This window comes from Nesoenas mayeri (assembly GCF_963082525.1).
Source record: "Nesoenas mayeri genome assembly, chromosome: 4".
Classification (NCBI taxonomy): domain Eukaryota; kingdom Metazoa; phylum Chordata; class Aves; order Columbiformes; family Columbidae; genus Nesoenas; species Nesoenas mayeri.
In genome coordinates this window covers 18,878,192-19,166,549 of record NC_137540.1, presented here as the reverse complement: position 1 = coordinate 19,166,549, position 288,358 = coordinate 18,878,192, and the positions used below count along the sequence as shown (strand labels likewise).

Below are 288,358 nucleotides of genomic sequence, written 5' to 3'. Positions count from 1 at the left end.
AGTCAAGAGACAATGTTTAATTCTTTTTGTACAAGACCCTTTCCAGAGTGGGCATTTGAATGGAATTATGAAAATAACAAGAAGCAGCAAATTCAGTATGACTGTTTTAAGAAAAGTTTGGACATAGAATTATAGAATCATTTCAATTGGAAAAGACTCTCAAGATCATAGAGTTCAACCATAACCTAACCTAATTCTAGCACTAAACCATGTCCCTTAGAACCTCCTTTAAACACCTTTTAAACACCTCTGGGGATGGTGACTCCACCACTTCCCTGGGGATTATTTTATCTTTTTATACATTTTTAACTGTATCTTTTATTTTTGTACCTTTCTAGATGTTCCCAAACTAGACAAATAATCACAAAAAAAAGAGAAGCTGCATTGATATCACTAGAGAATGCTTTTTAAAGTTGAAATCTGGCATCAGAACTGGGAGCTTATCACGAGTTTCCCATGTCCTAGTTTGTACTAGATCAATTATAAAACACATCCTCAGAAAAAGTACTGTTTATGAGGAGAGATTAGAAGAATTTTATGGCCTCACCTTAGCAAAACCACATACTTCTGGATATTTGGACTAGACAAGAAGCAAGGATGGATGAGAGTTATATGCAGTGGTATGCTAGGAGCAAAGGGATCAAATTTAAAGGGGTAAAATTAAATCCAGATCAGACTGTTTTGCCTACAGAACAACCTGTTGGATCACCAGAAACCCTAAGAATCAGCCTTGATAAAATGTTAGGAAATGTGCTTTTGGGGAGAGCTGGACTGGGTTGCATAACTGGGTGTATTAAATGCATTCATGTGGAACAAAGAATAAAGAAAAGCTTACTTCAAATACTTGAACTCATGCAACATGGTGGGGGGGAAAGGTTTCGTAATGCTGACTTTCCCTTTACCATAGTTACCTTCATAGTAAAATTTACTTCTGAATGTAAGCTACAGTGCAGTAATTTGTGAGATTCTTGCTTACAACTGTACCAACAGCCTCGGGGGGAAAAAAAGGTTTTCTTAATTTTTTAACTCTAAAATATTTTTTATGTCTGGGAAAATGTATTTTTAAATAACATTTTGCCAGAAATGCTACCTAGAAAAGTGTTGATGCCTTTTAGAAATGAGAGAGTGTGCCAGCACAGTTTCCATAAATGTAGTCCTGTTTACAAGTATGACTTCACCTAACTGGCAGCCCCTCAGGCTCCGCCCTGCAGTATTTTCTCAAAGAAACTGTGAACCTCTTTGGTTTCGTTATTGTTTATATTTATGTTGTGTACCTGATCTTTACCAGCAGATGGGGATTTCCCTGTGTTTGATGCTGTATAGATACAGAACACAAAGATCACTGCTTCAAAGAGGTTGCAATTAAGACAAACTAAAAGGAGAAGGAAACATGAGGAAACAGTGGGATAAGGTTGGCAATATGCCAGGCAGTGTTTTCAGCACATTGACGGTCTGACTATTGTCAAAGCTTTTCTTTAAGGCATCAAGGGAAAAAGGGCTCAGAAGGGAACTGAGAATTAAAATGGGTGAGTTGAGTTTGTAGAGAACCAGCTGCTATTTGAAAACTATGAGGTGAAAAGAATGAGCTGAGATAAATCATCTTTGCAGGAGTATTTTGAATGAAATAAGATAGACAAGATTGCATCTGTCAAGGCCAAGGAGAAGGATGTTGTGGTAAACAGGATGAGAATCAGTTTCAGCTGCGTGGATGCATAAGAAAATCATGCCTTAGATAAGTTGTACAGAAACAATGTACAAGATACACAGGTAGTTGACTTGTGCCAAACAAATCAACTTCTAATGGAAAGCACAGGTCATCTGTGTCAAACAGGTGCTTATTAAAACAGTTATCAAACTGTTAATTGGAGAGGAAGTAGGAGGAAGGGTGAAAAGACAGATGAAAGAGGTAAACAGTGAAATGGAACAAGGTTTTTCAAAGCACTGCTTTCCTACGGCAGCATACTGCAGCCAGAGTCTGCATAAATCTGATTATAAGGTCAAAGCTGGTTGTCTTGTTTACTGTTTCAGTGCTGCTCAAATCAACAGCCTTGGTAGTATAACTTTGCACAAGTATTGCATGTCCACACTTACAGGTGATGATTCTCATAAGCTAAACTGAAACATAAGGGCCTACAGGACTGAATAAATACACCATTGTATTTATTCAGAGCAGCTGATGGGGCTTAAATTATTAATGAAGCCCTGTTCACTGATTTATGGGTTTTCATCAGCCCTATGTTACACTGACAGTAAAACCACTTACTAGTCAGGTTTGACTTAATTCTCTTTCCTTACTTGATAAGAATGTTTGGGTCTTTAAGTGTTATTTACAGAAAGATGCTATTGGCTGGAGTGACAAGTTTGTAGTTTTCTCCCACTTCATGTACAAGTAAACTGGTTTGTTTGTTAGAGTTAAGACTACAGACAGAATCTGGCAAACAAAGGACTACAGGATTTGCTTCTCTGTGGCAATTCTAAGGGCGACAGTTGGACCTTTTCTTCTTCTGATGTTCAGTCCCTAGAATAAAGCTTTATTGGAAATTAATTTCTGTGGTTAAAGAGATACATAACCCTGTCTTGGTATTATACTTCACAGGTGAAAAATATTAAATCCTACCTGAGTAATTACCATGTTCTGTTATTTGGGATCTTTCTCATATGTCCCCCAAATAACATTTTCTATTGAATAAAATGTTAGTTCATGTGAAGGCTAGCTTGTAGCTCAGAGAACTTTTTTGGAATATTTCCCCATGAAATCTGGTTGAGAGTTAACATGGGGGAAGGGTGCTGCCTGCTCCAAACATGCTGATGTTCAGATAACTACTCCTTTTATTTGCTTGGGTGCTGAAAATAAGTCCTTAATTCACGTAAGTTTCAGTTTTATGGAGTGAGGTTTTAGAAATACAAAAACAATGCTGAGATCTAGGAATCTTTTGGGTAGAATGACCTAGCTACTTTAAAATAAACAAAAAAAAGGTGATAGTCTTCTTGTATGGGGAAACAAGACTTAGCAAGACACATGGTTCTGAATAAATGTGTGGCTCCTTCTGTTCTTGAAGAGCACCAAGTGATGTAAGCAGAGGAAGGCATACCCACAGAGCTACATGGTGAGACACAAGTTAAACTGATGTCAGTTGTGGCCTGCTGTGAGTTATTTGTCTGGGTCAGTCACTTCAGCACAGTCTTTTAGCTGCAATGTTTTCCTAGCAGTGCGATACTCGCTGTTGGTTCTAACTTCTGTGGCACACTGGCATATTACAATCCTTTTTCCAGGAAACAGTTTGACAACTAGACCTGTCACTGAGACTAGTAGTCCTGTATCCTTTTATAGGAAAATTCCAGTTTTCCCAGGACATGTTCAGTTTTTCTGGCTCCTATGATTTCTAGCATCTGTTGCTAAAACAATTTAGCTTAGGGAACTAAAGAGGTCTTGAAAACTGACTCTAATAAATGCCCATAGCTGCTTCATGAAACCTAAAGACATTTTCTGACTCTTGTGCTGCCTTTCTGAGGAGTCCTGTACATACATGCTGCTCTCAAAATTTAGACAGAGAATTTTCAAAGGAGAGATGGAAGTCATTCAGGCTCACTAAAATCATGGTGTTTGATTCTCTTGTTCCCACAGCTGTAGGGATAAAGAGCCTTTTACACCATGTTAATTTTCAGTTGTCCGTGGCAGTCACACATGCCATAACCCATGTAATTTCATGTGAGGAAAGACACTACCCTGGAAGCCCTACTAAGTCACTGTCTGCAGAACACTTCTGGGCTTTCAAAATTCATATGTGCTGCAGTAACATGGTGTCCTGCATAAAGGTTTCTAACTTTTTCTCTCTAGGATGCTAAAAAGTCATCTAACCTGACCTGTAAGTTTACAGGTTATGTGATACCTCTTCTCTGTTAACATTATCTGGTTAAGATTTCACAATCCAATAAGGCAGATAAGTTCTTCTGCCATCATTAGAGAAATAAAGATTTCTTCCCTGTCAGTTGTGTTACAGTGGAAGAATGTGCTCTGCTGAATTATCTTCAAGAATTTCAGGATCCTATACTTTGCCTAGGTAGTTTATGGAAGAAAAAAATTAAACATTCATCAGGTGAAATAATGTTTGTTTGGTTAATATTATCCATTGCTCCTTGAGTGGCAAGTTAATTTTGCCCATAGTTTCAACACTACTTGAGAGACTTGAATAACATTTAACTCCTTTGTTATCTTGGGATCATTTTATACCTGGGCCTCATATTTCAATAGGAATAGCAATTACAAATGTACTTGAATTATGTCTTCCTCCTTGAAGTTACTGCAATGGGCATCTAGCTCAGGAACAAAGATTTGCCTTTTGTTATTCATTACCAGAAAGCTGTTCCTTTTACCTAAAGCAAATCAAAACTTTCCCACATGTATATTGTAAATATGTGTTGGTTTATTACCAGTTAAAATACTTACTGTGTATTGTTTGGGCACAATTATTTACCTGCAGAAATATAGTACAAAAATGTGAGTGTTCTTACTGACTATATAGTATTGTCCCTGTGTTAAAACATAGGTTGGACCAACATTAAGCACTTTTGAAAATCCAGTTTGAACTTAGTTATTCTTTCTTGTGCCTATAGTATTTGTTTCTTTTGCCAGGAAGCGTCAAATCAGGTTCAGGGGTCTCCCTTCCACTGCATGGTCTGTCCTCTAAAAATACAGTTTGATTACAGAATAACTCCTTTTCTATCTCTGAGATGACAGCCCAGCTCAAAGTCTGTTTCCAGAGATGGACATTCTTGCACTGAATGAAATCCTTCTTGGTTTTTTGTGTTCCTGCATTCAGGGGTACATTGTCACAACCATTACCTTCTGTAAAAATAGGCATGCCAGATGAATGGGTTTTATTTGTCTTGCACCGTTTGGCATAACAGTAATAAGACTAATTATGTAAAAATATAATTATTTGCTTTAAGAAGTGTTTTGGGTGAAGAGGAAGACTTAAGACATCCTGTGCTTCTCTTCAAAGTCTCTGTATTTTCAGCCTGCCTTTGAATTAGTTCTGTTAATTTCAGAAGAAACTGGTGAAGTGCCGCAGTCTCTTATCTTTTGTGGCAAAGAAGTTTTGGGAGAGGAGCAGGACCTCTTCTCTCAGGTGGTGAACGTTAACTTCTTAACAATAGTTCTGGTTCGCATAGCAATATGTGGAGTTATGTTTTTCTTTTTCAGTTTTCCTGTTTTGTGTAGGCAACAGAATAAAAGAAGCCTGAAGACTGTGCTGTTGAGTGGAGATGAATGAAAGATCTGGATCCTGGGCAAGTGGCAAACTTCATGAGGAATCAGTTCTTCTGCCCTGTCCTTTCAATTGTATCCCACTTGACTTAGGGGCAGTGCTTGCATCAGAAAATAAAGCGTGCACCCTGAAGCCTCAGGCAAATAGAGTGAGAAGTGTTACTTCATGCAAAGATGTTTTGTATTTTAACACCAATACCTCTGCTGACATAAACTGTAGCGTTAGCCTACTGCTGATTTTGTTACAGGTCTTTGTGTTGCTATATTAGAGTTGTGGTGGCAAATGATTGTGTGTCCTTTTAATCTGTGCTATTGTCAAAGTAGGAAAAGAGGAATGCTTCCTAGAGATTGAGAGATTTGGAAATCAGGGGCCATAAATTCAAACTGTGTCCCTCATAAAAATGTCTAGTATAAGTTTGGGCAAGGTAATAATTAATGGGTCTTGTGCTCTTTTCCCTCTCTGTCGTTCAGGAGTATCTTTTCTCCCATCATCTACCTGGTTCATCTGTTTAGACTGTTAGTCCTTCTCTGGAGAGTTGCTTGTTATTGTATTTGTATGATTTGTACAATACCAATTCTAGTTGGTCTTAATCAATCCTGTTAGTCTTCTCTGTTATCATTTAATGTTTGGTTGGTTTTCCTGTTTCAGAACTTATCAAATGCTCATTTGCATTTCTGTAAAAAAAAAAAATCTTCCAAATTTCAAGACAATATGTAAGTTTTATTATCATATGCTAATGAACATTGAGTACACTTTTCTTCAGCATCTCAATTCCTTGACAATAGATAGCAAAATTTGTTTTAAAAGATAGGTGTCTATAATAATTTTGAGGACCAAAGCACAATAGACTTTACTTGAAAAGGATCTGTCCATTATTGTTTGACTGTCAGGAGTTTCTTCGGATCTTCGGATTTTCAAGAAATGTAGAAAAAGCCAGCTACTTCCCCATATTTTCTACTTGCTTATCTCTAGATTATGACATTTTGGTACTTCAAATTGAACTGTATGGTTATTCTTTTTGGGAATATATTTTAATTTAATATTTCAAAGTACAGAATATAAACACATCTAGGTACTTTTCTGAAGATGTGGGCCAGCTGCCTACATCATGAATCTGGCATTGCCAATGACTTTCCTAATTATCCTCTGCAATCCTTCTTGAGTAAGACACAATGCTCATCAGCATGTTTTCATCATCCAAGAATTTGTGTTATTCCTCATTCTGTTGCATAATCTTTTTTTCTTTCTCACTATGATCTCTTTTAGAATGGATGTTTCTATGCTTTACAAGATCCTAATCTTGTAATCATGCAACCCAAACAGCTGTGTTGTTCAAGATATGGTGATTCTAATTTTATTTCAGCCTTCCTCTGGAGACTGCTTTGGAAGATAAGTAATAGTATCTTGATGTCTTTTCTCTTCCCATATTCTAAGCAGAAGAATTTAGGTGTTTTACCTCAAGGTGGATTTTCCCAAAACTGGGAAGTTCACAGATCAACATAAGTGTGTACCAATTTAACAGAATATTTAAAATAATTATATTGTACTTGATCTTGATATGGCTTGGTATTACAAAGAACAAAAGAAGGATGTGTCTCTTGTCAACTGTTGGCTTTAATAGGTTATGATGCTTTTTGATATTTTTTGAACTACACAATTAGGTCATCATCACTGGAGAGCAAACAGAAAGTTCTTAAGTATAATTGCTTACCCTCAAACGAAAAAGCAACCAACCACCAACACCAAACCTACATTCTGTAGAGGCAGATGAGTAAGGAGAGCAGTGAAGAAGTTTCTGTCAAAGTGTCTATTTTATTTGAGTGACTGCTGAGGAGAAGAGCTATTTAAACTACAGGATTTTGTTGGTGCAGAAAAAATGGGTGAAGAATGTACAAGTTTCTGTTAGTTTGAGCAGAGAATTTTGGTTTGACAGCATTTTTGTGCTCACTTGATTGAAGAGAAACCTGCTGTAGAGGGTACAAGACAGAGGAAAAGCATGTCTCTGAGTGAAGAACATGTACTTTGTAGAAAATTTGTCTTTGGTCCTATGGCTCTTTTCCTGCCTCTTCTTCTGGAGACAAATGTGTCTGACTCTTTCTCTAGATTTGTTTGTTTACCCATTATTAATGCTTCAGTAGTCCATAGCCTTGGTTTAACTGTTGATCTGTGCACCTTTGGCCACTGGAGAGCATGATGGCTCAAATCAAAGAACTGAGTTCATTCTGATCACTGTATGCTAGGACACTGAAATGCTTATTTTCTCTGAACAATATTCCTCTTATTTCCTTAGAAAAAAATGACTGGTAGGGTACATAACCTACCCTGTTTGACTAAACAAACAATTTTCTTTTCAAACAAAATATGCCTATGAGAATAGCTTAAACATGGATAGAAAATGCATTACTTTTATTTCATTTTTTTAATTCTTAACGTCTACTTAAATATATTCTGATCAGACTGAAATTATTTATGCTTATTTATGTAACAAAAGAAAACTTGCACATTTGCAAAAAAGTGTGGTAACTTGGTAACTTTACGATTTGCTTTTGTTATTTTATTTGCCTGCCTGTGAATTTCACATGAACAGCATGCATCTATAATGCTTATTTGCAGATGTCACTTTAAATATTATTTTCCAAGAGTTTATTTTTCTTGGAAAACAGATGTCTGTAATTATCTTCTTTGACCTTCGAGACTTAACAAAGTCAAATAGGTAATCATCCAATCAGACAGGCTATCATTATCAGAAGAAAAGTAATTATAATCTGAATATGTTTGAACGTGATTATTACAAGCCTTAAACAGTTACACTTCTGATTGGGGCAGAACTAAAGACATTATCACTTCATAATTCACGTGATATAACTTCACTTATCCTTGTAATTTTGGAATATGGAGAGCTACATTTTCCGAACAGTGTAGTTCTTTAAACTTGAAAAAATTATGTAATATCCTCTCTAAAGCCAGAAGAAGGATTCTCAAAATCTTTATACTGAAATTAAGGAAAACTGTATTTAAGAACATGAGAACCCAAACACAGTATTAGAGAAACCTTTGAAAGGGCTGCAGAGTGCAGCATGTATTTGTATATGAAAATGCACTTGGAATGAAAAGTTTTGCTACTCTGGATCCAATTTAACAAAGCACTGAGAGTCTCCTTTGCTGTAAGCATTTATATGATAAGTTCTGTGTATTCTGGGATCAGGCCCACAGCCAGTATATCTCCTTCAGTGCATATCTTCTCAGGGGACTGGGTGTGCAAGTGTGCTTTGCTGAGCACAGCTTGAAAGGCCTAATATAATACTTGAGCTGTCCTTGGCTGAGGTCACTGATGGGATGGCCACACCACCCCAGGGGGGCTGGCATGTTCTCCATGGACTGGAACCAGGTGAAGTAGGAGCTGCTGCTGCAGGAGATGGAATTACACTGCTGTCACCCCTGTAAGTACAGCTGTAGGGAAAGATGGTAACAGAGTTTAATCTGATGCATGGCAGTTCTGAAAATCACAGAGATAGAGAAATTTGTTCTTTAAAGTGGGAAATTGCAGCAATGTGAAAAAATGCAGTGAAGCAGGAAAAAAAATGTTGATAATTGGAGGATGGAGGAAAGAAGGGGAGAAGGAGAATTCTTAAATATATGGGGCTGCCCATGGCAGATGTTTTGATTGCTTGGGTGAGGAGGCTTTTACCTTATCTGACAGGTAAAAGCCCAAAACTCAGAAGTTATACTGACCTCATAGTGAGAGAAATATTTATTTTAAGAGAAAAATCCTGAAGGGATCGTACCTGTGGAAGTTTATGTGGGTCTGAACAGCAATGTGATCATGTTCAGTTGCCAAATATTCCTGCTCTGCAAGAAATAACTGTGATGGCTGAATTCACAAAGTGTGAACTACCAGAGCTAGTGCCAGCTGATAGAAAAATACTCATCAGGGGATAGTCAAGGTTCTGTTTAGTGTATTTCAGCACTACACTATATGGTAAAATGCGGTGGAATAGAATGGTGTGAGACCTTCTGCTTAGAAATGGGGATGTTTTACCTCAACATAACAAAGACACAAGTTCTATTATACTGCTCCTGCACAAAATGGGTATGTGGAGTACAGGCTGGCTAATTAAACAGTTTCAAAGAAACCAAAAGCTTTTAGCTGGAGAAAGCAATAGCTGGAGAAATATCTCAGAATAATCTAACTGCACTGTTGGCCCTTTCTTGGGTTTTGCACCTATGTGGTAAAAATTATCAGCATTAGATTCTCTGGGGACTATTGAAAATCAAGTAATTTTAAAGGACAAGGAAACAGATTCTTTCACAGCAGGATGTGGCCTGCGCAAATATGGATATTTTTGTGGCTGATAGAATGCTTGGACCATGCTTCAGAGCTTCACAGAGACCCAGAGAGAGTCTTTTCACACGTAAAAGGTGTTTTGGTGCTTACGCACCTCTGAAGAAGAATCAATACTCTCACAGATGATTTAGGATAACCTGAAGGCTACAAATCTGTAATTAAAGCAAAAGAAATGGCAGTTATTCTGTAAACAGAGAAACTACCTTAGGCATAAACAACAAGACAAGAATTTTCTTGGAGGAAGGGGGGTCAGGAAGAGGGAAATTCTTCAGATCTAACTCCCCCCAAACACACAGGTCTGCAGGTTTTTAAAGGGCTCCTTTCCAGAAGGTTTATCTGTAAGCTTACCCATATTTCAAAACCACTGCATAGGCTGGATGAAAAAGGGAAACCATTCCAGGAGTCAACAGCATGATATAACATTTTTCAGAACTAAAAAGGTAGTTTGTGACTCTTTCAGCTCACCTATGTTTCAGAGTCCTTTTGATGTTGGACCCCACTTTCAGAACTTACCAGCTGACACAGGACATAAATGATGTTGCTAGCTGACTGCAGGAGAGATCTAAACTCTCCATGGAGAAATTACTTGCACTACCTGAAATTTATAGCAGTGATTAAACCTACAGAACTTTTCCTCCAGTAGCTATATGAAAGAAAGTTTGTAGGCAGGAGATGAAGTGTATCACTGTGAAGGGGACTTTGGATTCGGAAGTTCTCAGGACATGCTCTTGCGTGACTGGAAAAATTAGTATTGCGATGTTGCTGCTGTGCTTAAGTCTAGGCATAAGCAAAATCATGCTGCTGGTGTCTGTAGATGGTGTTGTGAGTGGTTTGTTATCTTTCCATGCAGGAGAGCAGGGAAGTGGCCGTTCCGTGAAACATGTGACTACTGATAAAAGCATGGTTGACATTTTTCCTCCTTGCTTGTCAGAAGTGGAAATATCCTAGTCCCTTGCAAGGAGGAACAATGAGACAAGAATTAGTCTCTAGTGCAGTTAAAAACTTCCATGATACTAGAATAATGAATTATTTGCAATTTTAGTTTCTAGTAATGAATTAGAACAAAATGTTCTTGTTCCAACCCAGCCACTCCACATTAGGCATGAACTAGAAACATCATCACTTGATTTGCGAAAAGAAAATGCAGAGGGAAAAAAGAAAAAAAAAAAAAAGCCTGAGAGTGACTTGGACAAGACGGAAATCAATCTGTGTTTTTGTTGTGAGAACGTTCTGATAAAAATTAGGTAAATCATTCCTTAAGCCAATTATTGAATTTTTTTTCTTGCTGGGGTAAGTCACTCTCAGAACTGATGTTTTGTGACCCAGCTGAGGAGCATGTCTGATATCCCAGCCAGTCAAAGATGAAATTACTGGGCATGCAAAACCATGTTTTGCTTGGGCCTCATGGAATTAGTTCCTTTTAACAGTAAGAGAATTGAAATACTAGAGGCTGTTACCTGTGGTAGAATGATCTTCATGGTGAAGAACTGTGAAAAAGCCGACACAAGAGATGAGATATTTCCCTTTGATTCTTAATGTAGAGTCTAAGGCATTGAACTAGAGATGCGAGTGACTATTGCAGAAGTAGAAAGTGAGAAAACCAGTAAAGAGTAGGTTATCTGAGAGGCGAGAGAGAGAGCTTGATAGAGCACAGGATTGATTAAAAGGCAGGCTAGGATTTCTGAATGATTGCTCTTTGTTACTGGTACATTCAGACAATCATAAGTTCATATATATGTATTTGTATCAGAGAAATTGGTCTTTCTAAAGAAATATTCAACTTGTATAATCATGTTGCTCTTGCAGTGGCCTTATGAAGCACTATATTACAGTTTGTTCCAGGATAAGGGGGCAACGATGTGTTTCATCAAACAGGTTCCTCTGGTTCATTTTTCTGAATTTGCAGTAGTTTTGAATTTGTTTTACTAATGCTATCACTTAACAAGTGCAACCTGGTATAAGCGTGGAGAGTGACACTTTTTCAGGATTTATCCCAGCATTGCTAAAAGATTCAATCAATAAAGTTTGGCTGTTCCTTCTAGCTTCTCTCCTGTCTATATATATATTAGTATACTTTAAAGACAGTCTGTAAAATTCCTGGATGAAAAGGAGGTCTTCCCAGACATTTCACTCTTCACAAGTACTGAAACTCATGTTAACGATTTATTACATAATGAAGCATTTCCTATGCACTGTCCTTTCTCCAGCCTTATAACTCCTTGATCAAGATAGAAAGTCAAAACCAGATGGAACATCTGCCTTCAAAATCATATTCATAAACTCTTCTTACCTCATCTTTATGGAGTTTCTTGAGATAACAAAACAAAACCCCAACTTTGACAGGCTGGAATGTGATCTCTGTTATCCGCTAGCGCAAAGCACAGGCTGGCATGGGGCACTCCATCATTACTGAGGCTACTCATGCTAAGGTACGGGCTTCTCAAGCCTGAAGTACAAGACCAGACATGGCTTGCTCATGATCATGTGTTTCTGTAAGGCTCCCAGCACAGCTACTCCAATATAAAAATGCTCTGAAATGCATACGAGGTAGGTGTCAGATTCTTAGAGCCAAATCTTTCATTTTACAAGTATGTTCCTATCAGTCTATGCTACTAGATAATGTATGCAATAGCCTTGATGTATTAAAAAGGAAGTATAGTTCTGATTTCTGGTTTTGCACAAACATTATAGAATCATGCATCTTAAAAATTTCTTTGTCTTCTCTAAAACCAGTAATTTGTCTTGGGGTGGGCAGTGAGGGTTACAGCAGTTGTGTTTCCATTGGATGCCTTTAGCCTTCTCAGAAGTGAGAGAGCTGATTTTGCAACTGTTTTTATCTGCTTTCTATCCAAAGTTATTGACATTTCTGTCATTTGCAGAAATTAATAAAAATTTGCTAATTCTGATGGATTTTTTCTGTTATCATGAGAGATTCTTTTTCACCTTTCCTTCTAATGAATACTTTACTCAGTTTTAGACAACCCCAGTAGCTTTCCTAAGGAATCTGAACTCAATTAAGCAGTTTACCTAATCCTGCTTTGAAAGTTCCTCTGTTCTGCATCGCAGATAATCTTGAAACTTGGCAGAAAGCTATGCACAACTTATTTTACGTTATTATGCTGTATTCTTCAGAAAGTACAAGAGGAAGCTTAGTGTTCACATAAAAGTGAATGGATGCATTTTCGAAGCATGAAAGACAGAACTATTAAGCCTCTATCTTTGGCTTGAGGAAGTCCCTGAGCTACAAACAGTTTACTAACATGGCAAGTATCATACATAGTGATATTCTTCCTATGCATACTCTACTGTTTGCTATTGGAAGTGCAGCATGCTGGGCTGGATGGACTGTTTGTTAGCTTCTTTGTAGATGTTTTATTATATCAAAAACAAACAAATCCAAACACAACTTCCCCCACCACCACAAAAAACACGAAACCAGTGAAACCCAAAACTCTATCAAAATTTGAACAGAGCTGTTCATAGCATGCTATAAATACTGTCACTTACACTGCTATTGAAGTTATAGCAAGTAAATAAAAAGACAGTGTTAATTTTCTTAAATTATGGTACCTTGGTCTATTGGAACAAAGGCTTCTATTAGTTCATTAGATATGCTGTAGCTTCCATCCGTTCTCTTTAATTTCATTGGATCTGAATGTTTGTAGCATCATAAGCACAGACAGCATTTCTAAAACAGGAACTGAATTGAATCAGGATTAATATGTGTGTATCTTGCCTCAAATCCCACAGTCTCACTTAAAATGTGGGCCCTTTTTTAAAGTGTGCTTGCATTGTTACATCCTCATGCTTCCACATGTCTTCATTTTTCACTAATTAGACAGAATATCTTCACTCGTGACCGAGTTTGGGACAACAGGGTTTGAAACTCTGTTACATATTCTAATATCAATAGCCTTATCTTATGCGTGATATTTACTGCCAGCTCTTCAACTTAATAAGGATTAAGAACCTGTTTCAAGAAGGCTCTTGTTGCCTTAATATGTGCAGCTGACAAATAAAACAATCAGTTGCCTTTGAATAATTTTCAGCTTTGAGAATTAGGAATATTTAGTAAATAGTTAACATCAATAAATCCATCATTTCATTGTTCAAAGTAAAAATATTTTTGTAATAAAATATAAATATGCAAGGACACTGCCTAATTAAATTATTGTTTAAAGATATTTAAAATCACTACACTGAGCATACTGTTTCTATTGACGCTCATTTATGAGAATAATTGTATGTATTAATATGTCTGTCCATATCCTATCCACATACAACTATTTTGGGATAACACTCTTTTGACTGAAAAGTCAAATATTCAAAATTAAGGAGTGTCATAATTAACATTTTATATTTAGCCTATTTCTCCTTTTTGTATTTTTCATTGTGGTATACAATTTTATTATCATTGTACTCTGTTTGGGAGTTGTTGTTTTGTGGGGATTTTTCCTATTTGTCTGTCTCAGTGTCTACCATGGACAGTGTTAAATGGAAGTAAATCTGTGTATCAAAATACAAGTCTGTAGCCTGGAAGGTATAGGTAATACTGACAATGGTGTAAGTGTTTCAGTTTTGATCTAGTGTGACCTAAATATATTCCCAGCCTCCTTGGAGGGTTTGTACAATCCAGCACTGAACTCTCTGCCATGTTATTATGGCTATTTAACCTATTCAGTGGGGTTATGGAAATGCTTATTTGTGATACAGCCATATGCTCATTTTGCTGTAAAGACTTACTGGGATTGGTTGGTTTGTTTTCATGGTTTGTTTGGTTTTTGACTATTTATTTGTTCAGTGTGTGGTCTGAGGTCTTCCTTACAGGTGTCTGTCCATATCACGGCTGAGTGTTTTATAAGCTTAGGAGTTTATATTATAGAACTTTAGAGAGGTTGCTTATCAGGCACAGTTGCTGTGCAAGGTTCCCATGTGTGAATTAAAGGAGGCCTGTTTTACACTGTTTTATGGAGGACAAAGCCAGGCATTAAGATATTAGAAGAATCCATTAATCACAAGCATCTGATCTAATGCAGATAAGATCTGGGTTTTTTAGAGTACTTAATATACAGCACTTCAGTAAGTTGAAGGCACAAGTGCCACTGGCTACACCAAAACTGTGGTTACACAGTGTGCCTACAAAATTGATCCCGGGCAATTGGAACTAGAACTACAAGGAAAAACTGGGGCAGGAATAAATGTAGCATACATTTTACCAGGGTATTCTTCAGATGTCTTAACTGTGACATATTCCTTTCTCTTCCTGAAAGTCTTTGCTTCACTTACTGTTTTCTATTTCCAGCAACAAATGAAGCAGAAATGAAATGGAAAATAGCTTTTTTTTTTTTTTGTGCTGTACAACTCTGCCATCAGAACTGCTCTATTTAAACAAGGGCAAAAAAGGCTGCATGGTAACTGTAGTCTTCATATTATCTTTGCTAATATTTGAACACATCGTTTGGCAAAACATCCTGTTGTCTTTGGGAGATGCTATTCTGTTTTTGTCATGTAGTGTTGTACTGGCATCTATACATATCATCTGTAATCTCTTGCAAAAACTTGGGTGCAAAGTAATCCAACACATGTATAGAACTCTAGTTGTAAAAATAATACAAATATTACAAAATGTCATTTAAAAGCATACTTGTCTTCACTTTTAATAAATGGGAAGTAATCAGTTCACAAGCAATGCTGTAAAGAAGAGCAATGGAATGTAGCGGCAGTTCCAATGTGATGTCTTTGTAATAATATTTTTTTTTTAAGAGATTGAGTTGATTGCAATGGGTTTTGACTTAAGCTAGATAGGAATTAGGGATTTTGCACTTCTACAAATAATACTAAATGCGATAGGTCTCTTGAGAGCTGGAGAACTTACAAAGTGTTAGTGACTTAATCATCTCAGCAGCTGGTATGCTAAAAGGAAATTATTTTTCAAGTTACTTTTCCAGCTCGTGTTCTTAAATATTTAAATGTAGATGCATACATGAGGAACAAGGTATGTGCAAATAATCCCAGTCTCTGTAGTGATATATGTATATGTGTGCTCAGGAAAAATGTATGTCAGCACTGCGCTTGAAAATGCTGTAATACACGATTAAGCTCCAGCTGAGGGCTAAGGAGGACTTTCCAGCATTTTTGATAGGCCATTGCCGTGTGCCATAGCCATATTTCCATCTCCAGTACTGTCCCTCTTGCTTTCCCCATGCACAGTTTCTGTCCCAGATGCTGCCACTGCACTGTCATAGCCACCATCCTGTTACCTCAGGGAAACTGAGCTCTGGAGCCTGTTGGTTGTAGAAAGGAATGGCTGCTGAGCCGGCAGGAGAGAAAGACGGTGGCATGGCAAGAAAGGACAGGGTTTATTTTGGATATTGTTGCAGAAATCTGCAGAAAGGAATGTTTATAATAAGATCATTAGAAAGAAGTGTCTTAAGTTTTGTTTTGTTTTGTTTTTTTAAATTAAAATAATTTGGGAACACTGTTTTTGGTGAATCTAGACTGCATTTATCTTTACAGATTATATAGTATGCCATGTTTACCTCAATTGCTTTTCTTTAAATATAAACCTTATTAACAACAAAGAATATTTTAAAGTTCTCATGAAAATAAGCCATTGTTGCATTTTGGAAGGGAAGTAATAATAAGGTACTTCAGCTCAGCTTCACTTGGACATTCTAAACATTCACTGCTAGTATTGGCTGTTTGTTCGCTAATTGTTTTGAGGAGGTAGCTTTTTTTTCAGGAGACCCTTCAAGATGCGTGAGCAGAAAGGAACATTGCTTCTGAATTAAAAATTTCTTCTGGGGAAATTTACATTATAAAAGAACCTTGTAGTAGTATGAAATGTAAAGGTTAGGGCTGCTTTTTGTTGTTGTGTTGGTTTTTTTTAAATGTAGAGGCATTTCTCAGCTTCAGTGTTCTATTAAACTACATGAACTCTATGTATTTTCCTCTTTGGGAGGATCTGTACTTCTGTTGCTAGTTTAGATCACAGTGTACCTAGCCTATAAACTCTTTGAGAAGAATGAAAAACAAAGCACAGTATTTAAAGCAATGCAAATAAGAAAAAGAAACTGATGGTCTGGAAATATCTTATATTGGTATAGCACCTCCTTTCCCAGCATCAACAGTCACAATAATGCATTACAGACTCATGGTAACCTCATAAATTGTGTGTTGGTACCTCTGTTTTATTGATGAGGAGCTGGAATACAAAAATACTTGCAGTTTTCCAATTCATGCAATAAGCCAGTTAAAAGAAAAAAAAAAAAAAGGAAATAGTATCTCTCTATTTTGAATCCTAATTGTGCTTCAAGGAAAAAAAAAAAAAAGAAAGTAAAAAATGCAAGGGATCTCTGGCAGTTGTAAAGTTAATCCCCATTAAGAATTTCACTCTGTTTATGTCAGTCTTGTTCTCTAGTGACAGATAAACCACAATCTCTCCAGGCAACATTTCAACATCTCTCTGTGCTTATCATTTAAAAAGTTTGCTGCAATTTAAATCTATTACTTCTTGTTTATCATGGGCATGAAGAACAAATTACTCCTTTCCTTTGAAAACTGTGACCATACTCCTCCTCAGTTTTCTTGTCTGGAGAATAAACAGTTACAGTTCTTTTGATCTTTCATTGTAGGTCATGTTTTCTAACCCTCTGATTATTCTCATTGCTCTCTGCTGTGCTCTTCAGTTATCGACATCATTGTTGAGATACAGTGCCAAAAACAAGGGGCGGCACTTATGGGTGATGCCTTAATTGTACTAAATGAGGCAGGAGGGTTTCTTCAGTCGACTCACAGAGCAATTTCCTATGACACATCAAATATGATGTTTGCACTTTTCCCCACAGAATGACACTGCTGATTCACCTTGATTGTCCATGGTGGAGATCTGGTTTTCTGCAGAAAGGCTACCCTACCACTTGGGCCCGAGCCTGGTCTCTGTTCACCCACCTCACACTTCTTACATGTGTGAGTATGGGCTCTCCCCATCTTATTTCACTGTGCCTCTTCATCAGCGGAGAGCACTCCAAAGACCTTTGGTTTGCTGTGTTAGAATTGCGCTGTCTTGTCCTTTTCTAGACTGGATATATAGAAATAACAGGGACGTAAAACTGAAAGGCCATCCAAGCCATTACTACTACTGACAACACCATAAAATAATTACTTTTATAAATTCTTCAAATGTAAAGTTATCCTTCTTGCCTACGCTGTTTATTGGAACATCATTCCAGGGCCTCAGTTCTCAAGTGGTTCAAATATTTGCTTTAAAGTCCAGTTTAACTGTATTCATTTGTTCTCATAGCAGAACTTTGTGGTGTTGATACCTGTGCAAAGAGCAGCCTTAATTCTCTCTCTCTTTTGCAAGGCCCTGTAAGTCAAAACATTTCAATCTCCCTTCATGTGATGAGTGCAGTGATTGTCAGGGTTATCTCTGGCAGCATTACACGCTTGACTTCTATTTTCCTGGACTGGTGTAATTGCAAGAGGGAGAAAAGGACTGTTTGCAGCATCTAGTGGGTGCTAAACATGTATTGCATTTTACCTGAATTTCTTTTTATCTTCATGTTTTTCATTTATCCTCTTCAAAACATTCTTATGAAGTCTTATAGTAAAGCTAATCCTCTTCCCATATATGGTGTATGAGACCTTATCGCTGTCTATAGGGAGGTTGTAGCATGGAGGGTGTTGGTCTCTTCTCCCAAGTAGTAAGTGATAGGACAAGAGGAAATAGCCTCAGGTTGTGCCAGGGGAGGTTTAGGCTGGGTATTAAGAAAAAATTCTTCCTGGAAAGGGTTGTCAGGTCCCCGGAACAGGCTGCCCAGGCAAGTAGTTGAGTCACCATCCCCGGATGTGTTTAAAAGATGTATAGGTGGGATTCTTAGGGACCTGTTTTAGTGCCAGAGTTAGGTTATGGTTGGACTCGATCCTAAGGGTGGGTCTCTTCCAACCGAAATGATTCTATGCCACACCGGTTTCAGTGAGAGAAGTTTCACAGCGCTCGCTCCTAGACCAGCCCTCCCTCTACCAATCTGTCCGAATCGCTTCCCCTTCGGCTGCAAGGGCTGCCCTCCTGCGGCTGCTCCCCGTGCGCCGCACCAGCTGCGGGCGGGGCGGGGCGGGGCCGTGCCGTGCCGTGCCTCCTCGGCGGGCGCACACAGAGCCCCGGCCGCGCAGTGCCGCCGGCCGGCCCCTAGGTGGTGGGCCTGCAGCAGGGACCGGCGGCTGCTGGCGGAGCCCAGGGCGGACAGAGGGCAGCAAGGGAAGGAGGCGGCGGCCGCCTGGCCCCGGGCCAGCCTCCGCAGGCAGCTCTGCCGGCAGGCTCGGGCGCTGCCGGGGACGGGTCCGGCCGGGCAGGCGGAGCCCGCCTCTCTCCTCCTGCTGCGGGCGGGCAGCTGCAGCTTTGCGCAGGGAGGCGGCGAGTAGCGCTAAGCGGAGGGAAAGGGGCGACCCTAGGCTGTTTGGGGTCCGTGCTGCCGTTGGAGAGCCGCTGGCGTCTGAGGAGAATGGAGGGGGAAAGTCTCTGTTTGCTGCGGCTGGGGGCACAGGGTTTGCCAGGGCGGGGCAGCTATTGGAAGTGAAGAACATTTTGCAGCTCTTATACAAGCCACTATTTAAGTACTGTGACCCTCTTACAGGAAACTTTAGGAGATGATTGTCCAGATCTGGTACTTTACCTCCCAGGCCTTATCCTGCCCTGCAAAGAAAATACAGTCTGTGACAAAGAACTTTCCTGACGTTACAGGTGCGATGCTTCCTGTTTTGGAGATCATGTCTTTAATGCACTAGCAACATACCTCAAAAGCTTGCTATAGAAAGATAAGAGAGTTTTAACTTCGAGTTTATAGCAGACAGGCAATAGCTGTACCTGTGAGCACACTGGAGTTCGCTGATCCACGTATAAGATTGCAGGTTTCCAAAGCTGGGATGTGAAATATAAACGCCTTTACAGGCACCTTAAAAAATCCCGTATGGCTGTAGGCCGGTGGCACTGTGTGTTAAATTAGACCATAAACCGGCTTCTTCTCGGCAAGAGCTGGCGCAGCCGCCGATGCTGAAGTGCCAGCGGACGCAAGGAGCGCGTCCCGATCCTGTGTAATCCACTCCTCAGTTTAGATGTGGCTCTTGGCGTGCGTGTGTTCCCTCAAGTTTTATTTCTTCTTGTGTCTGGGGGGTTGGAAGCGCTTTGAGGTACCGCGGCCGTTTGGCAGCGGCGCGCGGGATGTCTAAAGGATGCTTTGGTTCGGGGGCAACAACGTAGGCAGTTTCCGGAGCGGCGGCTGTGCGAGGGCAGCGGCGCGGAGCGCAGCTTCGGGCGGCTCGGTGCGGGCTGTCCCGCTGAAGCGTTGCGGCGGTACCGAGCAGCTCTGACTGTCGGGCTCGTCCCGTGGAAGCGGGCCGTCTGCGCCCAGCGCTCTGTGCCGCTCTGCGCTCCCTCCCGAGGCGGCGGCTGCAGCTGCGCTTCGCCGCCCGGCCTCGGCTCTGCGGCTCCTCCCACGGAGGCTCCGCGGCCGGCGGCAGCAGGGAGCGCGGAGCTCGCTGGAGCGCCGGTGGGGACCGGGGCGAGTCACCGTGCCGCGGTGGAGGCGGCGTGTTTAGCACGAACGGGCCTGCTGGTGATCTGAGGGTGAAAAGGCTGGGAGGGTCTGCATTCTTTTCCACGATGTATTGAATGGGTATGCTGGGTGTAAACCCATCCGGCAGGATTTCGACTGGAGTTAGTGCAAGTGCTGAAAATATCAAAAGAACCTGACCTAGGAGACAGAAGACACTGATGAGTTAGACTTCTGTTGTGCATGGTATTGCTCCAGGTTCTCCATTAATTTCCTAACAGCCTTGTTAGTCAGACCCTGAGTTTTGGGAAGTGGGCTGCTAGAGGGGTTATGGCTATGTCTGCATTAGCAAGTAGTGTGATGCAGTGGGAGTGAATCTGTTCAGGGAACCTAACTGGTGCTGAGGGCCATACTATATGCTTTTCAGGGTTCTTTGCTTTGTACTAGTTCTGGTCTGGATCAGTGAACCGAATGTCCAGTAGTAGCTGGAACACTAAATCTTCCAGTTTAGCTTCATTTGAAAATAACGCAGCTTCAAACTGCTCCATGGCATGAAGCAGCCAGGGTAAAACAATCAGGAGAAATCTCTTCAAAAGAACACTCCATGTACAAACTGAAGTGATAATGCTGATACATTCTGTGCATGTTCTTTGTTAATACATCTTCATCCAGTCCTACAACCTGTACTCACTTAAAGTACCATTTATGTAATTCACCTATCCTTGAAGTTTAGAGGGACTGCTGGCCCAATCCTTGCTACTCACCCATGGTCAACTGTGGTAGAACGAGAGCTTTTGAAGAGCAGCATGTGTCTTTGTGGATTTTGGAAGGGCAGGTAACCATAGCTCCTTGCAAACCTGAGATCAAGACCAGGCAATGGTTATTTTAAGTGAAAGAATAACATTTTCAGAGGACTCCATGTAAAATATACCACCTTTTTTTTGTTTGTTTTTCTTTTTTTTTTTTTCTTTGTTCCCTCAGCATCACCTTGGGGGGCTAAGGGGGGAGGCACAAAGTAAAAAAGGTGTAAGCCTGCCTTTGAAAGTTCATTCTATCATTCTACCTCATGCTGAGCAGCATTGTAACAGTACCTGTAGAATCTACCTCAATTAAACAGTATCTGCACAACTTCTGTTCAAAAATTTGGAAATTTTAATGTAAGTATCCAGTTTGAGTACATCTGATCCCTGCTATAAGTACAAACACAATGACTGTTCACAAGTTTACATGTTTTCTTATCATAGTGTAGGCATATTCAAATAAAAGGAACTTGAAACATGGGATCTGTTTTCATTTCTGAAGAGCATGTGCATTCTGTGCTGGGGTGAAAAGGTTATTCTACAGCATTTGCATTCAATAGGAGATGCTTACAGTTGATACTGGATTTTTGTATGTGAAACTAGAACTGGGCAATGGAATTATCGCTGCATAACAGAAAGCAGAGATGGAAAAGCCCAGCTAGATCATCTAGCCTTTCTCTGTCCTAGTGCAGGATTATTGTGTACCGGATACTTCAGTGCTTTTTCCAGTGTAGTTTTAAAAGTCTCCAGGGATATGTCTTGTGTCTCTTCCTTCAGGCAAATATTCCATAACCTTCTGTACTTCACCATTAGAAATCTTTTCCTGAGATTTGACCTAATTTTCTCCTTTCTTAAGTACATTCCATTTGCTGAAGATTTATTACCTCAAACCATTCTAAGTACTTCCAGTCACTCTTTGATATTGACATCTCTAACACGCTGTGTTCTTTCTTAATGCTTTGTCCCTTAATCAGAACAGCTATCCATGCTTAGCCTGTGTCTTCACTGTCTTAGACTACCTCTATTTAGACCTGTAGGCTAATAAGGATTTTTACTATATTCGTTGTACTTCCATCTTCTGTTCATTTTCTTGAGAGTGACTTTTATGAGAGTGACTTTTTCATGATTAACATGCCTGAAATTGCAATTTTTCTCTGAAGGAAAATTGTAAAAATGCTGTCATCGGGCACTATGGTTATTATCTTTTGAAGATGTACAGATAGAAATAAAATATTATCTCTAATTACCAGGCCTGCAAATTTAGCTAGAAACTGTCTTCCACACCACACAAATACATCCTGTTTTCAGGGCAAGTTAATAACTGCTCATGATGCAAAATGAGTGTTTAAAAAAAAAAAATACAACCACAAACTTTCCTTCCCTGCTGTGCCAAAACTGCAGTAGTAGTTTTACTTTTTTGACAGCTAAAGCTAACACAGGAAAATAGTTAACCAAGACTAAATTTTAGGTGAATATCTGGTGGACAGTTCTATAGAATTTGAAAGTAAGAATGAAAATCATGCTTTCAATCAAATTTCCTTGTCCTGATCACCACTAGGACATATTCTCCAGAAATGACTTGGGGAGGAAAGGGAATGTGGGGATATTGGAAATAAGGGCTGTTTTGAAAGTTGCAAACTTTTAAGATTCCAACAGCTTTTATAGGCTTTTTACTATCAAGCTTTTGGGAGAAAGGGTAAGAGGCCCTAAACCTGCAGCTGCATTTCTACTTCATGAAGGCCAGATTTAGTGATCAAATTGCATTTGTTGAAATACGATACTCTTTATTTTTCTGAAGTCTGACAACATTGTTGACAATTTTTCCAAGACTATCTGGAAAGACTTGCTGGTACATGTATAAATCTTGCTAGAATCATATCTATTATTCCTTCACTAAAAATGAGAAACTCCTTGGTTTGTGTTACACTTTAGAAACAAAACAACCAACTAAAAAACAACAACAAAACTCACAAATTAAAGGATTTTGTTGCTTTCACTAAGTGCTCAAAAGATAGTTTACAGACTGATAGGTTGCTAACTGGTCAGTTTTGCAGTTTGTCTTTAGTCACGGTTGGACTCTTGTTTCACAGGCACACATAAAAACAGGAGTAGTTTTTAGCTGAAACTGAGTTGGTATATTTGTAAACATAAAATAACTTCGTTGCTATCAGATAATCCCCATGATTACCAAGTGGGTAGGGGGACATAGAGAATATACAAGTAAAACAGATAAAAACAGAAGCCTGACTGAAACAGCTAGATAATCAATTTGCAACTCTCCTTATATCGATAGCAAAATGGGAATGGGGCATATTTTTATGTGTCAAGACTGAAGTGAAGACCATTTGTGTTTCAGGCTTGTGTTTGTAGGCCTTTTCCTATACCATGGCTTCTCCTGCATAAATTATCTGAACATCTGATGGAGGCCCTTGTCAGTAGTATCCAGTGACAGAATGAGAGGCAATGGGCTCAAATTGAAATCCAAGAAACTCCATTTAAACATTTTTTAAAAAGGCTCTTTCACTGTGTGGGTGACCAAGCACTGGTACAGGTTGCCCGGAGAAGTTCTCAAGTCTCCATCCTTGGAGATATTAAAAACCCAAATGAACATATCTCTGAGCAGTCAACTCGGAGTAGGAAGCTTGGAGTGGGTAATCTCCAGAGTTCTCTCCTGACCTCAACTATTCTGTGATTCTGTGATAATATTGGAAAAGTACCAATCTGGCACTAACAGAGTGGTAATTACATGACAACGCCCTCTGAGTTTGCACGCCTAAACATTTTTGTTCATATATTAAGCTTGTTCATACTTAGGAGCCTAAAAATTTTCCTTTAGCAAATCCTATAGGTAAGTCACTGAGAGCTGCAAATTGCCCAAAATCAGAATGTTTGAGCTTGCTCTTGCTCAAGAAAACATTCAGAATGAGAAGTCAAGATTAGAATTTTGAGGTGTGTGAGCCCATCCTTGAAGGTGGAAAAATGGAAATTCAGATTAATCTTAAGGAAGACTAATAAGGAATTAAGTTTCAGAAGGTTATGAGAAATTGAAAAGGCAGATAAAAGAGCAGGCACTCCAGCTGTGTGTCTTTATGCCTACATGAGATGTTCAAAACCCGCCTGGACACGTTCCTGTGTAGCCTCATCTAGGTGTTCCTGCTCTGGCAGGGGGATTGAACTAGATGATCTTTCGAGGTCCCTTCCAATCTCTAGCATTCTATGATTCTATGGCATCTCCTGCTACTTCACCACTTCACTTGTGCCATCATTGATGCCAGGTCACAATGAATGCAAAATGCTACCAAAGTGGCCTAGTTCATCTGTGCACTTTTCCCTGTGCTACCTGTGCGACTTTTGTAAATTACAACCATCTTTACAGCAGTCAGAATCAGGTTCTTGTGTCGGGCAGAGCATATTCTCCTCCAGTTCTCATCCAGGCATGTTTCTATGTGTGCATCTTGTGTACCTCAAGCTCTTGTTTGTTTGTGGTTTTGTTTTGTTGTTGTTTTTGTTTATTTGCATTTTGGTTTTTGTTTCATTTGTGTTTGTTTGTTTGTTTCCCATTGCTGTGGAAAGGGCACAGCCCTTCCTACCCTTATGCTCTACTGTGGTATGCTTTTCTAATGCCTCAGTTCTTCTTTCCTGTCCCAGTCTCCTTAGCCTGAAGTGAAATGTAGGCAGTCCGCTAAGGCTCTGAGATACCACTCCAAGTGTTCTGGTTGCCCCTTTGAAATCATGTGAAGTAGAATATGAATAATAGAGAGAGGGTTTCAAGGGAGTAGAGTTGATTTACCAATAACTGAGCTCTTTGAGAACATTTTTGTCTTGCACGTTCTCTAATAAACAAAGATGGTTCGATATTTACCACTCTCTTCTCCGTTCATCTGCTCATTGCTCGTTCATCCCTCTTTTTACCACCATTTACCACTACTTGCTTCCCTCTTTTGCCAGTGTTAATGGGATCAGCTGGAATGGGATCAGTGAAATGAATCAGGATAAACAGAGTGGGCAAGGCAAACAGCAGAGGGTAATTTCTTAAGCCTATTTTAGTGCCAAAGCCAATATAATGTAAAATCTGTGGCCTGAGAAGCAAGGAGGATGCAATGCCCTCTGATGGTGCAGTAGGAGGCAGAGAAAGGCCAATGTGTGTGCTGTACAGGCAATGCTAGTGCGAAAGAAAATGACAGCATGAAAGCTGGAGTACCTGAGGCATGTTTACACCTGTGTGGAAAGTGCAAACTGTGAACCTGACAGGATTCCCATACAGCTACATATTATGCACACAAAAACACAATGACTTTGGAATGACAATTTCATTTGCTGTTCTGACTGTCCTTCTCCACCCAGGAAGGAAGGAAGGGATATAAATACCAAACCCTGTTATTGCATTTTTATACTCACGGAGTGTGAAATCCATTCTGATTCTGTGCTGTGCTCCAAAATCACTTGGGCACTTCTGATACTTTCATTTACTGTTATTGGCCATTGCACATGGATGCAGCCAATACTGATGCTCTGCTCAAGATCCCTGATTGTATATGCCATGGGTTTATGGGGCACTTTGTATTCTCCTTTTGCAGAAATTATTGTTTCTGAAGCCTCATGAGAGCTTCCTCCTGTACCCTTGTGGAGCTCAGCATCCCATAAGAATGAACCCAGGGTGATTTCATTTGGCATATGATTCTTTGACATGAGCTATATCTACTTGTCTATACAGGTTGAGGCTACAGTTCTGTATATAATACACTTTTCCCCTCTGAATGCTATAATTCTGTAATCCTAATATGATGTAAGGGTAAGAATGCAAATTTTGTTGTCCCCAACTCCATCACAGATTTTTCTGTTGTTTTGAGCAAAATATTCAATGCATCTAGTATTGCTTTCCCTAGGTATAAATTAAGGTTCTAGCTTGATTTCAGTGTAGAGAGACAGCATTCGTTAGCACGTGTTTTGTGATTTTAGTGCTATGTAAGTGCAAACATTGTTTGGTAATTTGCATCACCTGTATATACCTGGTATCCCTGAGTATCAGACACCTCAGGATACCATTTAAGTTTACCATGAACTCTGATGACTTGTAGCAAGGATTCTGCCTTTTAAAAGATCAAATCCTGCACTGTAGTTGAAGCTCACAGGAGCCAGCAAGGGCCGTACAAAAAGAGGCTTCATCTCCGGTTGCTGTCAGGATCAGTTCCACGGCTTCATACTGCAGCTTGCTGCAGCACATGCAGTGCCTGCTGGCAGTCAGGGAGAGGGAGCACGGTGCGCGTCCTGCTGCTCAGTGCAGCACGGTGGTGGGTCACACAGCGCAGAGGCAGCGGACATGGTTAGAGGCTTCTTCCCTTCAAACAAATGGATTTAGAGGAAGGAGAGAATAGGGAGGGAGATGATCATACCCTGCCTTTCTTGTGTCTCTCTTGTTACAGGAAAGCAGGGGATCGTTGCGCTCTCTTAACTTTGACTACAAGGGTGTGGGAGCCTCCTTCGGGGTGTCCACATCGCAGAGCCTGGGGGTCACTGTCTGGGCAGGAAGGTGCTGCTCGCGCTGCTCCCGGCAGCCCGTCACAGCTGGTTGTAATTACAAACTGCAGCTTCAGAGGAAGTTGCTGGCTGTGGGGAGCGTGCAATGCTTGGCTGCAGACCCGCGGCTTTTAAGGATTCAGTGGAGATGGAGAAAGTATAAACGGTGGCAGAGTGAAGGGGAGGGTGAAAGCCTAATTATCCCCCACTTGAACTAGCTGCCTTGTTGAATCATTACATATTTCTCAAAGTCCCTAGATAGATGTATATCCAAAATGAAGTCAGATGGGGGAAAGGCCGTATTCACATGCCAGGAACTCCTGCCACAAAGGACTAAAACTTTAGTAACAAAAACCTCTCTAAAACTGTCTGGAAAACCATTTATTATTTATTTTGCTAGTATCTACGAAGAGAAAAAATTACACTGATTTACGTATCTTGGAAAGAAAAATTACATCGAGCTGACATATTGCAATGACTATTTTTGGACTTACCATTTAAAATTATAGAGTTATAAATAGAGCAGTGCAAAATGCAGCTATTTTGATTTTCACTGGGGTTCACACAAACGTTTTCATTGGTTTCAATCATTGGATTCAGCCCTCCATTCAGTTCTGATCCTGCTTTGAATGCAGAGAATTCTTTCTTTTTTTTTTTTTAAGAGTCAAATCAATTTTAAGAGTTTTTACTGACTCTTGACCTTAAGCTATGTATTGTTCTAATATCACCTAATAGTTGTCTCAAGCTTGCCAAAAGTATTGTACAAATTTCTGTGAAGGTGGCTGTAGTCCTGGTTTTGCAATGAAACACTAAATGAGGCAAGTTTTGTCTGGCACTGGACATTATAACAAAAGCTCTGGTTATAAATCTCAGGAAAATAACATTTGTAATGGAAGTGGCCAGTGAATCCTAAATAGCAACAGAAGATGTTGCTATGAAATGTGTGTACCTAGAGGGGAAAAAAATGATCTCACTCTTGATAGAAAAGCAGCAGCTTACTTAGAGCTATTCTCAGATGTCAGAGTCAGTCATCAACTCCATGGCCTGTGGTTGCATCCTTCTAAAATTTGCCCTTCCCCCAGCAACTGTGATGTATGTCTTTAGTAGATGAAGCAGCCAAGGAACATTGTAGAGAAAATATGTAAAGGTGAGCCAGTTTGTCTGTTGTGCTGGGTTATATTGGGGTGTACAGCAGAACGGTGTGTGGGTGGGTTTTTTCTTTTACTCTGTTTCTCAAATGCAGACACTTCTTGAGGCCATCCAGATGAATTATCTTATGTCATGGTGTCTGATTAATTCAGGTGTTGCCTAATCACATCAGCAGTTCTTTCAATTTCTGTGCTTCATGCCTCATCCTTTAGAGTGTCTGTATGAGCATACTACATGTAGCTAGGCACCTACAGCTGACTTGAGTCTCAGGGACAACTCAAGGTTATTATGACTGCTTTACTACCAGTAGATTACATTAAAACTAGGATGCTTTGGACAAGCTTCTTGGATACGTTTTGCTGTTTAAAATGTGAGGTTTCTTCATTCAACAGCATCTAACACCATGAAAGAGTACCAGAATTCATGGTATGAATTTGAGTATACCTCATTGGCAATCATAGCTTTTGAGCAGCTTTTATTTTTTAATTCCCTAATTTACTTATAAATTCTCACTGATATTTTTCCAAAGCAGAATTAGGAGGATACAGAAAATAGCTTTCAATTTCTTTAAAATTTCTTGCCAGTTTTTAAAGAGCTCGAAAATTTAATATAAGTAATTATTACTATTGAATGAAGACTATTTTTCTGAAGTCTGAAATTCTAGTAGCTTGACTAAAACCAATGACTGTCATATAGTCATAACCACCCTGAGGCGGTAATCCTTCAACCACAAAGCTAAGGTGCTACTTGTGTGAAATACCTGTATCTATACAGGCTTCCTAGAGAGGTGGTTGATGCCACTGACAGTGTTTAAGAGATGTTTGGACAATGCTTTAATGACATGCTTCAACTTCTTCTCAGCCCTGAAGTGGTTCAGCAGTTGGACTAGAAAGTACTTTTAGATCACTTCCAGCTGAAATATTCTATTCTATGAAACAAACTCAATTGCTCCAGTTTCATCCCACAACCCTTAATGATTGCCTTAAACTGTTATTTTCAATGGCCAGATAAGAGCCCGCTGCTGGAAAAAGTTATGACCCTAAAGGCATTGTGAACATCTCTATAAGGATTTGCACAATGAACAGTGACCCACCTTCTAAAGCACCTGTATTACATGAGCAATTCATGCAGTACTTGAGATGCATAGAGCATGATGCTTTTCAAAGCTAGTGAAAGTGTCTTCAGACCTTAAGGCAAAGTACTAAACATTTCTGGATGTGCTTTCAGGCATCTTTTTGTATTCCAGCATCAAGGAAATATACAAAGCTATGCATCGATGGTCTTTCTAGTTAAAAGTTGTTGCATGCCTCATAGTGTTTAATATATTTAGCCTTAAAAGTCTCTTGTTGAGATGAGTGTAGAGTTATGAATTGAGCATTTAGGGATCTGTGATGGGGTGGTGGATTTAATAAAAGTGGTTCCTAACTCTTATGTTGTTGTTTCTCTTTCTCTCAGTCATACAATATATGTGTAAGAAAGGGTATTATATACTGTTGATGGATCAAGGTGTACTTTAATTCACTCAGTTTAAAAATACATGTTATATATATATATATTAAAAAATATGTAAGAATAACTTCATTGCTTTCAGTAGAATTACTCTAGAGAATCTTAACTCCAAAGCCTGTTGTGTCTCCAGATGTTTCTTAAGGTGGTCCCAGATCCTGTCTCTTATGTATCCAGACCAAGAACTTGCTGCTCCTCCCTCCTGAACCATGCATTAGATTTCTGTGAAAATCAGGCTGTAGAGGGAGAAGGCTGATATTAATATGAGGTCAGGATTTGATCATGACCTAGAAACACAGGAGAACTTAGACATCTCCCAGTTTATATATAGTCAGGTTACCTGTGTAGATAGGAAGGAAAGAAATCTCTGTTTGCTTAGGTGAATAAATAGCTTAATTGTTGCAAATAAGAACTGCATGTTCACATCAGAGCAACAAGGCTTATTTGATGGGAGATGCATAAGTGTGACTTCATGTACTTAGCTCAGGCATGTAATACTATTGGCTGTTTGACCCAGATACATCACCTGTGGTAGGTTTTTTGCCTTGAAAAAAAATATTCTATTTAATAACATTTCCCAAACAGTAAAAATGGAAAGGTATATATTTATTAGCTAATATGTTGCAAGAAACTAACTTAAAACTGACTTTATTTTTGAGTTTTGGAAACTCAGAAAAATATCTGACACTACGAAACCTTTTTGGCACCCAAGAACTTAAAAAGTAGATGGATGTTTTCTGCAACTTATAAAAATAATATACGTCTCTGTGTGTGTATATATATATATATATATGTGTATATATATATGTATTGGCTGAAACTTTTCTACTAGAATACATTCTTAAGGCCAGCTTTTACAACTGTAAAAATAGGGGGTTACTGTAAACGTAAGTAGTGACAGATTTTCAAATATAAGAATAATATGAATGCTGACAGAGGTTTATAGTGTTTATAGTGTCTGGAGATAAGTTTTTGTTTGTTTGCATTAGGCATAAATGTAATAATTTGGAGATACAGGAGAACGCCTGCTCTTAATGGTGCAAGTAAGTAATACGGAAGAAATGGTCTGAATTTATTTTATGTAATACTTCTTTTTAATAACAATGTCTATTAAAGACATCTGCTGTAAGTCTGTAAAGCTGATTTAATAGGAAGAAAAAATAACAAAGTTCTTTAGCAATTCTGTCTTCAGTTTAATATTATGAACTGTTAAAAGGGGGTTTATGTGTGCAACATTATTAACTGAAATTCTGCTCAAATTGAAATCAGGCCCACAAACCTTGCTTCTCTTCAGTACCTGCTAGGTTTTTAGAACACGTGTTTAAAACTACACTAGAGAATTAACATATTTTTACTTTCTTTAGGATTTTAAAGGTCAATCAGGCCAAACAGCGAAATATTTCTAAACACCTGTACACTCACCTGCTGTCTGTGACCTCTCTAGCAAGTTAAAGGGCAACAAAAAATCATCAACTTCCTATACCAAGTCATTACTATAACTAGAGAAAGAAAATCCATGTCCAAAGTGACAGGAGTACAATTTGTTATAAAACAGCCAGTATTTTATACTGGCTTTGTCAGGGCTGAAAGATACATGTTTAGTTATAAGAGAGATTGGAGGCAGAGGGAGGTGGGAACAGAATCCCAAAGACCATGTTCTGGAAGAAAACCTACTTGAAGGAATTAATACTGAGTTTAAATTAATCACATTGATGCCTGACTATGGTTGACATGGTTGTAATTTTTTTCAAAACTGAAATGATAAAGATTAAAATAAAGTAATAAAAACCATTGTATTTTTATCACTTCAATTTGGAGAGGCCTCATGTTTTCCATGCCTATAGCCTTGATGATTCTTTTGGCAGCTCTGCTACTGATAAAAGGAATAACTCACCACTGTCAGAGAATTTGGCTGTTTCATCACTGACATGAGAGGCCAGCATAACTCCATGATGATTGCTGTCTAAATGACTTATGTAGTTTCTTCATATACTTTTTGATTGAAGAGTGATAACTCAGGCAATGAGTTATTTGGCATCAGCCTCTGAGACAATCTGCTTTCCTTTTATAAATCCTACGGCACCTTTCAGCCACCCATTTTTAAATAAGACTATAGTGGATTAGGTTCTAATGCACCTCGTTGTTTTAGCCAAAGGATAGTTAAATTAGATTTTGCAGTCATTCTTTTAGTTTGTTTATTTTTTTGTTGTTAAACAGTAATTCTAGAAGTAGTATTGAGAAAATGAGAGGTGTACTAAAAGACAGTGTTTGTTACAACACAGGAGCATGACAGCACATTTCATTCCTGATGGTGGTGGCACTATCTCTTCCCAAAAACAGACTGTGTTGTCCAAGAACCCAGAGAGGAAAAAAATACACTAATATCAGCCTAACTCTGTAGCCTTAGGGGCAGAAGACAAATCTGAGAGGAGGGAAAAGAATAATTAAAAAATTTCTACAACTGAAAACTTTCTACAACAAATCACAGCTTAGAATATCTTCATTACAGGTTTAAATATAGATGACCATTGTGCAAGGTAGAAAGTTGTTGTACATTGAAGTTAGGTTGAATTAAGCTGTGAATCTGACAGGATTTCATGCAAGGTTTTAGATGGAAAGAGAAGCAGTTTCCTTGCTGAGTAACAAAGATGGTTACATTTAACAGATTTATTTGTAAAATTCCCCCCATAACATGGTGACTGTGGAGTGCTAAATATAATCTGAAGAGCTGCAGAGATGATGGGCCTTTTAGACATCCTCTTTGTTAATGTCTGCTGTGCACCTGCCATTACTGCTTTTATTAAGCTAAACAAATTAAATCTTATAGAAAGTGTTTCACCTATCTTTTTCTTCATCTTGGCTCTTTGGTTTAGACAGAGCAGTGAGTGAAAGATATAGGTGAGGTCTATAGTAATGTGGAGGGCTCCAGTCATAATCCGTATCTTTTTTGTGACAGATGTTGTGTAAATAAATATAAAGATGTCATTCTTTCTTGAAAGTTTATGTGATGTAAGAATCATCTGAATCAAAGATGTGTCTTTGTTAGGGTCACAAGAGAAAATACACCATCTTTTTTCAGTTCTGTTTAAACTTCTAAATTGTATGGTTACTTTCAAAGAATTTTAACTATCAAAAGTTCAATATATGCTGAAGAAGAAAAAAAAGAAATCATAAATAAGGTGAAAAAGTCACAGAGCAATTGTATGTACAGCCTGAGTCAGAAGACTATCCACTGTCCTCACAAGTTTTTATTTGTATTTCCTTATTGTTCGAGAAGTGCTCTCCTACATGGAAAAAAGGAGACTCACCGTCTTCCTCACTGTCTAGAAACAGACTGTTAACATTTTGATTCTAAGCAGCACCCAAGATTTCATGGTGATGGGTGAAGCAGGGTTGCTAGCCTTCCCAAAGTGCAGGCATGTTTGAGACACAAAGCTGCCTGCTACGCTTGAGTGGGCAGTGCTGGGAACACCTCCTGTGGATAAGAAGACACCATGCATTTTGAGAAATAGAGGTCAGGAGTAGTCCATTGGTGTGCAGTCACAGTCACAGTACTGTTTCGGTGACTGCTCCATGTGCTTACTGTAGATCCTGCCTTCTATTCCATTTTTTATTCTGTCTATGTGAGAGTTGCACAAAGGTCCAAGCTTTCAAATCTGAATTTGCTCTCTGATTCTGACATTCAGATTTATTGATGTTTGATTTTTCAACCTGACAAAAACTCACTTTCATTTTCTAATTCATATTCACTCTTTCTCCACAGCAAAATCTGCCAGTCATGGCAAATTACATGAATGATTCTGTGGAGGCTAAACCAAGATTGCTGAACTCATTTTCATGCATGGCTAAACACAGAATTGAACCCCGTGCTACAGAAGTGAAAGGTTAGTGATTTCAGATAATTTTGAAACGATTGTATAGGAGTTGATACAGCTACTGTCAGTCTAGCCTAATCCTGTTCTTTGACTCTGCCCTTGCAGAGGCACTGCTTTCTGTCAGTGATTAAGGGGAGACACTGCTTTCAGTGATGCTGATTCAGCAGAGCGAAGAATCAGTAAATTAGCGATGACTGTAAGGGAATTTTAAATATTGGTAGAGTACCAAACTTCTATTGTTACTGCATCTTGGAAATTAAATTCCAGTTAAGTTACTGTACAAGGCAACATGGGAGAGATGACAGTCCTCTTTCTGAGTCACGAGACAGAAAAATGGGGAAAATGTGTATCCATTTTTTGGCTCCTTGGTGTCACTGCTATAAAAATATATTGAAGAACCATGTACAAATGAATAAGTGTACAGAGCCTGTATACGTTCTAATGGACTGTTCATTTAGTAACGAAGTGATGTGGACAGACGAATAATAATTTAATCTGCCCATTCAGTACCTTTGCTATTTATGGAATGATACCCTATACTCTTCAGGTCTCCTTTTTTTTTTTCTTTTTCTTTCTTCTATCGGCACAAAGTGAGATGCTTTCACAAATACAATATTCAACTTGATTAATTTTCATGGATCTTGAGATACCCTTATGCACATAAAGGACCTCATCCATACAGCAACTGAATGGTGTGACACTGACATGGAAATTGAAAAAGGGTCATACTATTAAACACCAAAGAAACCCCACCAAAGAACACCCCCCTCCACATTTTTTTTTCCCCCAGCTGGCAATCTGCATATCTATGCTTGGGAGAAAACTGGTCTGATGGGGTTAAAAGGAGTAACTCCTGCCTATTCCAGCTTGAGATAACATGTGACTTACTGTGAAGAAATGGTGGAGATCCTAGATCAAAATAGACCGATATGCAAAATTATTGTGCTAACAGGTTATCTCCCTTTGAGAGAGACATGCAAAACTAGGACACTTTTTTACTGAGTTTCTGGATGAGTAGCATAGATTGATAGAAGAAATGGGAGTCAGAAAGGTGAGGTGTAATAGAAATGACTATACATCTCATAGGACAAGAATTAGGCAAAAAAGTCTATACACGTAGGTTTCGATGCTACAACATGGAAAAGTTAAAATGCTGTTCTTATTTATTTCCTATTTTATGGGGTGTTTACAGACTGTGCACTTAGGCAAAGATGATGCTTTGGTATTCTTGGTCTGTAGTACTAGATTTTTCTAGGGTATATACCTCATGAATCATGGGAACATCCATGAGCTCAAAGCCCCAACAACATGGATATTGTGTCTGTGTCACCTTGTGCAATCAGAATGCCACCTTGAGCTATGAAATGCAAACCAGTCATAAGAAACTAACAAGTTACCTTACAACAGGGGTGCCAAACTCATTTTCACCAGAGGCCACATCAGCCTTCACAGTTGCCTTCAAAGGGCCAAATGTCATTTTGGGACTGTATAAATGTAACTGCTCTTATGAGTTTGACACCCCTGCCTTAGAATATCTATTGCATTAAAATTGTGTTATGCTTTATAATACAAGTGTTTGCTGTATGCAAACAAAAGAGGCACTGAAAATAAGGATGTAAACACCTCCTGGGCATGTCTACCACATAAGATCAACTATAATTGAAAGAGCATTATTTATAAGCAATGCCCCCAGTTGTTTGCAAGGTTAGTGGTTCCTAGAAAATAAAGGAGATACCATAATAGGTAACAGAGTGAAGTGAAGAATCACCGGTACTGTCTTTTGTCACCTCACTGTTCTGTGGCTCATAATTGCTCTGCAAAGATGGATAATGATACTTGGGAAGGTTTGAGAGCTACAGGCAATAAATACTAATTATTATCAGTGTATGTTTCAGGCAACCTCAGAAATGAGATGAGATCCAAATGAACCCTCACTCATGTCTGGTTCTACCTGGGAAGAACCAGAAATCCTTTCACAGTTCCCTCCTAGTTTGCCAGCCGTATCTGCCCTATATTGCAATTTGCACAATTTTATATAATGAATGCATATATATACACAGATGCATATGTATGTTTTTCCATATTTGCATATATATCTTGCTGAACACTAGGACTTCTCTTTAAGAATGATCATAACTCTCCTGGGTTCAATACCTTTGGGGAGGAATAGAGGTCAAGCAAGAAACTCACACACAGCCCCAAATAAACAAATAAAACCCAAACAAAAAAGAAAGTATCATAAACATCAGTATATATACTACTATAATTATTATTAAACAGCCCAAAGATGAGTCTGAGACCTAACTAGCTAAGAGAATCAAAAATAGTTCAGTATCTTTCTTCCAACTCGTCAGGAGGGAAAAAACATTGTGAGCAACCTGAATATGACAAGGCTACAAAATGAACTCTCAGGGAGGACAAAGTCAGAGGAGAGAAGCTGAAACATTTGTTCACTGTGGAAGAAATCAGGGAAATTGTCCTTCTAGATCCACTTTGGGCATTCAGGGAACTCAACAGAGAATGTCTCTGAAATTGAAGTGTCTGGAAGAGGTAATGATGCAAAAGGTAGGTGAACACAAATGAATCTCCAGGATCTGAAGGATCCACCCCAAAAATCTAAGAGAACTCAGAGATGACATATCTACTAATAGCATCATGTAACCTGTCTCTCCAATATTGTTTAGTACATGAAAACCAGGTGGTGTCAAATGTGATGTCAGTCATTAAGAAAGGTTCCAAGGGTATCCAGCAAACTAAAATTTGACATCTGAGTGAGTAGATATTGCAATAAAAAAGAGAATTAGTATTTACCTGAATAAATATTATGTAATCAGTGAGAGTTAACAAAGCTCTTGGAGTTCTTTGAAAGGGTCAGTGATATGTAGATGAGGATTATCTGACTGGTACAGTCAACTTGGATTTCCCAAAGACTTTTGACAGAACTTTTGATCAAAGTGTTTTGGGAAAATGAAGCAACACAAGAACATCACTGGCATAAGAAGGAAGGTGCTGGAATGGATGAGAATGTGATTTGAGAGATGTGAACAGAGGGTAGACCATCACTGGATTGAAGTATAGGGTCAGTTCTTGCACAGGAGGGAGATCACTAGTGAAATTCTCTATGGTGCTTATCTTTGGACTGTACTGTTCAATATAGTCTTAAATGATGAGAAGGGAAGCAATTGGTGAGGAGATGAAGCTTTGCTGATGATAGGAGGTTATGAAAGGTAGTAAGGAGAAGGGAGACTGCTGAGGTTGCAGGAAGTTCTTAGAAGATTGACAGTATCATAAAACAATGGGTACAATTCAGTATAGATAATTGTAAAGTGATACATTTGGGGAAGAATAGTCTAATCTTCACATTTTGGATAATTTACAAACTGGCCCAAAGGTCTGCAAGACCAAAACCTTTGGGTTATGGTAGTCAGTTCCATGAAAATATCAGCTTAGTAATAGCTGAAATGAAAAAAAAAAATTAAAAAAAAAAAAAGGGAGGAATTATTAAGAAGCAAATAGAGAAGAAAACAGAAAGGACCATTATGCTGCTGTTCAAGCCATATGCTACTGTAAAAATCCAAGGTTTACACACCTGAATATTGCATGTGGTTCTGGTCCATTTATCTTGGACAAGACATACTAGAACTGAAAATTATTGCAAGATTACAAGAATGATCTGAGGTATACTATCACTTCCATTACAACATGCAAGGAATGCCATCCTTTGGATGGCCAAGAATCTTCATTTAGAAAAAAAAAATGACATGGGGGAATGTAAGAAGAGGTCTGAAGAACTGACATGTCTGGAGAAAAGTGGAGTGGGACTGGCTTTTCACTTCTGATACAAGCATAAGGGATATCGAAAGAACTTAGTAAGAGCTTCATTCAGAAGGATCCTCAACCAGAGGAACTGGTTCTTCAGATAAGCTATGTGGACCTGTGGTACTCCTCCTCAAATGACTTTCTGGATCAAGGACTTTATATAGATACATGGAAAGACTGAACAAAACCTTGGAGGAGATGCTGTAGAGACTACTAACTAGATCAATCACATAACCTAACTTGAAAATGTTTGAAGGCTGGGATGCAGGATGTGCTTGCTCTGCTCTTATTGTTCCTGAGTGTCCATTCCCATGGTTACTGTGGGAGATAGAGCTCTGTGCTAGATGGACCTGGGGTCTGAACCAACACTTACATACACATGTTACCTTCTCATTATACACCAACATCAAAATTAAATAAATTAAATCATTAACAACTTAAATACATTTATAACTTTCAAGCTCCCTAAATAATTGCAATGTTATAAAAGGTTAAGACCAGAAGGAACCTTCAGAAGTCGCCTAATCTCTTGCCCTGTTCCATGGCAAAATCAATTATATTTGTGTCCTTACTAATTTGTCTAACCTGTTGCTAAAGCTTTCAATGGTGGAGACTTAACAGCCTCCATAGGTGATCTATTTAAAGTGTCACTATTCGTACTATGAGAGGATTTTTTTTTTCCCTGTCTAACTGGAATCTAGTCATCTGTTGTTTGCTGTAAACCACTGGTGAACTGCAAGCCTGAACTAAGATGGGATGTGTCCTAGGCTTCTGATGAATGCTTTCTAGTAACTTCAGTGACTCTGGAAATAGCTTGAATGCAGGCTTGGTTTTTAATGTAGCTAAGTAGTTACTGCGTTTTGTGTTTTGGTTAATATGACCAAGCATGAGCAGGGATCTTTTCTGTATTCCATTAGGGATTTTCATGTTATTTTAATGTCTTACTTCTTTAGCATTTTCTGGCTTCAGATAAAGTTTTCCTGATCAGTAGCTCCTAAATCCAGCATGTTTTGACTTTGCTTCAGCTAAGGCTATTTGAAAGGTGTGTCTACAGAAAAAGTGGGAGAAAAAAAGATGGAAAACAGCATGTACTATTTTATTTTTTTTTCAACAAGGTCTAATTTCTGGGTTTGCCTGTAATTTACTGAAGTATATGTGTTTGAGATGAAATGTTTGAGCTGTCTTAAGTGATGCTACTCAGTTCACGTAACCTCTACTTCTTACAGATGATCACTGATTGCATTCCTCATTTTCCAGGTAGCTGACTTGAGAAGAGGGTTCTGCCTGGCAGAAATGGTAAGCACCTACAGGTTCAACTGAATTTGATGTGGGCTGCTTTTATAAAACACAGTGTACTCTGAAGTTATTTAAGTATGTTTAAAAGTCAGCTCAATGAGGCATTTTAGTGAAACCTTTTAAGCTTAGTTTCTTTGTTTCAGTTTCTAGTCTCTAACGAGTAAGAGCACTGTCCTTTCACTTGCAGTGAATTGTGAAAATCAGTTTATTGGTACATGTGAGGCACTCAGGAGCAATAGCATGGCCATTCTGAGGAAATGAGTGTCTGTGAATAGAGTTTGAATTAGTAAATAGACACGAAGTGATATGTGGAACCAAAAGGAAAAAAAAAAACAAATCATAAAATAGCTGTTCACTGGTGAGAACTGACAATTCTGTGTACAGAATGAAGCAGACATCCTGTGGAAAAATAGTGTGTAAGGGTGCATTTGAAGACTTCCTCATACTGTGGATTGTGCAAGGAAGCCAAATAAAGATTGCGCAAGCACTTTGATTTTGGTGGTTTTAAACTCATTGACTGCAAGACTGCAACCTCAGTAATGTACTTTTAAAATAAGTTTGTAAATACATGTATATTTGTACATCATATCCTATAGAGGTTTCAGAGAAACAGTGGTGTTTTCAGTCAGCACACTGGCACAGGGAGGAAGATACAGTATTTCTCTGTCTTGAAGACTGAACTTATATGTATCTTACAAAAAGTTACGACTGTGGAAAATTTTCTCTTTCCCTGTAATTTAAGAACTTATTAAAACATTCTTGTTTGAATATTAAATTTGATGGGTTATGACAAGGATCTCAGAACAATCATCAGTCTCCTATATGAAGAAGGATGAATGATAGTTTTTAATAAGTTCAGTCTCTCTTTTGGCTCAGAAAATTTGAAGTGGTCATGTTCACTCTGAAATTCCTGTAAATGGCTGACATCTAAACAACAATTACCTTGGAGAGAAAAAAAAAATCCCCCAGGTGCTTCCTCATCACAAAAGTTGGCATTTTATTGATGAGGGATTTTTCGCTTGGCCTGTTAATTCAGGCTAAATGGAAATGGGGCAGTCTTTACTGAGAAGCAGTGGGCTGCTCAGTATAAGAATTGCTTAAGAAATTCAAGTTCCTTCCTGTATACTTCAAGTGTAAGCTGCAAGGAACTTCCAAAAGCATATTTCTGGGATTTTTCCTAATGTCCTTTCTTCTCTTCCTACCCTCTTCACTCACCTGCCTCCTTCATTCCAACCTTGTTATTCTCTTGAGATCAGCGTGACAGATCAAGGGTTTAGATGGGACCTGTGCCCGAGCAATGATTTTCCTTTCCCTCCTTCAAGCTCCCTGCTAGCTCTCTCTATGGGTATCTCCTACAGCCATTTGCTCCAGAACCAGATTTTCAAAACAACGGAAAGACATACCGTAGCGTATTGGAACTAATAATCTGAATTCTGCTTCCTGAACTAGCATGTATTTCATTACATTAATCTGGCAAGGTAATGTGTGTGTAACAATGCCAATTGATGGCATGCACTTTTTTTTAATGTTCTTGTTGTGACCTATCTGTAATTGGAAGAGGGGAGAATGAGTACACATTTTGCATTCCTTCCCCATATTTTTCCAGCCCTGATTCAGCAGAATACTCTGTGCTAGATGGACCTGGGGTCTGAACTCTCTATATGTGTGTCTCAATCCATGTGCCTGTCCTGCTACAATACCTTGCTGAATTGGAGCTTTCAGTGTTGTTCACAACTGGAAGGATTTTGTAAAAATTCTCAGTTGGATTCCCCAACTTGAAATGTATAGGCTGGAAAGTGCATAGTTTTGAGAGTGCTTTTGGTTTTGTATTTTTTTTTACACACAGTGATCATTCCACTTCCTGCAATGTCTTAAAGCTCTGACTTTTGCAGTTTTAACTAGCTTTCTGATTTTCTTTGTTGCTTCCCTTTCCTCCCTTCATTGTTTTGTTCTTCTGTTCATTTCCAGCCTCTGACTTTTTCCTTAACTATTTAGAGCAACTTGGTTTGTTCCAGACTTGGTTCATCCCTTGAAGAATTTCTACAACTCTGGATATTGTGACAGCCGTAGCTTGTGGCCAACCCCAGCTGTCATGAGCATTTTTGCCACGCTATAGTTGGATTTCACAAATACATTCATGGAGGTTATGGAGTTTTCTTGGTTTCAATCAACCCTCAACTAAATGGCTGTGCTTTATCTACTCTCCAAATGACATTATTATTATTATTGTTATTATTATTATTATTACTATTTTTTGTTTGTTTGTTTGTTTTTTTACTACAGACGTATTAGGCAACATGCACTTAAATAGCGTGTTATAGTAACTGAAGTACATCTGATTTGCTCAGTCACACAGCACTGTATGGAAGAGAACCTTCAGCAGAAATCTCCTGAAAGCCTTTTTGTTGTGTAAGAAAGCTGCTTCTTTCAGACCCAAAAAGTGTCTGTTAGCTAGTTTTCAAAGTTATATTCAGTGAATACACTGCATGGTTGACTCCAGGTTTGCCTTCCAGCAGATGCCTGTGTCACCATGTCATCAATCGATTTAGACATAAACCATTTAATTATAGTAGGAGGTTTCAGAAAGGTTTCTACCCAGGCAGCCACTCTGAAGGTTAATTTGTTTGTTGCCCAAGATGGTTTGAAACTTGCTGCCGCAACAATTCCAGTTTCCAACCTGACTGACAGTACCAGGAACTAAAGTCTTGTTTCTAATAGAATGGGATTCATGTTTATCCTCATGGTGATATTTTTAATGTTGTCCATCTACTGGATAACCCCTCGTGCAGCCGACAAAAGGGAAGTGGTTTCACTGTGTTGCTCTGCAAAGGCATATTTTCTATATTATTTATGGAGCTCCTCCCACTAATATGACTAGCTAGATTATCTGTAAGGCTGTACTTGTTCTGAAACCACTATTGATTAAATGCTGAGATGAATATTTTTTTTTTAGAAGCTGTCATTGGAACATGCTTAGGCTGCACTTGCTGTCAGCTTAACAGTCATGTTTCTGTGTCTTCCTCTAAATTCCTCTCCCAGCTGGGCTCTTTCATATCTTAGCATTAAAATAGATTCTTCCTAATCAGACAGATCTCTGTCATGATAATCATCTTGAGAACGTATGCTGTATTTTCATACTGCATATCTGTTCACAGATCAGGCCTGTACTTTATAATTTTTCAAAATCATAACTCACTGAATAGATCCTTTACTAAGCAATCATCTCCTGTAACTGGTAATTAGTGTCCTGTCAGCTGATATCGGTAGGCATTGGTGTTTAACTGCTGACATCAGCAAGTTCACTTTGTATCACTTAGAATTCTGATACATTTGATTATTTTGGAATTCCAGTTGTTAAGATAGTTTTCCAAAGCTGATGTGCAGGGTAGGGGGGGAAGTTATAGAGCAAATACACACATTTGTGCATGCAAAGTAAATTACTACTTAAGAAGGTGACTGTGCATAAGTCCATGGTCAATGGTGCACACATGGTCCATGGTGCACACATCTATCATGAGTGAGTCCGTGCTTGTGTTTGATGACAGAACAGAGTTGTTTGGTCAAGGTTATGAAGAACATCTGTTTTAATTACAATAATCAGTAGTAGAACAATGCTGAAATCTATTTCTTGCATTGCCCAGGCTACAATCTGAGGGGTTTTTTCCTGTTTTTATTTATCCAGACTCTCTAGCTTAACAGAAGAGTTGTCACAGAAACTGAATTTAAATACTTCCCTGAACAGCTCACTTTGGCCACTGTTTTTCAGAAGCTGGTAATCGTTTGTGTAAGTATCCTTAAAATAAAAGTGATGCAAAAATGAACTGTGAAATCTTATCTCTATTATGCTATTTCACAATTGCCATTCAATAGTTGTCTTTAAAAGAAAACTCTCTTGTCAGTTGAAAATTTTGAGTTAGCTCTTAGGTGCTAGGTGACAGCTGTAAAATAACAGCATGAGTGACTTTTTTTTAAATGAAATGCTGATTCTATTGATTGTTTTAGATGTAGGGGATGGTGTTTTATTTTATAAAATATTATTCTATAGAATAATGCAAGTATCACTCTTGCTGTTAAAATGAGTGGGGAAATAGATTAGACAGACACATTTGCTCAGCTTTAACCTCAGCCATTTTTAGAATGTATTCAGATGTTTGGTTTGTTGTTTGTTTGTTTGTTTTTTCCCCACAAAATAGGTGATGGATCTGTTTGCAAAACTTCTAACACTAAGCGCTGACTAGTATGAAACTTTGTTACTCAAATCATCACCCCTGGGCTGTGCAGCCTGGCAGATCACAGCTGAGAAAGAGAAAAAAATCCAAAATTTTTAATCGGCTGGAATTCTATAACAATGCAGCATGCACTTAAAAAACAGAAGACAACTTCTGTAAAATGCACCAAAAAGCAGTCTATAAAAACCCCACTGCTTTAACGTGTAATTCTGACTCTGTGGGTATATGAAACATTTGTGTCTTTTTGCGGACTGCAGTGCTCCTCGGCTCTGCACATCCTTGTGAGCAAGGCTGTCGGTCGGCAAAGCTGGCGGACTGCAGGGGGCACTGCAGAGGAACCCAAAAAATACTTTTCCGAAGTTAAACCTAATTCGCAGCTGTCTGCGTTTCTGGCCTACTGACACTTTCCATTTAAATTGAAAACAAACAAACACTCAAAACAAAAAAACAAACAAGAAATCCCTCTCCTCCTTCCCCCTCTCCCCCCTCACTTCTTGCATTCAATCTTTTCACATATATTCATATATGACCAGATAATACTGTTGTCTTGTAGAGGCAGATGGAGAGGAATAGTTACTGTAAGAACTTAGAACATCCCCTGGCTCCAGCTTAACAGGGCTACTGTAAGTTATGCAGGATTTGCAGTTTCCCCTAGCTCTTAGGCTGCTTTTGAGCCCCACTGTAATTGTGCCCTGTTTTTTTCATTAGAAGTAATAACTGGTGATCATGAAAAACTGTAAGAAGGTTCACTTTAGTTCTCAAACTACAAAATACAGAAGAAACGTTTTAAAGGGGGAGGGGAGACATGCTTGTTAGCCCCAATGTAAGGAAAGTACTAATTATTGAAATTTGTTTGTCTGCTGTGATTTTCCATCTCAACTTAGTCAGGAATTGTTGCAATAGGAATAAAATTATAACCAAATTTAATACTGCTGAGCATCTAAAGAAGACAAAGACAGCTTTTTACCACTGTCAGCTTAGAAATAGTATCCTATGCTAATCTGCAATGGCAGAAATGATGATGGTTTAAATCAGATCTCATGACTAATGTATGAGTTCCCAATTTTCTTTATTTCCAGCTGCATGTTAGAGAATAAGGGCATCTCTCTGAGAAAATTGTTTTATATAGGTATATTTTTTAAAAAGGAAGTGAATAGTTGATATTACTAGTTAGAAAATAACAATCAATTAAAAGTGTGTGAGCAATAGCTTTGTCTGCAAAATGGTGTAAAGCGAGGTTCCTGGGATGTTATTCTTGATCCATTAATCACCCGTGCTCTATCTGGAGGCAGCCACCGTTCGCTTGGAAAAACGTTCCTGCCCAACGTGTCATGTTTCTGCTGTTGTTTAATATAGAAAGTTCAGCCCCGTGTCTGGGAGGCACAGGGCTCCCCGCTCTGTTTGCATTCATTATGCAACAGTTTACACAGAATGGAAACGGCGGCACACGCCGCTCCGGCGCGGGGTGCAGCCTGCCGCCGGGTGCGGGACCCCTCCGCGCTGCGCGCAGCGCTGCCCCAGACTGCTCGCCTGCGGGCTCCGGGCTCTCCGCGGCCGGCGGCACCGGACCCAGAGCTTCCCGAGAGCCGGGGCTCAGGACAGGCGCTGCCCCTCGCCCCCCAGGTGCCCGCCGCGCCACGCCGCAGCACCCAGCTCCGGCCCAGCGCACCGCGGCCGTCCCGTCGCCCGGCCGGGTAAGGCGGCCGCCTGCCCCCGCGCAGAGGGCGGCGCAGCACGGGGAGCCCCAGCGCGCAGCGGAGGGCCGCGAAGGCCAGCGCGGGGCGTCCCGGGGGCGGCAGGTGGCTGTCCCCGCTCCGCGCAGCCGTGCCCGCCGCCGCCCCGCGCCTGCGGACACCCCGCGCCGCTGGCGGCTGTCAGCGCAGCGGCGGTCGCCGCGGGGGAAGCGCCATGTCCGCTCCTGCTGGGCGACGTCCGTGCCGGGTTTTGCACCTTGTCCCCGGGTCTGCCTCACGGCCTGGAGGAGCTGCTGCTGCTGCTGCGGTGTTTACTGAGCGCTCCTGTCCTGATATCACTCCGCTGGCATGGAGGAGGAGGAGGTGGAGGTGGAGGAGGAGAGCATTTGATCATTGTGATGGTGGCAGGAGGAGCAGCAGCAAGCAAAGCAGAGCAAAGCGTTAGGCTGTATCAGCTCGGCGTTTTGCAAAGACTTCAGAGCTCTACTTTTTTTCCAGCTCGGCCCGGATTGTTCATGTGTTTACTTCCCCCAGCCCGAGGATTTGCTATTTAGGTTCCTGTCGAAATGCAACTGAGCAGCCAAAGTACTTTGCGAACGCGGTGCGGCATAAACACCAAAACTTTTTTCTAGAAGGAAAATACAATAAGAAAGCGGCTTTGCCTGTCTTTTGATGCCGGGGAGTGCGAGTGAGTGTGCCGTGTGTGCCCAGCGTGTGCTTGTGCTTGGATGTGTGTGTGTGAACGTGTGTGTATGTATATGTGTGTGCTTGTGGAGGAGCGCGTGTGTTTCTCTTTATACATGGGGAGAGAAGACTTTTGGCAAAATCTCCGGAAATCTCATGGAACCTATTTTGAAATGATGGATTATAAAAAAGAAAAAGGAGGAAAGGAACTGGTCTGAATATCTCCTGGAGTTTGCTACCCGAATTGCTGCTGCTTAGTTTGTTGTGCTTTTTTGTGTGTGTGTTTGTTGGTTGTGTTGCTGGTGATAACCTTTTAGCACTTTCTTTATTTCCCTCCCTCTCTCCCCCCCCCCCATTCTTTTTAATGTTTTGGAGCTCCTCGAGAGGGATTGGCTGTGGGGAAAGAGAAACATTTGCTTGGGATCGCTGTTTCCCTGATCCATGGTGGTGCCCCCTCCCCCCCCACCCCCCCCGGTTCTCTAAAAAGTATCTCATCAGGACCCCGGAGGAGACTGTGTGTGCGTGAAGGGTAGGATAAAAAGTTCTTCCAAAATAGTGTGCACGGGGAAGAGGATGGGGGATTTTGCAGCCCCCGCTGCCGCCGCGAATGGCAGCAGTATCTGCATCAACAATAACCTGAACAGCAGCCTCAGCGGGGCTGGCGGTGCCGGTATCGGGGTTAACAGCACTCCCCACGGTCCTCCTGCCGCTGCTCCCGGTAACAATAATGCTAACAGCGGCGGCGGCATTCCCAAGCACAGCACGGTGGTGGAGCGGCTGAGGCAGCGCATCGAGGGCTGCCGGCGGCACCATGTCAACTGCGAGAGCAGGTACCAGCAAGCCCAGGCGGAGCAGCTGGAGCTGGAGCGCAGGGACACGGTGAGCCTCTACCAGCGGACCCTGGAGCAGAGGGCCAAGAAAACGGGCACCGGCACCGGCGGCAGCAAGCAGCAGCATCAGAGCAAACAGCAGCAAGATGCCGAGCCTGCCGCGGCGGAGCAGAGGAACCACACTCTGATCATGGTAAGGGGATGCGGGCCGGGGGAGTCGCTGTCCGCTCCGAGTCTCTCGCCGGGATGAGCTGGGGGTCGCCACCGTTGTTTTCCGCCGGGGACGGGGCTCGGCTCAACTTTAGAGGTGGCAGGGCCGCGAGTAAGGTTGGCGAGCGGGGGGCTGCCGGGTGGCTTCTGCAACTTCTCCAGGGTAGGGGCGGGGGCAGAGGACAAACTTTTTTCCCGGTCTCTTTCAGAAGGGAAGAGCCGCCCGGGGGGGGGGGGAGGAAGAGGGAAGGAGCGGTGCCGGGCGGGCTGCCGAAAGCCAGAGAAGGGTTTTGTGTGCGTGCGTGTTTTGCGACGGCTTTCCGCGCGGGGGGCGTGCGGCTAGGCGGCCGTGCGCCTTTGCTGGCTGCCTTTTTAAATCCCGCCGCGGAGGAAGGTGGAAGTTGGCTCCGCAAGCTGGGGTGACGGCAGGAGGAAAAGTTGGGCAGGTTTCTCGCCTCGGCTGCCCCGGCGTGCAGGAGCCAGGCTGCCCACGCGAGCAGCATCTCGAGCTGAATCGCTTCCTAAAGTTTCCTTGGGTTTTAAGGAGCTTAGCGGGGAGCGGAGGGGGGAAAAGGGGCGGGGGCTGAGCCGGTAGGAACGCAGCGGCAAGTAGGAAGCGGAGTTTCCCACTCCCAGGCTGCACCGATGATGAATAATAAAAGGCGGTGGGGGGGAGCCGGGCCCCGCTCTCCGTCTGAGCCTTATTTATAGCAGGTCGCGGCCGCCACTCGTTCTGGTGGGTGCCGCCGCCGGCTCGGGCTGTTTGCCTGGGCCGGCGGGAGCAAGCGGGCGACTTCGCCTCGGGGGGAACGCGTGTGTGTCCTGACGTGTCCCCCCGCCCCGGCACGGGGCGGGGGTGCCTGGCGCTCGGGGGCGGGCACGGGGCAGCTGGGTCTTCGCCGTCTGTCGGGCGCACAATAGGCGGCGGAGACCGGCGGGGAGGAGGGAGGGAGGGGAGGTGCGATGGCAGCGTGTGGTTTACAAGCCTTGCACGTCCCTCCCTCTCTCCCTCCCCTGCTGCGCGAGGAGGCGCGGCGGTGCGGGAGGGTCCAGCAGGGCGGCAGCTGCCGCCGGCCCCGCGTGGGGGGGTCTCCGTGACAAAGCGGCGGGGAGGAGGCCGTCCCGGCAGTGGCTCTTCCCCTCGCCCCCCGCATCTGAAAGCGAGGAGCAATTTGTTTATTTTGGGCCGCGCCGAGCCTGCCCTGGTCGTGCTGCCGGCTCCTCCTCTGCGCGATGCCGCGCAGCCCCGCGGGCAGCACCCTTTCCCTCTGCCCCTCGCTGTCCTACCGGGCGCTTTGTCTGCCCCGTAGCCCCGCTCCGTCACGGAGGGCGAGGCGGTGGCGATCGCTTCGCCACCAGCAAACAAAAGCTCAGCGATGAGTGCAGCCTCCACCTCCCGCCCCGCCGATAAGGAGCAGAGCGCGGCTGCCGCCTCCCTGCGTCCTCCCGTCCGGAGAGCAGTCCCCACCGCCCGGGAGACGGGAGAGTGGGACTCCCTCCTTGGCGGCGGGGAGGCGCGCAGGACCCGCGGCAGCGGGCAGAGGAGGGAGCGGGGCCGGCGCGCAGGAACCGCTCAGGGAGGGAGCGCCAGCAGGAGCCACACAAAGCGGCGGGGGGGAAGGGGGGGCCGTGCTTCGCAAACAGGAAGCAGAAAAACCTCACTGACATCTTGTTGCTTTCCTGATGTTACCAGGAAGGCACAACCATATTTCTCTTCCTTCTCTCACCGTTCCGCGGGACTGAGGCTTTTAAATACACACTTGATATGGTGCTCCCACACCACAATACTTTGCCTTGACTTAGGTCTGCTCCTAGTGCAGTAACTGAGTCTGTAATCACACTCCATGAGCAGGGGCTATCTTTTGTCAGCCAAACTGTCCTCAAACACCATGTCATTTTCACGAGATACAGGAAAGGGACTGGTTGCTCAGGCTCTGGGGAAGCACCGTGGTGCACTCTGCACATATCCAGCTCCAGAACAGCTCCTGTGCTTCTAGGCCTTTGCTAGTCGTGGGTTGTCCTTTCACCTTCTTCCCAAAGCCCATGCTAAAGCCTTAACCGTCAGAATTTTTAGTTACGTAGCTGGCTTGTTGGCCTTCATTTGAAGATCTAGGATGGATACACAAAGCCATGCTATAATGTGAAAGTTATGGAAACAAAGTAACAAAAGGAGGAACTGCAGTTAAAGCTTTGTAAGGGTGCACTGTTATTAGCTTGTTTCAGGTTGGGACACTCCAAGAGCTAAGAGTAGCCTAATGAAGGGATAGTTTGCTATGAAATTAGTCGTAACTGAATTTTTGTGCTATGGTTTTCATGCTGTTTAAATGTACTTGATGTGCACTATGCTTTTCATCTTAAATTCTATTACTTTACAAAAAACCTAACCATTTCCGTCAACCAAGTGGTTTAAGTACACAAATGTTGCAAAAAATTAGAAACATTATTTGCTTTGTTTCACTTGTAGAGTGTTAATTATGATTTTTGTCTAATGTCTGGAAACATTAATGGGTACATGAAAGTTATACTGAAAACCTGAGAAATTGCTCATTTTAAAGCAATTGAAAAGTATTTTCATTTTTAAAGTATGAAAAGTAAGTTCTTAATTTCTGCTAGTCATATCAGTTTGGTAAGTTCCACAGTTTACTGACATCATGCTTTGTATTTACCAAAACAGTTCAACTCTATTCAGCATTTACTTTCGACACAAGAAAACAGTTAATTACATTTTGGGATTTTTCTCCTTTTCTTTATTCTCTGGTAAACTCCAGCTGTGAGTTTTACAGTGGAACAATCGTCTGAATCTGTTACTGCTTTACTCTTCACACAAAATCATTATTAAATTCTTCCCTCAGATTACTAAACCGCGCAATTTGGAAGTGAAGCAGTCAGGATTAAATGTCAACAAATACAAGGAGGCTAGCAAGAAATACTGTTTCTGATTATTATTATTTTTTTTTAATCAAGTCAAATGAAAGGAAAATGCTATGAGTGTGTGGTGTATTCCTCTCCAAACTGAGAAAGGCTGGGAAGGGAAGGGAGATGTGTGCTGGGTCAGGGCAGCAGCCACCCAGCAAACCCTCCCAGAAGGTGGTGCTGACACATGTGCTGAGATGGCCTTCAACACACTGGGTAAAAAAACAGCTTTAGAAGACGATTATAATTTAAATACATGCATTCTGATTTTCTTCATTTGACGGAGTACAAACTCTCCCGTCTGTACAGTGCTCCTTGTTGCCTCCCCCACAGTTTACACCCTCACTCCCTGAGTTCATGAAAGGGATTATGCAGTTTCCACTGTTTAGGGCTCTATGTCAACTAACAAGTAGATATCAATGGGAGCCTTTTTTCAAAAAGGACTGTAGGAGCATAGGCTTGGCTGTATTTCATGAGTTGCTGATCTACATTGAATCTGTGTCTTGTTGTAGACCACGTTTTCACTTGCTGAATTTTGGAATACTTGGATTTATAACTCTTTCAGCCTCTTCTACTTGAGAACAGTGGGTTTCAGAACACATTTGCCACTCCACAGGCATTGATTGGAACATGCACAACATTTAAAATAAAATTGGTTTTGAATGTCTGGGAGGACCTTTTTTTTTTTCCCCTTTTTTCCACTGCTTTTTTTGTTCTTCCCACTTCAACCTGGTAAAGCCAAAGTTGTTTTCCTTGCCTTTGAGTTGGATTCTTAGAATGCTGTACCAGCTTGGTTTTCAAAGGAAGTATTGGGAAAATTTGCAGCCCATCCAAAACTCTGCTGCTCATCTTTGGATTACTTCCAGGAAATATCAACACATTATTTCAGTTCTTTGGTTCTTTGTGAGCTAATCTGCCACCTTGTTTCCTCCTTTAAGTGCAAGAGTCTTCTGGCTCTGCATCCATGTTATTGTGTGTGGTTCAGAGATATTGTGTGTGTATACACATACATTATATATAAAGAACAAATAATGCTTATTTATGATATAATAAATATCCAAACATATAATTGATATTGCAAGTTATATTACCTCTGTTTCTTATCCCTGACACCGCTCTTCTCATTGTGTATCTTTTGTCATTTTTTTGTCCAATGAAACACTACATCTGTAATTACCATATCAACCTTCTAATTCATGTTTGTTTGCATCTTAGCTCTACAGAGAAAAGTAAAAGGGCTGGAGCTACTTTTCTCAATTTTCAAGACTTTTCTTATTCAGCATCATTGTGGGCTTGATAGTTACTGTCACACTGACCATTTCTAACCCTAAAACCAGTCCTTGGGAAATTGAGTTTTGAACACCATACAAATAAAATGTTATTTAGATCACAGAAATTAGTGACGGAAGTCAAATGACCTATTGGATCATCTTTTCTGTTCCCTTGCTGAAGCATACTATGCCAATTCAGAATTAGTTTAAAGTTAGAGAAAACATGGCTGGCAAATACAGCATTTTCCAATACTGCTTTTTATCCATTCTGGGCTGCTGCGGTGCCTCATGGAAGTTAATGGTCACATTGCCCTTCTACTTGAGGGGAGGGAGATGGGCAGGCCAATCCTTTCAGCTTGCTTTGTACAGGGACAGAATGACATGTTCAAAACTGGAGAAATCCAGTTATATGTTTTACTTTTGACACATATTTTACCACAGAAAACTAGTTGTGTGTGTTCCGCGCCCCCCCCCCCCCCCCCAATTTCTCCTTTTTGTTGAAAAAGGTATCCTGAGTGAAAAGTCAACTTCTTAATCTGTCTTAATGATTCATGGGTAATTTCATTAATGAAACAGGGTGCTGAAGAATGCTGTCAGTCTTGTGGGTAGTCTTTTAAAGCTTACACCTGCTGTATTTAATGTGTACCTGTGTGTATGTCCATAAACCTGACACACTTCTTATGTTCTTTCTCATGTAATACTGCCATTTAACTTACTTCACAGGTGCTCAGGAGTTCATCAGTTACACTATAGGAAACATCTATTTGTCTAGCATTGCAGAGGTGAAAAAGAAGGATGTTTTTTTCAGATGTTTCTTTTTATTTTGCACAAGAGGTCAAGTACTGCAGCCCTTACTTGTGCCTGATGACTAAGCAGGATTAAGCACCTCTTCAGTTAATAAGCTATGTCTGATCTTGCTCACACTGGGGTAAAGTCAGTAGTAAATGCAAAACTGGGATGATACCAGAATTTAATCCCAGGCCAACAATGCTCCTTCTCTTTCATATGCATCATAGAAGGAGTCATCCTGTAACCCTTTTCATTTTGCCCTCCCTGTAAGGGTGGATCTCTGTGTCTTTCTTATTGCACAACCTCTCCCATTTTTCTTGTGCTTTTCATACCAACTTATGCTTGATGCTCCTGTGTGATTACTGTCCTTTAGGACAAGGAGTTTTTATGTTGACCTCCTTTTGCACGTAGTCAGCACAATAGGTTTCAGCTTTGCAAACTGAAAGGAACCGAGAGAAGCTTCAAGGACAAGCCTCTAATGACCTTTACATGCTCTTATAGAGTGTCCCTTGAAAAAATAGTGGGTTAAGTTATTATGACCTATAGCTGGAGAATGGCAAATTGTATTTTGACATACGGTGAACAGCCAGTCACAGCAAAAACTAAGCTGCAGCTTGACCAAATGCCACAATTTAAAAGTCCTGCAGTGAAGTTCTGGGTGTTGTCAAGTTCAAAAAGAACAACTTTTCCTGAAACATGTCCAAGACTCATTCTGCTAACGCAAAGCCAGAAATATTAACATGTAACCATGTTAGGACAATTGGTTGCATTTAGGTTAACCTAAATTTACAGTAAATTGACATAAAACTTAAGGCTTCACAAGTGGCTTAAGCTGGTGTAAACCTAAGCTGCCACCACTGGGGAAGTCTCATCTTTCATGCTCTTCTCAGTGGCCATACTTTCTTGCTGCCTCCCTTTGCTAATGCTGCCCCTTGTTCATATACCTTCACTGTCAGATGGTTCACTGAGCAGGTGGAGAGGACAGGCACATTTATTCCTTTTCTTCTGGGTGAGTTTTCAGCTGCATCAGATCCATTGTTTGTTTGTCTCTCTTATGGGCAGCAAAATCTTTCAATACCTTAATCCTCTTGTGAAACTTCACCCTTATCTCAGGTTAAACACCTGGAAAATATCAGTGAAAAGATGACCACCTGGTAACATACATTTTACTTGAGCTAAGTAACACCTGGTGTCAGTGCCATGTTCCTGAATACAGACACTGAACCAGGAAAGATTGTAAGTGGCAAAGGAGTCAGGGTTCATTTTTACTTAAATGCTTGCGTGTATATGATATTTGGTTGCATATTACTCCAATATGTATAATTCATGTGAGGGATGTGCTTGGATTAGCAGAGGTTTAAGGACAGGTCTGACAGCCAGGAACTGCTGACTGGAATCCTTCAAGTGTATTGTTTCGTGAATTGAAATGTGAGGTGCAATCTCAGACTGAAGTTATGAGCCTGTAATGAGTTTTCCAGTCTGGGATCTCACAGGCTGTTCAGATAAGCAATGTACTCACATGTTCAGTGGGAATCTGGGAGTCTTAGTGATTTGAAGCATTTATTTTCCTAGTTTGTTTAAGATGGTGAGTCACAAAATCATATAACTTTGATTACTCTTTTGCTTCCCCCTCACACACTTGAGTTTCACAATGTTTGTAGCTCAGAAGTAATCATAGTCTGCTTCTGTTTGTTTTTTGAATACTTGAAACTCAGTTTTATAGTGGTTAAGAGAAAATATAATTTAAAACTTGTAGTAGTTAAAAAGACAGCAGCTGCTGAAATTTTGTGCTTACAAGAAGGGGTTGAGCTGCCTTCTTTCAAGACTTCTCTCTTTTGTCTTCATTTTGTTTTCCACCACATACAGTTACAATTGGCAAGAAGATAAGAATACGTTAATGTTTAGTTGACCTAAGAGAGCCATGTGTCCACCCATAGGCATTTTCTCTGTTTTTCTGTAACTGCCAAGGCTGATGCTGCAGTGCTGTTGGTGGGGTAGATGGTCAACTGCTCTTTACTTGCTGTCACTGCACAACCCGGCATACATGAAGTAGAAACGAGGTTTGTATTTATGACATTCAGAATAACTAAGTTAATAAACAGACTACCATTTCAAGGATTTTCTTTCCTGTATTTGTTCTTTATCAAGGCCACTTTCTGTAAGGTTTTCATATAGGGCTCTGTAGTATTCTATAATGTTCTCATCTCTGAACAATTGAAGGGTGGTAGAGTTGCTTTTTAACTGATTGGAGGTGGGGCTGTTGGGTTGTGCCTCTTCCCCTCCCCTGTTCTTCACACTTCAGTCTCCTCCCTACATTGCTTGAGCTACGTGACACACAGGAGCATTTCTGGTTTAATAAAACACTTCCACTTCATTCTCCTCTAATCTCTGGATTTGGAGAAAGAGCTGTTAAGCACCACAGTGAAAGTGTAGCTTTTCTGCTGTAGTTCTTTTTATACTGTTTCTGAAAATCTTGGGCCTGTTCAGAAGGTCCCTGGATATTGTGTACCTAGGTAATGAGCAGAGAATTGGTCCTTTATCTTACTGTGGCCCTGGGTGTTATCACAAGAAGCCAATGTGCTTATGTATGTGTGCTTCTATAAACCATAACATACGCACTGGTTTTTAAACTGCACTGAAAGGATCTATGATGCAAGGATTTATGGTCAATGATCAGTTTTGATGGTGAAAGGGGGTGTACTAGTCTGATAAGTTTAAGAACCGCTGATATGCACCCATTTTCTAGATTTTCAGCCTCTCTATCCTTTAGCTCATATCTATTCCACTGTGATGTTTTGGCACTTATTTGTTGTGTTTAATCTAAAGGAGGAAGGGAGGTGGTTATGGCAGATGAGATGCTGAAAGAGTTCTGGGAAGTACTGAAATTTTTTAATAGTTCAAACTATTTCCTTACATTAAGGAGGACAGACCAACATTTAGCCAAAAGAGAAACTGTAGCATTTCCTACTGCTTCTGTTTATGCAGAATATTGTGGTTAAAGACTGTCTAGTATTTGAGAAAGTTATTCTCACTACCTCAGCTGGCAGTGGTTGTCTTTACACTGCTAAAAAGATTGTTACAGTTCAGCTGTGATTTCTGCTGCTGTTCATTTTTGTCTCCAAAGCTGGTGGCTGTTCTGGTTTCTCTGGAGTACATTCCAGTGCTTAACTGAGGCAGAATACGGAAAGCTGCTACTGATGTTTAATAACCAAATTTTAACGATGTTTTTGGCAAGTAGTATCTCTGTTCATTATACATCTTTTTAGTTGTAATTGAAGCAGGTAATGTAGCTTTGAAAACATTAGTGGAGTCATACAGTAGACTGTAGACTTCTGTCACTGAAAGGAGGCTACATTGTTTGAGCTCTAAATTGGCTGAAGCATTCTGGCATGTAATCCATGACTGGATATGAAGTAATGGTTCTAAATAATCTGTAGGTCCTTCTATTACAGCACATTTCTGGGCTGAGCTTGCAGTTTTTGCATTCTAGTAAAAGTAGATACCATGGTGAGGTTGCAGTGTTATCTTTTTTGTTTGTTTGTTTTCTTTTTTTTCCCCAGTTTGATGACAAATTATTTGTGCTAATTAGTTTATAGGCTGAAAGATTATTTAAAGGCTGGATTGGTGCAGTTTTGAAAGTTCACCTGAGAGAATTTGGCTTTGCATTTTTTCACCCCAGGGCAGTTGACTAGGGTGAAAAGTTGACAAGCAGTTGGCTTGTTTTCTCTAACACATTGTACTATGTATTCCACATCACACAAAACAACAAAAAAATCTGTTTTTCTCCTCAATTTCATTTACAACAAAACAAAAAGCTTTATATTCACTCTAGAGTTTATTGCCCTTCTCAGTAGCATTTTTGTTGTGGGAAATGCCAGCAGTGGGTGGGGACAGTGGAGATTTGTGAATGTAGAGTAGCAAAGTCAAAACTGATTTTGACTAGCGGCATTAAAAGCTTTACCTCTCCCTCACCCATTACTGTGCTAAAGTGTATGGCAGTGTCTGACAGCCAGAGAGCAGTTCTGGAAAGTTGGCATACACCATCTTTCTTTATAGTTACTGTGGATATTTGAATACAAGAAACATGTGTTGTTTGTGGTGTGGTGTTTTGGTTTGGTTTTTTTTTTATGTCAATACCAAGTATCTTGAGGAAGTGATTCCTCAGGAATTACAAACTTGTCTCTTCTTCTCTTTTTAGTGTAAAATTTCATGCTACATAAAGCCAGTGGTGAGAATGTGTTAACTATCTTTTAAGTAGTTTTCTGAAAGATATCTCCTCTTCTCTCCCTTTTGCAGTCTTATACCTACACTCGTGCTGGCCTGGTGAGCCAGTCTGCGGTACTCAGCTAGGTGGAAAATTACCTGCTTAGGAGAAAAACGGTGTTTGTTTTTTAGTGAGAGGTGAAACGGCACAGTGTGGTATTGGGGCAGAGGAAACAGGGGACAGGGGAAGCAGAAGGTCATATGTCAGCAAAGCTCTGTCTGCCTCGCGTGACTGTGCCTTCATCCTCTGCCAGTTCCCTGGTCAGCCCCCAGCTGAAAGCCTGGTACTTGTGGTACATTGCTGTAGTTAATTTGGGAGCAGGTTATGGAGCACTAGACAGAACATTATTGGAAGCGTCGTTGGAAATATCCATATGGTTACTTGTAAGGATGAGGTGGTGATCCAAAGTGTAAAGAAGACTGAGGAGAATATCTTATCACCTCAATCTAGTCCAAAGAAGACTTCATGCTGGCCATGGTGTAGACCTGTAGCAGGTAGGTGACCTCTCTCCTTCATGTGAGAGGGGAAGAAAAAGTACTTGTAGTCATATTTCTTTTGTTTCCTAATTTACTTCTGAAAACTTATAAACTTTGTTTTTGCCTCTCTGATAAAACAAGGAAAAGTAGGATTTTGCTTTACCTTTATAGTACAGTAATTGCATTTTTTTCCCAGGCTACTCAGATGTGTTTATATTTGTTTTAATTCCATGTAGAATAATAAACTAGGTAAAATAACTATGAAAGGCCCACATAAAAAGTGTCACCATTCTTGGAATGTGGTACTTTGACTTACATATGAAACGTAGGGCAATACTCAAGTGAGCTGCTGTGTCCAAGCTGAAGACACTTGCACATGGTTTTATCTTCCTTCTATCCGAATCCACCTCTGGGCAATATGACGATAATTTTTATTCAAGTAGTCCAGGAAAAAAAATCATAGATGGAGCAACTTATGCCAGATTTGCTTTGTAATAAGAGAATTAGTAAAGATCATGTAAATCATAATTCTCTGAATGGATTTTTCATGAATTTGTAGTTTGAATGCTGATTACTGTAGGTGATTTAATTAATTGTTTGGCAAGTTAATGATAAGGGATTCAGTGGAGAGTTGTTTGTTTGTTTGGGGTTTTTAGTTTGGTTTTCCCCCTTTCTCAGGTATTTTATTTCAGAGTTACCTCATTGTTTAGAATCCAACCTGCTAGCACAACAGGTAAACAACAGTATTAGCAATATTGGTGTTTCTAACACAGCATGTTCCATATGTCAAGTTTCACTAGTGCTTACTTGAGAACACCTTCTTTCTGGTTTCAAAATTATTTATTTCCCAAGTCTGTGACTTATCTGTTGTGGATAGTGAACACATGGTGAACATATGTTGTAAAGTCACATAAAGAGTTTATCAGAACAGATTTGGACTTGCTAGCATGCCTGTAAAGCTAATGGCAGGAGCAAATTGTGACGGTCATTTCAGATAACAGTAGAATATGTAAAAATTTTGACCAAAGTAATGCATTTCGTTTTTTTTTCCATTTTTAGAATGTGCCTTTTTTTTTAATAGGTAAGTGAAGTTTTTTTGAGCTCACGTATAGCTTAGATCTTTGTAAACACAGGAAGATAACTGAGGCAAATAAGTGAAAAGCAATTATGGTTGTATACACAGGGCTTTGTAGAGGAATGTAGCATAAACAAACTCATAGATTATATAATATTATTTCAATGATGCATTTTTAAAATAAATATACAGTTCTTATGTGGTTTAAGATTCCATATTTAAGCTGGAAATCTTTAAGCTGAGGGTCTTTCCACTTGTGAAGAAAGAAAACTAAATGCCTACAGTTGTATAAAACTTCTGTTGGTGTAATATCAAACAATTTTTTTTACTGGATAAGATCCATATACTATTAATTTTATAATGCACATAGGCAGAATTTTTGCAAGAATTCACTCTGGGTAGGATTTTTTTCCTTCCTTTTGCCTTTGGTTTAATTGGTTGGGGGTTTTGTGGGGTGTGGATTTTGTTGTTGTTGGTTTTTTGTTTGATTGGTTTTGCCTGTTTCTGCTTTAAAAGGTAGAATTCTAAGTATAGTTGTCTCTACAGTTGTCCTAGTGGAGATGGATTAGTATTCTGCGTACAGATGAGAAAGTCAAATGTATATATTATTGCAGTTTATCGCAGGGTTTTTGTGACTATCTGGATACTGCCCTTCAGAAGTTGTGTGTTGCAGCAGTTGCCCTTGCATGTAGATCCTGATAAGGCTGCCTTCCGTAAAGGCCATGTAGTACTTCTTAAAAAAAAAAAATCCCATTTTCAGTTGCTTGTATTTTCAAAGCCATTTTTTCTTAGTTGCAAACTTGGAGAGAAATTTGCCTGAAGTAGTTTACTTTTTTAATCTGAAAATTGGGTTGGGGGAAAACAGACTGTTTTCCCTGCTCTTTTAGGAAGTTATTGAAAACATTTCAATGAGAAGCTCTAGCACCTCTGACTTACACATTCTCATCTGCCATTCGTGGTCCCTCTAGCAGCAGTGGGAATAGAGAGAAGAGGGAGATTAGCTACTTCATTACCTGTGGGGGGAAAAATATGTACTTTCCATGTGCTTAGTATTCACTTGCTAAAATGTGCTGAAGATTTTGTCCGCATCAACAGTCTGTCTCCTTGTAGCCTTGGTAGACCAACTGGGAGGTGCCCATGTGGGCCTGAGGCATGTCAGAGTATATTCCCGCCTACACTAGCAGGAACTTGGTGGTTCTTTCCCCCCATTTTTCCTCCCAGCTTTCACAGACTGCTGTCCTGTTCATCTTAGAGGTGGTAGGTAAGAAAGTTTGCCTGCTCTGTGCTATCAAATCCTTCCAGTTTGGAAGGAGAAACAAAGAGGCACTGCATCAGAAATGCAGACAGCTGAGGAAGTGGATGGGAAGACAGGAACGAGATGTGGTCAGGAGATGGACAGAACCCAGACTGGGGTAGATGGAGTGGACCAAAGCAGACATTGGCTGTAATAGGAGGACAGGCATAGATAAGAGGCCATTAGACTTGTTCAACCAGTCTGCAGAGTAGAAGTTCACTTCCACCCATGTGCTTGTGCTTCACCAAACTCTGGCCACAGCTCATCAATGAGAACACAGGTGCTTGTAATTAACTCAGCTTTTGCTAGCTTGAGTAGCCAGAACTTGATGCTGGGGCTTTTAACAGAGCCATACTTGTGATTGGCTGCAAACATCGAGCAAATGAGTTGTTTTGGGGTTAGGTTTTCCTGCTTTTCCAGATCTTAAGCCCATTAAAGCATTGCAGTGTGTTATGATCTCTGATTTTCTGCACTGATGTTAAATTAGGTGGTAATATTTTGTTGTTGTTGTTGGCTTTGTTCAGATTTGAGCAATTCTAAATGCTTTGCAGTGGCATGGATCATGAATTTATAGGACAATCACTTGGAATGTAAGCCTGCAGCCAGCAGGCTTGCTTTTCTTAGCTACCTGTTGCATATTCCTTGGAAGTCACCAACAGCCTGCAGCAGTTCACGTGAAAAACATTGCTCAAGTGACCTCTTACACATTAGTAACAGACAGATGTGTGTATTTTAAGTCCTTTATGTGCAAATCCTATTTACACATTTCTGAAGTTGGTTAAGTAAGGGGTGTGGGTTTTTCTCCTGATGGATTAGCTTTGTTTTGCTAAAACAAACTACATTTCAATACTCCTTTTTTTTCCCCGCTTTGTGTATACATTCACTGCTAATATAAACTAATTTACAAACTTGATTTCTGTGCCAGGTAGGAGGCAATGTGTATTTCTCAGACCAGTAGAACAAGTGGAAAGCATTTCAGGTATTTTAGGTACAGTGATTTAGTGGCTGACTATATTCCTGTTTTTTGATGGATGTAGAGAGAAATGCTGAGGAGTGCACCCCAGGCCTAGTATTACTAAACAGTTACGAGAGACTTTCGTTCCCTTGGGTGGTAGTAACTCATATTTTTGGAAGGGAGTGAGATTCTGTCCCCGAGGTCAAACTACACCACCAAACAGCCAGGATTTTCAGGAAGATTTACAGACCTGATAATGCAATAAGCTATAGTTCTAATCATGTCCTCTTGCTGGCTGAGCAGACCTGTCTGTACCATAGTGTGTGAAGTGAGTAGTTAGCACTTCACATCATTGGTCTGGTTGATTTAGTTGCATACTGTTAAACAGGTGAGCTTGAAAATTAATGCCATGTTACATCAGACTTACTTGAACCTGCACAACTTGGGTCATTACCGTTTCGGGCAAAGGAACTGAGTTTTTCTGTAAGAAGGTTTTAAAAATGCATGAGAGTGCTTTGTAAAGGATTTGTATAATGCGCAGGCGTGCTTTTTGCAGACTTGGAGAGAACGTTTGCATAGTTGACAGAACTAAGTTTTATCTGCAGTATTTCATGCTTCAGTCATAATACTGAGATTATAACGTTCCTCAGTAAACATTCATAATACAGAAGTTTCAGCAAGGGAACTTATATTAAGGGAACTTATGTCCACTTTCATCTGAAGGGGTAGCAGAAGGATGTATGTAGCTGATGACTGACTTTCAGCACAGCGTTTTACCTGTCTAAGTATCTGTACTCAGTTTAGGTAATTTGACTTGCATTCATCACAAGAACTTTGAGGTAAAGTCAAAGAACAATGTGGACACTTAGTGTTGCAAGAGCGCAGGAAAATGCATCAAGGTTCACACCTAGGATGCAGAATGCTCCAGACCATAGGAGAGGCGCTTTTCTTTCTCCTCAAAAGCTAAAACTGAATTGAAGGTCTCATGTATTTTGATAATATTAAGTAATAGTGTGTATGTTTTCCTCTCTTGTTATTGATGTCTGTGTTTTTATGTATTGCTTCTGTTCCTTTTTTTGGTCTGTAAATATCAATATAAATCAATCTCTCATTGTTTGTTATGTTGTGAAGGGATTGTTTGTATAATGAGGTGTTAAAGGGGTCATTTAACTTCCTTTAGCTCATCTTTGAGACACAATATGTAAGAACAGAAACCAAGTAAAAGATATCCCTGGAAACAGAATGGGAAGATTTGTGCTAATTTTTAGAAAAATTTGGGGAGATATCTTGGAAAGTTACTACTGGCAGGCAGAATCCAATAGTTGCACAAAGAACTATGCTAATTCTTTTAATGAACTGAGTTTTGGCAAACTGCATTAAAAAAAAAGAATCACTGCTTATATTTGAGCTATTTATAGAGATAATTTTATATTTTTTTTTTTTCCTGTTAGATGTCAATACTTCCTGCCTCTTTTCTCCAGTATTTCCTATGTATAGTTTATATTTCTAAATTCTAGAATTTAGGAATATAGAGCTGTCATTTTTCACAGGTAGTCTGCACACTTGTGGGATCATGCAGTGCTCTGTGAATGGCAGTTAAGGAAAGCAATTTGTGTATGGGAAGTTTCTGGAAGTTATCTGCATCTCTGCTGGGAAACCCACACTCCCTCCCTGAAAGCGAAGGATCCACAACTTGTAAGCTATTAAAAACGAATACAGGCATTAAAAGCCACATGTCAAATGCAAGATATTATTGCAAGTTTAGGAGAGATTAGATTCAAATGATTCTTGAGGTGTGTGGGCTGGGCTCTGCCGGAAAGAGGATGAAGGATTTATGTGTGCAAACCAGACCACTTCTTTTACTTCTGGTGACAGGGGCCTGTGTCTGTCCTTCAAAGGGAAGAGACCCAAATCTTCAGAATACTCAGTGTTTGTGTGTGAATGGTATTTGTCTGCATGCTATAGCTGATGTAAAAGCACATAAATACTGTATTGCTAACTCTTCACAGGAAATCTGTGCATACATTTCATGTATGTCTGCCTATGTAGATGCAGTCACTATGTGATTGGTTTCATTCAACATAGATGATGCCCAATGATGATGCAGTTTTTATTAAGAAAGCATACTTTCACAAGTGCTTTGTAATAATAAATGGGTCACATTGCTCTAAGGTTATCATTCTCTGCAGCAGAGGATGTTGCATTCATTTTTTATGTATCAGGGAAGAGATGTACAGCTAGGCTTTACAGTTCAGTAGCCTCACACCAAAATTGCTCGTAAGACAGTATAATTCATATAGAGAGAACCTTGCAGTGGCTAATGGATTTATTTATGGTAAATGTGTGTTTTGACAACTGGGACCATACTTTTAATTTCCGTTTGTAAGGTGGAAGTTTGAAGAATTGTATGGCTCTGACACTTGAAGAAAATTATGTGATTGGAAAAAGTCTTCATTTCCTCCAAAATCATTTTTCTGCAAAGGCTTTCATCCTGGCACTGCTAAGTTAGTTAATTCCTCCAAAGGAAGTGTGTGTGTGGGGGAAACCACAACACAACTCTCTCTGTTTCTGGAACAGGGTTTTACTGACTGCTTCAGTTCAGTATCCCCTATTACTGGCATATGGATTTATCTCAATAATGGTCCAATCACATATGGGAGATGAAGTTTCAGAACTAGGCTATATTTAAAATTTGTTTAGTGTTGGCTTTATTCTTTGTGGCTGAAATTTCTGTGAGGTAGAACACTGATTTTGTGAATACTGGATTGTAATCTAGTCATCTCATTGAGCAGAATGTGTGGGAATGGAGAAGCAGCAATCTCTTTCCAGCAGTGATATGTGAAGCTATTTTCATTTGCTGTGATGTCAGGAGAAATATATTCTGACCTGCACAGACTGCAGGTTTTCTTCAGGATGAGCAAAAAAATATACATCTTGAATTTCTGTGGCAAATCGGCACTGACTTGGAAGGCCCGATTCTGCACAGACTGTCATGAAGTGGAGACCCCGATGGGCAAAACCAGCAGGCTTTTTTGTTTGACTGTCTCTTCTGAAGGTGACACCAGCTCTGTATTTCTTGAGCAATACCACCTGTCTGTGTTAGTCTAGCAAATGAGGAAGCACTGGGAAAAGCAAGTTAATCTGCCCCTTCATGCTACCAGCAGCATAAGCTAAAAAGGAGTGAGAAGGCGCTGCTGTTGGCTGCTTGTTCCCTGTTTTCCTGTTGGATCCACCCGAGCACTCCAGTTTGCTGGTCAAACTGGAAAATTATAACACAGAGAGGCAGAATACCAGTGGTCCTCTATTAGCATATGCTGAGCTCTAGATTGATCCACTCACTTGTGTGATTTCAGGGTTTTGATTTTTTTCTGGAGGGCAAATAAGAGTGACAAAAATGCTGTTTTCTTCCATATGTGATATTAAAAACACTTACTAGTAGAATACATTTGTATCAGCAAGTACCTTAGGTAGTTTAAAGAATTAAACAAAACCAATTATACATGCTGAAATTAAGTACATTCTTAAAATACAAGTTAAGAGAAGTAAATAAGTTACTCTGCTCTGGAATTGAATCTCTCACAAAGTGCAAGATGTTATAGTTGGGTAATATTTTTATGGTGGGCATGGATTCCAAATATATATATACATACACGTGCATGTATATATATATATATATATATATATATTACTGGGAGAACTACTGTGTGCAGAGGGAAGCCTTGGTAATCAGCCCTGAGGCCACACACCATCCTGGACATAAAACCAGGCAGTAGTCCTGACTGTGGTGGGCTGTGAGGAGGGCTCAGGAGGTGGGAGGAGACATGTGCTCTCTTGGTTATTCATTGCTTGATGTGCTGGTCACCTGCCCACAGGAAAGAGATGATGGGGTTTATGCAAAGGGAAGTAATTTTACTTTGAAGGAAGGTTTTATATTACCTCTTTTTGTTCTTTAGCTTGGATATTTATTTAATCTTTACCCACTGCTGGAAATGGAGTCAGACGAGAGAAAGAGTACAAACTTCTCTGAAAGCTGAAGGAAACGAAGGGTAGCAGAGAGGTCATTCCGGCTCCCTTCCCACTGGTGGGACTCCTGTGAAGCTGCCCAAGTGTGCACAGTTGTGCCAGCACGCATTCTGATGGCCGCCAGGCAGATCTATTTCACTTTATCCCTTGGTGCCTGGTCGCTGCCACTCATGCAGTGGTGCGAGGGGAGCCCAGGGCGCTGTGTGGGGCAGAGCTGCTGCTGGCTCCCACATCAGGCGTGACCCAGCCTCCAACTTCACCTGCACTCTAACAGCATGATGATTTTATTTCAAATTGCCTCACTTTGTGTGTTTCTATAGAATTAGATGGTTGGTAATGCATAACTTTTTAAACTTGGGGTTGGCATTTGAAATTTCTCCTTTTTAAAATATTATTTAATAAAATAATACATGCTTTTGGTGGTCTTCCAACTAAGATCTGCTCCAGGTGTTAAAGTGTAATTTATTAAATCAAAGGAATGGCCAAAGTTCTAGTGTTTCCTTCTGGGGCTAAAATTCAACCGTTCAGTGAACTGCTTCATAGAGGAGCAAATGCTTTTAAAAAGATATTGTACAAAATGTGTGTTCCTTTCATATTCCACCTGGCATATTCTGATTTTATTTTTTCATTTAATAATTTTCTGTGGTGGTTTCTTTCAATGCACTTTGCACAGTCTCACTTGCTTTGTACAGTGGGAGAGAAATTTGAAAACAGCTTTAAAATAAACACAATATTTCTGCATTTGTTTCTCCTGTTTTGGCATGGCCTGATATGTGACAAAGGCTTAGAGATTCACAGTGTACTTTAGCCTTTGATCACTTTTATATGCATCTATTGCTGACCACCCTGTACTATGCCCTGTTCGCTCAGCTTCTGCCCCAGAAAGTAGATGCACAGAGGCAGTGAGTGAAGAATTCGCTAAGAAGAGAAAAACACAAGGTGGATTATACTAGTAATAGTAGCAATTACTCTGTGTCTTTTTTTCTGAAGAAATGCTTGCCATACTTAGTAAAATAGATTAAACCAGATAAAGGACAAATCTGCCACCTTTTTTTTCTGCAGACATGAGTGATCCTGTTCCTTGCAAGCTGAAGAAGGATACAGAGAGACTAAAATTAAGCCGTATCTGTTGAGCACTGAGAATTGTCTGGAGGGTTTCTTTCACATTTCCAGTAGCATAGTCCCTGTCACAGCAAAGAAACCCTGATAGCAGCATCACTACCCCTCACCTGCACTTTCTTTCTGGATTTTCATATAACCCACCTACTTAGAAAGAATTAGAATATCAAGACAGTAAACTTATGAAACAAAATCTTGAGATTTAGAATATCTGCTCCTAATGCTCCTTTTCCACAGGTCAGTAAAGCATTCTTCCTTCCCTGGTATTTGAGGTTACGCTGTTGTCCCCCTGTTTACTTGCAGCCTGCGTTCCAAAAGGATAATTCAAAACTGACCAGAATAAACTGATGGATGAGAGGTTTTGTTTCACATGTCAACTGCAGTTACTCTTTCATAAGTTGTTTGTCATAGGGGTTCATTTTCATTCAGGCTCTTGTTTGGCATGTGTGGTGTGTGGGGTTTGTTTTGTTTAATTTCCCTCCTGCCCTCCCCAAAAGAGGTTGTATGAAAATCACTAACCTGAAAAACGCCTTGTTCTTGATAATTCAGATTTGTGAGCTCAATTAATAATTTGTAGTTAATTTTTAAACACAATTTAGATGTGAAAATAGCATATCTTCTGCCTAAACTTACTGTCGCCTGCAAAAATCATCCAACCATAAAAAAGCAATTGTGCACCATATTTACACTGAAGTTTTAAAGGAAATCAAACTACCAAAGGTCAACATTTAGGAAAAAATCTGAAACAAGGGGACTCTCAAATTCTAACCAAGATAATAGGAGCTTTCTGTGCTGATACTGACATGGTGTCTTCATCAGTTTACTCAGTTCAATTAGTGCATTCAAAGCTGAAAGCTTGTTACTGAGAGCAGATTTCTGCTTCCCATAGGGCAAAATACAATGTTTCTACTAATTTTTAAGTATTTTTAAATACAGAGAAACCCCAGTTTGTTAAACTTGTATTCTTACATAACAGGTACAGTGAAGGTCTGTTTAAAAAATATTTTTTAAAAATAGTATTTTGCTGTGCTTTAGTAGAATTTGGCTTTGCATATAAATGTGGCTTTGTAGGAATCACAAACTGTTTAAAAGAGAAAGAAATTGTCTTGCAAGAAATACAGCCTTTGTATAATGGTATAGTCCTTCCTTGTATCAAGAAAACTATCAGATTTAATGTAAAGGACATATGAAGTTGCCAAGTTACATGTTTTAATACTTACCAACCAGTAAGAATTGACCCATCTCTAGAAAAACAATTATAAAAATAAAAATGCCCCTGAACTGATTTATTCATATCAGGGTTTCCTGCCTGATAATTTCAGTCCTGATTAAAATCAGCAATTTAAATTACTTTGATTCATATCAGCCATTCTGCCTTCAAACTAAGTGGGAACAGAATGAGTTTTAGACCTCTACCATTTAGCACTACACTTATTCCATCCTCCTATTTTAAATCCTTTACACAATCTATCTGATATCTGCACTTCCTTTGCTGTGCTCATCAGTTAAAACATGTTCCTTTTTTTTTTCACACATGAATCTTATATCAGAATATGGAAGGGGTTGAGTAGTTTAAGAGTATAATTTAGATTATAATGCAGCACAAATGTGTAATTTTCACAGATGTCCATGATCAGTAAATATTTTGTATCATAATGAAACTTGTTTATATACAGTGGTGGTGGGGTTTTTGTGTTTGGTGTGTGTGTTTGTTTTAACCCTTTACAGTTCTGTTCTTTTCATTTTACTGGGCTAAAATTCAGTGAGACCTTGATGAGATTTTTTTCAACTAAGAACATCAAGCTCTATCCCTCCTTGTTCCTTTTCCTTTAGCTTGAAATCATAGGGGAAAATGGCGCTTTTTCCACTGCAGCCTCTGGATCAGATGGGCTTTGTCCATGCTCAGATGCCAGGTGGTGAAGGTGTGCTCTTTAGAGCAAACAGACTTAATGAATGCACTGTTCTGCTAACTAGGGTAAATTGATTAGTTTTATTTACGTAAGTTAACTGTGTTTTATGAGATATGATAATGGGAAGTTTTCTTACTTGCCAACTACAATTTCAGAATAAGTTGTCATTTGAAGTGTTAAAAACAATGAAGAAAGACGAAATGATTAAGTAAAACATAGAAGTTGTTTTTGTAGAAATAGAATTGTAAACTGGTGGTGGTCTTCTAGTAGATGTTAGAAATGCAAAGTTGCTTTGGAGGATTCTGAAAAACACTTTATTTTTTATTTTTTATTCCCCCCCTCCATTGAATAACTGGTGAGCAGACATTGTGACAAACAAAATATTTGTGTTTGAATTCAAGAATGATGTTTAGAGTTTGTTAGCAGATGGGCTTGAGGGTTGTGAAATGCTGATATAATCTCTGGAGTCTTAGTTTCAGAGCCTGGACTGTTAAATGGCCAGTTTTCATGTTCTTCAAGGGGAAAAAAAAATAACATGTAATCAAGAAAGTATGAAGTACTAGTAGAGTTGAGTTCAACTTTCCAAGTTGTGTTATCCAGCTGCTGTTCAGTATCTGGTAGCCTGTTTTGTTGGAATGCATCTTTCTTTGTACTCTCTTCATCATCATTATTTAGTTGGACAAATTATGATAAAATCAGTACAGATTGAGATGTTTCCACCACCAGTGGATTTTAAGTCTATGTTGATTGTGCTGGAGACTTGATTCTGATAGCTGTGGATCCTTAGAAGGATACAGGTGGGAAATATGAGAATGCTTGATAGCAAAATTCTTTGAGGAAGTGGGTATAGGTGGGGATTAAAAGAAAAAAATGTTTGACAGATGTTTTACTTTTCTGATTATATAGATCTTGCTGCATTAGAAATAAAAGGGGAACGTACAAGGTTTTAACCCTTCCAGGTAATTCCTAGAACAAAGAGTCTGTGACTATGTTTGGGAAGTACCTTGCACACCTGGAATGCAATGTTGACCAGAGTGAATAAGAAGCGTAGTTTCTTGTGGTTTTAGTTAATACGTTTGCTTCATTGCAATGCGTGGAGATGCACAGAGACAAGAAACAAAATTTGAGGTTGTGTTTATTAGAAGTGACTGAAATGAACAGTTAGTTTAAAGATTATGTAGTAATATAGAGCATAACATGCAGTTTTGCCAAAAATACCAATGTAACTCTATGTTTACCTAATGAAAATATAATTGATACTGTCGCCGATTCAGCACTCCACAGAGATCTTCTAGCAAATGTATTAAATGCTACTTTCTGTAGAAAAAGACAACATTTGTACCTTGGGAATAATTGAAGTGTAGTTTGCTAACTGAAACCTGGTGGACCATATTGGAAAGTGCTTAGCTGGAAATTGTTTGAAAACCATGATAATTTTTAATTTGTAGATATGTATGTAAGAGAGAACACTTTTCTCTTTTGTTCTTTGGAGTTAGATATTGAATGCAAAGCAATAAAATATATTAGCATACATTTTTTTCCCCCCAGATTCTGTGATTAGGAAAACATTAGCAAGTTTCAGCTGTGACAAAGCTTTCCTTTCTGATCATGGAAGAGATCAAATTCTGATAGACTAAATATAGAATTTCTAAAATTGGACTGGGGGAAAAATGGCAAAACGATGTCATGCAACAGATCAATGTAGAAACATTGATGTGGCTTGGTCTCCTTTTCCCAGTTACATTTGTGTTATTATAGAATGTAGACAGATACATTTGGGGCACTTCTTTGCAGACTTGCATGGCACAGAACTTCTGTATATAATGAAGTCTTGAAAAATGAGTCATCATCGGTTACTTTGTAGGAATAAAAGTGGATACCTAATGGAGAAGCAAAAGAGTAGAAATGGTCTGCCATGCATCACAGTTGTTAATAAACCCTGGAGAGTTCATTTCTGTATTTAATGATACCTGGAATGCTCGGCCCAAATCCAACTGGTGTTCACAAATGGTTCAAAGATCTTTCCTTTCTAGGAAACTCAGCCCAGATTCCACCCTCTTGCCCCTCAGTTACTGCAACTTGCGAAACAATATTGGAAAGAAGCCCTCGTTCCCCCCCATCCCTTGGTGAGAAATTATTGCAATATTTGCTAGAAAACACTTTTCCTGCAGTTTGAGACTTCCTTTAAACATACTGAACGTTTTCTCTAGATACTGGTAGGCAGGTTAACGCCCAGCTCATCTGGTCTGAGGACGTGATCCAGCAAGGGTCTGGAACAGACTGTACAGATATCTACAGTGCATTCTAGACAGAGATTAGATTCAGTACTCCCACACTTGTAGGCGGATTTAGGGTTTAATATAATAAATGTTAATGAGAAATATGAAAATTCACTAAGAGGGCAATCTATTATGAGAAAGGAAGAAGGTGGTAATGGCTCCGATGTTAATAGTGCCTAACTGTTCATTAAGCCAGGGTGGAAAGAGAAATTAAACAGATTTATTTATGAAAATTTATGGTCGTAGCTTTACAAATTGTGGCTCACTAAGTAAGAATAAAAATACAGCATATATTTCTAGATGAGTTTGGGGTATTACTTAGTGGTAGAGAGGGTTTTGTTGGTTTCTCCATAGTTGCAGCATGTTGCGCAAGTCTTTGCCTTCTGTAAAACCTGGGCTTTTTCAGGGGAGGTGTCTGTGGCAGCCTGTAATTTAATACCTCTCATTACTCATTAGCTAAGGCATCCAGGTTCATGTTGTAGGTGTTTCCCTTTAGTCAGGCTTCACTTTAGAAGACACGGTTGATTATGATTTGTGGTTTTCTTTACAACTAATATTAGTTTACTTGTTGACATACAGGAATGGTCACTGCTGAGAATTTTTGATCATGCCATAGTTTCTGGTTTTATCTGGCAAACAGTTTCTGGTTTCATTTGGCAAATCTTTTCATTGTTGTACCTTATAAAAGTAAATGTTTTCATTAATCCTCTGCTGCATATATTCCTTAGGATTAGTCTGATGTCTGCTGTAGGGAGATAGGGAAATAATGCTAGGGAAGGAATGCTGTGGCTTGCCTTTCAGGAAGGTGAGGTCTGTTAGGGGATTTCTTGTGTCTATTTCTGAGAAAAGATGAAACACTGGTTTAAAGTTACATGGGCTGGATGCTCATCAGACTCTGTACAGGTACTAGATCTCCAAAGCAGTGGTTTAATGAATACACTTTTTTCCTCTTACTATTAGCAAAACCATCCTTCTTACACATTTAAGAAAGTAGCAATGAAAGGGGATTTCACTCCTGTAAGTCTGTATCTACTAGCCAACTGCAAATAAAGGTGTATCAGAACAGTTCTCATTGAAGTAGCCAAGTTTCTTGGTTTTAGCAAGTCAGTGCTGTGAAAAGCGCATACTTGTTGTGAAATAAACTAGGAATGTATTAGTGGGATTAGTCCCAGCTGCTGTAAATCTTCTCTTCTACATATTGCATCTAACTGGCAAGCCCACACTGCCCTTGGACTTCAGGTGAGATTTTTGAAATGCACAGGAATCTGCAGGATAAGATTTTAAGCGTGTGCGGCTTTTTGTGGTGTGTTTTGGTGTGTGGTGGGTTTTTTGGTTTTGTTTTGTTTTTTAGCAATCGATCTTAGACAACACAAGTTAGCATGTCTTTGAGTTGATGTAAAGCCTAGCAGTTCTTATGAGCACAGGATCTTTCATCTGTATGAAAACAAATTTTGAATAAATTAAGCCTGAGAGGATAAATAAATACCAGAACAAAAATGCAGTTAGATACTTATTAACACATGCAGTGACAATGAAGGTGGAGATGTCTAACTGACATGTCCAGTTGAACATGAATGTCCAGTTGAACATGATTTGCTGTTTGTGAACATGGTGGCTCATAGTATAGAAGCAGTCACTGTATTCAAGTACGAGATGTGCAGATTCATCCATATCTGGTATGTTTGTCTGAAAACACCTCGTTTGGCAAAGGAGGTGTCGAGCATTGCATCTCTCCTCTTCAGCATGCTGCCATCTCCAGCACTGGCCTGCAGCCTCAGCTGCTTTGAGCTGCCTGCTGAAGGCACCTGCACGTAATGGAGAAGGTGCATGATAGATGCAGAAGCAGAAGATACATAGGTACTTGGATCTCTTTGATCACTGTTTTTGGTGTTTCTCTGATGCTTTCCCTCATTTTTTAGTGTGATTCACGTTTCTGTTGGGTGGTGGTGTTGGTTTTTTTTTTTCTTCTACCTGCTGTGCTTATCACATTTTGGCTTCCAGTAGTCTCTATCCATATATAAATAGCTATAAATATAAATAGATCTAAATCCAGATCAATGAAATCTTATCTCAAGTTTTCTGACCCATGTTACTTTCAGTGGTAGGATTTTTCTCTTCTGAAGGCTAAAGACTCATTGAGTCATAGTGGTTTCCATGTCTCTGATGGCTCTTAGCCACAAGAGTATGAGGAATTACAGGCCGAATGCCCCAGAACAGCATGAGAGGAGCAGAACAGCAGAGTTCTGTTATCAGGCATTTGTGTCTCTGCCCTCATGTTTTTTGCACTGGGTTTCTGCTGTCAGGCTACCAGACTTGCTTCTCCATCTGGTCCTTTCCAGCTGGCTCGCTGCCAATAAGCCACAGTGTCAAATCTTCAGAGATCCTGTGCATGTGCAAGATCCCAGCAAAAGCAGTGTGTCCTGCTGTCCTCCCTGCCCCTGTGCCACACTTGATACAGAGTTAGGTCCTTCCAGAGGCTGTAAATGTGAGGGAGGTTAGGGAGCAGAAGACACGTCACCATGCAGTGCAGTCACACATCACCGTGCAGTGCGCAGTGTTTGGACAGTGGGTATGTGGAAGACGGGGAAGCTGGCAAAGGAGCTTCACAGCTGCTGTTCCTCACAGTAGCTGATAGCTGGATTAGTGTGAAGGTAGACTTGTGACCTTTTCCTGGCCTGTTTCCAGTGTGATTTCCACCCTCCTCTCCTCCCCTCCAGACTAACTCTATACAGTGCTGGCAAAGATCCTGTGTGTGGTACGTAGCTAGCTATCCCTCTGTGGCTCCTTCCTAGTGTGTCCCCAAGCTCAGGCCTCTAGGCATGGAGATGTACTGCCTGGTGCATCAGCAGTGGGTTCTACCTCGCAGTATGCAGAATTTGCTAGACAAGATGTTTTCTGACCACATCAGGCTTCAGTGAAGCATGCTATTGTTGCCCTTGGCTCACAGGGGTCATTCCTAAAGTCACCCCAAGCAGAGAGAACACTCAGGTAGTTATGAATGAAACAGTCTATCCTTTAAAGCTATTAAACAATCATTGATTCTGATTTTTCCTGTTTTCTGACTTTGTGGAGGCTTAACACCATGACCAGAGCTTGCTTTTCATTGCAAATTTGTAATAATTGGAAAAATTCTTGCATGATAAAAACTGGAGTTTGAGGAAAAGAAAATCCTCATATTCAGCTAGACTGTTAGTCTGGTTTACTGGATTATGCCTTTAGCTTTTGCAGTGGCTACGGATACCTATTCATTTACTGACCATTTCATCAACAATGGCAGGTGGATTCTGTCAGACTAATTCAACTTCGTCTTCCTTCTGAACAGTGTGCATGTCATGTATTCTGCATGGGGATATTTATCTCAGATTAGCATTGACAGATAGAGCCGGCATGCTTCCACGAGAGTGAGAATTGGTTTTCAGACGCTGCCTATTGGTCATGCACCTCCTGTAAGAATGAATAGTGGTTTAGTAAGAATAAAAACAGGAAAAGGTGCCTCATTTCTAATACCTTTTCAGAGGTCAAATGTTGCACACACAGGAACTCCAAAAGATGTGGATCATGCAAGAGTGGAAATACGTTATTTGAATTGATTTTCCCCATACAAGGGAGAGAAAAAGGAATTAAGGGTGTGAGTGTGAGGGGCCAAGACAAAATCTTTGAAGAAGTTCTGAAGTAAAGCATGTTTGACACTCTCAAATAACTTCTTTGTTTTATTTAAGCTAGTGCAGTGGTTTTGATAGTACTGACATGCAAGTATAGTAGAAGAGGAAATGCTCACACCACAACAGTAAGACACAAAGGAAATAAAGGCAAGGAATCTGCCTGAGAGACTGTACCTCTGCATTCGTAAAGTAAAAAACAGCTTGAGGATGTTGTCTGCCTCTATCATGGAAGAATATCCAAGCTTCCATTTCAGGTGGCTGGACCCGATTCATCCTTCAGTGGGAGAGGCCCAAACCAAGCCATGGTGCGGCGGAGGAGTCGTTCGCAGTGCTGTAGGTGGCACCCTTCCCTTTGCGATGGGCTGAACCCCTGCCAGCGGGCAGGGCAGGGCAGGGGGCCGCTGCCATCACCGCCCCAGGCTGGCTGCTCCGCCGGGGTGTCCCCACGGCCCTGCCCAGGAGACCTGTCTGCACCAGCCTAGCAATCTGTCCTTCGGTCTTAAAAACGCCAGGTGACAGCAGGAGCTTTGACTACGTGTCATCCGTAGGGGTTCCCTGGCTCATCCTGTGTGGGATGTGCCAGGCTGTGCATGCTGCCCCTCTGGCAGCATCCCTAGAGCTGCACTGGGCAGCCTTGGCCAGCTCTGGTGCTCAGCCACAGGGATGGCTGCGGGGCTGTGGTGCATGAGGTCCTATCTGCAGCAACTAAGTTTGTATCATGCTTTGGAGGAGAGGCGCAGCTCTGCAGAAGCTTAAAGATACTATTAAATTCATTAGTTACGACGCTTTGCTTGGCTAATATGTTTAAAAGATGCTCATTAAATCACAGCATCGCTTCTCTTCAAAGTAATTTTTCCATGAATGCTGGAGACAGCACAAGTATTCAGATGCATGCTTGAACTACACTAGGGCTGCGGGTCCTCAGACCTATTTGTGTTCTTGTAAGTACAGACCAAAAAAGACTGGCTTTTTATTTACCTTGTGGTTTGGGAGTTGAGAGTTAGGACTCTGGGCCCCGAGTGTACAGTCGAGTTACTGTCTGTCAGCTGATCCATGGTAACAGTGTATGGCAAATGCAAGTAATGTGCTGTGAATGAAGCATTCAGTTCCCGGTGCTGACACTGTGGCCTAAAGCATCCAACTAAAAATATGTCTCTAAAATGGGCAGTCATCTGACATTTTTATTTACTAGTTTGGTTTGGACACGGGTAGATGAAACATTCAAATAAATTACTGGATCTTTTTGTCTATTTGTTTCTGATTTATAGGATTTTACTAATTCAAGAGGTATTACATGCCTAATGAATTGAGGCTTTGACATCCTGAGCAATTTGTGTTAAGGTGCTTGGAGGAGAAGGAAGGGTTGGGACAGGGAGTATGAAGCAGAAAGCAAGCCTCCTGTCGTTCATGATGGTTATGACCTGATCCTCTAGGAATAAATTCTGTGCCAGAAAATATTTTATTCATATCTATTGCCTCAGTCTGGGGCACCTGCTCTCCAACATTTGCCATAGTTCAAAATAGGTGCTGCTGGTCTTTGCCACTGTTGTATTCTGGTCTTTAGCGTGACAATCCCCTAGGCTCCCTGTCAGGCAGGGAAGCAGTGTCCCCATTTTATGGGTGCAAACTGAATCTAATTTTCCTCTAGCCTACCACGCTGGTGCAAAGTGCTCTATCAGTCCATCCTAATTATGGATGTGGACAAAGACAAAGGAATAACATCTTGGCATTTTCTGCTGAAAATGTAAAGAATGCAGTGGTCCTTTAGGGATGGTGATCAGAAAGGATACAATTCTGAAAATATTCCTTGCACTTTAAAAATGAAAAATGAAAGGATAGCCTTGAACTTTGTTAAAGAAAACGAAATGGAGAGGAGGAGCTGCTACTCAGCTGTCTCAGGCACGGGGTTCCCTCTCTCTTTGCAATGACATTACAGTCTGAAGAGCCATGCTGCTCAGTGAAGCTGTTGCTGCCGCACAGTGCACTATGGTGCTTGTTCATTTTGATAGGAAGGAGTTTTCCAGGAAGGGGAGGAGAAAAGAGGGCAGCTGATACCCTCTCTTCACCTTCAGTGCAAAGCCAAAAGGATCTTAAGTGATGCTCTATGAAAAGAAATGTTCATTTATCCCTCTTAGTGGTTGGTACATTCCTCTGTTTCTGATTAGTCCTTTAACACTGCAAAGAGAGTGTTTGCTCACACTGATACATTTTTTATATCAGTCACAGCCCTGCTTTTCTCTCCTCTCACTCCCTCCCAAACCCACTTAAGGTTTCTTTTTTTTATTTTTTATTTTATTTTATTTTAATTTTTTTTTTCTCTTTGCAAAGCAGCCATGTGAGAGGAATAAAATAATTTTGAAGAGCATTATATGGTGAGAATTTTGACAATGAGTGGAAGATTGTAATTACTCTCTTCCATTAGACTCAGTGGCTTTGGACAGATAAGCTGTATTGAAACGTGTGACCAGGGCATGGGATCATGGATTGTCTTTCACTGTTGTCATGGCGACAGTGATGCAGGTGGCCTATAACTGCCTGGCTGTCAGATCTTATACATCAAACTGGTGCTAAGTGAAAATATGTTAGAGGCATGGGGGAAAAATTGCCAGCAGTGTTTATAGGATCAGGTGGAAGACAGCTAGGCAGCTTTAAAAGCAGCTCTTTGTGAAAGCTGTCGATGGCTCAGGGACGGTTCTTTAAGTGTTTATGCCTTAATATGAGCAAAAACAGTTTTAAAGGGGAAAATATATACAAATATATGTCTTTATTATGTCTTTGCCACTTTCTCAAAACCAAGATGATGGTGTTAGGCTGAGATGGAAAAGAAATGGAAAGAAAGGCAAATACTTCTAGCTGACAGCTGGAGTAGACCCAAGAACCTCAGTACTAGCCGAGGAAAATATGATGTATTCACTACTATATCTCAGGATGGAATTGCTAATAGAAGTAGAAAGTTGACCAGTTGTAGAGATGCTAAAGGAATATCAAAACTTAAACTGTGAAACAGCACCTTAAAGTCAAGATGTCTGATAGCAAATGTCCATTAGACTTGCTACAAAGTAATTTATTTTTCAGAGCAGTGATCTTTCTAATGGGTTTGTAGTCTATATTCCATGAAGTTCCAAATAGATTCTGACTCTTGTCCACTTCCCTTTCCAGCTGACAGCACCTTTCAAAGTGCTGAGATTTACAGTAGTTTCTGACACTGACATTAGTTGCTCTGTAATTTTGCTAAGTGTTGCTTCTGTTGACCTACCTTCATTCTCTAATGGAGACAAAGCCTTTGCAAAGAGAATAATGAAAATGATGGTAAAAAAAATAAAGCTTTATTATAGTAAAATATTAAGTATTTGTTTCCTGCATACTTTGTCCATGGGAATTTAGTTGGATGGCTTTGGGGTTGTCTTGGTAGTTTGATCTGAAGTACTACTTTGTCTAATTACGGGAGACCCTGTGAAAGACTTACCTGCCTCTTTCCATTCTTTGTTGAAATACGCTATTTATTAGTTCACATGTACCATTGGTGGTCTGTCCAAAGCATAAATTCATGTTCTCCATGCTCTTTTGGCTAAACTGTACATAGAAAAATCAACATTGCTTCAGAGTGCACAGAGAATAGTTTGGTTTCCAACTTTCTATCCCACATTTCATTTGCTGTGTTAGACCAATAAGCAACTGGTAGCACCATGAGCGGGACAGTGACCTCATCTCACAGGGGTAGCCAACATTTGAGAAGCCCCATTCGCATCTACTCATCCTGCCCCCACAAAGTACAGCTCACTGTATCAAATGCAAAGTGAGGCATGGGAAGCATTTATGAGGGGAAAAAAAATCACACCTCTTTGCTTCTCTGAGTATTGAAGACTAAAACTGCTAGAAAAAGTGGAGTTGAAAGTAAGGCAGGCATTTGAAGGAATGCTTCTAATATTGCACTTGGCCAGGCATTGTGTTTTTGGTGGTTTTGTTTGTTTGTTTGTTTTTAAATGTATCATCACCTTTGGAATGGCATCACTTTTTACAAGATCATAAACAGAAAAGCACTACAAATGTAATGTAATCAAGAAGAAGAGTTTTTAGTGAAAGCCAAGTGGTCAACAGTGAGGCTACAGTTACTTGGAATTGTTAATTGCATAGAATTGTGAATTGAAAAACATTCGCCAAGCACTGTAAATGTTTTATCAGTTGATCAGTCTAATGAGGCTACGATTTTCAAATGGGAAGGGGGTGGAGGAGGAAGCAAATAAAGGAAGATAAGTTTTAACTTCCTGGCTTAGGGCTTTCTGATCCATTATTTGGCTTCTCCATGCTCCAGAACCCAGCACTACATGTTTTGGTTTGATGTATCACTGTGTGTTTATATGATACAAATGTTTTTATTGATAGGAGGAGGAGCTTTATTTTTCACCAAATGTGTCCTTATGAAAGGTTTAACTAGAATCAAATACCAACTTGCAAATCTATCAAGGATACTATTGATGTAGTGAGTTATTTAATACTTACACTGTATTAGCAAAAATAAAAACAAGATCTGGCAAAGATGCATTGTATAAAGGAAAGTTCTGACGTGGGTGAGAGTGGAGGATCTTCTGGGTTTTTTACTCTTTTTGATAACTGACTTTTTGTCATACATGTTACTTGATCAAGGTTTCTTGTTCACCTCTGTTCTAAATGTTTTAGACAGAAGTGAAGGATAGGGTGGGAAAAGGAGGTTCTGCAGTTTAACACAGGGCTCCGAGCAAAGCAATCTCTTCTTCCCTATCTCCAATGGCCGGTATGCTTGTCAGAATTCTGGTCTGTTTGCCAACTTTTTCACTCTGTTGATGGAAGGCGTTAGGTAGGTTAAACATTATGCACAAATACAAGATCAGAACAGAGAATTTTGATATAGTGTTGAAGGAGTAGTGTCCGATGGTTTGAGCACATGAAAGAGAACTGAGCACTAAGGTTTCTCTTTCAAGCTTTGCATTGGTGAGCAGTGCAACACGGAGAATGAAATCAGCCCTTCCAGCTTTGGTTTCCCGTACTTTAAAGAAGAGACAAAACAAGACCTGTGAAGCTGAATTCATGTTACTAAAACTGTGAGATCCTTGCCTCAGAAGTGTTGTGAAAGGGCATCCTTGCCACTGCTTAAGGACTGAAAGCATATGTAAAGTAGTGATGTTATTTACCAAGTGCTGAATGTTAGGTAATGGTACTTGAGCAACTCAATAGGCATCCCAGTAATCCATGAGATTGCCTTCAGCCTGTGTTTACTGACAGAAAAAAAATATTAACTGAGATTTTGGCTTCATCTGTGACTCTCTTCAAAAGTGCTGTGGTGTCTTCAGCTTTCATTCAGACTGAAAATGCATTAGATTATCTTGCATAAAGACTTGCATCTTTATATAGCTTTGAGATCATCAAGAGCAAAAAAAAAAGGCCCAGATGTATATATAAGGGTTTTCTAGCTTAAGAAGAAAAGAGTGTATTTTAAGATGATGCCTTAATTCATGTGCTTGAGGTGCTTCATTGTTTTTTTAATCATAGGTTGTTGGTACCAAATTAGCATTTGTAATAGTTTTAGCATTAGTATTCAGGAAAAGTCTGAGTAGGAAGGGGTTGGTTTGGGTTTGTTGTTTTTTTTTTCCAGCTTTCAGTTGTTGTTCTTTTGCTCTTGAAGCTGGAACATAGAGATGGTTTGATGTGTATGTTTACAGTAGCTGTACAGAACTTTAAAGAGCAAGATTAAGTGCAGAAGCGTAGCTGCTATATAACCATTTCCTGACTAACAAGATGGTCTGGCTGGTGAACTAGACTCTTGTTTCTGGTGTTGTGAATTTGATAATGCAGTTTGGATGTTAATTTTGAAGTAACCACAGAGGCTGTAGGCTGGGCAGAGTTATTACCTCATTATCCATTGCTCAGGGTTAGCCGTAAGGTTTTGACCATCTGTGCGCACGCAGAGAGGAGGAGGGAAATGGACAATACAGATTACATATTTCAAAATGATATGGATCCTGATCAAGTTTAAAGCTCATTGCAGCAAGATAGATCTCTCTGGCTCTGTCTCATCTTTTAAGCTGAGAACAGTGACTGCAGATATTGTTTGGTATAAACCCACGTCTTTTGAAAGGTATTTTGTTAGGCTGCCAATGTAGTGGTCTCTGTTTCAAAAGTAAGCAGTGTTTGCACATCACAGTTTTTCTGAAAAATTTTACTTCTGGCTCTTGAAAACAGTCTAATCATATTCTAGGTCAAAAAGAACGAAATAAAAATACTATCATTCCATCCCCAGGTTTTTGGATACAATGCTAGACCTACATAATTAATAAGAAACCACCTTGACATTAATCTGAGCACAAACAAGCTGTACTAGTATTGTGGTTGTTGCAGTTATAATAGTACATGTTGTTTTACATTATTAGTAGAAAAGCAGAAGCCATATGGTGGCGTATCGTAAGTTTTGTGCTACGCTGTTTGCTGTCTTAACCCACAGGAAATATTTTAGGTAATATCTAGTTCACGGTTAGTCCTTTAAATTATAAGTATTTGTCTGGTGAGTTGAAAGATGCTGCATCTCAGAGATGTTTCTCATTTCGACTGCTGTGCGGCATGTTCCAGCAACTACTGCCCGATAGGTCCTGAGAGGGAGGCAGAAAAGCAAAATACCGGTGGCTGCCTCTGACAATTCAGCGCTGCCGAGTGGGGTGGGGGAGTTTCCTGTTGTAACAACAAAGCCAACAATCATCAGGATGCTTGTCTGCCATGGAGGAGTGTCTCTGTTTGGGTGTGAGCTGTGTTTCCTGCCTCCCTGTGAATCAAGAATCATTTATTTTGGATCTCTGAGGGTTTCTTTTCCCCTTTCTGTTTAAAGCCTCCCTCCCCTTTCCTCCTTCCCCCTCCTTCCTGCCACCCCCACCTCCAGCATATTTCTCAGTGGGCAGGCTTTATGTAATGAAATCCTATGTCTAAGAACAATGGCATTTGCAAAAGTCTTTTGCACAGTTTCAGTGCAGCTGATGAAGATGTCTCTTGCTGTACTAACACACAAATGCAGCAATATGCCTCTCTTAATTGGGTGGATAGAAGCAAGTTTTGCTTCTGCTGTGCAAATGGAGAGGCTGAAGTGGCACATCAGTCGTCTCTGCATATCCTTAGTTTGTGAGCTGCTTGGAATAGAGATACAGCCTTTTGTCTCCCTGGAAATGCCCCTTGCATGTTATAAAGTGCTGGAAATAAGTGCAGATCAAGGTATGTTTGAATATGAACCTACACAAAGGCCATTCTGGGCACTCCTGGGGGGTGGGGAGGGGCGAAATTAGAGATTTAATTCCTCAATATCCATTTTCAGCCTCTGAGATCATTTAGTGCATTGCTGAATTGGAGCATACGGAGTTTCCTGCATTAAACAGTGCTGTGTGTAGTGTGCCTGCCACATCCATTTGCAACTGCTTAGTGTGAGCCTTAATACGAAGACATGTGCCACTTAAAGCAAGTGACTGTGTGTAGTGCCAAGAGCCTTAAATCCACTCATGGTTAGTGTCCTTTCCTGCGCACTTAACCCAGCCTGGTTTAGCTTGTTTACAAAGAGATAAGGCAATACGTGCATTGCTACGGCTGTAGTGGCATAAGAAATGAGCCACTGGGTCTGTCTCCATTCACCATATCCATATGCTCTTAAACAAAACTGTAAGGAAAGACGGGATTTTATGAATGGTGAGCCCTCAATTTCACAGGCACCAGATGAGCAGAACCTTCTCCTTTAAAAATTACTTCTGGACCAGGTGAATCCTTTCCTAAGGTTTGCATTTTTTTTCTTTTTAATAAAACAACAAACAAACAAAACACATTGCATCTTCAGGAGCCCAATAAAGTCACACCCTCTTGTTTCAGCCTTTGTCTCCTTTGTTCTGCCACTGATGCCAACATTGACATGCTGTCAGTTTGAGTGCGGCTGTGCCACAAAACAAAGGGGATCAGAGCACGTGCTTTTTACATGTCCACGATCCTACTGGTCAACACATGCACTGGATCAGCCAGAAGAAAGCCAAAATTATTCAGATGTTAACAATAAGCTGTAGTTGTGGTATAGGCTAGTGTGATTTATGCTGGCTTTAATACAGCTAGCATTGATAAAAATGACAATGAAGATACAGTTGTTACGTAGTCCATTCCCAGAGCTGACATATATTCTGTGTGTCTCAGAGTTTCTGTTCTCTTCAAAAGCACATACCAAAGCTTGGCCTTCAGGAGGCCATCACTGTCGTGCTAGTTTGATGGGTCCTCTACATGCCATTGGATTATAATCTGCTACAGAGAACAACTCTTCCTTTTAGTCTGTTTGGAAATACCCTTGCACAGTAGAGGAAATAATAAATGTGCTAAAGAAGAAAATACACCTGTCCTCGGGGACCAGGGTAAAGAACTTGGGCAGCAGAGCTTTTTCCATTCCTTCTAGCAGTAATGGAAGAAAGGTAAAAAGGCCACTGCCCAAGCGGTAGAGGAGCTGATGATGATAGCGATGAATTCTGAAGCTTTTGTGCAATTCTTTTTGACAAAGGCCAGCACAAGCAATGGGGCTAGTATGTGCTCCCACAGGTTAGTGTTGTAAGTGGTCAAATCTACTAAACCTTTCTGCAGTCTCCCTGTTACTGCTGCTCTTAACTTTCCTGTATTACCAGAATATCAAGAGTTTAGCCAAAGCCCAAGACTCTCTCTTATGTTAGGTGCTGTACAAAAAGACAGTTGTGTCCCAGGTATAAATGGAGACGACAGATGGACAGCAGGCAGAAAGTGGCAGTGACAGGATGTTGAACAACATGATCGCAATGCTGTTGATACATTCTCTGTCTCAGTGTTGGAGGAATTTGAGAAGTTATGAGATTTTATGGAGACACTCTGACAGGCCTGAAGGAGAGAACATGGAAGAACTTGAAGAGTTTGCTTGACAGTAGAATAAGTGGAAAGGAGTCAGTATCTGCCATGGGCTGCTCAGAGGTGAAAGTCTAAATGTGATTTGGGAGGAAGAGATAAGCTATGAAGAGTCTTGGATGTGAAGGAAGTAGCTTCTTGGAGAAGGGAGTGGTTGAGGAGAGTGAACATGATCTATGATGTAGCAAAAAGCAAACCAAACCCCAACACAATCAAACCCCTTTGCAATGTGCAGTGCATTTCAGATGAGTATAGTGAGGCTGGACTGCTTGTCAAGGCATGAGAAAAGAAATGGTGTGCTTCGTTACCTCTCCCTGCTCCAAAAGTGGAGGACACTCTTCAAGGCAAATATTTTTGTTAAGTGCCTAAGTATACTTCTGGGAACTTATGGAAGCCTAACTTCAGGCATCCAGATTTGAAAATTATTGAATGAAGTATTTTTTAATAGAATATTGCTGCTGGAATTGTTCTTCTGTAATAGAAGTAAGTTGGTGTACCATATACGGTTGATTTGGAAATTCCTACGTACTTCTGTTTGCTAGGAAAAAATAAATTTCCTGAGTTTGCTTGAGACAGGGAACCAAACGAAAAGCAGGAGGATTGTCTCTGCTGAACTGTACATTTCAGGGAAACAAAACAAAGAGAAGCTTTCAAAAGATGTACTTGCTGTACTTGCTACTTCACAGGTTCAGTAGCTAAGCATTGTACGTGCAGGTGAAAAATTACATTGAGCCTTTCCCAGGATTTGACTTCACATCCTTAATTTTCTTTTAATAGAGTTTACAGTGCACAGTGTAGTGCTGATTTGCTTGTGGGATTTGGAGTTATTAAGGTACCTCTTCACTTATAAGTACGCATTAACTATTGGGATTGAATAAATGTTTCGTCTACTATGTGTAATAAGTATTGCTTGAACTGAACACATTGGCAGTGAGGGAGTTGAAGCACGTAGCAGATACTTTAGTGCCTCTTTTGCCTCCACACCCTCTGTATGCTCCATAACCACCATCATCTTCCACCTCCATCTAATCCTATTTCTGCAGAACTGGAATAACATGTGAAAGAAAGGCTTAATTGTGGAGACTGATATTCAGACTCTGTCTTCACTGCCGTGGAGGTCATGATACCTGCATTGGGAGCTGCTAACTCTTCCAAGGGTAGCCTAGCCCTTGTCAGTGCTATGTTGTAAAGTAGTGTTCATCAGTTGAAGTGTTTAGAGTAGTAGCAGTAAATAGCTGGATCTTCATTGTGTGTTCAGTAAGTGTTTTTAACAAACGTGCTTTAGCTTGTGATTTTGGCCCAGATAGTTTGGCTAAAGATAACGCTTAGCTCAAGCTCAATCGTATATAATCAAGCTATATTAGTTGTATCCTAAGGCACTCTACAATGAAGATAAGCTATAAGGGTTTCAGCAGTAGTTGGAGGAAGGGGGAAATGAATTGTAGATATAGAAGAGCAGAAAATGGTGAGAGGGAAGGGGTTGAACTTGAAGCAAAAGGAGAAGCTGATGACCCACAAAATAAGAGACTGATGGTGGGAGGCGGGGTTGAATCCTGGAAAATAGGCCAAGTCTGAAATTGAAATACAACCCAGTAAGTGCCAAGCACCCAAACTTCAATTAAATTCCACGATTGGTGAGTGCTGTCTGCCCCTAGAAATCTGGCTGATTGCTTACTGTTAGGATGTAAATTATAGGCAGGTTACTTCTTCCTGCTGTAGCAATTAATGATTGCTGTTAACTAAATTGACTGACCAGTGGGAGGGAAACTGAAACGTATATGTTCTCAACTGTTTCAGATATGTGCATGCACAAGAAGGAACTCTGCCTCTGATGCAACACTAAATCACAGTCCTAAAAAAGCAGTGTTTTGTCCTGTGTGGGTTAAAATGTGTAGCTATTTGTTGCCATTCTGCCTGTGCTTTTCTAATTATGGACTTCTAGAACACTACATCCAATATTAAACTGAGAGCTGGATTTTTCATGCTACCTGACTTTTATTTGTTTGGGAATGTGGAGCGGGCAGAAAGGCTGTATTGTACATCCTACTTCAAAGTGGTCCAGGATTTCAGTGGAATTTGTGTTGCTTTTCATAGTTTAACATTCAGTTAATTACTGCCACTCAGCCAAGGCCATAGTCTATCTCAGCTGGGAGCAGCCAGTACAGCCCTCATAACCTAACCAGTCAAGCTATTGCTTTGTCTGTGTTCATGCTGTCTGATAATTTAGTATGTGAATACACATATTGTGTACGTGAAGATGGTGGTGATGGATACTAAAACAATGAATTAGGCTGATTTAGAGAAGATCTAGCATTCTTCTAGAAAACCACACATGGAGAATGTTTCATACCTGCTGGTACATGGAGGGTAGATACTGTGTGTTCTTAAGGGAGTAGTCATCTTGGGGTAGGATGGGAGCACATATGTCCCTCTGTTTGGTAAGGACACCAAAACGTGGAGCAGCGACAGGTTTTAGTTAAAAAGGTAACAGAGGCTACCGCAAATGTGCACTAATTCAGCTGCTCTGCTGATGAGAAGCTGAGGTCTCCCTGGCCAAGATCTTTTGGCTGAGAGATGGCTGGACCAGTTGCTAAAGGCTGGGTTAACAGGATAAGCCTGGAGTGGGACATTTGGGCAGAGTCATCTGGACCCAGCCTTAGTCTTAAGCTACTGTCCAGACTGTCTTGCTCTGTCACTTTGAGAAGCAGTGGCAGTCAGTGAATTCATCCCAGATGATTCCATCTGACTTTTCCACAGCTGTCATTCAACCTGTCTTAAGAAATTCCCTCTGTGGAACTTCTCCACCTAACAGATTTGATGCCTGGATGAGACCGCTGTTCTACTTTTGAAAGTGCAGAGAAAATGTGTACTTTGCAAATACAGATTTTTACTTTTGCAGAACCATATTGGTAAATCAGGAAACAAAAGGCCACATTACATTTTGTACTGGAGTGAACCATACTTTAGTAATGTAGAATTGTGGGAGAACACAAGGTCAGCCAGGCCCATATGAACTGAAACCGAAGGACAGCCCTATCCGTGCAGTGGTGGTGTTCAGAGGTGGAATGCCTGAGTCAGGAGTTGTGTGGACTACAGTGGTGGGAGTTTTTGTTCCAGAGACCCTGCTTCAAACCCTTATTTGCTGTTGGGCTTAGCATTTTTGTTCCTGGTGATAAATGGAAGGTTTCCACATCACCATTGTGTTGTGACTCAGTGCAGGGGGAGGGAGAGAACTTATTCCCCATAAAAGTTTCTTTTGGCTTGGAGACAAAAGAGAAAAGAGCAGTTTGTTGGCTCACTTTAGCAGATAGGGAGCCAGTAACTGATCAGCTTATTAATACGGAGGGTTTCAAATAATATAGTCAGCCAAAAGAAGCGTTTAAAAACACATGAAAAGAAACAAAAGACAGGGTGAATTACTTTTGTGTTGGCCTTCAATTAACCATAGTTCAGATTCCCACTATTTACTTTTTAGCTGCTGTTTTAGCTTACTTATTTAAATATCCTTTCCTTTTTCTCCAAGGAGAGAGGTCTTGATGGCAGGGGAAGATAAGCTCTGCATGTGCAAGCTTTACGTGCACGTGTTTTTCTTAATTGAGAGTAGCAATTTAGGTGTCACAGCAAATCTCAGTCTTCCATTGCTTTTCTGGTGGCTACATGAGAGACATACAGTGTATTTTTGGTTTGGTTTGATTTTTATTTCTGATTTTTTTTTTGTTAGCATAGAGCAAAATATTTCTCAGATATGCTATGGATAGTTTATAGCCTTATGATTGCAGCTCATCAGTGACAAACAACCTTTCCTTAACACAGGAAGGTAGGAGGTAGCATTTGTTCTGCACTTGCTGGCTATTTGTATCCCACTCCATTTGTGCAGTGGGTGGACAGTCCAAGTTGCCCACAGAATTTTTTTTTAATTCTTTCACTCATGGGAAAACCCATGGAAATGCATCTTGTCAGCAAATAAAACCAATGGTTCTGTACACCTGATTCTTTTTGGCTGCAGAAATCAGAAGAAGTCCTGTTGCAGTTACAGAGGCTGTGTTGAGTTAGATCTAGCCAGAGTGGTTCTTTCCTCTCCTCGGGGGTATCTGCTGCACCTCTTGTGGTGATGAGATGTCACAGAGCAGGCTGGCAAAAGGAGGCAGCACTGACTTCTCTGTCAGCTAGGAAGACTGATCCTCAAGCTCCAAATACTAGTAAGTACACAAATTGTTTAAAGAGCTGAAACCCCTCTAAAACTGGGTGGTAAATTTGTGATACTTTGCAAATAGGCAGCCTTAAACCTTTAGGGAAGGGAATCCATTAAGTATTGATGAACTTACATGATGTTGTCTTAAGCTGCACTGTCTGGGAACCAAAACAACAGGTATGAATAGCTCCAAGTGTTGTGTTTTCATCTCTCCTCCACTAAGTACTGCAATCAGCAGTTGCCCTCTGGATTTCCAGCTTCACCAATCTCATTCTAGATGCTCCTGAATCTGCTGCCAGCTCTGTGCCTCTGTGCAGTCAAGTAATAGCACACCACCAATGTGTATCATGACTGTTCCCTAGCCAAGAAGTTGAGAACTCTTGTTCTGTCCTCGTTCCTCCTTGGCCAATGGAGTACCTTCAGCCTGCTCTCCAATGCTTTCCATTCCCTGGTAGGGATTCCTGGTAGGGATTCCTTTGTCTCCCATGACTCTGTCTGCTCCTTGTTCTTCCTCTCTCTGTGACTACTTTTCTGAATTTGTGCTTCAGAGAAATCTCTTCATTCCACTCAAGCTTTTTGTGCATGTATCCCTTTTGTACCTTATATCAGGTCAATCACATGTGCAGGAAAAAAATATGAGCCACTGTCCATAGCACATGGCTTCCATGTCTACTCCTTTGCGATACACTGCCTCCTTTTTGTTTGAGATAAAATGCTGGCCTTTAACTCTAGAATCTTTCATGGAAATGGCTTGGCCACAGCATGTAGTTCCACCTGTAAGACAACTGAGCTGATACATTTTCATCTTGCTGAAGATACTAGATCTTGTTTCTGGACATCTCAACAAGCTCTTGTCGAGGTTCTCATAATGTCACATCTAAATTATTGTGACGTGCTTTTCTCTGCCTTTGCCCGTTCCCATGCAGAATGCAGCAGCAGGGATATCTTTCATCCTCTTTTCATCCTGTTTCTTTGAAGATGGTCCAAGTTGTTTGAATACCCTCACTGGGTGCTCCCTTAAAGGTTGTCTCCTATACCTACTGGACCCATCTTGTAGGCTCCATTTCTCACTTGTTACATTTTCAAGAAAGGACCTTTTGTTGCCATCCTCTGAGGCAGATCTCTCTCACAGCAGCGAAGCCAACCTGTTGCTCTGCTTTTTGGAGAGTACTTTCTGACCCTTACCCATATACCTCCTGTGCCATTCCTATGTGGAGGGTGTGTGACACAGGCTGCTTCTGTTCTACCTCTATAAGCACCTACCATTGCTGGCCTTTAATGTGCAGCCATTGCTTGTGGGTGCTACGGGGGTACAAGTACTGAAGAATAAGGGCAGTGAAGTACACAAGTCCAGCCTGTCATGTAGCTTTACAGTGCAAATGAATTTTGAGTAGCAAATTCAAAAGCTGTAATGAGAAGATGCATCAGAACCGAGACTTGTGCAGTTTGTACCCAACACGCATCTTTTGTGCACAAACTCCTTCTGAAAACTTCCTCCCTGGGCTCCTGCGGGCTCTTGGTTTTCATTTGGGTGCCTTGCCAGTCTGCGGTCACGCCGGCAGCCGGAGTGGGCACAGGTGTGACAGCAGCCACTCTGCCAGCTCGCTGGACCCGCCTGCGAGTAAACGAGCTGCCAGCGGGTCCACGTACCCGCAGCACCTCGTCCCGAATCGCATGGCGGGGCGTCAGCCTGCCCCAAGACACGGCTGGCTTTGCTGTGCTTCCTGCGGCTGGTGCCTCTGCCCTGGTCTCGATGGCAAACATTGAAATGCAAATGACAGCAGTAATTGGCGAGAGATAAACCAGGCTGCGAGGGAGCCGGGCGGCGGGGAGTTAAGTGCCTAAGTGACAATTACTGCTCTGCATCCTCCAGCATCCTGAGCAGCAGCCCCCTTTGGTCTCTGCTTTAAAGGAGCTGTAACACGTTAATTGGAGTGCTTCTCTGTGAACATGTCTCACTTAGTTTCTTGTCTGATTCTGCTTTAGTGGGGAGGTGGGGGAAGGCTTCTCTTTGTTGAGGTGGCTGTTTATTGTTAAATCCTATTGAAAGGTGTGTCATTTGTCATGTCTTCTACGAAGATTGACTAGGTGCCTTTTTTTTTGTTGTTTTAAAGGCAGGAGCTGTTAGGAGAGAAATAATACAAGGTAGATACAATACTAGCTGCAAGTTAGAAGTAGGTTTTAGTATTTCTGATGATAACGATTCCATCTTTATGCTTACAAATTAAAAATACACATTTCACACTGACCAGTTTAGGGGATAATCTATTGCTTTTATGTCTGAACAGAAAATCTGGCAGCAATAACTGAAATGGATAGAAGATATATATATATATATATATGTTTATTTTACTGGAGTAGTTTATTTTTTTAGTGTAGATATATAGTTTATCCTTATTTTGGAAATTATTTTTTCTGGCTTGAGATTCAATAGATTTATATAGCGCTAGCACTAGTCATAGTATTCAAGACTGACTGGTTTTCCTCAGTGTGTTTCCATCCTGACTTGCAGTATAAACAAGTGAAAACTGTTTGTTCACTAATGTTCATAAGCGACAAACAAAACTTGCTTCTGTATTAGATTTTAAAGACTGAATAAAAGAGAGACTGGGAGCAAGAGGCTCTAATGCTGTTGCAGGACAGACTGGACTGGCATGTCTGAGAGTGTGTAATACTGGCACATAACAAACTCTGTAGAAAACACAGGTTGGTTTTACCTGTGGAAAAGTAACGCATCAGATAAAATATTCCAGGAGCTCCCTTGCAGGAGTGTTTCAATGTGAAGGACTATAAAGTAGAGAAACAGCAGAGATAAAAATTCCAGGACAGACAATAAAGCTGCAGCAGTAAGTAGTGTGCTGTCAGTCCCAGGATCAAAGCAGTGATAGCAAGTGCAGCATCTCAAAAAGAGTTTAAAGAGCTGGCAAAATCAGTCAAAGGGCAATAATGGCTCCATCTGCCTACTAATGTAAACAGGTTGTAAATGATACAGGACATAGATTATAGGAGTGGGTAAGGAGTCTGTCAAGACCCCAAACAATAACATTTTGGATTGGGGTTATTCTTTGTTTTCTGAAGTATTCAAGAGAGGTTGTCTTGAGTTTTAACAGGAGATTTAATTCTAGAAGTATGGTTGGCCCATTTCTATGGTCCGTTTGTCTTCCAGTAGCTATCCTCAGAAAGGCATATGGTTGCACTGTGCTGGGAAATGCTGTTTCATCTATCAATTTTTAGGCTGGGCAGGTGGGAGACACTAATATGACTAATTGTAGGGGAGAGGGAGAAGTGGTAATTTTACTGAAAATATGGCACTCTTACAAAGCATAACAGTCAGGTACCTACATCTTAAATGTCTCCAGTCTATGTCCAGCTGTTAGAGAATCATAGAATGTCCTGAGTTGGAAGGGACCCACAAGGATCATCAAGTCCAACTCCTGCCCCTGCATATGACAACCCCACAGTTCACACCATGGGTCTGAGGGTGTTGTACGCTGTCGTCTTTAACACTGTCAGGCTTGGGGCCATGACACCTCCCTGGGGAGCCTGTTCCAGTGTTGTGGTGTTAACCTCATGATCACAGTATCACAGTATGTTAGGGATTGGAAGGGACCTCAAAAGATCATCCAGTCCAATCCCCCTGCTGGAGCAGGAACGCCTAGGTGAGGTCGCACAGGAACATGTCCAGGCGAGTTTTGAATGTCTCCAGAGAAGGAGACTCCACAACCCCCCTGGGCAGCCTGTTCCAGTGTCTGTCACCCTTACTGAGAAGAAGTTTTTTCTCAAATGTAAGTGGAACCTCTTGTGTTCCAGCTTGATCTCATTACCCCTTGTCCTATCATTGTTTGCGACCGAGAAGAGCCTGGCTCCATCCTCGTGGCACTTACCCTTTATATATTTATAAACATTAATAAGGTCACCCCTCAGTCTCCGCTTCTCCAAACTAAAGAGACCCAGCTCTCTCAGCCTTTCCTCATAAGGGAGGCGCTCCACTCCCTTAATCATCTTCGTTGCCCTATGCTGGACCCTCTCCAGCATTTCCCTGTCCTTCTTGAACTGAGGTGCCCAGAACTGGACACAATATTCCAGGTGTGGTCTCACCAGGGCAAGATGATGAAGAATAAAAAAAAGGATAGCTTACACGAGATGACTGTTTTTAAGAAGGTATGAGATGGAGCAGAATAAAACTGCTCTTGCATGCTCCTGATCTTGGGCTGATCTGCAGCGTGAAGCAACTTCAGTGTTATTTACGCAGCATGGTGGTCTGACACACAAGCAGAGATCACCTACATTACCATAACTGGGCAGGATATCACCCTGGGCTGTTTGCCGCACTTCTATACGAGTGGCAGAACGGTTTGCAGTAGCTTCTGAATTGGTGGTTTACAGCTTTATGTTTTAGGTATACTGAACCTGGTGTCTACCCACCTAAATATGGGGTTATTATTGCAAGTCAGAATTGGCTACAAGATACTTGCTACAAGGATGGCTGCATAACTTGATCAGCTGTCCCAAGTAAGCCACCAGGTGCTCATGGGTGAGTGCATAACGTGGGATCCTTTGCGTTGGCCACAGTGCTACTAGAAGGTTGACAATCCTGTATGGTAGGGCTCCGCTGAAATGCATTTCTTGGGATGCTTGTTTTATATCGCAGCTTCAAAGCTCCTCCAAGGAGGACCATGAAATGAGCTGTAGAGCTGGCTTTTACTGTTGCCATGTCATGGGAGCTTTCATGAAGAAGAGCCTCCCTTCTCTTTTCTCCTGGTACGTAAGTACAGAGCAAGAGCTGAAATTCCACTTTGTATATTTTGGATGCAATGGTTACTCAAGAATTGGAAAAATGTTATATGTAGTAGCTATCCCGTGACACTTTTCCTAGAAAAAAAAGGGTGTTAATAATAATGTCCAACCCGATTCCAGGTGCAATGATTACATTTCGTTTATCTAAACTGCTCATGCCAATGTGAATTTGCAACTCCCATCCTATTGTGCACCGTGTTTCCATGTGCTGATAAATAGCTGCTGTATATCCTCCTTCTGTTTGTGGATGAGTCACTTCAGTGAATGAAACTGGGCAGCGTTTCCGAAGCTGGTATCTTTCTAGATACAAGATGCTATGAAGTTATTAATGTTAATGTGATGCCTAGTATCAAGAAGGGCTTTTTCGGTAAAAAGAAATGAAAGAATATCAGTTTGCAATTACTAGCATAGAAGAATAAGGAAAGTAATTGAAAAGAGCCTGAAACAAGATGTTAAGATGGAGTAATCTATTGACTTAATACAAGGACGACCAGCTTCTCTCTTAGTCTTTGGCTGCACTGAGCAGCTATGTTTTAGCCCATTTTGAGGATCTGGCCCAGGGAAGAAACAAACAAACAAACACCCACTCCTCCATCCCCAAACAAAAACAAAGACAAAACCAAACCAACCAACCAAAAAAAGAAACCAACAAACACACAAAAAGCCCAAACCAACACACCACCTAAAAAATCCCAACCAAAACAAGAACAACACCCCCCCCCCCCAAACAAACAAACAAAAAAAAAACCAAAACGTACTCCCCCCCAAAAAAGAAAAACCCTCACCAACTAATTGCTTACTCTGTGGAACTGATGACTGCAGGGTATCCCTGTATCTATCAGCTTGGTACTACTGAATGTGATTAGATGTTTATATGAATAAAAGCATTTCACAGAAAGACAGTTTTAGTGAAATAGGAAAAAACGAGCAGAAGGAGAGAAAATTTTTAACATACTCTTAGTGAGAAGGTACACATATTTATGCAGGCTAGATAAATAGCTTGGTGAGGGGGAAATAGACTCGGCACAGGTCATACAAGTTAGACTGAAGAATATGCTTTTGTAGAAAAGCTAGAGACCAAGATGAATGAAAGGAAGTTAAAAGGACATATATATTAAAGAGAGAGAGAGAAAAGATAAAAAGAAAAAAAAGTAATTTTTACCAGAATTATATTAGGAAAACCACTAGAGAGCTGATGAGCCTGAATAGCTCAGGAAGCTCAAGAGACAATTAAGAAGAGAAAATTAGAAGGTAAAATACTTTTTACACTGGTCTTCTCTACAAAGGATGCCTCTTAAGCTTAGCATTACTTTTGGTAAAGAGTTGGCAGGAATAGAGATACTTCTGTTCTTAAGGAGACCTCATTGAATCACATGATTTAGCAGAAAATGATACAAATATGAGATGTGGACTCTGTAACTTTGCCCGATAATGCCCTGGTCTATGCTTAATTTTCCTTGTCTTCAAAATGGAGATAAAGATATTGGCTTTGTTTTTAAAGCAGTTTGAGATTGACCGATGTGTGTATATGAATTTAGAGAATACTAATATTTTTAACATTTTAACTACATTAATCTATTAATTCAGTAGTTTATTTCTTTATTATTAGCTGAATTACCTCTCAGGAAGAAAACAGACAAACAAAAACCACACCACACAGATGAAAATAAGTGTGGTTTAATTTATCATTACAGCTACAAAAAGAAGAGTCTGGAAGATTGCCAGTGCTCTTATTGAGGTGGGAAAGATTATAAGGGTGATCCAGGGAATTACAAACTCATGGCCCTCATTTAAGTACCTAAGAAAATTGTTGAGAAAGTCATTACAGATGTCATTATAAAGTACCTGAGGCGCAAACCAGCATAGCTTTCTGTAACTGTACACTTTGTCTAATATATTAGAATTCTTTGAAAAAGTTAAAATAGTGAATAATGAGAGAAATGTTAGCTATACTGTAACTTTTTTCCACTCCTAATGGTTTTTATTAAAGTTCTTCAGAGGAGGCTATTAGGCAAAGCTGGTAATCATGGATGAGTCTTGAAAGTCATACTACTGGTTTAAAAAATATTTTAGCTAGGAAGCGAAGAAAATGTGAATTCTTACCAGGGGAAGAGGCAGGTTTGTTATCCCAGGAGAATGTTACCAGCAGAGGACTTTGGAGGTTGTATTGCTGTACTGAATGATAACAGTACAGCTGATCTGGAAGAGGGGCTAAGCAGCCTAATTACCAGCCCTTAAAAGAGATACAACGTTGGTTTTGTCAGTCCAGCCTGTGTAGAAGAACTGGGAAACCTTCCACGAGGAGGTTCCAAAGTGCTTGGTCCTGCTGAACCCTCAGTGTGAGGAAACATCCACTGAAGTGTAAGGACTTTGGTGGTGATGCCCAAACATAAAAAGCAAAACCAGGCATATAATAAATGATTGACAACACATTCAAGTATTTGTGGTGTAGTCACGTGAAAGCCTTTTCAAGAGGCTCAATGGTGAAATAGTCACTTTTGCATGAAAACTCAGCAGTGGTTCTGTCTAGCTCTGATCCATGCTTGGAAAACAGCTGTGTTCTGGGAACAGCTTTGGCTATCTAATGCAGGTCTGTTGGCCTTTCTGGGTGGGATGAGACTAATTAAAACCAGTGTCTTCCGGTGTGCTTTTGTGCCAAGTTGCATTTAGACCAGCCTTCTCATTTTGGTGGAGGCCAGTAGCCAATCCTAAGGGAGCAGAGGGTGATCCTCCTTATACCCTGCCTTGTATCCTTCCAGTTTCTGATAATCAGTGATCAAGGGATTTCCTCAACCAAAGACCTTCTTGTTTAGAAACAATTGATGGATTTACACTCTGTTAAATTGCTTTAATCTCCGCTGGAGCCCATTCCCAGTTTTGGTCTGCACCCACAATTGCCCAGGTTTCCACGGTGGTGTGAAGGTGCACAGCAAGTAGCCTTTTCTGTTGGTTTCAAGCCTTCTCTGAAAGGCTTGAGGATGGGTGGCTGAAAAATCTGGCAAGAACTGTTGTTTGTTTTGTTTTCTTTTCTTTGTGTGAGTTTCTCTTCCCACCATTTCCAGCTTTTCCTGGTCTCTGCCTTTTCACTTTTTTAGTCAATTATTAGGCCATCTCAGGAGTGCCTTTTTTTTTTTCTTTTAAACTCCATAACCACTGGAAATAGAGGTACCTTTTTTTTTCTTCTTCTTCTCTTTCCCCCCTCTCTGCTTTCTACCCTTTTAACAAGTTAAAATGGTTTGTTAATAGATACCACAAGAATAAATGCAACACAGAGGAAGCTTTATGAGCTACAGCTGGGACAAATGAGGGACCAGGAGATGGCAAGAGATTGTGGGAGCTTCTCTTTTCAATAGTGGTGAGGTGGTAACAGGTTTCATGCCCTACATGTGACTTCAAATCTCTTAAATATTCATCCACGTTTCTCGGTGGTTGTACATTCTTGCACTCAAGAGAGTTGTTCCAAAAACTAGAAGATTTTTACAGTTTAGGTGCAGTTCATAAGAAAAAATGAGAGATGCTGAAAACTTGCAGAAAGATTACATCTGTCTGGAAGTTAGGGAGCATTCTTTTCCCTGACTGTGGGGTTCCTCTGGATACCTGCTTGTCCATGGATATACTTTTGGGAAGAAATTGAGACTTGCAGGCTAAGGAACGACTGAACTCGTGGCTCCAGATGTGAAAAGCTAATGCATTCAGAAACTGTTTTAGTGAACACTCCTGAATATAAAGGAGACACATTGGGGGAAACACAGCAGGAATTCTTTATATTCTGCAGCTTCCCAGGCTGTTTCTTATGCTTCTGCAGCAAACCTCATTGGACAGCTACTCTCAGGCTATTTTTTTTCTCCTGTGGGAGCAGTCACTTCAGTTTATCCCTTTGTTGCCATGGCTTCTGCTTTAACTTTACTGCCCCTCTAGATTTCTTAGAGTGGGCCTTCAAAGCAAAACTCCCCGTTTTTGCTGAAAGGCACCTGGCAATAAACTAGGTGAAAGCTAGTGTGGGAAATGTAAATCTGATAGAAAGAGCAATAGCTTAAACCACTTCAGCCCCATTCCAGAGGGCCTTTGATGATACGCCCTGTTTATTGAGCTGGGAAGGGCACACGCTGCCCGTCTCTGGGACTATGGAATATAGTTTCTGCATTTTTGGTTTCTGTCTAGGTGAAACGGCAGAAATAGGCTCTGTTTACTAGAGCAGCGATGAAATCTGATCTACCAGAATTTAGTGTGTACTTCTACCAAGCAGAAGTGTTATTGACTCAATCCTTTTCCTGCCCTCTGCCCTGCATTTTCCAATCCCAGAGGATGAGCACTGGAGTGGAGCTGGTTTGTCCCTGCCATGGCTGCCTGTGGAATGGCACCAGAAGAGGTTTGTGTACATATGTGGCTTTATCCACTTCAGCCCAAATAACCAAATGTGGCCTCAGACTGAGGAGCCACCTGTTGGGTTGTATTGTAGGAGAGGGTGATGTTTAGCCCAGTACAGTTCTCTGCTCTGCTGTCCCCGTTACTGCCTCACCTCCTGCAGCCTCAGTTTTCGTCTTTATTGCCAGAGAGATCACTTTTTCACGTGAGAGTTTGTACATGTGTATATTTTGTCATCGTGGTTGGGAAAAATATTACATAGTACCAAAAAGAAACTTAAATGACTTGGATAAAAGTTTTCAGAAGTAGTTTTTTTCACCATCATTCCTTAAAAACTTAATACCTATCTTGGGTATTTCAAATTTGTTCGTTATCTGTGTGTATATTATAACAACAACAAAAAAAGTTAAAAGTGGTGGTAGGGCACCTTTTGGTTTTCAATTGAACAGTTCTTTTGGAGTCCATAAATATTTTTAATGAATGTTTTTTGGGTTTTGCTTTTGTTTGCTTGTTTTGAGTTTGGTGTGTTTTTCAGTAGGATATCTGCACAACTGCAAAGAAAATTCAGTTCTAATACTTAAAGCCTTTTTAAATTTTTGCAGTTCTGGTAACATAGTAAACCCCAGCTACATACGTGGTCATTACAGAAAAAGTGAAGCCAGAGCATGTAGAATAAATAAGACAAAAAGAGAAGGTGAAAACACTGACAAACATGGTACTTAAGGGCACATAGTCAACATGGAGTATTGTGAACTATATTTTGAAAAACAAAGAGTAGTAATAAGTAGTAAAAGTTGGTGTGTTTTTTTTTTTGAGACAGCACTTGCCCAAACTTGTCTGTCAGTGTTCTGCAACCACTGTGTTATAACTGCTTGTTTATGGTAGTGAGTCTGAAGTTAATAGTAGAAGTTGACTGTAGTATCACAATGAAGCTGACAATTCACAAACAACTGAAAAGGCATTCTGAAAAAAGATTTTTTCATCTCTAATGTATTTCCAGTATAGTGCTTATAAATGTTAATTGTAAGAATAGCAAGCATGAAACAAACAAACAAACTAAAGGGTAACGTGGGTCTTAAAAAGGAAAGAAAAACTTCTAATTAAGTGCAACTCATGTTCAAGTTTTGCTTGATTAAAGCTAGAAAGATGAGATACGTTGTTCTTCAAGTTACTTAGCTCTGGTCTATCTCATTCTTCAGTTTCATAATTTATATTCAGATTTACCTGAGAAATAAATGAAGCATAATTTGAAGTGCTAGGCTAAATTCATCCTGATATAATCAGTCCAAGTGGAATTACACCAAGGAAGAATTTGGCCCAGGATTTCTAAACTTACTGAGAGAGAAATCACAATCTAACCTGGAAGGGAAGCATGGAAAAATCTTTATCTGAAATAGCACACCACGTGCATGGAACTGACAGTGTAGAGTTCACATAAGTTCTTGTGTCTTCCATAAGAGACTCAGTATTTCTGACCTTTTCTCTACTGGCTTTTATGGGTTTCGGCATGTCATTTAGATTCTTGGTGCATCAGGTTGTATCATCAATGGGATCTGTAGAATGAATATAAATTTATCTTCCTGGAGGGTGTGTTAAACATCTGGACCAACTTGAAAGTTATTAGTACCAGTTTAAGTCCATATCTGCAGGGGCCAGTTGTACAGAGGTGTTCCAGGGTTACTCTAGTGTGACTGAGAGGAAAAAACATGTTGCGGGGGTCTTTCTCAGAACTGCTGGACTTGATTCACCTTGCACATTCTCTGTTTTACAACATACTTCTGTGGAAGTTAGTCAAGTAATGGCAGTATAAAATGAGTGTTATATAAGGAGCTCCATGCCATAAAACACTGCTTATCGGCAGTATGTATGTTCACTTGGGCCTGGCCAACAAGTGCTGAGGTTAAACATCCCAGAACACAGCTGTGGATGTCAGCTGCTGTCCTGGCACAGTCATCCCAGCCTGACCAAACTCAGCAACAACTGCATCCTCTTAGCAGGTCAACTGTACTCGCCAATGTAGGCAGTTCTTCAGTCGAAAAAACCCTTCCACACACACACACACACAAACCTCCAACAAAGTAAATCTGGCCTTCTACAATAAAATGTTAGAGGAGTAAATCTCCTTTTTCTTTACCACTTCAAAAGAAAAAAAGAAATCTGCTTCAGTTACTGTATGTCACAGAAATTAACTCTGTTAATAAGAATTTAGCCATGCAAGGAACTGATGGTTTCGGGGACCTCTCAGAACTGTGACACTGTCATCCAGTTTAGCTAAGCTAAACCAAACTGGATCAAGATATTCTTGTTCCACAGGGGGAATACTCACAGTTGCAGTTCTTCAGGATCAACAGTTGCGCTTTAGTTTTGCATCCTACCTTAATCTGAATTAATGTTCAAGTTCAGGCAAGTCCTTTCGTTGGAGGAAACAGACTCTGTTAAAAAGCAACTATTTGCTGTATGTGATTAAACTTAGTTAATTTCAACATAAATACACCCACACGCTGATCTTCCTGTTAAACAAAGTTCATAAGACTTATCATTAGAAAGTGGAAACGTTGCTATCCCAGCCCTGCTTATTGAGGGACACAGCTTCAAGTCTCAGCCTGATCCCAGCCCTGCCCAGTCTTCATGACCGCAGCCAAGCCTTGGCAACAAAGGCAGCTCCGGTGCACAGATTCGAGGTGCCGCAGCTACAGAAACAGAAACCCGTCATTCTGCTCTCTGGAGCTGTCCCTGCTTTCTGCTGCGGACTCCACCAGAATTTGCCCCGTGCCTTGCAGTGGCTGAGGGTGCGAGGGGCAGCCCCACAGCAGCTGTGCTTGCCTCTGTAGCCGAAACTCTCCCTCCCTCCCTCTCCCCCTCCGAAATGGCGTCAGAGCAAGCTGCAACACTGCTCTCAACTTGTTCTATCCAGTTTACCCAGCCAGCCTGTTCCTAGAGATACATTCCTGTGGCTGCCTGAAGCTTCACAGGAGGAAAAACCTTATTGAGCTCCCCCTCCACCCCTCCCAAGATGTTTATAGGCAAAGGTCAGATCATCTTTGCTTCTGCTGCCTGTTCCTCAATCTCACACTATCTCTTATGACATGGCTTAGGAAGAAAAAGCACCTTTTATATAAGTGTGTGAACCTGGTGTGTGCTTATAGGGAAAGCTGTGGAATAAGAAAGGGCAGAATTAATCTTCCTAATTTTTAAAAATGTTTTCTTTCCTCTCTCCCCTCCCCCAGTGAAGCTTTTTTACATAACAAAAACAAATGGTCACAGGAGTGAAAGAAGTGAGCTGAAGATTTTACAACTCTGTCTATAACTTTAAGAATAAAGAATTTCTTTGAAGTTTCACACTGCGAGGAACTTTGTTAACAGAAGTTGCGGATGAAAGTGGAAGTATTTATAGCACCCGATCAGGATATGGAGATGATGGTTCCATTAACTAGCAGCACAAATGGCCCAGGGTACCAGTAACCAACAAGGTGTTGACCATCTTCCCCATCAGGTCACCTGGAGGAGAGCTGGTGGGAGCAGTAAGGCTGTGACCGGATTAGCGAGCATGCAGGGGGGGTGTGAGGGAAAATGGTCTTGACCTCAGCACCTCGTTGTTTTTAGGCATTCAGGCCCTGATGATAAAGCACCCTCCTTCCTTCATGTTAAGGTTATTCTTTTGGTCTGTGCTGCTGTACAACTGCTTACACTGTGCTCGTGGTGGGTTGGGAAAATTTATGCCTACAGAAAAACTGAGATAGTGACTCAGCAGGCCTTACTTAGTGCAGATTATTGGGAAGATTATGCACTGTGTTCACAGCTCTGTGTGAAAAAACTCTGAGAGGGGTATCTGTATCCCAGCAGTATAGTCTGCTGGGTGTTTGGAGTCAGCCCCAGACAGGTAGCAGTAAATACTTGCTCAGGGACATTGCAAATGAAGGTCAGTAAGGGTTGATGAACGAATGTTGTTAAAGTGGTGACAGCCATATTCTCTAGTAAGAAAGCTGCTGTGAATTGTAATTGTGGAAATTATATACAAATGCACAATGCTGGGGCATAATTCTGCTCTGAATCCTGCAAAATTCAGGTTGTACTCCTGGGTGTGTTCCTGCCGGTGGGCAGTTTTCTCTGTAACAAGTACCTCACTGAGGGACCAAATCCTGTCCCGTCTTGACCTGTCAGAATCACAGGAATGAGGAAAGGTGGAGGGAAGGATCTGGGAGTCACTGCACTGAGCGGGAGGAAGGTTGGAAGTACGTGGATCAGAGGCAATGTAACTCAGCGGGCAGTTCACTTTCCCAGGCATGGAAGGGCTAGGCTCCAGGACAGCATAACTGGGGCTGGAACAGGCTCTGCTCTGTGACACAGGGAGAAGGGGCTGTGTGAGCACCCCTGTACCTCCTCACCCAGCTGTCCTGGGGAGCGCTTTGGTCCCTGGTGCCAGGCACTAGAGGGAGACGTCAAGACATGATCTTGCTTGAGGCTGCTCCAGTAGTGTGCACGTTCCCAGGTACCAGATCCCTTTCCAAATCATCTGTGGAAGTTCCAGGAACACAAGAGGGGTTATGTGGTAATTAACTGTAAACATTTGCCCATTCAAACATAAGCTTTGGCAGCATCTGGCTCAGAAACCTTTGTCATAACAAAGTGTCTTTAATATTTTGGCTGAAAGAGTGTAAATCTGGGGGTGTAAGAAGCCTTCTCTTTCTGGGTGATCACCATCTTGTTGTCTGGGTGTGGATGCCCCCTCTACAAATATACAGGACACCCTATTTTGACAAAAATACTCCAATAAGGTGTGTTGTCCACTGGCTTCTATGTCAGTGAGATTTCAGTCGAGGTTTTGTTTAACAGCTCTTCCAAAATGACTGCACCCCTGAGTAACAACAAGCAGGGTACCGAAAAGCAAAACCATGCCCTGCTCTGTAGAAACAAAGACTGCCTAGCAACCAGGCTCCTCTGCAGCAAGGGCAGATGTGTGTGTGATCATGTGGCCCCTGCTCTTTCAAGGAATGAAACCAAGATGTCAAAGGAAGTTACCCATTCAGTATCAATCACATACCTGGGGCCTCACCTTTACGGAGGCCTCATAGTCAGCAGAGCAGCATGACGTGCTGCTCGGTTGTACATTTGCCCTTTTTGCAGCGTGCGTGCCGTCCTTCTCAGGGCAGCCACAGTGTAAAACCAGGTCAGGTAGTTCTGTCCTGAGGCTGTGGCATACCAGTCCTGGAAACAACTGCAACCACAATGACTGAAAGTTTCTCCAGGAAATAGCTTGGATCCTTAACAAGCAGGTGTTTTATGAGCTGATAAAAATGATCTCAAAGGCCCAGAATCAGCCTCACAAGTGGAAAGAATAGAAATGATCAGTGGCTGTTTTTCCTGCTGTTGCGAGTCAGAAATCAAACTGAGGGTTTAGTGCAAAGAGGGTTAAAACACTAGTAATTCAGTGCCTACCAGCTGGGAAGAATAATAAAGCCTGCATTTCTGTGTTGGTATGGGGTGAATGCTGCAGAAACGGGAATTTTATTACATAATTATGCCTCCTACATAAAGCTTTGGGGGGAGGGGAAGCTAGCAGGGCTGTGTGTCATTAAAATGACACAAAACATGCCAGCACAATCAGAGTCCTGTGTGTGCTTAAGACTGTACAACATGCACATATTCTTCATGGCCTTGCCGCATTCATGAATTTCTGTTCAGTCAATTCACAGCTGGGAGGGAGGCTGCTTAATCAAAACGTGTACTGTGCTTTCTGCCATGGAAATGGAAGATGGGAGGGTTGGAGTGTTTTGTGTTTGTTATTGTTTTACCAAAGATTTAATTAAATGATTGAAAGGAAAGGGAGGGAAAACACAATTCCTAACTCAAAAAGCGCTGACTTGAATACACTCCTTTTTAAGGGCAGCAAGGCTTGGGAGTGCTGCAGGGTCCGTGCAGCCCCTCTGTATCATTTGTGGTTGCTTTCTGGTGACCCCTCTACCTTCTGTAGGAGTGCTGCTCGCAGGCATGGGTGGAAGGTGCACTCAGCTGTTGTCAGGAGGAGGTAGTCCACCCACAGTAGGAGGCCAGGAACAACACTTGGGGACTCAGGCAAAAAAAAGGTTATGGTAATTTTACTATTGGCATAAAGAGGACTCTTTATCTCAAAGCACTGGGCAAGCAACAAATCATATTAATGTCTTTGGGATGGATTGAGCAGCACTTTTCCCATTGTACAAGTGAAGACTCTGACGTTGAATGATTGTAATTCTGTTCCAGAAATGGCAGCTCTGTGGATTTTCTCTGAGCATATGCTTAGTGGTCTGTCTGATTAGATTTTTAAGTGTTTTCTCTTGTATGCTCCTTCTTTAACATCCAAAACACAAAGTTGAGAGAAAGCAATAAGATGCTTTTTTTGTGTGTGCTGTCAGCAAGCCAGGGATGCAGCCATGAAGAGCATTCTTCTGTCTGATTTTTCAGTTCGATGTAAGCCAAAACTAAATCATTCTTTCTATCCTGAAGAGCTTACAGTTAAAGGGTTTCATTCAGAAAAGTATTTAAACCATCTGTATTAATGACAGCATTTAAGAAGGCATTTAAGTACTTGTTTGGATTGTATCCTAATAAGGATGCTCTGTTGAATGGGGCTGAAATAGAAAAATTGAAGGCAAGGTATGGAGTGTATTAGTGAAACACCTGGTGACACCTGACAAGTATTTTGTTGCTTCCATTTCACTCCATCTTTGCTTTGCTTTAGTAGATCTCATTTTTAGTGTTTAGTGGATTGGACGGGGTTGAAGAGAGGCACATAAACATGGCATAGGGAAGAGAGAGGAAGCGAAAGGATGACATAGGTGACTTACCCAGGGCCATTCTACAGGGGAATGGGAGAAGTATGAATGAAAATCAGTGTTTCCTGGCTTCTTTTATATATACAAAGTAAAGATCACATTAGTTCTCATATAGATGGAAGACATGAAAAGCTAAGTCTCTTTTAATACTAGTTTCCTCTGGGTGTTCACTTGGGTGTTGGTACCCTGTGGGATAATCATGTGTAACTTTTGGCAGCACTGGAAAGAGAAAGCCAGCTTGGAAATACTGAGTTAAATTCTGCCCCTTATCGGTCCAAACAAAGTTAATGGGCTTGCGTTACTCCAATGAGGAATGCAAAAGTTTAGAGGTTGCTTAGTTACTGGGCCTGCAGAGATTTCAGACAGTAGGACAAAACTCATATACCTCAGATATCTTTTTATCGCTGTAGTCACGACAACATGCTATGTCCTACTGCTAGTCTGTCACTGTAGTTGAAACATTTGAGCTGGTCATCTGTGTGTTGGACTAGACCCACGGCATGCTTCATTGTGGCCTCCCACTTCATCCAGAGGACATGGGAAAACCTCTGCCTGTAATTGCCATGTTGAAAGCCATCCCTGTTTAAGGCTCCTCTTCTCCTCTGTGTGTGCAAGGCCCCACAGATGAGCGCATCACTACAATGCACAAGGCTTCCAAACTGGAGCACAGGTGCTACCAAGGTGAAACTGTCGATACAGTTCCCTCTGTTTCAGGAGATCTTTTCCCAGAACATCCAGCCAGTCGTAACTATTCATTTCAATGTCATAACCAAGATTTTACTGCTATTAGCATTGCTACATTGGTGAAGCAGCAATGCTGGGTCTCTTTTGTCTGCACAAAATTGCCTGATGGTTCTAGCACTGCAAAGTCCTTGGTAGTGGCTGTAACGTAAGAGGAAGAGAAAAGCAAACTTCGCAGTGGATCTGTGCTGAGCTGACAATAGCAGAGGTTGGAATCGATCGAAAATCATTGAGAGAGAACAGAAAGGCTGACTTAGTTTTAACCCCATTCTTCAAGTGCTCTCTCTGCCTGACTCAACATGCAAAATCCCAACAGCCCAACTAAGGTCAGGGAATGGGAGTGAATACAACTATTTTATCTGCCTTATCCACAGAAAACATTTCATGCTTGACCGATTTGGGTGAGCCATGAACAAGTTATTCGATTATAAACTGAACATATTAGAAGTAGTGATGTTTTACAAATCCCCCCGTAATTCTGCAGTTAACTTAAACAAGAGGTCAGCAAAATTTCTTAACAGCTGAACAGTTTGCACAGCCTGCTCAAGTATAAGCTGCCTTTACAAAGTCTCTGCCTACAGAGAACAGGCACAGGAGGCCTGTTTCATGTTCATAACATTCAGTGAGCCTTGCTAATGTAGTGTTAAATATTGCAATTAGCTTGCAGTGTTTTAAAGCTGTAGTTAAAACTAGTATGGCTGGTATGATGTAAATGCCTGGATAAAGCCAAGGCAACATGCGCATAGGTGACGTTCTGGTGCTACTGAAGAAAGTGGTCAGCCTTGTGGTGACTGCAGTGAAATGTAATTTCACCTGTGATGTTTAGCAAGTTGAGAGCAAAGCCTGGACCTTCCATTGTCACTCATTTCCCAAAACTTTCATTGTGAGGAGATAGATGCAGCTTTATTTTTCTTGTGGTTTCTGTGAGCTGGGAGCAACAACAGAGGGCTGAGGCTACGTGATAAATAGTATAGCTACGTGATAAATAGCTAGCTTCTAAATAGTCTGTGCGGTTACATGTAAAAATACCATGCAAATACATGCAAAATAGCTGTTACAGATACATGATTTACATATTAAGCCACAAACTATGATGGGTTATTATCTATTAGAAACTATATAACTGCATATAATGAACAGACTGAATTACTCTTTGCTAAAACTTATAAGTCAGAACACACAAATTTTCCCTGAAGACTCTTACAGATGAAAGGCTAGAGAAAAAAAAAATTGGGATGAAGGTGGAGCTGGATAAGGTACAAACCTCAATGTGCTTGCCATCAAGCTTTACACAGTTCCAGTCAAGTGTACCTTTATTGCAGACAGACCATGTCCTGTGCTCTTTCTGGTACTGTTGTGCTAGTACACATGACACAATGCTTCTGGGTACAGCCCAGCAGCACATAACCTGTTCTCAAGCACATACTTCCCTTTCAGTGAGTAATAAATGCTGAGTCTCTAGTCTTTTGAGTGACTTTACCAATAGTGAACTTGCGCCCTTCCCCTGAATTATGAAATGAGAGCAAATTTTTTTTTTGCCACAGATATTAAACCGTGTTCTGTGTTTTGCAAGGCACCCTCAGCTTCCAGATGTCATCCCAGTATTTCCAACAGTCATAGTAGAGCTCAGGGATCTTCACTCAGTGTGGGGCAAGGTAACTTTGAACTCAGCTTCTCTTCACGTCCAGCACTGCCTGCTTTCTGTTGCTCTTTGGCATGTATGAGAACACAAAGTGTGAGGGAGTCCATTGCATTCCTTCTTCTACAGTTTTCTGACAGCCAAACTCCTGAAGTGTAATTGAGGGTACAGGGCAGATAAGAAATCCTGACGATAGGGTTATGTTAGGTGATTCAAAGAATTCCACAGGGCAGAGAAAGGGGATTCAAGTTCATGGTTTTCAGAGACCAGAGATGCCAGTGAAGTTGAAAAGTGGATTCTGTTTTGCATTATCACCACCTACTTTTTCCAAAGATGTTCTACTTTTCTCAGCAGCCTCCTTATTGCTGTAGCTATAAATAAGTATATATCTTTATGCGTGTGAGATATTCAGGTTTAAGCTTATATTTAAGCTGCAAGTTTCTCTGTAACAGGACTGTATCAAAGATGACAAAATCCTCACTGTTCTGCTCATGTTTTTTTCTCAGTGTAATGTGTATGTTCATGTGTATCATGGGTGTGTGTGCATACAGACATAGATTAACATATGTAGATAAGCATAGGATTAAAAAAAACCATCCAGATTCTCTACTTAATTTATGTAGTTGGGCATTAGTGTAACTAACTTTCATGATGTATAGGGAATAATTCCAGTATAAGACTGAAAGGGAAATTCATGGCTTCACAAGCTGCCCATCCCCAGCCAAACAGATAAATGACGATGTGCAAGATCCTAGAAAATACCGGGTACAGTGTGTTAGTTTATACCTCAGTGGGAAAGTTGTAAGTTAATGAGCCTTTACTTCATAGTTGCTACAATCTAGGCATTCACAAACAATTACTCACTGTGGCTCATCTGAGTCCTGGTAATTTGTTATGCTCCTAAACTTGACTACTTCAGTGAGCTCACAGACACGAGTGAAATCCAGCCTACCTTATTCTATGTATTTATTTTTTATTTTAACTGATTTGCCATCTGTCTGTTAATCAAATGTATATGTTTTTTAGGTTAGTAAGAAGAATTTACAATTGGGTCAGTCACTTTCAAATAAAATGATTATTTTTCTTAGATACTCCCTGCAGCCAGGGAATGAGTCTGTTATTTCTCCTTTCTCTAAAGTTATAGGTAGCAAATGCTTTTTCTACTGGGCATAGATAGTAACTGGTTTCATTACTGTTTACATAAAGGAGTCCCATTTTGTGGGGAGTATTGGTGTTTCTGGAGTCCGAATGGTGAAGAGAGAGGTCTTAGTCCCTGTGTATTTGCACAACACTGAATTTCCAAGGGTGTTTCTTTTTGTTAGTGCTGTTTGCTTGTTCTTTTCAAATGAACAAGAATGGAAGTATTAGCGAATAAAATCCCGCGCCAGCAGCCACTCGATAGTGTGAGGCAGAGGAGCAGTAAGGAGGTTTCCTCACAAGCATGCCAGGGGGATCAGCTGAAGGATGATGGGCTTTCAGTATTCTGCCTGAGTGTCAAGGCTGCAAATAGGATTACAAACCAGTGACAACTGTGATGGCTGGTATTATGTGGACACCTGTTCACCCAATGCTGGACGCAGGCTAGCGTCCACATAGGATGTTGAACAGTCACCAGATGGTAATGGCTTTTCAGTTACTATGCATTTTTTCTGGATTTGATCCAGCAGTTTAGAAGAGATGCTCTTTGCTAGCAAAATAGTGCAAGAAGAGACATTTAGCTCTCAAAGGGGTTGAAATAAAGAGGTTTGTTAATGAACCACAAAACTCCCTGTGTAGAATGAGTTTAGATGATTGTCACTGAAGTTTAACCAAGCGCCAGGGTATAAAGTAGCCACTTAATAACAAATGGTTCCCCCATCCAGTCTTTAATGAGAGGTGCTGTAGAATACAGAAACTTATGTTAGTAAAGGTAGGACCAAAATGTTGCTAGTGTCTGAATAATTTATGATGGGTCCGTTTGTGGTTGAATGTCTCAGCTTGGATATGAAGGGATATGCTGTGGGGGGATACCCTGTGCATTGTGGAGTATGTGCCATCCGTTCTTTTGGTTAAACTGAGAAAGAGCGTAAGCCATTGTGCTACTACTATGTTTGTTGATGTCTTTTACAAGTCGTTTCTTCCAAGTCTAATGGGAATTATTTTTCTTGCTGGAAGCCTGTGTTTATTTCACTGGACAAAATTTGGACCCTGATGGGGGACCCACAAAGACAGTATGAGTAGAGAAAAAAGAATCTGTTGACTTTCTTCTGCCAGTAAAGTCTGTTTGTATGGCCTCTCGTTGGACACTGAGCTGCTTAGTCGTCAGGAAGTCCCAGGGTCAAAACCTGCAAACTAACTGGGGAGGGTGGAGAGGAGGAGTTGTCACTCAGGTGGCCTTGATTTCACAGAACTCCTCCAAAGTCACTGGACTGTGCCCTTTGCCGGTATAAACTGTTCTCCCTTCATCAGCATCATACAGAGATGTAAATCAGTGTAGCTCCCTCTGGCCCTAAAAGTGTGTCAGATCATTGTGAAATCCAGAAATGCTTTTCAAATGGTGAAGAGGTAGTGATTTATAATAGCCAAAACATGTTCCCACTGATGTCTGTGCTGCCCATAAATCTCTGCTTCTTAGATACAATAGTAATACTTCTGTTATGTCTCTCTGTTCTTTAAATTGTTCCATTTGGCACTCAGTTCACAATAATTCTCTGGAACACATTACTGTTTCTTGTGACACCATAAATCCTCTTTTAATTTTGGCCATTTATTGCCCTCTCAGTTCTATTTCAGGTTTTCTTTCAGATTTCTCATGGTTTTATCATAGATTTGCTACTGTGATGTGTCTGTTTCTTGGTGGCATGTGATTAGCACATTAACGTGAACATCCGTTGTGATTCACTTCCAAACTGTCCTAAGGATTGTTATACAGGTAAACTTTTTATATTTCTTCTTTCAAACATTATAAAAGCTTTCTTCTATTGATTTTACAGGCATTTTTCCTTAATTACTGCATTATTTTCATTTGGACGTCCTTGCATGTAGATGACATATTAAACTCTTACATCACATCATCTGCTTGATGCAGAAGGTTCTCAGGACCAGTCAAGCTTGATAAGAAAATGTTGGACTGTCAGAGTGTCACACACAAGATCCAGACTGTGGTTGTACTTATCTTTTATCTCAGTGTTTTATCCCTGTTTTAGAGAAAGGGTTAACACCTGTACTTGTGTGGCTGAAGAAAATTGCTGGCCTGGTTGCTAATTATCTTCTCTGGAGGGTCAGTCTTTCCAAGAATTGGGTTATTAAAATGAGAACTGACTGTCTCTCCTCTTTCTCTCTCTCTCTCTCTCATTTTTTTTTCCCTAGGGAAAAAAATAACAGAATGCACAGGGCATGAAAAATCTGGTATATTGTTTGAAGTAGAGGAATGGTTTTGGAATTATAGGTAAAAAGAAATATTGTGTGGCTTTCGCTTTGGGGTTTATTAAGATAAGTTTTTAGCTGTATAACTAAAATGGGTATATGAGAGTGTTACCTGAATGGTTGTTCTCTTGCTTCATTGTATTTCTGCTTTAAAGTGAAGTTCTCCCCTCTTCATAGCTGGGATAGTTTTCAGCAAGGTCTTTGAGCCCATCACTAGTTCCTGTGTCCCTGGTCCATGTGGATTTCTTGTTTGTTGCTCTGTTATCTCCATTTGATAATAAATGATGGAGAGGAAGTAGTGGGTGGCAGGGTGATTAAAGCTCAGTTCATTTTTTTTTTTTTTTGTAGCATAGAATATGGCTGTTTCTGCATATTTTGCCATCTATCAGTTGTTTTTAGGCTTTGCAGTTTCAATTGCTGCTCAGTAATGCTAGACTTGGATTAGTGAAATGTGTAATTGTAAATGCTCTTGGGGTGCCCTTGTAAATTCTTGCCTTTCCAAACTTAAAAGGTTCACTGTTGAGTTGTTGGAATTGTCACTAGAATCACATTTTGGGCTTGTAGCAAGATACCATGTTTCTCTTCTTATAAGATTTTTTAAATTTACATATATATATATATATATATTTAGCAGATGTTTGCCATCGGCAGATGCTGTTTTACTGTATTTGGAGTTGATTTCAGGGGAAAAGCTGGTTTCTTACTGGGGAATAGGACCCTGGTAGTGAGATCCAACCTCAGGTGGGCAAAACTGTCTCTCAGGTGATAGAGGATGTCACACTTGTCTAGTGCCCTGATTTATTGTTTTGGTTCCCCTGCAGTACTAAGGCTGTTTCACATCCTGACTTCTATTATCTGAGGAATATTATCAGCAACAGATAATTTCCCTCAGTCACGGAGACAGATTTTAATTCATGCTTTCTTGAGTTTGAGACTGGGTTATTTCATTCTGTCTGCTTCTACTCTTTAACTCTTGTAAGCAAAACCTAAAAGCTGCAGGAAGGCTGATGCCAAAAACCAGCTTTTCAGAACAGGGGAAGGCTTTAGTGTTCTCTGTTCAATGGCGTGTCAGTTGTAAACTCTTCATGCTGATTTATAAAGCTTTGCATGGCCTTCGACTGTCTGATGAAACTGTCTTGATAACCACCTACTGTCGCTGCCTTCCTGACTGTCTATGGGACTGGATTTCACTCTGCCAGTCACAGAGCATTTTGCTGTTATTCTTCTGCCTTGTGAAATTCTCGTTCCATGATAAGAACCATCATTCCACTGCAGCTTTGAAAAAGAAATGAAAGTCAGGTTTTTGGTGGAACCACTTGACACCAGCAGTGAGATTCTCAGCTGGCGTTCTGTTACCACTGATGCGAGTGACATAAAGCAGCAGTTTTGCAAAATGGCTCACAATTGCTTGTAAATGTATTTTTATGATAATTTTGCAAGATTTTTTAAAGTGGTAATTAATGGTGTAATCAGAATTAGTTTAAGGCCAGGAGTTGACTAGTGAAGCTTTTCATTGTCATGCTGCTGTTTATGCATTGTCAGATACAGCAGAGTTATGTCAGCTGCCTCAGTTCTTATCTCCTGGAGAAAAGGGAGTACCCTCTAGATTTGCTGCCCTAGATGTGCTGTAAATGTGCTGTGGGAATTGTCACACAGTAAAATGCTTTGGACTTCACAGGATCTGGTGATCCACCCTGTGAAAGGAGGATGGGACACCACTGAAGTATCTAGTTTTTCTGATTAAAGGAGGCAGAGGAAAGGCCCCCCATGAAGTAACAAAGTCTGTTACAAAAGCAAAAACCCAGAAGCAGTGGTTTAGTGCCATGTTTGCTGAGAACCCAGTGATGGTGTATAGGCTGTGCCAGTCAGCAAGCTCAAATCGTGATGTTTTGCTCACCAGCGGTCTGTCTGTCAGCAAAATGCCATCATTCTGCGTATTGTCTTAATTTCTGTTATCAAAACCAGCATGGACATTTTAAAAGCATGCTGTTGCTGAAAGAGAATCTACATAAAATATAAGTAAACCTCAGTTTTAGAAGCAGTGGGGAATTCCTTTGGCTGCTAGGAATTCTGGATTATTTACACTAAGAAAACCTTTATATAAACCTTTCAGTTTAGTTTACAAAAACAGTTATGTTAAAATGAGTAGCACGGAAAGGTGGGAGCTTAGAACTGACAGTTGTGTTCATCACAGACAGAAAGATTGTATTGGCAACATGGTATGGGCATGAACAGGACTAGAGACTGGGTGAAGAGTGATACCCCCACCCTCTAAAAAACCCAAAACACAACCAAAACTGAATCACATACAGAAAGAGTGAGGACGTGAACACTGGTTGTTGCTTTATTGTGGTATCCTGTTGGCCTGAGCTGTTCCTCCATGGCTGTTCTGGAAGGACAGAAGACAACTGGGTTTTGAGAGAGAAATCCAGGACGTTTCTGAAATGCTTTTGTCCCGTAGGTATTTTTCTTGTTCTCAGCACACATTTCTGCTTCTTCTTCAGTGTGTTCAAAAGAGCAAGTTTGTTTATGAAAATCTTGTCTGTAAAGAAAATACCGTCTCTCTAATGTGCTCAGCCTTTAGCAACAAAACAGAAACTAGACAAAAGAAAGGAGCTTTAATTTTTTTTTTCTTCTAAAGAAGTATATATTGTTTTTGTTAAGGCAAATCCCCTACTTTCCCTTACCAAATGAGAATCTTTAGCTCCAAAGAGAAGAGTATTGATTTGTCTCCTACAGTGAAATCGCTGAAGCGTATAGGAAATGTGATGTTTCTGTTGGTCTTAAAAAAAAATCACTTAATGACTCCCTTCCCCCTCGCTTATTCCAGTAACTTAAAGTATAAATTAAAAGGCGGGCTGTTAGCAGACGTAGCTCTTCCTCAGGTCATGCCAAATCAGAGCTGGGCAGGCAACTCCATCCTCAAAGCGTGAGTTTTGCGTTTGTGTAATGTGGAAGTCGTAGGACAACCCTAAGTCTGTGCAGGCACCATGGGGTACTGCTCAGTATCTCAGCACCTTCCTTTGAAGGTACCATTAGGAACCTTCAAAGCCATCTAATGCCCAAGTTTACATTTTCAGTCAGTTCTTCAGGTGCTAGTAGAAGACGACTGAAAATTCAAATGCCTCAAGTTACGTCCCTGCCAAAACGTGTCAAAAAGCACCTTCTAAAAAGTCCATCTAACTCCCAGATAGACTTTTTGCAGTCCTTAAATCCCTGCTCTTTTACCTGGAGCTTGGTGGCTTCGCCTTTGATGCCACACATCTGTGTATTCCCAGAGCAGTTCTGCAGAGGGCAAGCCAGAAAAACCTCTGGGGAAATCACCAGTTACCACTGTGGTTAAGTGAGGTAGTGGCAGGCTGCAGTCCTAGTCGTAGGTGTTGTTGCAGAACTGAGCCCCCAGGAGAGTCTGAGGAAACAGGATATGCCACTTGGTGTCCCTTGAATGTAGGTCACCACATGTCATGGATGCAGGCCAACAGAACACAAATTTTAGATGCACAGAACATCTTTTGGTTATGCCACATCTTTTGGTTATGCCACACAGAACATCTTTTGGTTATCTTTTGGATATGCCACTTGGTGTCCCTTGAATGCAGGTCACCACATTCATGTCATGGCAGACGAACAGAACACAAATTTTAGATGCACAGAACATCTTTTGGTTAACATCCAAACTACTTGCAATGGGTTGTGTATTTTTCCGTATTTCATCTGTGTCCAGGGTTAGCATCAATGTGACTTACTTCTACATTATGCCTTTCATATTGCTGTTGAAGGTGATTAGTATTTATTTTCTTCAAATTATGAAATCTGAACAATTAAGTAATTTTCAGTAAGGGAGCATTCACATTCCCACTGGCTTTGGTAAGAGTTTGACTGAGGTACAGGAAAGGTGGCCACACCAGGGACCTACTTCTGTTATGCTTTCAGTCTTAAAGAGCTGTGAAAAGAAGGATTGATCTAATGTAAGTAACTGTGTAAATTTAGGAACAACAGGAAGCGAAGTGAGAGGATCACTGATGTTTGCATCTTCAGGACAAATGTTCATACCTCTTCCTATAGTGCACTTAATATAGACATATATTAGCAATGATTCAAAAACTAATAAAGGTTAAAACCCGTCATTAAAACAAGAGTAAGATGCAGTGAAAAAGCAAAAGAATGGCAGGAATGAAGAAAACCCTAATATAAAGCAGAAGTAGTAAGTAAAAATATATCTGAATTGAAAGAAGTAGTGAAGAGATTCTTAAAGAAAAACAAAACAAAAACCCAAGCAGCTGGTGAATCCGATTGGAAATGCTTTAAAGCCTGAGGAGGTAACTGGGTGAGAGCCCAGGTGACCCTGCAATTTGGCCAGGTCCCTGCCCACCCCGGTAGTGCCAGTGCAGGCAGCGCCAAGCCTGGCAGAGCCCCGCTGCCTGGCGCCAGCCCTTAGCTTGGCTTTTCTGCCAGACTGACAGGAACGAAACTATGAATTGTGGTTGCAGAGGTTGCTCTGTGCAGGAACGAGTTATGCAGCAAGGTAGGCAGCTTCCTCCCACACAGCTTTGTTTCGTAACTCACACTGATGCGGAGGCGAGGAGAGGGATGCGAAGGTCTCCATCCCTGCTGGGTACTGAGCCGTCGCATTGGCTCCACCTCAGGGTTGACTTCTCCCTTTTTTTTAGCCAAGGCATCCCCAAAATCAAACATTTTGCTGCTCACTGGCATTTACAGGAGGCACCGAAAGGCAAGCAGGTGCATGGGGAGCAGCAGCCGTGTCCTGCTTGGAGGGCTCTCCTCAGGTGCGCCCTGGGACACAGTGCTCCCCGGTGCTGCCGCTCGCCCCTGGCAGGTACCACATGTGCCCCACGCTTACTCATAACATAGGTGGAGATTTGGGGCAATACCTTTCAGGTCATATTTGTAGACGCTCATCTTTGTTGGAGACCAGCTCTAATACTTTTTTAATGTGTTTTTTCCATTTCTTGAAACTATGTGACAGCAAACTTCAGTTTTGGCACTCCATTGTGTAGCTGTGATTCCTACCTGTTGTTTGAATTTGTCTTCATCTTTGAGTGGTTGGCTTTTTACAGTGCTTTTTGGTCCTGCTCAGGCAGGTAGACCTCTCAGGTTGGTTTGTTTGTTTGTTTCCTTTTTGTTTGTTTGTTTGTTTGTTTGTTTTTCTTATTAATTTACACCAGACTGCTGCTCATAGTACCAATGGGCTACTCTTGATAGCCAACTTGTTCCACCTCTGCCCAGCTCCCGTAAGCTGTAGGTTTTGTTGGCAAGGCAAAGTCCTTCTTTGGAAGAAATAATATAACTAGGTCTGAAACCCGTGTTGTAGTTCTGTTCATTGAAAAATATAGGTTCCCCTGTAACAATTACATATACATTTTGGTTATGTTGAATCTAAGGAAGTACTATTTCCTTTCGTTTTTTACATATCCATTGTATAGTTGAATATAAGGAAAACATAATAGAATTGTCACACAAAAGAGGTGAAAAGGATAAAACAACACACTTGGTTGATCTTAAGCCCTCCATTCTAAATAGCAAGAGGGTCCTGATTGTTTTTTTTTTTTACCCCGTCTGTTGAGAGCTGTGAAGAACTGAAGTAGCTGTTGAGCTACTGTATTTTTGTGGGCTTTGGCAGTTTGCAAAGTGGGCTTGGTTTGAGGGGTTAGGTGTTCAAAGTTGGAATGCCTAGCACTGACACACACACATAGAGGAACTTATATTTAGTTTTAAAGTTAAAGGTGAACAGAAATTTGCGGCAGTTGGGAAAAAGAATGGGGCCGTTTACATTGCCTCCACAATTAATTTATTTGGGGATGGGGTAGGGAAGAGGGAAACATGCCTTACATGTAAGTAAATGAAGTTTTCCCTGCTGTGTGCTCAGAGCTCTTCCACAGCAGTGACAGAAAGGAAAATATCTGATGCCAGTTGCATGGAAGGGTTGCAGGCTGTATGCTCCCTGTGGGATGATCTGCATGAAATCTCTTATGTCAGTCTGAATGGCAGCATAAAATAATCTCTCTACTCAGTAATCCCTCAACACAAGTCTCTTGTATTTCATAAAGGATCTAAGATCTGTGAAATACATATTTCTCCTGGCTGTACCTTCCCCTGCTATTTCTTTCCCTTCTTAATGAGAAACTGTTGTTTGGAAGCAGCTGGGATACAAGCTCATCCTTTTGGAGGTTGAATAACACTACAGACAGTGCCTCACTAAAGTTTGTTGTTGTTTGGTTGTTTCCCCCCTGCCCCCCCTCCCGAAAATAGGAGAAAACATAGATGGAATTAAACAACTCATTTGTCCTTTCTGCATAACCTTAGCTCTGACTGCATTCCTTTCTCATATTTTTTTATTCTAACACATCACATTTTATATACCTGTTGTTTCAGGCACATAAGATATGCTTTACGACTTGCGTTAAATACAGGCTTTATTGAGTTGTCTGTTGTTAGTAGGCTCTAATTAAGCTACTATATTAAAAAAATGCGATATGCTGAGCACTCAAGCTGCTGTCTGTAGGTGAGAGTGACGCAGAGCACCTGCGGCTGCCATCCCTGGAGGTGCGGAGCACTCCTGTGGCGGGGACCCTCCGCACGCCGCAGCAAGGTACATTGCCTAAACCATCTTTTCCCTTTCTCCTCTCTCACACAGGCGCACACACACGTCGCTAGATAGTTTTGCTGTCTGCCGCTTCTGCTTTCTGTTGCTAAGTGAACAGCTCTGGCTCACACGCAGAGCAGAGCCAATAGCAACCTGACCTCCGAAGGCTGGTAAAAGCTGAAGAAAGGGAATCCAACAGTGCTGTCTTTTCTTTGCTCTCCTCCCACCCCCCTTTCACGGGGAAGTGGGGAGGGGAGAGGGAGAACATAGGATGGTGGAGATAATTCATAATAGCCATTCATGTTCTGGAGATAAACACACTAATACCTGGGGAAAGAAAGAGAATGTGATGCTCCTTTGTATTTATACACACACAGAGGCAAAAACGTTTTTCCTTGTTCTGTGAGCTCCAAGCTGTGATTAGGAAATGAGTTAACACTGTGAAGTTATTTTGCTGTGATCTTTCGTAGCTGTTAATCTTCTACTAATCAGTGATACTGGCATATATTGTGAAGCTCATCTTCCCTCAACCAGAGGAACACTGAGTGGGGCTTCAGCCTTCCCCTTGCTAGTTATGACACATTTATCCCCTTGCAACTATTGTTCCCTTGCTCTCCTTCATGAGTAGCTGGGGAGGGGCGGCTTGCTCCGCACCCTGCAGGCATTTGTGTGATTGCTGCAGTTCCAACGAGTAAACAGCCATAGGGTCAGTAGCTATAGGAATTGGCCATCTTGTAGTTGTATTTTGTAAAAAGAAATAGGTTATGGCTCACTTGTTCTCAAATAGAGCACAGGATTTTTGCGATTCAAGTGCTAAGCTAAAGCATGTGCTTGGTAGCTTAATGTTCAGCGTTAACCTACTGGGAAGCCTTCTTGTAGGTTATTTTTCTTGTATTCGAAGTTTTCCCTGTTTAAATACGTTTGCATCTTGATCAAAGTTCTCCAGGTGCAGCAAAGAAGTGAGTACGTTTTATCTGTAAACCATCAGTGGCAGTGACAAAGTACCAGTGTAAAGTACTTGTGTTTGCTCTATGGCTGGCTTGAGTCTGCTGTTGTATGTGGGGAATATAGCACTTGCCTTGGCCCTACGCAGCAATGTGGATGATTGCAGTTCTGGATCTGGAAGGAAAAGACATAACCTTCTTGTTAAGCTTAAATGAGAGGAGAGCGTGTTCAGCAATTATTCTTTGGGTGCCACAGACACAAAGTTTCCCCAGCTGCAAATCTCTGGACAAATGGTTGGTAGATAAGTGATATCTGAGGAGGGACAATGTTTGGTTGGGGTGAATTTCCCCTCAGAACTGGTGGTTAGAACTGATGAGTAGAGTAATCCCGTGAAACTCAAATATACGGTTAAAGAAATGAGATTTTTTACGGAGATTGTACCCGTAAATAACAATTGATCCACTTAAGCTGCATCATGATCATTAACAGACAGTGTATTGATGGCTCTGAGCAGTAGCAGTGAAGGGTTTCCTGATAATCTAAAAGGATCAGCGTAGATCTCTATTTTCTTCAGCTATCAACAGCAGATGATGAGCAAACAGTGAAGTCCACCATGTATCACAGTGCATCATGTAACTGACAGGTGGTAGGTAATGTAATGAGACATGTAGATTGAACCAAAGGAGAGCTGAGCTTTCCACGTGCTGAAGCAAAGCCACTCCAGCAACATCTTTGTCTGCAGTGGGAAGCTGAAGGCAGAGCAGCGTTTGGTGAGGATGTCACTGTCAAGGCAAGGATTTAAGGGCAAGACTGTTCTCCTGTCTGCTGGGGAAGAAAAGCCTGAAATTTGAATGAATCCATGTGATGCAATAGTTTAACATGGGGTCAGCAGTGCTTCACTGGGCATTCCTTTAAACCAAGGGCTGCCCTGATTACAGTCAGGTACCGTGTGAATCACTCATGTCTCTTGCCTTGACATGTCACAGATGCTGCTGTGCCACTGAGCAGTCGTATGACACTGGTCCTTTCAAGCCAACAGAAACTGTCCGCTAGTAAGTATCTGGCAAATTTGTTTAGTGCTTTGCAGAGCTAATACCATGCTTGCCTCTTTAACCTTGTTGACTACTGTGAAGGAGTGATAAAACTTTGAAGAGTCAATTTTGCATTGTACAATGAAATATAATGTTACAGCTGTCACCTTTAATTAACAGATGACATGTTGTCAATCTGCAATTGTCAATCCAATTTTAATTTCCAACTTTGAACAACTCCCTTTGCAATATTACCAGATTAACTGCCCTTACATTAAAAAAAATACTTTACATAAAAGCATGGAAGTGTACTTGATAAAAAATAGTTCCGATGCATAGATTTCAAGAAAACAAACACAGCAACTTCAGGTACGTTCCCTTTTGTATCTGTACTCTCAGAAGCATCTTTCTTCTCTTCTGCAAAGCCTCAGCAAATTGTGAAGGGTGTCACAGGCACCTGAGCCTGTAGCCAAGACTGGGGGAGTCTTGTTGCATGGAGAGGGGTCTCTTTCCCTCGAGCACCTTGGCAGCAAGGTCACCGGCACTGAGCTCTTCTGGGGCTGGGCTACCTGCAGCAGCATCCATCCTCCTGCTGCTCCTGCCATTTGCTCGTCACCTCTGCGGGGCCGGTGCTGGGTGAGCTGGGTCAAGACTGTTTGTGGGCGTCTTTTTGTTTGTCTGTTGTTGTTGGTTTTGTTTGTTTGTTTTCCCTTTTGCAGATTTATTTTAATTCTCTTGTACAAAATTCACTGCGTTCAAACCCACTTGTCTGTCTCAGCTGTTGCATTTTGTGGTGTTCCGAATGTGCCTTTCACCATGATATCTAAGCATTTTTAATACATTCCATGTGAAATTTGCTGTGTATTTCAAGCTTAACAAAGCTTCAATAAGAGGAAGGACTATGGAAGAAGTAAGTTTGGAATAGTAGTTAGAGAAGAAAAATAGGTTCAGCTCATCCTAGTGGTTACATTACTCCCCTCTTTCTCTTCCATATAGGATTTATACAAATGAAATTTTGGTATGCAAAGTAAAGCCTGCTTTTGTCAGTTCAATTTACCCTCTGAACATGGAGTTTATTGATTGCCCTGTCACTTCCCATAACCACACTGTTCGCTAATCTCTTCTGCCTTTCCCCTCTTTTTCTGCCCCAACACAGCTTGCTCAGGCTTTGTTTGCATTAGGCGAGTCTGCAGTGTAAATAAATTGATGTATCAATAGCTGCCCCATTGTAGACTTCTCTTACAAGCACCATTCTGGCACAACAGGAAGCTCAAATTGTTTAAGTTGGTTTGGCAATTAACTCCAATTAGGCTAATCTGGAATATAGCGTTGCAGTGTGCCAATTTAAAGATTTTTCACTGGTGTAGCTAAATAAATTCAGACACCGGGAGTGTTTTTTTTCTTTTTGTAACGCAGATAAACTGTTGCACAATCCAGCAGTACAGGGATGTGGGGCTTGAAATTTAGCACCAGACCATTTGGTCCCTCAGCTCAGAGTGCTGCCATTTGGCAGCGGCCCTCACAGAGTTTTAAAGGCACCTGACAGGTCAGTGGCGCCTGTGGCTGGTGGTACAGATCTGGGGGTGATGGTCCTCGAATCCCCTCCTTGCTGGTGCCACAGCCCAGTTGATCTGGGGTTACGCGGTTCCACTTGCTTTACGATTGGTGTGAAGGACTTTGGGGTACGATCCCAATGAGATAGGAGCACGTTTGAATATACCTTTGCACGTGTGTTCACACGGAAAGCACTCCCTGTCCCCAAAATCTTTCTGGGAAAAACAAATATTGACTTTCCCTTGCCTCGCACGTTACACAGGTGGCTGTTTTCTGACCTGTCAGACGGGAAGTTAAGCCGCTTTCTATAGAGTCAAAATAATATACTTAAGGTGAAAGTGGAGAAACAGCCTGGCTTTGTTGTGCTCTCCTTGTGTTCAAACCCACACCGTATAAAGAGGAATCTATCATGCTGTAACTGCTACTCCTGATTACTTGAATTTACACAATTCCTCTTGTCCAGAGAACTCCAAATGCTTTAAAAGCTATTCTTGGTGCAGGAGAGTTAATTTCAAGACACAAAATAATTGTATGTATTAGACCGTCATATAAAATCATCTGTGGCTCTTAAAATATTTAACAGTATAAAGTGGATCATTCCTCCCTGATTTTACACAACTGTGTAGAATTCCTATAGTGTCATACGCTGTCTATTAATCATACAGATAGAACTGTCATCTTTGTGGGCTCTGCTGGAATTGCTAAGGTGCCCTCTGCAGAAGATACTGTGGCTAATGTTCTCATTACCAACTAATTGGCTAAAGAGACTTCTCTCACATTGCATTTAGTCTGATTGATAGTTTTCTATCACCTGATGGGTGGAATGGACAGCCAAACCAATTATCACAGCAAAGAGTGCTATATACCCGAAGAGTTCAGGCAGAGACAAAAGACCTTTGTAAGATTATGTCTAGTCAGTGCCAGCTGAGATTTTGTTTAACTATTAAATGGTTATGGTTTGGTTTAGGTTGTGTGGTGTGGGTTTGTTTTTTTTTTTTTGTAAAAGCACAATTCAGAATATCTTTAAACTTCTGTAAGTAAGGCAGCCCCTGTACTAATTTTGGGTTGTGGTGTTAGCACTTTGACATTAAGTGACTTTAAGTGGGTGTGGAGGGTTAAAAACAAATGGAGGCATCATGAGGGGTTAACAGACAGTATTCTGGAGAGATGTATACCTGAATGAGCCTTGTGATTCATAAGTGCTGGGGTATGTGCTATTTAGATAGTAACCCTTAGACACAGGCATTATTCAAATTCTTTTTGTGCTTATTTTCCTTTCATGTAGCTCTAACAGTTTTGAAGGAATGTTTGTGCAGTAATTGAGATGGAAAGGTTTGTGCCTTTTTTTTTTTTTCCTTTCTTTGTAGTTACCACTTTAATTTATGAAACCTTTGCTTGAAATGAAAAGGCAGTTTTCTGGAGAAAGGGAGAACATGCTGTACAGTTCTCTTCCAGGCTTAGTTTCCAGCGCTTTAGGAACATTCACTTGTTTTTCCAGCATCAGCAGCAAAGCTAAAATTCCCTCTGTCTCTGCCCGGGAAGGCAATGTGGGCGCTGGAGCGTGGTGGCTCTGCTCCTTGGCCAGCCCGTGCTCCTCAGCACCCGGAGCCTGGGGCACAGCCCCTCCACTGCTGCTGCCCCACGTAGCACAGCCCTGCTTCTCCCAGAGCCATGCCACGAGCAGCACAGCTCCTTCTCTGGCAATACGTGGGTCAGTGACAATGTCCTCAAGTGATAAGCGAAAGGAGGAATTCATCACACACTTGAATTTTGGCTGCTTCTGTAGGAATTTTTATTAAGAAGGCTGAAGAGAACATGAGGGCCAGTATGAATCAGTGGCCAGGACAGGAGATGCCAGGAGGACCTGTGCCTCTGTGTGGGGTTGCTCCCGCAGTTTTGGGAGGAGCAGCCGTGTGGGCTCCTCTCCTGGTGTCCCAGCACTGCTTGCCAGCCCTGCAGCAGGAGTGTGGCAGCCCTGGTGGCCCTCAGCGCAGCCAGGTGTCTCCTGGCAGCAGAGATCTGCCTCCACGGGACTGTGCTCCCCCTGGATTCTCTACAAACACGCTTTAGAGAGCTGGCTAGGAACTTCATCTCTAGTAATGCGTTACCTTTTTTTTTTTAAAGCAGCTCATTTGTAGCAGAATGGTTTTAAATACACTTTCCTTGCTTCATTAAAACTATAATGAGAACCAGAAGAATAGAAATTTCTCAGATAAGGGCAGGTGACACAGGAGGATGTAGATTTCTTTTCATACACAAAGTGGATGGTGTACTCCCCTTTTGCTCTTTACTATATATTCTTGCTCCTTCATCGGGAGGACCACAGAGGATTTCAGGTAGAGAATTTGGGCTCTGTTCCATGGAGTTTGTAATCAGAATGGATGGGAGAAAACGGAAATGGGAGAAAGGGCAGAGGAAAAAAACCAAGAAGGTTACTATGAGAAAAGTCACATGGCTGTGTGCATGCAGGTGCATGGGTTGTGGTTTCTTCGAGTGTTTAGTTATCGAGAGCATATAGCCCGATGCTCTTAAAGAGTGCTCCAAGAGGGCTGAGTGGAGATAAGGGAGAAAGTGTTGGAGCGTTGAGTCTTCTTTAAATTTTGTCATGTACTTTGGCTCTGCATGGCTGGCCCACAAATTATATCTTTGGGCTATTGCAATAGTGAAGTAAAAGCAGCACTGGCACTGCTGATCTGCCACTGTTTTGAGAAAGACAAGTTTTAAGCTAAGCACTTCTTTCATCCTCAGTTGTTATTGACTGACAAGGACAATGGAAGCTGGAAGCATTCTTGTCCTGTTTTTTGGGTAGCAGTAGCTTTGTAGAGCCTGCACCCTCCCACACACTGGGAAAAGCCAGAGAACATGTAACTCAACGTGACACAGGGCTTGTTTGTATTGCAGAATGTGTCCTCTTGCATTAGTATGTAGATTAATCGAGAGCCAGTCTAGGAAACATCATGAATGTGCATGCTAAGTCTCAATGCTTTGTTGTTTAATGAATACACCAAATAAAGTGGACCAAAGGGGTAAGTGTGTGGTTAGTAGCCCCAAGAACAACAAAATACTGCTATATTACAGTGACAAGCCACTTAGAAACGCAGTAAGCCTCATCCCTTAATTCCTTATGCAGTTTGCTCCCGTGCATAGTCAGGCTTTGTTTTCTTGCTTCAAAGTTCATTTCAGTTCATTCTTGAGTATAATGCAGCTCCTCATAGGCTCCTCAATAACAAATACATCAGACTAAAACTTTAATAAAAAGACAGTGTTCTGATCAGAATTAGACCAAAGAATTTGCTTTGAAACTCAAATGGGGGAAATTTGGTGTTAAACTTTATTGTTCTATTAGCATTTTAATGAAGAGACTTTCCAGGCATTCCCTAAAGGTAGATAAATGAGCTGTTTCTTAAAAGCTGTATTTTATTAAGAGATGCAACCCAAGATGCAATAATTGCACTCCTGGGTAGGGGAAAGGACCGTTTGGGCCAAGGCTGAAATTATCGTCAACAAGGAAATATATGTTTGCTTCTTTCACCTGCTAATAATGTGCGATTTTCCACTTGCTAGCCATAGCCAGCCAAAGTGGGGCTTTATTCAGTGTGAACATCTGCTTCTCATTGTTCTGTGTGAGCCAGGCCAACTTTTTTCTTTATCTGGGATTTTATTTTTAAAAGTTTCATCATAGGTTTCTGTCCAGCCTTGATTCTAGCACGTGTAGCCCTTCATTTTAGATAGGCTTACGCTGCCTGTGAAGAATTTTTCAGTTTCATGACATAAATCTTCTGGGAGATCTCCAGGTGCCACCTACCCAAAGGTCAGTGTGATGCTCCCTTTGGACAAAGCGGTGTGGCTGGGCAGCCCCAGGGCAGGGCTGGAGCTCCGGCCCGAGGAGTGACCCCAGTTTGCTGCTGCAGCGCCCCAGCAAGTGTCTGACCTGCCCAGCACGGACAGACCTGCTGCCTCACAGCTGCCAAGGGGGATGGAGAGAGGTATTGCCGAGGATGAGTTACCTTGTGCTATGTCCTCTCTGCTTGCCCTAATGGGAATGTAATAGTTTTCATTTTGTTTGTGTGTGGCTTGTAATTCTTAATTATATGTGCTTTCTGTCACAAATAATTAAAAGTTATAATTAGTGGAACAGATAATTATGTCCTTTTTGAGATGTTTGGGTTCTGATTCTGACCTATCAACTCTCTGCCATTTATTTCACTGTGTCTAGCTTGTAACGGATCAAGTTTTGAATTGAAAATAAGTTTGTCGATGGCTTGATATTTTAGATATTTACATAAACTGGATGTCTATAAGACCTGCCAGTACCGTAGGATGGAGTTCTGTGCTCTTAGTACCTGTTCCATGTACCGAACGTTCCTGGAAGAACATGAAAATGCTTGTCCTTGGGATATATAGCTCATGTTTTCAGTAATCTCAGAATAAGCAAATATTGTCCTTGGTTAGTCAAATCAGGTGAAAAAAGAGCAGAAGTGGTCATGCAGAGAGCTAGAACATGCTACCACTGAAAATGACTTAAAATAATTTTCTCTTTCAAAATATTTATGTGAGAATTATACTCCCTTCACAGTTGCAGTCAGACTCTGCTGTCCTCTTCTTCAGTAAAATTTACAGCAATGTCCTTAACTATAAGGCAAGTTCCCTGGGCTTTTGGCTGCAGTTAGTGTTTTGCGTTCATCTGGTACAGATCTGCACTGCTGCCAATAGTGGAGGTCCCACTTTAGGACACTTGTTCCTGCTGTCTTCTCATGCCAACACCAGATTTCCTATAGCATAGAGTAAGCTGGCTGGTAGGGCTGATCCAACAGAAAATAAATGGATAGAAACAAAATCTAGACTCTTGCCATATTTGTAATGACATGGTCTTATGATGGGTTAAAGTGGTTGCATAATGGCACCTGTATGCTGGGAAAACACAGATCTGTATCTGGGTTGCAGTCTCTGCTTTTGAAAACTTGGTAGTAATTCAAGGATTGGGATCACATTCTCAAACTAAACCCCAGATGGCAAGTTCCCTTCCCCAGAAAGCTGGCAATCTGAATTACAACATAGGTTAAAAAGTGTGGGTGACTGAATAATAGTCGAAAGCCATGCAAATATGTATATTACACTTGGGTAAACACGGGACATTCATTATTATTTTGCTTTCTCTTAAATTCTAATAATGGCTTGTTTTGAGTTGTAATATATATTTCCTTGTAGGCAAGAGATGAGAATAGATAGTTGTGGAAGACTAATCAAGAAAGCATGTATTAGTGTATTAGCATGGTTTCAAAGGTACGGAAAGGGTGATCAGGTATCTTAGCTTGCAAAGACTTGACAAACAGTCATAAGACACCAAGTGAAATGTTGTTCTGTTGTGAGTTGAAGAAGGATATTTTATTAAACAGGCAGAAATGGCAGTAGGTAAATACAAAATGAGGACAGAGTTGTAGGACAGGCAGCTCTCTAGCAAGGCAGCCTGATAGCTCAATAGAGTTAAAGCAACATTTACAGCTCAAAGTGGATGCAAGAGGGGGCATTTTAAGTGCTTGTGGTTACAGTGGAACAAACCTTAGAATCCAGACAAGGTCCTAAAGGTCAGGTCAGGTTCAGAAGGATTTGAGCACAATCTTGGTAATAAGACAAAAAGCGCAGGCAGATCTTCAGAACTGTTTTTGAAGTAGAAGGGATGGAGGTGTAAAGGAAGGCAGGACTTTAGCTGTAACCAAATATACAACTTTGTGGGGTGGGAAGATAGAGCATTTATCAGTTGGCGGATTAAACTTCTGCTGTTGGCAGATGTGGAAGATTTCACACTTTTGTGTTTAGTTTTCAATACCTATCTACTCTCCCTTGAATGTTCCCTGTGTTTGGTTACCAGAGTACATCCCTTCTAGGGGAATCCCAGGATCAGAGACTGGCTGCTTCTCTGTTTAAGACTGGTGTTGAGAATGAAGCATTATCTGATGATTGCTAAATGGGAGCTCAAATCCCCCATCCTCCCCCAGAGAGCGATTTGAGCAGGAGGCTCCTGCCAGAAGCCTGTCTACCTGAGCAGGAGGATGCCATGTGTGTGGGACTCCTCTCTCCTTGCCTCTGTGCTTTGCCGTACCAGATCCACTGCAGCAGAACAAAAACTTCAGCTGGTGGTTGAGATGCAGCCTTGCTGGTGCTTTGTAAGGTCAAGCACATTGCAAAGGGCTGGGGCTCCCTGTTGTTCTGAAGGCAAGAGAAGCAGTTGTGAGGGGCATGGTATATCTCTGAGCTTATTGAAGTGTCTGGGGCTTGCTGCTCTGCTCTTGTGACTCTGAACAGGGTTGTGGTGAGCTGTGAGAGACGAGGCAACTCAGAGCCTGATCTTTGCTTTCTTGCCTCCAGACAATACACTTCCAGCATAAGGGCTAAGGTGACAGGTTGGCAATGATCTGTAGGTTGCTGGGTTACTATAATAGTAGATTGTGGGCAGTGGTGAAACCTTGCAGTAGCCTTACCATGGGGTAGTTACACTTCTTCCACGGTTCTCTGTGACTTAAGCCAGTGCTGTGTGTTAAACGATAAATGAATTATGGTGCCATTGCAGCTCAGATACATATTTTAGTCTTTATTTTGGTTGATTACAACTTCATGAACTTTTATAATTAGTTTTAATACAGTTTTTGGTAAAAAGTCATCATCTGATATAGGGATTTGTTGCAGCTCTTTTTGCAGAGAGTAATGGAAAAGAAGTGTTTGAGAGCAGGGAGTGTCTGTGGGGGACTTCTGCACAACCACGTCAAACAACTTCTCTTGATGAAACAGTTTAATTTGGAGAGAAAAAAGAAATTTGTCCTAGAACAGATTATACTTTGCATGTAGCTTAAGCCTTTAAAGTATAGTACAGGTGGGTCACAGACCGTGGTACACAACGGCTCAGGGTGAGCCTGCAAATGTGGGACATGCCCAGGTTTGGGTCATACCTGGGCTGAAAAAATCACCTCCAGTGTTTCTCATGGCTAAGGAAGCAAGAGGCAAAGGGCAACGTGACAGAAAAGAGGAGAGAGTGGAGCAGGTAGCATTAAAGGGCTGTGTGACAAAACTTCTCAAAAGGACATTTAGAAGAGGAGTAAAGAGTAACACAGACTTATCAAGCAAGTTAAGCAAGCCTTTTAATGTCACTTCTCCCTCTGAGCATCCCTAGACTAAACAGAATGGGAGAGGAAAAGCTCCCTAAAAGACAAGATAGAAGGGAAATGGATGCTTCCTGCAGCTCTTGCTGTTTAAAGGGAAAGAGGAATTCTGGGTTAAAAATCAAATCTGTTGCAAAAGAGGTATTTAGATTGATTTATCCGTAATTTACAGAATATAATAAATTGGTGGTTTGCTTATTGCATTTTGTGAAGAATGCGCACAACTGTTGGGCTAATGTAAAAATGGCATTTCAGTAATAATTATGGATATCTTGCTTCAGCCTCATTTAGAAACATGTAATTGAAGTGATAGATAGATGTGGTGCTTATAAATAGTTCAGGTTTGCTAATGTAATAATGAGCAGTTCTCTCATTCCCTCTTTCTCTAGTTTTTCCCTTTCCTACATGTTTTTTACTTCTGAAGCATTTAGTTTTTCTCATTTGCTCTTCCCTGCTGCTGACCAAGAACATTCCCAGGGCATGTTCTACCATACTTCTAGGGTTTCATGCCCTGGGAGTGCGGTCCCTTGCTGCTGGGTGGGTGTCACAAGCACGTAGAGGCTGAATGGAGCAGATGTGCCAAAACAATGCGGAGTTGTGAGAGGCTGGGGAGGACGTGCGTGGACGTGCGCTGCCTGCCTGCCATTTAGATCTCCCTAGACACTAGAAAAATCCAAGTTCAGTGGTTTTTGCAGTTGCAAAGTGAGGGTAGATGAAGACAGGCCTGCCAGCTCTGTGTGTATCTGTGTACCAAAAGAGGGTGTTGAAATCAGCTGAAGGAAGGACGCATGGCGGGGGGATGGGCAGCCGCTGGAAACGACTATTTTGTAGTGTAGACTGTCCACAGCATTGCCTAAAGGGCTCTCTGGGCCTGTAACGTCTGAAGACTTTGTTAGTGCTTTCCTGGTGGTTTAGGGGTGGCTGATGTTGGTTTTGCTTTTGTTTTTGTTTTTTTTAAATATGCTTTAAGATCTGTCAAGGAAGCTCTTCCCTCTAACCTCCTGCTACTTCATCTGTCGAGCAATGACCAATAGTCAGATGTAACCTGTAGGATCAATACTGCATAAACATTCCCGAAGAATTTCTAGGGACTCCTGTAGAAAGAAATGTTTATTTGTTCTCATAAAATTCTGATGGAGGAGTGTGTTGCCATTTAGTAGCCTTTTATCTTATAAACACTTTTCCCCCCTAGCATCTTTTATTTTGTTTTCCTGTGCATAGGCAGGTTAAATCCAAGTAGTTGTTACGTGATTTTTAACTGAACAAATGTAAACCATGTCTAAACGAAGGGCACAAGCTTACAATGGCCAGAAAATAACACTTGTCTTCATCTTTTAGTAGTGAAATTGTTGCAGATGGAATCTGTGTGTGACACTGTGCTCTTCGTAGCAATGGCTTCCCCCATTATGTCTGTAAGGAGGATGAAAAATCTTCAGAAGCAGGGACAAAGTACAAGCAACATAGCAGTGCAGCGCTCTCATTTTGATGCTGAAAGCATTTGTTAATGTCACTTTTGCTCTTCTCAGTCACTGGTGGGGAATGTTTTCAAATATTGGCAGGGTCTTAAAAGCTTTGTTTTGAACTGCAAAATTAGTAAACTCTTGGACCTGCCAATGTCAAGCACTAGCACAGAGGTCTGTTAGTGCATGTGTCATTGAAATATTGAACATGAACTACTAACACTGAGAACAAGGCAGTCTCAGGGCAGTCAGTAAAAGTAGTGTTTCATGTGTAGTAGGTCTTAAGAGGAAAAAAAGGGAGTTCTAAAATATTAATTCTTAATTACAAAATTGCTAAGAAAAACTTGCAGTCAATAGGATTTGTGGTGTTTTCTGTGATGTGGGGTGTTTTTTTTGATTGGTTTCACCTACAGGCTTATTGCTTAGTAAGTCTATATGTAGACAAGCCAGGATCAGGCCTTCCGTGCAACCATTTTCTGCTCTCACTGAAGTAAATGGCAAAGAAAATGCCCATTAGCATCACTGAAAGTGTGATTTAACCTCAATAGCCTTTTGAAAGCAGTGGCAAATGGAGGTGGTGGAAAGAGAGGTCACTATAGATTTTCTTAATGAGTAGATAGCTCATTTATGTGGGTTAGAACAAATAAAGTTGGGAGACAGGTCAGTATTTGAGATCCAAGTTATCATGAGCAGTAAGTGTGGAAAATATGAGTTACTTTCCTCAAGCTGTGAAGAATATCCCCTTCTTTCTTGGCTTCAGAGTAAGCTGAATAGTTTTCCTAATGCATCAATTCCCCAGACCAAAATTATCAATGAGAGATTATAGGTGGGAATGGAGTGGAGGGTAAAATAAAGCACTTAAAATGGAAGGAAACTGAAAATATAAATTCCAGGGGCAGATGTCTGTCCATAAGGATATTGTAGTGTTGGAAGGGGGAACTACCTTAAGTGCTGCTGCGTGACTGGCCAGCTTGTAACCGTGGCACCTTTTTATATCCCTGATGAAGGACCTATGCATGAAAATGATGGCTCTGTGGTGTATGTGTTTTGGGGTTTTGTTGGTTTGGTTTTGTGATTGGTTTGTTTGTTTTTAAACACCCACAGAGAACAGCTTTCCACCTCACCTCACCTCTCCTGCGTGGCCAAAGCCCTCAGTAACATAATGACAGACCTTTTATGTATATGTTATAGTTTCTTTCATTCTGAGAGCAGAGCTGGTTATTCAGTTTCAGTGTCCACTAAAGCAATCTCCAAAAGCAGTTAAAATAGAACTCATTACAGTGTGGATGTGATACAATATGTTTAGAATCCTGAGAATGTGCTGCAATAAACTTTCACTGGCTTTCCCTCTCCACAGCAGCAGATAACAAAATTTACATTTCCAGTGTGTATAAGAAACTGAAAAGATGAATCCCTACAGACTAAAGTCTGAGGACCATTGTTTCTTTGTCTTCTGAGAAGTAGTTATTATTTATTTGTGAGAGAAATCCAGAAGTCACCTCCAAAGGCAAAACCTTCTGTATTTCTTGAAGATGGAAATAAGCATTCTGTGACTGACAAACAGCTGAGTTTTCTACAAACACTGATTCCCTCCCCCAGCCTTTATTTTACCACTCTGTTCTTCTAAGCAGCATTAAGATACCTTTGGCCTCTGTTCTCTGTTTCTAGGATGCATTATCCTTCCCAGAGGCTGGGCCGGTGTTTGCATAAAGCCACTTGCACAGGCAGATCTTGCCTAGTGAAATATAGCCAGGGCTGAGATAGCACAGGCCGTGTTAATACTTAACATTGAGTAAACAAGGCAGGTCATATCCATTGTTATTACTTACATCCAAATGTAGTCCAGCATCTGTAGATGACAAAGGTCAGGTGAAAAACAGGTCTGCTTCCCCCTCCTCCCCCACTTTCTTCCTCCCTGTGTAAGAGACACAGAAACACCAGATTCCCAAACTCTTGAGGGTTGGCTTTGTCTAAGCTGAGCATACTATCTCTACTAATTACTGGTTAAACTGAGAAACCCTGGTGCCACGGCTCATTCTGGAGGCTGGCAACCAGAGATATTTGGAAGGGGCAGAAGAGGTAAGGGGATGGCCTGGTCTGATCTGGCTGGAATCTTGTTTTGTTTATTTTTACAGTGCAGATGCTTCTTTATGGGCTATTTTCCCAGTGCATGATAATCTTCTCCTTTGTTTTGTTACCTCTTGGATAAGGTTGCTGCACTTTGACATCACTTGTCTCCTAGAAATGTCAGCTCTTTGTTGCCACACTTGCAGAGTTTGTGCAGTAGTTTGAAAGAGAACTTTGCAGAATAAACAGCCACAGGAACTTAAGCGATCGGTACTGAAGTACTTTGGATTGTTTTTATTATTTGTTTCAGCACATTGAAAAACATACCTCTCTGATGCTGTAGGTATCTTGGCTTTCCATTAGAAATCCATTAAACATACAAGGCAGCTATTCCCTCTTTCATGTCTAAGTATCCCAAAAGAAACGAAGCACCAACCCGACAACCAGGAACTTTGTCCTGGCTATGGGGCAGACCAGTGAGAGAAAAACAGAGTCCCATCCCCAAAGTCCCTTACAGAAACTGTTCCTGTGTTGTTAACCTTCACCTTCACCGAGCAGATGTATGACACGTGCAAGAGTATGATGCTCATGTTAGGTTGGCTCTTGGACCAGTTGGAGTTTATAAGTTAAAAACAGTGCAGTAACCTGAGGTCTGCTCTCAGGACCACAGATCAGAAATACCAGATACTCCACTTGCGTATCCTTTCTGACCTGCAACACCTCACAGCATTTGCAGTCTTGAAAGTAGTGTAGGATACATCTTGTCCACTGTGTTTCATTGATCTGAAAATGGCCTGGAGATGGATTGTATTGATGATGTTGTATCCACACGAAAGCTGTATAGCCACCATACATGAGTAGGAAACTGCTCTGTTGCTTATGTGTTGAAATAATCCTCCAACACAACTTGGATCCTCACTAGGTTTTCAGGCTGTAGACTTAACTAACAGATAAAGTGATGAGCAGGCTCCCCCTGATCAGCTAACACAGGCTGCACATAACCAGTCCCCATTTCTCTGTCTAGTGCAGGCTGGTAGCAGCCACCTTACTTGCACCAGGACTTCAGTTTTGCCCTGTGCCAAAATGTTGGTTTGTGTTGTTAACTGCTGACTGTGTATCAGAGGCAGAAAGAAATTCTTCATGTAAGTCCTTTTGCAGACATCTGGCTTTGAGAGGGTGCCTGCTAATAAGTGTGTGCAGGATCCAGCCCCAGCCCAGCAGCACTTCAGGGTCCTTTGAGATAAAGGATGCTATGCATGATTATTATAAACAATTTGTTTGACTTCTGCATAAATACAGCTAAATCAACAGCGTAATCAAGAGGTGATCTGGTCTGGTTTGCGGGTTTACAGAGCCGTTTTCTGTATTTTCTAGCATCATTTTAAGAGTGTTCTCTAGCTCATGGTTATGAACATCATCTTCCAAATGTGAACGGAATCTAAATTGGCACAGAGCAACTTGTCAGAATCGGCACCCAGTCTGCAGCAGTAGTTCGGGGAGGGATGTGAATCGCCTTTGTTCTTTGCAGTGGGGGTGTTAACACTGAAGTTTATGATAATGTACTTGCCAGCATTGTTAATTATTCCACTGGAAGGAAGGAGCTGGAGAGTCTGCATGATTTGCTATCAGTAAGGGTCTTGTTTCAGTGTTCCAGTTTGGCATCTCAAATAGGTGGTGTCTGGGAGAGTTCTGCCTTATGGGATGGAGAAGGGGGTGTGGGAGTGGCTCTTTTCAGTCCCTGATTTGTGTCCTTCTCATTCCTCTTCGATACCAATAGGATTCTTCTGGAAACCTGGATGAACAAGCTCTCAATGCATAAGATGTTAAAGGAATGATTTTTTTTTTCCAGTGGATCGTCACAATTGTGGGGCTCATTAGCCTGAATGGCTCAATTAGCCAAATGCTAACCTGCTGCCAGTGCTGCTGCTACTGTCACTGTTGCCACTTCAAAAATGTTGTGTTTCACACATATGCTTTAAATGTGCCACTTCTTCTGTTTATCTCTGGGGGAAAAGATCAGGCGTGTACATAAAAATATAGATATTTATATGCTTACAGTAGTAACTGAGATAATACTGAGTGGTACCTGCCATAATACAAACTGTCAGTAGCTTGAACGATGTGTTCATGGAGTATTTAGAATAAGAAACTGGCTGTAGGGTGAGAGGGTTACCGCAACTAGCAGAATGAAATTCATGAGCTTTGCTTTGTCATGGTGTTAATGCACATTTTAATTTTATTTGAATATTTTAAAGCACATTTTGAAATAGCTGTGTAGAGGTCTGCGTTAAAACTCGGTTTTGTCTGTGTCTTGTGTTCCTATTCAGATCTTCAGCTGAGATGTTGCATGTGCTTTGTGTTAGGGTGCCCGTGCTCAGGATGGTGTAGTTGAGTCTTGGTTCAGAGGAACAGACAGTGCTGAAAGAACCCCCCTGAGCCTGGGCATAGTGCATGACTCTGTTGGCTGCTTGTGAACATCACTTCTATGTGGGCTCTGATCAAAGTAGGGCTTGCTTTCAGCCAGTTTCACAACATACTTTTAATTATGGGGGGTCTTGGCAATTATTATTGTTGGGTAACTGGCTGAAGCATCGATTTCTTTAGTTTATCCAGTGAGGCTGTAAAATGAGCATGTTCAGACAAACTAGCTTGTGTTTCAGATTTCAGAAGGCATGCCATATAATTCGGGTGCTTGGCATGTGATTTCTCTGTACCTGACCAGCAAGGCAGAATGTATATCATTTAGATTAGCTTTTCCTCACTTTTTCTTAGAAGAATAAATAAAGCTACCCCATTTTTGTACCCGGGAACTGCTCTGTGCCTTTCCCAAGTGTTCCAAGATCTCTCTCAACATAAGCTTTTGTTTTGGAAAGTAAAATAAGAACAAGAAAGAAATGTTATATTCCTTTGGCTATGACAATAAGAATCCAAATGTCAGTTGGTAGACTGACTGATTTTCACGAATAACTCAGCATGTGCCTTCACAAGCAGTAGGATTTGTGTTGTATCTAACACCATAGTCTATCAAATGACACTTTTGAGGACAGAGGAAAATGGCTTACCATAAAGGCTGTTGTCTGATTATGTTCATCCGCCTCTAGAAATGGGGCTGGTGAATGAGTCTCTGCTTTGACTTACCTCTACTTTGTTAAAGCTTCAGCAAGTCTTCTGAAGCCTGAGTCTGCTCCCATAGTTTCCTGTGGGGAAAGACAAAACATGGTGTTTGATGTGGCCAACGAGCTTACACTTAATTTTTCAGATAGGCAATGTTGAGTATCTGAGAGACTTATCGAAGGGGTGTACTGTCAGTTAGTCTGAGAAGTAATCAGAATTGAGACAACTTTGCTCTGGGAAAAATAAATTGAAAAAAATCAAGTAAGGAAGTGATGCTCTGTGCACATAACAGACCGAGCTTTTAGCTAGGTGGAAACCCAAGAGAAGAAAACCTTTGCTTCCCATTGCCCTCTGCTCTGGGGAAGATGCAGGTGATATTGGTGATATCTTAGTGGGCCTAGTTCTGCCTCTTGTCCTCTGCATAGGCCAGCAAGCCATGTCCAGTAATCCAGGGAATCTGAAAGGGGAAGAGTGGCAGTGGAGACGGCAGCTGTGTGTGTAGGCAAACCCCACGGGCTGGACAGGTTTGTGTGTGTTAAACCTGCTGCAGTATATGCCGCAGAAATTAGGAGGTGCAGCCAGCCAGACAAAAGTACTGTGTGGTACCAGCCACAAATGAAAGGGGCTGAGCATGCAAGTCAGAGTCAAGTAGTGAGGGAAAGGCAAAGCTACCTTTGTCCTTTGGGTTTCCAAGCCTACAGTATCTGTACTGGTCTCAGCTGTAAGAAATATTTTTACTTCTGAGTTGTCCCACTCTCTCTTGACTTTAGTTTCTTGATGTGCACTCTTGCTAGCCATTTAGTTGGCAAGCAGATTGGGGAAACAACAGCACGTTAGGGGTGAAGGCTTTTTCCATTCATTTCTCACTCCAGCCGTGCCACTGTGCAGTGCAGTACATGCAGAACAGCCTGCTGGGTACTAATCTCCATGTGTTCTTTTTTACAAGGCATGTCATTTAAATTTACCTCCATCCCACACATACCAGGTCCTGGTATTATTGTACTGCGTTATTATTGAAAATTATTTGCATTAGGAATGCTTTATCTTAAACAAAGGTTAAAAATAATACTTTAATGATGTGTCAAAGTGTGACACTTCATGTCAGCCTTCCTTGTCTGCTTCTTCTACAGGGGATCTCTTGGGCTCTTTATCACATGTAAAAAGGCAGCAGCAGCAGGATGGACACTGTGTGCCCAACAGTGACTCAGACCTCCGTGTAAGTGGGTGCAGTCGCAGTGGCAAATAAGGAGGGAGTGAAACTTTGTTTCTGGCTTGACTTGGTCCTGCATTTTGTTTTCTATCCTCAAGTAATCTGTGGGGCAGGATGGAATGTAACAGTTAAATTACAGTGAAACTATTAATGTCACACTGTCTTATCTTCCCTTCAACTCTGCTCATAGTCGGTATAGGATACAGGTCTCATTTATTTGAGACAGGGATACAGGATGTAGGTCTCATTTATTTGAGACAGGGATATAGGATACAGGTCTCATTTATTTGAGAATGAGGATTTCTTGCTATGTACTTATCTTGAGTTTACTGGCTTGAAGTCCAGAGAGCATGCTGACCTCTGAAATGCTCATAGTGTATCGCCCGTCCCCAGAGAAGGGTGGACAAAGCTGTCAGTACATGGATGCAGCACTGCTCTCTGCATGGGGTGTAGTTCCCGATATCTGCTGGCATGGCTGTAAAAGGCCACTGCTGCTCTCTGGGATGCCGGGAGCCCCTCGGAGGACATAGTTCTGTCCTTCCCCAGGGCAGCTCAGGGCTCCATGAAGACTGGTGGTAGCTGAAATCTTGCAGAAGGTTGTCTGTGATGTTTTGCACAGAGTCCTGCCCCACACCAAACTCTCTTGTGATTTGCTGCTTCTGAAATGATCCCATTCAGTGCCAGAGCTCTGCCCCATTGCTTGGGGGTGCCCTTGGCACTGGGCACAGCTGCGGTCTTGCGGTGGGTTTCGGTGAAGAGAGCCAGCGGTGCTGATCACCTGCAGGATCCCAGCATGTCAAAGTCAAGACATTTCTGCATGTTTGCCAGTGCACCCCTGCTCATTCATGCCTTGCCTTTCCTTGCACTTTATCTCACTTCATCCTGGTAGAGTTATTAATCTAACCAGTTTAAAAATCAGTAGAAACTGAACAAAAATTGAGAGATACCTATAACGCAGCTCTGAACATTGCATACAGCAAAGTGAAGTAAAGGAAAGCAAATGTCCACCTCTCCTCTCAAACTTTAGATGATAAATTGAGCTAAAGACAATGAGTTAATTCCTTGCCTGGTGGACAGCTCTGAGTTGTTGTAAGGCTGTGCACAGAAATGTTGTAGCTAAGAGCGTGACAGGCTTTATTTGCTGGTTGGTTGGATATTTATGTCAGGTTGCCAGGCAAATTCATATACTGCTGTACTGCAGGCAAGGTCTTGGGGGTGGGCGAGATGGGTAACTGTCTTAGAAAGATCTAAAGGTGCAGGAAGAAGTTTGGAGGAAAAGAATGAGGAGCTGGGTTTACAAGTTGTAAAAGTTGCGTCTATTTTTGTCCTCTGTCGCTGAAGCAGAGGTATACAGGGCTGAACTGTTCTGCACTGCTGCCAAGTTAGCATCTGAGCAGTTCTGTACCCTTGTGCCATGAGCAGGCAACATCTAATGGAAAACTTCACAAACTAGTCAGGCCCTGCGATGAGATTTGAGTTTATGTCACTACTTGGACATTAGCATGTTTATGGAGTCCTGCATACTCAAACCCTATAATAACTTCAGTTAAAGCTTCTTCTGCCAGTGCAAACCAGAAAAAGTAATTAAGTAGACAGTAAATCTGTCTGCACTCCCTGCAACAGTTCCCTTTCTCACCCTCTCAGCTGCCTTCTTTCTATAGCCTATGTGTCACTCATCAGGTTCAGACCTGCAGTTTATGATATAGGACAATTTTCTAATCACCATTTGAGTGCCTGGGAAAGCTGGAGACTCCATCTGTGTTTGTAAGTCCATGCTGTGATTTACTGGAAGACAAAATTTGTAAGCCAAAGCTGTAATGTTCTTAAACAAAAGTTAAATCAGGAAACAGAAATAAAGGCCAATATCAATCTTTTGTATATTTAGTTACCAAACAGCATCTCTTGTGTCAGCATCACATGTAACAATCACAAAACAGAACTGTCCCTTGCTTTTAGTTACTGGGTATACCAGGGCATTCTGTTCTTGTATACTCTCTCAGAAATAGCTGAAATGATTATAAATGTGTTTCAGCAAACAGCAGCTTTTTTTGTAACAAATGTAATTGCTAGATAAACTTGGGGGTTGCAAAATGCTGAGGTTTAGCACTTCACTGGACAAGCTGTGTGCATTTTTGAGACAACCAGCATATGAGAGAGTGTCAGCAAACCACCATCAAAGGCATTTGTGATTCACAGGAATTGAGAGTTTTGAAAGGGAAATAGTCTTGAGGTAATCACAGCCTTAGCACATAAGGCAAAAGTGTGGTTTTCAGTTATTGCTTTTTCATCCTTTCTCAATCTTGGTGGGAATCAGTTTGGTTTCATTATCTTTTGATTGAGAAATTAGGAATTTGTATTTTCAGTCTATCATTACTTTTATTTTTCTTTTGGAGAAAGGCCATAGGAGTTTATTTGAAATGTGTGTTATGAAAGATTTGTGTTTCTTTAACTATGTGAGAAGCAATCTTTTTGTTTAAAGTTGCGACATGCAAGAAAGCTGGATCTCTATAGCTACTGAACAGATCCTCACAGGCAGGAAGGGCAGGTATATGAAGTTAGTTTGCTTTCAGCAGAAATAAAGAAGTTGTTTCTTGTGGGGGAAGATTAGAAGGACAGGAATTTTTACTGAAACAAATTCTGGAAATAGCCAGCCCAGGAGAGAGGTAGCTCCCAGTTTATTTATGGAAGCTCATAGTGACATGGTAGATAACAAGCTAGCATGATGTACAATCTGGAGGGATGAACCTATACTTGAGATTAGACAACACTACTCTTAAAAATATTTACAGTTGCAATTTAAGTAGAGAGCACCAAGAGAAGCAATGTTTTATTTCTGTCAGTTGGCCTTCACTACAACATAAAAACAAATAATTTAAACAGTAAAGATTGCAGTAACTATCATACACATTAATATTCAACTTAGTGCATGCCAAGACAGTGCCTAAGTGTTTTTCCTTTGCTTTGGGTGAGAGGCTGATACATGTAGCCCTGCAATGTAATTGTATTTTCCATTCCTGCAACTCCAAGCAGTAACCAGAGTGCACCCCTTGGATATCTGGGAATGGTGTCACCGCTTATGTTCATTAACCAACCCAACAGGTTAGAAGCACATTGTTCTGTATCTGGACAAGATGCTTTCTGTTATCTTCATTATGAAATATATGCAAATACCCAGAGGTATTCCTGAGAAGGAGCAGGTCTATTCTGGGGCAGTAATTGGATTGCAGTTACTCAAATAACTGTTACATGCCTTTCTTCATATGAAAGGCAAGGTTTATATGCATGAAAGACAGTGTGAACAATATCTCATACTTAGACTCTGGTACTCGGAGCATCCATTGAGACCTGAAGGTCCTGATGCAATTTCTGTCCAAGTGTTGTTCAGCTCAAAATTCCTTTAATACAGTAGAGGTCTGCATGTTAAAGGGTAAAACTTGTATTTGAAGGCCTTTTCTTTTTTTTTTTGTTACTTCCTAAAATTATCTGAGACTTAAAAAAACCCCAATTATTATTACTTTTTGAAGTACTTTTCTGGATGAGACCTTGGAAACCAAGAGCTGAGTACTTAAGTTTTACAGTACGAAGCTAAGTCTTTCTACGTGGTTTCCCAGCAGTAGTCCAGTAACATACAAGGTCTAATTTATAAGCTATTGCTTCAGTTTTAAATGCTGAGATCAGTGCTCTCTCACTCTGGCACTTCCCAGATCAGCAAAGGATTTATTAAAACTGTAGCTACCTCCTTGGCTTCTTGGAGTCATCTTCTTGTTCTGCTTAATATGGTGGCATTATTAAAAATCTCTTCAAGCTTGACTCTCAGTGTGACTGTGATTACTTCAGTCTGGTTTACAGCTTTTGGTATCTGTACTTTCTCATAAGTGTGAGCTTAACAATCATCAAGAACAAAACTCTCACAGGAGAGCATACTGGAAAAAAGCCATCAGATGAAAATGCCTTGAAGTTTCAGCAAGGGTAGACTCTGCAACTTCAGAAAAAAGGACAAGGTGAACCAATCTTAATTTATTCTGGGAGGAAGACAGAATCTTTCTGGATACTCTTTTTTTTCAAATCAGTAAGACATTTTGTCAGGCTGCATGCCCTTGTTTCTGCCTACACAAGCAAAGAAATTCCTAGGAATCTCCCTGAATAGAACACTGCATTATCTTCTAAAAGCACTGGTCTTGCAGAGGGATCCCTGCTATTTATTAAATTAAAATTGGGGCTGGAGCAAATTCCATTGTAGTTTAGGTGAAGGACAGATCCATCATGTGTGGAGGAGGAAACCTAGCTAAACATTCCAAAACAAATAACCCCCGAGTCACGCTTAGTTGGGGGCCTCATTTTGGGTCTCCTCTCCTAGTCCCTTCTAGCACAGCTTTCCAAGGGACAGAGACAGAAGGATCTTCCCACCGCCCTGCTGAAGGGACTATCAGGCAGCTGTAGGAAGTTACCAAAAACGCATTGGAGAAAAAAAACCAACCAGTATTTAAAAAAATGCAATAAAGGCATGTGGCTCCTGTAATTTTGGAGAGTAAGTATCTGGAGGTGCAGGTTTATGTTCAGAGGTCAGTGCAGGACAAGCAGAGACCATCTTGAGGGCAAAGCCACCTTTTAGGCAGACAGATCTGGGGAGTTAGGTTAAAAGCCCTGGTTAAGCCTGGAGTTGACATTGTGTTCTTTGCAGCTCTTTTAAACAACGGCTGAATGATGTGAATTTAGCCCCTCCTAGCATTAAGGCAGGCAGATGTACTTCATTTTGAATTTGTCTCCATCCCAAGACTCCTGTAATGCATTTTCCCTCATCCTTTCTGGTGTCAGGAGGAAACATTCATTACTTTATCATTTATCCTGCCATAGATTAAAGCTCAAAGGAAATTTCTTGTTTGGAGTTGCTTGCCAGTCAACAAATGCCATACTGCTCCTTGGGCTGTCTGGCTCAAGGTAGCAAAAGTTCTTACAGGATGGAAAAACCATTTTAAGAGGAACTGTTAGGAGTTGATTCCTCAAGTAAAGCTCTGTTACAGAAAATGGATGGAAAAATTTGCAGGTTTTGTCACCTCTGTAGCTCTCAAAGAGGGACGTGGTCATTATTCTTCTTGGTTTGACTGGTTTGGACTTTTCAGATGACAGGTGAGCTAGGCAATGTTTGGGAGTGGGTGCTGAGGACAGCGAGTGGCAGGGAATGACCCTTTGGGCTTTAGGCAGCAATCAGCAGGTAGTGGCTGTGCAGGGGCAGGGACACTGCTCGTGCTTTGCGCTTCCATTTGGAGTTTAAGGCATGTTTAATGGCAACCTTTTGCCACTCAGAGAAAGCAGATCTGTGTGATTTGCCTTGATTATTGTTGATAACTGAATTTAGTTAGAGCAACACTGCATCTCTGCTGCAAAGTTAAGCAATAGCTTCTGTTTTAATCCCATGGTACCAGCATTTGTGTCTCAGCCTTCATTGTTCCCCTGTGAGTACCGGGTGTTCTTTGTCTGCTGTTGCTTTCTTGTCTCGCAGGCCTACTATTTTCATTCACTTTCTAATTTCTTTCTCTCTCTTTCTTCTGTCTGTCTCCCTAACACAAATCTGTGTTAGGTGATGCATATGTGCAGAAGGGGCTGTTTCTAATGAGCTCCTAGGCAGGAAGAAGGCAAGATAGATCACTTTTAAAATTGAAAGAGAAGGATGGGGGTGGGAGTTTACGCTGAGGGGCACTGTATTTTTTTAATAGATTCTTATTTAATTAAGAACACTTCTGGAGGGATGAGGGATGATGGTGTCTTTAGTAACACGTTAGAGAACAGCAGAATAGTTGTTTAGATATTTTTCCCAAAGCATTCTGGGATTTCTGTCTTTGAGAACTGCCTTTGTGCTTTTACTTTACGTGCTATGGTTAATAAAGAAAAGAACACAACCATAAACCCATTGTGAAGTACCTGTGTTGTCTGAAATGCATTGAAATGAGCTCTTTTTGACACGCATGTGAAGTCTGCTGCCTGTCTGAATAGGCACTAAAAATGGAAAGGAGGTTCTAGGCTTATACTGACCTTATTGGATCAGAATGACTCTGTTTAATAAAGTATTTTTAATTAAAAATGCCCAAACAGAAAAAGGTATCATGTGAAATTGAGAAGAATTGCTGCTATAATAGATGCAACTGAAATACCAGTTTGACATAAGTCTTTAAGTACAGGTTGTAATTTAAGAAAGGAAGAAACTGATAAAACTCAGTCAAAAACCCTGATCCCACCTAAGTAGTTGTGAGACTGGTTTGATTTCAGTAGTGCCAGGGGCTCGTCCTCAGTGTTTAGCATGATTTTGCAGGGCAGGTAGTTAGAAAAGGTCCTTTATCTGTGTGCTACCCAGAAGTAAGTAAGATGAAGTGTCACTTTATCCACCTAGAAAATGTTAAAATAACACTTGCAGTTTCAGGTACAGTACAGAGCCTTAGTGGTGGGGGCAAGGTTATAGTAAGAGCAAAGTATCAGCAAAGGCCTGAAAAGGAATTGTTTAAATTACCAGAAGAGACAGACAAATACTCAGAATGCTCTTGTGTTGTGGGTGAGTGGTATACTGAGATGGACCAAACAGTCTGTTTTTATACTATCTTATATTTCATACATATAGTTCTGGATGTCTTTAGTGTAAATTTGGGGATGGTAGAGGCAGAAGGTTCATTTATGGTTCACATCTTTCTTTATCCAAAATATCCTGTTCCCAAACATTTTCCAATCCATGCAATAGTAGAATGACTTCTCCCTCCAGCCTTTGAAAATGCAAGAAATTCTGAGCCATATTCAGAGCAAGCATATGGAAGCTCAGGGTAGGGCCAAGTTCTTCAGAGGATTGTAGTGCCTTATAAAGAGGTTGGCACTGCTCATGTGAGTGCTCCTTTATCCGCTTCAGTCAAAATCAGCTGGCTTCAGTTAACCAAGTATTTGGTATTTACTAAGCACTAAGTGGTTTTAACTGGAAAAGGTCAGGGAGCCCTCAGACAAGGGGCAGTCTGTGGATCTGGGGGTGCCAGTGGGGATGCCAGCCAGCTGTACCTTGCTGAGCTTGGTTGTGCTTGCATGCAGCGTTTTCCAGGACTAAGAGGTAAAGTCTGAGAGTCTGAGGTTGATAGTTTGTGTGGCATCACATCAGTTTGGAAGCTAGGTATAGTGCTTAAACCTGCTACTTTGTTTATTTGTTTGTTTGGGTTTTTTATTTTTCCTGCCGTGTCCTCACTCTCAACTGTGATTTGCTATCTACACTATCTTGTTTTCTTTTGTTAGAAATAAGAACAAAATCTTCCCCACTCTCCACTGTCACTGCTGTGTTAAATGTCAGTGTCAACCAAGAGAGACCATTTAAGAGCGGGAGTGAGAATGCCTACCACAAAATACTGCCTGATCCCTTCCCACCATAATGACACAAAACAGGCCAGTTACTTGTGATGGTGCCTTGGAACAGGATGGTTAAGCAGATGCAGTTCATCTAAAATACATGGGAGTTCCTCATAATCACTTTAGAAAAACAGGAGTTTGTTTATTTTTGAAGCGATGTTATTAGCTACAGGTCCCATTGTATCCTAGCAATTTAGCTGTGTCAAAGATATGATTAAGCTGCAGCTATGGGACTCAAGTAAAACTGCCAGATCATATTAGTAATATAATTTGTGTTTGTACAGAAGCTATTTCCAGATTTTTTTTCCTACATAAGGGTCTGATGTGGATTTGGTTTTCATTCCTCACTTATTTTCATTGGAGGCACACAAGGGTTTATAAATTGGTAGGTAAAATTTGTATTAGTTGGAATTTAGGGATTAAGGAGTAAATTTGACTCTCTGCATTAACATTTGGACTATGGTTGATGGCAAACCTGAACTGGGGCCAGGTGTGTTCTGATTTCCTATCAGCCTTGGTTTTCAGGACTTTGGCTGTACATGCAACTAAATTGGCATATATAGTATCTGCACTCCGTATAAACCCCAGGCACGAAAAGCTGTCTTAAAGAGGTGGCCTCCATTTAATGTATTCATATGTGGTTTAAGGGAAGATTTTTTGGAAGTACATAAACCAAGAGGGGTTTTCTTCCCTCTGTTTTTTTTTTGTGTGAAAGTGAGGTCCTAACCAGTGTGTATTCCCAGATCTCCCAAAAGGTTCCTAGTCCTGTCTGGGACCAAAATGTTTTCCCTGTTTAGTATTTCAGCGGCTTCTTAATTTTTACCATTTAAAAAAAAAAATTGCCATGGATTTTAGTTTATTTAAATACACCAGTCCAGATCCACTAAGCACAGCAGAAACTACATCCAAGGACGACAACAGCCTATTCAGATCATTTTTCTAGAATGGGGAATATTTTCTTTTTAGCCATATCCCTGTAAGCCTCTCAGCCTTATGTCTGTTGCCTTATCAAGAAGCTGATTTTATGATTTGCATTCTTGATCGTGAAGAATTGTGTGATTTTTATGTAGCAGATTGAGAGATGTCATAAAGAAAAAAATGTGAGCAGGCACTACTTAGCCACATATTTCATTTTCTTCAGTCCCACAAGCACTCAATTCTGGTTTTAATTTAATTATTGAAATTGCAGGACCTTGTAAAGGTCTGGCTGCATCCCAGAATGGGCTCTTGAAAAATACCTCTTATGTGGCAGCCCCGCCAAGTAACCTGCTGCAGATAAAGGTCTCAAGGTATCACTGGTAGCAAACAGTAACTACTCATTTGCAAGGACAGCTTAGTATCTCTCTAACAGATTCCTTGGGAAACACAGACAGGTGTGTGTGTGCTGTCTGCATTCTCTTAGCTACACATACTGCACTCAGGTGGACTGAGCACCCAGACCTGTGATTTGGGCAACACTTCAGAGGAACCAAGCCTGGAACTGGCATGGATCTTGGTCGGTCCCCTCTTAGTAATGTTGCTTGCAGACATTGCTTGATGAACTGGCCATTTTGTGCACCTGTACAGATTGGGGCAGCACGGGACTGCCCTAGTGTGGTGCCTTAGCTGCTGCGGGGCTCCTGAGCCTTGGAGCAGCTATGGACCTGGCTGAGCAGGGCAACGTGTGGTTCAGGATTGCTGGCCTTATCTAACACATGCTTCAAAGCACTTCTGGCCATGCGAGAAGAGAAACAGCTTCTTAATTCAGTTTTTTAATTGCTTTGGTGTTTCTGCTTGTTGAGAATGAGAGAAGGCTGTGTGTTCTAGCAGGGCATGCATCACTGCAGGTAGCATATTACTCCATTTGAGATGAATCTCAGCAAAGGCTGTACATTTTAAATGTAGGTAGTGTTTATCTTCAGTTCAGAAGTGCCACCCAGTCATGCCAAAACAGCAGGCACATTGCAAGCAACAGCTCATAAGTGTTCGCATGAACAGTTTTACTCTTTGTACAAATACACAGTAGAATCACAGTCCTTGGAGGACCAAATGTTGCTGCCTCAAGATTTCCACTGATAGAATACTGCTAATAGCTGAGCCCTGTTTAACCTGGGTAAGAATAAGCTGAAGCGGTGCATGAGCTGTGCTAAAAATTACAAATGCGTGCAAAAGGCGAACGTAGGAACTGCAGGAATGCCAGGCGGTGCAAACGAGAGGAACAGGCCAGGTAGTGAAGCTGTGAAACTTCTCCATAGGCTGCAATAATGGGTGAAAGTCTAAATTGGATCCAAAGAGGAGTTGGGAAAATTCTTGGAAAGGAAGGGTCATGACAAGCCATGATGGTCTGGAGGCCTTTTTCAAGCCCAAGGGTGGCTGAGCCACGGGGTGTTTGTGGGAAGCTGGGTGGGGTGTATAAAGGGCAGGCATCCTCTGTATTTGCCTTGCTTTGCGTAGTCTTTAAGCACCCATTGCTGGGCACTGTCAATGAAAGGATGCCAAGCTAAGTGGATCTGTGATCCAGTAGAGGGGGTGCAGTTCTTGTAAAAAGCCTAACAAAAGGTATTCTGAATAATTTTAATAAATTCTTTTAAAAAAAGATTGGTGAGACAGTGTATTTGGAGAACACACAGGCTAAATGTACTGCTGTCAGTCAGTATGCAGTTCACAACGGCTCAATGAGCATTGTATTTATCTTGACTGGAAAGGAGGCACCAGATAATTCTCAAGTGCTGTAGCCACTTGTGAAGATAAAATGTTGTGGCAAAGCTTAGCCTCCCTGCATTGTGTGTGTGCATGCCTGTGCATACACACAGGGTTTGGTGGGTGGTAAAAGCTAAACAGCTTGTACTGGTCTGTCTAAACTCTGACCCAGAGTGCCATCCTCCTTTTATGGATGTAAAAGCTTTAAATGAATTGGGTTACATTTTTACCGGACAGTGTTCATGGAGGCAGCACACCCAAGCAGAGTACGCTAACTACCATCGCGTTCCTTGACTGCTGTCACCTTGTGCCCCCAGTCAAAAACCTGACACTAAACCATGAAGGTCAATATGCTTCAGGTCTGGAGCATCAGGGAAGGAACTGCTTTCTAGGAAGCTCACTATCAAGCTGTGCTGTTTCTCTCAGGTACTTGTAGTAGCCTGGGTTGAGAACCATCTTCCTTTCCATAAGAGCCCTTTTGAAGTTAAAACACGATGCTGCCATAATTGTCTGGAAAGAGTTAGCCCCCCCACTCCCTTGTGTCCTATCAGGAGCCTGGAGAAGGTGAATCTGAAGCGAAGGTGCTGCTCTGAAAGCTTCCTGACACCCTTCCTCTGCATGGGCACGTGTGAATTCACTGGCACCACTGCCAGCGGGGAGGAGCGGGTTGGTTTGGGTATGGGGTGGGTGGAGGGAAGCGGGGAAGAGCTGACCTGCTGCTTCTTCTGCCCTCACTGGCTATGGGGACACACAAGGTACCTGTCGGCACTTGTCATGCCAATCTAGTTACCTCCTCTAATCCTGCTCGGCTAGTACGTCCTGCCTTTAGGTTTGAAAAATTAACACCACCTTCCAGAGTTTGATTTGGATGCTGTCAAAAGCAATCACTAGAGAGGCCACAAACCAGCACAGGATTCTGGTTTATGTTTAAATTAACTTCCTTTAGTTTGTTTCTTTTATGCTTCAAAAAGTTTCTAGATGCGAGTACCTGCAGAATCTAAAGAAGAAAAGCAATCTTGTTTTCAGGAATACTGAAGTTATATCGCTGCTTCTTTCTAATTTGTTTTTCAAATGAATAATTCCCATGGCGACCAGGAAAAATGAAAAGGCAAGAAGGGATTGGGTGCTAGCAGTGAAGTGGACCTACCTAAAGCTACTATGTATCAATTGTATTTTCAAAACTATCAATTGTAATTTTCAGATCCCTCAGACCACGTGGGTTACTTTTGACAGATTCTGCCAACTGCATTGTTTGATATCTGAGAGTGAGGGCAGCCTGGCAGTAGCTTTTGAAAGAACATTTATCCTCATCAGTAAGATAAAGCTGTCAAAGGAACCCAGAGAAATCCATGGAAATAAATAATGATTCAAGATGCAAAACTAGTTTTCCAGTCCCAGAGAAAGGTAAAAGATGCACGTGTCTAAGAGCAGCATTTGAGCATTCAGATGAATGAGGGAAGGGAGAATTGGAATGACACGGTGAATTAAATATTCTGGAGGACTTAAATGATAGGAATTATTTTATTTCTGAAATGTTTGCTCAAAATACCAATTTATCAAGGATAATCTCTTTGTGGCATTTCAAGCACTTATGTATGCATCTTGGGTATCTGATGCCTAATACTGTGGAGAAAACGCTGATGTTTCTGATATTGTATTTTAGCTGGGTATGTGGAGTAGCCAAGAGAATGAATAAACAGTGTTTTACAGGAAGTAATTAGTTTATTGCATTTTTTTGAAAGTTGAATTGTATAATGTATAACAAGTTACTACTAATTGCCTCAAAGCAGCCCTTAGATGGAACAGACTGTAAGAACAAGAATAATTTAATACATAGCATTAGGAAGTTGCATTAAAGTAGCAGCCTCTCTGGTGTGTTCTCAGAAGTTTGTGGCCAACAAACTGGGGAATAATTCCGGATTGCGGAACACAAACCTCATTGATGTAATGTCTGTTCACAAGGAGGACAGGATTCACTTCCCTGTCTTCTGCCTTTTGATGTACTTTAGTTGAGCAGAGGGTGTTTTCTTGAGTGTGTGTGTTTGACAGTGTATGTTGAAGTGCATTCCATGCTAGCAAAAAGCACCAGACTAACATACTCCAAGCTGGCAACAAGCTAGCGCTTGTTGTGGGAGTACCTGTAAGCCCCAGCCACCTACCAGGATCCACTGTAGAGACTGAAGGTATCCACACCTGGGCAGCACAGATATAGGAGGAAAAAAGATACCCTTGTGCCTTCAGTATTCACAATTGAAATAATTGATTATCAATCAGACTGTTTTTCCATTCTCAGCTTCCAGTGCTCTTCTATTCCACTGTACTGCAGGGCTAAACAGCAGGAGGGAAGAAGAAATCCCCAGAGTTATGCAGGTCCTTCTAAAACTGGCATTGTGCAATAGGGATGATGTAGCTGATGCTCTGGAGGTCATCCAGCCCAGCCCCTGCTCAGAGCAGTGTCGGCTGCCTCAGGTGGCTGATGACCATGTTCAGTCAGGCTTTGAATATCTTCAAGGATGGAGAACCCATAGTTTCTCTGGGCAGCCTGCTCCAGTGCTTGATTCCACTCACATGGAAAATCTTTTTCCCAGTATGTAATTGCAGTTTCCTGTGTTGAAGTTCGCATCTTGCCCTTCTATCTATCACTGTACAGTCCAGTAAGAGACTGGCTGCACCCTCCCCTTAGTTGAAGACAGCCAGAAAACCTTCCCTTCACTTGCCGATTTTAGGACTTAATGGACCCAGTTCTCTGTCATTATTGTAGGGAGGGAGGATGTAATGGTGTGAGTTGTAGGCACCTGTGTTGGACCTGATGCTGCTCTAAGGTCATTTTGTGCAGATCAATTTGTATTCACCCCCAGCACCTTTGCTTTGTGTCATGAAATTGTCAGCCTCAGTCAGCACTTACTGGAAGGCTGGTACATCTGGAGATATGAGAAGCTGTTGTCCTCCTGGGTTATCTTGAGCCCTGGCATGGAGATTTTGAAACCCAGCAGTTCTGAAGGATTCTTGTGGCACTTTCTGCAGGAGCAAGGGAGGGAAAGAAGGGATTAGCCATCATTGCGGGCATACTTAGAGCTAGCTCTTTCAGTAACAAATAATTACTAACTAAGCAGGGCTTTTAGTATTATACAAGCTTCTTTCTTAACAGTTTAATGAATCCTCACTGTGCATTGTGGTGAGGATTCTTCTTTTCATTCTACACAATGAGCAAATTTTAGCTGAAAATCCAAATAGTTACTATATTCTGCTTGTCGAACTCCCCCCTGCTGTTCCAGCAGGTATGGCATACATTGCCTCATGTCCTAGGCTGATGCTTGCTGATGAAGTAACTCCAGAACAAATGAGCAATAATCTTGGCACACGGTTTGCAAAAACAACTTGGTGGTACAGATCTGCAGTATGTTCCTTTGCCAGTTTATTATTATTTCAAAAGTAAGACATTTTCTGCAGCTAATTTCCTGCATTTGGAGAAAAGACTTCCAGGGAACATATATTAATCTGCAGGACTAACTGTTAACTAACTTTCCTCAGGCAGTTCTGTTTGGTAATTTCTTCAAACTTTATTTTTCTTTTGGCGATGAAATGCAGTGTTCTTGTAAAGACATTTTGGAGTATGTTCCATCTTGCCAACTGATCCCTGTGGTCAGTCAAAGTGTTGCTGTGGGACTGTCTGCTGTAGAGCAGAAGGGAAGGGTGATTGCCAAGGGATGAAAAGCTGGTTTCAGAGGTCCAGAATCCCAGTTCTGTCTGCTGAGAGCAAAGAACCAGTCTGGACATTAGCTCTGGTCTAAGTTACTGTTTTTCTTACCAATTAGAGAAGTTATTTCCTCTGTCACTTAGAGTAATACATTTTTAACCCCTTATAACACTGCCTTATATCGCTGTGCAATTAATAGTTTTCATATATTGGAATAGAGAATAAATAACCAGTACAGTTAAAGCAGTATGTGGGGGTTTTTTGTGCATGAACAAAGCCTTAGTTATTTTAAAAAAAAAAATCAATAAAATACAAAACGCAAAAACTCAAACCACCACCCCAGTCCCAACTGTTAAAAGAGCGGGTTGTGGTTTAGGATGCCTGAGACAAACTAGGAAATGTTTACTGATTCTGCACTCTCTGAAACCATTTTTACTTTCCCTCATTGTGAAAGCTGGGAAGAGATCAACATCTTGAGCAAATGATAATGATGAGGAAAACAAATCACCCTGGATCGCAGGTCAAGCCTGGGAAGTAATTTCAGGAGCTAGGGGGCCTGTTATACAGATCTCTGGAAGCCAGTACATCTGGTGGTAATACTCACTACAGGAAACAAAAAGTGTCATTCTTCAAGCAGTGCTGGGGTCTCTCCATGTGAACTTCTGGCCCCAACCTTTCACAGGCAGCCATAGCATCTCTCAATTGTACTGTCTTCTGCGGAAAATTGTGTTTACTCCTAAGCAAATATTATTTTTATAATTTCAGGCAGAGTGAGCAAAGAAGGAACAAGCTGTTTTTCTTGCTGACTTTGAGGATTTTGCTGGTACCAGCCTCCTATTTGATCTTGCCCATGGGTGGCTTGTGTATTTTCTAGGTGTCAGGATGGTGGCCCTCAAGCTGCCGAGTGCTAAGTGCATTTGATTGGTATCATTAGCAGCCCCAAGTAATTGATTATTGTCTATAGCTGAGTATTCTGAGCAAGCACGCAGCCAATGGCAGTCACTTAATCTGTCATGCCTGCATGTTCTTGTCCTCCTGAGATCTATCAGCTGTGTAGCATCTGACCCCATCAGGAAAATCATTGATGGCTGCTTGGTATTTACCATGTACCCATTATGTTGCCTGCATTAACCACCTGAACTGGCTGCAGTGTACATAGGAGAAGAATGTATAGCAGGGATGGCAGAGTTTGTAGGTCTGGTTTTAGTCTTCCTTTTCATGCAAAACTAAGCCTGGATTTTTGTGAGAAGTGGGGATGATCTTTAAATGTACACTGTTCAATTATTTTTCTGGTGTTAGTATTAATTGCAAGACTTGAAATAGGTTGATTAGAATAAGACCTCACAGAGGTGTTTATAATTCAGATTTTAGAGATGTGACTAATGAATAACAACCACAGCTAATCAGTTCTCAAAACTGATGGTAATGAGCAGAAAAGGGGGAGGAAGCCAGCCTATATCTCTGCTAATGTATTTTTTCAGCACTGCAGTGGAGGGTGGCAAGATCTCTTAACAAGTGTTTGACTCAGATGCAGGTCTTGATTTTCACAGGAAAAGCCACTTTTGTTAAAACAGTGCTTAAAACTTAATTTTAAAAATCCAGGCGCCACTTAGAGCGTTTAAAGTTAGGGTAGTGTTTAATTGTTGGAACTGTTTGGAGACTTGAGGCTTGTTATGACATCTTTGGGCTTTTTATTTATAAGTTGGGCTTTTCTGCATTCAAAACAGTTACAAAAATGACAGCAGTGAACACTGGCATCCTTTCACAGAACTGGCACCACAGGGACATTGGCAGTGTGTTTTTCTTCGTGTTTCCAATATTTTTGACCTTGATCAAGGTCATTTCTTAAAAATGAGAGCATGTAGTAACTCTTTTGCTACATCCAGCTCTGCCTCTGTGCCATTGTGTGTTTTAGTATGTGGTCAGTTGCCGTCCTGAATAGGAAAGAACCTAAACCATATCAGATGCTCCTGGACTGGAACCTAGGTGAGGAACAATCCTGTTCTACATGGAAATCAGGGTAGCGTTAGGCTTGGAAAATGCCACTCAAATCAGAGACAGACATCTTCATGTCAACTCTCTGCATTTCTGCCCTGTGCCAGAGCATTTTAAGGAGAGAGAGTGTTTCCTACGAGCCCTTCAGGTCATGCGTTTCAGGTTTGTGTGGTGGTTTTTGCTTGGTTGGTTTGGGTGTTTTTTTGTTTTTTCTACACTGGGGGACACATTTGCTATCAAAATGTGCTCCCTGCAGTTGAACAACCAATTTCACTGACACCAGTGAGACTGCTTGTGGAAGGAAGGCAAGAAAAGAAACTGGCCCTGGCAGGTGAGGTGCTTGTATACATTTCAGTGCACCCAGGGACGCTCTGTGGATGCCTATTGCTTATGAAAATATTTCAGGAACCCAGTTTTGTCATTTGACATCGAGCTGAGCTGCCAGTTTGTACATTTTGTCTTTAAATAATACCACAGAGCACAACACAGTGTGGGCATGATGATGAGGTTCCTCTTTCGGCAGTGAGCAGTGTGGTTTCTAAATAAAGCTAACGGTGGAAATTAGTTGTGTTTAATACTTCAAGTACTGGGGCAAAGAGTACCCTAAGGCCAAGGTTATTCCAGTCACTTATGTCCAGCATGAGTCTTTGGCAAAGTGAGACAGACAGCCCTACGTCTCGTTTCCCAGTGTCTGTGGTGTGCCAGCAGTGGGGCTGATGAGAGCTGGCTGAGGAACGGTTCAGCTAAAGACTTCGCTGTGTTGGAGGAGCCCAGGTTTGAATTGGGGAGCACTCTGGTGCGGTTTGTTGTGTGACTCCATGAGCAGAACTGCTGGCATGGGAAGGGGAGAGTGCAGTAAAGCGGCTGGGTAACCCTCACCTGAGAAACAGGTCTACTGTGTCCATGTGTGGACAGGTTTATGCTTAAGAAAGACAGAGCAGTCATCATAGAAAGTTTTCTACCAGCAATCAAGTTTTCCACTCAGAAGTGTTTTTATGAATAATTTCTGTTCTCTGCAGAAAGTTGAGCCTTTTGTTGAACAAACAATACTAAGCAACTTTCTGTAAAGTCTCTGCGAAACATTTCACACACACAAGCATACATATATTATCAGTCAATGTATAATAGAGATGCAGGATATTCTTAAGTCACGAGCAGTTTTGTAGAAGCCCACAGTTTTTATGTTTGTGTTTTATGTGTGTTTTCCTTCCCAGAAGTAATGCCTGTTCAGTTTGGGTTTATGACTGTTGACATTTTTATGAAGTTGTCTGTTGTCTGGGTCCATCACATAAATCAGGGGTCTTCCAAGAAGAAACAGTTTAATAAAGGTAGAGAAGATATTAGTTGATTTTGTCCAAAACAGTTACAGTTAAAACTGTTGGAAATTCAAGCAATGGCAGAGTTTTGCATGGAATGCCTTGGCATGTAACTCAAATTAATATGGTCTATTGGCATGTGTTTGAATCCTCACAATCACCACTTTCTTTTAAACCAAGAGAAGATGGGGCAGGAAGGAGAAGGACATTTTAAACATGTTTTTAACACTCCTGCACTTCAGCATTGAAATGTGTATCTTAGCACCCACGTAAGAGTCTGGATGTTTGTACGATATATGTAAATGAGCAATAAATGGTGACATTAAAGGCAGTTTATGTGCCTACAAATAGCTTTTGGCTTCAGTTTAGTAACAAAGTAGAGCTCCTTTTATCTCAGGCTTATTCAAGGTCCGCATAGTAAAGCCATGTTGGCAATGGTGTGTCATTCTGTAACATTTACTTGGCCTGCTAGTATTGTGTGAGAGGGGCTAAAATGCATCTATATTGGCACTAAAGTGGGATAATCAATCGAGTTAAGGTAGTTCACTGCAAACGGCAATTTTTCTGTAGTCTGCAGAGTCCCAGGGGAGTTTTTCTGAAGTTCAGTGTCTGACACTATGCTCTCGAAATGGAAGCAGCACAATCCTGTCTTATTTTTGCTCCTTTTCTGAGCACGCAATGAAAGTAGGTTAAATTTTGCTGTGTGGGCTGCCCAAGTGAACTGTCTGCAAATGGAGCCGGGGTGGGGAGGGCTTCCCTGTGGCTGGGGCCGTCCCTGCAGATCAGTGCTGGGGTGGGAGGTGGCAGTGCGGTCCCTGGCGGGGGCACCTGCAGGGTGGCCAGCTGAAAGGACATCCCTGGGGAGACGCGGGCCACTCTCCCGCTGGCGCGGCGTGTCGCCTCCGTCTGGGGAGCTGCTCTGCGATGCGCTGTTAAACCAACAGAAAGCCGGAGCGTACTTGTAGTTGTGCCAGCCAGGAAGTCCTTTTCCAGAGTTTGCATCTTGGTTTGAGGAAATGGTCCATGAGCTGCACTTTTAAAATAGTCCTTGGCGGGTGCCTGCGCTGGCTCTGCTGGCAGATGCCTTTGTGTGAGGGTGCAGGTCTGCTTATAGGGACTCTATTACACACCAGATTTAGGTGGTAGCTTTGTCTGCATTCTCTTCTCTGTGCCACTAGCAACAGAGAGACTATGCTTGTTTTGTGTTTAAATCCTCTTTATAGTCTTTATTCTCTGAAGAAGGTGGATAAAACAATCTTTTGGTGGTAGTTAACCACTGAAACAGGTTTTTTATTTTGTCTAATTCTAGTTAGGTAGCAGGATAGGAATTGGGATGACAGGAGTGTAGAAATCCCTAAATTGAACAGGTGGATTTTCTTTTTAAAATGAAAAACTGCATTTCAGATTCTAAAAGCATGTAGGCCTTTGGAATTTGACTACACCTGGGTTACAGTTGATATTAATGTGCATAACTGGGGGCAGAGGAAAGTCATGGGTCTCTGAAGCAGTAATTTACTGTGCTTCAGTTCTGAAAGAGTTTTATCTGTCTATAAACAGGAAGGCACAGAAAGCTGAGGAACCTTTCAGAAATATTTTTGTTCTACAGCATGACCAGGAAATAAATTCCATCGTTAGGACAGATTTTGCTGGAAATGACAAATCCAGTAATGCAAATTGTGAGCTCACCTTTTAAAGTTTCTATTGAACTGCAGTGATCCCCATGAATTCCAAATGCACCTAGAAAATGGAGAAGTGATACCATAGCCTCTTGTTTTTCTTTGATAGTGGTTCCTTTTTACCGTTTTGTTTTTTTTTCCCCCCATTTTATTTCCAGCAGAAGAGCAGATAAAATCAGGGTGTACTAAAAAATGTTAGTGGAAAAACTGATACTATCCCATTACACATACTTGGAATAAGCTTGCTCTTCTGAAATAGGAAACATCATTAGATTTAGTTGGGATTTATACCTGTATGGATGAGACAAAGGTTGGACGTTCATTGTTATGCAAAAAGGCAATTCTATATGAGTATAAACAAATGTATTTAAATACCTGTTACATGTTCCTGGCATTAAATGCACCAAAACTACTATGGAAGATAATACCACTGCAGGAAGATTTATTTGTCAGCCTTTTAGTAGGACACTTATAATGAAAAATCTATTTATTTCACTTGCCCATCAAAATATTACTTGCCTGGAGTGGATGAGTAAAATTTTGCAACTCTGCATTAAAGTAATGCGATTCCTGACACAGCCCCAGCATCAGTCAGTTCCTGTCTTAGTGTAACTTGTGCTGGGGGAGGTGTCTTGTTTATGGGTCGGTTTATTGCTTTTAGCTGGTGTGAGTAGCAAAAAAATACCCGCAATATCATGATTTACACAGCATTGCCCATGTTATTCCCATTACTTTGCCAGGTATTTTTCACACATCTCTTCAGCTCCCACCCCTCGAACTGCATCCTTCCTTGCTGTGCATCACAGGGGAGTGTGGCGTGAGGAGCAGGTGTGGCTGGCGGTGCAGATGTGCTCCCAGAGCCCGCTGCAACCGCCCAGGATAAACGCAAAGGAGGAGAGGACGGCTGCTCTGTGTGTGCACAGGCAACTGAGAGAGAGAGATGGAGGGAGGCAAAGAGAGGGCACACATGATTTTCCAGCATGTAAATCCCTGAGTACAGTGAAGCACTATGGTCTCCTTTCACTGCCAGCACAAAGGGGAGAAGAATACAGTGATCGCAGTCACACGGGGCTGAATATTGTCAAGCTGGAGGAGCGAAGCTTCTGCTTCATGCCACCACCTGTGCCCAGAGTAACAGAAGCTCCTGTCCCCGAAGTGTGGTCTTTGGTTTCAAAGAGAATTTGGGATGTGCTGTTCAGCAGCATTGCACCTCCTTCTCTGCAGAGTACCTGCACAAATCCTTTCAGACTTCAGCCCTTTGGACTAAAGTTGTAACATTGCTCCTGAATGCTTCTGGAACACCCTCAGTGTGCAAGGGGAGAGCTGCACTCTGGGCAGCTTGGGTGCCCACGATGAGGCAAATATCACATAAAAGGACTGACATGAGATGAATTTTCCTTCCTTGTACATGCTTAGGCACTCAAAGCAGAGAGCCAAGTCCATTTTCTTTCTTACAGAGCTAGTTGCCTTTCTGCCCACAGGGAGGATAAGTTGGCTTCTTTCCACAGGGATTTGCATTTTGACTGCCATCTTTCTGGAATCCTTTATGAAATGACGAGGGGGTGTTGGTTGACTGCAAAATGCAAGGTAGGAGGGCAGGCCTGCACTGTGCTCGGCGTGATGGAGCAGCCCTGACTGCTGGAGAACAGCTCGTGTGAACCCCAGATTCTGGCTGTGCTGGACACTGTGCAGGATGAGACCCTCCTGCGTTATTGTGGTCAACTCAGGCCTGAAAATGCTGAAGTCAGGCAGAGGGGAACTGGTAAATGATGGCAATGAGTAATTGGGCAAAGGATATAAAAGATTTGTGGTGGGAAGCGATTGGTAACATTAAAAGCAAACAAACAAGCAAGTATCATAGTGTTTTGGATTGCTTTGTGTTATGAGAAATTCCTTAGGCCAAGCAGCTCCATTTATACATTCTTCTTGTAATTGCACAAACCACGAGACTGTAATTTAAAAAACAAAAACAAAACAAAAAGCCAGCAGGGGGTTCCTTTATTTCTCTGGAAAGAGGAGTCAATTCTAAACTTTTTGTTCCTTTGCAACAGTATGTAGGGGCTTTGCAGTGCTTGCCTGAATGTTAAATTATAGCACTTGTTTTACTTTTTATTTCTGTGTCTTGCATGATGCAGTTTGTACCAGCAACATCTGAATGCTTTGGCTTACTTTGAAAGACTAGGAGAGTTAAGGGTCTTTCATGAAATAAAAGAAAATCCCCAAAATAGCCTTCTGTAATTTCTGAATTGTATTCTTAGCGGCATTAGCATATAGCTGGTGTTAATTCATTTGCATTAGTGAAAAAGTCAAAGTGAGAGCAGAATTAGGCATGTTTGAAAATCAAGCCAGAATCATATCTGATGCAACTCAATCTCGGCTTTGAATTGGAAGCCTGTTACATTGCTTGTGAACCTGGAGATTTGAATGTTCCAGACTCATCTCAAATAGTAGCTGTAAGACATATCGGAGGAGGGGACAGTCCTCAGCATTGGACCTGGGCCTTTGGTAGCCCACAGAACCATGGCACAGAATTTGGTGAGGTGATCCGGTGACTCAGGGCAGAGTCCTGTCCCCCTGCCCTGCCACCACACTGAGCTGGGCTCTCCTGCTTCCAGAGATAGTCTGGAGCCCAGGTGTTGCTTGCCTGTTGCCTCACGTAGGCATAGCTTTAGAGGTTTGAAGATGCAGGTTTGTGTCCTTTGGGGGGATGAAGGGGTGATCAGCAGCACTCTGGGATCCTAACCAGGCACCTAACTCCCATGGATTTCAGGAGCAGGCAGGTGCTCAGCTTGCATAGGTGCTTCGGGAGTCCTGGAAGATGACATAGTGAGCTCTCCAAGGAGGAATTTTCTCCCATACCTCATTATCACATTTATCTTTTGGCTGAAGCAGAAGGGCTGATAACCCATACAAACTCATAGCAAAACTATAAACCTCTTTAGGTGTGAACATGATTTTTTTTTTTTTTAAAGTATTTCCAAGACCTTTGTCTCAACAAAGCATTGAGCATTATTTTTCAAAACATACTGCACTTTAAATATATTTCTCATTAAATGACTGGGTCATAATTTTCTTCCATTTAAGGAAAAAAAGAAAAAGGCAGATAGACACATTTCAGAGATCTTCCTTAAACCATGTATTATTAGACATACTCTTAATCATGTCAGTCCTCACCAGAGTTTTGTCTAAACTTAATAGTTACAATATTTTAAATCCTTCCTTGGTTGGGAACTTCTCCATGGCTGTCATAAGTTTTGTTCTCCTGTGTCCTTTTTGGAATATGGTACTGAGTACTGTAGCTTGAGAGTGCTTGAAGGTTTTCATATATGGCTTTACATTTTTTTTCTTTTCCTGTATTAACACTTTCTCCCACCCTGTTGTCTTGTTTCTTGACACTTCTTGGTCCTTCTGTACAGAGCAGGTGTTTTCACTCAACTGCCTACAGTGCTGGAGAATTTTCCAGAGCAGTTGGAGTTAAGATAAGATCCACTGCTGCTTTTTATTTGCATTACCTTGCATTTGTCTACACTAAAATTCAGCTGATCAGGGAATATTTCCTCAACGTCTTTGGAAATTATATAGTCATTGACTGAGGGGGAGAGAGAGAATAGAAATTAAATGGTCACAACATTTGCTGAATATTTACTAGTGGCAAGGGAGGGCTCCTTTGAAATGAGACCACTTTCTCACAATCTCATTTCTCTGTGCTGTTCTCTCTCTCTCTCCATATCAAGTGACAGGATTAGGGAAGGTATGAAAGAAATTTCCTTTAGTTCTCTCTATCTGGGAAGACGGGGCAGCACGTGAAGTTGGTGTTGCAGGAGCTGTGTGCGAGATGGTTTTCAGGGCTCAGGGAAGGAAAGGTGGGTCCAGGCACCTGGTCAGGGCTGGGGTGGTGAAGGCGGAGGGAGCCAGTGGCAGAGTCTTGTGCAGAGCTCACAGCAGCGCCTGGGACAGCTTCTCCTGAATGAGGAGCCTGCCTCGCGTTCCTCATGCTTATGGACTGATTTCTTACCAAGACAAGGTTATTGGAAACTCTGTTCTTCCTTCAAATAAAAGTAGTTCTCAATCCTAATGCAGAAAAAAATAAATTCACTTCTGCAGAAATGTGGTTGCCTTATATTAGGAGAGGCACTGCTCTATAATTCGATATAAAAATGATCAGTGCAGGGGCACTCATCCAGAGCAAAGGCTGCTTTTGCTACCACTTTGGACTTCTTGAATCACATTAAGAAGAGAGGAGGAACTGTAACACCCATTGCGTTTGGTTGCCTCTGATTGTGAACGCTCAATTTTGAAAGTCTTCACCTGATTTTAGTGAAAAGCACTACCCAGAAAGTTTAATTATTCTAGCCAAAATTCAGATATATTTTCCTTTCCAAGCATCAGGAGCTTCACAGTTGTCACTACTGTTCCCTCTCTATACCATGGTACATTTTGTTGAAATATTGACCAGGAAACTCCCAGAGCATGTGGAAGTTCATTTTCTAATAAAATTTATACATAGCCTTGTTGAAACTTCATTGATATTGAGGATTTATATAATAAGGACATATGTGTTTAGGGTATGTGTCTGTAAACTTACAGAATGTTTCAAATGTGTTTCTGTCTTTAAAGACCAAACACACCAGCTGAGTCATCTACAGCTCTCATTGTCATCTAAGCCCTGAACTCTGGATGTTAAAGTAGTTGGGGTTGAACCGGCTTTGAGCACCACTTTTAGCTGAAGATTTGGCATATGAAGTGCAATTTATGCTGTGTGGGTTACTTTTAAGCAAAACTTTAAGCATTCTTCAAAGAAAGTTTCTCTCATTTCACACCAGCCTTTGTGTTCGATATGACAACAGAAGGTAATAAAGCACACTTTTAAAAGCATCTTTCTCTTTTGAGTGTGCAGTTTTGTTCACACTCGCACTTCTTCCAGTGCACCCTTCTGCTTTGGGGCTTGTAAATGGCAAATGTCACTTTGCAGGCAAGTAGCAACCATGGAAAAGTGCCCATGGCTGCTGGTGGGATCAGGACTCTGCGTGCAGAGGAAGGCTGAGCTTGGCCTCTCTCTGCGGAGGAGACCAGCTTGTCTGAGACCCACGGATTTCAGCTGTGGCCTTGACTCTGACATCAAGTTTCCAGGGTCTTGGGGGAAACTTAAACACTTTTAATATCTCTGTGTTTATTTGCCAGAGCACCTTCTACCTCACCTTGTCACTGTGGCATATACCAGGCTGAGTGAGTTTTAGAAAGCGGAGCAGTGATGGAAATGTTGCAATGTAATGCTTTTTCATGACATACCTGGTTTTAAGTACTGTATTCCCTTCTGATTTAATATTTCAGCTTTTTCTCCCCTTCCCCCCTTTCTTCTCTAAGAGCACCCTTTCTCTTATGATGTACTACTGTGTTGTCTTGTTATCTTTCTAAAATATTCTCTGAGCATGTATGTCCAGGGACCTCTCTGCATGGTATTAAAATAGTTTGCTGCTTATAAAATTATATTTATACCATCAAAATTCCTTCCTATGGCCTGTTGCAAAACAGGTGTTCAAAATGCTGTACCTTTTCATCAGGGAAAGATAAAACATGTTTAGCTAGATTACTATTTAAGGAGAAGTCACTCAGGTGCCATAATTGGGTTACCCAATTTGTAGGCTGAGTTCCTCCTCCTGGAGTCCTGCTGCAACTTTGATACACAGACTTTGTCAAAAGGTTTTGAAGGCAGCAAGCCTGCCAGGAAGAATAGCAGCAGAAAGTGGAGGGAAGATCAAGGTATCAAAGGGGATGGTACCGATGCAGAAGTCTGCAGCAATGAGGCTTGCGTGGGCCTTTTCCTTTCTCTTTCCCAGAATTTGAGAGCTCTCTCCCCAAGTAGAAATGCAAAGGGGAAGCAGTGGGTATTAATACTTCCTGCTCATCAAGATGCAAGCAGCACACCAGAGCCCAGGGAGGAGAGAGGGAGGTGTCATTTACTTCTTTTCTTGCTGGCTTCAATGAGCTGGGCTCACTGTGGGTCCCTCACTTGCTCTTGTAAAACAGACCTGAATTTGGTAGCAGTATAAATGTGATGAATTTCTGGTCTGCGTTCAAGGGCACAGAGTGGTGCTGTCTTGTTCTTGGGCTTGCTCAGATATACATTTCATGTATCACTTACCTACCACGCAGGGTGGTTATGAGGATTAATTAGTTAATGCTTGTACAGTACTTTGAAGTTGTAATGCACTATTAGGCTCTAGTCTCTGCTTGATGCATGAGTAGAACCCCCATTAATGCTAATGGCCATTGCATGCATTTCTCAAGCAGGGAATACATAAATGCTTAATATAATTGTAGTTCTTACTGTATTTCACAAAACTACTTGATCAGGCTTTTGTAATTTAGCTTGATTTTTTTTTTAATCTATAACTTGCAGAAATTAAAAAATGTTCTTAACTTCGAATCTTGCTTTCAAGGACAAACTCCTTTAGCCTGAAATAAGGCATCACTCTTCGTTCGTCATGTTTGTTTTCTTCTCCTCTTTGTATCTTGTGTATCATCTGACCAGAGGTAGGTTTGTATTCTGCAATTGGCAGAGGTATCTCGCTAGCTAAGGAAGCAAACTCACAACACCTAGCACAAATAGTATTTGATTACTGCTAATTACAGTGCTGTCACATAGACAGGGGGAAAGAACGACGGCTGGCTTTGTCAAATAGCAATGAAATAACCCGCTGTCTGTCTACTGACTTAATGGCTTTAATTGCCAGCGCATAATCAAGATCTGGTGAATTTGTTTGAACATATCAGCAGGAACCAAATATTTCAATTAAGATCAAGTTGTATAACTAGTGTTGCTCTAGCTAGGACAGAATTCTGGTAAATTCAGATTTTTGAGGCTCACCAAAGGGTATCCATCGGCAAGAGCCAGCAAGCAAACTGATAGCTGGTTTGACTTTTCTTCTTTTTCTTTTCAGAATTTGAGTCACCTTCTCCTCCTCTGATGCTACTGGAACCCTTATACGTGGTTTCCTTTTATTTTCTTTCAGTCTGGTTTCTTTCTCAGGAATTTGTCCTCCAGCAGAGTCCATGCACTGTAGGCTTTCTACTGAGAACCCTTTCCCCTGGTCCACCCCAGAGAGAAGGTGTGAGGGAGGCCTGGGTCACAGAGACAACTGCTTTGTCCCAGGGGAACATCTGTCCCAGGGTGGAGATGGAGACTAGCTGTGGCAGCATGTAGCACTAGGCGGTCTAATTGTCCTCGCAGAAAAGCTGTGGCCTAGCACACCAAAGGTGGTTGTTTTCTGCAATGTAAACAATAGAGCTTTTTCTCATTTTGTCCCTCATTCTCTTGCCAGAACAGTCTTTTTCAAGAAATCAGTCCCTTTCTATAGCCAGTGAATGTTACAAGAGAAGAGAAGAGGATTGGGGTGAAAGCTTGAATTATGTTCAGCTTTGAGAGCTGAATTTGTCCCAAGCTATCTGAAGCCACTTTATTTATATCAAAGCTTCAATCAAAGATTTTTGTTCTATCTTTGAAGGATGCTTCCTTCAGGGATCCACGCCCATTCAACCAGATCATTAGCAGCTTCTTAGGCACAGAAGAACAGGTCCTTGTGATAAAATCTGCAAGACCATGACCCAGACTTGCCTTTGCCCTTTCGTTAACAGCTGAAATAGGAACCTTGCACTTCCCTGAGGTTGCTTTGAGCACTGGATCATGTAGACTACCCTTCCCTGTCCATATTTAATCATGACATCTGAGAAGACCCACCTGTACCAAGTTGTGCCTATTTACCTCATCAGTTTTCATTTAGCTACCCTCTGAATTTTCTGGTTTGTTTCTGTGGTTCCTACGGTTTGGTCTGGATTGGTGGATGGATGTTCTTGGCACAAAGGACACTACCTCACTTTAAATTGATTCTTGCAGCTTTGATGGTTGTAATTCTTGCCTTGACATCTGGAGAAGTGACCTGTGCTTGTCTTTGTGTTATTATCTTACCTGTGATCCTCTTTTAACTTCATCCACATACTGCTCAGTGCAGCTTTGTTTGACCCTGAGACATAGCTTCTCCCTGCCCTCATGGGCCCCGTAATTTTACAGATCTTGCTCAGCAGGCATGAGCTCGAAAGCTGGCATGCAGAAAATCGCAAGTTCTCTCTGTTTGTTCTGAAGGACCTTTAGAAAATTGTACCCGCCCCCTGCTTAGTTCTGGCAAAGCTGGAGTCATTTGTGCGTGTGTTTAGTGGGAGCTGTCAGCGCTCTGCAACTCTCTAGATGAGACCTGGAATCTGAGAGCTAAAAACAACCCCAAAATGCAGAGATGATGTATGAGAGACAGATCTACATTTGCAGCAAGGCAGAAAATTAAGCCAGAGTTTTCTTCCTCCCCCCACCTTTTTGTTTTTTCAAGTTGTAGAGGAGAAGCCTAGACCACTAAACACTGGTGGTTTGCTTCTTTTGGATGTGTGTGTGTGCATGTTTCAATGAGTTTTCATTCTTTTAATGGGTTCTATATATAGATATTTTAAAGATATGGATAAGCTGATATTGTAATAGTAGGGTAAGGCAGAGATGCTGGGCAAGGTCAGTGGGCTTTCATATTGATGATGCCAAAGAGTGGGAGGAATGAGGAGGGCTTGTAATAATGCATTCTTCATGCTTGCTACCCTTGAATCTAAATTTAGCTAAATTCAGGAAACTTGAATCACAAAGGAACCTGCACTTTTTTTTTTTTAATCAGATTTTCCTTTTTCTTTGTCTTCCTCCCCCCCTGCCCCCAGCTGCTGGATTTTATCATCCAATTGAAATAACTTAGCTATCAGTCACACAGTTGTGTTTTACTCTCAATGATATCACATAGAACTACATTATATATTGTGGTTATGGACTTTCCAACTCTACGAATGCAGAAGATACTGGGAGGACAGCTGCTAAACCATTACCTGTAAAAGCCACCACTTTGATGGACAGGAAACAGTGTGTGTACCCTGTTTCTTAAAGGAAAAATAACTGAAGAAAGCAGAGGTTTTGCACTTTGTTCTTTCACTAGTGTGCTTTTCATTTTGTCTTACTGGTTCTGTCACATGTAGGTAGCCCAATAAAACTTCCATATTACGTTGTTCATCTCCATTCTCTACTAGATAAATACGCATACTTTGGAGGATGCTGTTTCTGTTTGTTCTCCATTTCACTGGTTGACTGTAGGCATGTGTGTTCTTGAAAGTACAGGCCAGATGCTTGGAAAGGGTAAATCAGCATAACAAAGCAACTGCTTCCACTTATGCTACCTGAGGACCCTCCCCCCCCGCCTTTTTTTAAATTTTAATTATCCTTTGTGCATTTTGTAGCTCCAAGCAAACTTTGCTAATATTGTTATTGGCAATTATATCCTCATTAGTTTCCGTCTTGCCTAACATTTTTCCAGCATTCCCATCTTGTTTACTTCTGCTCAAGAGCTGTGAGCTTTGGTAATTTTCCAAGTTGTCATCTCACACTTCCAAAATCACCATATTTCTTTCATTTGTGAAAGTACAGTGTTTGAAGTGTCTTGTACTTCCTGGCAAGGAGGCTACATCCAGCTTTTTTAAGATCTCAGAACCCCTGTTTCCTTCTAACTGTTTTCCCCAGGAAGAATTAGTGCAAGGTGTTTATCTTCTGAACCACTGCTAGGCAGAGGTGTAGTTAAAAGTTCTGCTCTCAGTCTGTCTTCTTTAATATTAATGAGGTGTAAGGATTGCTTGGATAGCAGATGTGTGAAATCCTGAAGGTTTTTACATTGCCTTTTAAATTCAGTCAAAGCTAGTACTCCTGAAATACTCCTACCATGAAGAATTGTTGGGGATGTGTGTGCATCAGTCTTGGGAGAGATGGTGAGAGAGGTAGCAGAGAGCTTGCAACAAGTGATGTTGAACAAAGCAATGACAGGCACTATTGAGGTCAGACTTTGCACTGTTCACTGTAGTGTTTTGATTATTTTTGTAATTCTTGATTTATTTTTGCTGATAAAATTTCTTGCTGGATGCCCTTCCATGGAAAACTTAGTAATTTTCCTATGTACTTAATATTCAGATAGAAAACAAAAACAAAAAACCCCAAACTATTACAGTTTAAATGATGAATAGATGCTAATTTATACATATATACTTATACTCAGAATGCTTAATTAATGATCGTCTGTGTCAGTCACGGATATGCAAATGATATTTTGTGACTTACCATCATTGAGCTGCCCTGTCTGGCTTCAGTTTGGGGGAATGTTTTTACTGCAGCTTAGGAAGGGATATGAAAGAGACCGAGCAACAAAACAACCCACAGTGAGTTACTGTCTCACCACTGTAGCTGATGCAGCATTTTGATCATGTTTTTAGTTTTAGAAGTTGAAATGGAACAGCATCAGTTAAGAACATAACTGCATTCTAGCTATGCTGATCAGTCAAAAATGGGTCAATCCTGGTTGTTTTTACACATGTAACTGGTAGGCATACAAAGCAAAACACCTCGTTTGCCCTAGATCTCCAGTGAAAGGACCCCAGGTGTAGAATTAGGAGCCACTTCCACAGGCTACACAAAAATGTCCACCTGATTGCAGGGTGCTGGGAGGTCTGTCAAGCAAGTGCCAGGTTGCCCCTGTTGCTGTGCTTTACAAGCTTATTATCTTCATGATGGGTAAACTGAGTCCCCATGAAGAAGACCAGCATAAACCTGTTGGTCAGAGGCAAATTTCAGGTTCTGTAAAGAAAGGTGGATGTTTACACTGTAGTTGAGGTGTCAAAGAGAAGAGGCATATTTGAAGTGGGAACCAAGTTAAAGTGTACCAGTACCTTTCTGGACAGCTTACTTATCCCTGTCCCCTATACAGGGAGCTATATTCACTATACCTTGCTGCACCAATGCCTTGGTTAAGTGGTGATGGTGCTCACTGCGAAGCCATTATTTCTCATCTTTATCTTTAAAAAATATTTACATCCATGGCAAAGTGAAAGATTCACAATGTATTTTATTAGGTTTTGCGGGTATGTTTTGCTACATAAATAATTCTACCTTTCATAATTACAGAATTATGATTTTCAGCTGTGATGTGTACTTGCATTGAAGCTGGTCCAAATTTGCAATTCTTGGGATTAGGACAAAGGAAAATGGATAGGATTGGTTGTTTTTATGGTTATTTTTCTGGTATCTTGGACTGAAAGCAGCTGCAAGGAGGAAAAAAACCCCAACAATCTAAACTTGACTAATTTGATACAATTATTGGCCTTGTATTTTAATAAATTAACTAACAGAACCTTGTTTCTAATCCTCCAGCACTTCTATCAGAGTGCTGCATGGGCCAGGGGTTTCGGGGTGCGATAGGGGTTCCCCATGGGGGTCTGTCAGGGCCAGAGGTGTCAGAAGGAGCGGTATGGGCACTGCAGTGGATGTGCCAGTGGGGCACACCAGCCCTGCTGAGCAGCAGCCCCAAACTGGAGGGAACGGGGCGAGTGCTTACACAGCTCGGCTGCTCAAGCCCAGGCTGCGTGTGGTGGCCGTGCCTGCCTTGTTCCACTCCGGGTCTGGCATTTGTAAGCAGATGGTGGTGGATGTGCACAGTGTGGGACAAGGCTGGGTCTGAATGTCACTGCAGGAAACTCAGATCTTGCCTCCAGTCAGGAGAGCTCACGGCCCTGCTCTTAGCACAGCTTTTAAATCACCGCTGGGATTTGCAAGGAGCTCACAGCAGCACAGCTATCAAATCATGCCTCCGGATTGATCCTGTAGGCAGGGATGTCGGACCCTGGCCGGGGAAGCTATCGATTCTACGCAAACAGCCTGGCAGGACAGGGAGGAGGTGTGATCTGTACTGTTGTGCTCTTTTCTCACTCGCACACGTTATGACCATCACGACACAGGCATCCAGCAGCTCCATGACATCAAATGCTTCATCATAGCTGGATGTGTTATTCAGCTCCCTGCACGGGGAGGCACACGCAGGGGTGAACTTTGGATGAGGAGAATCCGGTCAGTGAATGCCTGAGAGGCCGAGTCCTGTCTGTGAAAGCACCGGGGTACAGAGGAATGCGCTTCCCTCCTCTTCTTCCTTGCGCTCTGCTCTTCTGCAAGGCGCTGGATCTCTCTTGCAAAAATGCTGACACTTAAGCGTTCCTTGCCATTATTTATAGATTAAATCTGTAATTGGTTGCAGCTCTTTAGAGACACATTCAGGTGCCAGTGCTTTTTCAGTGTTCGTTATTTGGATGCTGTGTAGTGCCTACATTAATCTTAGATAAAGTGACCCCAGGACTTTTTGTTCTAATATATGTATGTCTACTAGCATTGGAAATACTACCCAGATAAGGAAAATCAGGGAAGTTTATTTAATTCCAAGCAAGGTTTCAAAGTATAATCAACAGCTTGTTTTGTAGGTTTTCTTTGAATTTGTGGTACTTAGCATCCATCACTGGTATTATAACTCAAATATAAAAGTGGAAAAATACAACCTGAGGAGAAATGGAAACTTCTGCTACATGGGCAACTTTTCATGTGCATTGTCACAAGTTACTGTAGAAAAGCTTTTCCAGAGAGATGGGCTTTTTGTGGTGGAGTGGTAAGAAAATCTTCATTTGGTTCTTTCAGTTTTCTAAAAAATGGTTCAGCATAAGCTTGGGAGTTGGAGGAAACAACAACTCATGTGACTTTGTTCTGTTTGTTTCAGCTGCTTATTCTAGACAGAAGGGCAACCTGGAGATGAGGGCTGGACAAGTTCTGCTTGTAAAACTGAAAGCAAGTTGTTATTACATAATCTCAGTTAAAGAGGTGCTTTTTATGCCTGTCCTGGTTCATTAATATTTTTGCTTTTGCACAGAGTGTTTTAAGAATCAGGTGTAGACATTTAAAATCTGCATGTATTAGTTTACATACTGGTCCCTCAAAGGCCTGACAAGCTGGGACCTGAACTTTGTGGTGGTGTTTCTAGTTCTATTAATAATTTCCAGGATATTTTCAGGCACTGCATTGTTCATCTAGCTTTAAATTGCTGCTCAGAAATAAACAAATACAAACCAAAAATTACTCTTGGAGTTAAACTGCGGAGAAGTCCACAAAGCTGCTGGAAGAACAGCCCAGCCACCTCGAATGAGCCAATAGCAGGGAAAGAAATCTCATACTTGTCGTGTGAAAGGCGCTCTCCTTTGCTCTTCGCATGCGTCAGCCACAAAAATAGCAACATCGGGAACAAAGCTCTATTGGTTAATGAAAAAGGAGGAAAAAGGTGAGGCTGCTCCAAGTTGCGCTAATCACGTTCTTTCCCATGATAGCCGGGTTACCTTGGTAGTTGTTGCTGCAGAAATGCAAAGTTTGAGTCTGCACCTCCTGATGTTTCTGTGTCTGTTTCTTCTCATTGCCTGCTTGCATTGGCTTTGTGGTCACTTTTAGCCATGTCAGCACATTGAAAATTGCTGACAGTAAACACCGAAGGCATGCATGCATGCTACTGAAAAAAACCACAAGGAAAACAGCCCTGGCTAAATGGTGGATTTGCTCACTGTTACATGTTCACAGCTTCCTGGCACAGCCTCTTACAAAATACAGGGTTTGAAATTTTGTTTTTAAAGGGAATTGATACAGGCTATGAAGTTACTCGCTTTTCCATGTGAGTTTTGGTATGTGCAGTAGGAGAGAGGTTTGTCGTGCATCATACTGTACAGAACAGAGAAATATTAAGACTTCCAAGCACAGCAGCAGCCATAGGCGTGCAGGATCCTGGGGTATGAGTCAGGTAACTCAGCTGTCCTTGAAACAGTGTGAGGATGAAAGAGGGGACTCACAGGTCCAACGTTATGTGTCATTGTTGCCATGTCCTCCTTTAGGAAGGCAAACGCTGTAGAAACTGTGCGGTGTGCTGATCAGTAAGTACTGTGTACTGCAGCAGGCTTGCATTTTACACAGATTAAAAGAGGGCAGAGAAAAGTACAGTGTTGGGGTCATCTGGGGCTGGATTTTCCTGGGAGCCTGTTGCTATTTTTATAGTTTACCCAGCTGCTTGGGAGCTGTCACAGCCGTCTGAAGCAGTTGTAGTGCACACCTTGCTGGAAACGCTCGTCCTGCCCAGTGGTGTGCTACCTCGGAGCCAAGTTCAGCTCTCCAGCTGCTCTCGCCCAAAAGAAGCTGCTGCATCGGGAGCCCTGCAATGGAGGGTGGCCCAGGAGCTTCCTTCCTCTGCCCTTTCCGCTGCAGAGGTGGAGCACAAACACAAAGATAAAGAACACAGGCCAGAATCTCCTTGCTCTGGAGTAACAGGACAATTTCTTTGTGGAAATTATTAATTATTCTGCCTTCAACTGATGTGGTTAAGATCATAACTTGGAACTGATATATTTTAAGAATGTCTATTTAAGAAGACAGTTTCAAAACTCGGTTTAAACTTGGTGTGGTGTCATTCATGCCAGCCAGGCTGCATTTTAGTATGAGCTAGCATGAGCTGGCTTAAATCTCCGCTTTAGACCGAATTAAACAAAGACAACCCAAAGCTGATGGGAGTCTTTACTGCTTTGGCAGCTCAAGGTAAAATGCCACAAGAAACAGCTGCTGAAAGCTGGGAAAGAGATGGATGTTGGGGTAAAAGTCAAGGGATTTGTCTACCCTTTGTGCTGAGTGTGTGCTGCTGCCTGCTCGAGCCGTGGGGCCTGGCAGAGGCTGCATCTTCCTGCCAGTGTGCAGGGCCTGCCCTGCTCCCAGCGCCGTGTAGGAAATAAGTAAACAAACCAAAATTGTTTGTTTCTTGACACCAGAGATTTCACCGAATCCCTGTTGTAAAGCTCCCTGCATTAAAACCCAAAATATTTTTAAAGAATTCCTAGGAGGGTGCTGGCACATAATGACTAATTTTGTAAAACTTGCATTAAAAAGGGGGTTGTACATTGGAGAGATTTCTGCTATATTTAGAATAAAACTTCATGCTCCTGCTGTCAGGATGTGAGCTTAATTACAGCATGCTGCAAACTTTGCTTTTGTGAAGGATATTTTTCTGCACTGCTTGCTTCAAAAAGCAGAGTTTTGCTGCTATTTTTATGATGCTTTTGTAACAGCGGCAGGAGTTGAAATGGGTTTGGTGAAACCTGAGAAGGATTCTCTGACAAAACCAGTGATAGTAGTTTTGCAGTTCCCAGCTCATAACTTCTCACCAGCTGAAATGAATCAATGTCAGGAGAAAGGCAGAGCTGGGTGCTGTTGTTTTTTTCTCTTTCTGTCTTTCTTTCTGTCTTTCTTTCTTTCTTTACTGCTATCTCCTTACAGGACTTGCCAAGCTGTAAGGAGACTTTCACCTTTATCATGGGATCAGGATGTGGTTTGCAGAGGCTGGTACGCTCTGCTCCAGAGAACAGCAGAGATGTGGTGGCAGAGAGCTTGTGGTGCGGCTGTGTCGTACCTGAACAGCAAAGGGTCTAAAGGCTGCAAAGGAAAATGTTTAGAAATCAGAAAACTTCAAATATCTGGGGGCTGGTGGTGCGTGTGTGTTTTCTTAAGGCCTCTTTCCCTCATTCAGTGGAGTGGTTTTCTGTTCCCTTGCACTTTGTGTGCATAGAAGGTAACTCATGTGGTGTGATACACGTGTAAGGAAAGAACTTTAATTTAGGCAGCGTAAAAAACCTTGACCTGTCCCCAGACTGTGTTATGTGGAGGGATATACGTTTCTTATTCAGGTGTCACAACTCGCATACCCTGAACGTTGTTGATTACACTCTGAAATCCCTCTGTTGCTGCGAAGGGCAGCTGGCACCTTTCAGAAAGTTCCCACGTGCACTGCAGGACTGAGTTCCCATTAAAGTTACTCTGAGAAAACTGCAATGCTGTAAACGTTCTGCTCCAGGAGAGGGTTTTGGTGCTTTGCACCGGCCAGATGTTGGATGCTTCTCACTAAGTCACTAAGTCCTGAAGACCTGAGCCCTTGGTACCTCTGAGTAGTTCGCTCTCTGTGAAGTCCTCAACCATAGGGCACCTACAGAGATGCGAAAAATTCCTTAAAGAATCAAAGTAATTCAAAGTAAGCAGCATCTGCCTTTTTTTTTTTTTTTTAAGATTGATTGGAGCTGTCATAAAGTGGGAAAAAACCCAACATCACATTTTTTTTAATAGTAGTGGAGAAGTTTTCTGTAAAATATTTAATTTGTCAACACGTTACACTAGAAAGTAAATATGACATAACTTGCGAGAAGAAACGTTATTTCCACTTTCACAAACAGTAGTGTAATTGTTAAATTTGCTTTTATTTCCCTACCTTGTTTTTTAAAAGGAAAATAAAATAATTGGCCAGATGTCTTTGAGATTTGATGATAGATTACACAGTACGGAAGCTTGACACCTGGTAGAAATTCTTCTTTCTGCAAAGCTTTTCTAATGTAACAATATAAATTCATGTATCTAAAGTAAACTGTTTTCCTACCCCATGGGACTCATATGAATTTCTCCTATTAGCGCAGTGCAAGAATTCTACTGAGACTGCTCACCTGATGAGCAGAAATTTACACAAGTGGCATTTGCAAAATCCCAACAGAGATAAGCTCTCATTGGAAATAATAATAATTGAAAACATTTTTAATTTAGACAGGACCATGCTCAAAGACATTCCAGCATCTTACTAGGAAATTACTGCTACAATAATAAACAACCTGATGGCTGGGGGTGGATACAATAATTCTAGAACATGAGGTGGTATTTTGCCCATGTGCAGTGTTTCTTGGCTTTGTTTTAACAGTATCGTGGCAGCCCTGCCCTGAGAAGGGTGCTCGTTTCTAATGTAAAGGATGAAGAGCTCCCTGACTTTCTGAAACACTGCAGGTCATTCAGTTTACAGAAACTTGCTGGAGTAGCACTGCTATCTGAGAGCTGAGCAAATAAACCTCACTTGTCCCCGCTCTCCCTGGGATTTTGGACTGTTGGCTCAAACCATACTTACCACTGTGAAGAAATAATTTGTTGAGCTGAATTTATTAATTATGGGCCCAATATCTGTGCTCTGATTCTGAACGTGCCTATTCTAAGACAATGTAAAAACAGAGTCAAGACCTTTGTAATTCTGGTTTTACTTTATTGACAATGCGCCAGAACAACAACAGAATATTTTGCCTACAACAACTTAGGTATGTTTATCTGTTTCTCTAAACGTAATCCAAGACATTTAAAAAAAACCCTTTGTCACTGAGAACTAAGCATTAGTCTCTAGGCAATTCTTACTGCAATTAAGAATTACATAACAATCTGATTGTTATGAGTCAAAATAATAAACTAGTAAGGATTGATAGAGTATTTGGCTAGGAAAAAAGAGAGACTGAGAGTCTTGTTTTCTGTGGGCTGTGTGGAGTAAAGCTCTTCCATGGAGGACCAAAGCATTTGGAAGAGAAGGAAGTGAGATGGATGATTTAAGATACCTTCATAGAAGAAGTGTTTTGACTAATACCTTGCTCAGAACATTAGCAAGAAAATTATCTGCTTTGCCATTTACTTAAACATTTGCATGAAGGTCCTTCTTCTATGAACTGAGCTGGCTGATGCTGAGAAATACTGACTTACGGTTACAGACTGGGCAGAGAGTTTCATAGCAGAACATTTTAACATACTGTTGGTCTCTTTACATCCCTTCTCCACTATTTAAAGGCTTCTGTAGCATCTCTGCATAAGAGATAGTTTTAAGTGAGAATGATGTGGGTTTTTTTTTCCTGAAAGAAATAATATTTCCTTACTCCTAGTCCCAGTATCAGTCCATGGTGCTTCAAGTAGAGTTGTATTAATGCTACTCATTGTCTCTTTAATGTATTGCTTCTTCATTGCAAGGTTACTGCTGGCATCTCAGAGCAGGAATGGCCAAGTGGAAAAGAGGCACCTTGAGACTTTCTGTCCTCTGTCTCCCTGGAGAAGCATAAGTGTGTGGAGAGGAGGAGCAGGGAAGCACTGGAGAGAACAATGGTCCCTCTGCCTCCTTCCTGCTTTAAGTGACAGTGCTGGAAGCTTCAGGCTGTTTAGGGTGTAAGTCTTCCCATCAGAGACCAACATCTAAAGTCAAAAGTCACTTCTGTAGCCTTCTCTCCTCAGACTCTAATGCAGGGACAACAAGGCTCTGGTTTCACCGCACACCCAGGATGGACCTTGGGAAGCAGAGAGGTGTGAAAGATCAAGAGCCACCCATTCCAATAATACATTTTTCAGACCCAAAGTCTGATTGGGCAAATTAAATCAAGCAAATGTTTACCAGGCATAGGGTGCCTGGCCTGTAAACATCCAGGAGTATATGATATATGACAGGGTAAACCACCTATAGCTGTCCAAAGGCCCAGCAAATGCAAGTGCAACAGTGCAGGGCATTCACTCCTCTGACCTGGGTACTGTCTCCTTGGCACAGCCCCAGCGGGCGAGGGGCAGCCAGGATGGGGAGGTGCCTGGCCTCGTGAACTACATGGGGGAGAGAAGACAAGGACATTCCCATTTCTGTGCTGCCTTAAAATCAACACTGGGTGATGTTTCTGTTACTTCTGACATGTTTCAGAAATAAACATCAGTAGGGGCTAGAGAAGCAGAGCTAGCACCGGCACAGTCTTTGTGTGCTTTTGCTCCATGGGGTTTCTTCTTCCCTCCTGTCAGTTATTCTTTTGAGGAGACTTTTTCTGACTAAAACAATAGCAGCCTCCTTTGCTACTGGCTCTCTTTGTGTCAGCTCAACAGCAGGGGATGCTTTGTAAGCCAGAATGAAGATAAAGTCCCGGAAGACCAAGTAATCAAAATGAGGCAAGGGATGGGGGGGGCGGTGCTACCCACAAAGTACAACTCAAGTTTTCTCTAATTTTGTGGCATTCGCAGCTGGGTTGTGGTCACGGCTGACACAAGACAACTGGTTCCTGGTGGATCTGAGTTTTCACCACTGCGTGTGACTTGCAAAATCTGCCAACTTCCTGAGGTCATTCTGACCGGCAAGGAGTGCATAGGCAGGGGCTGCCCTAGGAATTGGTTGCCAAAATCAGGCAGCCCAAAAGCTGCCTCCTTGGCTTACCTATTATGCCTGTCTTGGTTTTGATTTGCAGCTGTTACCCAGGTAGGGGATATATGTGATGTGCAGATCAGAATCTAGAATTATATTCAGCACAGGAATATTTCAATTCTGGGAGTTCTGGTTCAGAGCGATCACTCGTTCAAATTGCAAAAAAATAATCCTTCAGCTTTCATTGGAAGGACTTCCAGGGAAGGCCTTGAACAGATTTATACTGTTTCTTTCAATCTGTACAACAGTGCTGCTGCTAGAATCTGTGTGCTTGCTTCCAAAGGAGAATGGCAGGCAACACAACACCTACATACAATGCAAAACTTGTCACTTCCATAGGCAGAACTATCAACCTGGCTGCTAATATATAAGTGCCAAGAGAAACATTATTTTTGTCTGGATTTTTTTTTTTCTTGTATCTTTCTACCTTATCTCCTTGCGCAGAACAGATGCAAAGCAAATGTACAGCTGAACAGATGCGAATCAGGTAACTAGCAGAGATCTGAAATGTGTTGTGAACTTTCTCACACTTCCATATACTTCACTCTGCACTGAGAGGGACGAGACTGTTAGGAGTGAAGATATATGTGATGGTGTTTCCTATATAAAAAGAGCATCCCGGCAGCATTTGCTGGGAAGCTTAAGTTGGAGTTCTCTCAGCCACTGTGGGGCCTGAGTGACTGGAGGGGAGGTGGATACCTGTATGAAAGCTGGGATAGGTTTGCCGAGAGCATCACTGTTAGTTGTCTGAGAATAGCACAGCCTTCAAACAATGATTTTGAGATCTGAGTTTCAGGCTGGTATCTGAATTTTGATCCCAAAGAAGTTACCATTGCCAGTTCATGAAATTGTATTACTCTGAGCAGTTCAGTAGTATTGATATAGTGTTCAACGTTGATAACAATTTCTCAGATCGTCTACACATGAAGCGGAGAAAAGAGAAAGTATGTGCTTCTAGATGACCTTAAATTTACATTGTAGGATTGATAAAGCCTGATGTCTCAGGTCAAGCAGGACAGTTGTTCCATTCAGTAGGTAGAAAAATGCCTAGTGCCCTGATTAGCCACAATCCTTTTCATAACTGCCAGTCCTATCAATCAACTATCAGTTCTCCAGACACCAGGAATATGCTGAAAATACCGCATACCTAGTAATTTGTTAGTCCTGCTGACGAGGGCACCAAGGAAAACACCTTGCGGGACACATCCAGTCCTTGTGCCATGAACTGGCCATCCCCAGTCCTTAGAGTCACTGCGAGTGAAACATTTTGGCTCTGTCACCCACACTTCATTTGGGGAAGCACCAGAATCCATTTTGGAAATGAGGCTGAGGACTGTGCTAGAGAAGCAAAGGTCTCTTGTTTTTGAAATGGCTGACAGAGCTGTCACAGAGGCACCTGACAGCCTTGTCAGTCAGGCCCTCAGCTACTTCCAGAGAGCCACTTTAAGGTAAACCTAGCACAGTTTTTGGTTAAACACTGTACCGTGAATTGTGGGGATCTTAGGAGGTGGTTGAGGCGCAGCACAAAGGTTCCAGTGTGGGACACAGCAAATGACCAAAAGTGGGATGTTTTCAGCTCTGAAACCTAACTAACGTCCCTTGTGTGTCATTGTCCCGAAGCCCCTCAGTCCCTTGTGTGCTTTCCAAATTCTGCCCTCTGGGTCACTATCGGGGTGTTCTGCAAAGTGCTTTCTGCTACAAACAGCATCCAATTTGACCCTGTTCTTCAGGCTTCCTAAAGAGCCCAACTGAAAACAAATGTAGTCAGCAGCTTCTGGTGTAAGTTTATTAATGTTTGGGCATATAACAATATTACAATTATGTACCTTCTTTGAAATAAAGTTCACCTGATGACTGTTCTGCCATTTTTGTGCACTGTTTTGTGGTAGATTTGTGTGGTTAGTGATAGTAAATGCCAGTCTGAGACTGCAGATTTCAAGGCAATGACTGTTTACGTGAACTGGTAGAACAGAAAATATTATGTCTTTCAGTTTTGGGGTACCTGTATGTGCCAAAGGCCTGATATTTAGAGATCCAATACTTGGCATTTTTCAAAATCTGGCTCCTTTATATGTGCAATTGAGGCACCCTTAGTATTTGTACTGTTTTGGAAATGAAAAGATGGTGGGTCTTTTGTTTGGGGTTTTTTGTTTGTTTGGATCAATTTTCTTGGTTTTCCCTCTCCTGTTTCTGTGACTGACAACCTGAAATTCCACCCCTAGTAGTGAGAGCCACCAGTCTTCACTCTTCATGTCACCAGTTCCTCTTGCTCCTCTTCCACTTTCTGCTGCTGCTTGAGGGAGGCAGAGCCAACCCACTGCTGCTGGTAGCAGGGTACGGACCTTGGAGGCCCGGAACTGCAAACAAAACATTTAGTCTACATTTGGTTGTTGGGATTTCTAATCTGATGGAACCTTGCTTCAGATTCTCCCTAGAGGAAATGAAGCAGGAAATGGCATTTTCTCCATTTCCTTTACCTCAGCGTCACCCTGTGCCTCAGCTGATGCGATGATACTATGCTTGAGAAACACGGTTTGTTGGGGGGTGTGTGTGTGTTGTTTGCCTTTTCTTTTTCTCCACCATAAGTTTTTCTCCTGACAAATGTATGCTCTGACAATCCTTCCATTTGTTTCTCTTGAAAGTATGAATTATAAGAATGTTCAGGGTTTTTTTAATCTAAGAAGATTACAGACATTGGATGTACAGACATCAATTTATTATGCTTTTCTTCCACAATATTGATTAATAGGAAACTGTCTCCGTTGTGTAGACCTAGGTTCTGCAAAAGGCTGTTTTAATCTCAGGAATGATCCACTCAAACTGTAAATGCATGACTATCCTATCATGGTGCATTTTATTCAAAGAGGATAGGAAGGAGGAAAATCTTGCTGCTTAAAACCTTACTGTGGTTTTTGCGTATCTCCTTTAGTCAGATCTCAAAGACAGAAACAAATTGGTCCCTTCTGAGGTACCATTTTAAATCAAAGAGTTAAATATGTTTTAAACAAGTAGAAGGTGTGTAATGTATGTCTTCAAGTAACTGAATATTAAAAATTAGATAATTATTTCATCCTGAAATGAAAATTTCACTATGAGTAGATCTTCAGGGGCCCTGTCTACACAGCTGATTTGTTTCTTGTGTTGGCCCGTGGCAGGGTCCAGGGGTGGCTTGGTGCCCAAGTTGATTCTGGTCTGAAGGGAACAAGCAAGAACTGGAAGTCCCTGAACTCAATAGAGAGCTGGGAGGAGGTAGACCTTGAAGAAGCTGAAGGAACCATTGGGTCCCTTCCCTGAGTCCTAAAATATCAGCTTAGTCATTCACCAGCAACAGGTGGGAAGACAATGGGTGGCAGATCCTCTACTCACTGTGCTGGAGTCAAGAGTGAAAATAATATCTGAGCCACCTTCCACTGTTTAAAAGTCTAGTCTGTCTTTTATGGTATAGCTCTCTGTGCATCTCAAAGTTGAGTGTATGGGTTGTGTCAGGACTTGAAGGCTGTCAGCTCACCAGACTGGTGGGATCAGGAGAAAGGAAAGTCTGTTATGGTGTTCAGGGATGAACAATATATGCTAGGATGTAAAAGAAGAAACAAAAGAGCCTTGTTCCACCTATAGGTGATTGGAAGAGCACGAAGCCCTTCTCTGGCTGGAGCAAATGCTGATACTCCTTGTGGAATGCTGTGGCTGGACCTTCCTACGGGAGTCTCTCTGCAACTTCCTCTCGCTACTGAATGGAAGTGGGAAATCTACCTTTCTTGTCAATCAGAGCTTCCCCAAGTAACAGCAGAGGGACAAAATTGGCAGGATTCTTGTCAGTTTTGCTGCTACCCATAGGGTACTGATTATCATTAATGAGTCTTATTGGTTTCACTGTGCTGCTTCTTGGGAACAACAGGAGAAGCCTGTCTGCAGACTCAGAAACAGCACGGCAGTGAGTCGTATTTGGAAAGTTATCTGTACAATCGCAAGGGCTGGATATTTTTTTTTTCCTCCTTCAAATTAAAGGCTAGATTCTGCAGAAGCTGATGATTTTGAGAGCCACATCCTTCCCCAGTCTCATTGGGAAATCATTCCACTTACCGCTGGTGAGTAGGTGAGTGGGTTTCTTGAGGCCTCACAGAAGCCGTATTCTCAGCTTCAAGAGAGGGAAGGAGTTATAATGTGATGAGAGTCTTTTGGGGATCTCTAGGTTGGATGCTTTCAAGACAGCCCAGTGTTTGTTTGGTTTGGTATTGGTTAGCTCCGGCTGCTGCATTGCTCCACCCGTGAGGATGGTGCTCTTTGCCCCGTTTTCTTAGTAGTGATCCTTGTTGTGAGGTGCTTTCTGTGGAAATGAAATCTCCAGATTCAAAGCCCTGACTGAAGGGCAGTGTGTGTGTGTGTGGAAGGATTCCCCCTTTACCTAGACATTATGTCTCCAGCTCATCCCTCCCCTGCCCCCCAGCCCTGGCAAGGAATGCCAGCAAAAACAAGTGCTGTTTGTTTGTTTGCATTTTTCTAAAACTGAAAATAGGAAAGTTACTGTGCCTTTTTTTTGTTGTTTTGTTTTGTTTTGTTTTTTTTTTTTGTTTGGTTTTTTTTCTTTTTGACCAAACAGATGTTTCACAACAATTTTTCCCTCTTGGTTGAAAGCTCCTGTTTCTGTCAAAACACCCGTCAGTGGTCACTCCTTAACTAGCTGTATTCCGCCCACCAGTGGCATCCTGTTGCCTGCACCAAGTTTTGAGTCCACAGGGGTTTTGCAGCTTGAAGAGTAATTCCAGCATGCGGAAGGTGAGATCTTGGGATTAACTCCATCCTCTCCCACATGTTGTTCTCTTAAATTGTAAAAAAAATCAGGCAGTGGTACTGTGCTTCCTCTCCCTGCCCTCTGTGTAGTTGCAAATGGCAGCGTCTCCAGACAGGAGTGATGGCAGCCCGGTGACATTTATCCTTCAGTCATCAGTTAATTGGCACAGCCCTCTACCTTTCAGCCTGCACTTCTTAGGATCACACTGGATTTCTGACCTGTGATAACTGTGCTGTGAAGGGACAGCCTGATCCTTAAGCCCATTAGCCAGATGCCAACCCTGGCTGGGGCGATGACGGGTGGCTCTGGGCACGGGCAGCTGCCAGGTGTGCACTGGTGGCTGCAGCCTTCTGTGGGACTGGGGACTGGGCTCTGAGGAGGGCAGGTTCCCCCTCAAAGATATCTCCTCTAATTCCCAGCTGTACAGAGGAGGAGGGAGCGGGGTTTTAGCCCCCGCCACAGCCAGAGGTGTGGGACAGGGCTGGGGGCACAGTGATGGCCAGATCTGGTGCAGAACATCCCCTTCTCCTGGGTTCCTGGTGGTAGCTGTGGCCATGCCAAGTGCTCAGAGAACTTTTTACGTTATTAGCAAAGCTTCCCTCGGAGTGAGGTCATCTTGTAGAATCTGTTTAAAATTTAGAAAAAAAGAGCATAAAATGGAAACAGCCCCTCACTCCCCCATCTCCCTGTCTCTCACTTAAAAGTAAAGGAAGTAGAACATTTTAAAGCAGCTTTGTTTCTATGGATTAAATGAATTGAAATACAGCTTCTTTCTCCCTTGATTTTTTTGCCCTTGGCCAGGTAAAGAGCTGGTCTGTTGAAATATTGACTATCATTAGCTGAGATTTGGATTTTTTTATCTCTCGGTGAAGCACACAGATCTTTTTTTGGTTACCATAAACCCCCTGTCATAGATGTCCTCGTGTAATGCTTCTCCTTTGATATGACAATGACTTTGTACAGAGGAAGGACCTTTACCAGAAGAAGAATTGTTTCAAGAATTGATGAAGGGTGAAAAGAAATTGGTAGCGTATCATTTAAAAAAGAAAGAAGGAAAAAAAAAAGACAGCCTAGTCTTGCACACCTTGGCATGGAGAAGCTGGAGAGGGAGGCGGCTCTGAAGGCAGCAGCAGAGCATTGCTAACAGGCCGACTTAAAGCCCTCCTGACAACGCGCAGTTGCTCTCTCCAGCTCGTCCATTGATTTCCTCCTGCCCTCCGCAGGCCTGGCTGCAGCTAAACCTTCTGTCCTCCACGTGATGCTGAACCGAATCAGATTTTGCTTTTAGTTGTTCGATCAAATTTTCCTTCCTTGAGCTTAGAAGGCACACTTGGGACTTTATCGTAATTGCCTCCCCACGCTGAACTGCTGATACCTTTATTGGATTGGCGTAGGGTTTCAGAGGACTGTGTTTAACATGCAGTGAGCCGCAGCAATGCAAACAGCTCCGGTGTTTAAACAAGCATCCATTAGGCCAGGAAACAAGACAGTGCCAGCCCATTTGGTGCTCTTTAGTGCTGGCAGCTGAAGGCGAATGGTGCAGCAGGGCTTGCTGGGCTGGGGGGGCACGGTGGGGGAGACACAAACGCAGTGTCAGGAAAACAAGCAAAGCATCTCCGTAGGTTTGTGAGAAATGAGCTGGGGGGTGGGAGCGGGGACTGTTGCGACGGGGGACATGTGCAAAGCTCATTAATATCTCATTATGTTCGAATTGCAGTCTCCCAGCAGATTGGCATTAACATGTGATGTGCTAGAGGAAGGGGCTACAGGAGAGCAGCAGGGATATTTTAAGCAAGCTATTTTTTTTTTTCTTTTTTCCTTTACATTGAAGAAGCGGAAAAAATAGCATGCGAGGGCAAGGTGCCAGCAAACCATGATGTTTTGTGCATCAACCCAATACAGTACACTTCATCAAACAAGAACAGGGCTCAGTTAGGCTTATCATAGTACCCACTACTATCTTTCAGTATGTCTAATAAACCTCCTTTATTTTCAGGAGTGCTTAACTCAGCTGTAAAATTTGGCTGAGTGTGAAACTTCCAATATTCAGGATCTCAGCTCAGGATGAATTCCCCCCATCCCCAGCTGGACAGGGGGTGCTTCAACATTTTGCTCCCTTCTGTAAGTTTGTAGGTAGAATGATGTCTGAAATACTTGTTCTCATGCTCCTACACTGAAAAAGCTTTTGTTTTATCCCTTACTGGAGCATTGCAGTCGTTAGCTTATCAGCTGATAAGCTGCAGTCATTAGTTTATCAGCTGACATCAGTGCCCTTACTGGCTTCTGCAGGGCCACGTACATTTTTTGATAAAATCTTGGCTGCCATGTTACTGGGAAAATACTCATTAGTTTTAGGGCTGGTTATTCCTTGCCTTCCTATACCTGAATATATAAATCCTCTTAGAAAAGAAAAGGCACCTCCCAACAATGGCTTATCCAAAAAAGAACAATCAAGGACTTTCTGTATCAGGCTCTCCTCCCAGTGCTCCTGGTTGCTGAGTTGCATGATTTATCTCAGGGAAACTTTCACTGAGAAGACTGGAGTCACGAGGGGGACAGAGAACGTGCTGCTGTTGTACTCCACAGCCCTGGGCTTCCATGCAGAAGTGCTTCACTGGCATGTACCAATGAAACCTATGGCATTTGCTTTTCTGCAGACACTTGGCCATTCTACTATGGCATACAAAAATAATTTTAATAGATGCTCTATTTGAGGAGACATTTATAGCCAAACTGTAAGAAAATCATTCTCCTTCAACTGCTTTTGTGCTACAAGAGCAAAACAATGGTTAAATTAGCTCTGACTCTTATGAAATGCTTGCAAGCCCATAGATCTTGGTTCAGATTGCTTATTATGTTTGAACTTTATCACCCAGGCTATTTGTTATGTGTTCATCCTTCGTAGTAAACTTTCTTTTACTTTTATGGAGCAATATTGGAGCCCTCCAGTGGCCAAACTAATCATTCTGAGGAATGGAGTTCAAGTTCTGCCAAGGAGGATGTTTTTATTTTTTTCTCTATTAAAAATTAATTTTGCGAGCTTTTTATATTCAGAATTTATGTAGAGTTTATTTGAGTTACAGCACCATATGTGAAAAGAAAGGAAAGCTAGGAAAAAGAATAAATAGCCTCTGTGCATATCAAGGATCAACATGTATTTATTCTTATATATTTTCAATAATTTAATTAGTTGAATGTTTAAATAAATTCAATTAGATTACAGTTTCTGAGAGGATCCCTTTATGCGTATGAAGCGGAGAAAATATATTTGGAATATCATGACAATTCAGGTTTCCTGAAGTGACTGTCAATACTGTGACTTTTTATCCACGGTGCAGCTGGTCTGTTCTCTAGCAAGGCCCATTTTTTGTACACGACATTGTCATTCATATCAGGGGCCTCGGCAAGCTGAAGATTTTGGCTTCAAGGCTCCCTTGTCTGCTGCTCCCACTGGTGTCTTTCGCTTTCTATGGCCTTTCCACTGCGATACCCACTTGTGTATGAAATAATATCTTTTATTAATACTGTATGCCCTGGATGTTAGTAAGAGAATTATTTTATGACTTCTCTTTGTAAAGAATGTTGAGATTTCCTAGAAAAACTGACAGCTAAAATTGCTTACTTATGCCTCCTCAGTTACCACAGTTCTTCTTTTTAGATACCGAACTTCAAGAATGGTCTTTAGGAACACAAAATCAGATAGGTAGGTCATGGTTATGTTGAACCTAGGTGTTTTTGGAGGAATTACAGGTTGATGGAGAAAGAGGAGAACGTATGGTCATTTGTTTATTGTTTAATAGGATGATTGTAGTCCGGCATTCAGTCCATGGTCAAAAAGCAGTTAAGTGAGTGCTTAAGGTTGTTATTTCTGCACTGACTCCTCTTTATTTATGGGTCAGTGGAAATTAGTTTGTACGATGTTGCATTATATAGCTGCAGCTTTATAAAATCATGTGTTATCATCAAAATGCTTCAGAACTAGAACATTCAAAAACTTGCAGAGGAGGGTTTCTGTTTGTTTCATTCTAGTAAAAAGCTTCTAAGTAGCTTTTCTTCTGTAGGCACTGTGCGTACAGGGGCAATTGTACTGGGTCATCTCAAAGGTGCATTTAGATTCTGTTTACTGGCTTATGTTGCGAACAGGACACTGGGCTAAGAAATGGAGCGGACACAGAGTCAGCCTTCTTAGGTGCATTTTCCCATCTCCCAGCCATCACAGGTGTAAGAACGACTTTCTGAGCCCACCTGTAAGCAGTTTGCTTTTGCAGCCCTCTGCACATACGGAGACTTCTTGTAGAGTGGGGTGGAAATAAGGAAAGCCAAGAAAGTGAGTTGCAGCAGAAACTTCTTGCTTGCACTGCAGATGGGAGTAAGTTTTGCAAATTGCTGTCATTAACTGGTAGCTGGAATTCCTGGAACAACCCCAGGCATCGTTTTCTTTCATGGTTTTTATATGAGTTTGGGAATTGCTGGAGAGGTTGGATGCCCAGCTCCAACAGCCTTTTTGAAGAAACTGCTAATGAGGTCAGTTTTTCTCATGGCTTTTTCGAAGACCTGTAAGCAGCAGTAGAGCTGGGAAGAAAGCAGTCAGATAGATGGGAAGAGGCTGATGGCAGAATATGAATATGCACTGAGGGCGGGAATAAGAAGAGGCCTTGTAAATATCAGAAGGAAGGCTACTGCTCTAGAGCCACTTTGCCTTCTGCAGCCACATAACTCATGTGTGAGGCTGTGAGATCTGAACTGTGGGCAGTGGTGACAGGAGAAGGGAAAAAGATGGAACTGTGCAAGGGGAAAGCAAATGTTTCCCACCTGCCTGATGCACCTTTCATACCTAGCTCCCCGAAGCCTCCCATGACCATGTGGAGCTGCTTCCACCCCTTGATCTGCTAGCTCACCCCTTGTTTGTCATAGCTTCCTCTGCTGGCTGCTGCCACCCCAATGGGAGCTTCAGGGGTCAGGCAGAGCTATGGGAAAGGGGAGGATGCAGGGACCAGTTGTTGTTCTTGGCCCCTCATGAGGCAGCAGCACCATGGCAGCTTTGTCCTCAGGGACCCCTGCCTACCTTTACTAAGAGACATCGGAGTGGAAGCCGGGAATGCCAGAGGGCACAAGCTGTCCGGTAACTCTGCTTTGCTTAGGACCAAGAAGCAAATCCGTATGGTTCTGTGGTTTAGTCTCAATCCTTGTGGTTTGAACCTTGGCTAGAGAGTGGCTGATTGGAGAGACGGCGTTCCCAAGAAGGGCACCATGTCCCGCTGTCTTCCCCCTGCAGCTCCTTAGGGGGCCTTTCACCCAGTGCCCATTTAGTTATTTTGCTGTGTGGTGATGTTTCCAGGCCCTGTACGGAGAGAACATCCTTGGGTAGTACATGCTGCTGTACAGAGGCACAGGCATTGCAGTCCTTTCTCATTAGCAGGGAGAGGAGAAGGCTGTCATTACTTTATTAATGAGTCAGGAAAATCCTCTATGTTTGCAGTGTCGAATGCTTCTAATATGATTATTGCAGGTCTGAGTTTGGAGTTTGCCAATATCAGACAGCTTTGCTTCTGGCCAAAAACCCCCCCAAAACAGTAGTGGCTAGGTCCCCAGACCACCGTCTCCTGCAAATCCTTCCTACAGCCACCAGGACCCAGAATATTCAAGGTTGGTTCTTGGCCTCTTGTCTTCCACCTGGCATTGAAAAAAGTCAGTCTCAGGCAGCTGTGCATTTTAAAGCCGGGCCTTAATGTAATTCTCAAATATGCTAATTGACAGGCTTTTGTTTTCATTTGACAGTTTTGAAAAGCTTGGAAGAAAGGAGGAAAAATAAAAGAGTATTGTAAATAGCCGTAGGAAAAACCTCAACCCGCTGGCCATGTAATTTCTTTTTAAAACAAGCTTTCATACTATGGGAAGCTTTATCACACAGCAGATTTGCACACAATCTTATATGCCCGATATCTACACAATTTCCATAGTTTCTTAAGCATGCTTGCTCATTGTTAAAGTTGTTACTAAGGTTACTACAACTGTTGTTTAATAAGGAAGAAGCGCTTGCTTACCCCAAAGCTTGTCTGTATTTCCCTGCTATCTGTGCATCTAATTAAAAGTACTTTTATTTTCTCTCTAGAGACTTTGCTTAGACAGTGCCTTGACCCATCAGGGTTGTAACATTGCTATTTATCTGGAATTTAAACTCATAGCCCCTCCTACTACCTCTCCCCTTACTCTTGCCTCTTTTAAATAATCCAGAAGCGATTAAGCATGTAGGAACTAAGCAAAAACTTGGAGCGGCACAACTTTCCTTCTCTTGGCGCTACAAGAAAGTAAGACGCTTTCCAAGAGCAAATGTAATATCATAATTATAGGCCAAACGATGAAAATTTCAAGCTTTTTTTCCTTAGAGTTTAGTGGGACAAAACTGAAGACTCTGGAAATGAAACTGGGGGGAGGACCTGACCCATGCAGACAGAAATCTTTATTAAACACAGATGTCAAAAGCAGTACCATGTAATTAGTGCCCTAATTGTGACTGGGCAAATAACGTTGGTGGCTTGGGGAGGGTCCAGATGCAGACATCTGACTGTGGATATCTCCCTTTGAGCTGGTTACCGAGGCCCGCTTTAAGGTCAGTGAAAAGAAAAAGACACTTCTGTAGTGTGTTTTATGTCATTCCTATCTCAGCCTGGTATCGGGGATACAAATTGCATCTTTAAGACTGGAATGAATTGACTTGTTCTTGCCTGCAACTTTCTTATGGTGCCTACAGGACTTCCCAGGTTCTTTCTTGCTCGGGGTTTTTGCTTTGCTTTTTTTTAAAGAAAAAAAAAAAAGTAGTGTGGTTTGTTTGTTTGTTTGTTTTTGTTTTTGTTTTTTTTTTTCCAAATAAGAAAAGAAAGAGAAGCAAAAGCGCTTATTGATCTGAGAAGCTATAAGGTATTGTATATTCCCATTGGCTGGGCACAGGATTTGGGAGATTTGAGTCCAATTCTAACCTTGACACTGACTTCATATACAGCTTTAGGCAAGCTTCCTGCTCTGTTTTCTTAAGTGAAATGCAGAGGTTTAATATATGTTTGCATCTGAATGACAAACACCATTTAAGTGATATATGGTGGTTTGTGTTTTTCTTGAAGCACAAGTAAGTGTGGTGTTTTGTTTTGTTTTGTTTCATTTTAGATTCAGCCCAGCTCTGGTTTTCTCCAAGATCAAAATCCACATAATTCTGGTAGTAGCCCAAGAGTACTTTATCTGCAGAATAACAAATTAAAAGTGCCTCAGTACGAGGTGGCTCATCACTCATAGTACAAGAGCAAAAGGTGGGAATGAGAAGCCTTTAAGCAGGAAAATAAGATTAGTGGAAGCCCGTTATATGAATTCACAGCTGGCTTATAGTGCATTTCTGTGGTTTATCTAACTGTAAACTATAGCATCTTGTGCTTTGTATCTCCAAGGGTTTAGGAAAGACTGTAGTATTCTCAGTTGTACCTACACCATCCAACAATAGCAAATGTTCTTTTGTCTTCTTGTGTTTAATTGACACTGTTAAAGGCACAAACTCTCAGTAGTGAATGGGACTTGAAGTCTAAATTTAATTTGGATTAGCTGCTAATATATGCTTAGTATGCATAGGTTGCTTGCAATTAAAACCCATGTGAGTATCGTGGGCAGCAACTATGCATGCATATGTGCAAGTGTGAAAAATGCAGACCATTTTTTATTGCCAGAAAAAGGAAAAGGTAAAGAAACTTTGTGCACAATGGGCATGCACAGATGTATATAGAGTTATGAGCTCTAGCCTTCCTTTGAAGGGCCGTTTGCAAAATACGCAAGAAGATAAAAGTGCCTGATAATATTCTGATGCATGGCCATGACTAACTGGGAGTTAAACCTCTTTAGCAGAGCGGAGACCACCTTTCCTGCTGGTCATCTTTTTGGTTTGTGTGGGGACACTGTGAAGCCTTCACACCTTTGGGATTTCGGCAAACTTCTCCCGCCATTGCTACAATGAGTTCAACCCTGCAGCAGCTGGCAACTTGGGGAAATTGCCTGCAGACAAGATTTGCTGCTGTACTCAGGGACACGCTTGCTTTAGACAAGCTCTGAGTAGAACTAAGCACCTTTAATAGATAGCTTAAGAAGGCAGAGATGTGGTTTCCCCCTAACAGTAGCTAACACTTTTCTAAAAGCATTCACTAATAAGATCCTCTGGTGATAAGGTAACTGCAAACTTCATGTAACAGCTTGAGAAGGAGGGCAGAGCAGGCTAGTGTGGAACGTCTGTTCACAAGACTCTGGTTACTGCTGAGGTGGGCCCTTCCACACCTGTCAGTGCAGTTCCTGTAGACTGAGCACAGGCACCTCTTTTTTTCTTGATGTCACTCAGATATCAATAGCAGGAAGGCTCTAGGGCAGATAGTTTTACTGTTACTACTGACATTTGCTCCTGGCAGCCATCTTTCCCAGGTGTCTCACAGCCCGTTCCCCAACACTGGACACATACACACCTGTGCCCACGCTGGGCACTGTTATTGTGTGCTCACACTGTGGAGGAAGATAAGGGGACACTGGGAGAAATGGTCCACGCTGTCCACTGGAAGGGCCTGAAAGCCAGGAGCAAAGAGCTTGTATTGCTTGGGCAGGTTTCCCACAGCTGCTGTCTTTCCCAGGTGCTCCAGGTATGTGCAGGGAGTGAAAAGATTCACCAGATCACAACACAGTACATCCTTTGGGGGAGCATGAAGTCAGTGCATGTGTCCAAATCAACGACACTGTGTGTGTATATTCAGATTAGTGATGGGAGAGAGGAAGAGATTTATTCCGGTTTGGAGACAGCTGCTATGGGTGAAATAGGGAAGGAAAGACCTGAGTGAAGGTCTTGGTCTGATGTTGTTCGCTGCCTAAACCATTATTTGTATTTTAGGTTGCTTAGGGTACTGTGCTTAAATATTGTGCTGAATCAGGACCTTGATTTGCTTTAAAATCTCTTTTCTTCCTCTTTATACTTAATCGGTAGACTTAAATAGTACATTTGCAGTTCACCCCACACACCAAGCCCAGCCGTGGGACTCTGTGACTCTGATCATTACTGGGATATGGGAGACCAGACAAGTACTTTTCCATTAGCTGTTACATGTCTTTGTGGGACCCAAAGGCAGCTTGAGGTGAAGGTACTGAGGCAACAAAGAAGTAAAGTTTATATGGTTTGCTTGCCCATATTTAGGGCAAAACCGCTATTCAGTACTGTCTGGCCTTTACCCCATGGCAAATAACTCTCAAACTGTGCTCGGAATAATTCAGAACACGTCTGGGGTATCCTGTATGATTCTTTGACTCTTTTATTCTTCACAGATCTTCAAGAATCCTGCAATATTTTTTTACAGTGCTGGCTATAACTTGTACTGAAAGCAAAAAAGGAATGTAAAGAAGAGTTGTTCCATCTGATTTGGTGCCCATCTCTGAAGAAATTTTGGTGCAGAAGTAATCTTATCAATGGATCCCTAATTCCCAGTGAACTTAACAGGAACTGAAGGCTTCAGCACCGCTCACGCCTGGGCTATGGGTTTTGTACAGCAGTTTTACAAAACTGCTGCTGCATGCATTCTTTTAAATAGACATGCAAAAGCAAGGCAAACAAGCAGTTCTTGCATTGCTCTTCTTTCCTAGACATGGATCAAGTTGATTGTGCTGATCAGGGAACTGTTTGGATGAAGGAAAAAGCCAGACCCGTTTTGGATGTTTCTGATATCTTCTCTCTTTTAGAGTTTTCAGTTAGTTGTTTGGGGTTTTTAAAGGTCTATAGCCTAACACAATTCTACTTCTAAACTCATCTGTCCCCTGCTTATTTTTTTTTATTTCCTTTCACTAAAATGGCTCTTGAGCATAGTGAGAATTAGGACTTGAAAAAATACGAGTATTAACTCTTTAGCATGCAAAAGATGTATTTGCCTCTTCTTTACCTCCCATGCTTGTGTCTCCTTTGCAGTGCCTACTGCACTGTTTAACCTGTACTTAGATAACCTACGCTCCTTTAAAAGTATGTGTCCTTGCAAAGAAATCATTGGGTCACCTACATCTTCAGAGAAGCTGCACAGCTAGGCACAGGGGACATCTGGGGACAAGGAGGCAGGCTTACAGAGGCAAGCTCTGGGATAAATTCACCATTTTGTTTGTAGCACAGTACAACTTGTCCTGTTGTTGATTCACAAGATTTTTCTTCTTGTATGTATCAGTAGTGGAAATCTGTTAATTCTGATCTTAAGCTATTTTCAAAGGGAAATTTAATTTATGGTGATGTTACCCCAAGAGGGTGACTAAAATGTGTGGACTCAAACTGATACAGTGTGTATAGGCTGTCTCTTATTTCTTTCCTTTTCTGATTGCACCAAACACTTTGCTTTGAAAAGCAGCAACTTTAATGTAGTAATGGGGGAGAATATCTGAAATTATTTACCACGTTGTTTTGAGGAACTGGAAAGTGCTGCTTCATGCAACTGTGGAATAAGTAACTACGTTGATGTGAGGTGGTGTTTGTTGGAAGATTACACCTGTGACATGAATGGGAGATGACCATACCATTTCTGAGTTCAACCTTCTGACAGCTTGCCATCAGTCTTGTAGAGATCATATGCTAGACAGGCTTTGGTAATAAAAGATGTTGAATAGAAGCTCATAGTCCATGGAAACCAACACTGTGATCGGGGGAGTGCCAGCATGCCTCCGCCATCCCTTGTCTCTTTGGGTTCCTTCTTCAAATTTTCTCTGAGTATATTCTTGAGTACTACATTATTTAAGTACGTGATTTGTGCCATGGCAGTACTTTGCCTGCAACTGGAAGGTAAATTGCTTGCTCTAAGCAAAGGAAGAGCTCTTCCCTTGGAGCAGCTAGACAAGATTTTTAGTCTGTCAGTTCTGAAGTCATAACCAGAGCTCATATCGTACCGGTGCCTTAATGCTGAAGGAAAGCAGAGGCTGCATCAGAGATTGCTCCTTTGCAGAGCACAAGAACGCTTTCCTGTCCCAAATGCCCCTTCAGTAGGCAGGCAGGGTGGCATCAGTGTGCTTCACTGGCTTGCTATGACTTGTGCTCGTCCAAAGATGAATCAGGTCAAGATTTTCCCCAGGAGACCATTTCTAGTGTCACAGTTTAAGGAACTAGTAAGTAGTGAATGAGTAGTTACGGTGCATGTGTAACGACACTGGGTATGTCGCTTTGCTGCTTAGTTTAACCAACACAAGAGGTTCCTGCATTTCTTTTCTACCCTGATTTGACTTATTCAGGAGATACAGCTTTAATAATCTGCAGTGTCTGCTTTTTATCATTAGTTTCTCGCCTGCCCAGATACAAAGCAGATTGGGAATGTTTTCAGAGGGTGAAGATTTATCAGCACAGCTCCCAGACAAGTCAATTAGAGGCTGCCTGACTAAATCCTCATAACGCGGTTTGAAAATGTAGCTCCTGCTGTCTGCGAGGACCATTGCAGGGAGAGCGTAGTTCAGCTTTTCCATGTGAGAGACAGGAGTAGGCATTGCCAGCTAAGTAGTTTAGCTCTAGGGCTCTTAGCACCTTCGTTAAGGCTTTTACACAAGCAGAGGAATGCTGGCACTCCGTACGTGATGAGCAGCGTTACTGCTTTGCCAGTGTTTGTTGGGCTGAAGTGGGATTAAATTCAATGGACCTGGAGAGGAGGAAGCCATGTAGATCATACACTTGGGCAGGAAGGCTGGCTGACAGTGATTTCATCCATGAAATAATTTGTGCTCTGAAGTCCAGTTAAACTTGCCAATAATTTTGTATTGAGAAAATTAATTGCATCCTTTGCCTGTGTTTTACTCAACAGCTTCCCCAGGGACCCTGCATGCCAGATCTCCTCAGAAGTGTGCCATTTAGTGTCTTTTCATTCATATTTAAGTTTGGGTTGTGTAGAGGGAGAGACAGAAATTATGTAAGAAAAACATTTTAAAGGCAAGCTGGAATTGATCTATAAGATATATGCACATGTGCTTCAGAAGGATCACTTTTTCTCCCCAGTCTGTTCTAGACACGCACAGTTTGAGCAGCATAGTTGGTTTTTTAATATATTTTTCCACTACTTTTTGTATAGATTTCTTCACTTCTGCATCCCTCACTAGCTAGGTATTCTCCAAAGTGTCCATTTCGACAGCAAAAAGTGTCTTTCTTGCAGCAATGCAATGGGGTGGTTTAAAAGAGTGCAATAAACACCATTAAAGATATACATGGTTATCTTCTCTATTTTGATGGAATTAATACACACGGAGCCGGCAGTCCTCTTTTATCACACAGCTGGAGCAGTGGAAGTACAAAACTTCTGTGATGGAAATCCATCTCCACTGTGGTAGGGCAGAGTTGAGACATGGGAGAAGCCACAGATGATGTGACCTCTCTGTCTCTTCAGCAATGTCTCCTTCTCTCGTCTGCTCATCCTTCTCTCAAAGCTCTGATGAAAGCTCATACCGGTTCTTGATTTTTCTCTAGGTTCTTTAGCCCACATCAGTGTCATTACCTGGCTGATTGAGGGCGGGTAGGGTCATGCTATTTGCCTGCTTTGACTTCACCAGCACTGTTACTGTTTTACTCTAATCCACTGCCTTTTTTGTTACCCTTCTTCCCTGTCCTCCACTTCACCTCCCAGTGTGATGCCATTCCCGCTGGTGGCTGGGAGCCTGACAGCTGGCCAGGGCTGGCCGCTCTGGCCAGGGCCATGGCTGCCTGCTTTGCATCCAGGCAGCAAGAGTAACTCTTTCTGTCTGGCCAGCCTGGCTAAAATGTGAGCAAGCTGATCGTTTTCCTCACTGTTAGCTCCTTCAGATTTAACTGATGCCCTGAGCAGCTTGTACTTCTTATCCTTAACAGGAATCGTTTGTTCTTCTGATGACTGTTCGCAAAAACAAGGGTGATGACAGACTCCCCAGCCGCCCTTAGCAGCATGGGTAAGAGGCAAAGGTTTGACCTCCTTCATGAGGCAGAGGTTCCTCTGTGAGCCTGCAGAGTTGAATGGGTTACCGGCTAGATTGGCAGATCAAGATTTTACCAACTTCAAACAGATTTCACAATGTGAATTTCCTGTGTATTTGAAACACTGCCCTGGCCAAGAAGAACTGAGCAGGCAGGCGCAGCATGGAAGAGCACAGCATGCGCTTTAAGTGAGCAATTGCGATCCAAAATCAATTTGCTATGTCAGGCTTCATCCTGTGAGTTAGCAGGCGTTGGTGCAGTGCTTTCAGCAGTGTGAGAAAATCGGAGTAGTAGGGGAGTGGTTTGATGCATGAAATACTTTCATTTGTTGGAAGCAGTCGCATGTAACTCACCTCCACTTTGCTTGGCTACGTGTCTGAGTTCAGCTCCAACTCGGCTTTTGAAGGGCTGTCTTGCTCTCCCCACAGTCTCTGCATGACAACTGCAGCAAGTGTCATTAAGAGGCCACTGTGGAGCCTATGGACTTTAGACACTGGTCACAAGATGTGGTTGTACCTCAGGCAGTGATGCCCTTTGTCGCTGTTGACTTCTAATGGCAGTCTTAGAAGTGGTACAACAAGGAAAAGGATGTGCAAGAAGTGAGGAATCTTTTCAAATGTTGAAGCTGCATTGCTGCAACACAAATGGCAATAGTAGTTATTCCATATTGATCTCAGGTTGAGCTGGTTATGGCCATTTATGTCTTTGCTTAGGAGAGGTGTCACATCAAATCAAATTGCTTCGTGTCACTTCACAGCAACCCTTGGGGTGCTTGCTAAGTTGCTGGTAGGATTTGAGTACAGCCCAAGAAGTTCAGGAGTGAATGTGACTCAGTCTTCAGCTTTCAGGCTGGAGATGGCTGAGTTGGGGTGGCAGAGCTCATGGTGAGCACTCCCTGTCAGAGGTGGGGAGGATCAAGATCTATCTGGAGAAGTTCAAGGAGAGGAAGGGAGAAGAAAGGTGGGGCAAGCTCAGGAACACCTGGAGGAAGAGGTGCTAAATCAGATTGAGAGGGAGAGAAGATGACCTGCAGGAAGGGCCAAAATTGAGTCATTCCTGTGGAAGAGAACTGAGACCCACTTGAACACAGACAGCTGGTGGGTCAGACCACGTTTGAATGTGAGGAACAGAAAAGATGAATGTTTATTTTTAACAGACTCACAGAAGAGCAATGTGGAGAATATGGTGACCCTTGTTTTGTGTAAATGTGCATCTTCACTGAGGAAGATGGATATTGGGCTTTGGCTGCTTTCTCTGCTTTCCCCTGGGGAGCAAAGACAGCTCTGGAGTGAGACATGTCCCAGCACAGCTGTGGAACAAGCATGTCAGAGTCTTGCAGTTGTTGCCCTTGCCTTGTACTTAAGTGGCTGGAGGAAAGCCAGCGGCAGTGTGTCCACTATGTACCTGACAGATGAAAGCATCTGTAAAAGCAACCCCAGCCTCCTTGTCGGTGGGCTCACAGATCATCTGGCCACCGAGTGGAAGTGGACTTGTGTTAGACACTGCAAATCATGCTCAGCCTCTGCAGGCAGAAAAAGAATTTAGTCTCTCAGCTTCCTGCCCAGGTTTTTCATTTTTTCCAAAGAGCAATGAGAAGACTGAGCCTCCGCTGCAGCCCTGGTCATTCCCTGTGGATGACTGGAACAGCCACCCACCGAAGGCAGCGCGACGGTGGAGGATGGGCTGGCGAGTGGCTCGGCTGTTGCTATAACAACAGCACCTTGGTCTCATTTATTTTGAAAAATGAATTGCGGCTGGTGGGATAAAGCAGAACAGCTTCTCTCTGCAGAGGAAAGTGCTGCCGACAGCTTCAGTGCTCTCTTGTTTATATGTCTTGGGTCTGTCATGGCATATCCCAGCAGCTCTGCCGAAAATTTCAGAATGAGTTGGATTAGACCATTCAGATCCACGTGTGTCTGTGTGTTTGCATGTGCAGCTTCTGTCAGCCCCCCCCCCCACCTCCCCTAATCAAGAGTTACTTATAAAGTCAACCCACTAAAGTTTGACCTTTTCTTGCTCTGCAACTAGAGTTTCTCTAAAGGCACATAAATAATAGCAAGTCCTGCTTCACTCTGTCTTCTGCCTTGGGGTAGAAACCTGCTGTGAAATGCAGGTCCATAAGCCAAATACTTTGTGTGAATAAAGCTAAAGGCCTATGAACCTGGCAAGGATTTTTGTTTGTTTTATCTTTTTATTTTATGCATCAAGAGTTTTCTGTTCCTAGACATAAATCTCTAAGCTGCTGCTAATGTCTTCATGATGCATACTGTAAAACACATACACAAGCTATGTACCACTACTTAGATGAGATAAAAGACACTTTACGGGAGAATATTTTACTTCAGGCATTGTTTTTACAGAGTGAAGGGCAAGTGCTGAGATTTTAGTCTAGGGAGGCCTGCTGGTAGTAAACTGTTTGCCAGCATTAGGTCAGTGTATGATATTCAAGCCATCTAATAGTTGACATGGTGATTTGGAATGAAATCAAGATTTGATAATGAATGTTTGCATTGAAATAATTGGATAAGAATGTTTCTGTGTTGTACCCCCAGAAGAAGAGATCCATCTATTGTTATGGCTCCCAAGCCCTCCAAAATGCCAGAGCTAAGGTTCTTCCTCACCTGCAATGGTTGTATCCAGCATGTTCCCTTCAAATAAACCTTTCATGTTGTCTGTCTACCTTCAGTTGTTCAGAGCAAAGAAAGAAAATAAAGATTAGGTTTTTTCTGGTGCCTATTAATCCCCCAACTCCTAAAGGCTCTGAAAGAGAATAATGTGGAGCCACAAATTATAGAGTGGGCTTCATTTTATTTTAATTTGCAACAAGACATGATTTCTGTACATTTGCTATTTGGAAAATAGCTTCTGTGTTAAAGCTACTTTTTGTTGTGATGCATGATAGACATGATTCTTTATATACTGGGCCTACTTTTACTTTCCTTGTGGTCACTGTGTACTTGTACATGGGACACCCAAGTTTCAGCATATGATGAAATCTTTAGGAGCTGGTTATTTGCTATGAGATAGTTTTCATTCTATTGGTAGACATTCATGTACAAATAAGGTGATGGATTCAGGACAAATTAGTAAATGATGTGAAATATGAAAGTGTATTGCTCTTACTGATATTCTGTAAGGGATGGCTTCATACCATTGTGAAATGTGTGGAGTCAGTTCTTTTGTATTTCTCAGGAAATAATCACTCTCACTCATCACTGACTTGTTATTAACACAAATTAAGATTATTTTTTTTCCCTGTCTCTTCTTTATATGAAATTTTCTTTACGACTAGAGTCCTTTCACCAGGTCCTTTGGTATGACTGTTCTTATTTTAATTCCGCATTTTAGCAAATACAGCCTCAGGACAAATGGCCATTGCAAATTTTAGACAATTCTTTGAACCTGTTTTTCTGTTTGTGCCCATTGAACTTAGTCTTGAGTCGATTGCTGTTCAGTGACTGTTTTTCTGATGTGGAAGGCAAAGAGGGATAGTGACTTTGTAGTGAGGTGGCTGAGGAGCTGAAATGGGGATAAAGCAATATTGTAAGTTGTCTGAGTGGCCCATCAGGAACAACACTTAAATATGCTATTTTAAGCCATAATATCAACTGTGTTATTGACCACCTGCACTTGAGGTCAGATTGTACTCTTTCTTTTCTTGCTCTGAAGAAAGGAAATGTGGAAGTGACTGTGCTCCTGTACTTGTGAACTGGTGCCATTACCACATCCACATCATCCTTTCCTCATCTCCAGGATCTAAACCAGGGTATATATAAAGATCAGTAAAACAAGCTTAGTGGCTCAGCAGTAGTCTTCTGCCACACACCAGTTACAGTGGTTGAAAAGCAGCAGGGAACTGTAATGCCCTGCGATGGTGTTCAGTTTAACATAGGTTTTTAGGGGCGGGAAGCAGCGGAGGTGAGAGCCATATCATAAGCCTCCTTGTGGCATCTGATTTTTCTCCTTCACACTAGACCCAGGTGTTGACTTACCTTCCACATCACTGTTAACTGGCAGAGATGAGGCAATTACCAGCCCTGGGCAAGCGCCTCTTGCTAGAGCTTGCTGCTGCCATGGCCCGGAGAGATGAAAAGTTGATGCTTCTGCAGTCAGGTGTGCTCCTACAGACCGTGGCTGATGAACATGACTGTGCATGGCTTGAATTGAGAGGGTGCCAGCATGGTGTGTGCTTCTGCCTGCAGCTGCCACCACGTGCAGGACCCCATCCCCAGGCATCTGCAGTTGAGTGAGGGAAGAGGAGCAGGAGCCCAGTGATGGGAACCCTGCACGTGGAATGGGGAGGCCCGAAGCATGTCCCACCCCAGACCTTACAGTCTTCTTGACCATTGCCTTGCCTTTGGTGGGTTCCCCATCACAGCCTGTGGCACAGGGGGAGGAATATCTTGGTGTGAACAGCTGGCATTGCTGTTCCCAGACTCCCAGGAGCCAGGGGTGGGGAAGGACTCAGTGCAGGGGCAACTCTGTGCAGCCACCAGCTGCTCCTCTGTGGAGCTGCACAAGTATCTCACACCAGAGGAGGAGCCTGGACAAGCAGTGGTCCACATGGCAGAGGCTGTGGTCACAGAGCAGCCCTTCTCTGTGCCGCACCACAGAAACTGAGAGGAGGAGGAATTTCAGTCTCTGGGAGGCTTGGAACACACTGGTGTTGTGCAGGGGGAACAGCCAGTTCAGGCACATACACCAGCAGGGACCCACTGGTGACTCTTAGCCATGTGCTAATCATTTTCCCACATGAAAAAGCTCTTCTGTTCCAGTACAAATCAAGGAGTTGATGGTCGTCTTGAGGACTTATTGACTTTGCCTTTCTGCTTTGTTATGAAGGTCACAGCTCTGCAGAGGACCAGCATGTGGCTTAGTGTCCCACACATGTTCAGCTGGGACTGCAACAAACACACGCACTGGCCGTGTCCTCCTGCCTTGCATGCCCAAGAGGCCACCCAGGCCTGAGGGCAAGAGAAGGACACAGCCTCCTGGGAACCGCTCCCTCTAAAACGGGGATGAGATACGGATTTGCTTGTCCGTCTTACACATGGGATGAAAGGGTAGCTGGCCCTCTGGGATGGGAGAAATAAATGGGACCTGGATTGCGGGAAGAAAGAAGGTTGAGGACCTCTAAGTTAGGGAAGGGGTGGGAGCTGGGTGTCTGGGATTTTCATACCAGTAAAAATACTTTAAAAATTGATAAAATCTTTCAGTATTTTGTCTTCTATTGTTCTAGTATCAAGGATCCAAGTGTGTCCTGAAGGCGTTCGCTAGAGTTGTGACCTCTTTGCTTCCTCCCCTCCCCACTATTGTTTTTTGCTGTAGCCAGAGGGATGCTTTTTTTAGCCTGGTACATAAGCGGAGGTGTGGTAGGAGAGGACTGTATGTTGTTACAGTGCTTGCTATACTACTTTTAACTTGAATTAAAGCTTACGTTAATACATTTCTTTATAACATTTTTACAGCTAATTTAGTTGTTTTCCTGGAGACTGGTCTGGCTGTCATTTCTTACAATACCTCCTGGCACACAGGTTATTTCCTTTTTTTTTGTGATTTGATTGAGTTGACATCAAGCAAAGTGCCTTCTATTTCTTAGGGTAAATATATTTTTTTTCCTCATTTAAAACTGATCCTCAGTGTGTTTTGCAGCCAGGAACAGAGGGCTAATCAAATGAAACCATGTTAATGAATTTTCTCAAAAAAGTGTTAGTGTCAACAACACATTTCAATACAAGTAGTCAATCAGTTATATTGCAGGTATTTTTAAAATAAACTTATAGGAACTTCAAACAAAGAGATTTTCAGAGTAAATAATAAATTTTGTTGATTCCTCTTCCCCCCTCCCTGATTTCAGACTCCTTAAAGAGTTGAACTTTCAGTAGACATTGCTCAGTGTTTTCTGAAAGCAAAAGTCTAAACACTGTGTTAGGCACCAAAAAGTTGAATTACTCTACTTGTGCCATAAAATTGAGGTAGCTTGGACAGCACAGGCCTATTTTACAGTTCTGCAACTGTGAACCTCTGCTGTCGTATTCAGTGGCAGATTTGGGTTTTTTTGTTGGGTTGGTTTACCCTGTCTTCTCAAATTGATCAAGGCATAAGAACAAAATCAAAGAAAATTCCTAATCAGAGTTTAAAACTTATTGTCACTAGGAGGCTTAGTATCTGTCACAAGGCTCATCGGCACTTTGTCTCTGCAACTGGTTAATATTATTTTTTTTCCCTCTTGTTTTGCTTTCAGCTTCAAGAGACGGTCAAAAGGAAGTTGGAAGGAGCACGTTCACCTCTCAATGGAGAGCAGCAGAATGGAGTTTGCGATGGGAGCTTTTCTCCAACCAGCAAGCGGATACGGAAGGACGTACCAGGCATCGAGGCAATCAACAGCTTGCCCAATAATTTGCCTTTGCCCGCTGTTTCTCCTCTTCAACAGCTTGACATGAAAGCTCCCCTGCCCCTGCAGAACAGTGGAACTCATGGTAGTGGTCTAGATGACTTGGGTAAAAATGGTGGGCTTGCTGAGATAAAGCTCCCTGTTAATGGTTGCAATGAGTTAGATGACAGTTTTAACATCCTGCAGAACAAGGAGCTAAAGCAAGAGCCTTTGGATGACCCCAGCTGCATAGACACTTCTGAAACATCTCTTTCAAATCAGAACAAGCTCTTCTCAGACATTAACCTGAATGACCAGGAGTGGCAGGAGCTAATAGATGAACTAGCAAACACTGTTCCAGAAGATGATATACAAGATTTGTTCAATGAGGACTTTGAAGAGAAGAAGGAGCCGGAATTTCCCAGGCCTGCAACAGACACGCAAGAGAATGCAAGTGTGAAAAGCGATCCATCTCATTCTCCATTTGCTCATGTCCCGCTAGGATCTCCTCAGGTGAGACCTTCTTCTTCAGGTCCTCCATTTTCAAATGTTTCCACAGCTTCTAGCATAGCTTCTGCGTCCAGCGCCCCACCAGCTCCAGTCCCTGCTGGCTCACCAGCCAACTGTGTTGTTCAGTCCCCACAAACGCCCAGCCAGGCCCATACTCCTGGCCAGACACAGAACCGGTCTGGAAATGGCTATCTCATTAATCCAGCAGCAGCAACTGTCGCAGGATCAGGGCCTGGGCCAGTGAATATACCCAGTGCTGACTTGTCTCCAGCCGAGCAGCTCAAGCAAATGGCGGCACAGCAGCAGCAAAGAGCTAAGCTCATGCAGCAGAAGCAGCAGCAGCAACAGCATCCAAATCAAGCCTCAAGCTGGTCACCTGTGGGCCCTCCATCTAGTCCATATGGAGGACCCTTCAGTGCAGACAAACCAAATAGCCCCATGATGTATCCCCAAGCCTTTAACAACCAAAACCCAATAGTGCCTCCAATGGCAAACAATCCACAGAAGACCACAATTAATAACTACCTCCCTCAAAATCACATGAATATGATCAGTCAACAGCCAAATAACCTGGGCACAAACTCCTTAAGCAAACAGCCCAACATGCTTTCTTACGGCAACACCAAACCTCTAACCCACTTTAATGCTGAGCTGAGTCAGAGGATGACCCCACCAATGGCAAACCCCGGCAAGAACCCCATGATGCCGTACCTTCAGCAGCAGCAGTCCCAGCAGCCGCAGATGCAAGCTCAGATGGCGCACCTGAGCGAGGAACAGAAGCGCATGCTCATCATGAAGCAGAAAGGCATGATGAACCAGCCCATGGCATATGCAGCGCTTCCTTCCCTTGGTCAGGTAAGTGCGAGTGCACAATATGCTGGCAACCAAAAAGAGGCTAATACAAAGGCTTAGTAACTCTCTGTATGGTCTCCTTTTTCTCCTGGAAAGTAGGGAATGTCATTGCAGATGTTTCTTGGTCTTTTCATGTGGCATTGGAACTTGAACATTTTATGAAATGACTGAAATTACATTGTATGGTGCTTTAGAAATGTTGTTAAATGGCTCTTTTTCTGAACTAGCGCTCTTTCCCGGTGCTTGTGCTGATGAGTGCTCTAGGGCTACTCTGGGAAGTTTTGGGTAGGAGTTACTTCTCCTTTGAGGGTTCATTTCCTTTTTTCTTCATTGTGTAAGACTTGATGCTTTTGGATCCCAAACCACTGCATGGCTTAGTTTCCACAGCGTAATTAGCATTATAACAAAAAGACGGAGTGGTTGCCCCCTTCTTCTTGGGGCAGGGATCCAGGCAGCTTTAACCAGCATGTTTCACATATTGGCTCAGGGGGAAAGAAGGAAGGACATTTTGGGTGTTGAGTGCCTTTGATTTCCACTGGAACAAGTAAACACAATTGAATTTTAGTGGTGCTTGAACCATGCATGAAATGAGATAGTTTAATCCAGGACTTTCAAGCAGTCTTTAGGAACCTCAAGTATTTTATTATTGTGAATCTGTAGAGTCTTCTAGCTTATGTTCAGCAAGAGGCCAAAGCCATGTGGGCTTGAGTGACTCTGCATTGCTGTCTCATGTATTTTCCATGCTAATCTCTGGAATGATAGCTGCCAGGCTTGGGGAATGCTTTGGAATAAATTAATAACTGGTTTGAATAATGGCTATAGCAATGCCGAGCAGCCCCGTTGTCTCCTAGGTCAACTGGGTGGTTTTGGTTGTGCAGCCTGTGTAAAGATCTGTGCATAAGTGTCATGGAAAAGCTCAAGAATAAATTTTCTGAATGTTGTTTTAGGGGTTTTAAAACAATTAAAGTTCATAATTAGCTCACGAAGTGGGTGGTGCCTTCATAGGAGTTATGTGCCACCAAAACATGTCAGGAATTATGATATAATAGTACACTAATAGAATTTTATAGCTATAGCGTAACAGCTTTTCACCAAATTTGCTGTTTCCACACCACCTACAAGGAGTATTTCCGAGTATGGTTTAACTGTGACTCACACTGTAATGCATACAGAAATGCAGCAAAACTTGTCATTTCTGCAGCCTATGGAGTCTGAGGATCTACCAATAGGAGGAGTAGAAGCTTTACCAGGTCAGAGCCCATCGTGTTATTTAAAACTAATTGCAAAACAAAAAGAAATATTCATTTGCCTCCTGTGTTTGGTTCAGGACGTATCTCTATCTTAGTTCTGTGCGCATATTGCATTTGAAATAACTGGTCTAAAGCCTCTTCTTTTTGTGAAGACTTAGCTAGAGAAATAGAGTGATAATGACATAAAACTCAGATTAACCTGAGCTATAGAACTTGTCAGATTGTAACTGAGAGGCAGGGGATGTTTGGTCAAACTGTCTGATGCTTTATCGTTTCTTTGTTTTTGTTAAATCTGCTGAAGACCCATCAAACAGTTGATAGGACAAACTGCTTATCTGAAAGAGTTAACGTCATCTCCTCCATTTCACAAGTTGAGAAATTCACGTTAATATCTCACTGTGCTTCTCTAGTGTGAACAGGAAGCCAAGATTCCATATATCTGATCTCAGTTCCTTTTTTTTTCCTGTAGGAAAAACTAGATATTTGGATACAACTAGACATTGTTCCAAAACCAAGTTCAGATATTAAGTAATTTATACATCTTACAAAGAAGAAACTTAAGGCAAAGCCATACTTTGTTACATAATATGTGCAATTCACATTTAATGACCCAGTCGGGATGAGGCACCTCTCTTGCTTGTGTGTAGACATAGAAAGGTCTCTTCAGTACTTGTGAAGCCCACTTACTTACAGCAAAGGGATTTTGTTTGGTGAGGAAGGTTGAAATAATGGACTTGTAAGTGTAATGTATTTCTTCATTTCTCCCCTTCCTGCTTCCCTGAAAAGCATTATTCTGTGGAAAATTGGAAAGCTTATTATTGTGAGATGTGGTTGGTAGAAACAGATTGTTTTTGCAAAGGTGGTAAAAATAATATGTTGGTATTGTTGAGTTAAATCCTGACTGATGCAGGTGATCTGATTCTGCTGCTTTCTGCAGGATGTAGATGGTCAGACTTGCCAGATTGCATACGGAAAATAAGGAGATGGCATTCTTCAGTTTGAAACATATTTCTGAAAGTAAAGCGAATATATTTTTCAGTCAGTTTGTAGTTTCAATTCCATTGCAGTTTTGATCTTTGATACAGAATTGTAAAAGTATAGGCGTGTGCTAAATAATAATGAGAATTTAACAAATGGCATTTAAGGGAAAACAAAATTCTAACTATTGCATTCCATGATTAGTACTGACCGTATATTTTTGTCAGGTGGCTACTAGGCCCTCCTCTTGTTGGTAATGTATTTATAGAAACATTTATTGTTGCCTTTCACAGCAGTGGCCAGGCTCAGCTCTAGTTGAGCTTTGGCTGTTCTAATTTTCTCCCTGCATGACCTCACAGAATTCTCATATTCCTCTTGAGTAGCCTCCCCTTCTTGGACTCCTTTGTCCTTCAGGACTCCCTCCCAAGGGACTCTGCCAACCAGCCTTCTGAACAGGTCAAAGTCTGCCCTTCAGAAGTCCGAGGTAGCAGTTCTGCTGACCACCCCTCTAACTTCGCCAAGGACAGTAAACGCAGTCATTTCATGATCACTTTGCCCAGGGTGACCTCCAACTGACACATTGCCCATGAGCCCTTTTCTATTTACAAACAACAGATCCAGTGGGGCTTCTTCCCTGGTAGGCTCACTAACCAGATGGAAAGCTGCCTGGCACAGAGATCTGAGAGTGTTGATTGACAGCTGGCTGAACATGAGCCAGCAGTGTGCCCAGGTGGCCAAAAAGGCCAATAGCATCCTGCCTTGTATCAGGAATAGTGTGGCCAGCAGGACTAGAGAAGTGATTGTGCCACTGTACTTGGCACTGGTGAGGCCCCACCTTGAATCCTGTGTTCAGTTTTGGGCCCCTCATCATAAGAAGGACATTGAGATGCTGGAGAGAAGCAGAGGAGGTGACGAAGCTGGCGAGGAGCCTGGAGCACAAGTTTGATGGGGAACGGCTGAGGGAACTGGGGCTGTTTATCCTGGAGAACAGGAGGCTGAGGGGAGACCTTATCGCTGTCTACAGCTACCTGAAAGGAGGTTGTAGCATGGAGGGTGTTGGTCTCTTCTCCCAAGTAGCAAGTGATAGGACAGGAGGAAATTGCCTCAAGTTGTGCCAGGGGATGTTTAGATTGGATATTAGGAAAACAAAAGGGTTGTCAGGCATTGGAACAAGCTGCCCAGGGAAGTGATGGAGTCACCATCCCTGGAGGTGTTTAAAAAGTGTTTAGATGAGGTTCTTAGGAACATGGTTTAGTGCTAGAGTTAGGTTATGGTTGGACTCGATGATCCTGAGGGTCTCTTCCAACTGAAATGATTCTACAAGGGCACATTTGAGAACCAAAAGATTGTTTATGGAACATCAGGCATGTACAAAAACTCCTGGTCTGATATTCTGTGTACTACTCTAAAATTCAATCATGGCTAGTCGTGTGCATGTGTGTATACATATACATGCACCATCTACAATAATTAAACCTATGTCTATTTGGGCCTAAGGTATTAATGTTGTTAATAAGCACAAGTTTTGCATGTACTCATTACTTCAGTCACTGAGCACACTTTAGAGAGACACACCAGTTTTTCAGTTCATCTGAGACCTTGCAAGGGCTCTGTGGAGGTCACAGTAACTGTCCTATCAATGTGTCAGTGACTGGCTAGTGCTCTGGGCTGGTGTCTTGGGCTTGCTGTGCCCAACTCCTGTAAAGAGAGGTGAGCAAAGCAAGAGGAAGCCGTGCAGCTCTGTATCTGTGTGTCTGGACAGGCAGAGTGATAAATTAGTAGGTTAGCTAGCAAAACTAGTATCCACCTAAGGCAGGATTTCTGTAAAGTCTTTCTATGCTTGGTGTTGAAACTTCTTTTGTCAGATGCTTTAGTCCTTGGCTTTGCTGTACAGATCCAGGACTGGTACCGGCACTGTGGCTGGAACCCCTGATGCACTATTGCTGAACGACCCGTACAACCTGAAGCACGATGTCCTCTATTTTATACTATAGCTTGTTCTCTTCGGAGGAGCACTGGGTGGGGTATTTTTGTTTTTCCAAGAAACAGATACTGATTTTGATTTCTGAGTCGGGGATTTTTCCAGGGTTAGCCTGAAGGTAATTCAGGCTCATTCTACGGAATTAACTGTTACAGCCGTGGCTGGATCTTTACCCATCTACATTCAGCAAAATCTGTGGTTGAATCCTGATCCATCTACATTCAGCAAGGCTCTGTTCTCCTACTGGTGTCCCCTCATGCCTGACTTCTCTTCACTTGGTCAAGCTTGTAATTAGAAATCCCTGCTCTTAGCTTTGCCCCATGTACCCTGATCTGCCCTAAAACCAGTTGTTTATTTGTGAGTATGTGGCAGGTGTTGCCCTTCAGCCTCTTGCTTTTCCTGGGTGGTTCTTTCAGTCTTGCTTATCTGTGGATATAGGCTAAACCAGCATGTTCCATTTTACAGTGGGGCTGATTCCTTGTTAGGTATTTGAAGCCTAGAGATCCTCTGTTATTCTGGTTACCATGTGATAATAAAAAACAATTTGTTTCACACCCAGATGCAACAGGGGCTTTCTTTAGACTTCTTAAGTGATTTAAAAAACAAAAGCAAGCAAGCCTAAGCCACCGTGCTCTCTCAAAAATTAGATTTTTGTTTAACCTAAAACGTTTCATTTAGTTTTTGAAGGTGTGTGTAAGGTTTTATGGGAGGTGCCTTGTCTCCTTTTTTTTCTTTTTTTTAAGTAATTTTAAATTGGGGAAAAGCAAAAACATTTTCTATGGAAAATTTCAGAATCATTAATTGTGCCTTTTGTTGGTTCCAGCTGTTCAGTATGTATGCATAAGTGTAAGATAAAAAAGCAGCCCAACGGAACAGAAGTTGAATGGCTGAGACAGAATTTGATGTTTGGAGCCAAGTGAGTGAGGGAGAATAATGAGAGGTTGAAACAAAACAAAATTCTCTGTGGGTTCAAGAAAAACAAAAGTAGACTGCAGCTCTTTGCCTGCATGGGACTGTGAGGATGCTGCAATTATAGTTCCTATCGAAACCACTAGTTACATTGAAACTGGAGTGATGTGAACGAAGAGAAGAAATGACACTGTACTGAAAGAATATCTTCAATTTCTCTTTTCTGTCCTTTGTTTTAATTTTATAAATTCAAGATGCATCATCTGCTCAGTCTGGCTTTGCATGTGAAGGATAAAGGGAGATCTCTGTCCTGAGAATGTTTCCAAAATGTAATTGTCTTTGCCCTTTTTAAGTGAAAACATGTATTTCTTACTGGAATTGTAAAAGAGACTTTATACTTTTTTGAAGGTTATCTTTGGGATAGTCAGAAGAAGAGATTGTTGATGTTGTGGGATTTGGCTTCTTTTTTTTGGCTTTTTTCTACCTGAAAGAAGTAAGTTTATAGATCTCAATTCATTGCATGAAAGTGTGGCAGAAACACAAATGTCTTACCAGATTTTTTGTGGAGACAAGCTGGAATGGAAATGATGACCAAGACTGTGAGGATCTCTTGCTGAACAACCTGTAGAGATGCAGTGAATGCCCATTTATCCTGTGTTTGAATTGTGACCACTGTTTCCCATGAAAGGTTTGCCCTGGAGGTCAGATGCAGTACCTGCCTTTTACAAATGCCAAAATGTGCTCTCCAGAAGTCAGTCTCCCATAGACTGACAGAAGGGTAAATGATATGTGCTCAGATGCATTCTGACCGTCTCAACAGGCAATTTGTAAACAGTAGCCCAGCCTTCTTACCACTCCTGCTGTCATCTGCCTGTTTGTTTGAGAAGGAGGTCATGTTAACATAAATCACTAGAAATAAATGTTTGATAACTAAGATGAGATCTCCGTGGCATAATCCTAAAAAACAAGTTTTGTCTTGTTGGTATTTCCTCATTCTGTCATTTGCAAGCGTATACTTTTTAACCCAATCCGTATTTTGTTAATTCTATAAAGTAAATGTTTTTTTCTGCAATGGAAAATGGAAGTATAACTGTTCTGCTTCCATGCCCCAACCCCTCATTGTATCATAAGAAAACCATGGATCTCTTTGGTGAAACCTTTTCTCCTAAACCATGCTGACTGGTATCCCTGTTTTATCCTCTGACTCATCACTGGTAGAGAACCGAAACGAATTGTTCCATTGTTTTGCTGGAGAGCATGTCAGAATAACTGGTCTTTTCCTCTTCTTAAATACCAGAGTTGTAGTGGTAAGTCTCTGACTCGTAGAAACTTCTCCACTTTTACAAGATTTGTTTAAATACATTGTTGTGCGGTGTGCTTCTGGTCTAGTTTCTTGAAAACTCTTGACTGTGAGTTATTCTCCTCTATAAATAAATCGTCTTTGTTACTCTCAGAAGCAGAAAATTTGTATTACTGGGTGCTTGAAGTGTATATTAAATGTCCCTTATTTTGAAGTCACCATGATAGGATACTTTTTCTTCCTACACAATCTAGTTTGCTGTGCAAAGAACAGTTTGTCCTGTTATTTAGTGAGGCCTGTTAGTCTGATGATATAACATATGCCAACCAAGTCTCCTTTAGTTTTATTAGTTACAGCTGTAATCGTGAAGCGCTGTGATTTTGAAATGTCTATAGCCAGAAGCAGAATATTTTTACATGAAGTGCCACCTTTTCCTCTCTTTTTCTTTTCCCCCGATTTTCTCCTTAAAGTGCAAGTTATCATCATTGATTTTGATTTTTCAGTCTCATGACCCGTTCCACCTGCTTTCAGCAATACCAGCCATAATCCATTTCTTATTGTTCATGAGCCTCTCTAACTCTTCTTGTTTATTGTACATGCTCTTAATGTTAATATATAGATGGTGTAAAGCTGTGTTCTTTCCACCTGCTTTTATGGTTGGATCTGTCATAAGCTAACAACACAGCACTGCTGAATATACTGGAATGTTCATACCATGCTCTCGCCAATGCTGTGCTCTTTTGCAGGCTAGTTTGCTGCCCTCTGAGCAGCAACATGACTAATTTAGCAGGAAAAGGCCGATGCTTTCAATGCTCGATGGTGGCTGAAAGATCCACGTAGCCTCTTCTTCACATAACATATTCTAGCATTCTCTGGAAAATCAAAAGCCCTCCTTCTGTCCTGCTTCCTCCACCTGGGCAGTCGCCTCCAAGAGCCAGCGCGTTCTCTGTGGCACAGCCACAGGGGTTACCCTGCTCATCCTTCAACGCCTTGACTTTTTGTGGATCCAGAAAAGCGTTCATTGCAAAATGGTACCTGTTGAGTTTTGATGTAGACAGTGGGTTCAGCCTCATGAGTTGGATTCTATTATTTTGCGGTTTTATTTTGAGAGAAGACTTAATCTACAGACTAGGAATAAGGTTCCCATCCTTGGCAGCACCTATGTGCTGTTGCAGTGCCTCACAGTTGACAGCCGGAGCTACAGAGCACTCGTCCCAGCGTTCTGTGTGACCTAGTCTGATCTCCTTCTCTCCAGTCTGTGATCTTGCATGGCCCAAGCAGGATGTAGATTTGATCACAGCTTTCAGTTAGATGAGTTTTTTGAGTTTTAAATTTGTCCTTGTGTCATTTCTCTAAGACCATGGCCATCCTTAACTTTACATTTTTCTGGAGGCTCGACATTTAGAGTACTTCTTGCCCCTGTATTTTAATTTTCTCTTCCATAATTCCCAAGTTTGCAAGTTCACCTCTCAACATCTCAGAAACCTTGATTTTAGATTAATCTATATTATTATGTTAATTTCATTAATAGATACATCCATGTGATAACATATTCACAACAGTCAATTGTTGTGCCCTGTAACAAAGCTGGTCTTAAACACTCTGAAATTCTAAAATTGCATTAAAATAATGAGCTCATATAAATAATATATATTTGGGATAATGGTGGTAGTTGTCTTCCTGTTTTCTGAACCAATAGTATTCTTGTTTTGCAGTCCTTTATCCATCTGGGACAGAAGTATACTTTAATTAAAGCTTTGATTCTCCCTTACCACCTTGACTTGAGAAAATCAAACTGAAAGAAAAGCATGTCAAATTATAAATCTTACAGTAGCATTGCAGGATAATGTAATACTGGTGATTTTCATTACCCCCATTTCAGCGTCACCTGTTGTCATGCTACCTGGCTGCATGACTGAGGTTAGGGTGTCCATTTCTTGCTTTCACTCAATTTAACCTGCCTGCACATTTTTACCCCTTTTTCACCTCCCTCACTCTTTTTGTCCTATTCCATGATCCCCAGCTCCAAACCTTTCTTGGAAGTTTCTCTTGCGTTTGTATTTCTAACATGCCACATGGTCCTTTTAGAACAGACGCCTCACAGAAAGAAACGTCTGTACTGAGGACAGGGCTGAACTCATTGGTCAGTGTGTACCTAAACTGATTCGTCTGCCACCAAGAGGTAGACTGGGTGTGCATTTGCTGTGTGGGTTTACTAGACCTTGCAGCTAACAGCAGTAAGGAAGTCACCAGCAGGTCCTGACCAGATTTAGCAGTACAGATCTAAGGAGGCCTGTCTGAGGCACGTCTGTTCCAGAGGCAGAAGGAAGATCTCTTCTTCCTTCTCCACCTGACCTTCCAGGTCTCACGCTAACCCACGCCAAGGTCTGTGGTCACCTTTCCCTGCCCATTACAGAGAGTGAGGCAAGCCTTGTAACTAATTTTGGAAGAGAAGAGGCTTTGCTGGAAGGGTCAAGGAAGGCTTTACAGCTGCCCACCTGTTTCCTGGGCTGTGGGCAGTTCTGCAGGGGACATCTTCCAAGTCAGCAAGGTTGGGGGGCTGTTTCACAGTGGCCTTCTGCTGTGTTTTGGATCTGAAGATACTCACACCTACCATGTTTCCACAGAAGAACCACTTAAAGTGTCTTTTTTTCCTATAATTTTTTAAAGATCCTTTTATAAATAAATGATTATTCTTCATCAGGCATATAACAATGTACTTTAGATTAATGGGAACAGGACCCTTACTGCTTGCTGTACTGATTGTAAGAGATGAACTGGGCTGCATCCTTTCAGGCTGCATTTCTACCCTTAGCAGTGCTTCTAAGACCAAGTGTCGTTCCATGTATCTCTGCTGACGTTAGATATAAAATTGCCTTTTAACTATTCTGTTTTGGAGGGAAGAAGCTGAAAATTCCTTTGCTAGGAAAGCCTCTTCCAGGTAGTCTGGGAGTTTATTTGCCAATTTAAGCATATTCTCATCGTCTTTCTCAACCTTTGTAAAGAAAACTGGAGACTGGATTAGAAACTCTTTCCTTCTTTTCCTCTCCCCACCCCATCTCTTTTTCCATTTCTCTTCTATAGTAGGGGTGCTTATACAAACTGTGTTTTGATACCAAGCAAACTTGTAAATTTTTTGTTAGTATTTTAAGAAAAGTTTTATTTTATTTATAGAAATATTCTTGCAGCAATAGTTATTTCTGAATAGGCAGGCCCCTCTCCCTGTGCTCCCTGTACTCTGGGAGTGATGGAGTGAGGAGTTTCTGCTCCCACCACAGGCTATGGTCATCACACAGCCTGCTCTGTCAAGGACCTCCTTTCCTTTCCTGCATTCTCACTCTGCTTTGATTTCTATCTGTTATGGAGCTTACTGCAAGCAAAACTGCTATCAGATAATCAGTCAAGGCTAAAGGTTATAGGGTATTCTGCAATTAAAAAGCCTATTTTGAACTATTAATAGATTGTGGTTACTTTAAAAGCAAGCTCAATCCTGTTCTCTCTCTCTCCTCCTTTTTTTAATTTCCCCTCAGTCTTCCTTTTTTTCCCTGTGACTTGTAGGTGGCTCCTTCTCTGCCAATAGCTCTATACTCAGGTAAACAGAAAAAGAGGCACCAATAGGGTGAATTATGGAAAGTCAGGTTAATCTCAGGTCCATGTGATCGAGCAAACATTGTGAAGAAAGAAAATCTTAGTACTTCTGCAGTGATGGTTCTCAGTCTTGGGCCTTTGTGTGATGTGTAGCAGCCACGTGCCAGAAGACACAGTGGCCGCCTCAGAGATCTTGCAGCTAATTAAAGGTTACACACATTAACAGCTTCATTTTGGGTAGCACCGCGAAGAGCTCAAAAAATAAATGCCACAACTGAAGTTGTCTGCAATTATTTGGGCTACTCCGTACGGTGCAAGAAATGGCAGAAGGAGGACACACGGGGAAAAGCTAAAGCATACAGATATCTTATGGGAGGTCAAACGCTCCCAGAAAGAGAAAATCCCTTGCCCTATCATGATCCCGGTGTTCCTTAAACATCTCCCCCAGCTCAATAGTGTTTCAAAAGCACTGAAAGAGGCTGCGTGTTTATCCTAAGAGCACGAATACATCTCAGCTATTTTGCTTGAGGAGAACATCAATAAGTACCACTTCATGTTCTAACTAGGAACTTGGAGCCAAATGAGACTCTCATATTTTTCAGGGGAAAAGTAAAAGTAATAATCCCATCTTTAGTGGTTCATTTTCACTCATCTTTGCTTACTGTAGTTCATGACTTGTAGCTTAGGAGTGTGAGCAGATTATGTCACTGTGTTTTGTGGAGTTACATGTGGAGCCCAACAGCTCTTCTTAAATTTGGGTGCACATACTCCTTTGTGTCTAACATACCTTTTTGGACATATATATTACCAGGAGCTTTTCCATGCCTTCTCTAAGGCGGTGTGACTAACAGCCTGCTCCTGAGCCATAAGCAGAGGGCTTGGCCGCCAGATCCCAGAGCAGCCCAGTGCTGCGGTGCTGGGGCTGGTCTGGGTGTGCAGTCGAAGCCTGGAGCTCCACTCCTGCTCTCTGTGTCTCTGCCTAATCGGTGTCTGTGTGAAGGAGTGCTCTTTGATGAACAAACGAGGCTACCCGGCTGTCTGTGATGTTCCAGCTCTAGAGTGAGCTATACCTCGCACTTCTGAATTCCTATTTTTGTCTTATTTTACCTACGTGAATCTTTATTCTGGTGCTTTCAACAGCATTTCTGGATGTTCAAGCCTAGTGGTACCTAGAAGTGTTATACTATCAGCATGTGTATTCCCCCCAGAAAGATTTCCTGATGTCTGGGATGTGTATGTGCCCATAGTGGGAACGCTTAATACCTCTAGTAAGACTGTCCCAGTAAGTGGTTAAGTGTAGATTTGGAGTCCTGCATTCAAGAGGTTCTGCCAAATCCCAGCTGATGCATCTAATTTGCTAAAGAATGTGGCTTCTGCTCTCTCAGCAAAGATTTCATTCCTCATGGGCAATGGGAAACCTGCCCTTTTAATGTTATTGTTCAGCAACTCCAGTATTAAGCCTGAGACAGCCAACTTGGTTACAAAGGAGAGAAGCCAGTCTGTTGGTCCCTCCGTTCTTCATTCTCATGTGGTGCATGCATCCTTGTATTCTTGAGTCCTCTCACCTTTATTTAGCCCCTTTTTGTGTGTGTGAGGAGTGTTTTGCATGCATTAGCCTGCAAGCATATCTTACACATGATGAGGAAACCACCCATTCTGTGTCAACACATCTTCCCAACAGGTGGCTTCCTCATTTACACCCAGTGGGAGCTTGTTAGCAGTTCTTGCTCTACAGTCAGAGTGGGAGCTGTCTAGACAGGGTCAAGTACCTCGTAAGAAAACAAGCCTAAGTACAGCAGCACTGTCACGAGATCATGTTTTTACATTTTCTCTGTCTCTTTTTCACTTCTGTTTCACATTTGTGCCATATTAAAGTCTATTGCTCACTCCAGAAGCTCAGTCTTTGGCTGCTCTGCTCATGCTGCCATCTTCCTGTAAAATCTGTTCTGCCAGGTTCCTTGCTGCTAGCTAGAAATATCCATTTTTGAAAAACAGAGGTATACCTGTAAGCTGTCTTTTATTTCCTTATGCTCTTTGGAGAAACTGAGGGAAAGACATTGCCTTTAAAAAAAACAAAAAGAAAAATAGTTTGAAAGGGTCAGCCTAGAAAGAGTTTGCCTGCCCTGAGAAGACATCTCCTTTTCTGATATGATGTCCCTTACAGCCTTGAGAGTTAACATCTTCAAAACAATCTGCACTGTAAATTGTTTTTGTACATAGTAATGCCCAGAGAAAGCAAAATGCCAGAGACTGCCCAGTATACACTTTCAGGGAACTGTTTTTCCAGCATGTACTTCTTTGCTTCTGAGTCCAGAAGGTTACATTTTTAAATTTTTTTCAAAGTCTGTCCTTATACTGGTTGTTGGTTCCTTTTCTCTCCCCTGCTACTCCATGAGCCATTTTTCTTTCCCTCCCTCTAAGCTCCCTGTGCAAGTTTACCCTCTGTTTCCCAGCTTTTGTTTCTCAGCCTCTGCTTCTTGCCCATTTAATAGCACAGGACTGGTTTTTGGTATTGTCACAGCGTGCAGGAAATCAATGTAGACACCACAGCTTTCTGCGGTCTCTGTACCTCCAGCAGATGGAAATAGTATGAAATATTTGTTGTCATATTCAATGTTTTTTTAACTAGTCATGAGACAGATGAAGGACTAGGAGATCTTAGCTATAATCTCACTAATGTTGTGGCACCGTCCATGTGATAAATTTGGCCACTCCACCTTCAGTCAGCTCACTAATCCATCTCAACCAGGACTTTAGTGTTCCAATCTATGGAGCAGCTTCACTGGATCAAGACTGTTTGTAGTGTACCCTTATCACAGGTGGCTAAAACAAACAAAACCAACCAACAAAACCACAAACCAAAACCCAACAACTAAAAAAGAAAGAGTAGGAGTTTTCTTTGGTTAAATTGCCAGTGACATGTAGTTTCCCACAACATAGGGATTTTTCTCTAGCAGCATGAGGCAGTAAATTAGTTTTACAAGCTCTTGCATTCTTAGAGATGGAAAAGCAATTTTAAGTTATTTTTAGGTGATTTTTAAGCTGTATTGATGATACCTTCTCTTGCCTTTCATGTTCTATGAAACCGATCTCATCATTTGAAGACAGCTTCACTGTTCCCACAGAGAGATGCAAAGAACAAAAATATTTACAACCTTTTAAGGCATTTTTAGATAGTTACTATATACATCACAAACCACACAATGCATATGGACGTATAGTAAAATTTAATGTACGCGGTTGCTCAGAGGCAGCATGTACCTCATTCATCTTATCACATGAGGGTTGCTAGTCCAGGATCAAGAAGAAATATTTCTGTGTTTCTGGGTGGTACCAATGGCTTCACCAAGTGCCTGCTCAAGTCTACTAACCTTACTCTGTGCAGTAAGGGAGCATGGTGGGGGAAATGTATGGGACTGGACCAGAAAGCTTGCATGGCTGAAGCAGATGAAGCTCCGAGTTTCATTTGGACATGTCAGTGATTTCGCACTATGACACAAGAAAAGCCGTGGGCTGCATGGCGGCGGAAGTTTCTGTTTGTGCTTGCCCGGTTCCTGCACCTGGTTTGCAGACGGTGCAGGGATTACATCCTCGGTACTTCCCAGGCCACAGATAAGAGAAAAAATCACTACCAAAAAAAATAATCCTCAACTCGGGTTACATAAAAGTCAGGCTGTTTTCCAAGGGCCCTGCTGAAAGGGACACAGGTGTCACCTGCAGACGCGCTCACAGCTTGAGGGAGGCTGTTTTGGCCAGGGATGGCCGGCTCGCCAGGTGCACTGCCAACACATTATTTTAACGCTAATGAGGCAGGGGAAAAGGCTCCGGTTAGTCACAGTACAGAGGTGGCAGTGACTGGGCGTCAGAGAGGGGGGTAAAACCTGCCACCCAGCACAAGAGTGCCAGTGCAACCCTTCAGGAGAGAGATCATGGAAAGAGCAGGGCCTCTGAGCTCTGCTGTGTTTAAAAGACGTGTAGATGAGGTTCTTTGGGACCTGCTTTAGAGGTGGACATGGCAGTGTTAAGTTAACAGTTGGACTCGATGATCTTAGAGGTCTTTTCCAAGCAAAATGATTCTAGTACCTTCGAGTGACAAGGTGTGCTGCTCACACCCCAGACTCCTCTGTGCCCATCGCTGTCTGTCTGTGGCCATGCACACCCATGTGCACCTTGCTCTGAGCAGGATGTTCCCCACTGCTGCTGAGGGGGGAAGCTGAATCAAGGCCAGGAGAACACAAATCTCTTATGGCCCATTGTCCACTCTCCTGTCTGGAGTATCCTGCTTACCCACTCTGCCTCCCAGCCGCCCCGCAAAGCCTCGTGTCAGTGTTTCCAGCCTTTGGCCTGTGTGTTGTAGGTCAGAGCGGAGTGAAAGCGTTGGGGCTGTCGCCTCAGCAGAGCTCCCAGCGTTGCCACCACTAGAGCGAACAGCAGCTCTGGGGTGCTCAGCATGGACTGGGTGTACTCCAGCACTGCTGCTGTCACCAGGGACAGCTCAGGGGTCCACTCTCCTCTGCTTCTACTCAGGTCCTCTGCTCTAGGTATAGTGTGCGGTGTGAAAAACCCAAAACATTAATATAGGTAAATGAATGGTTTTGTTCGTGCTCCTGAGAAGCACGTTCCTCTGGAAAAAAAAAAAAAAATGCATATTTGCAAAATCCTCCTGAGGAAGTTTGAAATCCATTTACTGTTGAAGGCACTGAGCATCAAGGCACTGTTTTGTTTTTAAGGTGGTCTTTTATCACGTCTCAGATTTTTCAAAGCTAAAAGTGCAGGTTGTTGTGATAGATTTTCAATTAATTGAGAATCTTATGGTCTCCTTTTCCTCCACTTTCTTACCTATTCCACCATTTTTATTTTCCTATTACTGGACTGTGCTTTGCCTTTTCAACTTCGTGCTTTCTCACCTACCCAGCCCTAGTCAGTGGGAGCGCGTATGTAAGGATTGCACAGCGTGCCCCTGTGCATCTTAATGAAATTGGAGAAACGTTTTGTTTTTGGTGTAGGTTTTTTGGTTTTGTTTTTTTTTTTTTTGTTTTTTCTCTCTCCCCCATTTTTTAGGATTAGATTCTTCTTTCTCAAAGGCTTTCTTTGGCCTCACAAAATTAGATCACCACTATGTGAAAAAACAACCCACTGTGATCACAGCTTAATTGCACACTGCCTGCAGTTTCTTGAATGTTGTTCCCATCTCTTCAAGATTAAGAAAGATCCAGTGGGTTGGACCTTTGATCTGCATAACAAAGGACAAGGAGGCAGTTTGTAAATCCTTTATTCTTCGCAGTTTGGGACCTGGAGGCTTGAAATAATTTTTGCTTGCTAAGAGGAAACTTTATGTAATGTATGTGGAGATGCCATTATGCTAATTAATGTTGTTAGGAAAAATCAATGTATGTATGTCATCCAACAGCAAGCAATGATCTTCTCACAATCAGCAATTTATCATACATTGCCAATGCAGTAGGGCTAGGACTATTTTATTCAGATAAATTTCTCATTCATTTAGTCAGTAAATCATAGTGCACTTCATGAGAGTCATTTTTAATGTGATTGCATTTTGTTAAGTTTTAATCACGCATAATGGATTTTGTCTGGCAATGAGGTCAACCTGTAGTTTCTTCCTCTGTCATTTGTATCTTACCAACCCAGCGTGGACAAGATCATGAACATACCCAGATGTGCCAGACAGGAAGGAGATGGGGAAATACAGAAGAAACAGGAGGATGAAATGTTAAGATTTGTTTTGAGCATCTGATGCTTAGGTGAAGATTTACCCTAGGTGGACATTTACCCTAGGTGGAACAACAACAGATTATACTTGCTGTATCTTTGCCCCTGAGTGTGACCGAATTTTCTTGAAAACTGTGCTTGCAGGAGCTTTCCTGTTATATTTTTGAGCTGACCAGTCTGACTCAGGGCAGTGGGAGCACCAGGTATTCCCTTGGATACCCGATGAGGATGCAGCTGGTGCTGCTCTGTTATCTACAGTCCATGCTGAACTTTTTCATTAGCAAAGCAGTGGAAGGTGAGGTGTGGAAGTCAGGCAGGAAACCATGGTGGTTTTCAATGAAAGACTCATTGTTCTGGTGACTTCTTCTTCTTCTTGAGGCCAAACTCTGCTGTGACTTGCTTGTTCTTAAGTTGCTAGAAGTTTTCCCGTTGTCTTCTGCTACAATGGGAATTTGCCCTGAATCTCCCTTGCAGCTTCAATATGATACTGCTGTTCTTGCTTATGTTTCTGAACCTCTGTGGAGTGTTTCCATATTTGTATGTGGTTTAACTTGATGTTCTGCCCTGAAGAAGCAGCTCATGAATGTCTTTTTTCTGGTGGCTTGCCTAGGTTTTGTTCATCTCCTGTCTGTACCCCTTTGCAGACATTGACTATTCTCCTTTCACTCTTGCCTTCACACTTTTTTCCTTTCTTCCTTTTTATCTACAAAAAAAACCTTTCTCTTGATTCACCTCTCCCTATAAAGTACACTAAGCTCTCTCAGCATTATGTCCACTGAGAGGAGAAAAGGGAATACATGGTGGGTTTTACAGAGCACTGGAGATGCTCTTCTGCCTCAGACTCTAGTGCTGTGCCCTTGGCGTGGGGGTCAAGCAGCCTCCGATCAGCTCCTCAGGTTGGATTGCTTGTCCAGGTAACACTATGAGCCCTCAATGGCTGCTTCAGCAGCCCCCTGTGACAGAGAAACCATCACATCGCTCTTCTGGGATGCACAAGGCTGTAGTTACACAGTCAGGGTACTGGTTTGTTAAACCCCGGGGCATGGACACCAATCTGCTGTAGGTTCCCTTCTGTGCCCCTCGCAGCACTGTGCCTGCCCCTTGCTGACACACCATCATGTGCGTGGATGTGGTTTTCTCGGCTTCCTTTCAACAGATGTAGTCTTCATGCAAGACCAGTATATCATTTAGAAAGGTGTTTGAGTTCCTTTGGGATGAAAGGTACTATATGAGTATTAAATCCTTTCAATGTCCCAGAAGGCTGGTCATTGATCTTGGAACAGCCATTTCTATTCTCTGATTTCTTTCTTTTGTTGTTCTACTGAGAGAGTGACAATTTGGAGACTGATGACCCTTTCTCTTACCACAGTACCGGAGTGGGGAGAGAGAGAATTAATTGTCTGAAGGTTTCTCCTACTGTATCAAATGATCAGGACACCCTGTGTGTACTGATGCTGTGACTCCCCACCCTGCTATGTCTTCCACGGAAAGCCTGACATGCTCTTTCTAGGTCAGACTCTCTCTAGTGACGCTGGTGCAAGTCAGGAATATTCATCGAACTTACTGAAGTTATGCAGAAGCCATTTTAGAAAAGAACTGGGTCTTTTGTTTGGTAAATAGAAATTGAGTAAACCTTCTCTGTTTTTTTTTTTGTTAATACTTAAGAGCAGAGCACCCTGAAGACATTTTGTATCTTAACAGGTTTTTAGTATCTCTCTCTCTGTGTCTTTCTATGTCTCTCTAATGCAACTTTGCCTACAGCCCCATGCATTAGCAATGCAAAGCAGATTTTGAAAGCCAAGGGAATCCAGGCTCTTCCAGATGAACACTGTGATTTAAAAAAAAAAAAAATCTAGGAAAAATAAAGGTTGTCCAAGTGGCATATGGCATGGCAGTGACCCTGCTGTAAGGACAGACCTACAGAGCTAATGGTAATCCTATACTGGAGCCAGATAACATCCTGAGGTTAGGAAATCAAAGCCCCATGCTTTGGCTTAGCAGAGAATTAGCATGTGGAGCTTGTCTTAGCTCTGGAAACAGGGCAGTTCAGATTTTAGTCATCTTGCATTTGGGGCTTGCAGATTGGGTAGCAGCAAGATCTTGCCTTATCCTGTGCGGGGAAATCAGACCCATGTAGGTTCACCATGAAACGGAGTATGTTTAGCAGAGCCTCAGTGTCTAGATGGATTTGGGGAGAAGGTGTATACTGTTTCTGATAATTAGTTCAGAGAAGTTAATGTCTGTTCTGGCCAAAACAGGTCATAACCTGTTTGGTCATCTGCTGCTTAAAAGCTGTGTGAACTTGGGGAGTAAGGGCTAATATTCAGAGCAGAGTACAAGAAACGCAATAAATAGAGTACAATAAATACAATGAACTGCGACAGACCGGTTGCAGCAGCTGATATCCAAGGGATGTTTTCAGGGTTTCTTCACATGGAGACCCTAGGAAGTAAACTGCAGCTAAATAAGCCTCAGGCTTGTACAAGAGGCACCTCCACACATGAGAGTTTAACGTCCTTCAATGGTGCATCTGAGTCCCAAGGCTTGTTACTGGAGCTGTGGGTGCTGCGAGAGAAAGGGAAGTACATGTGGTGTCATTATTTCACTTTCCAGTAGTACACGGGCATGGCTTGGCATCAATTGAGTGAACCCCTTGTTACACAAGTGTTGTGCCCTTGTCAAAGAAACAAACAAAACCACCAACAACAAACCAACACAAAACCAATAAACAAACACACAAACCCCAACAACAAAACAAACAGAAAACAAACAAACAAAACAACAAAAACCCCACAAACAAAAACAAAAAACCCAAATAAAAATCAATCCAACAAAAACACCACCACCACCCTCCCCTCTCTTCCCTTTCCCCCCCCCGCCCAGTTATGGTCAAACAGTAATGAAAACCAAAAATTTTTACATGCTCTAAAAAACTGCCTCAATCTCACCTGAGCCCACCTCTCTCTGCCCTACTGCTTGTGATTTCCCTCTCATTCTTCTAGTTCTTAAATATGTTTAGCAATGAGATCTTTCTTATGGTTATTTTCTGAAAGAAAGTAGACTGTATCTTCCAATACACAATATCAATGGCAATTAATGGAAAACAGAAACAGAAATTAGTAGGGTAGGACCACCATTTTTTGGTGCCGTTTTGAATGTCTTGGTGGCATTTGGTTAGGCTTGGTTTTAATAAATGGCAAAATGATCCCTGTTATAACCAGTATCAACAAAAGAGGTGATCACCTCTGAAATGTTTTGAGCATACTCATAACATTTCTCTTTATATTTACTCTTATTTTCTCACAAAGGAAGAATTTGGGTACAGGAGAAGAGCACAAATCTCAGTCTAAAAGCAGCATATGATTTTTTTCTTAAAGTGTTTTCAGGCATATTTTGGAAGGAGATCTCCTGGCTCAGTTGCAGAAGTTAGACAAGGATTTGAAGAATTTGTTGTCGTTGATCTTAAAAGCGTGTGTACATGCTTTGTATTGGATGATTATTGGTCAGGAATGGAGATCCGTCCTATTTCATATCAAATGATTTCTAGTGAGCTTGTCACCACAGTATCTGGATCCAAGTATCAAATTAGTGTTATGACAAATTTAAAGCATCCGAGTCACTCCAAAGTTGAACTGCTTTATCTATGTAAAAGGCACATATCAGATCTTTTAATATGAACTTTTTTGAAGGAATTTGGTGCTTATTCCTTCTTTTATAAAGAGATTAAGTATTTATTGTTGTTTCTCTTTGCATTGGGCATTCAAATGGTGGTGTTCTTAAAAATACATATATTTTAAATTGTCCTCTGTGCATTATCTGTCTCTGCTTTTCTGTTGCATCATCTGCTGATTTTTCTCCCCTGCAAGTACAATTACATATTCTTCCCTAGGATAATGTGTGATAGGGGAAAAAGATGAAACTCATTAAAATATTTAACCAGGAAACTACTTATACAGTCCTGTCTTGTTTTTGATGGCATCCTTGGAAGCTGGAGAGCTGGGTTAGTAATTTCTGCACACACAGGCTAATAGCCACAGTCAGCATCTAAAATCCAGTCTGTTAACAGAGTAGCTGCATTGGTTTTGTTGCAAATGATGGATCACTAATAGTTTAAAACTCAGAGATTGGGAGCTTTATTTGTAAATTTGCAGAGGATTACTTCATGCTGTTGAGCATCCCTGTCAGAATATGAAAGTCTATTAGCAGAGATGGGATTGCACACCCAAGGGTTGCTTGCAATATGTGATTAGTTGCTGAACACATGTATGTAGCAAAAATCAGACCCAAAAGCCAAGATTTTAGCTCTGTGCTGCTGCTTTTGGATCAAGTACATGAACAGAAAAAACTGCATCATATTCACCTTGCCACTATGGCCTCTGATCAGGTTTTTGCCTTGTGAAATATGTTTTGGTTGGGCAACTGATAAAGTTGTTTGTAATACAAACAGCTTGCTCACTAATGGCATTGTGAAAACTCAATTATTTTACATAGTTGTTTATCCATGTTCATGTCAAAGGTCTTTCCTGAACTTCACAGTATTTCTGCTGGGAGCACTGAAAATGAATTCAATAAAGTTGTAAGAATCGAGTCAGTACGTCTGTTCTTTGCTGTAGGTGTGGTGTCTTGATGCACACTATGGTGTTCTTCACATGCAAAGGCAAGTTTTCAGAAGGGCAGTTGATGCCCCCAAATCCCCTGGAAAGTGAGTGCAGGTTGGGTCTCTAATCCTCATTTCTTATTTTAAAAATTTCTCCTTGCATCTTTATTATTTTTCTCTGACTAGACAAGAATGCCCACACATCTTCCCAGAGTTTGTCAGTCTCATCAGAAACACTGACAGATAAATGTAATTCCTGCTACCCTTCCCATATTCCTGGTTTCATAGACATTGGCTGTTAGCCCCTAAGATTATCAGACCCAAATACAGAACAGGAAGAGAAAATTTCACCTGTTTGTCACCTTGTATGATTCTATCAGAGTTGTGCCAAAGGGGCTTTTATTCCCCATGCCACTTCTCCATAGCTTGCGTCAGGACTTGATGTAGCAGTGGCATATTGGGAAATCCCTGTAGTTCTGAGGACCTAAATATGGGGCCTAGGAATTTTAGCACTTTGGCTTAAATTAGTGGTCTTACTAGGGAAACCTAGATACTCTCAGAAATGAGAATGCAACTTCTTAGAGAAAGATGGGCAACCAGCAGAGAGTTGCAGTTGGAGAGCACCATTCTTTCCCTATAACAGATAAGAATTTATTGGTCATCAGGGCAGAGAAAGAAGGCTCCTGAGTGGCAGTGATGTCTTGGCAAATGCGTTGTCTGTCATGGTAGAACTGCTGAGGATCCTTCTGAAACAAGTCAAGCGTTTTGTCAGCAACTCAGTCTTTGACATACTCAAATCTTATCCTACTTTTGTGCAAATACACTTCTCCTTCTTTTGACATCCCTCTGTTTCTTTGAAACTTTGAAAGGGTGAAGGAATCTGCTGTTAAATATTACTTTCTGCTGAATGGTGCCTGTGAGCATCTTGAGAAAGACACACACACACACACACACACGGCATTTCTCAGCCATATCACCTTCTCAGTTTGGAAGGCTCTTTTGTTCCCCGATGGATTGGTCAGGGAGGTATAAATGTCCTTGGGCCTCTTGCCTCTCAGCCTTTGCTCTGTCCCTCTGTTTGACAAAAGCAAATGGAGGGGAGGCTGAGGTATGCACAGCTGACAAAGAAACTCTGCGAAATAGCTAAGCTTCCTTGAATATGTAGTTACTGGGTTCTCCACAGTTCTCACGCCAATATTGAGTCAGTTTCCCTCTTGTTGAGCAGGTAGATTAATGCTAGGCAGAGGTCTGCCTTGCCACAGTCCCTCTTGGGATGCTCAGCCCTCACTCCTCATACAGCTGCTTTGGACCTTTCTTAAACCATAGAGATCTTCCTCCCTCTCCACACACTAGGTCTTTTTTGCAAGGAATTAAGCAAAGATGAGATAGGTAAATGAGCTGAGTATCAGACATCATCATCTTACAAGGTGGTGAATACTGCAGTCCTCATCAAACCCATTTCTTGCCTCATCTGTGGATGTTCAAGGCCTGATGCCTCCAATCTTCTTGACCTTACTTATGATGACCGCACATCTTTTTCATTTCCAGAACTGCCTCACTTTAAGAAAGACAAGTTTTGGTTCTGACTAACTGTGAGACTGGCAAATAGCAGAGAGCATATAAGGGGTACAGAGACAGGGAACTTCTTCTGAGCTTTATTATTTGTGAGCAAGGATAATGCATAGCATTCCTGACAACTCCGTATCAAAATATATTAAAATACAGAGCTTCCTATTGGGCTTGCATTGGTCTCCACACACCCCCAATAAACAGCCACCCCCAAACAAAGCACCAACAGCTTAGCTGAACGCTTTTAAATTTAGCAATAAAGCTTTCGTGAAAACTTCCAGGAGAGTGTATGTTTTCCTGGACTCATGTACTCCATTTTTCTGTGTAAGGAAGAGAGGCTGCTCTGTGCAGCACAGACAGGAGAGTGGAGCAGCAGCAGGAATTAGAGTGAATTTTCCCCCATCAGTGGAGAGATCGCTTTAGAATTCCACCTTGTTAAATGGCTGGCTGAAGTCATGCATGATTAATGGACAAAATGAAAATTAGATTATGTGTCTTTACTCTTCCTGTGACCTCTACTTTCTCTGATATCAATTGCAAGCAGTCTGGAGAAAAAAAAATAATCCTGTATAAATAACCAGAAGAGAAGGGGTGCAAGAGAAGAAAGGTGCCGAGCCCCACTGTAAATTGTGCGCTGTCCCCAGAACTCACAGCTTCTGAGATCTGAATCCTACAGTACGGAAGTCTGAGGAAGTTAAATGTGGAACAAATCCCGAAGTTTGTTGCTGCCTGTCAATGGTCAGCACATATGCCAATCACCCACGTGGACTGCATTCTATGGGGAATTTGTTTTCCCTGCTGCAGCTGCACACAGGAGACAACCCGTGTTTCAGACACAGCCAGGCTATTGGAACAATTGCTCTGCTCATCTCGGAGGGAGATGTTAGTGTGCTGCTCATCTTTGGACTCTCGCTTGGGCGGTAAATTTGAAGATACAAGTCTCAAAGGCAGAGGCACATCACTGCTTATGGGCAGGCCTGGGATTCTTTGGCAGTTCTGACATCCTTCAGTGCTGCCTTGTGATCAGAGCATGGATCTGTGCTCCCACTCATGTGTGCGGAGGCACCAAGAGCCTGTCCTCCTTTCAGCCCACAACATCCTTCAGCCTGTAAAGCAAAGGTTTTTCATTCTTGTTACAGACCATTTTGACAGAAGAAAATGAGTCTTGCTCTGCACTCTACATCTACATTCTCAGAGGGAAAAATGCACATATAAATCCTATATTCACTTAAGCTGACTAAAAGTGAACATGTTATGTGAATTGCTACCCCAATGACGTTAACAGGAAAGGCCCGAAGAGATGTATATCTTCTTGCTACCAACAGAATAAAACTAAGAACAGGAACATAATACCAGACTCTATGAAACTGCTAATTCCTTTCTGTTTTTTCCATGTGTGGCAATTGGCTTTGGCAACTCAGGCAATGTGGTTTCATCTGAAGAGACCTCGGTGCAAAACACCCACATGGCTTCTGCCTATTCTGAGGTTCAGAAGATTGCTTTGAGCTGCAAAGGACAATCCATGTTTTCCACCTCACGTGTTAGCATGGAGTTATCTGGTGTCTTCTTTGGAAGCCCTTAGATCCTAGAGACCCAGTTTATATGAGAATCTTAGTTTTTGTGTTTTGAAAAAAGCCTCGTCTAGCAAAGGAAAGCTTGGACCTGGTACCTGCAAGAACAGGCAAATGGCCAAAACCACAAGACTTAATGGTACTAAGCAGGAATATGAAGGCCACTGCCATGATTTTAGGGGTTCTCTTCTTGATTTTCAAGCGTTCAGGGTTGGCTGCTCTGTAATCATCTTGCAGTCTCCCTGGCATAGGAGTAAGAAAAATGCTATAAGAGGCCTTGGGATTTCCCATGGGAAATAGTAACTAGGTCATGGGTATGCTTGCTGTGAAGGTATGTATAGTTTCCTTTAAACTGATCTGAAAATCTGAGGCATAAAAGAAGAGGAGATGTTTCTGAGCAGAAGCTCTTTGTCAGGATCGGTACATTTTTTCCTTGCTTTTATCAAGTTGTTTGTCCAGTCTTGAGAGAAATGAACCATTTGTGCTGATTCTGTTCCTTTTTTTGTTGTCGTTTGGCACTGACCCAAAGTTGGGCAGTACAACATCAAGGTAGGCAATGACACCCTTAATGAGGACCTTACATGACCTCCTTATGCCTAACATTATATAATTCTCAATGTGTTTGTTTGGTCACCTTCTCTCTAGTTAATAAATCCAAGACCTCTCTCCAAAGGCTTCTGTGTTGCTTACGCAAGCCATAGCAGGAGGTCCCCTCTCCATGGCACAGCTCTACAGGGCCGCGCAGCCACACTGAGGGACAGAGGACATGATGCACCTTTGTTCTTTGTCTCCTTCATGCCTTTTTTTTTTCCTCGACTTCCACATTGGAGTCTTCTGTGTGCATCTTATCATCTGCTAATGGTTCCTTTTGTAAAGGGGGGAGCCCTCTGAGAGGATCTCATCTCTGCTGGAGCTGTTTGTTTCTACAGCAAGGGATGTAACTGAAGTGACTCACCTCTGCAAAATCATAGTGGAAGAGCAAGCACTATAGCTTTTTTCTTGATATTGTTCATCAAGGTCAGCCTGGTCCCTGAGAAAACTACCTGTCTCCTGTTTCTACAGGAGCTTGCAATCTGTAGTTCAGTTTGCGTTCTGTAAAAAACACCCTCTTCTTTAGAGGGGGAAGGTGGAGCCTTAGAGAATTGTAGAAAACAGCAACCCACATCTTAAATGAGACTTCTGAAGCCCCTTTGTAAAGGCGACGATTTTTGTATGAAACCTGTTGACTTGAGTGCTTTAAACGGCAAGTTAAGGACCACGTTCTTTGTAGAGGTGTAGGTGGTCTTGAATGACAGCTGAATATATATATAATGGGGCATACATTTCAGCGCAGGTATTTTGACCCAACAGTCAGATAATAGCTCCAAATAAGATACTCTGCCCTCTTATATCAGTGCATCTGCCACTCAGAGATGCTTAGCAAGATATATGCTGCTTTTTATGCATATAGCTCTTGTTAATGTTAAGGATCGTTATGAGTATGTGTGGAGAGGTGTCCTTGCTACATCCTTTCAGGATATCGTCTCTAAGGAGAGGGAGTCACTGTTCGTACAACATGGCCATCCAGAAATGCTTGCAAATCAAATGCTTTCATTTGCTTTTTAAGCAGGGTGGGAGGAGGAGGGCTGCACACCTTAAAAAACTCTCTCGCCCAGCATCTCGCTTTAAAGAACAAAGTCCTTTTAGATTTACAGGAGCTCAAAAAGGCATTCAATCACATTTACTTGGAATAATTTTGTATGAACTTGTCAGTTATATACTTGTCTGCACAGTCTATTTTTAAAAAATTACTTTTGATTTGACACCGTCTCTTCTCTAAAAAGGGAGGGGGTGTCAGGAAACCCTGAGTTTGTTTCCAGCCTCTAACACAGCTGGCTGCATGACATACAGTGAATCACTTCTCTCTTTCTTCTGCTCTTACTGGTAGAACAGTTTCTCAGTGTATCTTGTCTTTTATGTTGCCCATCTGTTCAGTTTTGTGCTTTTTTGGACAAGAATTTCCATTATTCCTCCAGCAAGGCATGTAGTCGGGCATAAGGCATAGCAAGTGGTGGTTGCCTGTTCAATGTATAGCAAATGCAAGCAAAGAAAAGCAGAGCTTTATTTACACAACAGTTTCAGTCTGTGCCATGGCACTACATTAAATGCACAGGAGGCTCTCAGCAACACAGCTACACATGTTCTGTAATATGCGTACTGCATGTGTTGTTTTTCAGCCTCCTGGGAGAGCCTGCCCGCTGAAGTTCTGCAGTCTGGATCTGCTATGGATTCAGTGTTATTTTGGTACCAGCTGATAGTGTAAAGGCTGAATAAATTTACTTCATGTTAGTTGTGACCCTCTGCAAATAAACGTGCACGTTAAGAAACCCCTCCATGACATAATTAGTTGTCTGTAAGCCACGGTGTCATTGTGCGGAGTAATTAGTTCTGTTTATTTAAAGGAGCCCTGGAAAGCTATTAGCAGTTGCCAGTAGACCAACAACGAGAAAAAGAAAAGATAAAAACCTGTATGTGGTGGTTATTAGTCTCTTCATCATACTAATGGACAGCTTGTAAGGAACGGGACTTGCTGTCGGTGGCACGGGTAGCAGCCATCGTGCAGGGCATTGTTTCTTCTGGCTGGCGATAAGCGCGACTTGCAGCAGGCTTTGATAGGATGCTCATTTTTATCTGCTAAGTGCACAGTGCTTGTAAAAACAGCAGTGGCCTTGTTACCACTTGACATGACACTAGTTTTAGCTGTTTGCATTGACAAGCCACTACACTCTTTTTAAAGCTTCAGCCTGGGGTCAGATTCGTTAAGAGTACTTCAGAAATTACACCAGTACAGCGTCTGGCCTGATTTCTTTATGCTCCCTTCTTCGAGCAAGGGGGAGAGAGTCAGTGTGACCCAGTGGACGGTCTTCACTTGATTGCCAGATTTACTTTCTGTGGTGAAGCAGTCCAAGGCTTTTGGAAAAGCGAGCAGAGTACTTCATTTGTCTGTAGGGGTGCTTATATGAGGAGAGGAAAGGAAACCCCATCTGCAGCCCTTGAGGAAGGAGGTGGAAACTGGCTCCAGCATGGGTTGTGTGTTGCTGGCTGCTGGCTCCAGCTCTCTGCAGGAATGTTTCTGAGAGAAGAGCTCTGGAGGTGGCTATGCTCAAATAGATCTTGTGCAGATCTAGGCCTGCTGAACTCGATAGTGTTAAAAAGAACGGCACCTAGAGCAGTTACTTCTGAAACATGTGGCATTTAATATATTTGGGTTGTTTCCTACAAGATTTCTAAACCTTATAGGCTATTAGTGAATTATTCCCCTATTCTGTCGTTCTCTAACTTGGCTTATAAATTTTACAGAATGGTTATTAGCTATAAAGGGTTGTGACAAATGACCTGGGAGAGGGAGGGAAACTTAGTTAAACTTTTCTTCCCCACCCCCAGCCCTAGATTTAGCAGCTATGCTAAGTCTAGATGTGCTCCCAGTCTCTGTAAAGATGGGTACCTGTGAGATCAGTGGGTGATCCCAGGCTCCAAGGAAAGGGTCTCTCCCGTGAGGGGGAGAATATCTTCTGGAGTTCCCCACTGAGACTGCAGTAGCTCTTAGCGATGAGACACCCCAGTAAGCTGAAATACAGACTACGGGTCATAGTAGGAGCCCTGGCCTGAGGCGCTGTCCTGAGAATGTGTGAATTTGCTACTCTAAGTCTACACACAAGTGAGAGCAGTTTTGATGGAAGCAAAGCTGCATCTCCTAAGCCCTGTCAGCTCTTGCAAGGGGATGCTTCTGCCTGCAAAAAGGGACAGTCTTCAGAAAGTGTTAGGGAACCTCTGGCAGTGGTGTGTGACTATAATCCATCTAATATCTGCCAGGGCTCCTTTGTCTGAGCTTCTGCAGAAGCTCATTTTCAGATCTCTGTTCTTCAAGGTGTCCTGGGTAAGTTCTATGTATAAAGCAAACCAAAATCTCCTTAGATAACTAAGTAAATCCCATCTCCTCAGTACCCTCAGATTTGGATAACAGGTCACAATCTGTATTAGGGGCTGCCCCTTAGATCTTTTTATACTTCTGGATGCTGTCACTTCTATGTTATCACGTTATACAAATAGTACTGCTAGGAGTCTGAAAGCTGCAGCTTTTTATGGCCAAATTGCTGTATTATTCTCCAAATTCATGCTGCCGACTTTGTGATGTGTGGCTCGCATCCTGCCCGTCTTTACGTGTGGCCATCCTGTCCTGTTCCACAATCAGCTGTGCTTGAGGATTGCTGCATGTGTAATGCATCTGTAATCATTCAGCCTGAAGGTGTGGGGGAAGGTAGCCAGCAAAACATATGAGTAAGATTTTTTGCAAGCATGTTTGAGTCATTTGTTGTGAGTTGCTTGTTTCCATGGGAATTAGCAAGTGAGAGAAGACATAAGTGAATCTTATTCCTGGCTTCAGCCTCCTCTTGCCTCAAGCCTGGCCGCATCAACCTGCAGGACCTATAATTTAGACCCAGGGGCAACTGAGAGAGCTCGTTTTCCTTTTTAATTATTATTGCAGTGAATAAATGGTGACCTATCAAGGGAGGAGAGGAACTACGTGCCTACTTGTTAGAACAGCCCAACACTGTAGCCCAAACTTCCTCGCCTGCCTGTAAATATACCAGGCTTGTATTTTTGGTGAACCACAAATGCTCTCAGACTTTTGAGGAGCCTAGGGAGGCGATTCCAGATCCTAAGGAAGAACAATTCATCTCTTTCCCCATCCCCCTATCCACACATACACCATCCCCTTGTCTCTTTTTAGGTCATTTATAATCAGCAGTCATGGAGCACTGGCCTCATTAGTGATATAGCCATTCCTTCAGTGCTTCAGAAATAATCATTTAGAAAAAATGCGCAGTTTTCTTCCCTTGAGAGCCCGTGAGTGATGAATTTATTTCAGTCTGGCTGTCTTGGCTGTCTTGCTCAGCCTTATTTCCATATTTATTTCAACAAATAATGTACTATGGGAACAACAAAACACACTTTGCAAGGCAGAGAGGATAGCTTGGGCAGGAGGGGTTAACCGGAGAGATGGCATTCAAAAGCCAGGGCTCAGGGGGAGACATTTTTATTCTGAATAATTTTTTAATGTATATACTTTCTGAGTGTTTTTGTTTGTAGAGGTTTAGAAGCCCTGGGATTTGGACATTGATTTATTCATAGGGCACCATTTAGAGAACAGACATTGTCCCCTGAGTGGTCCCAGCCACCGACCTTTCTCCTGAAGGGACCATCCCTTTTGTAATGGTGGGCAGGTGATTAACTTTCTGTGCCAGCTAATGACTGGGGTCTCTTGCTAGCAAGCACCGCTAATTGTGATGGACCGGGAAGGCCGGTGCACTGGGACCCTTGTACACGCCAAACGAGGCGCTGAGCAAGCCCAGCACACTCATGGTCCAGGTGCATATTTGCTCCATCTCCAGAAAGTGACACTTGCAACTACTGTAAACCAGCCTCATGCAGGGACTTAAACTCATGATTTTTATTCTGCCAGCAACCATCTCAGTAATTGAGTGCTATGCTCGGGAAGCCTGAATGCCAAGGTCAGCAGCCAAGGACTGGGTGGCAGAGCTCCCATCTCTTCCTCCCCGAGCTTCTTCAGACATCCCAACTGTGCCACCACTTCCCAGGGTGCAGATCAGAAAGAAACGCAGCCCTTTCCTCCAAGCTGCCACAGTGACACTAGGTTTATTTGGATGACACCAAACACTCTGGATTCCTTGAAATACGCTTTCTAAGGACTGATCTTCCCCATGGGTAGTAAGCTCTTCCTGTTAGACCATGTAGCACCTCTGCTTTGCCCTGACGCTGGCTAAATAAATCTAAGTACATGGCATCACTTCGTGCCATGCGTTCACAGGCACAAATCAGAACTGCATGCCACGTGTTATAGTTGCAGTTTGGTTTGATGGGTACCTATGAAAAGGATGGCTGAGCCTGTCCTCTGTCAAAATAGAGCCCTTCAACTCCCCTCCTTCCTTCTCCTCCTGCTCAGGACATGCAGGTTCACATGTAAAGTGGTGTTTCTGCTATGGCTTGTGTCTGTGTTTCATTTGTTTCCTGGGATGGCTTTTCTGAAGCATCCGGAACTTGTCGATTTTGCAAAGTACGTGTAATTCGCCTTGCTCTGCATTTCCAAAAGCAGCTCCTGTTAAGATTTACTTACAGGTAGCATTTGTGCGCAGAATACCTGGCATTTAATTGCAGAGATCCAAGCAGTTATGCATGTAGCAGCGCTGTATGTTTTGTGTACGTGCACACATGTTCTTAATGCCTCTTCCAGGTTTTTGTTTTTCTTAGTTAGCATGGCATTCATTTACCTAAACCTCTTACCCTGGTGGCTTGTTAATTAACAGATATTTCCAAAGTTCTATTTCCTTCTCTATCCCTTTTATACTTAACTTTCAGAGGCCAAAGCTAACCAGTTTTCTGCTTATGTAACTCTGATAGGCGAGAGACTAATATTTTAAAGCTACTTCAAATGCCGCTTGTGTCAGCCTTCAAATTTAGAGACAAATGTCCCCCTCCAGTCTTTTCCTTTAAGGCAAAGTGATTGTTTCCTTCTTTTCATCTGTTTTTCTAATGTACTGCTGTCTAATCACCTTGATAGCAGCTCTGTAACCAGGTAATAGAGGGACAAGTAGCAGCTGGCTTACTGGCTTCTCCCATAAGAAAAATCAGTGCATGCATCTGCCCTACTTTAGGGGTAAGCGTCGTCAGCTCAGGAAACCCAAGGGGGTATAAGCAGGAAGGCTCCTAACAGTGGCATCTCTCTGTGAACAGGGAAGGCTCTCAGGGGAGGAATTTAGCACTTTGCTCTTTCCAGCTGCTGGCTGGGAATGCTTTTAGCTTTTGCAAAGTCATGCCTCCCTTGCCTTTGAAGAATTTACCTAAGAGGAGGCATAGAGCCCAAGCTTTGAAACCCTGTGCTGGCCAACTTTAGTTTACAGTTGGGGAAAATGCCTTGAAAAGGCTTTCATATCAGGCAACAGTAGGCGGAGAAGGGACAGATTCTGAAAGAGAGCAGATAGACTTCTCTTTGCCTTATTGGCCTCAAGGATAGCTCTGCTTTCTGACAGAGAAACTCCTGAAAGTTTCAAATATATTTTTTTAATCTTTATTGAAGAGCTGGAAGCTTTGCAGTTCAGAACAGATATCCTTTGTTACAAATTCTTCATTCCTTATTGAAATAGATATGAACAAGAATCCACACCATACAAACTCAGGGCGAAGCAGCATTTTAAATGGAATTATTAGAAAGCCTGGCTTCTCCCCTTGCTTCATTTTCCGCTTTTGACTCTTGCGATGTCATGCATTTGCTTGTCAGAGCTTTTGCTGGAGAAGAGAAGAAAAACTCACCTTGGGTGTCCATATACAATGTGAAAGGCAGGTGAAAAATAGAGGAGGGGGAATATACCTTTTAATCTTTTCAGGTCACAATGAACTCAGGATCAGCCCTGGATCTGTACCTGATATGCTTTCTCGATTCTCGTTAAGGTGAACTTGTGATAACCTACTGTAGAACATTTAGGTTTCAGACACAAGAGCAGGCTAAGGCGCTGTGCAGGTGATCAGAAGTGATGGGTCAATATGTACAACAAAAATATGGCTGTAACTTGGGTTCATCATTAAGGCAGCGTGGGGAGAAGGTTCCCTCTGCAGAGCCAGGGGATGAAGAGCGTAATTGAGGTTGCTGGATCTTATGCCTAATGTGTTAGCCAACTAAATCACAGTTTACGCTGAAAGGCTGTGAGATTCTGTGAACTATATGGTTGCTGATGATATTAATTTACTACAAATCCTTCCTGTAAGCTCTTTGTAGAGTTACATACTGTGAGCTTCTTTTTTTGTTAATCTTTTCTTTTGTGAGACTAGGTTTAGGGCTGGTGAGGAAAGGCAGTCTGATGTCCATGGAAAATGAAATCCTGTATTTATCCATAGACTAAGCGCCAGCTGTTCCAGCAGAGGAACCCACCGCAAGATTGAATTCAGCTAACTCAGCCCTCTCCTTCCCCTTGGTTTGCCTTCTCCGATTGCCTGCTGTGCAGTGAAATGGGTAAGATGGGTGTATCATCCATCCTGAGTTAGACTGACACCGTTCAGTTGCCCAAGTGCTTTTGCAATAGCTTTTTGAGTTTTGTCAAGTACAGTGATATTGAGCCCCATGCTTTAAATCTGCCAGTCAAAGCAGGTGCTTTAGAAGAGCTGTGCTTTAGCTGAGCTTCACAGACTCTGGTAATATGCCAACCCAATAGCAGAGCTTAAAGGTGTAGGGGTTTCTTCATCTGCCCATGGAGAAACCCTTCAAAACCCCAGCCAGTCACCCTGTCTGTTACCAAGACACCCCTGTACTCCACATAGAGCTAAGGTGCTGCTGCCTTCACGCAGGAGGAGGTTGGCCTGGGGACACTGCTCTTGCAGCATCTTCACCTCCCAGCAGCTGGAGCTGCCCCAGGCAGAGCACAGGGCGCTCTGCAGGGCTGCGCCAGGGGATCTCTGCTTGACCACAAGCTTCATATGCAGGCTACTGCTGGCGAGTCTGTGACCTGCGTTTCACATGTGAGTTGACTGTCAATAATTCATTCTGGCCTTAAGAAGTCTTTGGAGCCTTTGTCAGGAAAGAAAAATTAAAACAGAAACTACAGAACGCAGACCAAAAGTTGAAGGAAGTGGTGAGCATTTTAATGAAAATAATCTATTTAAATTTTCCGGTTACTTTTACTTCTAACCTGGCAGGAACACAAGGTCCCGATTCTTTTTTCCCAGTTATATTGGTTTGCCAACAGCTACAGAGGCCATTTTTAAAGTTGGAGCAAAACTATCACACACACACACTATTTTTCCTGATGCTTCAGCCTCAGGTGGTTTTGCTTTAAGCTGTGAACACAAACCAGCCATCTACATTACTTCCATTTTTCTGCATGTTTGTGTATCATGTAAGTGAACACAGATTAATTGTATTTTTCTTCCCCTCTGGATGTGACCATCTTGAATGGCCATAACACCTGCAGTGAAGTCAGGGATTCAGATGGATTAATATGTCCCTTTAACCCCACAGCAAGAAGAAACCCCATCCCAAAACATCCTAGCTTTCTTTAGTTTGGCTGTTGCAATAGTGTTTTTAGACCTTGTCAGATCTCTACAGGTTTGGCTAGATGATATGAGCAATCCTCCTTACCCTCCTTCCTGGTGCGCTTGGTTTTGCTTATATTTCGTGAGCAAGTAGTTTATCACACTGAGCAAACTCTGCCCAAATCCTCGAGCTGTGGCTGCATTAGTGGAAAAGGGATGCTTTCAACCAGAAATCCTGGAACAAAAGCAGTGCTCTGGTTACAGAGCTGGTCATTTGTCATTGAGCAGCCAGTCTTTGTTTCTAGTCTGTCCCCTGCTCTTAACCACATAGCTATGTTTTTTTTAATTGGCATCTTAATGGTTTGACCAGTTACTTAACATCACTTCAGCGCTCTGTTCATCAGAGCCATCAAAATGTGAAGTTTTGCTGATTTTTTTGTCCAGCAGGGATTGTGGCTGGACACGGCATCTGGAGTCACCAGCTGATGGCTCCTGGTGGAGCCACTGCCCGGAGAGCTCTGCACTAGCACCAAGACAGCCACTATTCCCCCCACAAAAGTTACTGTCAAACCTTTGCAGCCTTTGGCTCATTTAATGTTTAACCCAGTTTTACTGAAAGGTTTGCAGTTTTCTTGACAGATGTACTAGCACGAGGATTTAACCCTTGTTAGCTGGTATGATGCTGAATGCCATACCTTTGCTTATATACTTTAGGTCTGGAAATAAGATTTGCCTTGTATTGCCTGACTCGGTGGCTTGCAATCACGCTTGGACACAAGGCCCGTTTTGTTATGTAGGAAAGTTGAGGCAAGATTCATTTTCTTGAAGCTTCCTTCAGATTTCTAAAAATCCATGAGGGGTGGTGGAAGATGCAATGTCCTTGTTTTTATTCCTTTAGGTCTTAAATTAAATTGGTGTATAGGAAAATAACCTCTAACAAAGCTGCAAGACTGTCAGGTAAAGAAGATATAAACAGCAGTGGCAGAAATGCTGTGGAAATCTGCAAGTAAAGAACAGGGATGCAGATCTGGTGTAATTTCTGCTGCTGGCACCATCTCAGTCCCTCCCTGAAGGTAAAGACGAGGAGTGAGGAGCTTTGGGTTAGAACAGGCGTTGCAGCCCAGCATCAAAATGGCAGTGCTTTGTTAGGGCCTTCCTTCCAGAGCGGCTAGCTTTCTCTTGCCCTTTCCCCACCCTGATACCAAACCAGTAGGAGAGATGTGGTACGTTTTTCCCAGTGCTTCGCCTGTGCTGTTCTCCCATCCTTCCCCCTCCATCCTCCCTACTCCCCTGCACTCCTCTTACTCCCCGCTGCCCACATCGAACATGTACAGATTTTACGGTTCACTGGAGAATAAGTGGCTGTCATTTCACAGACGGGCCAGGATGTAATTAGCCACAATGCATCGAAGTAATGGAACAGATGTCTCTTTGTAAACTGAGTTTGCTGTTGCACACTCTGTGTGTGTGACCTGCCGACTGCTCCGGGCGATTCCTCCCAGCCCCCTCGGCCCCCTCCCCGCTCTCTGTTGCTGAGCCAAGGACTTAGCTCACATCAAGTGTTTGTGTGTTTGCTGGTTTGTTTTTCCTCTCTTTCTCCTGCACTCCTCTCTCCTGCTGTAAGGCCACTGATTATATGACGGAGTGTTAGCAAGCAGAACCTGCATTTATCGATGGAGTCATTCAAAATAGAAAAGGTGATACCCCTCTTATGAGATAATTGGCAGTTTCGAGTTGCTCTTATTACCCGATGATAATACACTAGTAAAATCATAAATTACTGTTATGATGCCAGGCCTCCTCCTCTCTCTCTCTCTCTCTCTCTCTTTTTTTAACTGAAAATGGAATAGCTGTGTTCTCCATGAGCCCTTAAATTAGTATTTACGTTTTAGATAAGAGATGGGCTATTGGACTGATTACAATGTGATAATGCACACAAGCTAACAGCAAACCAGGCACTCTCAGAAAGATGTCCATCTGACTCAGCTAGGAGCTGCAATCCAAACACCAGTCCAAACTTAAAAGGGGCAAAAATGACACCTGACTTCCATATTCTCATTTTGTAGAGCAAGCTTGTATCTGTTGGGTACAGAAACTGGATAACTCTCTAATTCTCAGAATTTTACCCCCTTAATATTCTTGAGATGTGTTTTCAGGCTATATTTATGCAGGTTTTTCCATTCCTTTAGTTCACTGTGTCCGTGCAGCTCCTGAACCCTCTGCACTTCATCCCTCACAGCTCTCCAGCCGTGCTGCTTTAGCTGCTTCTGCTGAGGGTTTCCTGCCAGTTCCTTGCACCACAGGTGGGAGAAAAGAGTTCTGCTGGGGCAGGCTGGCTCTTGGCCTCCAGCACTGAATTCAACTCCACTCACAGCTCAGCCAGGCCATGGAGGAGCAAAACACCACAACCAGGCACCAGCTACTAGTGGCAGAAACCTAATGGTGGCACAGACAGGGAGGACATTTAAAGAATGCTTGTGTTATCGGTGCCTCTGGGTGTTTTCATCATACAAACAAGTCTGTGTGTCATGGCACTCATAGTCAAATTGTGTATGCAGTCCCTCTGTGTGTGTGTTTGAATTCTTGTCTGCATTTATGGTTTATTTTCACACAAATTTCCCGAAGATCTGCATTGTTTCCCCAGGGCAGTTTTGATGACTAGGTTCCCATTAGTTCCCCTGTTTTGACCTAGCAAGCTTAACTTCAGATTGCACATCTTCTGAGTCTTAACAGTGGTGAGATACATTCAATAATGATGGTAAAAAGTAGGTCTTTTGTGTAGGGAGGAGTAAGTTTTTACCTCGAGCTAAAATGATAAAGAAGCTAAGCAGCATGATAATGGAGAGCAGAGTGTAAATACGCTGGATGTCTTAAAACTCAGAGGATAGTATTGTAACTCAGAATAATCCTCTGCAATGTTAATACTATGTACAAGACATTGGCCTGGTGTTGTCTTCAGCTCTTCAACCAATGGAGTGGTTGATTAGAGATTTCAAAGGACAGAGGCACATGGAGTTGGTCTGGAGCTTCACATATACGTCTTAGAAAGAAGAGCCACAGTGAAACATGAGAGAGAAATAGCAAGCAGTCCATCTGGTGCCACCCTCAGAAACCAATCCCTCATGCGGTGCCTTCCTCTGCCCCACCACATGCTCATGAAACTCTTTCCATCTATGTGGACACATGCGCTGAGCAACTCCCATGCTGGCTTGAAAGTCAGGAAGCACAGAACCTACCAGCCCTGCAAGTGCCCGTCATGAAGGGCACCTCAGCTTTTTTAGCTGCCTTTACATTCCAGTCAGCTGGGTGTGTGCACAGGATTGGCAGTATTGCAGGAGTTTCTGAGGTGTATCAGACTGGCAGTGAATTTTACAAGTAAGGTTACTGCATGGATTCCTCTGTGTCGAAGACCACTTTTTGAAGCATGAGAAGTAGCTTGAACCGCAAGAATATCTATGCATTTCCCAAGAAAAAATAAATAAAGCAAATTTTGTCAAGTAGTTGAGAGAGTGGTTTTTTGTTCCCTCTGATGGTTTAAGCAGTAGGTGTTTTGTAGAAGGAATACGGGATTTCAGCACTCTGTGTAGCCTTCACCTCTTATTTGAAATGGTAGTTGAGAGACTCTTCACTAAACGTGTGTCCTCCACAGAAGAGGCCCGGTGATTTCCAGGACTTCCCACACTTACAATGCAGATTATTTGATATTCTGTAGTGATGTTGTAAAGTTCCACAAAACCATTTAATATGTTTCCATTCTTGTATGCAGCACTTAGGAAACTGAGGGGCAAGAATGGCTCTGGGCAGCTAAACTGCAAGTATAAACGCTTGGTCGCCTTCTCTCCAGCTCTGGGGACCCAGCAAACCTGGGGGGTGCAGCAGGAGACACCTACATCTCCTTTTGGCCAGGGGCCCTGGGAAGGATGCCAGTCCCAGCTGAGACTGCTTCTGGGCCCTTTTGGACAAACCAAGACCGGAATAAAACATTGGCTTCAATTTCAACTGTGGCACAACTCACATTCACACTGATGTCCTGAGGAGAGAGATTTGTGCAGTTACCACAGGTGACTTGCTGTCTGATGCCACGTTGGTTTTGTTGTGCTGCTATTTTTGGTCACTGCTTATTCCTGCATAGCAAATGGACAGTCAGGAGTGGGAGGCACGAGAGTGCAGCCCAGCCTGTGACCTCGCTAAACCGACTGACCCGCAGATCTGCAAACGGGCTTGAGCATCAGTCTCCGGTGGAAACGCTGATGCCTGCAGACAGACTTCCATTAAGTGATGTCAGGGCTGGTTCCCAGCAAACCTCTTGTCTGCTAGGGAGGACCTTCCTAAGCCATCCGCTGCCAGCTTCTTTTTGGGGGGTTTGTTTGTTTGTTTTCCTCTTTTGACACCCAAATCCACATGTTGATCTCACCTGAACTGATGGAAGGCTGATTTTTCAGCCTTGGATTTTAATCAACATTGTAGTCTGCATGGTTGGCCTGTGATGAGGTTGACACGTGCGTGGTATTTTTGGCTGGTTTCATCTGGTCCCCACCTTTCAAGAGAAAAAACTTTGGCCTTTTTAACTATTTCCGATACAGCTTTCAAAAGAAAGATTTCAAAGCAGGTCCAATAGACTGAGCTTTTCTTGTGCCTTGTCTCAGAAGAATCAAGCATAGTGCTGCAAATGATGGATGTTCTCTCATTTGGAAGCATGAGGGGTTTGGGTCTAAATGAAGGCGGTTTCTGGCAGCCTAAACTCAGAGTAGCTTGTCCATCCCTGAGCAGCAGGCAATTGCACAACACTTGGGAAGATGCTGTACAGCAGCAAAAGCTTGCAACACTGAGGCATCCCTAGTAAAAGCTTTTTTAAAGTATATCCAGTTTATTTGACAAGAAGAATTTTCTACTGTGTAAACAATAGCTTCTTGCTCCCAAAGTCCTTTCTCAGGCAAAGCTCCTGCTGATCCAGCAGGATGAAGACTGAGTTGAAAATGTGACAACAGCTATGACTCATAGTATTTAAGTGTATGTTACTTGATTTTAAATTAACAGTAGGTTATCACCAATATGCACGGATGTCTTTGCAAACTGCTGTGACTTATTTCACACACCGTCCCAAGATGGTAGTATTTCTGTATACACTACTTATGTACCATTTATGCACGGGGATAAACTGAGGCAGGGGGCAATTAAGGACCTAATTCTGTCCCTAGCACATACCAGTGAGGGACATAAAGTGTGGTTCCATGGTTTTGAAGGGTAGGATGTGTGCCAAATGTGGGGGACCGTGACTTGTCAATGATACTTAATATTTGGGTTGTGTGATTGGGAAGGGCTTGCCTGCGTATCCCCATGTATGTGTGTTTATATACAGGGACCCTCTGGCTTGTTAGTTAGTGGTGGGGTCCCTGGCACTGTGGTGTCGGGGACAGCTGCCACGAGCTGGCATTGGTACTGTGAGCAAAAACACCCTCGACAAGAGGAGTGCAACCTTACTTGGCTGTGAGGGTGACCCAGGAGCAAAGTGCTCTTAGTTACACTGGTGCTCAAGTGCTGCTGAAGGCCAGCACAACTCGGGCTCCTGTGTAGCTTTGACACATTTAAAAGTGTGCCCCTATGTTTGAGGGCAGCTTTAAGGCCCTTTGAAAAACATGGCCTGATCCATGAGGGCAGCAGAGTGGCCTGTCTAAGGTGGGGTTAATGTTAATCTGAACTCTGGAGGCTCCATGCCAAAGCAAAGGTCCTTCATGCTGCCATGTGCTGGCAGGGAGAAGGGTGAGGGTGCCAGTGCCAGGAGGAGGCAGCCCAGGAGCACAGGGAGGCCTGTGTCGGACGGACAGATGGATGCTGGGCGCAGGATAATGGTCCATCAGAACAATCATTTGAGAACCTGCATTTCTCTCTCTCTCTCTTCACATTTGACTGGTTATCTATTGCTCCTCTTACTGCAGTCTGCTTGTAGGGCTTCATAGCTTTTGAAGGTATAACAATAGGGCTCTTTTTTCCTCCTATTTTTTTTTTTCCACTTGCCTTGAAGTAATCATCTATATTTAGGACAGTGACATGATGAAAGATGTTTATGTGTTTTTACCTAAAGCTGGAAATTGCCTTTCCGGATATCACTGAACGGAAAAAAGCTAATGGAGCCTTGTTGTGCTTTCATTGCTTTTGCAGGGGTGTTCTTGTTTTAGGACTATAGCACGCAAAGCATCCTTCTCCACTGCATGGCTCTCGCCTTTCAGGTCCCTCTGCATCGGGCTCGGAGAAGGGTGCGGGGAAGGTTGCAGGAAGTTGTTTAATTCTCTGGCTACCTGGAGCAGGCATCGCTGGCTCTGCCCTATCGAATAGAAAACGTGGCACTGATAAATCCTGCCCGCTAAGGAGCCCAGCCTTCTTAATGTGCAAGTGCTCAGTGCAAGAGAGTAAACAGACATCTCCTTCTGTAGGGAATTACTAGACAAACGTCTCCCTCCCCTTACCCTCCTTCTTTCCTCCTCCCTTCCATTTAAGTGTAGAAAATTCTGCTTGCTTTATTTGATAAAGAGGAGGAGGGGAAAGGACATGTACTGAATCACGGTTAAGCTGCTGTCTTCTACCCCAAGACCTTTCAGTCTAGATGTGCTTCATTAGTTTGATAAGCAGACACCAAAAAAGGGGGAGGAGTGTGGGGGTTTGCATGAGGGGATCTGCCTAGGGGCTGCCCGGAGGTTTAAGCAGATGAACTGCTAATGATGTTGAAGCTGTACCTTTTTGGGACTCTGGCTCCTGGAGGAAAAATGGGCCCTTTTCACTAATTGTATTGTGCTCTGTAGTGTGATGGAAAGGGACTCACAGGGGAGTGAGAGGGAATGAATGTTGGCTGGGCTCTTCCCTTGAGCAGCCTCTCTCTGCTCCTCTCCTAGCCTAACTCGCATGTTTTAGCAGGGTCTCTGGCATGAAGTCATCCTAAATATCGGGAGATAACACTAGGAAAAGAGATTAATTTGGTGGGTCATTTATTTGGACAGTCTGGCATGAGCCTTGCAAACTAAACATAGATTTTAACGAATGTCCCAGTTGGCAATGCAAATGTTTTGATTAATAGCTACCAGAAAGACTGTGAACCTTGGAGCTGGCCCTATGCGTGTGCAAATACAGGATCTAAGGACTTTCAAACTTCACTTGCTCTAATCCCGTGCCAGCCCTTTTCCTCTCTGGCAGGTTCATGTCTCAGAAGCAGATGACTGTGTCCCCACCATGCAGCAGGATAGGCAGTTTTTCACCCTAGATGCTACTGTGTGTTTCCAGGTGTACTAATTTTCCTTTCAGCAGCTCCCTCTCACTCAGATGCTGCTCCTGTTAAGAAGCTAAAGTGCAGTTCCCAGGTGCACTTGTGGAATGCTCCAGCTCACAGTAGACTGGCATTTCCTTTTTCTTGCACCATCATCTAGCCCGCCTCAGCTAAGTCTGGTGTTAAACTGTGTTCCAGCTCAAGAACCCTGGCAGGCTCTGCGTGTGTTTTGGGGTGAGGGTGGTTGGTGATGGGCACACTGTGCCATGCTGGGCCTGGGAGCCCCTTTCCACACTCTTGCCAAATGCCACCCCAATCAACCCCACATCCAGCTGGGTACTCTGTCAACCCCAAATTCGGCTGGACACCTCCTCCCCTGGGCAAAGGAGCCAACAGCAGCTGGACATGCTGCTTGGTGTTTTTCTTTCTCAAATATCACCAGGTACAGCAAGCCCAAACCATGCAAATTAATGGACCTCTAGGCTCAAAAGGGACCTTTATAACCTAAGCATAACATCATCTTAAAATTGTATATCTGTGCCACAATTAATGACTAGCTAGCCACCTACAGACAGGAGGGAATCCCTTGAAAACTGTTCAGAAAAGGAGACACAGGTGGAACTTCAGGAGGCAGCCAGGGAATTGCCCCAAATGTGAGGTCTCCCCACCATCAAGGAGAAAGAGCACAAAATTTGTAGTGTCTCTGGAGCACTCCAGCAACACAGGTGTGGGGAGCAGGTTTAAAGCAAAAGGTTGGTTTGGTTTGGTTTTTGGCACAGCATCTAGTTCACATCCAGAATTCCTTACTGCAGACTCTTGTGAAGGCTGCACATAAAAAAACTCAGATAAATGTATGAAGGAGAGGTTTGCAGTTGAGTATGAGAGTATGCTAGATCAACACAGTCTCCAGCACAAGATGCAAGATCCTAATCCTCTGCTGGGAGCCGGGAGGGTTCCCAGGGAAAATCTCGCTGCATATTCATCATTGTTCCTTTTACACTTCCCCTAAGCATTCATGGCTGGCTGCTGTGAGAGACAAGATACTGGGCTGGGAAAACCTGTGTGTGTAAGACCTTTATGTTACACTGACAGGACAGGGGTGGGCTGAATGCCTGCGTTGGGACATGGTGGGATAACCTGGGCAGCCCAGGCTGTGGACCAGAGCTTTATGGAACTGCTGCTGGTCCTAAGCAGCCACATATGTGACTTCCTCAGCATCCTTTTGATGGGAATGGTCAAAGGAGGAGTGCTGACAGACAGTGCAACAAATGCTGATGTTACATGCATTGTAAACCACTTCACAGAGAGAGGTGAACGTTTTCCAGGTTATGACGTGGCAAGGCTGAGAGACAGACTGTTTGAAGTTGTAACCAACTACTTCTCTTCCGGAGATGACTTTACGTAGTGGGTGACACAGAAAACTCCACCAGTAATTTCTTAGTCCAAAGGTGATCTGAGAATTTTTGCCCACCTTCCACCCCACTGCCTTCCGCCTCAGCCCGGTGCCTGTCCTCTGCCACTCAGAGCCAGAGAAAGGGATGGATGGGGGCAGCTGGCGGCTGCTGCCAGCCAGCCACAGTGCCCTGCCACAGAAACAGCTCTTCCATCAGCGCTGCTGGCCCTTCTCGCTCAGCACATGTTGCATTTGTGCCTCTGTGTTGATCAGAATCCCTGCTCTGTCAGCTCCCAGCAGTGGGGATGGTGTGGGCAGGGGGGTAAGATCTGTCCTGCTCATGAGGGGCACAAGGCAGTCTATTCCTGTAGAGAAAATGTGCGTTGCACAGAGTGGCAGAGAGAGGACTGTGCCTTAGTCCCTGTAATTATACCCATCTGTTACTTTTCTGTCTCCTCTGCCACCGAAGAAACACACAAAGCATCACAAGTGTGATTTAAGCCCCTGGAGAACACAATGGCTTCATTTGAACAAGCCGAGCTGGCCCTTCATGCCCCGCTTTTACTGCCCCTCTGCTGCATGCTGGGCTGTTGAGGGCCGCTCTTTTACAGAGCCATCGGCTCTCACTGCTCGGTCATTATTAACTCTGTGCCTTTTTGTTGTTTCTGCTGCTGTTGTCAGACTTGTGCGGAGCCGCCAATGCCAGAGCTGTTCCTCCTTTTGCTATCAAAGTGACTGGTTTGGGAGCTTAATGCCTTCCACATTAATGGGACTAGTAAACTGGTTTTGCATTGCAGTTGCTCTTGTTTTCTGTGCCCTCTTGTCATTGCTGTTGACTCATCAGGCTGAAGTGTCTGAGTTTAATTGAAGCAGTAACAATGCAATCAACATTTCTCTCTATTTTTATCTGCATCTCCCCCTCCCCTCTGTTTTTTCTGCTGCCTGACATGCTGTTTCTGGGACTGAGAGCTTGGCAGCCTTGCAGAGGGTTGCACTGGGAAGGGAATGAGCCACAAACAGAGGAAAGTCCACCAAGGGTAACAGGGATTTGTTCTTTCGGTGATGCTGGCTTCCTCACATTACACTCGGCGTCCTTGCTGTGCTCCCCTTGTCACCTCTCCGTGTCATCCTTCCTGTGGCGTGGAGAAGGCTTGGGCACAGGGAAGTAATTCTACAGTAGCGCAGTGTGGATGTACCTAATTAGCATAAAATTAACATAACCTTCTTTGTTTAACAGAGAGTATCCAGTTCTCCTCCTGTATTTAAGTGATGTGACCAGGGAGAAGGAGGAGTGACTGGTCCTGGTGAGATCTCTAAGAGGTGGGTGGTGAAGATACTAGTTTGGTCTTTGAATGCCAAAGCATTCACCCCTGACTTCAGGAGGGGAGCACAGTGCCCCTGCCATCCCCATGCTTAGGTGGCAATTGCTCCGCCGCAGATGACAGATACTCACAGGTCTCCAGTGTTAGACAGCCGTCTGTAAGTAACCTGATTTGTCAGACATGCAAGTCCTGGGAGCAGCAGTACCTTTATCAGTCAGAGATGTTAACAGCTTGGAAAAATCCACTGCTTTTCCTTGGGTGCTTAATTACAGGCTCTGAGATGTGACTGCTCTTGTGTTGGCTTTGTGAGCAGCGTGACGATTTGGGCACTGCTGCTGAGGGCACTGCTTTGACCATGAGAACAGTGCTCCCAGCATCTCACATGGCGACCAAAGGGCCTGGTGCACCAAACGTGTTTACTGAGAGTGCAATAAGGGACAGATCTGCAGCCGTCAACTTCCACTGGCTTCTTACATCGATTTTATTTTTCTCTTCTCTCTCAAAGTGCAAAGAACATCCTGCCTGTGTCAGCCTTTATTTTTCCCCAGCAACAGCCAAAGAAGATGCATCTGCACGTCATCCAGCGTCACATACAGCTGGAGCTGCACCGTTCGTTTCCATATCATCGGGAAGCGAGAGAAGCCAGCACAGCTGAGTCAGGGACTTGTCGAAGGCACATTGCCACTTCACAGCAAGGCTGTGCTCTCTCTTGCTTTCTCAGTCCTTTTTCCATAGCTTTTCTCCAGAGCCAGGTTTGCCCAGGGACAGGAAGCCTATACCTAGGAGGGTGAAGCCACGGCATAGGAGGTGGAAGATCTTAAGTTTCTGTAAACGTGCCCACTTAGGGGAAAAGTGGTGATGTGAGGCAGGAAGGAGTAAGTAAGAATATGTGAGCATTTTGTAGTATGTGAAGCAGCAACATCGAGTGCAGCTCTTTTGGCTTCGGTGTTAAGTGCTGTGATTCATCCTGGGCCCACTGTGGAGAATTTCTGATCCATGGCCACTTTCTTGTTAAGGAGGTGCATTAGCAGGGTTTTAACATGCTTTGCTCTATGACCATTAAAATACAATATTAGTTTTTCCCGAGTGCTCCTGACCGTCCCTAAATGGGCAGGTGCCCAAGCAAACAGGCCCAACCAAGACAGTTTGCATTGAAGTGGGTGGTTGTACCAGTCTGATGATCTCTGGTAGAAGCTGAAGAGCAAAAGATCTCTGAAAGGAAACGTGATCTTGGACCAGTCTGGCCCTGTCTAGCTGGGCCGTGCTTGTGGAGCCTGTGCCTGGAGGGTCGGAGCAGTGATGGTGGGCTGAGTAGCAGGAAACAAATGGATCTTAAAGGGATGCCACCTGGCTTTTAGATGCCTTTATTTCTGACATCGAATAGAGTCGCTGTTGTTGATGAAAATGCCTAAGGTGTTGAGAAGAGAAAGTATGAGGGAGAACAGTGCTTTGTCTTCTAGTGTCGTGGTGCACTTAGCAGCACGTGCATGTGTAATAGTTGGTGTCCACATTGTTTCTGTGTAGTTAGTTTGCTCCCCCAAATGCATGTTTAGCCCTTCCGTGAAGTGACGGCAGGCAGACAATAATCTGAAAATATGAAAATGTCAGTAGAAAAAAAAAAACAAACCAAACCAGAAGCTAGAGCAGGCATCTGGGTAGGTGAATTTGTTGGAAATACTTTAAACTTGTGTCTGGCAATGCCCATATTTCAGGTTGACAGAGTCCTTTGCAGTGAGACACGCCTCTCCTTTGTGCAAACTCTACTGCCCTGCATCCGCTTTCTGTCACCTTTTTAGTGTTGTTATTGGACTGCTCATCTCTATTTCGTAATCCTTTTCACTTTTTTTTTAATACAAAATTAACATATTCTTCTGCCCCCACCCACTCTGCGGTACAGAGAAAGACCGCTTCTTTGTGTCAAAACCAGAATTGTTTTTAAGGCACTGCATGCAGATCTAGACCTCTTAGCACTGATGCTGTAATCTCCGCTGGCATCTTCAATAATTTTACGTCCTCGTTTTAGACTTTGCCTCACTAATATGTATATGTACAAAGCCCAAATTGTGTTATCTAGAGAATAAATGCTTTCAAATATGTTCAAAGGGGGTGCAAGAACTAGCCACTAAGGGAAGGCAAGAAGGCAGCTGACTTTGTTAAATACTTGTTATTATAATACCTCTCGCTATTGGCAGAGCCTGAAGTTTTAAACAGCTCTGTCTGTGTGTGTATGTCTGTCTCTGCCTTCTGCATTTGCCTTTGCTGGCATGATTTTGGGCTGTGTGATTTTTGCCTGTTGGCGTGTCTCTCTCCCATGCCTCGGTTGGGCTGGTGTTTGCCGGCGCGCTCCATAGGGACTCTGCTCCGGTGTGTCCCAGCATGTCTGCCTGCGTCGTGCTGGCGGCACAGAGCTTTCTGAGTCAGCCGACGTGCTGGCATCTGCCCCTCTGCGCAGTCCTGCCTTTCAGCATCTGCATCTCCCACCGCGTCTGCCTGTCTGTCCGCACGCACCTTCCCCACGCGTCCGTGTGCCTCCATGTGTTTGCACGCCCGGCCGCAGGACGGCATGCAGGAGGCTTTGTGTGCCGTGGGGCTGGCAGCGCTGCACGCTGAATTTCATGATTGTGCTCTTGTGGAGATGGAGGCTGCATGGTTTCCCCCACATGGCTTAACAGACACTTGTACCGGGGAGGAGAAGCTGTTGCCTTGGTGGCTTCAGTGAAGTGAAATAAAATGCTGTTTCAAGTCGGTGGGAGTTGGGATCATTCTCAGATGTCAGCTCCTTAAAAACAGCCTCACTTAAATGTATATGAAGAGCAGAAAATGGATTTTTCTCTTACAGGAGGGGTTTGTAGCCTTTGCATGGTGTTGGATTTCCTCCCTAGATTCAGGCAGAATGCCTCACTCCAAAGGGAAGGTCTTTAAAAACAAAACAAAAGGCAGCTGTCAATTTAATCCAAGCTCCCTGATAAAATTCCAGCAGAGTCCCTTTTTTCAGAGGTGAAATAAGAACCCTGGCAGGCCCTCTTGACTGGCCACATAAATCATTCGCGGTAATTGCTCTGAGAAAAGACGAGTGCCTCTTAGGTGCAGGGAGGGGGGAAGGCATCCGCTGCAGCTGCGCACCCCCACCCCAGGTACCCCAGCTGGTGGGGACCATCGCCCCCGCGCCTGGGGGGCAGCTACCTGCAGCAGGGGTGGGTGCTGCAAGCCCCAAGGGAGAATGTGCTGCAGAAGATAAATCACAGGGTTTCCTGTCGCCTTCCCTTTGTTGTTGGTCCTGCTTTAATCGCCCTGGAGGGATTAGGAGTCAGACGGGGGATTTTGGGAAAGGGAGGGCTGAGAAGGAGGAGAGGGGGAAGGGAAGGATGGAGGCACGGAGAAGATGAAGAGAATGAGATGGAGGTGAGAGGAAGAAGCGAGAGATTGATTTAAGTGACTAGCATTTAGTGCGCTGGCGGCACAATTTCAATTAGCTAATATCTCCTTGGGTCGGTGCATGACTCTGCATGCTCCTTGTCGCTCCGATTAGAAGTGGAATGGCCATAAAAAGCACAGCGCCGGGTCTGGTGTCAGCTTGCCGGCTGCAGCGGTGCAGGAGGACAGCTGCTCTGGGAAGCCGCAAAGCTGCGATTGCTCTTTCCCTGGGCAGTCATAAAGATGGTGATAAAAAAATAACAGGGCTCCAAAGCAGCGCTACAGGAGGAGCAGCCACCAGCCGCAAAAAAAAATGAAGAAAGCGCTTCCTAATTCACCCCTTCTCTTTCATAGTAGAAACAGTGGGGTGTAGTTCTTATTGTATTTAGCATGTATTTGTAGCTGCTGCTATCAAAATGACATTTTCTTAGCTGTTTGTTGAACCCCAGTGGCCCAAATAGTTTTAGGGGCATAGCCACAACTAAGAATAAATATGTGAATTATATATAAAGGAAAATCAGTACATAAGAACAAGGGGTATAAAGGCGAGAGAGATGGACAACCAGAGTGCTAGATTAGGAGCCTGGAGGTCCGTCTCGTGTTTGCCACAGGGCCACCAGGAGCCAGGCTTTTCTCTCCCGAGCCCCGTTTCTTCTGGAGCAGCCTCTAGAACCCAGGTTACGCACGAGGGGTTACGTGAGCTGGGCAGCAGAGCTGCGTGGTGGCTCACAGCACCTCACAGGGTGCTGCTGGCTCTCTGTGTGAGCCTGTGCCTGCTGCCTTGCTGGTGAGTCATGTAGTGCTGTTAAGGGCTCTTCAGTAGTGATTTCTTTTTTTAGTTTTGAAATACAACCCGCACTACTGGGTTCTGCAGCACCCACTTATTTTGCTGGTCTCCGCAGGGGAAGTCCACTTCCATTTCCAGTGCAGCACCAGAGCTGACATTGCCTCTTTTCCTCGCTGCAAACAAGCTGCTCTACCACTGTTTCAGACATCTCCTTCCCTTCTTTCTTTGTGGGCATGGAGCCCAGCTGCTGAGCACACGCGTCAGCCTCCCTCTGTGCACCGCCCTAAGAGAAAGACTTAGAAACAAAGGAGTGCAGCCAGCGTGGCCGACTGGCAGCTGGAGTCTCCCAGACAAGTTGCTTTCACCGTTTCCAGCAGTTTCTGGGCTGAGAAGAGGGGATACACGTGTGCACTCTCCTGCTGCTGGCTCCCGGGTGCTGATATGCCAGGCCCTGGGCATGGCACTGGGAACCAGCAGCATCCTTCCCTCTCTGGTTTGCCCTTGGCACAGTATACAGGCACTCTTCCCTCTCTCTAAAAAATTGCAGTGAACACACAAGCATTTGCAACAGCAAGAAAAAAAACACATTATGGGCTATGAGCCCTGAACGTTGGTGGGAACAGGGTAAGGTGTATGTCAACAAAGCCCCCAGAGAGATGGCACATGACCATACTCATGTGCCACACACATGTATGTACCTGATGGGGTCTGTATTAAAACAGACTGTGACCCACAGAGTCCCTGTGACCCTCTTTCCTTCTCAAGGCATAGCCCACAGATATCTGGGAGTTAAGGTGTAGCAGTTGAGGAGGTCACTGTGCCTGGTTGTCATCTGCCTCTGGTCCCAGAGTAGCTGCCCTCGCAGTGAGAGTGGATTAATCATTTTTGAATCAGGTCCTGAGCTGCCATAGCTCACAGCCCAGCGTGTTAAAGTGAACTGGCACAGGTTGCGGTTTGCCTTAATAGACTGCAGCCACGCAAGAGAGGCTTTTCCAGCAGAGAAACCACACAGGTAGCCCACTGTGGGATGGACACAGCCCCAGCTTCATCCGTCAGCGCCTGAGAGTTCAGTGTCAAACTGAAGATGAGTGAGTTTGCATGCTGCAGGGAGGCATAAGGATTTTGGCATGCCTCCTACACAGCCGAGCCGAGCTTGGGGAGCCCTCCTGGCCCTGATCCCCCACTGCAGTCAGCCATAACTGTGCTGACACTGCAAGTTACTGATGGGGGGTTGCCCTCCTAATTATTAGGAAGGAAGCAGTTGTGATTTTCCTTTTAGGAAAAGCAAAAGACAAAGAGGTAAAAGGCCAAGGGTCAGGAAGAAGGGGTGTGAAGTGCTAGGGATAAAGACCTTTGTGTAAGCAATGGCCTCCTGCTCTCTATGGTACGGAGCTTCTTGCTTTCTGAAACCCTTTGGTTCATGCTAATCAGCTCTGCATGAAAAGTACATGCTGCTTTGAAGATACAATGTTCAGTTTCCCATTCCATTTATTCTACCAGTTGCCTATATTTTCCCCTTTCTGTTCTTACCACTTTTGAAAAAACATATTAAACTACATTTCCTGCTGTTTAAAAATGAACCAGAGTTAAAAAGCACCTTGCCTTTGAGGTGAAGATGTTAAGAATCGTAAAATGGAATTAAAATATCTGCATCTGCACCCTATTTCATGGTGAGTCTCCATTCTAAGGAAGGTGCTGACTTGGTGGAAAAAATGGCAGTTCCCGTGCAGAGTGATAGGGGAGGGATGATTTCCTGCACTGAAGCACTTGGCAGAAGAGGCGATGAAGCCTTTGCGTGGCAGAGCAAGGACTGTCACCTCGAGAGCTGCACTCTCACGCTGCAAAGCGGTTCATCGACCTGGCGGGCTGGCAGAGGCCAGCAGCCCCACGAGCAGGAGGAAGGTGAGCTGTCCCCCTCACTGACACAGCTCCGCTGTTGAAAGCTTTCACCACGATGGATGCTGTGTAGACCTGCAGACATCAGAGGCAACTCCTTAGATAGCCTCATCGAATGCCATATTGCGCCATTTATCCTTGGCGTCCCTCACCAGCTCTGACTGATGGCTTGGGAGTGGTTCTCTTTGCACTGGAGAGAAAGTTTGGAGGGTGAGGGACTATGGGACTATGAGGGGAAAGCCGTGGATGTGGTCTATCTGGACTTCAGCAAGGCCTTTGACACTGTCTCCCATAATATACTCCTGCAAAAGCTGGTAGCCCGTGGCTTGGACAAGTGCACTCTATGCTGGGTTAAGAACTGGCTGGAGGGCCGGGCCCAGAGAGTGCTGGTGAATGGGGCTGCATCCAGCTGGCGGCCAGTCACTAGTGGTGTTCCCCAGGGGTCAGTGTTGGGTCCAGTCCTGTTTAACATCTTTATTGACGATTTAGATGAGGGGATTGAGACCATCATCAGCAAATTTGCTGATGACACCAAGTTGGGAGGGAGTGTCGACCTGCTGGAAGGCAGGAGGGCTCTGCAGAGGGATCTGGATAGACTGGAAAAGTGGGCTGATTCCAATGGGATGAAGTTCAATAAGGCCAAGTGCCGGGTGCTGCACTTTGGTCACAACAACCCCCTGCAGCGCTACAGGCTGGGCGCAGAGTGGCTGGAGAGCAGTCAGACAGAAAGGGACCTGGGGGTACTAATTGACAGGAAGCTCAACATGAGCCATCAGTGTGTCCAGGTGGCCAAGAAGGCCAATGACATCCTGTCCTGTATCAAAAATAGCGTGGTCAGCAGGACAAGGGAAGTGATCCTTCCCCTGTACTCTGCATTGGTGAGGCCACACCTGGAGTGTTGTGTTCAGTTCTGGGCCCCTCAGTTCAGGAAAGACATTGAAGTGCTGGAGCGGGTCCAGAGAAGAGCAACACAACTGGTGAAGGGACTTGAGCACAAGACCTATGGGGAGAGGCTGAGGGAGCTGGGCTTGTTTAGTCTGGAGAAGAGGAGGCTTAGAGGTGACCTCATCACTCTCTATAACTACCTGAAGGGAAGTTATAGCCAGGTGGGGATTGGTCCCTTCTCCCAGGCAGTCAGCAATAGGATAAGGGGGCATGGGCTTAAACTCTGCCAGGGGAAATTTAGGCTGGATATTAGAAAGAAATTCTTTACAGAGAGAGTGATCAGGCATTGGAATGGCCTGCCCAGGGAGGTGGTGGACTCGCCATCCCTGGAGGTTTTTAAAGTGAGGTTGGACATGGCACTTAGTGCCATGATCTAGTAAACAGACTAGAGTTGGACCAAGGGTTGGACTCAATGATCTCTGAGTTCTTTTCCAACCCAGTCGATTCTGTGATTCTGTGAGTCCCCAGGCAGAGGGGAAAGGAAGACACCCTGGAGAAAGGGCCTCACTCTTCCTCCTGGCCATTCCGGCGCACGACCCACGCAGCATACAACCCTGCGGCCATCTGCCAAGAGTTTCTTTTTTCATGTGTTACATCTGCTGAATACAGGGATGCTGCTTCCTAGGATGGCTGTCCAGAAAGTTGGACCAGATTCCCACTTCAGACCTTGGTTGCGCAAGTCAGCATTCCTGATACCTCCCAGAGAGCTAAATGAGTAGTCCTTTGTGCGTGCAGCTCTGGGAAACCTTGGTTGAAAGTATCAAAGAATCTGCATTTTTTTTTGCAGACGAATGTGTGGACATCTTTCTCTGAACTGTTTGATTGTGGCCCCTTAAAGCGCTTCTGAATCATGGTAAAGTTGTTTCATTAATTGCGTGATTTTAAACTAATCTTCCTATGTAATTTACTGGGGTTCTAGTTTGCACATAAACGCTTCTGTGAGGGGTGCACTAGGAAATACATGGGTAGAGAGATTTCAATGAAATATTAACAGATAAAGGCAGCATTGTAGGTGTGATAGATGTGTGGCACTGAAGGGGTTAATACAATGCTGCACATATGTCACATATAATGGATAGTCTTGTGTGAGCAGTGACATTGCTGAGGCACCAGAAATAATTCCCCTTCTCCTTTTGTTCCTTTTGGGGAGGAGAAACATGGATTAATAAACCTGTGTAGTCAAGGGCTCATCTCACAGGTTTTCAAGTACTGCTCTTGCCTGAGAAATAACTTGGGAAAGAAGAAAAGAAGGCCTTGGTGGCTTGACTTCTCTGTCAAAGATGCTCCAGATCATTAGAAGTATGCAATTTTTCTCATTTCAACTCCACTTTTTCTACCTGAAATTTAAAATTAATTCTTTCTTACACATTGTAACTAGAAATTAAGGTTCAGGTGGTGCAGTCCAGCTGAATCCTGCTGCTCTGGGCAAGGATGAAGGTAGGAGCTCAGTCTGCTAATGCTGTGCTGAAGCTATGCGAAGAGCTCATTGCTGCTCTCCTCAAGTGAGGTGACATTGCTGCTCTTATGAGTATTCCCTGACCTGCTCCAGCTACAAGGAGCAGGTTAGGAAAGACTTGCTGTTTGTACTCTTTAACCCTTTTCATTTGGACTGCAGTGGAGTAGAAAGCACTCATGCAAGTTTCTGCACAAGATGATTTGAGTGAGTTGTCACTTCTCAGTAGAAGACAATTGAAAACAGCGTGGGGACGGTGTTGGGAGAGGGAGCTTTTCAGTCAGAGCAGCTGGGTATGGGGGAAGGTGCCTGCTTGCTGGCAGAGAGGGCAAGGATGTGTGTCCCATGCTCCAAAGTGAGCAAAATCTGCACCAGTTCCAGTTGCATTTTGATAGCTCGTTGGCCCATTTCTAGGACCAGATCAGAAAAGGGCACAGCTCTTTAAGTCCCTTGGGAAGTTGGGGCTTCAGTACATTGAGAATAGCCTTCCTTATCCATTACCCATTAAGTGGTCTGTTACCTGTCAGCTGTTGATGTTGCAGGGCGTTTGAGATGGCCCAGGTAAAGTTTGAGAAACACATCTGTTTTTACTCAGCTATTCGAAATGTCTACCCAACTGCTGTCTTTTTAGGTGAAACATATGTTTTCAATTCCTGAGCCCTAGAGGTAAAGATTCACAAGGGCTGGTAGGACCTCGTAGGGTGCTTAGATACCTGTGTATCAGTTGCAGTTGTCGAAATGATATAAAAGTGAGCAAGAACGCATGCCCAGGCAGAAGCTGGAAGCTACCCACAGAGAGTAGGACAGGATTTCTGAGTGTGAAAGCTGACTTCTTTTGGATCTGCAAGCTGTGCAGGTGAGTCCCAATTGCACTGAGGGCCCTCCCTTCTTTTTCCTGAATAGGTGGGACTGAGAGGAAACACTACTAAAGGCAACATTATGTGTGCTCAGGGTCAGGCAGAAACATCGTACTGGCATTAACCCAAACCCCAGTCTCGCTTTTTACCTCTGCTCTGTGAAATACATAATCCAGGGTTATCTTTTACTTAAATGTAAGCAATTGCTAAGCTAAGTTTCCAGCTGTGAATACAGCTTACTCTGTGACTGCAGCACTTGGATGCTGACAGATGTGTGTGTTACCAGCTGACACTTGGAGAGCTGGATTGATTGGTTCAAATAGGAATGCGGAGATTTTTTTGAAGCATCACGTAGGTTCTTCGGAGCATCTCCTCAGTTCAGGCTGTCAGTTCTGCTGTATGAGCACCTCTGGAAGGTGGTTTACAGGTGCTGTTTGGATACAAGAGGGAAGAATTACAGTTTATCTCTGATTACTTTTTTTTTACAGATATATTAAAGTTTAAGGTTTGTGTGAATTCATTATATGAGGTCATCTGTAAGCTACAGATCAGAGAAGGGCTTGGGTAGTTCAAGGGGATATGCCGGCACTTCTAGCCCTTCCTGTACAAGGCTATACAAGGTATTAAAGCAGAAAGCCTCAGAATCTAAATGGTATCTTAGCACAATATATTTAATTCACAGGAATGTCTCTTCAATGACAGTACAGAAATCTCTGTAAGGTGTACTTTCACCTGCATCTCCATACGCAAGTTTTGTACATTTGTACTCATGAGGCACATCCACTTTGTTCTTTCCAGCTTAGATCAAGCAGATTTTATTTAAGCACATCTTTGCCTGTGTTATGCCTTATACCTGAATAATCATGAGTTGAATTCCCAATTAGCTTACCTTTTGCAAATAAAATCCTGTTGCTTTCAACAGTATAGTCTGGTTTAGAATACACAGTGAAACTGCTCTCCCAGTACGTCCCAGGGGGACCTTGTAATCTTATTAGATGCACCTGCTGCCATTTTATTTTAACCTCTCAGTTTTTCCCCGCCATATAATGAATTCAATATTCCTTTGCCACAGAAAGCCATCCCGAATGAGCTTTACCATCACTGCTAGGAGGAGCGGCCCTGCCTCCGAGCAGCACTTCCATCCTCTGCTGCCTGGCCCAGGGCAGCCAGGGATTGTCTCCACTCTCTGCAGCTGCCAGCAGACCTTTGCCGGACCCCATGCACACAGGTGGTCACACCAGTGTCCCCTGTGTCTGCCCCAGCCTGGGCCACCGGGGACACGGTTCCCCTTGGCTGGGCAGCTGGCACTGCAGGTGTTTTCGCAGAGCAACACCGCCCTCGCAGGCTGCAGAAACTTGGCTCTAAATCTTTTCTTGTGGCTGCTAAATCAGTAATGAAGCAGGATATAAAGTGCTTTTGCAGCTTCTGGGATATTGGGCCTCTTCACTGCTGGCTTCACAGCTGTTACTTCTAATCAGCTGGGCAGGCACCATAGAAATGTCAATTTTAATAAACAGTCTTTCATTTCAAATTGGGTTTAGATTTTACTGGTGGTGAGGGGAGCTGCTGACCTTGTGATCTCCTGTGTCAGGGCTGTTCACTGAACACATGTAACTTCCTCCCTCACCACCCTCCCACACACACCGCTGGAAACCGGGGGTGGGACAGGACATGAAGGACTATGGTGACCAGCCTGAGTCCATGGACTGAATGGTGGGTGTGAGCTGACGCCCAGGAGGAGCATAAGGACAGGAGAGGGCTGTGGAGGTTTTCCCCAAGAGAATCTCTGAGGTTTCAGCACTCCACAGCTCAGGGTCTTCCAGAACCACTGTTTGTGTCTCTGTGTTTAATTAGATGTATTTAATTAGCAGTGGCTCCACTTGGATTACACTCTGCTCTGAACCCAGACTGTACCAAACTTGAGGAGGCTCAGTACTGTAGTGCAACCTCTTGAAACCTGGGAATAAAGGGCAGAGTTGGCAACTCACATCTCTGCTAGGAGCCTGGCATGGTGGGACCAAGGTGGGCTGAGACCTGGGTTCTGGCCTCTGGGGCTCAGGTTCCTCTCCGCATCTGCCAGGTCTGTGCCAGCCGTGAGCTCTCAAAGGAGGGGACCTGGTTCCCGTGCTGCTCTCCTGCCTCGTGGCCTCACCGCCCACCTCCTACCCTGCTCTCTGCCTTCTCTGGCACCAGTGTCCCTCACCCTCTCCAGCCAGGTCCCCCATTCCTGCTCTGTTAGCAAGATAACCTGTAACATTTTTATTGCTTTGTTATTCTTGCGAGGTCCAGGAAAAGTCCAAGGTGTCACACGAGGCTTAGGGAGAGCAGCTTCTTGCAGGTGCCATGTTTTGTCAAAGCTGTGTGGATTAAGGGAAGAAAAAGAAGAGGAAGAATACTAATTTTTACATTCTTCAGTCACTGCTGTGGAGTTACAGGCATAGGCATGAATCCATTCCCAGGAAGCCACCAGCAGAATTTGTTAAAGGGCACGAGATGAAGTATTTGCAGCAAGTGGAAGTAAATCACACCGGGAAGGAGACAGAGAGAGAGGGAAGGGCCCCCTGAGCCTCATTGCAGATGCTGCCTGCTCAGCCCGGGAGCGACCCGCAGCATCTTGGGCGGACACTGCTGCGGTTCGGCTCACCGGGACAGCTCGCGAGGCTGCGGGGGATCCATGTGCTGTGCTCCTAACACCATTTTAGACACAGGAAAAACATGCTCCTCGCAATGTGCTGTCAGAAGCAGTTGTGCCAGAGACGGCGCGTGTCTGTGTGCATGTTGGTGCGTGCACACCGCCGCACAGAGGGAGAGCGGGGAGCGTTTCATGCTGATCCTGGGGAATCTGGCTTCCTTTTAACTGAGGATCTCTACTTGAACGCATTTTTTCCCTAGCAATCCCTCATTGTCGGGACTTCAATATTTTCTGGAAACGTGTAATATGTCTGGCCATTTCTGTCTGTTGAGGAGAATCGACGTGTGGGTTGTAATATATATGAATTCCCCAGAGGGACATTGAACTGTTTCCTCTGCCCAGGTGGAAAGGGATAAACACAGCCACTGACATGCTGTTTAGTCTGAAAATAGCCCACTGAATGCATAATGAAGAGCCTCCTGAGGAGTTACTCTGCATGTTAAAATGGTGTTCAGCAGCCTGTGCTGTCACACAACATAATTTGAAGATGAATGTGCATCCAATCAGCCTACCAATAGCTGACTGTCACCGTCTGGCCATTAGTATAACCTGCCTGTTCAGTGGCAGCAGCATCTCCAGGAAGCAAGAAGTTAGTTGGTCCCAAAATATGTTTTATGCGTGAACAAGGCAAATGAGGAACTCTGTCTTGGCTTTGTGCTCAGCACCCATTTCACGCTGAACAGCCACTTAGCTTTAGCTACTGAGGACAAAGGAAAATGAACATTTTTCTTCAGTGGGAGGATTTCTGAGTGATCAGGGTAAAGAGCACCCTGCATCTTTTGTAAGCCTAATGGAGGCAGGGAGGCTGAGGGTCCTTCAGTGAAAGATGCTGCATCTTATGGTGCATGCGGTCCCTGCCTGCGCTGAAATAAAAATTGTCAACCTCAGTCCCTTAAAATGCAACCCAGCGTTTGAGCAAAACGGCTCGCATTGGAGTCAATTGACAAGTGGCTTCTGCTGTTTAATTCATGCCCTGGTAACAACAGTTGCATGAATGATATGTAGGCACCACTTTTGTCTCTGAACGTTTGACAGCAATTAGGACTTCACTCCAGGGGCAGAACATCATACTAACACTGGAGAGCTGGAGGAGGAGGTGAGGGTAAAGAAATTAGCCATCTGTCTGGTGGAGACTGTATCCTCCAGGAGGCAGTTAGATGCCAACAACAGGCAAAATGTTTCCATTCTTGTTGTCCTGCACTTCAGTTGTACACAATAGTCTGAAAGGCACAGAGAAGCCCTATTCACTTTGAGTTTATATAGAAGTCTGCCACCAGCCACCCTGATGAGTGGCAGCTGAGAGCTGCTTCCCTTTGCGCCGCTTGCCTGTCAATTTTGCATGTCCTGTTGCAGAAAGCCGGGAGGGTGGGATGTAGGTGTTTAAGCCATGTAAAAGCAGAGCCTGACTGCAAACGAGGAGCCAAAGTGGTTTTTACTGCCCTTGGCTTCAGTCGGTGCCAGGACAGGGTTAGGCTCTGCAGCACGTTCCTGGGCTGTGAACCTTGAATGTGGCACCGCGTCCTGAGAGGCAGAGGAGCGGGTAGATCTAATCGGCACAGCGTGGCTGTTTATCAGCTCACCCAGCGTGGCCGTGCTCCACACCGCTTGGAGCAGAGCATCCATCAAGTTGCTGCTTGGAACTTCGATTTAAGAAACTCACCGTCACCAGGAACAGCTACTACTAGATTAGTTTGGGCAAGGGTTTAGGGAGCCTGTGTTGACATTTAGTTGTGTTAGTCACACTGAGCTACACAGCCAGAGAGAGCTGCCAGGTCTCTCACTGTCTGCTCTGAAGGACTGTCTATAATTTCTACTGCACAGGCATGTTACATTTGTTGTTGGTTTTTTTTGTTTGTTTTTTTTTAATAAAAATGAAACAGCTATAGCATTTTTCTGTCAGGAATCTAGATCTGATAAACAGAGTGCCCTTGGACGATTCCCCTAGCATGATGGTTAAAAATATTCAAGTTTAAGAGCATTTTTGTTGCTTTATTTTCTATCTATCTATCTATCTATCTATCTATCTATCTATCTATCTATCTATCTCTGTTTCTCTACAGAGAAGAGCGCTTGTGGGAGAGCAAAGGTCAGTGTAACATGTGTTTGCATTGTTTGTATTGGTTGGCTTCAAATGGTAAATTATCAGTACCCAAGTTTGATTCCAGACTACTGTCTTGGTAAAAAATAGTTCTGTATCTAGAAAAGGAAACACCTCTATGAGCCTTCTTAGTATGCAAAGAATGCTGCACGCAAAGGCAAAGACAGGACTCTGGTCTCCTGATGTGCCCCGGAAGGCAGCTGATGTCTCCCTTCCTCCAGGTTCTTCAGATTAATTCTGTACATTTATTAAGTGGAATACTGTCATGAAATTCAACTTTTTGAAGCTTCCAACTGTCCAGAGAGGCATGACACAGCAACAGAGCTAGTAACTGCTCTGCTCCCTTCCTGGGCTATCCAAGTCTGTCTTGCAAGGCTTGAGCATCAAGCTTTTATCTTTCTCATGACTCATGTCTGAAACCCTCCCACTCTCACCCTGGGACCATCTTGTGGTCAGCTGGACTGAGTTTTGACAGATTTGGTTCTTCCTTGTAGGAGCACATGGCCAGTGGCAAACAAAGTTTTCGTTATTTTAACAGTAGGAACAGATCCTGTGGATAAAAACATTTTAAATCAGTGGTGCACATGCTCATCTACCTGACCAGCAGATGTTATCTTAGGTAGACTTTTCAGGACACCCCCAGCAGATGTCCTTCCCAGTCTTCTTCCCTAGCAAGTCCTTTTCACTTTTCATAGAGTCCCTTCTGAACTTCATCAGTTTTTGTTCTTGTTCACAACCAATTACTGTGGAGTCCTTTCCAAATAATTTGTTAGCTGGCTAAAGGCAGGAGGTAGGATCTTCAGCGCCAATAATGCAAGTTTTATCTCTCAGCAGACCCGTGATTACTAATGCATGGCTTGCTGGGACTACTTGTTTTCTTCCTGCTTGCTTTTTTTGGTAGCCTTTAATGAAATTAAATGAGTACAACTATATAGTAAGCATTACAATAAGCAAGTCAAGTTATACTGTCCATTCATTGTTACAGAACAGACTCACTTCTGTCACAAAATGAATCAACTTTTGCAAAGAAGTGTTGGAATTTACCTTCTAGAAATAGTCTCCACATGCTCTTTAATTTGTGCTGGGGTATTTTTTTTGTTTGTTTTTGTATACAGTGATGTATCAAGTTAAATGCTGAGCCGTCATCAAAGCCATTCATCTGACTGTGGTTAGAAGGTTGCCTTTAGAGGAGTGTCACTGGACAAAAATTGCCATTGAGTACTGCTGGATAGAATATCAGTTTTTCTGCTGTAGAAACTATTGAAACTCTTAAAAAAATGTGGAAGTGTTTTGCTGAAAATTGGAAGATTTGTCTGAAGTGTTCTGTTTTCTAAGCACTTTTTTCCTCAGTATTTGGCAAAACTTATTATTTTTTCCCTTGAAAACAGGAACCTGTTGTGATGAATGTTACACAGTTGCAATGATAATTTTCCAGGGAAAAGAAGTCTCAAAAGAAACTTTTTACCCGGTCCCAGTATTTAAGTAAATCTCTGCATTCCTGTTCTGCCCATCTGTGAAAGCACTTTGTGAGGCCACAGTTTAGAAATTGTGTCACTGTTTTCCCAGCCAACAAGATTGTGCATTGCCTTTTTAGTGGTGTCCATTTAGTGGTGAGAGTGAATCACCCGTTTTCCTCTGAGATGTGAGCTCGCAGCCTTTGTAGTGTTCCTCACTGGGGCTGCTTTAGGGAACAAAGATCTGGTAATCAGCCTGGTGTACAGATCACACAGGACTGTTCCTGCATCTTGTATGGAAGTCACAGATTTAGTATTTCAGTGGCTAAAAGCCCCTGCTGAGCTGTTGTCTTGAAACGCACTTTTTAAGTCAAATTTGGAGAGGGGGCAAGCAGACAGATGGCTGTTTTTCAGAGCTGGAGCAGGTTCTGATCACAGAGGGATACATCTTTCTTACGCTTTCTTTTGCTCTTGCACCAGCATTTTCAGACCTATTAAGTATTTTGTCTTGCCTCCGCAGGCTGTAATTCTCTCTGAGAGCTCTAACGCGCACGTACATGGGGTTTTTTATTAGCTTGGTAGGAGCCATTCGGTCCTGTCATGGTGTGAGGGATGAGTCAGCCAGAAGAGACCACAATGCAACCTTGGTGGTTTCCCGTGTGACGAGCCAAGGAAAAGCGACTCGTCAGCAGATCGAGCACGTTGGGGAACAGACCCAGTGCTCCTGGGAGGAGAAATCAGATGGCATCGTGTGTGTTCATCCTTTGGGCCCTGTTTTCCTTGTGCTTTCCGGTTCAACAGCGTCTGAGGTGATGGAGGGAAGAATAATAAACTAAATGGGTGTCCAGTGGTATAGGTATGCTGACTAACATTTGTCTAAATAGACATACATCATCTCTATCCAGGATGGGGCACAAAGGCATAAGATCTAGAGAAAAGTAAGAGCAAAGGTTGTTAGGGGCACCTTCTATTAGATTTACCCACTTATTAATATTTAGTTGTGTATTCCAGTAACAGTATGTAATATAAGCAGATGTTGTGAAGTCTTCTGACCTCTCAGAGACCTCTACATTCCTTTGTAGAAAGAAGCAGGGGAAACAAAAGACAGACTGGACAATAACAACAGCAGAGCCCATCGTAAAAAATGGGAAAATAAATTAAAAGAGAAAGAGAGAAACAGATATTACTTGTTTCCTTTTGTAGTGTGGATTTGGTCTAGATGCCTCTCTGCAGCTGCTGCTATTGCTGCGGCTACCATTATTTATTACTCATTATTTATTATTCATTATTTTAGCACAGTGAAGGAGCAGTAGTTGAAGTAAACTCAAGAGCATGACATTTGGTAACAAATGATTTTGAAGACTGTCCCCCAAAATAAAGTTACAAATTCATATTTCAAAGGCTACATACATGGAAGATCCCACTGCGGCTGAAAATAAAATCCAACCGGCGGGTATGTGGATCTGTAAATAAATGCTGGTGTTTGTTTTTCGTAACCACTCTGTCTGCTGAACCTTTGAGTAACCTCAGCCTGACCACACTGCTGTCCAGGTCTGTCTTCTGACATGTGCACTTTTTTAAAGGCCTTAATACTGTACCCAGTGATTAAGTATGTGCGCAAACTTGAATAATGAGTGAGACTTTTATTTCCAAATGGGTAGGTCAGAGATGACCTCAGTACTGCGACAGGACTCTGAACTGTCCTGTCCCTTCTGCCACCCCACATTCTGAAATATTTTTTTCTGGAAAACTGCATTTTCTAGAGAAAAAGGTGTTAGTCACTGGTATAGAAGATTTAGAAATGCTGAGCATCAGAAACCTACTTAAGCAATTTTCACAGTGTATCAAAATGACATGAGTCGAGATTTTCTGAGGTCTTTTTGAAGACAGTCAAGACTATTTGGTGACAGCAATAGTTGTGTGTTATTGGGTCATCTGTCGTCTTCATTCTAGTTGAGATCTCCAGTGTCTAACATCGTTGGCTTTTGTCTGGACTGATTTGAACAGTACAAATTTCATTAGGGTCAGCAGACAAGATGCCATTGCAGCGCTGGCGTGAGGGCCAGGGCCACATACGTGTCTGCATGCTGAGTCCCCAAAACCAGATGTTTCTGTTGCAAAAGGATCCGTGTTGCAGCTGAGAATCCTGGAGCACTTTATGAGCTGCTGCAAGCTAATATTGGAAAGTAGAAGAGGGCAAGGATGGGCCATGCATTAAAACAAGGAGCTGTTGAGAGTGGGTGGAAAGTAGTCAGCATAAAGAAGCAGCTTTCTTGTAGAAGATGTGAACAGAAGGTTACTGTGACTTTGCTGCCCCAGAAAGTGTAAATTTGTTCTTCTCCCCTCCTTCAGCTGGCTGCCCCTGTACTTTCTTTGCATGGGAAGTGGGCACAGCAGTAAAATCCCTCACAAGCACCATTTCTTCGTGGAGGGTTACTGCTGACTGCACATCCCCTTGGGTCCCATATGGCCTGAGAAGTCTGGGGTTTGCTATGTGGGGTGAGGTAGCCATGTGAACCTCACAAGCAAAGATGCATCTGGACAGCAATTAAAGCTAAAGCTATGCCACATGGATTGTGGTCTGGAGGTGAGGCAGATTATTTAACAGTGAGAAAAAGAAATAGAACCTTCCTCCCAGAGTTTGGTGCAGTCCTTCCCTGCTTTCCCAGATGAATACTCTTAAGTTTCCATAGAGTGCGTGTGTGGCTGAGGGAAACACGAGTAATTTGTTGTTTTGCAGAAGGGTGGTTCCCTGTGCCCTTGGAAAGAGGCCCTTGCTGCAAACCAAACAACAACAAAAACTTTCCCTTCAGGAAGCCAAAGCCTGTTTTTTGAAAGCGTACGTGCACGTCCATTGCTTTTGGCATGGTTTTTGTGCACGCGTCCAAGAACAGACTTTGCCCTCAGATGAAACGCATGTGGAAGAAGCAATAGGACTTTGCACGCGTGTCTCGTGTCTCAACACACTGGAAATGTCATCCCCACTGGATAGATATGCTCGGGATCTGATAGTGGATTCTGTGCCAGCAAAGGGCTGCATCTTGGATTTCTTGACTTCTAGTGCTGCAGATAACTACTTAAACATTTGGGGGAAAAGGTCTTAAGAAATGTTATTAAATAAACAGCAAAACCTATCTTCTGTTTCTAAACATAGCTAAATACCATCATAAGATTTAGTTATGTCGGCAACACTAGAAATAAATTTAATAGCTTTCCTACATCATTTGCTTTTAAGTTCCTGCCTTCTCGGGCTTCTTCACAGAAAATGGTGTCTCTTCTGTTTACCCTTTCTGAACCTGGCCATGTGTAAGTAGAGCAGTAATGTTGTCATATTTGGGGATTTTATCCATTGATTTTTCTTCCAAGACTTTCATTCCTGGAGTCAGGTGATTGAATGTCTCACCTCAGCTCTTGTGTTTTTTAAGCAAGTTTCTGTACTCCTTGGATGTAAGGTTTTAAGTCTGGAGCAGAACCAGCTGCAGATGTATTATTTTATATTCTTAACTGTCTGATGGAGGAAGGAGGGATCAGGTCCCGATTTTGAGACATGAGAGAGCTACAGCACTGAGATTTGCAGCACTTCAGAAACCGGGAGCATCCTGTCCTCTCAAGATTTTCTTGCAGAAGCAGTAATCTCCACAATGCCATCTTTTCCAGTGGTACCTATAGGTTGGTGTTGTTTGGTACATTACAAGTTATTAGAAGCCTGACTATTTTCTCTGCTTTTCTAATAGTGCGAGAATGGCATTTCACTCCCAAAAGCTTTCAGACCTCTTTCTTACCTGTCTTTCACCTTGCCATTGAGAGATATTTGCCATGTCTCGGTGGTGCTTTAGAGTTGAACAAAACTCAGAGGAATCTTGTGTGTGTGAACGGGCACTTTTGGTTAAAGGTAGGTTCCCGGTTCCCCTCTCTTAGTGCCCATTGTGAGCTTCAAGGAATGCATCAAGGAAGGAGGGTAAAGCAGCAGCACGTGGCTGCACATGCAGGGATGTGGTTTCTAGGGTGGTGAAACTGCCTTGGGCACAGAGCTGGCAGGCTTGCGGATGGTGTGACGGTGGCTCTGCTGGAACCTTGCTTGGGAAACTTCTGAGGTATCTCATCAGGAGGAGGCTTGTGGGAAAGGCACCGTTCTCCCTTCATCAAATGGCAAAACAGCTCTACCCTAGAGTTTCTGAGCGGGCTTTTCTCACAGCAACCAGGTGAATGAAAGACTGCAGGTAAAGGCTGCTGTGAAAAACACCCACCATGTTTTCCCTTTGTAACTACTTTGGCTTTCTTCTTTCAGATGTGAAAAATGTGACAGAGAATGCTTCCCCTTCTCATAACTACAGTTTCAGTACTCAAAGAAGTTGACAGTGTCCCTCTATATCTCATATTCTGGCATTGTGGAAGGCTTCAACTTAACCCTGGTAGTTAAGCTGTAATTGTCTGAACTGAGCCAGGGGGAAGCTGGTGTAAAGTGACACACGTATCTTTTTTTCTTTAAAATGCCAGTCATCCAATTGGCTTTTAACAAGAACACTCTCCAGGCCATCTCTAGAAGGACCTGTCTGCTAACGGGCATATATCACAAAGTTCTTGATCACCTCCTCTTCCCAGGTTTTTCATTATTTAAGGAGCATTGATGTGCTGTGAGATTCTCTCGTTACGGTAATTCCTGTGTGTTGGACTAAAAAGTCCTCCTGGGAGCAACCCCATATAAGCTGAGAAGAAGGGTTAGGTAATCTTCTCCATCTCTGCCTTCTGTGATTCTGTCGTTCAGACACGACACTTCTCTAAACAGTGTCCTTAGAGACCACTCCTGGCGGTAAAGCTCTAAAACACCAGGATTATCCAAGGAGAGCCTTTTTAGCTCAAAGTACATCACATAATAGAAAGCGTAGACAGCTTAACCAAAGCAGCAGTTTTGCAGTCTAAGCATCTGGTGCATACACAGGAGACTGTGACTTGACTCCCATCATCTGCCAATCAGGTCGTGACTTGGCACAGCAAGTTTTTGGGATCGCAGCGCCTTTCTCTGCAGAGCTGTCACCATCCTGAAGAGCAGCCCCAGGAGAGCAAGCTGCTGGGCAGCCTTCCACCACCCCAGCGTGCACCCAGGTGGCTGCACCGGTGCAGAGAAGCTCCACACCTTCTCGAGTTTCCACTTGTGGAAAATCTGCGGGGTTTCTCCCTGCTGGGGGGTCTCCTCTTTCCTGCTGAAGTTTCCTTCCTTTTGGGGACCCAGCAATAAGCTAGTGCTGGTGGCACAACATGCTGGTACAGCCCCTGAGAGGCAAAACGTCTCCTCAAACAAGCAGAGCTGCGGTGGGAGCAGCCAAAAGCAGCTGGGCATGGCCAGCCTTGGCCCCTGCCTCAGCATCCTCCCTTAAATCCCCCGGCGGCCTCCAAGCCTTGCTCTGGCACGGCAAAGGCGCCTGTAACGATGGGCTGAATGTGTGCCCGGTGGTGTGTAGCACTCAAATTGCACCTGACAAGGAGGAAACAGCTTGCTGAAGGGGGAATGCGCAGCTGTCAGCACCCGACAGCCGTGACAGGTTCACGGGTCTCTGCCGCTCTGTCTAACCCAGCTCTGGAAATAAGGAGAGGCTTGTCTTGGGATCCAGAAAAGCTGGCACTGTCTGGGCCACAGCAAATCCCTCGGTTTTAGCCAAGCAGCCTGCTCTCATTCTCCTGCCTGCTCCTTAACCTGTGCTTTTAGCACATTGCTCAAAGGAAGCAGGAGTTAAATAGAATAGAGAAATTTCTTTTTTCCCTTGTTCTGTTCTGAGTAAGATTTTTGCCGGTTGGTTTGTTTGGCTGCATACAGGCAAGGAATGCAATTCTGGGCTTTTTTGGAGAAATTAGTCTGTTCTCACGAGGCCAGTCAGCTGTAGGCAGGGTGGCACCGGCAGCTTTTAGCTTGCAAGAAAACAGGTTAATCCTATTTAGATTAACAGAGTTGCTTTTTTGGTATCATACAAGACTCAAAGGCCACAGTACTTCCTTAAACAGCTATTGACAGAACACTTCGTATCCCAAGGAGCTCTTCAAAAAGGGTCTGCTTGTTTACATTTACTGCTTTTTGATTTTGCTTCATAAACATACATATCTGTCCTGTCACTGAGCAGAGAGAGGTGTGCTCTGGTTTACTTGGATTACTTGGACTGTACAAAGCATTCCCAAAGCTGAGATGAAATACAAACAGTCAGCTAACCATCACTTGGGAAAAAATGATAAGATAGAGAAAGAAAGCACTTGTTAACAGAAAACAAGAACTGGTTTTACATCCTGCTTTTCATTATCTCAGGAGAGAATGGTTTTGGGTCACATTCATGCTTTTCTATAACTGTGGCATGACGTGCTCGGGCACATGGTTGACATCATCTCATGGTACCACAGGCCTCTTTGGGAGCTGTGGGACATCCACCAGTATAACATCACTGACTTAATGAGAGAGACCTTAGAGATGTGAGTTTCAGGTTACTGTTTTAACCATTTCAACTTTTAGCACAAAAGTCTTCTCTGTAGATTCTTCCCTTGAGTAATGTAAGCGATAGGACAAGCGGAAATGGCCTCAAGTTGCACCAGCGAAAGTTCAGATTGGATATTAGGAAAAAATTCTTCATGGAAAGGCTTGTAAGGCATTGGAACAGGCTGCTCAGGGAACTGGTGGAGTCACCATTGCTGGAAGTGTTTAAAAGACACGTAGATGAGGTTCTTAGGGACATGGTTTAGAGGTGGACTTGGCAGTGCTAGGTTAATGGTTGGACTCAGTGATCTTAAAGGTCTTTTGCAACCAAAATGATTCTATGATTTAACTGGATGTATTTCTCTGAGACTGAGTCACTAGATGAGGCTGCAGCTGAAGTGCCCTGTGCTTGCCCAGTGCTGGAGAGATGTGCTTAGGAGCCACTGGAGCATCAGGCAAAATTGTGCTTAGAAACATCGAGGACAGGCAAGACCAAAAGAAATGGATTCTCTCTCTGTTCATTTGCCCTGGAATTGTTGCCACAGCCTGTCTCTAGATTTTTTTTAATAGAAAGGAAAACCTGTGTGGAATGCATGTTCTTTTTTATGGTTTATCTCTTTTCATATCTGTCTGACAACTGTTAAAACTTCTGAAGGCTTCAGAGGAGGAGATCTCTGTGCCCCTCCAGCAACCCTTCATGTGTGTGTGGTGCCGAACATTCACCCCGCAGATTTCTCCCCCTCCCACCTACTACTCGTGAGCACGAGCTTGGGAATGGGAACGGGATGTATCAATTCAGTATTATCTCAGCAAGAGAAGAGCCTCCTCTATTGCTATTTTTAGCTTGACGGGTGCACCCTGCCTGTCACGAACTTGGTACAGTGAAGTGTTTAATTCAGCCTCCTCGCTCATTTAAAAGGCGGCTGTTGAGCACTCTGACCACCAGAGCTCCACTTTTACAGCTGGCCGTAAATTTCCAAGCGTGCAGTGATATCTTTAGCTTTGACTCCAGAGATTTCCTGTTGAGCTGCAAGATGCAATCCTGCAAGCGCGCTAAAGCTAAATATACCCTTTTGGGCTGACACACAGCCAAGTAAACAAGGGCAGTGTCAACATGAGTTTTTTTCCAGTGCTGAACTGGCTGAGTTATTCTGAAGGAGGTAGGGCATTGTTCGATTAGTTAGGCAATTAAGTTTGTTTTGGCATTTAAATGATCTTTGGACCTCTTTCTGCACTTATCTTGTTTGTATTCTGGTAGAACCAGACCATGCAACCTCCGTTGCAGCACTGCACTCTGCATTCAGCTTCGACTTTCAAGCCAGTTGTGGATGACGGTTTTCACCTTGTAGGCAATGACTTTGGCTTCAGAAAAATGTTGTAGCTTTTCACATGTACTAGTCAACATGGCCACAGCCTTTTAAGAAAGAACAGATTATTAGTTTTGAAGCAGTCTAAGATCAGTGAGTGGAATAACAGTAAAAACACACAATACTGCCTTGTTTCTCTGCCTGGCACTGGTGCCAAACTGGTGCCATGCGCTCAGAGGAGCTTAGTGATTCTTCTGAGTAAAAGCTTGGGAATGGGACATCTTTGCTTCCTGCATTTTCAAAGGTGATTTTATTATGATGTGGCTATTTACAGTCAATGCACGTTTCTTCATTTCATGTAAGGTATAGGATGTATTTTTAAGGCCATAAGAAAATGTTTTGGAGGGAGAGGAAAAGCTAATTAGTCTTTCTATTTGTATACCTTGCTTTTGTAATTGTAAATCTTAGGTCACTTCCTCTTGAAAGCAGACATGTCTATGCCCAGCACCTGCTGAAGATGCTGCAGGCCTTGCTCATCTAGCTGTTGATTTGCATGAGCTTGGTGCTGTTTGGTATTCAGAAGGGAGGCTGGTACCGGCTGAGCTGTAGCTGAAGCTGTCTCTGCACTTACAGTGGCTGCCAAGAGCTGCGGGACAGAGGTTCCCACTCTGCTGGGATGAGGAACAACAGCAGGCAGAGGCACTCAAGGAGCTCTCTATTCCTTCCCCCAGCAGCTTTTGAAGGCTTGGGGCTCTGCCTCAGCTCATCTCTTCGCTGGTTTTAGTGCCTAGCCAAGGAAGCTGGAGTTTGCTGCACAATTGTTTCTGAAAAGCCACAGAGAGGAAGAATGGGTTTTATTTACGGTTGTCTGTTTTTCCTGAGCATCGTCACAACATCATTCTTCAGGTGGTGGTGTGTTTATGCTTTTAGAAAGAGAAATGTCTCATCATAAGCAGTGAGAACACATACTACTGCCTCAGCTCAGAGTAACAGATGATTTTGGACTGAAGCCAGCAAAGAAAACACGCCACTTAGAGTTAAATAAAGATAGTAAAGCTAATTGATGAGTGAATATAGGGCAACAATGCACATTGCTAATGTGTTGTGCTTGTTAACGAGCTGGGTTTTTTTTGCACTGACAAACTGAATGCTGAAATCTGCTGATTCTCTTACAATTTGGAGCTGTCTGACAAAGTTAGGCATATATCACTCTGCTGGCTAAGAATCACAAACCTCTTTTATAAAGCTGAACTGCCTCATTAGGGTGCACAGTTGTTCAGATACAGCACACGAAAGCGTGAGCACCGCGGTTACGTTGCCAGAGATGCCTGTGAGGTGTAAGCAGCAGAGCACTCAGAGTCCTGATGCTTCTGCCCGTGGTGTGGCCTTCCTGCCCTGGCGCTGTTGGCCATCTCTAGCAGCCCCCAAGCTGTCTTGGAGAAGAGGTCTGACAACTTTGGGAAGAAGTGGAGTCAGCCCACTGAATGCACAGTTACTCTGTGAACATCAGCTTTGCGTTTTTCTAAATGACTTCCCCCCCCCACTGCATTTCATTCACAGACTAATGGGTGTTGGGACAGGAGTAAAGTCTTTCTGTCTTTGTGCCTACCTGTGATAACATTTGCTTACCACCGTCTTCTGCTACCTGTTTCCCAGAACTTAGCTGGTAACTGGTACCTTTTGGTGAAGTCCAGGAAGATGCCAGCACTGGGAGGGACAGTGAATCTAGTGGACACCACAGTTGCCAGTCTGTTGCGGATGTCGCATGTGTTTTCATGCATAATATCTATGAAATCAGGTTTCAGGTCGTTAGGTTGAAGTCCAGTGAAAATTTCCACACAAAATATATAGCTCAGCGTTTTCAGTGGGCTGCCATGGAAGGGCCTGAATGTTGATTTTTGGATGCTGAGAAGCAGACAGGAGTCTGCAGAGACTCACAGAAATTGTGACACTCCTAGGACTCCTAGCAGGAATGAATGCATCTTTTATTTGAAACATTGGGAACCTAGCTTAACAGCTGGAATATGGCACAGGAATGTCACCTCACCTGGGTTTTAGGAGAATATTTGATTACCAGGTTTGCTAACTAAGAAACAGTGCTGCTGAAAATAGCAACCCAGACCTATTAAACCTGTCTTAAGTAAGAATCTTGATTCATTTAGATGCTTCCTAGTATGTTCCCAGCTTATTGCAGTGTTGTAGGTAGTTTTGGAGGAAAAGATTTTTAAGATGCTAATGACAGTGTTACAGCTACAACCTAAGGGGAGGGGGAGCTAAACAAAAGAAGGATTCATTAGAGAACAAAAGAAACACTGGAGGCTTTGAACCTAGGAGTCTCCCACACATTAACTAGGTGTACTGCCAATGTGCTACAGATGCGCATTACATGAACACATAAGGTAATGATATGTCTACAAAGCGCTGAATGCATCTGTTTGATGTTTTGTAGTGAATTATATTTAAGCAGGTGGGAAACTGCAAACTCCCCAGTCCCTCCATATGTCAGAAATAAGATATTAAGAGGTCCAAAGGTGTCTTCTGCTCTTTTTGTAGAATCACAGCTGACAGCCACACCATGTGCTGGTAAATTGGAGCCCTGCTCTTCTACCCTTAGGAAGTGCAGCCTGTGGTTTCAGAGGCACCGTTTGCTTTTCTTTGTGTAGGGTTTGAGGTATCAGCTCTTTGTCTTCTGAATAGAAACAGAGGATAAAGTAGCTGGGAGGAAGGAGGCAACCCATATTCCTGGGCATTTCAGAGGCTCTCCATTTTACTGCTGCATATTGGTGAGCATGGTAATGACGACCCAAAACTCATTTTCAGTACCTGGAGGCCCCTCACCCAGGTTCAGGTCTGGAAGAACCTGCAAATTGTGAAACTGGGGAGATATTGTTTACCAGATAAAAGCTTGGAGGTTTCCAAGACTGTTTACCTGCATGGTTTTTAAACGTCTTACTGTTTGCTCCATGTATATTCTTGAGATGCCTAGAGGTTGCAGTGATGATCCAGACTCTTGTTGTGTGAGCTGCTGTTCAAACAAAAGGAAGCTTTCAAAAAACCCCCGCCTTTCCCACTTTACAGCCTGTCCCACCTCGCTGCACAAGTACGGACAGATGGGAAGCAGTGGGAGAGCTTTCACAAGCTGCTCTCCCTCAGCTGCCTGCTGAGGAAAGAGAGAGGCTCCCCTGGAGAGGAATTTGGGGCCAGAGCCTGAGCTCAGCCCAGCGCTTCACTGAAGGGATGCTTGGAGGGAGGCCAAGAGAGGAGAGCCCTGCTGGGCTGGAGTGCCCTCTGGAGCAGCCCTGCAGAACCCCCCATGTTCGGGACAGGGCACACACCGAGCTAACAGCCTCTATTTCCCTGAAAACCATGGGATCAGCCTGGGGAGCCTCAGGTGTACAGAGCACCGATTTCCAAACAAGGAGAAGACTGTGCAGTCGTACTCAAAATAATTGGTCCTGCAAATCAGGATTTAGTCACTGAAATGTGACTGCTGTGCCTATAACCTAGGGTGTGGCAGAAGGGAGCCCAAACTGAATTATTTGTACCACAAAGATGTTATTACAGGAGTTTGCCCAACAGTCTGGTGTTTGCTTCACTGCAGAAAGTGAAATTACATCCATATCCAGGATTCAGACCCACTCATGATCAGGATTGGGAATTACAGTAGCTTAACTGTAGTTTCTCTTGGGTTGTGGTTTGGTTTGGTTTGGTTCTTTTCTTTCTGAGGAGAGCACTGTGGGGAGCCATGGATAAGATGTGGCTTCGCTAGTGACTTCCACAACAGTGAGGCTGGGCCCTTAGTAGGATGGGGCCAAGGAGAATTCAAGGGAAGCAAGAAAGGGGATGGGATTTTTGTAGCTGCAGAAAGATCAGGGACAGAATGAAAGAACATTACAGATACCTGTTTATCTATAGAGATGCAACTAAAATACTCCACTAAAAATCAAGTTCTTCAGATTTAGATTTACTTAGATTTAGGTGTATCTGTATAGTGTGAGGTTTTTGTTGGTTTTGTTCTTGCGGTTTGTTCTTTTCCTTGTACTGTTCCATTTTTAGCTATTGCACATTGGTGCCTCATTGAGCATTTGAATATGAAAGGTATTGAGGCTGGCTAGGACAATCTTTAATTTTAGGCTTTCCCTTTTTCACTGTGCATTATGAAAAAAATGTAGTAAGGAAACATGAACGCTGGGCTAGAGGAGGTCACCAATAATCTATGCACCTGCCAATCCCATTAGCTCCTTTGGATTTTGCACTGTAGGGGCCTAAAGGAAATACGGCCTAAAAATAACCGTCCAACTTTATGAAAAAGAGTTCAGCGAAACCTTCCTTCAGCTGAGCTGCAGCTGCCTGAGCATTTGAGCAGCGGTGATAGAAAGCTGCAGCATGGAAGCTCTTTCCTTTTCTCAGAGGACTCGATTTTACAGAAGATAAAGAATGATGGATGAGAGATCTGCCCTGTTTTCAGTTCAATAACTTCTAATACCACCTAAGAGGAAGCAGAGAGACTCTGTCATCCCATCAGCTTTTTAGATATGTGCAGAGCACAGCCTTAGCTAGGTGGCTGGGATTTTCAGAGTCACCAGTACTTTGCCACTTACTGTTATTTTTTCAGGTTGGCACTCTGGGATGCAGTCAAATTCATGGTGACGGTAGGACTAATGGTTATCTTAATGAAGAGCGTCATTCTTTGCAAACAGTTGAGGGTTTTTTTGTTTGTGATTTTTTGTTTCTTAATAACTTCAACGAGAGTTTTCTGAGGTTTGTATTTTTCTATTCGAGGTCCTTTTTAAGGTATTGAGATAATGAAATTATAAGGATGAAAGTGGGGGCAGGGGGAACCCATCTCAAAGCCTGCAAAATAATTACTGCATTTTTTAAAGTAAAGTCTGTAGTCTTCATTCACTTTAGTGATAGCTCAAACAAGGCACTGCAGTTGAGTGGCAACTGCACCAATTAGCAGTGCTGCTGTTGGTTTGTGAATTGCATGTGAAATGTAGAATTTGTCCAGAAGTGCTAATGCAAATTGCTCAACAAAAATGTGCCCTCTGTGTCAAGTCTTTTCACTTGTTCTGACACACTGATGTCTTCCCAGATTTCTCTGATCGGCAGATCCCTCTCTCAGTTGACAGTTACCAGAGCTCATAAAGCAGTGGAAATATTTCTTGTTGCCATTAGCTGTGTTTCTGCAAAGAGGGCTACAAGCTACTGCTGGGACTGGTTACTTGCTGTGCAACATAATTTTGACTTTTATTTATAGGGTGTTGGACTTCACATTTCTAGAATTAAATACTAAAAGCCCAGTAAATATCTCAGAGTTTACCTGCATGGAAGTTCAAAGACCTGGTGTCTGCCACAGCAGTAATTTGGTCACTTTGCATGTGTTCAGCATCCTCTGTTATTGTATATGGTGATAACCTTTGTGCCTTACCATGTGAGGCTGAGTTACAATTGCCGTGGGAACCATAACTTAGCATTTCCTGACTTTTTCAGCATACGATATCTCATCATAATACTGCGTCCTTTAAAAGAGAAAGAAGTGGAGCAAGGGCACATTGAAATGTTGCTGTTCTCACATCTACCGAATATGAAATAGCATATTTAGCTGTACACAGATTTAAGTCATATTTGCAACTGCTTGCACTACAGTGGGTGGCACCTCGGAGTTGTAGTCCCAGTGTCAGAATCCCATTGTGCTCAGCTCCCTGCAGATGCAGGATGTAAATATATTTCCTTCCCCCCAAATAATTCCAACCTAAGTGTAAGATAAGAGATAACACAGGGAGACAAACACACCAGAGAGTACAAGGAAACAGAAGAGACTGCTGGACATCATGGAGACAGGAATTTTTACAAACTTCTACAAATGTAACTATACTAGGGGCAGAGTTCAGGGTGAGATTTGTATGATTTTGAGAATTTCCTCCCAAAAATGAAGTCCAGCAGAGAGGAAAGCGTGAAGGCACTTCTAGCTAAAATGTACCATGTAGAAAAGAGTGGGTCAGGATAGGGTGATGGAAAAGTCTCAGCAGTGAATGAAAGATGGTGTGTGAGGTGGCATATGCTGCAGCTGGATTTGAGAGCAAGGGAGGGAGCTGAAATCCAAAAGCAGGGGAAGCCAAGAGGGGCTGCGAAGAGGGAGACTGGCACAATCAAGATGACATGCAAAGAAAAGGGCCTGGGCAGCAGCACGCTGGCTGTCTGCAAGCAGCGTTCAGACTGCAGCCGTCAGGGTGCGAGGCGATGGGAGCCTGGCTGTGGGACTCTGCAGGGAGGTTTGAGGCAAGGATGACAACCAGGTTATGGGCTGAGTGACAGGCAGGCGATGGTGTTGTCCACGGGGACTAAAGAAACAGGAAGGAGAGGAGACCTAGGGAGTAGGTCTTTGAGCTTGAGCTGACAGATATCCACAAGATGATCTCAGAGATGGCATGAATTTAGTTGGAACAGACAGGAACTGGCCTGGGACAGAGAGGTAAGCCTGCAAGCCGCTGCCATAGAGAAAGTCCTTGAGCATGTTATGGAGGGTGAGGTTGCCCAGAGGCACGAGGAGAGGGAAAGGAGGTGAGGGATGAGGGCGCAGACCCACAGAACAGCAGCGGGTGGGAGGGTGGGTAGTGACCACCTGGTCCAAGAAACAATGAGGAAGCAAGTGAAGGTGTTGGAGTCAAGCAGGAGCATTGGGAAAGAAGGGCCAGACTTCGCTAATAGAGTGTGGTCAGCGACACCAGAAGGAGCTGACAGGCTACAGCAGTGAGCCTGGTGCAATAGGGCAGAGCTGCAGCCAGACCAAGGACATCAGAGATGCTGTTATACTGGTTTTTGTGAGAGACGAGGAGTGAAAGCCTGTTTGAAAAATAATTTTATGTTTGAGGTGGAGGCTAAATTCAGCCTAAATCATATAAATCATAGGCAGCACACTCAATAACCTTAGAGATGACAGTGAGAAGAGGATGAGAGCTGGAGAGTCATTTGGAGTCAAGGGCTGCTTGGATTTTTTTTTTTAAAGCATGAAGTTACAACATGCTTGTGCTGCAAAGGGAGAGCAAGATAAAAAGAAGGAGGCAGATGGAGGCAAGGGGATGAGAAGATGGGACGCAGCAAAGTTCCCAGGACAAGCGGAAGGGCTGGGGACAAGTGATGAGGCCACCACCTCTGCGGCCAGGTGGGGAAAGCCGGCCCGAGACAAAGGGGAGAGGGACATCACAGTTTGCTTTGTTCATGGGAGACATTAGCAGTCCTGTGCAGACATCAAGAGACCTGTCTGTTCAGTGAAGGCAGGCCTTGAGGAGCGAGTCAAAGGCTGCAAAAAGACAGCTGGGATTGCGGCTGTGAGAGCTAGCTAAGCTGGTGAACACGAGTATGCATTAGGAAGATGGCAGAATAGAAGGAGGCAAAAAAGCATTTGTGTTGTGGAGGAAGTAAAAAGTGACAAAAAAAGAAAGTTTAAAGCTTAAGAGATAAGTAATTGTCTCAGAAGAGGTATAAAGGATATCCAGAAAGCCTCAGAAGGACTTGATCACCAAAGGATGAGACCTGGAAGTCTAGAGATAAAGTCTTATTGCCGAAAGCTGAGCTGAGTTAGGCCTTGCAAGAGAAATTAAATCAATAGTGGAGTTTTCCTTAGCCACACAAATAAAGGAGACCTCAGAGAGAAGGGAGGAACCATGCAGTGAAAAGCATGTCAAGGTTAAAGACAGCCTAGGCATAGCCCAAATCAGAACACCTTGTCTTAGTTTTCACTAGGGCTAGTAAGATTGAATGTCAAAACAAAGGCCAGCTGGCTAATAGAAACACAAAAACTATGTCCAAGGTGAGAGAAAAATCGAAAGAGTTCCAAGTACTCCAACTGGGTGATCTGGGTAGCCTGGATTCAAGGACGTCAGAAGAACTAGCTCATGAAATCATAGACCTGGTATGCCAACCCAGCCAGTTTATCAGTTATTTAAAACCACAGTGTGGCTTTGCTGGGCAGCTGCAGCAGAAGACCACTTCCTTTGGTCTTGCTGGCTACCATTTGGCTCTCGATTTCAGACTGAAATAGCACCTGCAGAGAGGCTACACAGACAAGTGCCTTTAACCAAAGACAAGAGAGTCATTCATATTCTTTGAAGTCAGTGTCAGACAGGGCAAGATCATGGAATGTATGCTTCAATTTGTACAGATGACCATTCATCATAAGCACCAATGTGTCTGCTTTGGTGCTTTTATCAGTCACACTCATCACCTGCCAGAGCCCACCAGAAAACTGAGGTACTGCACATTCCCTCTGTTTCTTATGGGCACAGCAATTCCCGTAGTTATTTGGTGAGGCAAAGGGGGGAGAAAGAAGTCCTCACTTCACCCAAGTCCTTCTGGTGTGTGATCTTCCTCCCGTGAGGGCACGATGTGAACAAGCTGGAAAAGAGTAGTATTCAGAGCAGTCGTGCTATGCGGATCGTTCACTTGCAAAGCAAGTTGTGCCAGGAAATACTGATAAAGATAACGCAACTTTGCTGTGAGCACCAGGGATGTGGCACATGTGCTCCTTGACCCCTTGCTGCATTGCTGCCGGGCCAAAAGCCAGCGACAGTGTCAGTGACAGTGCAGGGGGAGGTCCCTGGAGGCATGCAGAGAGATTTCTGAGAACCCCAAACATTTGCGCTATTTTTTTCTCATGGAATTTTTTTGCCTTGACAGAAGCAATGACATGGGGCAATTGAAGCCTCTTCCCAGTTTTTGAGGTAAGGTGCCTTCTGCATATAGGAAAGGGAGCATATGGCCCACTGTGTTTATTTCTCAGCCAGGATTCTTTCAGGCTTGGCAAATTACATGCTGCTTGCTGAGGAGCAACCCGAGTGCCAAGTTTGAATTTCTGAAAATGAAAGGGATTTCATTTATCATAGCACAGAGAAAAGGATCTGAAAAATGCCCTTAAGTGTGAAAAATACCTTTTGTTTATGCTCAAACAAAACAACCAAGAGGAAATTTAACAAAATTTCACCTAGAATAAAAACAAAAAAACTCTCTGCAAGTGTCCACAGGAGATTTCAGGCAGCCTCTGCCAGGCGTGAGCTAGAGCCAGGCTCTGTGAAATACCTCAACAACCAGCAAACTCCATGGGGTACAAGGTGATAATGTGGTACAGGCTCCAGCTATTAGAAGGAAAGGGGCTGCTGGTAATGGGTTAGTGCTTGCTGCTAGAGAACTCCATTAGAGCATCTTTGCCTCATACCTTTGCTTTTCCAGGCCCACATTTTTCCCTGTGTGTGCTAGAAGCTTTCATTTCTCTCATAGCATTTATTTTTACTGTGTCATTGTCCCTCTGTTCCCCTTTTTCATTGGCCCTGTGTGACTGTTTGTTTAAGCTACTTGCTGGCTTTCACCTTCCATTTTTCTTCTCTCCCCTTTCCTGGGGGCTCGCTAGCTGTGATTATCCTTTACATGATTTTTCCCCCCTCCTGCTCCAAGATGGTCTCGAGGAGGGCATTGATTAAAGCGAACACCTTTAGCAGGAGAATTTCTAACAGGCTTCAGGGTCCAGCAGCCTCCCTGAGCTCAGTTCTTGCTCCGCTTTGCTCCTGGACCAGTTTCCAAAGCCCCAGAGGAATTCGACAAGGCAGGATCAAGCTGGCACCGAGAGGGAAATTGCAGCTCCTCTGGAGTGGCCTGATTTGTCCCTTTGAAAGGCCTCAGCTATGCCTGTGGTGGAAGGCAGTGGGAACAGGGTGTGGAAAAGCCACAGTGTGGGCTAGTTTTTCAGTTCTCTCCTCCTGCTGCTTGCACCCCGAAGGTGGCTGGTTGCTTTCAGTGGTGGGGCACGCTGTGAAATGTCATGATGGCACAGCTTCACGCAGCAGTCTTTGAGGGAAGTAATTACAGCCTTCATAATATGTACAAAATATAAGGTTGCGCACTCCGGTGTTTCTTCAAATCCTTACCCTTGTTCCGCTCCCTGCCGCCAGCCCTGCTCAGGGGCCAGAGCTCAGCAATCGGCGCTGTGGGTTGGAGAGCAGGGCTGCAGAGGTGGTGCCAAGAGGCCAGTTAAGGTCTGGCTTTGTGGCACAACACAGCCCCTTCTGACCTCTTGCCCAAGACAGAAATGCCAGGTGGCTGCTCTTCAGGGAAAGGAGGGCTGCTCCGTACTCCTGTGGAGTGGGAGCTGTACGTGGGAGTAACCTCTGAGTAAGTGATGCACTGTAAAACCACACCCGGGCTTGCCTCACAGGAACTTGTCTGTGCAGCCGTTCCCTCTGTGGGTCAAATTAATGGCTTGACTAACCCCATTAGTTCACTCCTGCAAGAAATTTATGTAAAATACCATTTCACGGAGCATGAGCACGGGTGCAAACAGCTCAAGAGCAGGTGAGATTGTAGAGCGCTCTTGTGGCAGGGGCTGGGTGGGAGCGTCAGAAGCTGCCCTGGCCGCCTCACAGATGTGCCAGAGTTGCGAGGGCTCAGTACCTGCTCAGTTCTTGGCTCCTTCTGGCAAGCTGGTAGCTCAGTTACTAGCCCCTGCCATACACAGTGTGTATGGGGCATATCCGTGGCTACTCACCCAGGACCACCACAAGGTTCATGTCCCACAGGTGACTGAGCAGGTACTGGTTGATAACCACAGCCCTGCCAGAGGTTCTGCTTGAGCCAGGCTTGTAACTCATTAAAGCAAAGAAGAGCTTGACTCAATTTTACACTCCACAAATATTTTAATATTTGTATATTTATTTCTCCCCCCCCCCCCCCCCCTTTTTTTAAGAGATGTATGTAAAGAGACTATTTTTGTGTTTAATTTGGGCTGATCCTTTTTTTTTTTACTCCTAGAAATAATACGACCACAAAAATTGCAATTACAAGGAAACTAGTTATTCGAGATAAATGAACACTTCTTCCTCAGCGCACAAACCAAACCATTATATCGTTACGCACCATACCTTGGAACTCGCTGGTGAAACTGAGGATAAACAAAACTCAAAAGCAGGAGTGATTTCCCCTGCAAAGGTTCCAAAGGGGGAGGGGAGAAAACACCAGAGTTGTTATTTGTAAAAGAGGAAATGAGCCTGTTCTAATTATGCTGGTGGAAGTTCAGCAGCCTTCTGTGGAAATGCTGCATTTCTGAATCCCACCAACACCGCTCAGGATTTGGGGAGTCAGCCCCCTGTGCTGAGGCAGAAGTGGGTGCTAAAAACAACAGCATGGGGAGGCAAGGCTTCTGGTGCCAACCAGAAAAATGACAGGCCCTTCGGCCTTACAGTCTTTGAGATGAACTTCTGATGGTCTTTAGCATTTAAATGGCATTAGAAAAACAGTTGCTCATTTTAGAACCCTTTGTTATATACTTGAGACCAGAAATGAAGAAATTAGTCCCTCCGATGAACGAACAAAAATACACAGAAATAATAGTCTGACAGATCCTGTTTGTTCTGTGGAAAGAATAAACTGTATTGAAAACACGGGGAGGAGAGATGGAGGCGAAGGGAGGTGAAAGGAAAACAAATTGGCTGCGTACAGCAGCCTGGTGTCAAACGTCAGAGGGATGGTGTTCGCTCGGATACTGTATGAAAGACCATGGCAACCGGGGCCGGGAGAGAGGAGAGGTTTGTAACCCCTCCCGGAGGAGGAATGGCAGAGGAAATAGGTGAAGCGATGGGCTCTGCAGAGCCGGCTGCCAGGCTCCCAGTTGCAAACCAGCACAGTCTCTCCTTTCGTCTTGTGTGCTGGCTCTTTCAGGGCACACACACGCATACACACACACCAAGTCTGAAATTAGTGGATTTGTAATTCCCTTTGTCTGTCAGATGGTACCATTCTGCGAAAGGTGGCTTTGCTTTGGGCAGCCTGAGAGAGAGGGATTAAGATCCCTGCCAGACACAATAAGTAATAACATTACAAGGAATTTAATAGAAATATTTCTGAGGGAATATAGGAACGTGCTTTCAGGCTGCTCTGAAAACACTGGGTAGAGATGGTGTTTTACTGTGACACAGTATATGAAAATAGAGCCATACTTTTGATCCCAATATTAGCTTGAAGAGTCCCTTTTTTAACATACGCACACACACACAGGCAGCAGCTGGGAGCCCCAGGATGAAGGAGCAGGGACAGGGGCCTGGCAGCGTGTGATGCAGGAACAGGGAGCAGCAGCAGCTCAGAGCTGGGCAGAGGTGAGGGCAGACAGCGCTGCTCCATTTCATACATTGCAGGACATCCGATCACACCACTAAGTTGAGTTTATCCAGAAAGGCCGTCATCTTTGAGGACATCAAATTGTGGAGATCTGCCATTTCTGGTGGATAATGAAACCACGGGGTAAAAATTTGTTTCTGCTTTCTGATTTGAATCTGTCTTCAGCTTGTATCTGATTTTGCCTTCTTCACCGGGTAAAATAACTCTTTACAGGATTTTTTCCCTCATGAAGGTATTTTTATATGCCATGGTCAAGGCATCTCTCAGTTTTCTTTGTGGTAAGCTAAATGGATTGAGCTCTTTAAGACACTTGCTGGCAGACACTTTCTGCCTCAAATAATTTGTGTATCTTCTTTTTCTGGTCTGACTCTAAAATATATACATCTGCTTGTATGTGTTTTTCTAGTATCATCCTTCTAATGCAGTGTGCAGTACAAGCCACCTCCTGGCTTCTGTTTGCTCTTCCACTCTTTGTATATTCAAGGATTGCATTAGTTCACGTGCCACAGAAAGGCACAGCGAGTTCATGCCTGATTGTCCATTTTGCACATTAATATTCTACTTTGAAGCCTCTCCTTTCCTCAGCTTTTTGGGAAATGCTTTGTTTCCAGATGTGAAATACCCGACCTCCATGGATTCCTGCCAGCAGTTGTATGGAACAGCGCCCTTCTCCCCAGCGTCCCGCTCTGCCTCCCTGCCCTTCAGCCGGAGCAGAGCCGGCTTGCCGTGTGCGATGGCTCTGGCTGTCAGATGGTGCACGGAGGGACGATGAGCAGGCTCGGCTGGTCCCTGCCTGCACTTACCTGCACCCCACTGCCCGGCTCTCAGGGCATCCGCTGGTGGTCATTCTGCTTGTTCTGAAAGAAAACTGTGTGATTGCTTTTAGCTGTAGTTGGGAGACTGAATGACATAGAGATGGAATGAATCACTGCGTGATAAGGAAGAAGTGTATAAGATTTGAGACAAAGAGGGAAATATGTCTTCTACTCCCCTTTGTTCTCTTTTTAAAGTGACTTATGTTTAATGTGTGTAACTATACATGTATGTGGACAAATCACCTCTGAACTCCTGCGGAGGTTCTCCTCGCTCCAGGAGATCCCTGGAAATACGCTGGAATGGTACAGGAGTTATGCTCCTGTTGCTTAACTGAGGATCAGATTATCAACAGAGGGCAACTCCTGTGTAGACATTAACTAAGCAGCCAGGTCCCTATAATAGTCCATCTTACTGGGTGCTCTGCAGCTATACAAACCAGTCCAGACATGTTATGCTGACCATTTGGAAACTGTCGTTCTTTTTTGGCTTTGAGAACAGCAGCTTGGCTCTTTCAATATCTAGTTTTGCTCCCAGAGGTCGAGCACTTCATTCTAACCCTGGGCTGCTGTAAAAGTGGGTGCCTGAGGCTGCGGGGACGGGGGGTGGGGGCCAGCAATATCCCTGTGAGACTTAGCCAGGCCCAATGTGTACATTCAAACTTGCTCTGTGGCATGGCTGGGTCAGGGGAAGAGGCTTTGAAACCATCCCCCTGGCTTCTTGGCTTCTCCTGCCCCTTGGTGAGGACCTCACAGTGAAGCTGCAGCTTCACCGTTCCTGGCTTGAGCATGTGTAATTCTGCACAAGCCACTGTTATCAGGAGAGAGCCGTTTGCAGCCTGAGAGTAGTACCGAGTGGCATTGGGTGTTGTTGAAAATAGCCGGAGCGAAAATGAGAAGTCACGCTATACCATCTCCCCAGATATAACAGACTGATGAGAGACAGGCTGAGAATACAGGATGCATTTTCCATTCCAGGATATCTTGTCTCTCTTTTCAGGGATACCGTTCCTACACCCAGACAGGGCACAGCTCTGTGCCTGTGCCCACGCGAGCACAGGGCTCTGGGGGAACGAGCCGGGTGGATCCTTGCTGCTGTGGATCCCCAGGGATCCATCCGAGCGGCGGCAGCCTGAGTCACAGGGTGAGTCAGGCTGTGGGCATGGGCTGCTGGGTACCCCCGCTGTCAGCAGCCACGGTGATGTGCAGCTTGTTCACTAGGGCGATGATGAGCCTGTCTGGAGAGCGAAGAGGCAGCTGTGCCAGTTGGTGGAGAAAGGGGAAAAGTACAGAGGCAGGGCAGAGGGTGTAGGAAGGAAAAAAGGCAAGGAATGAGGAGGAGGAACAGGAAGGCTAAGGGTGCAGCAAGAGGATGAGGGAGCTTGAAGGCAGCACTGGAGCAAAGAGAGTTGTTGGGGAAGCTTGGATTAGTTTGCATTTGGAGCTTTATAACTGTAAGTGCTGCATGAAGCCTGAATTTATTTCCTGGATGCTCAGCTCCTGCATCTGGGCCTGGTGCAGGCATGGTTTGTAAGATGCAGGCACATAGAGCTCAGCCTTGCCTCTTTCATCACCAGTTTCCAGACACATGCGTGCACCCTGCAGCCCCCTTCCAGGTTTCTCCTCTGTGCCAGACCTCCGGAGGGAACAGTGGAGGCAGGGTGGGTGTGCACCCCTGTGGCCAGGTAGCTGGGGTGACCCAGAAGGCCACATGGGCCCACGCTGCTGCTAGGACTGGGCACAGCCTTAGAACTCCCCTTCAGAGGTTAACAGCAGCAGTGCTGGGCTGCAGAGGTGCTGGGGAGCATTTTTCTGCCTGCAGAGACTTTATGCCTGGCCTATGCTCCTGTTTTCAGGACATACAACCCAGGGCTGCTCCCAGTGATGTCAGTAGGGCCTTTCATCGTTGGGTGGGAAGAGCCTTGCCCAAAAAAAATGGAAAGAAAAAATATTCTGGGTGGGAAGGTGGTGTTCTGTCTTCATGAAGAAGGCCTGGCTTTAAACCTGTTATTAAAACTGGAAACAGGAAGTTTTCACTATGAGTAGGTAAACTCTTGTGCCTTGAAATGACTAATGACACAAGACTGGAAGTTAACACCTTTGTGCTAATCTTTGTGTTTCCTCCAGCTGCTGCACAGTGCTTGGGGCTCATGTCAGCTAGCAGGGCTCCTTTCAAAGCTTTCTTTTTAAAAAAAAACCTCTGGAATTAACTTGAAACATAATATGATACAGAATGGAGTGCCTTCTGCAGCATTACCGTGGGGTGAGCCTGTCCCTCTGCCACACGTGTGCATGCGTAAGAGCCAGGACAGTAGTTCTGTAATAAGATTTATTTTTAGGTGATTCGGCAAGGACTTGGGCTGCAGCCCCAGAGGCAGCTGTGCGCTGAGGCTGGGTGGAGGAAGCTCCGGGTGATGTCTCTTCACAGCATGCCCTCTGGCTCCTGTTCCATCGCCCTCCCGCTCCCCCCCACCCCCTTTTCTTTTTCCTTGTAGTGGCTGCAGCAAAGGCTCCATTATTTGGCACTGTGGCATTGCTTTTGTCTATAAATGGAAGCAGTTGGCGCATCTCCCAGTATAACACAACATAGTCCTGTGCATCAGTTATGCAATCTGTAGCTTGATGACTTCATCAGAAGTCGGGGGAGGGCCAGGGGGTGGTAGGAAAAAGCCTTTACCATCAGCTTTGCTGGAGACGATGTGTGCCTGTGTCCCCCAAGCAGAGAAAGCAGGGGCTCATCCACAGGGATGGGTGAAAGAACTCAATGCACGATGGGCTGAGGGCTGGTTAGTGAGTGTGTTTCCCTGTCCCCGACGCGGGGAAGCCACGGCAGCTGCCACCTTCCCCAGGCCAGAGACACAGCCCTCGCCCTCACTGTGCTGCAGGGACCACACTTGACCAGGCTGTGAAGTGCAGCATAAGATGGGATCGGAGAAGAAGTAGAAAGAGTATCAGAGGGGGAATGTTCACACCAGGGCAGATGTTAAAAAGAGAAACTAAATATCAGAGTGCTGCCTTTCAGCAGGAGAGGAGTATCTGTGTGAAGCAGAAATGAGGACAAATTGTATTTTCTGGTGATTTCCTCAGAAGGGTCCTTGAAAACCTGACCTTCATGCAGAAAGGCTGATCCTAATTTCCCAAGCTACACTCAAGCATTGATTTTTAACCCTTTCCTTGACTGGCTTGGGAGGGTGTCACAAGGTTACTTCTCTCTATGTTTCCAAACACACAGTTGTTGATGTAACTCAAACTGTCCATGCAGCAGATGAATCTAAACTCACTCTGGAATGTTTTGCACAAAGGTTCCTGAAGTGATATAGGACCTTTCCATCAAGTTAGTGTTTTTGAATGAGTACCCATCTCTATAAAACAATTAAAGAGGTTCTAATGAGCAAATGTTAAAGCTGGTCCTGCCAAGCAAGCAGCTCTCTGGGTGCTTACTCTGCCTTACTTCACCCAAGAGAGGTGAAGAGCACTGGTATCACCACAAGCTGGTATGTGCTAGTGGGTTTCCAAATACTTGTGAAAGGGGGTCCTGCCTTGTGGAGCGACTCTTGCACAGGTTTGATTTGGGTTATTTTTTTGTCTTACTGGAAGCCAGCCTGAGCTAACCTCAACATTACTCATCTCTCCCTCACCACTGAGCAGTCACGATGCAGAGCTGGGTGCTGGTGAGGTGCTTGGTGCAGGATGGGTGACAACGGGGTTCCTGGTGGCGTGGGGGTAAGTGTTTATAAAGGGTGTCACGAGGATGGAGCCAGGCTCTTCTCAGTGACAACCAGTGGCAGGACAAGGGGTAATGGGTACAAACTGGAATGCAAGAGGTTCCAGTTGAATGTGAGAAGAAACTTCTTCTCAGTGAGGGTGGCAGAACACTGGAACAGGCTGCCCAGTGAGGTTATGGACTCTCCTTCTCTGGAGACATTCAAAACCCACCTGGACACATTCCTGTGTAACCTCATCTGGGCGTTCCTGCTCCAGCAGGGCGATTGGACTGGATGATCTTTTGAGGTCCCTTCCAATCCCTGACATTCTGTGATTCTGTGAAGTGGTGCCCAGGTGAGTCAGAGCACACGGAGCCAGCCCTGTGGCGAGGGGTGCTGGCTCCAGAGCCCCCATGCAGGCTGAGCACAGGCTGTGAGCATCACCCAGTGCTGCTCTGTCACAGGGGTAACACATGTGGGGGACTGCGAGGTGCTCAGTACTGTCATGTGGAAAGTAGATGAGACAGGACAGAAAATCACACCCAGGAGAATGCAGAACAAGCACTGAGGAAACAACGCTACACCTGCCGCTTTGTAATCAACCCTCCAAATCGTCGTCTTTTTACATATGACCCTAGCTGGCCATTTTCTTTTCAGGAAAGCTCCCTCCTTATATGCCAAAGGGAGGCACCGGGTCGTTGTAAACTTCATTTTTCCCCGGTAGCGGGGAGCCTCATGTCACAGCCTTGCTGACCCCGCCGGGAGGAGCAGCGGGACCCGGCCGGGTCGGGCTTGCGGGAGGGGGCAGTTTTTAACCCGCAAGCTCCGGTCGCCGCTGCAGACCCCGTGGGGCTGGGTCCCTGCGCTCCCCCGGGGAGACGCCGGTCTGGCTCCGCCGGGCCGCGGGCGGCAGCGACACCTGCCGGCGGCGCTGGCGGGCGTGGCGGCAGCGCCGGGACCGGGGCGCGACACGGGGCTCCGCGGGGAGAGCGGTGCGAGGGCTCCCGGCTGGCGCCCCGTGGAGAGCGGTGTGCCCTCGGCCTTCTACCGCTTCATTCTCCCAGCGCTAAAAGGCAGCAAATTGGATTAGAAACATCATGAGAAAGCAGGGTCGTTTGGGGAGAAGGTGTTCGTGACGTTGCGTGCGCTGCTTCCTTTCAGCTGCGTGGTTTTGGTCCACAGCTGCAGGATGGAAGTCTTAAATAAAGATATTATGTGGTTAAATGATGAAATTAAAGTGCAATATTGGGGGGATTAATGCTTCTAGCTGCCACTGTTTGTCGTGTGCACCTAAAACCTTGTCTCCTGTATCTAGAGGACTGTGTAAAACTGCTGGTATGGAGAAAGGGAAATGGAGAGGGAGAGAAAATACTTTTCTTGTTTCTATGATGAGGGAGGAAAAGTTTGGAAAAACACCACTCTGAAGTTATGTATCTCAGATGAAAACAAACCTAGCACACAACTTAATTGTTTTATTATTAACGAATTGTGAAGTGCTCTTGCTTTATTTGAGGAGGCTTTGAACTCTGGGAGAGAAAAGGAACCAGCCACCTACTCCCTGCGGGAAACAGGCCATGGTCTGGTCACAAGCCACGAGCAGCTTTCCAAGGACTCTTTCTTTCTTCAAGTTCCCATCCTCACCCACAGACTCAACATTTCACGTTAATGAGCAATCATTTCCTTTGCCCATGGAGCACCCTGAGTAACAAGGCCTTCTTTCTCTCTTTGCACAGGAGCAGCATCAAGTGGGAATGTCTCGGACCACAGGACCTATGCAGCCTTCTGTCCCACCGGGCTCCAGCAGCGTGGTCACTGGCACAAGCTCTGGGGGTCCCTTCCTGGGAAACCAACCGCAAGCGGCCATCATGAAGCAGATGCTGATTGAGCAGAGAGCCCAGCTCCATGTGATAGAGCAGCAGAAACAACAGTTTCTAAGAGAGCAAAGGCAGCAGCAGCAGCAGATCCTAGCAGAGCAGGTACAGTATCCGTCTGTCTCGGGCACTGCAGTGCCTGCTGGTGTGAGAGCAGGAGTGCCAGAGGCAGCACAACAGAATCACAGAATGTCAGGGACTGGAAGGGACCTCAAAAGATCATCCAGTCCAATCCCCCTGCCGGAGCAGGAACACCCAGATGAGGTTACGCAGGAACACCCAGATGAGGTTACACAGGAAGATGTCCAGGTGGGTTTTGAATGTCTGCAGAGTAGGAGACTCCACAATCCCCCTGGGCAGCCTGTTCCAGTGCTCTGTCACCCTCACTGTGAAGAAGTTTCTTTACATATTTAAGTGGAACCTCTTGCATTCCAGTTTGTACCCATTACCCCTTGTCCTGCCACTGGTTGTCACTGAGAAGAGCCTGGGTCCATCCTCGTGACACTCACCCTTTACATATTTATAAACATTAATGAGGTCACCCCTCAGTCTCCTCTTCTCCAAGCTAGAGAGACCCAGCTCCCTCAGCCTTTCCTCATAAGGGAGATGCTCCAGTCCCTTAATCATCTTCGTTGCTCTGTGCTGGACTCTCTCCAGCAGTTCCCTGTCCTTCTGGAACTGAGGTGCCCAGAACTGGACACAATATTCCAGGTGCAGTCTCACCAGGGCAGAGTAGAGGGGCAGGAGAACCTGTCTCAACTTACTGACCACCCCAGTTCTCATACATCCCAGGATGCCATTGGCCTTCCTGGCCACAAGGGCACAGTGCTGGCTCATGGTCATCCTGCTGTTCACCAGGACCCCCAGGTCCCTTTCCCCTACACTGCTCTCTGATAGGTCGTTCCCCGACTTATACTGGAACCTGGGGGTTGTTCTTGCCCAGATATAAGACTCTACATTTGTCCTTAACAACAACAGCCCTTAGCAACACCAGCCCTTCCTTTTATATTTTGTAATTCTCTCTGTGTGGCTTATATTGTGGTATTTCAGCAATGGTTATCAAAGAAGCATCTACCTCACTCTTATTCTTAGCTTGGCAAATATTGTTCATGTTCCCATCAGTGGGCCTAACAGCTGTGTGGGATTTTAGACACTGGAAATATTAGCTCTTAACCTGCTATCTCACGGTGAGTTTACTCTAGCAGAAGCAGACTCTTCTACAGTGACAGTTGCTGGTGCTCTCCCCTGCCTCTGACTATGGTCTCGCACTGTCAAAATCTCTGTACAGCTGTGCAGGGATCTAGACAAAGCGTTAAAAGTAACCTAGCAAAAGCCAAAATTTAGTATATACATAGATCAATTCCTTAATCTGGTTTATTACACAATAGCTCAAGCAATTATGTTAGCACATGGGAGAGGCAGCATCGAGGTGGGAACCAGAGGCTGAAGTGGGAGAACAGTAAAACCACCTCTCACAGTGGCAGTGTGGAACTGCTGCATGGGAGCCTGTCACCCGGCTTTGCAATACAGATGTTAAATACTTGGTCTGAATGGGATGCATGTTTAACTGAGCTGTAGTTTAAAAGCAGCCCAGGAGAAAGTCAGTGGAAAGTCACACTGTTCCATTCCTGTAAGCTCATACCTAAGTTTAAACTTGCAGTCCCCTAACGTTACCTAGATAATGTTCTTATAGGTAGCTAGTTTCTTTAAGCTCAGTTTCATCTCTCTTGGTGTGGAAATAGAGTTTAAGACCTGGGGTGTGCTTTAATTTGCATTAGAACTTGTGTGTGTGGTATGACCACATAAACATTGATAGCCGCCTTCTCTTCCCATGATTCTCCTGAGAAACAGAAAAATTCACCCCAATGAACAGGAAGATGTTCCATGAAAAATTCAGGAAAAAGATGCTTGATTTTATTCAGAGGTGAACAAGTCCAAAAGAGTGAGGATGCAGTAATGTTCCCCCAGTGTGGATTAGGCCAATTCAAGTGCATAAACCTGAAAGCCAGTCACTGACTTGGCTGCTGAAGGCAAATCTAAAAGTGGTGAAAAACCACAAGACTGTGGTTGTCAAGTTGGTGACATAGATGAAAAGTGATGAAGTCACAGTCCTCAGGCTCCTAGCTTTTAGGTATTTTATGCCTAACAAGGTTCCATTTATCTTTTTGATCGTTTGTAACATGTATTTACAAACACAGCGATTAGTACTTGCTTCTTTCCCATCTTTGCCATTTTCTTACCTTTGTTATCATACACATCCTTGTTTTAGGACACAGCATTTTTGCAGCTGCAGATGAAGCACCAAGATATATGTCCTTTTAGTGACTACTTAGTCGAGTATACCCTAGGCTTTGAAAGCTCTGGTAAACACACTCTCTCTTTTTATAATCAGCCCTTGATTCTATTTTAGATGTGTGAGTATTCATAGAAAATAACCACAGAGTAGTAGCATGGGCTGATTCAATGGAGGGAGTCATTTTGCATTCACCTGCTCCCCAAATACCATTCACTGAAGCACAAGGGGAAATGTGCTTTAGTAGCCATGGAATGGTCCTGGCAGCTGAGTGTTTTGGGTGCAGAGGTGAAGTCTCGTGCCAGGAACACGGAACTCTGGACCTTGGTAGGGCTGAGGGAAGTAAATGGTGTGTGCCTACAGTTGTCCTTAGACCTAGGTGGGCATTTCATATCCCTCCCTCTCCTTTCAGCCTGAAGACAGTTAAGTTTGCACTGTAGAGGTCGAGATGAAATGGTTATAAGTAAGGAGAGATGATGTTAGCCTCAGTGCTTATTCCTTTTTTGAACCAAAAGGAGTCTGTGTGCTGAGTAGCTCAAGTGCTCTCAGGAGGGCTCTTCAAATGACTCTGCTTGTCTCTCCGGAACGGCTTGCTAGATAAGAAACACTGCAGTTCTGCTGCAGTGCTTTTGCCACCAGTCCCTTTCTCAGCTCACTAATTAATTAATCATCTTTTTCTTTTCTGCCTTCTTTCCCTCATTCATTTTCAGCAGTTGCAGCAGCAGTCACATTTGCCTCGGCAGCATCTGCAGCAACAGCGGAGCCCATATCCAGTGCAACAGGTCAATCAGTTCCAAGGTAAAAGTCAAATTCTTTTTCCTGTATTGGAGTCAGTGTATGCCCATGTAGTGGGCATGTGAAAGCTGATGCATTTTGTGAAACCCAGGGTTTAAGCAGTGTGCCAGAATAGGAAGTCAGGCTGTTGCACACTTGCACAGACTGCGTATTTCACCAAAATGGAATGCCCAGGTTTGTATATTTAGTTAAGTTTCTAATTTCGTTTCTGCTTTCCTCAGCAAAAGCTGCATTTTTTATTTGACATTTGTTTTGCCTCTTTGACATCTGTAATCTATGGATTTATCTTGTTTGCCTCTACTCCCACTATGCATTTTTTTTCAGCTAGTGTCTCTCACTGTATCTTGGTTTTACTCTTTTTCATTCCCCACCTTATCTAATTTGATGAGCAGGGAATTTCAGAGATCATCTTTATCTGGAGAAGTGTCTGATGAATGTCAGGTGTGGGAAACAGTGAAATATCTGAGATGTAAATGGAGTTTTTTTAATGATCTCAAAAAAAGCAAGTATTATTTCAATGTCCTTGCAGATAACTGAAGAATGTAGATACAAACATTTTGGCTTAGGAAAAAAGTTTATTCTGAGCTTTTTAGGTGTAAAGCATCAGCCGAATGTCTTCACTAACTATAAATGTGCTGTAAATTCATGACAGTGTTGTGTAACTGCAATAGAAAACAAGAGAGGCAAGTGTATTGCACTTCTCGTACCCAGGAAGTGAACAGACAGAGAAATCTTCTGCTGGTTTATATCAGGGTGGATCCTTTTAATCACCTTGTTCTTATCTTTGGCAATGTAAGTTCTATATGAAATTATTGTTTCCCCCAATAGTTCATTTGCAAAATGAAAATGTATGTGTGCACAGCCATGCATTACTTGAGATGCACATGTAATTTTTTTCTTGCCTTCATATGTATTATTTAAAAGGAAGGTAGAAGAGAGTTTAGGCTAATCTGACAGAGCAAGGAATTATTTTTCATAAATGAGCTAATTTAAATATCAGCATTTCACCCTTTTTCCTACTTAGTCACAAGAATGTAATCCAGTGCAGTAGGTTATGTGTGTGTGAGACCAGAAGGTGGCCCAAAGTCTTAAAATCTGTTGCATGTGTCTTTTAACTACTTCGTGTCTGAACTCCTGTCTCTTATGCCAAGCACAGTAGTTCACGAAAGTAGTATGTGAACCACTTGCTGGTAGTGACTCCTTTGGAGGTTTTCGGCTGCTGGTTGTGACTAAAAAATAGCTGAAGATGCATTAAGTAAGTTTTAAACATCTGTATCTTGAGCACTTGCTGGAGTAATTGCAAAAGGAGACTACTTCTAATCATGGAAGGAAGAGGTCATCTAAATTAAGAAAAATCAAGAGGACCCCAGTGACAATCATTAAGAAAATGATTTAATTGGTAGCATAGATAAAGTAAAAGCTGCCATTACATTTGCCCTGTGCAAGCGAGATCTAGATGGTCTCTCTTCATGCTACAAAATGTTTCATTGATTTGTATGTTGGAGCTGAAAGCATCTTCTAAAACCTTATTCTCCTGCAGCAAAAAGGAGACATAGCCATCCTCTACGTCATGTGTACAAAACTGTTGAAATGACACTTTGTTTATTCACACCCATTTCTCATGGAAACCAAGCCAACACAAATGGCATTGCTCAGTATTCTTTATTCTATACAGATGCTCAGGTACCTTGTCTGAGGAACAACAGGTAGGGGCTGATTTAAGAACACTCAGATTTTGTTGCACAGTTCCTGACTCTTAAAGCAAATTTTTATATTTGCATCTTGCATTGAATGATGTTTGAGCCAGGAGTAATGGCATCCCCCATACTCTCGCAGCTTCACCTGCAGAGTCTTTCATTTAGTTTGGTATGGTAGCGACTCAAAACCACAGTGAACTCATGGCATAATCAGAGCTCTGGTAATTGTTTTTAAATAAAGATAGTAAATACAGAAGCACATTGACTTCCCAGAAATAGATAGCTTCCCCCACCCCTGAAAGGAAGACACAGGCATGGCTCAGTTATCTACCATGGTGTGGAATTTAACAAGATTAGGATTTTCTGGTTTCCCATCACTGGCCTAAGGTAGAGTAAAATGTGCTTATAATATTGATTCACTAATACACTCTCCCTACTTTAAACATCCACAAAAAACAATTTTTCTTCTTTCCATAGACTTAATCAGTAACAATGATACAGAAAATCCATTCATTTATGCCTCATGAGCTATTAAAAAATTGATTGGCCTTCTGAGCCTGACATTTCCGTTTTCAAGGCTTACTTTTGAAAGACAATGGAGATATTTAGAAGAGAGCTTCAGATGGTTAACTGAAGTTCAGCTGCTTTGCTGCCATTGAAGAAGGCCAGTGGAAGCTTTCTCATTTGCTTGTTAGAAGCTGAATTAGGCCTTTCTCAAGAAAAGTGCTACTAAATCACAGACTGTATGCAACTTTGAAGTCTTAGGAACTAATATTTTTCTTGGAGAAGGGTACACATTTTCACTGGTCTTGGGGAAAAAAATACAAACAAAGGCTTGCATTTACTTTTAAAAGACGACTTAGACTCCTATGTCACTTCTTAAAAATGTAATGTCTGTTCCCAGTAAAGTAACAGAAAGGCAGGGCTGTTTTAGCTCTGCAGCTCCCGTGGCTGTGTGGCTTAGGTACCCGAGTAGGTTATTATCAGGGAGGTAACCATCACTGTAATCACGCATCATGCATGCAATTGTGTTGCCTCGACTCTTCAAAAATCTGAAGCCATGAGTCCCTTTGGGTACATATCCCAAAATTGTCGTAATTGAGAATTACTTAGTGAGTAAATCATCAGCCTTTTAACTTTGCCAGCCTCATTTTAGGCCATAAGGGAAATTAGGCTGCTCATCTGTATTGATGGTATTCTCTGCTGAACAGTGTCCCGCTTTACAAATTGAATATATAACACAGTCAGAGATTCCTGTTTAGGGTAGCACTAGAGCTGCCTTGACTCTCACCTTCAAGAAGAGGGAGCTTGGCAGGTCAGGACAGAGGCTGCAGCCAGAGTGATGTGGGGAACACATAGTCTCTGAAATGCAGCTAACGTTAGGCTGCAAGTACATCGCCCAAGGAAGGATAACCTTCTAGCTCTCTGCTCATCTTCACGTGAAACAATAATTTATTAGCTCAGAAAGAACAGGAATATGAAATCCTACTGTGATGCAGGATTCTCCTACAGATTCTATCTTATGCAAAGATGTGTTAATTAAGATTTACAGCTTTGTGGTTCTTTCTTAACCTTCCTCCTTCCCTTTTTGGTGTAGGTTCTCCCCAGGATATAGCAGCTGTGAGAAACCAAGCAGCACTTCAGAGCATGAGGACGTCCCGAATGATGGCCCAGAACGCGAGCATGATGGCAATGGGTCCCTCCCAGAACCCGAGCACGCTGCCCACGACCGCAGGCCAGTCAGACATGGGCATGGCTCCTTATAGCAACGCCTCTTCCAGCCAGCCGGGAATGTACAGTATGAGCACAGGCATGAGCCAAATGTTGCAGCACCCAAACCAAAGCGGCATGAACATGGCACATAACGCAGGCCAGGGAACAAGGCAGCCTGCCTCTGGACAAGCGGTGGGAATGGTCAGCAATTTTGGTCAGAACATGCTGGTAAACTCTGCTCTTCCCCAGCATCAGCAGCAGATGAAAGGACCTGTGGGCCAGGTGTTACCTAGGCCACAGGCACCACGACTTCAAAACCTCATGGGGACTGTCCCTCAAGGAACACAAAACTGGCAGCAGCGAGGCTTACAAGGTATACCTGGAAGGACTAGCAGTGAAATGGTGCCCTTCAATAATGGCACAACGTACCCGTTGCAATCTGGGCAGCCACGACTGTCCAAGCAACACTTCCCACAGGGGCTTAATCAGACAGTTGTGGATACAAGTGGAACAGTAAGAGCCCTGAACCCAGCAATGGGGAGACAGTTGCTGCAACCACTACCCGGGCAACAAGGAGCCAGCCAGGCCAGGCCGATTGTAATGCCTGCAATGAACCAAGGGGTCCCCGCAATGGCTGGCTTTAGTCAGCCTCCGACACAGCAAATGCCAGGTGGTAACTTTGCTCAGAGCAGCCAAGGCCAGGCTTACGAGAGGAATCCCACTCAGGACATATCTTACAACTACAGTAATGAAGGAGCAGGGGGGTCGTTCTCGAGTTTAGCAGAGGGCGCAGACCTTGTGGACTCCATCATTAAGAGTGGACCAGGGGATGAGTGGATACAAGAACTTGATGAGTTGTTTGGAAACCCCCAGTGAATGGGCTTGTATAGTCTGGAGCTTTGGTTGTTACATTTGAAAAAAGAAAAGAGAGAGTTGGATGTTCTCCCCATGCTTGGATTGCTGGGTTTTTTGTTTGAATTGGTTTGGGGTTATTGTTTTCTTTTGTTTTTAATCGTGCGAACTGATCTGATCTGTAGCCAACTTTGGAAGACTCAGGTGACGATGAAAACATCGGTATCCCAAGACTTCCACTGAGCAATCTCCATTGCATGGCAGCACCTGCTGTGGGGGCAGGGGCTGGAGGGGGAAACTGTAAAAGCCAGCTGATGCCTCTGGGTGGGAAAATTTGGCCTTTCCCCACTGAAACAAGGCTTCATTGCACAGTGGTGTGGGGTGATCCTGATATCTCCTGCCTCATGTAACTCTAAACACTGCAGCTTTCAGGGGAGCAGATGAAAACAGCTGGGAGCAAAGTCTAAAGATGTCCCTGGGTGATTGCACAGGCCCTGGTGGGAAATAGGTTTAACCCTGGGATTAAGCGGGTCTCAGTGAGCCACAGCCAGGCCACAGGGCTGGCTCTAGGCTGTCGCAAGGGAATGTGTAGCACACACCTGACAAACCTAAACAGTCACAGGGAGGTCACTATTTTCACTGCAGAGGGATAAAATCCAATAAAAGTGTAGGAGAATATAAATATGGCTGTGCGGTGGGGACAGTTTGATTATGGGACTACTGCTGGAGGTGGCTTAGGTGGGAGGGATATCTTAATGAGCTATATTAGTCCCTTTGGGACTTGCAGTAGCACTTCCCCTGTCAGAGCAGTTTGGTGTGTATCTGCTGCCTGGGGTGCAGAACAACAGCTACAAATGGTGTTAAAAAGCTGAGAGGTACCAAGAGATATCAGCGTAGGTCCTAAGCAGGTCCCTCTATCTCCTTACTCCTCAGTATGTTTCCAGTTCACTGCCTTCCCCTCCTCTCCTTCAGTGTAAAGCAAGGCAAGCTCACTGGGCTTTGTTTCAGGTGAGCAACAACTGCCACAAAGGGGCAGGCAGGAGAGGAGAAAACAGGCATGAGAAAACGTACAGGGAGGGTTTGGCATGCAGAATGCATTTCTTCTCTCCTCCTGAAAAGTTGGCAGCTAGTATTACCCTGGAGCGTCTGGGCTCTCTGTGTGACATTATATGCAACCTGATCCTCAGTTTTAAACAGATGTTTGGTCTAATCTCTCTGGTTTGCTGGGACAAAATTCACTGCAGTATCTGAAGCACAGGAAGCAGTGAAGGACTACTGTAAAGATCATTCACGAATGGGTAAAATAGTTGATGTACTTATTACAAACATGGGGTCTGCCCAAATAAGCTTTTAGTTAATAGCGACATATCAGTATCTCCACTGTGTGGACCAGTGCTGAGCAGCACTGTAATGAAGTTGTGATACATCTTGCACAATATTGAGATGCCAGCCATTCTGAATGTCTAAAGCAGCAGTTCCCAAGCTGCAATCTGAGGCCGAGGTAAGCTGTCCTCTGAAACCTATCGCCTTCCTAGTGTTTTCAGCTGAGAGCTGCTTATCAGGGTATACAGTGGTGCATTAAAAAAAATGTTA

The 288,358-nt window shown here is 42.9% G+C and overlaps 1 protein-coding gene across 1 annotated transcript; it reads left to right on the top strand.

Annotated features, from left to right (window-relative positions):
* Positions 1 to 45,304: 45,304 nt before the first annotated feature.
* On the top strand, positions 45,305 to 286,789 carry MAML3 (mastermind like transcriptional coactivator 3; the record flags this gene model as incomplete). The annotated part of the gene is made up of 5 exons (XM_080344212.1): positions 45,305 to 45,754; positions 193,495 to 194,988; positions 279,278 to 279,520; positions 282,419 to 282,506; positions 285,798 to 286,789. The coding sequence occupies 5 exons, from the start codon at positions 45,305 to 45,307 to the stop codon at positions 286,787 to 286,789; spliced, it is 3,267 nt and encodes a 1,088-aa protein (XP_080200338.1).
* Positions 286,790 to 288,358: the final 1,569 nt, after the last annotated feature.